This window comes from Hypomesus nipponensis, chromosome 12, assembly GCF_054491055.1.
Source record: "Hypomesus nipponensis isolate SF chromosome 12, ASM5449105v1, whole genome shotgun sequence".
Taxonomy (NCBI): Eukaryota; Metazoa; Chordata; class Actinopteri; order Osmeriformes; family Osmeridae; genus Hypomesus; species Hypomesus nipponensis.
Genome location: NC_140372.1, coordinates 15,413,498 through 15,667,907, shown reverse-complemented (window position 1 = coordinate 15,667,907; position 254,410 = coordinate 15,413,498). Strand labels below are relative to the sequence as shown.

Genomic DNA, 254,410 nt, shown 5'->3' with positions numbered 1-254,410 from the left:
ATATTTGTGGAGTGTTCATAATCCATTGTCAACAATTAATTACGAAGAAAAATGTGTTTATTCACACCATTACAAATGGTCTGTATGTCTCGAATTCCCCATTAATTCCTGTTAACTCCACCTCTGATAATTCTAATGTTACAACTGTAATCCTATGTGAACATTTTTCACAATAAAATCATGTTTTTCTCTAAAAGCATCTTTCATTGTAATATACTTACAATTTTGATATTAAACAAACCAGATTTTACAAAACTTAAACCCAAAGTATTCATGTTCATATCGACCTAATCAATTTTAATTATTCAATATGTTTTTTTTTTAAGTTTATTCATAACTTAATATTTCTTTTGAAATATATTTTAGTAGTATCATTTGAATATTGTGCATAGTTAATAACTGAAACTTCCTTAAATGTCAAATATAATAAAAAATTTAGGATTTACCAGAATATAGACGTTTTATTTTGCAACACTGCAATAGACATTTCAACCTATTTTTTGAATTGTTGTATCTACCCCATATATATATATATATATATATATATATATATATATATATATATATATATACATATACACACATATATATATGTATATGTACATATACACACATATATATATGTATATATATATATGTGTATATATATATGTGTATATATATATATGTGTATATATATATATATGTGTATATATACATATATATATATACATATATATATATATACTTATATACATACACATATGTATATGCTGATATATGGTGTAAATACAACAATTCCAAAAAATTGGTTGAAATGTCTATTGCAGTGTTGCAAAATAAAACAAAAGTCCAGGGCCAATTTTTACCCGGACGGGGGACGGACTGGGAGTAAAAATTGGCCGTGGACTTTGATCCAGACCGGCCCACCAGATCTAGCCCCCCTATACGCCACCACAGCTGCCTGGCCAATGCATGCACATAATGTATTTGATGTGATGCTAGTTTGGGAGTTCCACACAAAATGTGAGCGTGCACAGCGCTCGAGCAACAAATTGGCTTTTATTTGAGCGCAAAATAGTTTGAGCTTTATATAAAATAAACATAGCCATTTTGGTAAAATCTTGTTTAGTTATGGTAATGTATTTTTGTCACTTTATTTTATAGCCCCACCCTTAAGTTTCTTAGCCTGGTTTTCCATCGTTAGTAGCTAGCTTTCGATCTGTCAGTGTAACTATCGTGTGTAAGCAAGACAAAGGGGGCGGGGCTAAGGGCTGCATAGACATTTGCATTACATTTAGTCATTTAGCAGACGCTCATATCCAGAGCGACTTACAGTAAGTACAGTGACATTCCCCCCGAGGCAAGTAGGGTGAAGTGCCTTGCCCAAGGACACAACGTCATTTGGCACGGTGGGGAATCGATCCAGCAACCTTCTGATTACTAGCCCGACTCCCTCACCGCTCAGCCATCTGACTCCCTTAGACGTTCATTTGGAATAGACCAACCGGCCTTGGGTAAAGGGGGGCCGGCCGGCCGGCCGGCCAACCGTGTCGCTCTATCTTCTGCCGACATTTTTAATAGTGCTTTTAAAAAGTTAAAAGGCAAGCAACCCTCCAGCCCAGAAGTGTTTTTCGGACCACTGGGAATTCTCCTGGGCAAATCGACATTTGGAAGCTCCCGCAGTAGTACATGCCCTTCAAGGACAATTCCAATGAGTCTCGGAGTCGCCCTTGATGGTAAATATTCCCACTGCGGTGTCCTCGATGCCCTCCTGGAAGAGAATCGATGCCCTCCTTGTCTGCCGTCTGGTGGAAACAATAGTATTTTTATTTCATTTGGAATATGGACAGGTCTGGAATTGTGTTGCATTTTAAGTTGAAGTTCTAATATTGACATAAGATGGTTATAACATTTGCATCTACACTTAATGCAACCCAATTTCGGCTATCAACAATACATTAGCTTGACTTACCACATACTCAACAGGAGCGCAGGGTCTTCGTGGACATAGAGTCCTTTGATGATGCCCTCCATTCCAAACTCTGTCATCTGTCTGGAAATATAGGTATTTAATTACCACTAAAAATACCTTTGTCCTCTCTAAAAGCAATATATAAATTACATACACCTACATCACTATGACTTGCAGGCAAAATGCAGTGTAAATAAATAAATATATATATATAGATGCAATCGCTCACTAACGAAGCAGCTATTGATCTCAATCTCGTGAGCCACCAACCGGCACTGCATTTCTTTTTATTAGCATTGTGTTGTATTATGCTCTATAAAAAATTGCAATGGTGTCACTCTAAGATCTAAAAGTGTATCATTTTTTACTTCATCAATGGCGTGCTGGATGGTCTTCAATCTATTTCCTATCAGTCCTCCTTTTTTTCTAAATATCTTCAAAGGTCTGAAGGTGTTAATGTCCAGCTGAGACAGGAACCTTGATTGGAGAGGCATTGTCGTAATCTTCTTAAACTCTGCATTTATCTGAAAGCACAGTCATAATTATATAATACGATATATCATAATACGATTTTAAAAAGTTGAACCTCAAAGTCCTTTGACACCTCTTTCCTATGCAAATCTTAGAATTTAAAACTGCCACTGTAAAATGGTCGGTTTCCAAAAAGCTGGCTCCACCTTTTTTGGCTCAGGTCTGTACCTTTGTCACGCCCCAAAATTTAGATCTCAGACACTAGTTTAGCTGCGCGCTGCACTGTGTACTTCCACAGGAATTACAAAGAAGAAGGTTTGGCAGTTTTTCAAGGATATTGAAAATGGACCACAGTTGTAAATGCAGTGTTTTAGGCTGTACAGGGCATGCTGACACTTTTCATAGTCTTCCCAAGGAACCAAACACTTGATGGGGATGGCTGATGTTTGTCTATGAGAAGATCCCCGTGTAGTTCGACACAATTATTTATTTGCACGGACCATTTCACCAAAGACAGTTTTGAAAACCTTGGACAATTTAAAGCAGGATTTGCTAAGCTGCTGTTGCTGAAACGAGGTGCTGTTCCGACCTATGCTCATTAACAAACGCTAAGGTGACCACACGTCCTCTTTAACCGGACATGTCCTTTTTTCGAAACCTAAAAAATGTGTCCAGCAGGTATCCCAAAATTGTCCGTATTTGTACGTTCCAACTTCTTGCTCGAGCTCTGAATGTATAGAGAACTGTCTTTGGTTGACCGCCTCTCAGTGTTGCCAGATGCACAATAATTATCCTCCAAATATTATCATTTTGATCCGATGGTGCGGCATGCAATACTTGCTGCACAGACTTCTATATTAAGACACAGCTAGATTTTTTTTTCCAAGATGGCGTCCCCATTCTTTTCTATGAAAAGTGCGCAGTGAGGCAAGCGAGAGCGCAATTGTATTTTATTTTTTCAGATCAAATACAAACAATCCAGCATTCCTGCAAACGTTTCACTTTTCAGTAAAAATAGCAATTTTGAATGAAAAAAATTTCGTCCACGTGAATCATGCAGATCCAGAGTGTTTTTATTGGGGTGGAAAACGGGAGTTTCAAAAACCTACTGCGGTCGTCTTCACAATAAAGCATCTTTGGTGACACGTCGGGCGAGTCATTTGGCCAGTCACAATCAAGTGAACTGCAGCGTCTTCTTTGAAAATTCCACAGTAGTCAGCTTGTCAGCTAACGTAAGCTCAGCAAAATGTGTTGCAGTAGCAATGTTAGAGCTAGTTCAATGTGAAAGATTTTGGCATGGCTATCGCCTTGACTATATTATTATCTGTTTTTCCATCTATATATTGTCAGAAGATATGAGCGGAATTAAAACGAACACGAAATGAAACAAGACCAATTGGTGTCTGGTTTAATGAGTGATCGAAACATGTGCTCTGGTGGATCGTTTGTCGTTGATTTAATGCAGTCGGAGTTGGCCTTAACAAATGTTTATGATCATAAAAAATAGCCCTGGTCCAGCACGTAAAATATTGACAATTGTTTTCCAGAACGAGCGAGCTTAAAGAGAATGATTCAATTTATATACCACAGTTTGACTGTGAGCTGAAGTGCAAATGGAGCTGGGCCTGGCTAAAGATTGAGTTCAAGACCCATTTGAAAGGGATTGGCACATTTCTTTGGGCCACTACCCACACGGTTAGCTGTGTTGCTTATTCCACAAATGCACGATCCTTACAAGTTGTACCTCGTTGTAAAGGTGACTAATCAGGCTTTCCAAAGATATAAAATACAATACCGACTGGTATTATTGAAGGGGAGGAATAATCGACCAAAATAACGTTTCCGAACTTTTTTTGAGGAGTTTATGTTCAGTGGTGTAAATAGTAAATAAATGTTCTGACTATGTTACCTGACGTAACATAGGGGGTGGGGGGCTGTATAAAATATGTCACCTTTTTCAGCCCTTCAGAGTTTGCAGGTATGATCCAGGAACTTAAACAGTAATTTCCAAACCAATAAATATATCTCCTGCCTCAGTTTGAACAAGAATAACCCTTAGACAATACTTGACAACAACAAAAAACAATACAAACAATATCTACATAACAAACACAAGGACAAATAATATTACAAATAAAAATATACATAATATCTATACATAAACAAAACGTAGGGTAATCTCAGATTAATTTAAAGCTATCTAACAAGGAATACAGTTTAAGAGCTTTCTTAACCTTGATCAGCTTTAGAGATTTACTTAAAGATTTTAACTCATTCTTCCAACGATTCAAGATGGGTTTACTTTTAAAGTATCTACATATGTGTAAAAAGAACTTCCCCAATAAGATCACAACATTGAGAACAAAATCCAAGTTCTTGTCCTCCACAAAAACACCAAACTTGATCGTCTGTACTGTCAAGGATGGCGTTATAATATCTTTGGATTGTTGCCAGCTCCACATATTCGGACTGCACCGATTCACATTGAAAGAACTTATGTTCTACTTCCTCACCACAAAATAGAAGAAGTAGTAGTTTATTTGAACATATAAAAAATAAAATAAATATATATATATAAAGACATGCATACATACATACAATTAAAATGACAGCTTAATAAGGTCATGTAGTTCTGAGCATAATCTTCTGAAATTATAAGTAATAAAAATTAGAAATTCCCATGTTCAAAAGGAGTAGGAAGAAGTTCATAACAAACTTTTCAAGTCCGACCCCCTTTTTCTATTTTTATCCTTTAGTTGAATACAAAACAATTTGATGCTTCTCTTATACATACATCTTTACATACACCGTAAATCTACCTACCCACTGTTCCCATAAACCCATGCATTCAGACAGATACAGATGCATACATTTACATTTACATTTATTCATTTAGTAGACGCTTTTATCCAAAGCGACTTCCAAGAGAGAGCTTTACAAAAGAGCATAGGTCACTGATCATAACAACGAGATAGTCCCAAACATTGCAAGCAGCCAAAACATGAAGCATACATTGTGAAAAAGCTAAACAAGTGCCAAAAGGGAAGACCCATAAGAGCATGTAGTTATACAAGTTACAAATTAAAACAACATGAACCACAAAAGTGCAGGACTGTACCTGTAAAAGAACAATCAACAGTAAAATATTACACAGCAAGTACAAGACTTAACTTCGTTATATCTAACCTACAATAGCAACAAGTCACTCAATAAGAGTCATAGTGATCCTGGAGGAAACTAACAAGTCCAGCCAAGCATTCTTAAGTGCCGTTGTACTCCCGGAACAAGTGCGTCTTGAGCCTTTTCTTGGAGGTGGGGAGACAGTCAGTGTCCCTGATGGAGGTGGGGAGCTGGTTCCACCATTTGGGCGCCAGGCAGGAGAAGAGCTTGTGTTGGGACCGGGCAGTCTTGAGCGGTGGGACCACCAGGCGGTTGTCTGAAGAAGACCGTAGGTGACGGGTGGGGGTGTAAGGTTGCAGGAGAGACTTGATGTAGATGGGTGCAGTCCCGTTCACTGCTCGGAAGGTCAGTACCAGGGTCTTGAATCTGATACGGGCGTTGATGGGTAGCCAGTGGAGGGAGATGAGGAGCGGGGTAACATGGGAGCGTCTGGGTAGATTGTAGACCAGGCGGGCCGCTGCATTCTGAATCCTCTGAAGAGGGCGGGTTGCACATGCTGGGAGACCAGCGAGCAGCGAGTTGCAGTAGTCCAACTTGGAGAGGACCAGTGCTTGGACTAGCAGCTGGGTGGAGTGCTCAGACAGGTATCTCCTGATCTTTCGGATGTTGTAGAGGGATGTGGGCCTTGAAGGAGAGCTCGTCATCCATTGTAACCCCAAGGTTCCTGGCAGAGGATGAGGGGGTCACCGTCGCAGATCCCAGGGTGATTGACAGGTCGTGGGAGATGGAGGGTTTAGCCGGGATGATGGGAATTCTGTTTTGGCGAGGTTCAGCTGGAGGTGGTGCTCGGTCATCCAGGCGGAGATGTCTGCGAGGCAGGCCTCAATCCTAGCAGAGATCCCCGGATCGGTCGGGGGGAACGACAGGTACAGCTGGGTGTCGTCAGCGTAGCAGTGGTAGGAGAAGCCATGGGAGGTGATGATTGGTCCAAGTGAGGTGGTGTACAGAGAGAAGAGGAGGGGTCCAAGGACGGAGCCCTGTGGGACACCGGTGGAGAGCTGGCGGGGGTCTGACAGTTTGCCTCCCCAGGAGACCTGGTAGGATCTTCCCGAGAGGTAGGATGAGATCCACTGGAGTGCAGTGCCAGTGATGCCCATCTCTCCAAGTCTGTAGAGCAGGATCTGGTGGTTAACCGTGTCAAACGCTGCAGAAAGGTCCAGCAGAATGATGACGGATGACCTCGAAGCCGCTCTGGCAGACTGGAGGGCAGTGGTGACTGAAAGGAGGGCAGTCTCTGTGGAGTGGCCGGTCTTGAAGCCCGATTGGTTGGGGTCAAGCAGGTTGTTCTGAGAGAGAAAGTTAGACAGTTGGTTAGATACAGCACGTTCAATTGTTTTAGAAAAGAAGGGTAGCAGTGATACCGGTCTGTAGTTCTGGAGGACGGCAGGGTTAAGGGAGGGTTTTTTGAGTAGAGGAACAACTCTGGCCTGTTTGAAGGCAGAGGGGAAGGTGCCAGAGGTAAGAGAGGAGTTTAGGACATGGAGCAGAAAAGTTATGATAGAGGGGGAGATAGTTTGAAAGAGAGGGGAGGGGACAGGATCAAGGGGGCAGGAGGTGGGGCGATGAGAGAGAATGAGGTCAGAGAGCTCTGACTCGGACAGGGGAGAGAAAGAGTTTAGACATTTAGTTGGGTCAGTCATGAAAGGTGAGGGGGTAGGAAAGGTGGGTTTAGGGAACCGACTGCTAATGTCGGAGACTTTTTCCTCAAAGAAGGAGGAGAAGTCGTCTGCTGTCAGAGTGGAGGGGGGGGGTGGGGGAGGTGGGTTAAGAAGGGTGGAGAAGGTAGAGAAAAGTTTGTGGGGGTTAGAAGCAGAGTTAATTTTGTTAAGAAAGTAGAGGGTTTTAGCACCAGTTATGTGAGAAGAGAAGGATTTAAGGAGGGAGTGATACTTATCAAGGTCCAGACCGTCTTTGGACTTGCGCCATCTCCTCTCAGCTGCTCGAAGGGTGGACCGCTTTTCACGAATAACATCCGTAGGCCACGGGCAGGAGGGAGAAGATCGTGCAGGCCTGGTTGACAGGGGACAGAGAGAGTCAAGTGATGCAGTTAACGTGGTTAACAGGGTGTCGGTGGCAGTGTTAGTGGGGTGGGACGAGAACTCGTCAATGGGAGGGATGGAGGATGTTACAACAGAGGAGAAATGGGAGGGGGATAGGGAGCGGAGGTTGCGCCGGAAAGTTACGAGGGGAGGGGAGGTAGGAGGAGTTGGAGGGAGAGAGACAGAGAATTTGATAAAGTAGTGATCAGATATGTGCAGTGGGGTTACAGAGGTTAAGTCAGTGATACAGTTACGTGTCAGGACGAGGTCTAGCTGTTTGCCTGCCTTGTGGGTCGCCGGTGTGCTCAGCAGCGTCAAATCAAAGGCAGTCAGGAGGGACAAGAAGTCAACAGCCTGCGTTCCTTGGAGGTGGATGTTGAAGTCCCTCAGGACTATCAGGGGGGTTCCATCATCCGGGAGGACGCTGAGGAGCATGTCCAGCTCGTCCACAAAGTCAGCTAGCGGTCCTGGTGGGCGATAAAGAACAATTAAGCATGCTTTGATAGGATTAGTTATCATCACATAATGGTGTTCAAATGATTTGGCAGTAAAAGAGAGTGGCGTGGATGTGTATTTAATATGTGGGGAAAGAAGCAAACCTGTCCCACCACCCCGCCCAGTTGAGCGGGGTGAGTGAGTGAAGGAGTGGTTGACGGAGAGAGCAGCTGGAGTTGCAGTGTTCTCTGAGCGGATCCATGTCTCTGTCAGCGCAAGGGCATGAAGAGAAGCATGGGATGCAAACGCCGGGAGGAAGTCTGCCTTGTTCACAGCAGACTGGCAGTTCCAGAGCCCTAAGGAAAGAGAGAGGGCAGGTGGAGAAGATCTGGATAGGTAGTGAAGGTTAGAAGTAGACCGTATATATTTTGTGACATATCTACGTCTACGGGTAGTGTAATGAACAGGAATGCTAAAGAAACACATGCTAGCTATGAATAAGTTCTAGGTAGAATATAATCTAATTATGAATATGAATAGGTTGATACTTATCATACATACACGTTCAAAAAAAATTTCCTTCTTTCTTTTCCATCTATCTTCTTTATTTCCGTCTATCTATAGCAAATCAAAATATAGCTGCAAGCAGCGATGTGGGTTCCTCCGCAAAATAGCTAAATATTATAAAAATTTAAAACAATTTAGAAGGTCAAGAGTTGGACAAGAGAGCAAAACTACTTCATGTTGGGCAAACTACAATAGGCTGAATGGGGATTTGAACTCATGAACATAAGGTTACAAGGCAGCCTCTCTATCCTTTCTGCTACACACCAATTGTTGAGAATGTATGAGTAGAAAGGGCGGAGTATTTGCTTTGGTCAGCTTTGGAACAAAGGTTGATATTTCAAAGTGGAATTGCATGAAATTGAGCATGATAATTCATAATGATGTCATCCTGTTTAACTTAACAGATATTCAAATTTAAGACAGGCTGAAACACCGTGGCTGGATTCAAACCTACAACTTTATACTTTGCAGGTCACTGTCCCAGTCCATTGAGCTATTCTCAGTGTTGAATATTGTCATGTTCAGTTACTGTATAAAAAAAGTAAGCTGTTTCTTCTGTGGTAAGAGTTGTTAGATTCTGCCAAAGTTTTAACTACTCTAATTCAATCATATTTTGACATACCAAGGTGAAATTGTTAATGGTCCTTCAGAGTGATGTCATCTTGAACCCAAAAAGGTTTGAAAACCATCAGTCAAAATGATATTTGATTTATTGACACAAAGATATTGAGGCAACATTTACATAAATACACCCCTTTAAGACATTTTGTATTACATTTCTCATTCCATTTCACCCTATATAAGAACACACCTGTCGCACACTATCCCAATCCATGCCGTTTATCACCCTCCCAGCGCAAGTCACGCCAAAGCAGAAATGCTGTAGCAGACGCATGAGGTTTAGATGTCGGCCAAAAATTACTTCCCACAATCAAAACACATTAATCGCAGCATGTTTCCAGAATTTCTCAAAGAAGGCTTGAAGACCGCTTTCCAGAACCACACTCAACTTATGATCAAGAATAGCCTCATTGGCAAAAGGTTTATGGCAAAGCCCATGATCAACCCCTTGCTTTGATGTACAATGGCCGATTCTCACTTCCCATTAAACCACACAACATGCACTCTCAGGGTGAGCAACAAGGTTATTTTAACTAACAAACAACAATATTAAAAAACATCTAACTGAACGAACGCAACAACGGAAAACCCTTGCATAGCTGTTGTAACCAAACTATTTACCACAAGTCTTGGCGTTTTTTGATATGCCACACTGTATGCTGGGTACCCAAGAGCGCTGACGCTGATGATCTAGCTGTGCTCCGACTGCGTGATATGACGAGATGCTACTCTCTGCGTCTCCTGAAATGTGATGCGTTTTTCTGCTTTGAAGCTACGTGCGCATCATCATCAAGACCCCATGTATATGTCAAGATAACATCCAAGCTAACAATTTTGCCAAATCTGACTGCAGCTTTGTATACCATAGGTAGCCTACATATTATGGTTGTTTGAGTTAAACAACTTGCTTAATGAATTCAATGGCTGTTAAATGTCAAATCCAACTATACATTTATAAAAGAGAGAGTTCCAATCAAATCTGAATTATTTTTAAACAGAGATGTTTAAAAGACAACCTTTGCCTAAACTGACATGCACCAACTCAGAGAATTGAGTTTCAACATCCATTTACACATTTAATCTCTTGTTTACTCTACTCTTAAGGCATAACTATGTTTAACTTAATGTCTGCGCCTCTCTGTCACCAACTGTCTCTGGAGTGGGGGCTTCACAGGGTTTCTACAGGTGTAAACAAGTTACATTTAAGACTTTTGAAGACCTTTTAATACCCCTTCCAATTGAAATTAAAGACCAAATTTACAATGGAAATACAGATCAAAAGTGGAAATATACAGTAATCTTCCCAAACACTGATGTCTGTTCGATATGAACAGTATGGTAAAATGACAACAATTGGTTGAGTTTAAGAACATTGACTAAATGTGTGTAATGCGAAAGGATAACACAAAAATGGAATTGCTGTCCTAAATTATATTTTTTATTACACAATGGTGGAGCAGAAACTAGCAATTCCATGAATCACATGGAAACAAAGGCAAATGTGTGAGATGTACTGATGTAGAGCACAAATCATCCAAGAAGCAGTACTTCTCTTGAGTGGTTTTTATTCAGATGACTAATCATTGGATTCAGGTCAAAAGTCTATAACTTGAACTGGTTTCATTACTTAAGACACTAAAAGTCAGCAGGTTGGCATGCTGGGACATGGAAAGGATTACAAATTTAGACTTTCATCAAAGTAAAAAATGCTGGTTTGTCTTTTTTCACTGTCTGTCTCTGGAGGGGCAAGCAGGGCCTGCAGGCAGGGGCAAGCAGGGCCTGCAGGCAGGGGCAAGCAGGGCCTGGAGGCAGGGGCAAGCAGGGCCTGCAGGCAGGGAAAAGCAGGGCCTGCAGGCAGGGGCAAGCAGGGCCTGCAGGCAGGGGCAAGCAGGGCCTGCAGGCAGGGGCAAGCAGGGCCTGCAGGCAGGGGCAAGCAGGGCCTGCAGGCAGGGGCAAGCAGGGCCTGCAGGCAGGGGCAAGCAGGGCCTGCAGGCAGGGGCAAGCAGGGCCTGCAGGCAGGGGCAAGCAGGGCCTGCAGGCAGGGGCAAGCAGGGCCTGCAGGCAGGGGCAAGTCAGGGCAGGCCAGCTGGATGAAGCTGTCCTGGGGTCAGGGTTGAAGAGAAGCTGTCCTGATTCTGTCCAGCTAGAGGGGGGTAGTCCAGCAAGGGATCAGTTTTTCTCTCAGCATCCTCTGTTGAACAGGCCTCTGCATGACCCTCCAGACCTGTAAAAGTGAAGAAAGGATCCATGTCAGATGTGAAAAATTCAGCTTTTTACTAGTGCTGTCAGTTTAACGCGTTATTAACGGCGTTAACGCAAACCCAAATGAACGGCGTCAATTATTTTATCGCGCGATTAACGCTCTTTTTGGCCTAGCAAACTTTGTAGTTTTTTTCACATGCTGTTGCAACAACTACCGACGTTAGAAAAACTACAACACCACACCGGATCTAGCTAGACCGGAAACAAAACAACAGGCACGCCAAACACTCGTCTGGCTTGCGAGCTGGCTAAAGAGTAGTAGCAGAGCCCGTTTACGGATATTAGACATTCTCTGGTAGTAGGCTAACGTTACGTTTTGAGTGGATGACGAGCGCGAGATGCCGAAATGGATGCCAATAAGATTCTAAATGGAAAGTTTGCTTTTAAAAAGTTGCCAAATGGTTCTATTGACAAGACCAGTGATCTGTGTGTTTTGTCGTTGTAAACTGAGCTATCATCGCAGCACGTCCAGTCTGAAATACCACTTGATGGCCAAGCACACAGCTGATGCGAATTCTCTGCCCCCTCGTCAAAGCCAGGCAATTGCAATGTTGTTTTCAATAAAAAAAATATTTGCACAAAGCAATCCGAACCACTTTTCTATGTTGATAAGAGCATTAAAATTTGAAAAAAGATTGGGACAAAAAGAAATCAGGGACATTTAGAATAGATACAAATGTGCGATTAATTGTGATTAATCGCGAGTTAACTATGACATTAATGTGATTAATCGCGATTAAATATTTTAATCGTTTGACAGCACTACTTTTTACATCTACAACTGACATAAACTACAGTTTTAACTGTGAAATGCAGTGGCATTACTTGAGCTTGAATCCAAATGTGTTGAACTGATGGAGACCTGGCCATGCAAAGTCACTCCAAACATGTGGCTCGATTCCAAGCTCTGGCAAGAGTATTTAGTTCTAAACTGGTCAATATACACATCTGACCAGCTCGACCTTTGCCTGTAAACAGTGATTCTGACTGTCAGAGACCTTTAAATAGACTGACTGAGTGAAACTAGCCTGGCTAACGTAAGTCGCTTTCTCAGGAAAATGACAAATGAAATAGGCTTGTTTTGAAGGATCCTATATACTGGCTATCTTCAGTAGACACTTGTCTACAAAAATCGGCCCTCCCTGACGTTTTAGGACTAGAATGTAGTGAATTACGATATCGTTTACACACTGCCAGTAAGTGAGCGAGCCAAGTCTGTCATTGAGGCTAAGTCAAAACAATCAGTACCCTCGGGACGCAGTCTCACTCCACTTGCAAGTTTTCCACAAATCACAAAAATAATCGGAGCATCTGGCTACAAGCACAATTCCTACATCTCCTAAAGGCTTCCCTCCTCGAGGTTTGGTAACAAACACATTTTTGGTGTCGACCGAACTGTGAAATGGTGAACTTATGAACATGACGCGACCAAAACATGGCTGCCGCCTAACGGTGCGTTCACACTGCAGCGACACGATGCGAGCGACAACATGTTTTCCATTCATTTTCTATGGAGCCAGGCGAATCGCTTGCGTGGTGCATTGTGGGTAGCGACGCGACAGTTGAGATTTTCTCAACTTTATGCAAATGAGGAGCGATTTTCGCTAGCAATGGCCAATCAGAGTGTTTTCTTGTTTCTCGTAACGTGGCAACCATGGTAAACATTTCTAGGTTTCAAGGTGGAGGAGAAACTAATCGTTTGTGTGGCTGCTTACCCAGTCCTGTACGATACATTAATTTTAAAAAAACGAAGCATGGCGCAAGGTAGGGAGGACAGTTTTGCTCCGTTTTTCTTTCAATTCCGTATGTAACCTAACGTAACTTAAACTAATCCGAAGTCAGATTTCAGTTACCTCTATTAGTTTTCTCACAAATCCAGTTTTTAGGCGTGATTTTAGGTAATTTTTTTAAACATTCCACCGCTTTAAGCCTTGAGTTTTGTGGCACCGAGAAGCTGTGAAGCTCCCTTTAAGAACGCCATTGTTCTATGTCACAGAGCTCTGCATCCAGCCAGGGCGGGAAATATGACTTACATTGGTCATTTAGCAGATGCTCTTATCAGATTTTCTGCTCTTATCCAGACTTACATTCTTTGTACATTGCTAGCTAATGCGGTGTCCAGTACTTCGCTATAAATAATTATGTTAAATCGAGACCACAAATATGCAAATGTTTGTCACGTTTAGCACTACTGCTGTAATGTAAAATTTTGGCCACTTGGGGGTGTATTTAACGTTGAACAGGGTGTGTGTGCTTGTTGTGACATTGCCCATTATTTTCAAATACTTTGATTTGAACACGTCTGTTTGTTTATGATGGACAAAAAGTATACACTAATCGTATTATAAATAATATACTTTATTTATAGGTATATGAAACCTATGGTCCAAAATGTAGTCATTGCCTGTGAAAAAAACCTACAGGTTGATAGCTCTCAGAGGACAATTGTGCACCTCTGCATCCATGGTGAAGGTTCAGGGGAGCAACTTTTATCTATTACTTCTATACTAACTATGACAGTTTGTCTTAACAGGGAGTCACCCCATTACAGGGCCCCCTGTCTCATATCACCAAACTGTACTTCTTCTAATCCTACCTGTATCTACTTTTATAGACATTTTCTGTTTTAATATTGCAAAGCCAAGTCTGTCCGTGCCGCACAGGCCCACTTGATCAGACAACCCAATGCTAAAACCAAACAAATACTACTACTACTTACCCAATGCAGCTATCAGATATTATGGCAGACCATTTGGCTTAACAGGGAGTCACCCCCTTCTGTCTCATATCTCAAAATGGTCCATTATGAATATCCTCAAGCTACCACAAAGCCTGAATATTACATACCGATAGCTAAATGACACACTGCAAAGCTAAGTCTGTCAGTGCCGCACAGGCCCACTTGATCAGACAACCCAATGCTAAAACCAAACAAATGACTACTTACCCAATACAGTCTGAATATTACATACCCATTGCAAGACTACAAACCTAAATAGGTTCCTTTCACAGATGTCCGAGCTGAGGCGAGAACTTCAGCTCTTCTATCTGGATCTAACCCTGACAACCATTCCCAGGACCTATTCTGCTTAAACATGACCATACCCTCTAATGCTATTTTACTTGCCCTGAACTTTGATCTAATCAAATATCCCAAAATCCCTCTCGCATGAAACATTTGTTTTGGGCACTGATCTGAGGACATGATACTGATCTTCAGACACATCATCATACCGTCCATGTTCCAAGTGGTCCGCTACCAACCTACAGCAAACTTTCACTAAACCAGCAAATACAAGTTTTAGAACTTGTTGAGTCATAGCATCAAACTCTTCTGACGTCGACTCCAACAACTTATCTAAGATGGGTCCTCTGTGGATGTCTACATCCTCAAACAGAGTGACCTCACCCTTCATAAACTGCCTGCTGTCTGCCTGCCACTCTCTAAGCTTTATAACGTTCTATACCTATCATTCATTGCTAATACATGTTCAGTAGGCAGGGCCTCCCATATATGGGAACACTTTCTGGGGCCCTGCCGTGGTGAGGCCCAGCCGCGATGCCAGCAATAATCATGTTCGTCCTAAATATTTTAAGAAATTATAACCAATTTTATTTTGAACTGAAATACTCACGATTAGGGCCTACTTAAAAAAAGCAAACATAAACATTGTATTGTTGGCGTAACCGGTGAAGACCTCACCCTTTGTAACGAGTGGTGCGAACGCAGGGTTGGACCAAGTGTTGATTATTAAACAGAGTCAGGGTACAGGACAGACTACACAACATAACGCTAGACCAAGTTAGCCGGTGACAATGCTAGACAATGGTTGTTGTTGCTTGCTTTCCAGTCAACTTCGAAAGATGCTCCCAGCCAGGCTGCAGAGACCATCGATATATCTATGGCAGAGACGAGCAGCAGTAGCCACGATGCTAGCCAAGAGGAAGCTAGTTAGAGCAAAGCTGACACTGAGAAAGTGCATGTTCTGCATTGCTCATTGCTCTGAGGATATTCTGCACTTTACCATAACCACTTAACTGTGGCAGGAGGAGAAAGGTCCTTAAGTAAACTCAAAATCATAAAAATTACTTGTGCTCCACAATGAGCCAGGAGAGGCTCAATCACAATACTTGCCATTGCGTGTGAAATGGCTAAACAAGTTGACTTCAAATACATTATAAAAGACTGCATCCAGAAAGACAAGGAAGATAGCTGTATAATAGGCAAAGATGAAGACAGGTAAATTGCATTTTATACTAGAAAATGTGGTGTGAGTGTAGCAGATCTCGGTGTGTCAAATTGTTATTTTTATGTGTGTGTGTGTGTCTGGCCCGGCGCCACACAAGTTGTTAAGGCCTCTCAGTTATATTTATTAAACTTTATGTTTAAGTTTTATGTATAAAGATGTATTTGTTTTTCTATAATGTAGCTCCCATCACTGAGTAAGTCTCTCTCAGTTAACATATGTTTTATGTAGAGAGAGAGAGAGCACACACGTACATGCGTTAATAAGTAGCCTAAAGACCTATTAGGGGGGCCCATTCACTGAACCTTTTCAGGGGCCCAGCCATTTCCATGGGCGGCCCTGCCAGTAGGCCTACAGTGTTTGGTCATTTAAATTCTCTCTCTGTTTTGAGCTCTGCATTTACCTGCTTGAACACTTGCAAATTCCCTTTACATCCAACTTAAAGGTGATCTATGTGCAGTAGCTCAAACACCACACCGAGACACGATTCTTTATCACTAACTCTGACTAAATGATTGAATCGTTTCATCAGTTAACTTACAGCAGTATGTACTCTGTTCCATATTTTATCATCAAAGTAATGTTCGTGGAGTTTAAAGTTATTTGTAATTATATTAAACGTTACAAGGTGCACTGGCATTTGAAATACTAGGTTACGCTACGCGTGATAATGTCAATCACGATCCCATTTGTTAAGGTTTCTAATGGTAATTTACCACAAAATGATACCTAAACTTTTGCAAGTGGCTATGTGTTGCTCCCCCTCACCTATGAATGCAATTTCAGTAGTTCTTGTTTTTTTTATCTGCCATAAAATTTATTTTCCATTGATTGCCAGAAAGAAAGAATATTCGCGCTTTTTTAAAAATAGTTTTGCATTTCCTGACAGACAAAAAAGGTAATGATTGGTTCCGATTTGTGCTACGTGACAACAGCATTTGCATATCACAACCATGAATCATTTCGGTAGAAACATGTATTTAAAAAGTCACCAAGAGAGTGGGTTTTATATTACCAACGTTTGTTTTTTGATCTGCACACTGTAAATATACATGTAAAGTGTCTGAAATATATATGTTTTAAACCAGTAACCATGACCGATACTTGCATCCACATACGGGTATATATAATACGGCTAGTAGCACAATGTATGATGTGAATCAGTTGATTGAGCATTGGAAGCAGGCTAGCATGAATCAAGCGCGGGAGTTACAGAGGCTCAAAACGTCTGACGTCACAGATTTCTGAAAGACTCATTCAGGGAGCCAAAACATAAAATGTATGTCTTTCGATTTTCTTTAAAATTAGACTGATGACGTCTTTATACGTAACCTAGCATTTCAGGAAGTGTCAATGTTGTGCCGACATGCTGAAAAAAGGTGCATGGGAAAAACCAACCTTTTTCTCAATAGAACGTTCAGATTTCAATGCATTCCTATGGGATTTTCATCAACATGACTTCAACTTGATTTTTCTCAAAATGTATATGTTTTAAAATTGACTAAACATACCTTATTTTGAAGAAAACAACCTAAACTTTCGTTTAAGATATGTCTCCCGGTTGTGCCGACCTTCTATGAAAGGTAGCCAAAGCAACAAAAACTATAAACATTATTTTCATATACTTTCTCAATGTGCATTGCAACCAACATTTGATAGCATTAAGGGGTAAGTGTCTACATGTTAACTGGCATGTTTGTTTTTAATATCTCGCTAGTAGTCGCTAGTTATAGAGCTAAGAAAAGGACGTGGACCTTAAAATTCCGGTGCCAGATTTCTCAGTGGCATTCTTAGCTACATTCAGGCTAACTTAGCATTCGATTCAATGCGTTTGCTACCGGCGTTCCACAGTATTTGACAGTTGGTTAGCCTTGGCCAAAAATGACGCGTTCTATTGTCCTCCCTACGCAAGGTTGCCGAAGTTGTTGGTGCTTGTACTTTCTAATTCAGTTTAGTGACATTACGTAACTTTGTTCTGTAGTAACTAGCTTGCCCGGCTGGAACTCCCTATCGTATCGACAGATTAGCAGAGACTGAGTAATATAATAAAATGTTTTTTACACATGTCAACGTGTATGTCTATTAAACAGTTTTGTATTTTGTATACAAGTTGTATTTTGATCGATGTTGCGAGTACGTAAACCCAAGTATGCACACTTGGCCATTACAACTACAACAGTGACTTTAGAGAACTACATTCTACATGAATCTGTTTGAAACGCCCCCGAGCGTGGTGAACTGTAGCCAGGCGAGCGATGGCAAGCGATTCGCGTCGCTGCAGTGTGAACTATGTTAGCCTATGCGGTCTCCCTGGCGCATAGACTTATTACAAATACTTTTTGGACCCAAATCAAAATTCTGAGCCAACAGGTCTGTGGGGAATTGCTTGTTCTCCTAAAAGCTGCCCTCCTCCCCTTTTGATGAATTCGCCGAGATGCTACATGATTCAGTAATTACACAGAGGAAAAAAGCTAACGCTAGCTACTTTTGGAGTTCGGTTTTCCGTCACTTCAAATTCACGATCTAAAGGTCTCAAAGTGCTCAAACTTTCACAATAATTCAAGAGTAGTGTACTTTCACGAACCCAATCATTGATTCTAGCTTAAATTGAGTAAAAATAGGACTTACCGAACGTGGCTGCCTCCAAACCGGCTTTTAGGTGTTTCCAGTTGAAAACAACAATGGCCGCTCAAAAATAATTTATATTCGTAACAGCGAGCTGCGATTGGAAGCGAAATGAGGGTGAGGGTGGGGCTTGGTCAGCACACCATTTTCAGAAAGGATGTGTGTGCGTCTCGCCAAGCTCGCGCATGTGTCAAGTAGGTTGACCACCTGTCCCTCTTTGCGCTGTATAGCACAGCATTTTCAATATGCGACGTGCGGAACAAGGGGTGAAATTGCTGTGCGACACAACTCAAAGCGGGACAGGTGGTCACATAGACATAATAAAGAATAGACGCCGCATGAACGCTACTGCCTACTGGCGCTGTCGAGACGTGGGGCCGCTATATTGGAAAGGTCCGATCGCTCCACTCAGTGTAATCTGTTTGGTTGGGGTAATGAGCTGTCAGCATTCAATTAATCATACCGCACTGAATACCAAACGGATTTTCACACAGTTTTTTTTGCTGCAAAGGTTTCCTGCCGGACCATTCATATGGGGCTATTATTGTAGCAAAAGTATTTACAAATGCACAGCACGATCCACGAATGCACAGCAAGTTTCACAAATGCACAGCAGATCCACAAATGCACAGCACGATTCACGAATGCACAGCACGATCCACGAATGCACAGCACGATTCACGAATGCACAGCAAGATCCACAAATGTGTACTATCCACAAATGTGTACTATCCACAAATGCGTACAAGGATCCACAAATGTGCTCTCAGATTTGTGTATGTGTAAAACCTTGTCCAAATATGTAATCACAAAGGCTGGCCTCTCAATTGGCTGTGTTTTTTACACGTGACTTTTGCTACACTTCTGCCGTGATACAAATCCACAACTCGTGTGCGTGTTCATGTGCGACGATATGTGCCTCGGTAGCTGTAAAGCCTCCATACCACCAGCTGGCGGTATAGTGGTCCAGTGATTTTTAAGGCAACATGACATTGCTGGGTGGTTCAAGTGGTTCCTTAGACTCGTCGTGGCTGCACTTGGGATGCAAGGCAGACACCTCGAGAGCTTTCGGTAAGTATATTTTTAAGTTTAGTAGTAGGCCTAGGGGTCATAAGTAGCCTTATATTGCCAGGTAAAATACAATATTATTAGTAACACTAGTTATCTGTGAATAAATAACTTTAGCTCCGCTTATGCGTCACCAAGCAAACATCATTGAAGTGGCACTAGCAAGCTAACGCTAGACCAATTAACCAACCTGAAAATGTCTGTGCCGGATATGGTGTGTAGGTAGCTAGGATCGAGTCACGATCAGGAGTCTATCTAGCTTTAAAACTAGTTTGGTGGAAGTTTGTATTTAAAAAAGGCTAATAATTAAGATTTGTCTTGAGTGTCATCAGCTAGCAAGCTAGGCACATTCAATCATCAGAAAATGTTTTCCTAATGTACATTTAGACTTTTTCTTTGTTCTCTTTTTAATGCTCTGCACATGTCTGGACTGAAGTTAGTAAGTATATATATTTAAGTGGCCGAACAACTAAAAGTGCCTCTTAATCCCGCTAGGCTAGCTGTACTGTTAATTCAAGGCTCTCTACAGTAGCTTGCATCCATTTGTCTTGAAAGTACAGTAACCACGTGCTTCTTACGACAGTATGGTATTGAATGAGTCTGTTTGACATTATACAATAACTTAATAAGATGAACAAATCGATCCTCCACTTAAACCTCTTAATGTCAGTTAATAAAGTGGGCCATCCTGTCATGATTATGCATGACTTTACAGTCGGATGCAAATCCAAATGTTAACATCTTAAATTATGTTTCTATAGGAGTTGCACATACCAGAGATTGACTGGGAGTCCAATGACAATAATGCTGACCAGAGGCCTGGTGTCCATGTACCAGTCCTTGAGAATTGTCTGGATGAACTGGAGATGGATCATCTAAAAATATCAATAGATCCAGTTGCCACCTCTGCTGAAGCTTAGTTTTGGCCGCTGAAGATGTGTGCCAATTATTATAATTTATATAAGCTTTTGTGTTTGCATTGAAGTACATCTTTAAGTTCCGTCTCCTCCCGATTAGTGCTCCACGCACCTGAATAGTGTTATATCCGCTTAATGTTAGGCTCTCCAGCCTTGAGACGAAGGGGACCGTAATAGCGAGGATGGCTTATGTACAATTTGTGTGTGTATCTAATAAACTATTAATAGCAAAACTTAGTGAGCTTGAAACTGTTAAGAGAAATTAGATGTAACCTTTTATTCTGTATAAAGTGATAATGTGTTCAGCATTCCTTGCCTACAGAATGGGGGAACCTTACCAAATGAACTCAGCCAACACCAAGCTTATCTTTACAACATGCCATTTGGTAAGCCTAACAGAGTAGAACTCCAAAGCACACACATACACATGTGAGATCTTTCAACTAGCTGTTATGCAGTGGAGTTAGCCATGACAGAAGAAACATGGGACCAAAGAACCAGAACCGCAGCAGATTCCTCAGAAGCTCTGAAGAGGCTGTTGAAAAGACAGACCTGTGAGACACTTGTTCTATACTCTTCTTTATATTTACACACTTTATAAACAAAAAGCCATTGAAGGAGGGTTAGAGGCAGGAAGGATGGAAGTAAGGGTTAGGGTTCAATAAAAGTCCGGAATTAAGCCATGACCCGAGTGACAACCTCGACAGAGACATCTTCGTCATCAACGTCTGGGTGATGTGTGCAAGAATCATCTGGAAAGACAGAGAATGATAATGAAGACGTAGCCAACTCATACATGGGAATACAAACTGGAGAGTAGGTAATCAAGAAGGGGTCTTTAAAAAAAGATTGGATAATTATCTCAATTATTTAAGTACTAAACCAAATCATGTACCTTGGGTGTGATTTCAGCATCTTTCTCGTAAGGGAAAAGCAGGTTGGTTGACCACATCTTATCTGTTAGAAGTGGCCAAATGCCAGTCACCTTTAATCCCTTTCTCAACTGTTGCATTTGTTTCCTGGTCGGCCACTTAAATACATATACTTACTAACTTATGTCCAGACGAAGAATTTGTTTGTGGGAGTGACGTGAGTTATTTGAGCAAAGAATTACGTGTCCGGCTTGGCCGTTTTTGATAGGCAGCTATGACAGTAATAGCACTGTTTAGCCTTGATTTAGTAGCTTTCTGTGAAATTTGGAAAAATAACATGAACTTGCTAGATTATATAAACTATAAGCTAAAGTTACGTGCCTTGTTTGGCCAATTCGGTGGATTGTGGAAGAAGTACAAGTAGCCTACTAATAGTAGTACTACAGCGACTGCCCTGATGCCTACAGTAGGTGCCACTTGTGTAAAATTCGCTGGCCAATGTTTTCCAGTAATATCTGTTTTATTTCTACAATAGCATTCTTGTGTCAGTTGTGTCATCTAAGTCAGTGTTATGGAATATGACATATCAAGTCTCAGTTCATAGCCGGGTATACACCGGCCGGTGCAGTACAGTAAACATAGGCTAGCTTGCTAGCTACAATTTCAGTACAGTAATATCAAAGATTCTTGCTCAAAATTTCTCAACGTTGGTAAGATTCTATTTACAAAATGCCACAAATAGTACTGTAATGGTAAATATTACTTGTGAAAAGTAATCCCCTGAGCCCTATTTAAGATGGTTCGCCGATTAGAGCATGAATATGCTGCACAGTGTTGCGGCATCTTGTTTAGTCTGCTGCTACGCAACTGGGAATTTGACCTTTCCAAGATGGCGGCCGCATTTCTCGTGCCCAGCAGGCAGCCAATGCGGCGTCTACTCTTTATTATGTCTATGGGTGGTCAGCCTAGTGTCAAGGGGCAGGATGAGTCTGTGAAAATTTGGAGCGCGCGCACTGTGGAGCAATTCAATTGAATTCAATCATATATAGACATACCAAGGTGAAATTGTTTATGGTACTACAGAGAGGTATAACGTTGTCCCGGTTCTTGGGACACCACCGGATAGAAAATCAGGAAATGACGTACTCGAATGAAGAGAGTTCGTGTAACTTCGGTTCTTTATCAGGAAATGACGTTCCCATATGAAGAGAGTTTGTGTAACTTCAGCTCTTTAAATCGATTTTTATTGGTTTGAGCGTTTCCATGGCATTCAGAAATATACAACCGAGCAAATCGAAATATTTCTGAAATGCAGGAGCAGGCATTAAACAAAACAGGTACTTTGAGTAGCAACCTTTGTCAAAATGTGTGTATTTTATTACTAGAATTTGGTCGCTTTTGAAGTCAGAAGTTGTTTGCAAAGTAATTTGTTTGCAAGTTTTTAATTAATGACTGATAAGGCCGTCAGAGTTCTCCTTGATGCTAGCTAATGTTGTTAGTTATTGGGTTGATGTGTTAATCACTTTTTTGCATTCAGATACATGTAGGAACATCTATCTGTATTACATGCTTAGACATATCCAATGTTTATCAGTGTCTATTACGACCAGACCATCCTCAAATCTCAAAGCAGAACAGCTATTTATCAGCCTTCCTTTCAGGTCCACAACCCCTGGTACCCTGAATGTGCTTTCTGCCTACCAAGCAGTACCCATCCAGCTCTGCATCCAGCGCTGGGCCCAGCCTCCTGCTCTGTATCCAGGGCCGGTCCCAGCCTCCTACCCCTACCCCCTGCTCGGTATCCAGCACTGGTTCAGCCTCCTAGCCCTACCTCCTGCTCTGCATCCAGCGCTGGGCCCAGCCTCCTGCTCTGTATCCAGCGCTGGTCCTAGCCTCCTACCCCTACCCCCTGCTCTGTATCCAGCGCTGGTCCAGCCTCCCAGCCCTACCCCCGCTCTACATCCAGCACTGGTCCCACCCTCCTGCTCTACATCCAGTGCTGGTCCCAGCTTCCTACCCCCTGCTTTGCATCCAGCGGTGGTCCTGTAGGGGGGTAAATATTGTCCAAACAACCAAAACTAATTCCCCTATGATTTAAAGGAAGATGGGAAACTGAACAGTGTATTAGCATGAACTAAATAATGCCAATACCAATAGAATTCCAGGTATTTGACTCTATGGGTTAAATCAGAGCAAGAATGGTCAAAGTACGGTTAAGTGAAATACGCATTTAATAACTTTGCAAATGAATGAAATCAATTACAAGGCAAACATGTTACAATATGAAAGTTTTCAATCTTACCTACTCTACCATGATCATTGTAAATCAGAGAGAAAGCAAGAGGTGAGGAAGGAGTAGGACAGTAGGACAAGGCAGAACTGAGGAGAAGGTCTCAGGAGATGAAGAATCCAAAGAACAATGCATTACAATTCCCTTTATACACAAGAACAACCAATCAGACCACATCTTGAATGGGGTGTGAGAGCCATCAAGTTGAGACCATCCAGAAGACTTTAGCATATGAGAGGTGGGGGCGGGTTTGACACCCAGCCTTACAATCCTCCCTCTTGGACACAAAAGCACAGCAAAAGCTGCAGTGTTCATCGTGTGATATCCTGCACCCATAGGAAAAGGAACTTGATTGCAGACAGGTCAGCATTGAGATTCTAATGGTCATGGCTATTGCTCAGAGGATCACTTTTTGATCATGGCTAGTGCTCAGAGGACCAATTTTGGATCATGGCTATTGCTCAGAGGATCACTTGGAAGAACCTTTGTATTGGCATGCAGACGTGCCCTTGGTTAGCATATTCCTGCTACTTACGTTCTTGTCCTGTTACAGCAGAACACAATTGGAGCACAGCACTTGGTTAACAATGAAAATGGTAAAGTTTGGAGTGGTCTGAGGTCTGAGTGAGTCGGATTGGATACAAATGGAAATTAGTGAGACAGTGTCCTAAAACTCAAATGGAAAAAATAGGTGAACAACAGTCCTCCCTTTTGATAGATGAGAGGTACACAAACATATCATCTAGCAGATGAAAATGGCAATTAAAACAAAAGCGTTCTTGGGTCCAAAATAAACAAAACACAAATTACACAGCAATCATAAAATAAAATACAAGTTATACCAATCTACATTTACAGGTCAGGAACCATTGTGAGTTTAGCTAAAACCTAGAACATTTACCACCAACTCTATAAAACACACAAAGGTACATACTGATCCATAATACCCAATACTCATCCACACAAACCAACATAGGAACTAATGGATGGACAAACCATATGCACTAATGGATGGACAAACCATATGCACTATGCATATGCAGCTAAAGGAACTGGAGCAGCAACAAATAAACTGTCCCGAACAAATCTTTGAACTACAACAAAGACTAAACACAGGGGTAATACAGTAGGAATGTAGCAATATCACAATTTGGACCTGAATTAAGTAAATGTAAAAGATAGTTGGAATTGCATGTAATCACGTTAAAAAGTTTAAGATTTGGTTGTCTTGATAAAGGCTCAGCTTATGCTGCATGAAAAATGGGGGAGGCCTACCCTTTCCCAGATCCCAACATTTGGACTCAGTGTGACCACTTCTTAGACAAGCACGACAAAATCTAACTTTGTTGTTAGCATAAAACAAGCGTGTGGGTGGAATAGGCATATTTCTGCCAAGATCCCAACATCGCATTTCGGTGTGTCCTTGTCTTTTACAGAAGTTACACTGTATATGATGGGGCTGCTGGGGCTTGGGTTTTGCCTCTGTCGCCATTTTTATGGCAGCAATGCGTGGCGGATCAGGAGCACGACGGTTCTTTGTAGAACGCGGTTTGGGAATTTGCGCACCAATTCCACTCTCTGTGTCTGAACACTCATTAGTAGAATGTGAGCCAGCATGGCTGGTCTCTTCACTGCTTTTATTAGCGGTGTGTTGCCTTGTGGCACTAAAAGGTGTCGCTGCTTTGAGGACAGAGTTGAGAAGACATTTGCCAATTAAATGTACAGTAATCTTCAATGTTTGTTTCTTTTCTGCTTTCTTTTTATGGACTCCTACAGTTCGCCAATGTTCAATTATTTCAGCTAGCGTAAAATCAATTTAAAGACCGTTCTTGTCTTTCTTGCTCAATTGAGATAACGTTCGGTTAACGCTAACTTCTTCCCATAGGTTAAGTAATTTGTTAACTTCAGTTTCCCATTCAATTTTTGTTCATTTCATGCAGGAGCTAATATCAGAAACCAGTAATAGGCTTCTACCAACAGAACCAGGTGGAACACAATTAATGTACATTTGTAAATGCTTACTCACCGCACCATGGTTTGAAACGCCGGTTTGCCTAACTGTAACTGAATTGCTCGAAACATATCACGTCGTCGGGGTCACCAAAACTGTAGGGGGGTAAATATTGTCCAAACAACCAAAACTAATTCCCCTATGATTTAAAGGAAGATGGGAAACTGAACAGTGTATTAGCATGAACTAAATAATGCCAATACCAATAGAATTCCAGGTATTTGACTCTATGGGTTAAATCAGAGCAAGAATGGTCAAAGTACGGTTAAGTGAAATACGCATTTAATAACTTTGCAAATGAATGAAATCAATTACAAGGCAAACATGTTACAATATGAAAGTTTTCAATCTTACCTACTCTACCATGATCATTGTAAATCAGAGAGAAAGCAAGAGGTGAGGAAGGAGTAGGACAGTAGGACAAGGCAGAACTGAGGAGAAGGTCTCAGGAGATGAAGAATCCAAAGAACAATGCATTACAATTCCCTTTATACACAAGAACAACCAATCAGACCACATCTTGAATGGGGTGTGAGAGCCATCAAGTTGAGACCGTCCAGAAGACTTTAGCATATGAGAGGTGGGGGCGGGTTTGACACCCAGCCTTACAATCCTCCCTCTTGGACACAAAAGCACAGCAAAAGCTGCAGTGTTCATCGTGTGATATCCTGCACCCATAGGAAAAGGAACTTGATTGCAGACAGGTCAGCATTGAGATTCTAATGGTCATGGCTATTGCTCAGAGGATCACTTTTTGATCATGGCTAGTGCTCAGAGGACCAATTTTGGATCATGGCTATTGCTCAGAGGATCACTTGGAAGAACCTTTGTATTGGCATGCAGACGTGCCCTTGGTTAGCATATTCCTGCTACTTACGTTCTTGTCCTGTTACAGCAGAACACAATTGGAGCACAGCACTTGGTTAACAATGAAAATGGTAAAGTTTGGAGTGGTCTGAGGTCTGAGTGAGTCGGATTGGATACAAATGGAAATTAGTGAGACAGTGTCCTAAAACTCAAATGGAAAAAATAGGTGAACAACAGTCCTCCCTTTTGATAGATGAGAGGTACACAAACATATCATCTAGCAGATGAAAATGGCAATTAAAACAAAAGCGTTCTTGGGTCCAAAATAAACAAAACACAAATTACACAGCAATCATAAAATAAAATACAAGTTATACCAATCTACATTTACAGGTCAGGAACCATTGTGAGTTTAGCTAAAACCTAGAACATTTACCACCAACTCTATAAAACACACAAAGGTACATACTGATCCATAATACCCAATACTCATCCACACAAACCAACATAGGAACTAATGGATGGACAAACCATATGCACTAATGGATGGACAAACCATATGCACTATGCATATGCAGCTAAAGGAACTGGAGCAGCAACAAATAAACTGTCCCGAACAAATCTTTGAACTACAACAAAGACTAAACACAGGGGTAATACAGTAGGAATGTAGCAATATCACAATTTGGACCTGAATTAAGTAAATGTAAAAGATAGTTGGAATTGCATGTAATCACGTTAAAAAGTTTAAGATTTGGTTGTCTTGATAAAGGCTCAGCTTATGCTGCATGAAAAATGGGGGAGGCCTACCCTTTCCCAGATCCCAACATTTGGACTCAGTGTGACCACTTCTTAGACAAGCACGACAAAATCTAACTTTGTTGTTAGCATAAAACAAGCGTGTGGGTGGAATAGGCATATTTCTGCCAAGATCCCAACATCGCATTTCGGTGTGTCCTTGTCTTTTACAGAAGTTACACTGTATATGATGGGGCTGCTGGGGCTTGGGTTTTGCCTCTGTCGCCATTTTTATGGCAGCAATGCGTGGCGGATCAGGAGCACGACGGTTCTTTGTAGAACGCGGTTTGGGAATTTGCGCACCAATTCCACTCTCTGTGTCTGAACACTCATTAGTAGAATGTGAGCCAGCATGGCTGGTCTCTTCACTGCTTTTATTAGCGGTGTGTTGCCTTGTGGCACTAAAAGGTGTCGCTGCTTTGAGGACAGAGTTGAGAAGACATTTGCCAATTAAATGTACAGTAATCTTCAATGTTTGTTTCTTTTCTGCTTTCTTTTTATGGACTCCTACAGTTCGCCAATGTTCAATTATTTCAGCTAGCGTAAAATCAATTTAAAGACCGTTCTTGTCTTTCTTGCTCAATTGAGATAACGTTCGGTTAACGCTAACTTCTTCCCATAGGTTAAGTAATTTGTTAACTTCAGTTTCCCATTCAATTTTTGTTCATTTCATGCAGGAGCTAATATCAGAAACCAGTAATAGGCTTCTACCAACAGAACCAGGTGGAACACAATTAATGTACATTTGTAAATGCTTACTCACCGCACCATGGTTTGAAACGCCGGTTTGCCTAACTGTAACTGAATTGCTCGAAACATATCACGTCGTCGGGGTCACCAAAACTGTAGGGGGGTAAATATTGTCCAAACAACCAAAACTAATTCCCCTATGATTTAAAGGAAGATGGGAAACTGAACAGTGTATTAGCATGAACTAAATAATGCCAATACCAATAGAATTCCAGGTATTTGACTCTATGGGTTAAATCAGAGCAAGAATGGTCAAAGTACGGTTAAGTGAAATACGCATTTAATAACTTTGCAAATGAATGAAATCAATTACAAGGCAAACATGTTACAATATGAAAGTTTTCAATCTTACCTACTCTACCATGATCATTGTAAATCAGAGAGAAAGCAAGAGGTGAGGAAGGAGTAGGACAGTAGGACAAGGCAGAACTGAGGAGAAGGTCTCAGGAGATGAAGAATCCAAAGAACAATGCATTACAATTCCCTTTATACACAAGAACAACCAATCAGACCACATCTTGAATGGGGTGTGAGAGCCATCAAGTTGAGACCGTCCAGAAACTCCAGACTTTAGCATATGAGAGGTGGGGGCGGGTTTGACACCCAGCCTTACAGTCCCAACCCCCTTGCCCTGTATCCAGCGCTGGGCCCAGCTTCCTACCCCTACCCCATGCTCTGCATCCAGCGCTGGTCCCAGCCTCCTACCACTAACCCCTGCTCTGCATCCAGCGCTGGTCCCAGCCTCCTGCTCTGCATCCAGCGCTGGTCCCGGTTTCCTGCGACTAACCCCTGCTCTGCATCCAGCGCTGGTCCCAGCCTCCTGCTCTGCATCCAGTGCTGGTCCTGGTTTCCTGCCAGTAACCCCTGCCCAGAATCTAGCGCTGGTCCCAACCTCCTGCTCTGCATCCAGTGCTGGTCCCAGCCTCCTACCACTAACCCCTGCTCTTCATCCAGCGCTGGTCCCAGCCTCCTGCTCTGCATCCAGCGCTGGTCCCAGCCTCCTGCTCTGCATCCAGTGCTGGTCCTGGTTTCCTGCCAGTAACCCCTGCCCAGAATCTAGCGCTGGTCCCAACCTCCTGCTCTGCATCCAGTGCTGGTCCCAGCCTCCTACCACTAACCCCTGCTCTGCATCCAGCGCTGGTCCCAGCCTCCTGCTCTGCATCCAGCGCTGGTCCCATCCTCCTGCTCTGCATCCAGCGCTGGTCCCAGCCTTTCTGCATGCGCGTGTCACATTTGATGACATTTCTTGTCTTCTACTCACACTTAATTAAAAAAATGTTTCATAATTACTGTTGCTGCTTCAATATTTTGCCCTCAGTCCAGGAGATTCAGGAGCAAACTATTCTGAGTGTCCATGAGGAAGCTCATCTGACAACAGATGAGCGTCAGCAGGATAGCCTTGAGCTCGGACAGCAGGTATAGGCTATGGTGGCTGTTCAACCCCATTAAGCGAAATTCACTGTTCTACCCTACTTGATAATAATCTTTTAAATGAATTTCAATAAAGAAAGACAACAAGAATTTCCTGGGACAGGATGAAATGTGACTCTGGGATAGGTTGATGCCTTTGTAGAGGTTAGATTGGGGCTGGTGGTGGATAATGGTATGAAGACACCAATAACAATTTTAAAATCTATTTTGGGTTTAATTTAAACAAAGCTTTGCTAAATATGCTTCCTGTGTCCATTGTCTGTGTATGTAGTGTGTTTGAAAGCAGCTTGATATCTGCAATGAAAATAGTTATTTACATTGTTTTTTTGTCCCTAAGGAAATAAATAAATTTCGTCCCAGGAATGATACGCAGAAAGAGCGCAGGTTTCACTCCTCACAGTGGTGCTCAATTGAAAAGAAGTTAATACAATGCATTTCTCATATGTTTGGCATAAGGCACAATGTGAAATAACACAAATTATGTGTGTTTATGGGAAAAAGGTGTGTTCATGGAAAAAGGGGTTTGGTTGCTCTCACAGCTGTTAATTTTTATAAGCAGATAACTGCATGGTGCAGGAAGAGTGGGGACAGATATGGACATTCCCCTCTAGTGAATGCCACTTGGGTCCATTTCCCAACAAAGGGAATTGAGCCCATATGGAGGCATGCAGGTAGTTTAGTAAAATGAACTCATTTTATATGGAAAGTATCAGGACAGTTCAATTTAGAGCAAAATGTAACAATTATAACTTTGCAGTCCATATACGCATGTAGTTGAGAGTATCACCATATCCACTTTGGTTGTTGGTAATACAACAGTTTTAACATAAAAAAAACATTGTTTGGATGTTTTAATATTTCTCTGTGACATCAAGCACTTCCACATATTGTAACATATACTGGTTTCTGATATAAGATCAATTCATACTGTTTAAATAAGTTGAGTACTAAAAACAGGGTACTATCTCATCAGGTGCTGAGTGCCTGAAGGGTTTTTGGACATGCCAGCGAAAAAGTGAACTGGTGATGGTGTTTAGAAAAGCCAAAAAAATACGCTTGGTATGTATGACTACATGATACATAAAAGGTTCTTACATTATACCTGCTGTAAAGCAACAACTTTATAATGCTTACTGTAATTCCTTAAAACTGGTGGCTATATTACATTTGCACATAGACTTTAGAGACATTTTGAAAAAAGATTATCTCAAACACACAAATTTGCCCAATTTTCTTTTTGAAAGTTCTTAGTGCATGTAAAGCAATTATATTGTGTCTAGTAATTTTCTATGCATTGTATTGTTGCTTTGTCTTATTGTACTATTGTCTTATGTTTTCTCTCCAGGAGAACCAACTATAAGCCATTCCAGGGTCTACATAAATCCTGATGTGGAAATTAGCTTCCTACGCTGCTTTGTAGGGCAGCTAGTCAGGCAACACGGTGATTTTCTTTATTTTTCTTTTTTAAATATACCTTTAAAGGCATCTGTTACAGTCTGTCCCTATGTGTGGCCTGTGTGTGGAGCATATAAATGTCCTTGTAGTTAGCCCAGGGGAGAGGCAGAGTAGGTAGGTAAAAAGTCTATGGGCTTACATTTTAATATGATTATGTTATGTTCAACTACATAGACAATTATTTTAGTGTTGTAACCGCTGACCATTCAAATGAATTACAGTCCATGATGTTTGTGTGATTGCATAATTTTGGAACAATTGCCTTTTTGTTAGCTCTAGAAAATAATGTCCCGAAAGGCTATTACAGGACTGGTTGCCAGCCACAGTGGTGGCCAGAGAACTTGCAATTTTCATCCCCCAACAGTAGTAAATCTGTCAATTAAGTTAAAATATGCCATTAATAGTTAATATACAGCTAGCTGTCTTTTGTGTTTATGATGGAGACATTGCATTGCAACATCTCTAAAATTCCTTGGGTGAAAACAGGGGAACGTTTACGGCATCAACACTGCGAGGGATCATCAACTCCTTTAATAGTTATTATGGCTTGACTCGGGAGGTTAGTTTTTAACGAATTTAGTAGGGTTGGGAATCCTTTGGTACCTTACGATTCGATTCATGGGGTCACGATTCGATTAAAAATTGATTCCGAATTTTTTTAATTCACAATTTTTTCAATTTGTAATCAAATTTGATTCAATATATGCTTATATTTGATTCCAGTTCGCCATTTAGTGTTACTTGTTTCTATTTGACTGTGATAGGCTGTTAAGTGTTGAAGAAAAAAATCCTAATGTATCAAAACCTTGAAATGTATTGTCTTTCTTGCAGTTTAGTAAACACAGTGTCCAAAAAAAATAAATGTGTGAATCGATATGAATTGCTAGAAGACTGAATCGCGATTCGTTTTATCTTTGACCCACTGTGTTGTTTTTCAGAATGATATAAAAATGGAGGTGGTCAGCTTCCCAAACAGCCATGAAGAAGCAGAGGAGACCTTCACCAGCAGCTCTGCAGAAGCCACATCTTAATAAAGCATAATTTTTTACATTTATGTCCTTTTATTTAATCCAACTTAACATGTGTGTAACCTGACCAAGCTATTCCTAACAGCCTAGTTGGGGTTCCAAATATTCTAGGTTCTTTCTAAGATCTTTTTTAACTGCGTGCAAGACCACAGTGACAAAACACATCAATACAACACAGGTATAAGCATTATACATTGCAATTGACTTTTTCCAGTATAAATGAATAGACACCACACTCCTCGCCTGGTATAATGTGTCATTACAGTAGCCTACGCTACTATGACTATTCTGACAAAACTAATTGTGAAACAAGCCTAGCTAGTGAGTACTGTTGAAGCCCCCCTTCTCATGATTGTAACTTCTACAGTACGAACTGGTGCAGTGAGCAGAGCTCTTTTGAAGTAACATGGCATCCAAGATGCAAAGGGTAACTACAATCCTTCTTTCCCATGCTCCTCCTATATGTGACACATGGGGGAATTGAAGATCCATGAACAGCTTTGGTCTTGAAGGTCTGTAACTGCGTATTCTGTATTTATCCTCAGCTCTTTAAAGGCTTTTAAATGAGTACCTTGATCTGAGTGGTGTTTCACTGGTCCAATGTGTGACACACTAGTGGATCTGTCTGGAAATCAACTGCTTACTACACACTATCCACAGTCCAACAGACCGGATGGAACCTTCTGTGAAGTCGCAACCCTGGTGTGCAACTTCTTTGTGGTAATTGGAGGAACCTGCAGGCGCTCCGCTGCACAGCAACACAATCACAATATTTAACCACAATCGAACCCTAACCCTAGTATCAACAGGGGCTCAACAGCGCCACCTAGAATCCCTCATTTTGGGCTAAAAGTCCTAGTTCAGATGTCCATATTTCATGTCAGGAACCAAGTAAAGCCTTCAGACTGGCATTGTGTTACTCTCCTGATTAAGACCTTTCCAATGATGTATTTGGTGTAGTTGTGTGACAACATTTTAATTTTCACCCTGTTGGACAATACCTTGTGTCGGGCGTACATTTCACAGAGACATGAAAAGGTAAAATGCATACAATTAGATTTTGGGTACATAGTGGCTAAATTCCTTAATTATACTTTTTTTTTACTTTTACTGTTAAGGATTTAACATGGGTCCAAATACAACGTTTACACAAATGTACAATACAAATTGGGGTTGCAGTCACACATGCAGTTTTGGTAAAAAATTAGGGCTATGGTTTTGAGTTCCCTTTATGGTACATAGTCATGGCTTATTACAGTGAATAATTGGGGTTAGTTAAACACAATCTTTCAATATCATAACCCTAGTATCAACAGGGGCTCAACAGCGCCACCTAGAATCCCTAATTTTGGGCTAAAAGTCCAAGTTCAGATGTCCATATTTCACGTCAGGAACCAAGTAGAGCCTTCAGACTGGCATTGTGTTACTCTCCTGATTAAGACCTTTCCAATGATGTATTTGGTGTAGTCGTGTGACAACATTTTAATTTTCACCCTGTTGGACAAGACCTTGTGTCGGGCGTACATTTCAAAGAGACATGAAAAGGTAAAATGTATACAATTTGATTTTGGGTACATAGTGGCTAAATTCCTTAATTATACTTTTTTTTACTTACTTTTACTGTTAAGGGGCTAAACGTGTAATTAAGGAAGTCAAGTAGCTAGCTAGAGATCTGTTCAGGGTACTTGCCGCCGCGTGAGACCCTGACCTTTATTTACATAATTAGGGTCATTGTCAGCTGCGCCTTGCATATTTAAGGCGGTTAGCACTACAGAGGCAGCCTCGTCTGGCAGCCTCGGTGCACGAAGACTCAGTCGAACAAAGACAAACGAGTCTACCTGCGGAGTCCACCGAGGAAGGCCGACGAAGAGGATCACCTCTTCTGATAAGTATCAACCTATTTATATTCATAATTAGATCATATTTTACCTAGAACTTATTCTTAGCTAGCATGTGTTTCTTTAGCATTCCTGTTCATTACACTACCCGTAGACGTAGATATGTCACAAAGTATATACAGTCAACTTCTAACCTTCACTACCTATCCAGATCTTCTCCACCTGCCCTCTCTCTTTCTTTAGGGCTCTGGAACTGCCAGTCTGCTGTGAACAAGGCAGACTTCATCCTGGCGTTTGCATCCCATGCTTCTTTTCATGCCCTTGCGCTGACAGAGACGTGAATCCGCCCAGAGAACACTGCAACTCCAGCTGCTCTCTCCGTCAACCACTCCTTCACTCACTCACCCCGCTCAACCGGACGGGGTGGTGGGACAAGTTTGCTTCTTTCCCCTCATATTAAATACACATCCACACCACTCTCCTTTACTGCCAAATCATTTAAACACCATTATGTGATGATAACTAATCCTATCAAAGCATGCTTAATTGTTCTTTATCGCCCACCAGGACCGCTTGCTGACTTTGTGGAGGAGCTGGACATGCTCCTCAGCGTCCTCCCAGATGATGGAACCCCCCTGATAGTCCTTGGGGACTTCAACATCCACCTCCAGGGAACGCAGGCTGTCGACTTCTTGTCCCTCCTGACCTCCTTTGACTTGACGCTGCTGAGCACACCGGCGACCCACAAGGCAGGCAAACAGCTAGACCTCATCCTGACACGTAACTGTATCACTGACTTAACCTCTGTAACCCCACTGCACATTTCTGATCACTTCTTTATCAAATTCTCTGTCTCTCTCCCTCCAACCTCTCCTACCTCCCCTCGTAACTTTCCGGTGCAACCTCCGCTCCCTATCCCCCTCCCATTTCTCCTCGGTTGTAACATCCTCCCTCCCTCCCATTGACGAGTTCTCGTCCCACCCCACTAACACTGCCACTGACACCCTGTTAACCACTTTAACTGCATCACTTGACTCTCTCTGTCCCCTGTCAACCAGGCCTGCGCGATCTTCTCCCTCCTGCCCGTGGCTTACGGATGTTATTCGTGAAGAGCGGTCCACCCTTCGAGCAGCTGAGAGGAGATGGCACAAGTCCAAAGACGGTCTGGACCTCGATAAGTAACACTCTCTCCTTAAATCCTTCTCTTCTCACATAACTGGTGCTAAATCCCTCTACTTTCTTAACAAAATTAACTCTGCTTCAAACCCCCACAAACTTTTCTCTACCTTCTCCACCCTTCTTAACCCCCCTCCCCCACCCCCCCCCCCCTCCACCCTGACAGCGGACGACTTCTCCTCCTTCTTTGAGGAAAAAGTCTCTGACATTAGCAGTCGGTTCCCTAAACCCACCTTTCTTACCCCCTCACCACTCATGACTGACCCAACTAAATGTCTAAACTCTTTCTCTCCCCTGTCCGAGTCAGAGCTCTCTGACCTCATTCTCTCTTATCGCCCCACCTCCTGCCCCCTTGATCCTGTCCCCTCCTCTCTCTTTCAAACCATCTCCCCCTCTATCATAACTTTTCTGCTCCATGTCTTAAACTCCTCTCTTACCTCTGGCACCTTCCCCTCTGCCTTCAAACAGGCTAGAGTTACCCCTCTACTCAAAAAACCCTCCCTTAACCCTGCTGTCCTCCAGAACTACAGACCGGTATCACTGCTACCCTTCTTTTCTAAAACAATTGAACGTGCTGTATCTTACGAACTGTCTAACTTTCTCTCTCAGAACAACCTGCTTGACCCCAACCAATCGGGCTTCAAGACCGGCCACTCCACAGAGACTGCCCTCCTTTCAGTCACCGCTGCCCTCCAGTCTGCCAGAGCGGCTTCGAGGTCATCCGTCATCATTCTGCTGGACCTTTCTGCAGCGTTTGACACGGTTAACCACCAGATCCTGCTCTCCAGACTTTCTGATATGGGCATCACTGGCACTGCACTCCAGTGGATCTCATCCTACCTGTCGGGAAGATCCTACCAGGTCTCCTGGGGAGGCAAACTGTCTGACCCTCACCAGCTCTCCACCAGTGTCCCACAGGGCTCCGTCCTTGGACCCCTCCTCTTCTCTCTGTACACCACCTCACTTGGACCAATCATCACCTCCCATGGCTTCTCCTACCACTGCTACGCCGACGACACCCAGCTGTACCTGTCGTTCCCCCCGATCGATCCGGGGATCTCAGCTAGGATTGGAGCCTGCCTCGCAGACATCTCCGCCTGGATGACTGAGCACCACCTCCAGCTGAACCTCGCCAAAACTGAACTTCTCATCATCCCGGCTAAACCCTCCATCTCCCACAATCTGTCAATCACCCTGGGATCTGCGACGGTGACCCCCTCATCCTCTGCCAGGAACCTTGGGGTTACCATGGATGACGAGCTCTCCCTCACGGCCCACATCGCCGCAGTCTCCCGGTCTTGTAGATTTACCCTCTACACCATCCGGAAGATCAGGAGATACCTGTCTGAGCACTCCACCCAGCTGCTAGTCCAAGCACTGGTCCTCTCCAAGTTGGACTACTGCAACTCGCTGCTCGCTGGTCTCCCAGCATGTGCAATCCGCCCTCTTCAGAGGATTCAGAACGCAGCGGCCCGCCTGGTCTACAATCTACCCAGACGCTCCCACGTTACCCCGCTCCTCATCTCTCTCCACTGGCTACCCATCAACGCCCGTATCAGATTCAAGACCCTGGTACTGACCTTCCGAGCAGTGAATGGGACTGCACCCGTCTACATCAAGTCTCTCCTGCAACCTTACACCCCCACCCGTCACCTACGGTCTTCTTCAGACAACCGCCTGGTGGTCCCACCGCTCAAGACTGCCCGGTCCCAACACAAGCTCTTCACCTGCCTGGCCCCCCAATGGTGGAACCAGCTCCCCACCTCCATCAGGGACACTGACTGTCTCCCCACCTTCAAGAAAAGGCTCAAGACGCACTTGTTCCGGGAGTACAACGGCACTTAAGAATGCTTGGCTGGACTTGTTAGTTAGTTTCCTCCAGGATCACAATGACTCTTATTAAGTGACTCGTTGCTCTTTTAGGTTAGATATAACAAAGCTAAGTCTTGTACTCGCTGTGAAATATTTTACTGTTGATTGTTTTTCAACAGGTACAGTCCTGGGGCCCGTTCGTCGTAAGAGTTGAAGCTAAGCTAATCCATTGTCCCTTTAGCCCGTTAACATTAGCGAGCTAACTGAGAACCGCAAAAATCGGTTCGTCGACGGCTGATCCGCATCCAAATCATGTGGTTAATTTCAATCAGGCTAAACTTATCAGGGCAAGTGCACGAGCACGTCCTACTTCAAAAGGCAGGAAAGGTCGATCACCAAAACCGTGATTTTCTAACGGTATGATGGCGGAAAAGACGAAAGAGAGAGCGGTGATATTCTCGCCATCTGAGCAAACTATTATAATGAGTCTCTACGAAGACGCATAAGCATATTATCATGGCTAAGTCAAACACCGCCACCGCTGCCAGAGCAAGACAGGCATCTTGGCAAAAAAATTGGCGATAAACTAAATGCGTATTTTGGTAAAATGGCTCATCTTTAGTGCCTTATTACCCCGATCAATCAGATCACATTTCTTTAAATGTGCCTGCTGGCAGTAGGCTTAATGGAAATTAATCATCGAATGAGATCTTGCTAGCGAAAATTATGATATCAACTTTTTCAGAATAAGTATAAAAACAAGGCCAAAGAGTATAATTGATACGAATTCATAGACACTTATGAGGATATATGTAGGCCTACTGAAAGCGCATGTACTAGGGTGATATCAGGTAAAATGGGCCACTTTTTGGTAAATCGTTTGGGACAATAATACAATACCATATATGCCTTTTGCATGTATTTTTATGATTACTAATGACTGTTTTTGATCTTTTTTTGTAAATGATGTAATAAAATGTAATAAATTATGTAGGCCCTACAGTTCTTGAAACATCAGCTGTGCCAACTTTTTTGGCACAAGCATTTTCAGGTAAAATGGACCAGCTGTTCAGGTAAAATGGGCCAGTGAAACTGCAAAGGGAAATAGTAATTTATTATCAAATTTACTTTTAAAACACAGTTGCTTATACAGCCACAAAACATTTAAACTGCATTAAACAAACATATTCATATTTGCCATAATTTAAAAAATGATCCTGAAGCCCAGACTCGTCACAGTTTCATATACATGTGACGGTGTGCCCTCAATACCCAGCTCAACCAAAAGGCTCTCATACTGGTTAAACCACTGGCTAACCACCTCTTTGTTGAGTCCAGCAGCCCGTGCTGCAGACAGGACCTCTGGCTTGCGCATCCCAAGCTCTGGGTTGTGCTTTAGAAAGTTCTTAAACCAGTAATATCCGGCTCTCCCTGCTGTCTTGAAGAAACCAGATATGTTGTTCTTGGCTGCAAAATCAAAGGCCACTTGCTGGACATCACGTTTTGTGAAGGGAAACCCCCTCTGCGCCAATGTGTTGAGGGTGGCAGCAAGCTCCCTTTCTGCCTCCTGTGGAAGGTAGGGCTTCTGCCCTGACACATGTTCACTGCCAGTCACCTTTCCACTGATGCGTCTTTGCAGTGTTGATTGCGGCACACCCCATGCTCTTGATAAGAGGTGCACACTCACTGTAATTCCTTTCTTCTCTCCCTCCATGTATTAATCTAAGGCCCCCTTCATCCTCTCCTCTTTCCACAGATTGTAATTGTTTGGCCTTCCTTTCCATCCCTGTTTTATCATTGTATCCTTTCCTCTCTGGTCCTTGCTCCTACTCTCTTTTCTCTCTCTTTCCTTCTCCCTTTCTCCTCTCCTCTCGCTTCCTTCTCTTTCGCCATACTCACTGTACATAAAATATCTACTACCATTATTACTGTTGGGGGGGTCATGGTGTGACACACACACACACCCTCACACACACTCCAACACGTGTATGTGTGTTTGTGAGTGACACAGATGATGGCCCATTTTATCTGAAACCATGTTGCCCATTTTACCTCAGTGGGTTAAGGTAAATTGGACCACCAAGAAAAACATAACTTTTTCAAAAAATATGTTCATATACCAAACTAACAACATTATTTGTGATTGATGCCATCAAGACAGATATGCAGTTTTTTATGTGCATGTAAAAAAATAAAATAGATTTATCATCCTTATAATAGTTTAATTAGATTTGGTATGCCAGGCTACTTACCATGCAGCTTTCTGGTGCAGTATTGTTTGAATAATTGGCCCGCCCACCATAGCAACCATAAAGCAATCAAATCCCCTGTTACTTGTCAGGGCTGGGATCCCCAAACCTTAAATGGCCCATTTTACCTGATATCACCCTATATATGTGTATATGCATGTAGGCCTATGTGTAAATCCTCTTCAATTTCATTAACTGTGGCATGGCCAGGAATATGATCAAATGATTGATCAGCTGGTTAAGCGCCAAGTACACTTTTCTTACACCAACGCATGCTGTGGCTTTGCCAATGTTTTCTGCATCGCCTATACTGTATGAAAATGTAGCCTACCTGACGCGAAAAACCTGAAGGCTATGCAGAGAGTCTGAAGCACAGTAAAAGTTTCAAATAGCTTTATTGTCCATTTCTTCACGTCAAGACATAAAAAGGAATCTATATGACGTTTCCCACTCTACCACAGTGAAACATAAAAAGCACAGGCACAACAGATGACATTTCTTAGAACATAGCGTTACATATTCACATACAGCAGCATAAGCTCATAAAGCATAGCTTGCTGCGGCGTGTGATATTTGCAATGTACGGCCCGAGAAGGTCTTGCAAATAAATGAGTCCTTGTCAGCTGAATCGATATCGCTCAAACAAGAACTCATCCGTGTGAAATAAAGGATCTTGGCGATCGTGAAGAACTCTATTGGTATGGAAAGTTAATCGAACTATATCTCCTTGGTCAGCTGGGTCTCTCAAAAAGGGAGCTGCCAATTATTTTCCGGGGGTGTGGCAAGCTTATCCAGCTACACTTGTGGGAACCACTGTCAAAAATGATGATATTAAATAATGCAAAGTGAAGGTTGCATATAAAGACAGTAAAATGTTGACTTGATGAGTATTGATAAATTATGGCTTGCATGTATATTTACATTTTAATTGTTGACAAAGATGTTTAAAATAATGAGTTTTCAAAAAGAAAACTAACGTACCATCCTTAATGGATTTCCCAGATCGCCGCCAACAAGTTTGAACAATAGGCACCATATTTGTGGTCCGGTTTGTTCACTTTGGTTGTAGCGCAGATTATATAAAGTTAATAAATATGAAATTACTTTAAAAACGTAGAAATCACACCCGGTGTTTATTATCCCCAAAATGTGAATTTATCATTTATGAGTTATACAGCCTACCTACCAGCTATAACCTTAAGACGTCATCGTTCCTTACTCGCTCGTAGCCCGCTATTAGATACAGTGAACCATCAATGATTAATGGATCATGGTAAAAACTTTTTTGGGGGGTATTGCTAATTGGCCCTTAACCATATAAATAGTAAATTTCTTGCCTAAACAAAAGAGGAAGACTGAATGGAATGAATGACTACTTAGAATTGATAATAATACATATTTACTTTAACACAAACACATAACACAAATAAATTAGGGTGATGGTTAGGTGGTGGAGGTGGTGGTGTCCACCCCCACAATCCTATATTATCAGACCACTGCCTGGTTACCTTTAAAATGGATCTCTGCCAGAGCCTTGGAGGCACCCAGAATATTTCTACTAGCCGCTGCATAACCCCAAACACAGCTATGGAACTGGCTAATATTCTACCTGCTGCACTAGAAGCACTGGACGTCCCAAATAAATCATTAAATGCTAAAACAAGGGATCTGAATTTGGTTCTTCAGTTGTCTCTAGATTCTGTTGCCCCACTCAAACCAAGGAAAAGAAAAGACAAGAAAATGGCTCCATGGTATTCAGAGGAAAGCCGCACTCTCAAGAGGTCCACTCGAAAATTAGAGCATAAGTGGCGTACCACTAAATTGGAGGTTTTCCGCCTGGCCTGGAAGGACAGCCAAATTGAGTACAAGCAAGTCCTCATCAGGTCCAGATCAGAATATTTCTCGAAATTGATTAGTAAGAACAAACACAACACAAAGTTCCTATTTGATACTGTTGCAAAACTCACTAAGAAAAGTACACTCTGCGTTAGTTCAGATCTCTCTCCCAATGATTTCTTAGATTTCTTTGACCAAAAAATCTATGCAATAAGGGACAAACTACAGACTAGGCCTGGAGGAGTGGCCATCAACACAGAATTTGACTCTATACCCAGCATGCTGCATGTTGAGGCTCTTACCCACTTTAACCCTATTTCTATGGAAGCGTTCATCGAGCTGGTAGATTCCTCGAAACCCATCAGCTGCCTTCTTGATCCCCTCCCTGCCAAACTTTGTAGGGAACTTCTCCCTATTATTGGACCTTCCATGCTTAGTATTATTAATGAATCTATTGTAACTAGACAAATCCCTGACAATTTCAAACAAGCTATTATTAAGCCCCTTCTTAAAAAACCAAACCTGGATCCAGGTTGTATTAGCAACTATAGGCCAATTTCAAATTTGCCATTTCTCTCAAAAATTTTAGAAAAAGCTGTGGCACAACAGCTAACTGAGCACCTCTCCTCAAATCAGCTTTATGAACCTCTCCAGTCTGGATTTCGTCTTCACCACAGCACTGAAACTGCATTAGCTAAGGTAGTCAATGATCTATTATTAGCCTCTGACGCGGGCTCTATCTCTGTTCTGGTTCTTCTAGACCTTAGTGCAGCATTTGACACTGTGGATCATGAGATTCTCCTGGAGCGTATGGAGAACTATGTTGGGATCTCTGGTACTTCACTTCAGTGGTTTAGATCGTATCTATCTGATAGATCACAATATGTCCACTATGATGGTTGCTCATCCAGGAGCACTACTGTAAAATACGGAGTACCACAGGGTTCAGTTCTAGGCCCTCTGTTATTTTCACTCTATATGTTGCCTTTAGGAAACATAATTAGAAGCTCTGGGGTACATTTTCACTGTTATGCAGATGATACTCAGCTATACATGTCCATAAAGCCTGGGGAATTTCCACATGCTATGGAAAAATGTGTTTCCGGGTTGAGAACTTGGATGACAGCAAATTTCCTTCTTCTTAATTCGGATAAAACCGAGGTTCAAATTTTCGGCTCTAAAAAATACAGAAATAATGTATCCAATCTGACCTTAAACTTAGATGGTGTCAAAGTATCTCAAAGCCAGTTGGTAAAAAATTTAGGAGTCACATTGGACCCAGACCTTTCGTTTGAGTACCATATTAAACAAATCACCAGAACTGCATTTTTCCATCTACGTAATATTGCCAAAATACGAAAATTCCTCTCAAAGGATGATGCTGAAAAACTAATACATGCTTTTGTTACGTCCCGATTGGACTACTGCAATGTGTTGTTCTCTGGCCTCCCAATTACCTACTTGAAAAATTTACAGCGGGTACAAAATGCTGCTGCTAGACTATTGACAAAAACAAGAAAGTTTAATCATATAACATCTACTCTTATCTCTTTACACTGGCTCCCTATCCAAGCCAGAGCTGATTTCAAAGTTTTACTACTAACTTACAAATCTCTACATGGATTGGCACCACTGTACCTCTCCGGTCTCCTTGCACCCTATTGCCCCGCAAGGACTCTAAGATCTCAAGATGCCGGCTATCTGGTAATACCCAAAATTAAGAAAAAAACTGCTGGAGGTAGGGCGTTCTCATATAGAGCACCTCTTCTCTGGAACAAATTACCTGTCTCAATTAGGGAGGCTGATACTGTTTCGACATTTAAAACTAGATTAAAAACGTTCCTGTTTAGTCAATCCTATGATTGTTAAATGTGTGTACTTTCTATGTAAACCTGGGGTGTGCGTTTGCCTATGTGTGTATCACATGTAACTTTTAAATTGTAATTTTAGCTTATGTTCACACTGCCCATTTAAATGTTACAAATAAAGTAAACCTGTTATTGTATATTGTTACTGTAATAGTTCCGTTGCTGTATATTTTAATTGTTATAGTTTACTAGTTGGAGACAACGGGGGGCTGGTTGTTTTCATCCTTATTCGTATAAATATAACCTATTTTAGAGTTGTTTCCCCTGGAACAGATTTCATGTTCCAACCAAGGGGGGCTGTCGCTGTCTTGGTGTGTGGGGCTGCATCACATACCCTCTTAGCTTTGTTAAATTGCTGCACTAGTCCACACTTGACCGGTGGGGATCTCATTATATTACGACTGAAACTGTTAGCTGCTCCTGGCATTCTCTAATCCCTGTTCTCCTCTCTGTCCCTCCCACACATCCCTTGTGGTGTGGGGGGTCTGAGCTGTCAGGACCTGCCTGGTCGTCGGTCTACCAACGCTGGACCAGGTCGTCAACCGGAAACCAGCCTCCATGATGGCCAACAGCGAGTTTCCAGGTCCCATCCAACGTCTATAAAGCCGAACAATGGATTTTTGGTGTTTCAAAACCCATTGACACTGTATGACTATGTTTAGCTTGTGTTCTGCTCCTCTCTCTTGCCAACCGTCTCTGGAGGAGGGGATCCCTCTCTGAATTGCTCCTCCCAAGGTTTCTTCCATTTTTTCTCCCGTTGGGAGTTTTTCTGGGAGTTTTTCCTTGTCTTCCTTGAGGGTTTAGGTTGGTTGAGGGGCAGTTCTATGGGCGTATGTGAAGCCCTCTGTGACATGCTTGCGTGTAAAAAGGGCTATACAAATAAATTTGATTTGATTTGATTTGGAGGTGAGGGTGGAGCTGTGGAGAAAAATAAGCTGAGGGGACCTAAATCAACAGCTCTGTAGCATCAACATCTTAATAACAATTTATTCCAACATGTATTTAATTAATTTTAAATATGTAATTATTTTTCAAATTATTATATGGTATTTTTATTATTGGGTCTGTCCCGATGAAGGGTCTGTCCACTCGCTGTCTGAGGACTCGCTGTAGGTATTTAGGTGGTTTTGTCCTGGTCATTTGTGCTTCTCTCTGTCTGGCTGCTGGCATCCAGGGGGGTATTCGTCGTAGCTCGCTAAGCAGTTTAGCGAGCTAATTTTCAGGCTAAGATAAAACACGCCTCTCTTTTTGGTTTGTGGAAGCAAGTTTAGATAAATCACCATAGTAACATATCAATTAGCACTAACCTGCTCGAGAGCAGGCTAACGTAAGTGTAGCTGGATAAGCTTGCCACACCCCCGGAAAATAATTGGCAGCTCCCTTTTTGAGAGACCCAGCTGACCAAGGAGATATATAGTTCGATTAGCTTTCCATACCAATAGAGTTCTTCGCGATCGCCAAGATCCTTTATTTCACACGGATGAGTTCTTGTTTGAGCGATATCAATTCAGCCGACAAGGACTCATTTATTTGCAAGACCTTCTCGGGCCGTACTTTGCAAATATCACACGCCGCAGCAAGCTATGCATGAGCTTATGCTGCTGTATGTGAATATGTAACGCTATGTTTCAAGAAATGTCTTATCTGTTGTGCCTGTGCTTTTTATGTTTCACTGTGGGAGAGTGGGAAACGTCATATCGATTCTTTTTTATGTCTTGACTTGAAGAAATTGACAATAAAGCTACTTGAAACTTTTACTGTGCTTCAGATTCTATGCATAGCCTTGAGGCTACATTTTTTTACAGTATAGGCGATGCAGAAAACATTGGCAAAGCCGCAGCATGCGTTGCTGTAAGAAAAGTGTAGGCTATTGGTGCTTAAACAGCTGAGGAATCAATTTATATTCCCTGGCCATGTCCCAGTCAATGAAATCAAAGAGGGATTTACACATAGGCCTACATGCATATACACATATGATATCAGGTAAAATGGGCCATCAGGTAAAATGGGCCATTTAAGGTTTGGGGGTCCCAGCCCTGACAAGTAATAGGGGATTTAATTGCTTTATGGTTGCTATGGTGGGCGGGCCAATAATTCAAACAAGACTGCACCAGAAAGCTGCATGGTAAGTAGCCTGGCATACCAAATCTAACTTAACTATTATAAGGATGAAAAATCTATAAATAAAAAAAACATGCACATAGAAAAACTATGCATAATATCTGTCTTGATGGCATCAATCAGAAATAATGTTGTTAGTTTGGTATGTTAACATATTTTTTGCAAAAGTTATGTTTTTCTTGGTGGCCCAATTTACCTTAACCCACTGAGGTAAAATGAGCCATCATCTGTGTCCCTCACGAACACACATACACATGTGTTGGAGTGTGAGTGTGTGTGTGTGAGGGTGTGTTTTTGTGTCACACCATGACCCCCCCCAACAGTAATAATGGTAGTAGATATTTTATGTATAGTGAGTATGGCGAACGAGAAGGAATCGAGAGGAGAGAGGGAGAAGGAAAGGGAGAGAAAAGAGAGGAGGAGCAAGGACCAGAGAGGAAAGGATACAAAGATAAAACATGGATGGAAAGGAAGGCCAAACAATTACAATCTGTGGAAAGAGGAGAGGATGAAGGGGCCTTAGATGAATACGTGGAGGGAGAGAAAAAAGGAATTACAGTGAGTGTGCACATCTTATCAAGAGCAGGGGGTGTGCCGCAATCCACACTGCAAAGACGCATCAGTTGAAAGGTGACTGGCAGTGAACATGTGTCAGGGCGGAAGCCCAACCTTCCACAGGAGGCGGAAAGGGAGCTTGCTGCCACCCTCAACACATTGGCGCATAGGGGGTTTCCCTTCACAAAATGTGATGTCCAGCAAGTGGCCTTTGATTTTGCAGCCAAGAACAACATATCTGGTTTCTCCAAGACAGCAGGGAGGGCCGGATTTTACTGGTTTAAGAATTTTCTAAAGCGCAACCCAGAGCTTGGGATGCGCAAGCCAGAGGTCCTGTCTGCAGCATGGGCTGCTGGACTCAACAAAGAGGTGGTTAGCCAGTGGTTTAACCAGTATGAGAGCTTTTTGGTCTAGCTGGGTATTGAGGGCACACCGTCACATATATATGGAACAGTGACGAGTCTGGGCTTCAGGATCTTTTTTTTTTTATTATGGCACAGTTCTGTTTTAGGACTAGGTCTTACAATCCCTGGTTGATTTGCACTCCTGAGATGTGAAGTGGGTTGAAGCAGACATTCGAGGTGTTTCTGGTTAAGAGTCATGGTGCTGTCTGTGGGACAAAAGGGTTGAAAAGCCTCATTGGAGTCATCAGGTGGGCACCCTCCTTCCCCGGTGTTTCGATGATAGGCCCACAACACCTGCAGAGGGCTCATCGGCAACACCTGGCATTCCCAGATGTGCCCCCCTCTGCTTTAACCCTTCTGCTCCACAGATGCTATTTTGGGGTCCAGGTGGCATCTTTCCTCTTCACCCACAGCCACCGGCTTGCCCATTCAGCAGCGCTTGAGAGGGCTTTGATGGCTTGGCGTTGGGCTTGGCCTCGAATTCCCAAATCCCTAAGCAGCCTGGTAGTTGTCTTAGCCACAAAGCCTCTGCAGCCGACTTCCACTGGGCAAACTTTGGCTTTCCAGCCACGTTGCTCAGCATCAGCTGCCAACTCAGCATACTTAAGGCTCTTTCGTTCGTAGGCCTCCTCTACAGCGTCCTCCCAGGGCACAGTCAGCTCTATGATGTACACCTTCTTAGTTGAGGAGGACCAGAGCACAAGGTCTGGTCTGAGGTTCGTAGTGGCGATCTCTGGTGGAAAGTAGAGCCTTTGACTCAGATCCACCACGAGCCTCCAGTCTCGCGCTACTCCCAGCTGACCGAGGTCTGATGTTGTACTGGCCTTGGTCTTAGTTGGCTTTGCCCCTTCACAGACAAAACCTCTTGCAGATGTAGGATGGGATGATGGGGGTAGGGCATTGATGGTCGTTCTTCTGGTCTCCAGCATAGCTGCAAGGCACTTCAGCACTTGGTTGTGCCGCCAGGTGTAACGGCCTTGAGTCAGGCCTGTCTTGCAGCCAACCAGGATGTGTTTAAGGTTTGCTGAAGACGAGCAGAGTGGGCACGTTGGGTCTTCTCCGTACCATTGTTGAAGGTTACTGGGAGATGGCAAGACATCATACGTTGCTCGTAAGATGAAGCTGGTGTGACATGCTTCCATATTCCACAGTTCCTTCCAAGAGAACTTCCTTCTCTCAACTCCCTCCCACCTCATCCACTGTCCCTGTTTCGATTGGGAGACAGCCTTTGCGCACCTTGTTGCCTGCTCTTGCCGGCGCACCTCCTCAACGACCAGACCTCTGCGCTGAGATGGAGCTGCCTTGTGCCAAGATGGTCCGCTCTCTCCGAGGCCAAAGCCTCCTCTCCCCTGTTGTACAAGGCCAATGATGTCACGATGCCTTAGGTCTGCCTTTGCCTGCTGTGTAGCTGCGCTTGGAGTCCATTTCCTTCCGGTCGCCAGAGTAGGAGCTGTTTGGGCTACACACGGGTCACGGGATTCCGTTAGTGTCATTTCCAGCCTTACTTTGGAGCACTTGAATTCCTCTGTAAGACTGGACACAGGCAGCTTCAGAATACCTCTTCCACACAACCCTATGTTGCTGAAGCACCTGGGAAGACCCAGCCACTTTTTGGCAAACGAGCTGATCAACCTCTCCAGTTTTTCAACCTTTGAGATAGGGACCTCATAGATGGTAAGAGGCCACATCAGCCGGGGTAGAAGACCGAATTGGAGGCACCAGAGCTTTAAGCTGCCAGGAAGCAAGGACTTGTCGATTCTCTCAAGGCCGCAGATTGTGTCGTGCCTAAGCTGGTCCACTTGAACTTTGTCCTTGAGGTTGGCATCGTACCAGCGCCCTAAGCTCTTCACTGGGTTCTCTGACACTGTTGGTATGGGTTCCTCGCCGATGTAAAAGCGCTGCTCTGACAGCTTACCCTTGACAACTGATATGCTCCTGGATTTGCTTGGCTTTATCTTCATCCGGGCCCACTCGATGTTCTCCTGGAGCTTTTTCAGCAGTCGTCTAGTGCATGGCATGGTTGTTGTGAGTGTGGTCATATCATCCATGTACGCTCTGATGGGAGGGAGACGAAGACCAGCTTTGAGCTGCTGACCTCCTACCACCCATCGGGAGGCTCGGATGATGACCTCCATTGCCATGGTGAAGGCCAGAGGGGAGATGGTGCATCCTGCCATGATCCCTATATCCAAACGCTGCCATGCTGTGGTGTACTCCTCAGTTGTGAGGCATAGCTGGACGTCCTGGAAATAGGATTTGACAAGAGTGGTGATAGCCTGTGGGATGCTGAACAGGTCAAATGCAGTCCACAAGAGATTATGAGGAACTGAACCAAAGGCGTTGGCGAGGTCCAAGAACACGACATGGAGATCTTTTCCCTCCTTTTTGGCAGCTTGGATTTGATGCCATATCATGTTCGTATGCTCCAAGCAACCAGAAAAGCCTGGTATCCCTGCTTTCTGCACTGTTGTGTCAATGTATTTGTTTCTGTCTAGGTACACAGCTAGCCTGTGAGCTACAATGCTGAAGAAGATCTTGCCTTCAACGTTTAGGAGGCTGATGTGTCGAAACTGGTTGATGTCAGCAGCGTCCTTCTCCTTAGGGATTAGGACGCCTCCGGCCCTTCGCCAAGCTGTTGGTATTGTTTGTTTCTGCCACACCACCTTCATTAGCCTCCAGAGAAAGCGTAACACATCTGGTGCATTTTTATAAAACCGGTAAGGGACTCCGTTAGGCCCAGGAGAGGATGCAGCTCTTGCTCGACGAACAGTTCTTTCCACTTCACTCCACTTGGGAGGACATACGTCTAGCTGGTGCTCTGGAGGATGTATTGGTGGCATGTCCGGTGGAAGGGTGATCTGTTCACACCGGTGGCTGTCAGTGTGGATTCTTTTCAGATGAGCTTCAAGATCTTTCCTTGTTGTTATGAGTTTGCCGCTTTTCTCTTTCGTGAAAAGACTCTTTACAAACTTGAAGGGGTCTTTGAAGAAGCTCGATCTTGCATGCTCCTTCCTTTTACGCCTCCTTCTAAGATTCTCAGCTCTCCTCAAAGTTGACAGCCTGTTCTTGATTTCTGCCTGCAGCAGGTTTATTCCCTCCTTCTCCTCCTCTGGGGCTTTCCTCCACTGCTTCTTCAGCTGTCTTCTCTCCTTGACCAGTCGCTCAATCTCGTGCTGTCTCCTGGACTTTGTTGGGATGGTTAATGTTTTTTTTAATTTTCTCTGTGATTCCAAAGCGCTCAGCACCATAGCTGTAAATCAGCTCTCCCATCTTCTCCAGCTTTTTAATTGCAGTTCCCTTCATTTGTTCGAAAAGCTTGCTGATGTCTGTGTTGATTGCTTCCCACTCATTTTTCTCACAGGACTTGGGCCACTTGATAAGTGGTTTACGCCCTGGAATCTTTGTTTCTGTTGCGAGCTGAGGTAGGCGGGGCTCAAGGGACTCTGCTGTGCTTGGCTCCTGTTCCTCTGGACCTGGGGGATTGATGTCCTGCAGTCTTTGGTTTTGGTCCTGCTGCTGAACTTCACTTGACTGACTCGACTTGCTACGTAAGAAGTAGGGGTCGATGCAAGGTCCCTGTCCGACTTCCTTCAAGCACTTTTTTCGACCTTGATGTATTCTAAGGCCTGCATAGGATGTTACCTTGGCCCAGCCACAGCTGCACCTCTGAAGCTTGATTCCTGGAGTAGATGTTGCAGTCTCAGGTATTGTGCCGATCATCTTTATCGTTGTCTGTTTCGTTCCTGGGTCGATTACCGTGTTGTCTACCGATGAGTCATCTTCCGCCCCCGCTCTCGCAGACTCTAGGGGTGTTTTCTTCTTTGAATTTTTAGTAGCCAGTAAGTGGGTGGGACCTGTACACAAGCAGTGCCAGGTTCCTCCTACCATAGGGAGCTAGCCTATGGCAGACCCGTTGGGGTCTTTCCCTCCGGTCAGCTGTCTTTCCATGCTGTCGCTAGGTCTTTCCCGAGTTGCCAGCTGCTCTTTCACAGCAGTCACTGGGTGAATCCAGATGATCAGTTCTGTTTTAGGACTAGGTCTTACACATATGAACATGTTTGTTTAATGCAGTTTAAATGTTACGTGGCTGTATAAGCAACTGTGTTTAAAATTAAAATGGATGATAAATTATTATTTCCCTTTGCAGTTTCACTGGCCCATTTTACCTGAACAGCTGGCCCATTTTACCTGAAACTGCTTGTGCAAAAAAAGTTGGCACAGCTGATGTTTCAAGAACTGTAGGGCCTAAACATTTTTTTTTTATTACATCATTTCAACAAAAGATTATCAAAAACAGTCATTAGTAATCATAAAAACACATGGAAAAGGCATGGTATTGTAGCCTATTATTGTCCCAAACGATTTAAGTGGACCATTTTACCTGATATCACCCTAGTACATGCGCTTTCAGTAGGCCTACATATATCCTCATAAGTGTCTATGAATTCGTCTCAATTAGATACTCTTTGGCCTTGTTTTTATACTTATTCTGAAAGAGTTTATATCATAATTTTCGCTAGCAAGATCTCATTCGATGATTAATTTCCATTAAGCCTACTGCCAGCAGGCACATTTAAAGAAATGTGATCTGATTGATCGGGGTAATAAGCCACTAAAGATGAGCATATACATTTTACCAAAATACGCAATTAGTTTATCGGCAATTTTTTTGCCAAGCTTGCTCTGGCAGCGGTGGCGGTGTTTGATTTAGCCATAATAATATGCTTATTGTCTTCGTAGACTCATTATAATAGTTTGCTCAGATGGCGAGAATATCACCGCTCTCTCTTTCGTCTTTTCCGCCATCATACTGTTACAAAATCACGGTTTTGGTGATCGACCTTTCCTGCCTTTTGAAGTAGGACGTGCTCGTGCCCTGATAAGTTTAGCCTGATTGAAATTAACCACATGATTTGGATGCGGATCAGCCGTTGACAAACCGATATTTGCGGTTCTCAGTTAGCTCGCTAATGTTAACGGGCTAAAGGGACAATTGATTAACTTAGCTTCAACCCCTACGACGAACGGGCCCCAGGGCTCGTCTTCCATAGGGCGCTCTAAATTGGCATCTGCTGCCCTCTCTCTCTCCCTGTCCTCAACACAAACACACATGCACAGATAATCAAAACAAATGCATTATTTCACATATGTCTACATATGTATACTGTCTTTCTTATACACATACAAATACTTCTTATCACAACTCGACCTTACTTGCTCTCTCTTTCACTCTCTCTCTCTCTCTCTCTCTCTCTCACACACACACACACACACACACCTGTCCACTCTGCTTTCTGTTGCTCTTGTTGCAGTGAGCATGTGCGGAGGTGAGAGTCTTGCACTGGGATGCATGCGTCTCCTGGATGACTTTGCCCAACCTGCCAGGGTTGCTGGGTTTTGACATCTGTAATGGTGGATGGTTTACTTTAGGTTACACCAACACAATAGCATTATCTGGAACAACAGTATCATTTGCAAGTGTAGTTTGTGCATTATTAGTATTATAATGGTGAATTATTTAACATTGGGCTAAATTACATTAAAAAGACAATTATGGAAATGCAGTCCCAGCGAAGTGTTAGTGTCATTATATATTAATCAGAATCAGAAGGGGTTAATTCTTTATTAGTTTACCTCCAAGTTTCTTCTTTACTTTGCAGGATCTGTGCCACAAGAAAAGGATAAGATGCCGAAAAAAGTTGTCTCTGTTCATGTAGGACAACTGGCCTTTCAACTTCTTTAGGAGTGAGTTGTTCTGCTCTGCCACCTGAGAATTTATCTCCTGAAGTTGTGAATAGCTGTCCAGTTTGTAGACAATGTTGCACCCTAACAATGTAGGATACAGTTGTATATAAATGTTTATCAAGGAATGTTTACTTACTCTGTAATTAAGGAAAATAAATCACCTGAGTGGTTCCGCCAGTGCAGACGGTCGCCAAGAAACCAGGTCTCTTTGAAGAACCCTGGGTCCCTGCGCAAGCAGAATGTGTGCAGCTGACAGGCGTTGTCATAAATGACAATCTTTGGGCCTGAATGGGGTGTATACACTGGATTATACTACACATTTTTATGATAATTCTTAACAGATCAATCAAAGTAAACATACTTTGTTTAAACCGTGTGCGGAGGATTGTGAATGGAACATTCACAGACTCCACTTCCTCCATGATTGAGAATCCAAGACAGACACCTGAAGAATATTTCAAATGCCATTGCTTTTTGTTAATTTCATCTCAACAAACAAGAATTTATGTAAAAAGAATAACATTATGAAGTAGCACAAAGTACATCTTACCATGTGTGCAGAACATTGTAAAAATCCCTGGGATCAGATTTGGATGTCTCCCTGCTGTCTTTCGACAGTCACTTGCCTCCTTTTTGCACCTGTCAATGCTGTATGATCCCCTGTCCCTCACAGCAGGCAGATTGGGGAAATAATGCCCAGGATCAGCAGATGAGGTTAAGGGTGTAGACACAGGTGTGTCCTGTGCCTTTGTGTAAATAGCCTGGAAAACAGGAACCACCTCTGGAGGAAAGGTTCCTTCTATTCCCACCAAACTAAAAAACAATGGGCACTGCTCTGCAAGCTTCCCCAAGAGCACAGGATGTCGCTCTATGTTGCGGTACTGCATCATCTCCATCTCTCTCATCATTTTCTCCAGCTCGTGAGTGGGATGCAGCAGAGCACAAGCTGGAGAGTTTTTGCTGACTGCATTTAAGAGAGGCTGGTATGGCACACTTGCTTTTGTAGGCGCAGTCAAAGCCAGCTTCTGCAGGAGAGGCAGGAGGAATGGGGTAGTTTTGGCCGCTTGGGTCATCATTTCCGTTTGCTCGATTAAGGAAAGCCCTTCAGTGCTGTAACGCTGCAACAGCTTCCTTAGTCCTGGATCAGGAACTAAGGTCCTGGTTCTGTGGCTGGTACATGAATAAAAACAAATTAAATAAGTTTTAAATATCAACAGTAAATGCCAGTTTTGACAGATTCAAGTGTTGAAATGTAGTTTTGATCTTTTGTTCAAAAGTTGGAGAAACCACTGGATGTAAAATGCAAAAACGTATCTTCCTTTGTCCATTACATGTTGGCTATTCATCACTCTGCCTTTTTTTAAAGCATATCGCTGGTGATAGCCTAAAGAGGTACCATCCATTACAACCTCACTGTGGAGACAATACCAATTAAAAACATTCCAAACATTTCAACATAGTTTAAAACAATGTACTTTAAATGTGGTTTAAAATAATATGGTGACGCATGCAAACTTTGTTCATGAGCTTACTTGCAGTCATCTTTACAAATTGGACATTTAAATCCCCCTGCAAAATCAGACGAAAAAAGATGCAAGAAGGATATTACGGCATCCCTAAATTTTCGGTAAGACAAAAGCAGATGATCTGGTGTTCCAGTGTCTTGGAGTTGCCTATTTAGGACCTCCAAGAAGTTGTACATGGTAGTGCTGGAATTTATCAACGAAACACATAGTTAAAACTAAGTTTAGTAATACCTAACATTTGAAGTTGAAAAGGTTTTTACATAATTACGATTATGTTGTTGTCTTTATTATTATTTTAGGTAAACTTGCCTTGAGTTGAGAAAGTGATAAATGTAATCTCTGAGGACTTGATGGTGAACCATGTAGATGCCCATATTGAGCATGAAATCACAGCCACCATCATAAACCTCAACTTGAGGACACATGGTGCATGTGAGTTGGTGGGCTTTACAGAAAATAACATTATATTGCATTTTATTTTAAACAAAACACATATTACCTTAATGGTCACACATGAACTAGAAAACTTTGAGAACAGGTTTTTTAGTTACATGTATATTGTCAAAAATACCTCTCACTCTGTACACATGGTTTCTAGTGTATAGAGAAACCTCCTTTTGAGGGATGATGTCCAGTTGCCTGCCGCAGTCACACTGCTCTTTAGGGGTTGGGTACAGAAGGAAAACTCCATCTTCATTTTTAAAAAGATTGGGAACATCTGTCCCATAACGCAGCTGTAGAGTAACGGAACCACAATGTTATCAAATGTAGTGTGAAACGAGTAGTTTGCTTTTGCAGCAGTGTAAATTAAGTTATTTATATAATGCTAAACAAAATTCACCCTTTCTGTTGCTGGAATGTCAAAAAGGATAGCTTCAGTGGAAGTAGCTTCCTTGACAACGTCAGGGTAAGGAGCCCCCTCTCTCAGACAGTCCTGGATGTCAAGACACACAACACTCCCATCCTCTTTTTTTAGCTTGTCCTCCAAGATTCGGACATGGCAACAGTTACTTTTGTGCACAGAGCACATCTGACACCTCATCGTGCCTGCACCGACTTTAACTATGGCATACCCATTTTCTTTGACAACAAAGAAAGTTGTTGCATAGGGTATGCGCTTGATGTTAGCAATCTACATTAGGAAAGGATGATAATTAGACACATGATGTTTTATAATACTACACATTGAATAACTACTTCAAATTAGTGTTACCATTACCTCGGTTGCACAATCAGAGGCATAACTGTGTTCTGTATAAAAGAGAAAACATAACAGATGAAATGCACTTTATATCACTGGTAGTTAAAACTAACCTTTCTTATTTAAAACATGGTCTTACCCATGTCACTGGGGCTCTCTGGGACATCTTCCATGTTGGGCAAAATCCCAATAAATGCCCTTATATGGAGACAATCCACATGAGCAAAATCTATGTAAACAAAAAGGAATACATGTACTTGTGGTCTTTATGTAAAAAATTAACATTTTAGTCCAAAAGAAACTAACGCCATGAAATACCATTAAAGGATGTGTCAACGTGTGTTGACAATGCCAGCATGTGTTTTGCATGGTGTTCATTACATGTGCACATGTAAATCCACCTACAGCCCTCTGGGAATTGGATTTGTCGTCTATGAATGATAGCGAAGTCATCGTTCTGTCAAAATATAAGACCAGTGAGTCATCATGTATACAACGTATAGTTTGTCAAATTTAAAGTCAATGTATACTAAGTTATTATTATAACTCACATTAAGACGTTTGGTTGAGTGATTAAAAGTGTTAAAAACAAACACTTTACCACCTTCATCCACCGACATAACATTTTCAGTCTCCAAAATTAGACATATATAATTGTCTAGGTCACTAGATAAATGTACCTGCCAAAACATAAATACTGAAATCATCCATGGGTACACTGTATACCTTTGGAGACTAGAGACAGTTTAGTAGGAATTTATACATCATACATCATTTGTAATCTCTGTTTCACATTTATATTTATTCATTTAGCAGACACTTTTATCCAAGGCAACTTCCAAGAGAGAGTTAAAAAAAAAGTGCATAGGTCAATGATCAAAAACAACGAGATAGCCCCCAAAACATTGCGGGTAGCCAAAACATGAAGCATACATTGTGAAAAGCAAATAAGTGCCAAGTTTTAATAACCCAATCATCTTACCCTGCCCTCATGACTGGTGATGTTGTCAGTATCAGCATCAACATCTGCACCAACATTATCATCAGCATTATCACCACCAGGAATGAGATCAGAACCAACCACATCATGAATTCCAACACTGTCCTCGGGTGTTACAACATGTGTTTGACAGGTAGTTGGTTGTGATTTTTGCTTATGATCCTTAAAAAACCAGACACAAACACAACTGAATATAGAGTTCCTTTAGAGATGTCTGGTCTATAAAGCATTAAAAGAGAAAGACTGATATTTACTGATTTCCGCCTCTGTAGTCCAGGGATTCTTTTGGGGTCATACTTGACCTTTGAGATGTCTCCAAAGGCATCTGTATTTAGTGCCTCAAACGCATGTCGTTTGTCCTTAAATATAAAAATATATATAGTTGACAAACTACTATCATCTGAATAATTCTGTCTTAAAAAGTATGTGCCCGAACAAGTTTTAAGTGCAGAAAGCAGGAGAATAGTCTTAATACAGTTTGCCCATTCAGACCCCTCTTAATTATTTAATCATTTTAATTTCAATTCCAGTACATTTAGTAAATTTAGTATCATAATGCAGTCAGTAAACAGTCAGATAAACCATTTCAAAATAAAATGCAAGGAAATATTAGAACGACATTGAGACATTTGACATTGTGACAACATGATGAAAACAAGCTAGAGATGCAACAAGCAGACATTGGATAGCATGACTTCAGGCTCTGAAGGCTCTCTCTCTCTCTCTCTCTCTATTTATATATATATATATATATGGTGTCGCTGGATGCAGAGCAGGAGGCTGGGACCAGCGCTGGATGCAGAGCAGGGGTTAGTGGCAGGAAACCGGGACCAGCGCTGGATGCAGAACAGGAGGCTGGGACCAGCGCTGGATGCAGAGCAGGAGACTTGGACCAGCGCTGGATGCAGAGCAGGGGTTAGTGGCAGGAAACTGTGACCAGCGCTGGATGCAGAGCAGGAGGCTGGGACCAGCGCTGGATGCAGAACAGGTGAAAGAGTAAGGAGGTAAAAGGCAGCAGGAAGCAGTCAGCAGGTGGGATCAAAATCTCAAGCCATCACTGGCTACAGCAGGAAGCACGCTCAGGGTAGCAGGGGTTATGGACCTGAAAGACAGGCTAATAAATACCTGTTCTGAGATTTGAGGATGGTCTAGTCATAATAAACACTGATATACGTTGGATATGTCTAAGCATGTAATACAGATATATGTTTTTACATGTAACTGAATGCAAAAAGGTGACTAACAACGTAAGCATCAACCCACTAACTAACAACGTTACAGTACTGTAGCTACTAGTAGCATCAGAGAACTCTGATGGCCTTATCACTTATTAATGAACAAATCGCAAACAAATTGCATTGCAAACAACGTCTGACTTCAAAAACGACAAAATTCTAGTAATAAAATAAACATATTTTGACAAAACTTGCTACTTTAAGTACCTGCTTTGTTTTTTGCCGGTTCATAAATTTCAGAATTGAGATTTGAGCGGTTGTATTTTTCTGAATGCTATGGCAACGCTCAAACCAATGAAAATCGATTTACAGAGCCGATGTCACACAAGTCTCTTCTTTTGGGTACGTCATTTCCTGATTTTCTATCCGGTGGTGTCCAAAGAACCGGGACCACGTTATTCCTTGAAAAGTGCTCAGTGGCGCAGTGAGGCAAGCGAGAGCTTCTAATGGACCGCGCCATATTTCCAGACCGACTCATCCGGTCTTGCCAGAAGCTTGTTCCTAGCTTCGAAACTCGTGCATGCTTGCAACTAACTGTATACGTCCTACTTTGCGACAACCAGTCGTGAGCTTGTGAGCTGGAGCTAAGGCATTGCAGAAAACTGTCAGAATGTGGTACCAGTCCGATCAAGAAGCAGATAGCCTACATGTGAACTTTACGAAAATCAATACTATTAGTACTGTAGTATAATACGTCCAGGGCCTATACTTTGTTTTTGCTTCGTGTTTATAGTTTAACTGCTTATGTATTGTGTCGGATAAATAAACAGTAAACTTGAATGACTTCCGAACGGCTTCAAAAAGGTTCTGGACCACCATCCGGCGGCTTAGGAGGGGGAAGCAGTGCTCTGTCAACACTGTATACGGTGCGGATGGTGCGCTGCTGACCTCGACAGGGGATGTCCTGGATCGGTGGAAGGAATACTTCGAAGACCTCCTTAATTCCACCAACACGCTTTCCGACGTGGAGGCAGAGTCTGGGGACATCGGGGGGGGGGCCTTCTATCTCTGGGGCTGAGGTCGCCAAGGTGGTTAAAAAGCTCCGCGGTGGCAGGGCCCCTGGGGTGGATGAGGTCCGCCCGGAGTTCCTTAAGGCTCTGGATGTTGTAGGGCTGTCTTGGCTGACACGACTCTGCAACATCGCGTGGACATCGGGGACAGTGCCTCTGGACTGGCAGACCGGGGTGGTGGTTCCCCTCTTTAAAAGGGGGACCGGAGGGTGTGCTCCAACTTTAGGGGGATCACACTCCTCAGCGTCCCTGGGAAAGTCTATTCAGGGGTCCTGGAGAGGAGGGTCCATCGGATTGTCAAACCTCGGATTCAGGAGGAGCAATGTGGTTTTCGTCCTGGCCGTGGAACAGTGGAACCAGCTCTATACCCTCCGCGGAGTCCTGGAGGGTACATGGGAGTTCGCCCAACCAGTCTACACATGTTTCGTGGATTTGGAAAAGGCGTTCGACCGTGTCCCTTGGGGGCTCATGTGGGGGGTGCTCCGAGAGTATGGGGTACCGGATTCCCTGATCGGGGATGTCCGGTCCCTGTACGACCGGTGCCAGAGTTTGGTCCGCATTGCCGGTAGTAAGTCGTCCTTGTTTCCGGTGAGGGTTGGACTCCGCCAGGGCTGCCCTATGTCACCGATTTTGTTCATTACCTATATGGACAGAATTTCTAGGCGTAGCCAGGGTGTTGAGGGGGTCCGGTTTGGTGACCTCAGGATCGGGTCGCTGCTTTTTGCAGATGATGTGGTCCTGTTGGCTTCATCGGGCCGTGACCTTCAGCTCTCACTGGAGCGGTTCGCAACCAAATGTGAAGCGGCTGGGATGCGAATCAGCACCTCCAAATCTGAGGCCATGGTAATCGACCGGAAAAGGGTGGAGTGCCATCTCCGGGTCGGGGAGGAGATCCTGAACCAAGCGGAGGAGTTTAAGTATCTCGGGGTTTTGTTCACGAGTGAGGGAAGAATGGAGCGCGAGGTCGACAGGCGGATCGGTGCGGTGTCCGCAGTGATGCGGGCTCTGCATCGGTCCTTCGTGGTGAAGAAGGAGCTGAGTCGAAAGGCGAAGCTCTCTATTTACCAGTCGATCTACGTTCCTACCCTCACCTATGGTCACAAACTATGGGTAGTGACCGAAAGAACGAGATCGCGAATACAAGTGGCCGAAATGAGCTTTCTCCGCAGGGTGTCCGGGCTCTCCCTTAGAGATAGGGTGAGAAGCTCGGTCATCCGGGAGGGGCTCAGAGTAGAACCGCTGCTCCTCCGCGTGGAGAGGAGCCAGCTAAAGTGGCTCGGGCATCTGATTAGGATGCCTCCTGGACGCCTCCCTGGTGAGGTGTTCCGGGCACGTCCCACTGGGAAGAGGCCCCGGGGAAGACCCAGGACACGCTGGAGGGACTATGTCTCTCGGCTGGCCTGGGAACGCCTCGGGGTCCCCCAGGAAGAGCTGGTGGAAGTGGCCGGGGAGAGGGAAGTCTGGGCCTCCCTGCTTAGGTCGCTGCCCCCGTGATCCGATCCCCGGACAAGCGGTAGATGATGTATGGATGGATGGAAACTTGAATATCTGGCTCCGTCGTTGTTCTAGCTTTGCAAAGCAAGCTAAATTAAGCCTATGCCTTTGTTACTATTATAATGATGATGAGTGTTGTTTACTTTTAGAAGCTTATTGTTCATGCCATCGTTGTGGTGTTAACTGACTTAAAGTTCTAACAACGACCATAACAATATTGACGTTATCAGACATGATCATCTTTGTCTTTGCCTCAGAATAACATGTCAACAATATATAATGACGCTGTAACATGCCACAATATTATAACTAATTATATTAGGCTATAATTACGTTTGTCATGCCACGAGCATAATAGCGTTCATTACAAAATGGTTAAATCTGCTTTAAAATAACTGAAATTAACTCTACAAACAACCGTCATGAATGTGCAATTATTTGTAAAACGTGCTACAATAAAGCTAGGCAGCTGTAGATTATCAAATCCTTTCTCCTTGTTCTCATACAGCTCAGGTAAATCAGCGATTTCCTGATGCTCCCTTTTGTGCTCGTTCATTGTTCATATCAGCGAGCACGTTTGCTGATTGTTGTATCCAAGCCCCCACCCCTCGCCCCTCGGCTTGAAGCAACGGCCCCAGTGGATGTAGGTGGTATTGCATTTCCGATTTGCTACCCGACTCGTCCGGTCGTTTTTATTCTATTAACTCCAGTCAACATATTTAAAACTATCTCACCCAAAAATTCTTTTTTCGATTCTCGAACCTGGCTCATCCCAGCTAACAAAATGACGTCCCCAGGAAGTCCCCGAATGTTATCAGGACGTCGCGAGGGAACGTCCCCATGACGTTTTTTTGTAGGGTCCCCTGAAAGTCCCAGGGACGTCGCAGACAAACGTCCCCGGGACGTCCATGTAACGTCCTCATATTATTTAGGGGACGTTCAGGGGACGTTTGTCTGCGACGTCATGGGGACGTTCCCTTGCGACATCCTAATAACTTTCGCATACCAAATGCTGAATCAATTTCTCAACCTTAAAGTGGAACTGAACTGATTTATGAAGTACGGCTCATATAATTATTAAAATAAAATCACAAAATGTTATCTGACAACTAAAAGAGCAAAATGTTCCATTTGTTAATAAAAACGGTTTAAACTTTACTATTTAACTAATGGGCGCAGCCATCTTTGAATCGTCATGTCTGTGACGTCACGAGAATGGTTAGGTACTGTGACTGACGTCTGCTAGCAGTCATCAAAATAGACATTGATAGATTTTCAGGGAGAACAGAGGTATAAATTGCTTTAAACGAACCAGCTAAAACAAGGTGTTAAGTAGGATCTTACTGGCTGGTTGTACAAACACATTTTACAAGACATAAGGCATTCACTACCATGTCCTACCCAAGCGGCAACCAGTTTTACGAAAATGGCTTGTATCTATACAGCGCCAAAGCCCGCCAGCTGCCCCTGGATTCAGAGTTTGCAGGGATCACTTTACAGAAGTGGTTTATATTTATAAACCTGTTAAATACGCTAACGTTAATACACACACTGGCGTTTTTGACATAGCTACGCTATCTTGCTCTCTAGCTCCTAAATTTACATCTGATTGTACAGTAGCCAAAACTAGCTCCGTTACGTAACGTTTCCTACAATGTAGTTTGTTTAACTTAGCAGCGAACAAGTTATCAACTCAACCAGTGAGCATGTGGGGCTAGACCTACTAGTAACTGAAACATAGGCTACCAGCTATGTGTAGGGCGCTCCAAACTTATTGTCAGATGCACAGAACAACACAGGGTCAGACCGAGCATAGGTTACACATATAGCTAACATAAAAGGTCTTTCTCCTCACACAGCATGGGAAAGAGCCTGTGCTCAATGATGAACGATCATTTTGGTGGACCACCAAACACCCAGGTTATGCAGGTCTTTGATCAGATCAATTCTGTCTTTTGGCATTGTCTGCAGTTACGACAAGTACCTAGCTAGCTACGAGTACATCACCACTCGGTGTTGTTCAACTTGTGAGTGTCAACTATATTTACATCTTTACATCGGACAAAAACACATATTCTGAATCATATGGGACAATTGTGGTCCTGCGGTACATAATAACGTATTGGTTCGAAAGCATACGCCATAGGATGAACAGGGATGGGTATGATGGGTCGACTTTCTTCAATTTTTAATGCAGTTTGACGGGTTGAAATTGAGAGCAACCATTCTCTTGACGTCAGATGTGTACGTTATTTACACATGGCGGCGCCCAGTTCTTTTTGAGTACATAATTTACACACAAGAAATGTCGATTATTTATAGAATATGGCATAGAGTTATATGTTATATATTTTTGGAATTCATTAAATGTATCTACTATTATAATATCCCTGTGTCTAATTGCAGTTCAGTTCCACTTTAATTTATAGTCACATTTATGCATTTAATGGATATTTTTGTATACAAAGTATAAAATGCATATTAGCTTATAGTGCAAAACTAAACTGAATGTGTTCACTTAAACTCAACAAGGTAATTTAACTTCTTTATTTTTTTTTATCAACTTTAAGTTTAACAGGCTGCTGCTAAGTAATTGTGTATTGTAACTTATTATGTGTATGCTTGTAGAAGAAAAAACACGATTTACAGTATAAACAAACACTTTATTCAAATGCATTTTAAAAGCCTGAAATTAATTTTCTTATATTTTAATTGTGTCAACCCCTTCTCATCCTCTCCCTACTCCTCCTCCTCATCCTCCACCAGTTCGTCCGGAATCAACACCTGCAACATGAATTAGCTACAGTTAGACAAATTCAAATGCAAAGAACATTAAGTGGAAGTGTATTTTATCCATATGCTCCTGGAGTAATTTTTAGGACCGTAACAAGTGAAATGGAAAGCTTCCCTGACCTTCAGTATCCAGATATTTACAACCATTTAGCTAGTGCTAATCAACTTTCCTTCATACTCATCGTGAACATTTGTCCAACGTAGCAACGTTGCATATCATTATGCTACTTTTCTTGCAAAACGTCTTGGTTTATTGTAGCTGTAGTCTACAGATAACTGTCCAAAAGTAGTTTGCTTCTCTTCAATAGAGCTAACGCTACTTGACTTGCTAGAGCTGTAGCCTTCACCTGTCCAAAAGTAGCTTCAGCTGTTTTGTATATTTTGCACTTTTCATAGAAATGAATGGGGACGCCATCTTGGAAGACAGAAGTAGCTGTCTCTAGTTATATTAACTCTATGGGTGTTAGAGCCTGTTAGAGCCTCTAGAGCCTGTTTAAGGAGAGCCTTGCCACTCCCTATTAAGCCCCATTGTACCGAATTTGGCTGCAGTTCCACCAGAGTTCCACTGGGAGTGATCGCGAGCGAGTGCATGTTGAATGGGAGTCTATGGAGCTAAACGGCTAAAATTGTCTCTTTCGCCTGATTGTCGTTGAGAAATCTCCGATTTGATTGTAGTTTGTGCATGTTCAACATGGATTATAGGTCGAAAGTTGAATGAACGACTACTTATGTCATTTTGATTTCTTACATGGTGAGTCGTTGTTGCCCATAACACCCTAGCATTCTGCTAATGAATGCTGATTGGTTAGTGAATGACTGATACGACCAGAGCTCCCGCTTTGATGGCATCCGAAGCGGAATCAGAATGTCGGAGCATTAGCAACATTAGCAACAACATTAGCAAGCCAAAACTCTTTCTAGCATGTGTATTGACGGGGAGAGCCTAACCTGTCAGCTGTGTTGTCGGTGCCCTGAGAGAAAAAAGTAAGTGAACAGAGCTTGCCGTCAAGCAGTAGCTCTGGTCGTACGATGTGTATGACGTCAATTACATTTTCAAAACCTTTTTAGAACAGAAAGGCGACTTTAAAACAATCCAACAGCCAGCAGTGTGTATTTTTTTTGCCTCCCCTTTCGAATTCAGAATTCAAATTACTAGACAAAAAATTATATCCTGAGAAAAGTGGATTTTGAGGGGTACTGCTCCATAGACCTCCATTCATTCTGCACTCGCTCGTTAGCGCCCTCACATGGAACTTCAACCAGTTCAGAACCCGGAAGTTTCCCGAGAGTGGCAGTTCTCTCTATATTAGACATTCTCTGGTGTCTAATATAGACACCATATGTAACACACTCCGGTACAGTAGGAGGCGATACTTGCGTATACACTTTGGTTGCCACCCGCCATGAACCAGAGAAGAAAATTACTCAGCCAAATGTGCCGAAAACTGGATAACCTTTTATGAACTGACTTGTTAAATATAAATTATGTTCGGATGTGTGGTCGCTGGGAGACTGGTAAGCGTCTTCCAATTAAGTTAATAGCCTAACCGTGTTCAGATTACTAGCCACAAGTATTCTTGCTTTAGAACGCCGGTAACCCATGCAGGCACAGATGGAGCTACCCATTGAATATTCTTGTTTACTGTTGTAATTTTGAATGTCTGGGTTGTTGTAGATTGATTTCTATTGAGAAACAAAAATGCTATACCAAAGAGCCGGTGTAATTCTCGCCTGCTGATAGTTTCAATGCGTACATGAGTTGACGGCATGTTTTCAGAGCTCTACTGTGGCACAGGGGGGTGTTCCATCAATGTCGATTAAGGAAAAGCGAGACTTATTTCGCCATGTCTCACTTAATTTAGCGAGAGTTCAGTTCCATTAAAGTGGATTATTCTAGTTCTGGCTACGTAACCAAGGATCGGGACTAGATTGAGCTGTGTCAGGCTAAAAGTCAAGCAAAACTAAAATGTGTTGCAAATAATTAAAACAGGCGGAAACAGAATCTCAAAAGACATTTCCGTCAAGTAAATTCCTGCGCGCAAAGCACTTTAGTCCGTGTTCGGGAACGTAAATTCCGACTTTTTGAAGTGCAGACATGAATGATTCGCGTGTTTAGGCCTACTTCATCTGCAAAAAATATATTAATTTAAATTAACGAGTTAATAAATAAATGTCACTTTATCTGTTTTCAAAAGCCATTGGTTAAATGACATAAAATAAGGCCTTAGAAACTAAGCAGAGCCTCAAGACTTGTACAATCAATTATGGCGTATCCGTTCTTTGACAAGCCTGTGGTGGATGAAGGTGCTCAGATTAGACAAAGAGCGTTTATCCAACCAGCCCCAAGGGTCTTCAGAGACAGAAGTAATGCTTCCCTGACCAGTATCTGTGGAAGAAATATAGGTTCAGCAGGCCCAGCATAGTTTATCTAGATAGATTTAATTGTCATTCTTAAATAAAATAAAACATACATATATGTATTTATTATTTATGTATGTATGTGTGTATATATATATATATATATATATATATATATATATATATATATATATATATATATATATATATATATATATATATATATATATATATACACACACACACACTAGCAACTCTTAAGGATGGCAATGAACACATAAGAGCAGCCTACCATCCTTTGTAGAAAGTAATAGAAAGGAGAGTAGACTATAATAGTAGGAAGGAGGGTAGTAGACTGCAGTTTATGTAGGTAGGCCTAGACTATGTAGTCTGCTGGAATCACACACAAGGAAGCAAACCCACTGTAGCCAAGCCTTGACACTGTTCAGTCTGTCTGTCTATGTCTTTGGATGTGGGACGTTCTTGAACTATGCCAGGAAATATGAAGGGTATACTTTGCTCCAAGCAGTACCTGAATATTATCATCAGTTTTTCAGGTAATCGTGAAACACAAAGAATCAAGTAGACTTTTTATTCAATTGTATAAAGTATTTTCATTGTTTAAAGTAGCCTATATGTTGACAAGACTCTATATTACCTCTCCTCTGGCTTCCCCAATATTATAGGTGCAATATACTGTCCCCATGGGTGTTTCCAAGCCCATTGGAAGACTCAAGGGGTGACTGCCTGGTGCCCCCATGGTTGACAGTGTTTCTAAAATGCCCTCTGGAGTGGAAAAAATTAGATTAAGTGCCCTACTGTCTGCCATTCACATTGTGAAATATGCTTGAGTGCCCAGGATGCCCCACGCAATAAATGACAGTGTGCCCTCTATAAATGTAAAAACATGTCTTAATGAGTTCCTTTATAGTATAGAAAATGTGATGCAGTGCCCTTTATAATGGCCTAAATTGGACTGTTCCCATGCCCTTACTTCCAATGGAAAAGGGTGCTGTTATGAAGTGCCCTCTATGCTGCCCCTACATGACAGTGTCCCACATGTTGCCCTTTCCAAAGAAGTTGATGTGCCCAACAATCTCCCCTAATGTTCCCAGTAGGGCATGCTTTTCCCAAAGTGAGTCTATCACTATCCAAGCTACCTCTGGATCTGTGGAGGCAGATGATGTTAATTGGAAATACTCGTGATATAATAATGATAGTCATGCTGAGCAATTTGAAATGACTGTTCTGCCAAACAAAGTGTGCAGTTTGGGTCACCTTCTGATCTAAAAAGTCAGTGCTGGATCTGTGCAATACTAGTCATTTCAGTGAATCCCTATTTTAGTCATGGTTATCTTTCCCTTTTATCTTAAAGCTCAGCATTTAGCCTATCAGTTAATAAATGTGTGTGGCAAAGTTATTTTGAAGTAATTTATTGATTTTGTTCAAGATGTGAAGACAAAAACATTATTAGCCCACATCAAGTGCAATTAACCATGGCTTTCTTCAGTGTTTTGAATTTTGTCCTACAATTTTCAATTGCTCCCACGTTCTTTTTTTGGGCTATTATTCTCAATCTCCTGTTGAGAATATCGGCCATATAGGCTATTCTGTCAGAACGGTTTCAGACTGCTCATCAAATTACGCTAATTATCAGTAGGCCTAAATGCATATATATATATGTTAAGTAGATTTGGTAGGTCTACAATATACGCATTTTAACGGTCGTAATGGTTTGACAAGTTGTCTCCCTTGCCATGTTAATTGCGGCAACATTGCCCTTTTTGGGGACAACTCCCAAAAAACTCAAATCAATTTACGCTGCTGAAACAACACCTCTCTGCTGCTTTACGCTTTGCTTTTTGCGACATAACTCCTCTTTTCAACGATCGCCTGATATGGGCTGCAGAGTCTAAGCTTATTGAGGTCTAACTTGAATTAGCGTTGCCTGTTAGTGGAACGGAACGTTAGTGGAACGGCTTGAAGCTTAAGTCTAAGGTGACGTTTACCCAAGTGAGACTTATTTGTGTTAGCGCGACTTGCGTTAGCGACGTTGATGGAACACCCCCCAGGTCTTCTTCCAAGCTTGCTGCGTACCGTACAAGAAGTGTGAAACACAGTGCACTATGGGTATTTCAACAGGACAATATTCAACAGAACGCCCTGTATTGTGTTAAATTAACCGGGGTAGCACCGCTACGACCGGTGTTACAAGCCAACTGGTTTTTAAACCTACTGGTTTCCCAGCTATGCCTTCAACTATCAGTCTGCCTCTATCACCAGATTCGTCACAAATTCATAAACATATTAAAGCCAAATCAAGATGTTACTTAAAGGCCAGGGTGATTTATAACTACATAACTGATTTAATGACATTCTATGAGCTACAATAGCTCGCAGTGTAAAGCAATGGCCTTTGGTATATTACGTGTTTTGCTCAAGGGCGATCCAATCCCACTTCATGCGAGCCTGCAAATGTTTTATTTTGTCTCCATTTATTTGGTCGTGAATGGGAATGTAGTGCGCACGTAGCCTATAGGGCCTACTTTTATATTCGCCGCAGCAAATATGAGATCCGACTGGAAAATCGCCAGTAATGTGTTTGTGAATTTGTGACAAATCTGGTGATAGAGGCAGACTGATAGGTGAACGCACAGCTGGGAAACCAGTAGGTTTGAAAACCAGTTGGCTTGTAACACCGGCCGCTTAGCCAATGCTTTGGTTGCCTAAACAACGCATGTGTTTCGGGAGCATCGACAAATACCAAATTTCAACAGTCAATAGCTTTTCAACATCAGCATCAAAATTATGTTAAACTATTACATGTATGCATTCATGCTGCACAGCCTTTAGTTTGTTCATTTTCATCTCAGGTTATTAACAATTGATTTTTTATTCAAAATACATCTTCAAACGTCAATAGCTTTTTAGTCATGTGGCTTATGCCTCAAATTAAGTTCAGTTCTCACTGACTATACATACATGTTGCACAGCCTTTAGCTTTTCAATTTTTATCTCACATTTTATCTCACATTTTTATCTCACATTTTCAGTGAATTTTGGAATATGTCAAACGTCACTAGCTTTGTGATCATGTGACCTATATACTTCAAATTCATTTGTGTTCACTGACTATGCATACATTTTACACAGCCTTTAGTTTGTTCATTTTGATTTCACAATTTTAGATACATTTTTGAAAGTTTGTAACGTCAATAGCTTTTTGGTCATGTTACCTGTAGATTTCAAAGCCCTGTTTAATCGCTGACAAAGTACATTTACACATGTCCCTTTAGAGCAGAATCGGACTGGCCGTCGGGAGAGTCAAGAGATTTCCCGAACAGCTGGTCAAATGGCCGCAGCATAAGCAAAAAAACAAATATATGTATGAATAATACCCGGTCTGCGTTTCAAAGTCCCGGGCTGTTTTTTCAGTCCCAGACCCGATTTAAAGGCTGAAACTTTATCTTATCTAATCACAATTTTTAGTTTGACAGAGACATATCCAAACTCGTCAACTCATAGGAAGTGGTCAGGTGTAAAACCCAAAGGCCAACTTTAAAGTCAAATAGGCCTGGACTTTTAATCTGTTCAATCTGGCTAAATATTCCATCGACCGGCCATGAGCCAGTACATTTTAAATATACTAAGAAAAGGTGTACTATCTGTGAATATATAAAAAGTATACTACCATCATGCTTTAACCAATTTTAACGTTAATACTTTGAACACACTTCAAAAAAATTGTACTACAGTGCACTTTTAGTAAATATATTAAAATAATACATATAAAAAAATATACTTTAAGTAAAACTTATGTCATTTCTATGTCAAGTGTACAACTGGAACTTTGTTTTTAATTATTTGTATATTTTAAAATGCATGCTAAAAATAACCTTCGTAACAATGTACTTAAAGCTTACTTTCTGCTAAATGACTAAATGTAAATGTACTTAAAAATAAACATTTGCTGAGATTTTAGGATATTTTAAGTTACTTTCGAAGTCCCTTCATTAATTCAGCCTTCAGTGTACTGGTATACAGTTGCTGTACTGTAGTGTGTAGTAGAGTAAAGTACCTTTTTTTAACGTATTTTTTTACTGTGCTTGTGCTTGGGCTTCTATTTCGAAGCGCCCGGTTTTAGAACAAAAAAGTGACTTCTTTCAAGATCTCTATTGCTCAACACTTGAACGGGGGCTTATTACTTGAATGAGGAATTATTTTCTGTGTCGTCTCAGTTACACTATCAGGGTTTGGAAATACAGACTTGCTAAAGTAGGCAAATGGCTAGTAGAACATAACATTTCATAATAATTTCAGTTAATCAAACAGCTGCAAGATCCAGGGAAATGTTATAGGCTAGCTAGCAAGCTAATGCTAGCATTGCTAACATAACTAACATTACAACTGTGGTAGTGTAACCAAGCTCTTTGTAAGTTTGTTTTACATATAATTGTATATGATTGTGTGGACAATGAGTCTATTTAAAACTTGTATTTTACCGCTGCTCTTCTAGACATAGCTATTCGAACAGCCCTCACTGATTTCACGTAGCTAATGGTTTCAGTATCAAGCCTATGGCAACTCCCGAGGGACCGTTGTCCATTTTCACATAGGCTAGAAAGGTCTGCTACAATAGGCTATCCTCATGATCTGCAAGCTAGCTAACCTTATATTAAAATAAGGGATGGGCATTGGATTAAATTGTCTTAATTGATCGTCAGAAGAATTAACTATCGATTTTTGATTAATCATGAACATTTTTACATTAATATTCACTATTTATAGGCTATATCAAAATGCAATGAAAATAGAAAAAACACAACGTGTTTCCGTATTGAGATCTGTATTACAAGAAGAACAACTATTTCTGTAACTCTTAGAAGCGGAGCCTACAGCTAGAAGCCGGTGCTCAAACACAACTGACCCTCGTTTTTTTTCCGGCTAATTAACAAAGCTTCATAAAAACCTTCGCCCTCAATAATACTTAAGGGTAGCATATCCATCTCGATGGACTTGCAGACCTGTTGGGTAATTTTCTCTGCTCGTTGTGCATCGCAGCTCCTCCGTCCTAACACCGAGAGCAGCTGCAACGCCACTGACCAGGGTCGGATGTACGTTCTTCAAGTGGTAGGCCGAGCTTAATGATTTGAGTCGTGGAGGAGTTGTATTTATACTCAGCTTTGCAGTGTTGGCAGTGAACAAAGTAATTTTCAAAATGTCAAAAAGTCAAAATGGTCTCACGCTACACTTCGCCGTGACCTCTTAATGTTTACTTTAGAAATACATGGAAACTCGCCGGTAACTGAGTAGGCTTGTGGCGTTTTTTTCTCCAAACATTGGCTTTGTTTGGTAAAATGTTTAAATCCTGCCACATAGTGAAATCCATTGCATTCCTTCAAGACTCACACTACGCAACGGAACACGCATTTGTTTTATCGATGAACAAATAAAGTAATCAACTAAATTCTTAATGATCGATAATCGTTTGTCGATTAATTATGCCCATCCCTAATTAAAATAATTTTGTAGTCATAACATCGGATTCTGCCACTAAATGAGTGACTTGGCTTTATTTCTGGAGATGCTATCCACAACCGAAGTGTGTTACCATGGGCGTCGCCGCAATGTAACTTGGGGGTCACGTCCCACCCACTTAAAAAAAAAAGTTGTTTGCCCCCCCCCACTTTTGCGATCAAAATATTAATTAATGACTGGTCTACTAGTCCAGCGATCTGTCTATTGCTTCACAATCAAATCCGTTCCACTTTATCAGTAGGGAAAATACCCATAGCAATAGAATTCCACTCCACGTTTTCTAGACAAACGGCATCACGCACGCAGATTCAACTCCCATACTCTTGGATCGATGCATGGCGCTAGCAGCTAGCACTTCAGACATGACTGTTCCACAGACGAGATGGACATAAGGAGGGGTTTTTTTCGAGGAAGAGGAAAGTAAGTCAGAGTTGCCCAAGTTTTCTCTTCGGTGGCCAAAGCACACTTATGAGACCAGGGCTCCAGACTGCGACCAAATGGTCGCATTTTGCGCCCAGTTTTTGAGACAATGCGAGCATTTTTTACAAGCACTCGCGCATGTGCGACCTACAAATTTGGAATTATTGGGTGCACAATGTCAACATACGTTAGCAACGACGCATAGATACAACTTTTTAGTAAGACAGCGATATCAGCGTGCCCTCAGCATTAGTACCGTAGCTAAAAGTCTAGAAAAGTTTAGGCTATTTTTCGCTAGGTTCCTACGAACTTGTCTTAATCTGCCAGACAAGTGGGTTCCCCTTTGTTCTTTTGGTGAGCAGTTTCACGAGCCCTACTTACCCGGCTTCATGGAGCCGAGCAGCTAAATACTTTTTTAGCACTAGCGTTGCTACTATATCCCTGCCTGTGTTTGATCTGTTGCGCTGTTATACTCCGGAGGTATCGTGTTGTTGTGTCAGAGGACTGATTGAAAAGTGCATCATACATTTAAGTCATTTAGCTAAGACTTGCATGTACAGTACGTAATGTCACATTAAATAATGTACTTAAACTCAAGCTTATATGGTGAGTCGCTGTCAGTTGTAAAAATGACAGTAAAAAACAGACCCATCTGCATTCGACGTAGGCACACCACACAATTTCACCAGAAATTGTACCAGGGGCGATTCTAGGATCAGACCGTTAGGAGTGCTCAGCCCCCAATGAGAATGTGACATGAATACAGTGCATTGCAAAAGTGCTAAACTTAAACCCCTTCCAATTAATACATTTATGTATTATTATGCAAAATATTGAATGAATTAAAAAAACTAAGGATATCCCTTTCTTCATGAAGTACCAGCATCAAATGATAATAAACAATATATTAAAAACATATTATTTTTAGGGGTGCTGAGATTAAATTTAGGGGTGCTTGAGCACTCATAAAAAGGGTCTAAAATTGCCACTGAATTGTACCCTCTCTAGTTACATTAATAAATGCATTGCAGGTCAATATAAGGTGTGCCCCTAAATTTTCCTCTTGCGCTCCTAAAATTTTCAGTCAGGGGCTACTTTGCTCCTAGTAAAAAAAGTTAGACTGGAGCCCTGGAGACATTCTCTGACTATAATAGCATTAGTTAGCGTTAAGTCACAAAGATCCTTCTGCAAACATTAGGATTATAGCTAGCTAGATAAGAAAGCTTTTTACCTACATCTAGCACTAGGCAATGGCATACTTTATTTACCCATTACAAGTGGAACAGCATTTGTTGATTTCTTAATCTGGGTCTGAAATATGTTGTGCTTTTGGCACAAACACACCGAGGCGTCTGTTTCAGGCAGAAAGAGATGACAAGGATGTTTTTTCCAAGTAGCTACAAAATAAATTGCTGGTGTTAAAAAAAAAAAGCCATAACAACTGTGAGCTAATCTGGAGTTAACCTTAGCTAACAAGCTTGTTTTTTTAACGACTGGAAAGGAAAGAAAAACCTTTTTTCAGAAGTGTCTTCCAAATTTAACAAGGTTGCTCAACCTGTAATTTTGGCAATTCTTAGCATTTAATTACTACATGTTAGTCTGTAACATTATACCCTTATACCCTACGCTTATACCCTCAGGATGTTATCTAATGAGACAAGAGACACGTCCTTATCTCCATATTAGTATGCTGCGCATGCATAATAAATTCGGTGTTGGTAACTGGAGTATATGGCTGATAATTTTTTGGGCTGTGCCATTTAGGGAAACGGATTCAACCACCGAACCCATGTATTTTCTGAAAGCTTGCATCCTAAGGATGTGATCGGTGGAAAAGACTTCAGGTTTGAACACACATTTGACAATTTCTGAACTGTCCAGGTATGCTTTAGGGAGATGCATTTTTTTTATGTAGCCTTCATAATTATTAGCCTTCTAAACCTATACCAATTGTGAATTTGATATGCTGATAACATGATTTACATCTCAGAAATCTTCATATGAACAATCTACATTAAGCTTATGTCAATTATCAATATGAAAGAATGCTCAATGCATCTGCATGTCTCCTGATATAGCCTAGGTAGTTGGGAGTGAGTCAGAGGCAGGGGCAGCCTGCAGGGTCAGGTCTGAGGTGACAGCACTCACGTCAGCTCTGTTGCTGAGTAGGGCTGCAACGATTAGTCGACGTTATCGACAACGTCGACAATAAAAAATTGTCGTCAAATATTTCTGTTGTCGACAAATCGTTTGATCTCATAGGACTTAAGACATGCAGCTTGGCAAAAAATTGCCAATAAGCTAAATGCGTATTTTGGTAAAATGTATAGGCTCATCTTAAGTGCCTTATTACTCCAATCAATCAGATCACTTTTCTTTAACCTTTAGAGGAGTGAGTTCTAATTAATACCAATGCTGCCACCAGAGTGACTTATTTTTTCAAAACAAAGCTAGCTAGCTTTGAGAAAATAATGATATAAACTCTTTCAGAATAAGTATAAAAACAAGGCCAAAGAGTAGCCTATTTAATTGATACAAATTCATAGATACTTATGAGGATATATATAGGCCTACTGAAAGCGCTTACACAGGGCTCTAGAGTGCGACAAATTTGGTTGCGTATGCGACCAAAATTTGTACGGGTGCGACTAAACTTTTTCCTAGGTCGCACCGGTGCACCTAACCTCCGCTGCCTCTCAACCAAGTGTTTGTTTCTTTTTTGACGGAACTCACACTCATGGGTGTGAGTTCCGTCCTGCGTGATTGAAATTACGACCTGAGCACCAGAGAATGGGTTATGGCATACCTGGGAATACGGCCCGTGGGCCACAACCGGCCCACAGACTGTATGGGGCTATTATTGTAGAAAAACTATTCACAAATGCACAGCACGATCCACGAATGCACAGCACAATCCACAAATGCACAGCACAATCCACTAATGCACAGCACAATCCACCAATGCACAGCACGATCCACCAATGCACAGCACGATCCACCAATGCACAGCACGATCCACCAATGCACAGCACGATCCACCAATGCACAGCACGATCCACGATTGCGAACCACGATCCACAAATGCGTACCGCGATCCACGAATGCACAACACGATCCACGAATGCACAGCACGATCCACGAATGCACAGCACGATCCACGAATGCACAGCACGATCCACGAATGCACAGCACAATCCACGAATGCACAGCACGATCCACAAATGGGTACCACTATCCACAAATGTGTACTATCCACGAATGCGTGCAAGGATCCACAAATGCGCACTCAGATTTGTGTATGTGTAAAATATTGTCCAAATATGTAGTCACAAAGGCTGGGCTCTCAATTGGCTGTGTTTTTACACGTGACTTTTGCTACACTTCTGCCGTGGTACAAATCCACAAACCGTGTGCATGTGCGACGATATGTGCCTCGGTAGCTGTAAAGCCTCCATACCACCAGTTGGCGGTATAGTGGTCCAGTGATTTTTAAGGCAACGTGACATTGCTGGGTGGTTCAAGCATATTATGTCTATGGGTTCAAGTGGTTCCTTAGACTCGTCGTGGCTGCACTTGGGATGCAAGGCAGACACCTCGAGAGCTTTCGGTAAGTATATTTGTATGTTAAGTAGTAGGCCTAGGTGTCATAAGTAGCCGTATATTGCCCATCAAAATACAATATTATCAGTAACACTAGTTATCTGTGAAGAAATAACTTTAGCTCTGCTTATGTGTCATTGAGCAAACATCATTGAAGTGGCAATAGCAAGCTAACCAACGCTAGACCAATTAACCTACCTGAAGATGTCTGTGGCGTATTTGGTGTGTAGGTAGCTCGGATTGAGTCACGATCAGTCTATATAGCTTTAAAACTAGTTTGATTGAAGTTTGTATTTAAAAAAGGCTAATAATTAAGAGTTGTCTTGAGTTTCATCAGCTCGCAAGCTAGGCACATTCAAGCATTAGAAAATGTTTTCCTAATTTACATTTAGACTTTTTCTTTGTTCTCTTTTTAATGCTCTGCACATGTCTGGACTTAAGTTAGTAAGTATATGTATTTAAGTGCCCACTCAGGAAACAAATGAAACAGTTGAGAAAGGGATTAAAGGTGACTGGCATTTGGCCACTTCTAACAGATAAGATGTGGTCAAGCTGCTTTTCCCTTACGAGAAAGATGCTGAAATCACACCCAAGGTACATGATTTGGTTTAGTACTTAAATAATTTAGATAATTATCCAATCTTATTTTAAAGACCCCTTCTTGAATACATACTCTCCAATTTGTATTCCCATGTATGAGTTGGCTACGTCTTCATTACCAGTCTCTGTCTTTCCAGATGACTCTTGCACACATCACCCAGACGTTGATGACGAAGATGTCTCTGTCGAGATTGTCACTCGGGTCATGGCTTAATTCCGGACTTTTATTGAACATGTTTTTATTTATTTTAATTTTATTAAATGCATTTGTTTTTCCATTCCAAGCTCATTACTTCCATCCTTCCTGCCTCTAACTTTCCTTCAATGGCTTTTTGTTTATAGAGTGTGTAAATATAAAGAAGAGTATAGGACACGTGTCTTTTTTCAACAGCCTCTTCAGAGCATCTGAGGAATCTTCTGCGGTCCATCCTTATCCATCATCTTTGGTCCATCCTCAATCATGATACAGACATGCAACTGTCCCATGTTTCTTTTATTATTGGCTAACTCCCCTGCATAACAGCTGTCTAGCTGAAAGATCTTGCATGTGTATGTGTGTGCTTTGGAGTTTTTACTCTGTTAGGCTTACCAAATGGCATGTTGTAAAGATAATCTTGGTGTTGGCTTTAGTTCATTTGGTAAGGTTCCCCTTTCTGTAGGCAAGGAATGCTGAACACATAACATTTTATTCTGTATAAAATGATACTATCTAAATTCTCTTAAGTTTCAAGCTCACTAAGTTTTGCTATTAATAGTTTATTAGATACACACACAAATTGTACATAAGCCATCCTCGCTGTCACGGTCCCCTTCGTCTCAAGGCCGGAAAGCCTAACATTAATCGGAAATGACACTATGACACTATTCAGGTGCGTGGAGCACTAAACAGGAGGAGACGGAGCTTAAAGATGTACTTCAATGCAGACACAAGCTTATATAAATTATAACAATTGGCACACATCATCAGCGGCCAAAACAAAGCTTCAGCAGAGGTGGCAACTGGGTCTATTGATCTTTTTAGATGATCCATCTCCAGTTCATCTAGACAATTCTCATGGACTGGTACATGGACACCAGGGGCCTCATGTATAAACGTTGCGTACGCACAAAAAGCTTGCGTACGCTGGTTTTCACGCACACTTTGTGATGTATATTTACTTGACGTGAGAATGTGCGGGCCTTCACGGAAACTTTTGAGCAGACGTGAGAACGTGCGGACCGTACGCAAAGTCTTGTCTGGCTCTGTAACATGGTTCTAACTGAAAAGTGCCGAGACTCACCAAACATTACAAAATAAAGTTTCCACTTGTACGTTTATGACGTTGACTATTCAAAAAACATTAAAATAAAAGTTTGATCATTAATGTGGATAATCACATCAAAATGCCAAAACCCAAAACGGGAAATGCTATATTGCCTTCTGTTTATACCGCCACCACTTAATAACTTCTGTTAAACTTGAGGCTGTCAAACGAAGGACAAAATCACTCAGGAAATGCATGTCACTCTAACCCTATAGCTGCCATACTGTTACGATGCACCACCACTCGTTTCTTCATTTAAAGTTTTATATTGGACCATTTCTTCTTAATTTCTGCCATGGTCCGGTTCTCTATGCCCACAATATTGATGGCCCTATAATAATAATGATAATTGTATTTGTAATGCACTTTACATTTAGCTACATCTCAAAGCGCTGCAGGTTAAAAACAAGAAAGGGCGCAAATAGTGACAGTTTTCCACTCTGCCGACTTTCTTTTGTCACTAATAACTGATGACAGGCCGCCAAACAGGACACATTTTCTCGCCTCCACCTCTGTTGTCAGAACCTCAATCTCACAGTATTTCTTTGTCTGAATTACCGTATTTCTTTGAATAAACGCTGCAGCGTTTAAGGTTCATTTTTGGTCCGGCGTTTCTTCGAGGAAGGCGTTTATTCGAAGAAATACGGTAATTCAGACAAAGAAATGACCTCAGGAGCGCATTTATAGTCCATATGCATATTAATTTATGGGAGGAGGCAAGGCGGGGTCAGTGGCTCGTTCACGTGCGGTCAATCTCACGTTGATTGTGATTTATAAAGGAAAGGTGCGGAGGATCTGGCGTACGACCGGTTTTATACATGTGAATATTTATGTGCGTAGGTACTTTTCGAGTTTTTGCCGTACGCCATCTTCTGGTATGAAAGCTGCGCAATCGTTTATACATGAGGCCCCTGGCCTCTGGTCAGCATTATTGTCATTGTCATTGGACTCCCAGTCGATCTCTGGTATGTGCAACTCCAATAAAACCATAACTTAAGAAGTTAACATTTGGATTTGCATTCGACTTTAAAGTCATCCATAATCATGATATGATAGCCCACTTTATTAACTAACATTAAGAGCCTTAAGTGGAGGATCGATTTGTTCATCTTATTAAGTTATTGTATAATGTCAAACAGACTCATTCAATACCATACTGTCGTAAGGAAGCACGTGAACAGTGGTTACTGTACTTTCAAGACAAATGGATGCAAGCTACTGTAGAGACCCTTGAATTAACAGTACAGCTAGCCTAGCGGGATTCTAAGAGGCACTTTTAGTTTTTCGGCCACTTAGATACTAACCGAGAGTGAGGTCATGCCGGGAAATATCAAACTAAGGCTGGAACGGCAAAGCCGAGGTTTGATATTTCCCGGCATGACCGAACGGTCGAGGTTAGTAAGTAATTTATGATATGGCATTTTTAGCTTCTTTTCATTTTGTAAACAAAAATAAATGGTACCTCGAGGCTAATTGTAGCTAGCTCTCAAGTCTCACGCTGTGTTTCATGTGTTGCCTAGCAACTCATTACTTTTGATAGAAAGCGGACAACATGGTTCTGCTAAAATGGCTTTAATTTCAACACAAAATAACAACACAAGTGTTTTAAAAGAGTCTAGTCTTCATCCTCACTTTCAATGAGTCTTTTCAGCATCATCTGGATAGTAAAACTCAGTAGCTGACTCGTCGTTCATTTTGAATATGACGTCAGAGGGCAATACGGAGCTGTATTGACCGCTGAGGAGGGCAATACGCGTCTGGCATGACTCCCCATTAGCCAATCAGAAAGCTCGTACCGTCGTTGCCATATAATAAATATACTTACTAACTTTAGTCCAGACGTGTGCAGAGCATTAAAAAGAGAACAAAGAAAAAGTCTAAATGTACATTAAGAAAACATTTTCTGATGATTGAATGTGCCTAGCTTGCTAGCTGGTGACACTCAAGACAACTCTTAATAAATACAAACTTGCACCAAACTAGTTTTAAATCTAGATAGACTCCTGATCATGACTCGATCCTAGCTACCTACACATCATATACGGCACAGACATTTTCAGGTAGGTTAATTGGTCTAGCGTTAGTTAGCTTGCTAGTGCCACTTCAATAATGTTTGCTCGGTGACGCATAAATCCCTTTCCTGCCGGACCATTCAAATATGGGAAATAAAATTCCCATGGTTCCCGCCTTAATATCTTTGCCGTCCAATCACCGATTTTATTTCTGAAAACTGCCAGATACTCATGACAAGTTAAGCTCAAAGCACATACCATTGGTTAAGGGGTTACTGGGAGGGGGAAATAAATACATCGTCAGCAACGGCAGCCATTGTTTTCCGAGGCGGAGCCAGAGCGGAGACAACGGGAGATTGCCTACAGTGTTAGATTTACAGCTTCGAATTGAAATCGGAGACGATATTATGAGTAAAGACAAGTTTCTTAATATGTGTTGTCAATATTGTCTATTAAAAGTCTAAACTTTTTCCTTACGAAGAATTTGTTTGTGGCAGTGACGCGAGTTTTTTCAGGAAAGAATGACTGTCCGGCTTGGCTGTTTGTGACAGGCAGCTATGACGGTAGTAGCATTGTTTAGCTTCGATTTGAGCAGATTTCTAAAAAAGCTTGGAAAAACAACATTAACTAGCTAGATTATGTACATTGTAAGCTAAATGTACATGCCTTGCTTGGCCAATTCGGTCTACTGTGGAAGAATCTCCAACGTTTTTTAGTTATCGAGAGGAGTATCCAGCCATAGCGCTAGCTACTTTTGGGGGAGGATAATTCCGGTTTCCCCTATGTCTCCACTAGTCGCTAGAATGGTCATAACTTTTAATCAAAATATGATATTTCTAATCTGTTTTCTGTTCTACATTGCCCACAGATTTGTGGATATTCCACCTGCTCAAAGTTTTTCTCTATCTCGTAATTAAAGTGGTTAAAAATTAAGTTGTCTGATGAGGTATGGTGGATGGAAACGTTTTTTGTAAAAAATGGCTGCCTAAAACCACCTTGATAAAATATGATTTTCCATAAGTAATCATATAATTATTTACATCATAAAAATCCCCTAGTTCTCCTCTTCAATATGGTATGAACAGTTAAGGTGTATGATTTAATATGAAAATTCATAAAATATGAAAATTAATATGAACATCATATTTCAACAGCATATGGAATGTTCAGAATTTTGTCCCAGGCAGTAAAGGGTTATGCGGAGCTTAAGTTATTTCTTCACAGATAACTAGGGTTACATGTAATATTGTATTTTACTCGGCAATATAAGGCTAGTTATGACACCTAGGCCTACTATTAAACATAAAAATATACTTATCGAAAGCTCTCGAGGTGTCTGCCTTGCATCCCAAGTGCAGCCACAACGAGTCTAAGGAACCACTTGAACCGCCCAGCAATGTCATGTTGCCTTAAAAATCACTGGACCGCTATACCGCCAACTGGTGGTATGGAGGCTTTACAGCTACCGAGGCACATATCGTCGCACATGCACACAGTTTGTGGATTTGTACCACAGCAGAAGTGTAGCAAAAGTCAAGTGTAAAAAACACAGCCAATTGAGAGGCCAGCCTTTGTGACTACATATTTGGACAAGGTATTACACATACACAAATCTGAGAGCGCATTTGTGGATCCTTGTACGCATTTGTGGATAGTACACAATTGTGGATCTTGCTGTGCATTCGTGGATCGTGCTTTGCATTCGTGAATCGTGCTTGTGCATTCCTGGATCGTGTTGTGCATTTGTGAATCGTGCTGTGCATTCGTGGATCATGCAGTGCATTTGTGAATATCTTTGCTACAATAATAGCCCCATATATATATATGAATGAATGAATGATTCATTGATTCATTCATTCAATCAATCAATCAACTTCAACTTTATTTATCCTTCAAAAGGAATTTAGTGTGCAGCAGGGGGTCAGAAACACATACACAAACACAGAACAGCAACCAAAATCCCAACAACATTACACAACACAGAACACACAATAGAGACACACCTTCCCCCAAACCCCAGGACAGGGTTCAATTGGGACAGTAATGGCCATTGGCAGGAAATAAATAATTAATTCATTTAAAAAAACATCATGATGTTGGCCAAGTGAATTTAGGTTCCTAATAGCCACAGGAATGAAAGAATCTCTGGCACGACCAGTTTTTTTTAACCTTGGTAGCTTAAAACGACGACCAGAAGGAAGCAGATCAAACTCTCCGAAAAGTGGGTGATCAGGGCAGTTTAAAATGTGTTTAGCCTTACCCATAACCCGTATACTGGGCTAATACCCAGTACCCCAACCACCTTAGATGCTACATTAACCAGCTTTGTCAGTTTACCCTTGCTGATCATTAGAAGACCACTGTACCACACCACAATGCCAAATGTCAAGACAGATTCAATAAAACGACATCAAAGTCGTGCACACCCTGAATGATTTCATCTTCCTCAAAAAGAAAAGTCTCTGTTGGGACTTTTTACAGACAGCCTCAGTATTGCTCTCAAAATATAATTTGTCTGCAAACTTCACACATTGCCTATTCTCATACCTACTCCTACAGTCATTAGTATATAAAATAAAAAGCAAAGGTGAAAGGACACAGCCCTGAGGAGAGCCTGTGGAACAAAGGACTTTAGAGGAGAGGGCACCATTAACCCTCACACACTGACCTATCTGACAAAGTCCAGTAACCAGCCAATTAGGGTAGAATTCAGCACACCACTAATGTTATCAGGGCCAGACTTTTCCTAATCTTAATTTGTTTAAATAATGTTTCAACCTTAGACATTCTTTCATTTTATTACATCATTTGAAATGATACTTTGACTTTCAGTAAAGCTTTTTCTTTGACAATTACTTGTACTTCTACTTGAGTATGGAGATTGTGTGGGCCTACTCCACTGCCACTTCTCATCACCAGTGAGTCAGTCAAGAGTGAGTGAATACAATGGTCCACTTGCACAAGTACAATTGTACACAGCAATGACTCGGTACAGATCCTGCTGTTAAAGCTGATCACTAGTTCCAGCTCTGTGGAGTCTGCTGGACCAAACTACGCAGAATAACAGAGTTTCATATCTGACCTTTCACACCTTATGCAGACAGGCTTTGGGATTCTTACATCTCAGAACCACTGTGACCCACCAGTGGGTCAACTGTATACCAAGGACATGAACACTGCATAAGGTGCAATGGACTCCTGGTCTCACCCTGCCTGATTAGTCAGTGTTGCCCAGTTGGAACAAGCCCTCACTAATGGTGTAACTATTTGTACTAAACTGTCAGTGACATTTGCATTGCAATGTTCTTGTTTTTCTCAAATCTCTGATTATTTGTACTATGATCTAGCCTTTTCTATTGAAAATGATTACTTTTTGTATGTTTATTTGATGTGTATTCTTGTAGTTTAGTAAAAGAACTCCATAGTATTAGTTGTTGTGCAGCCTTATCAGAAAAATACATTGTCTCTTTCGGTTTACATTATAGTGCTATTTATGTGGCCAGCTATTTACAACCAGTGGCAAAACTTGAAGCTGGCCCTACAAAGTAGTACAGTGTCATAAAAACAATATTATTATTAAATTATTATAGGCTATTATCAATGCTGGTGAATCCCTTCTTTCCCTACAATTGCTAACTGAGTGCACTGAACTAACACTTGTTAGAGTAATGTACAGTGTGGGTTAGGGAGCAACAGCACCTCAAGACACCCCATCACAGACAGCACAAATAGGTAATGTGTTCAGTGCCCCATGAAGGTGCATTTATTTTAGGTGCAGAAAACTGGAGAGAACTGTCATTGGTTCCCCAGGGAGTGGTGAGGTTAAGGGTGCCAGGATAATTTATGGTCAGCATTGTGGTCAAGTTCTGGGTGTCTGGGGCCCAGTGGTGGTCTTTTATAGTCCTGTCCTGTGTCCAATCTGTTTGTTATGGCTTTTCAGAGACATCTCTTTCACCCCCTGTTTCGACTGTCCCTTATGACCTGCTGATAAGGGTTGAGTGACATTAACTAGGGGTGGGCGGTATACCGGTATGAACGCGAATACCGGTATTGCGTTGTGCCATAATATGGATTTTGCCATATCATAGATATCACAATATATTAATAAATGTATTAGTTAAGTATTTCTGTTTGGTATAAAATCAAGTGATACTGCCTAGTGGGCTAGTTCAAATTTGTATCTTTTACCAAAAAAAAACATGCAGCATGGACGCTGCACACATTGATTGACGTCGCTATGCAAATGAGTACGCTGGGGTTGAAAAGTGACCGGACTACTTGCGGAGTGCTACAAAAGACGTGAATCCGAGGCAAAAAGGCCACTTATAAATAGTAAGCTGCCTTTCAGCACAAAATAGTTATAGACAACAAACGTTGTGTATCGCATTTCAGTAGTCGAGAGAAAATAGTCCCGTTCGTGTGGTTGTTGCTATGCAACGGACAAACAACATTGTGAAGTTCACGTTTGTTAGCCTAGCTAGATCTTGCACCATTTCATTTATTCTCAATGCTCATTTTATAAAAGTTGCTTTTCAACTAACAACGACAATGGGACACTTTCGATAAAATAATATTTAATTTAAATATCAGGCCTAAACATTCTAAATCAATCACAAATGTTTCGTAGGCACTGGGTATATGCTAGCTAGCCTACAAATGCTGTAAACTAGTTACAAGTGACTTGGGACTCGATAGACTAACATTAGGCTGTTGTTAAGGTTAGCTTATGTTGATTTGGATATCTCCATGTGCATCCGTGGAAAACTTTTTAAGAAGCCAAGACCAGGTCATGTTATTGCGTGGCTACGAAGCTAAAATTAATTAAGTGGATATCTAGTTAGCAACTTTAGGCTAGACCTGAGCTTCCGTCCAACGTTTCAGTAGCTAGACCAGCTAGTTAGCACTGATAGCACGGGACAGTGCAATATTATTGCTGAAAAATTAACCGACTGTTTCTAGTCCAGCTTGCTAATAAACTGCTGAACTCTAGTACTTGTAGACAGTCTTTTTCTTCGGCAACCACTTGTTATTTTAAGTGTGCAATATGGAACGCTCCCTTTTTAAGGTTAAGGCGTACAGTACTTTATTGTTCAATAATGCACACACATCAACCATCAGAATGCTTGATTTCATCCACCCGTATTACAAGACATAATAAAGTTTAGCCATAGCTGTGGCATTGAAGTACTGTAGCCTACTACTACACTGCCAGTGGGCGAGCCGAGTCTGTGACTCTGGCTAACGTCAAAACAAGACGCGGTCTCACTCAAATTCCAAGTTTTACACAAATAACAAACTACTGACCCGCTGTCTTCGCAATCGTCATATCTTTAAAACACTGCTGTCCACTTAGATGTAGAATTGACCCTGGTACGAAATTAAGAAAATACTCACCAGACGCAGATCGACAGTTGACTGAGTGTCAACACTGTTGACTTGTTGCTTCCGCAAACAAGTCAACGTTTTTACAGCAACCTATATTAAAATCTCACCACCTGGCTGTTTTCACAATAGTCATATCGTCATAACATTTCCCTCTTTGTTTTTTTGTGTAAAATTGAACTATAAAATTAGCTAAAAAAAATACTACTATGACGCTTTCTAGCATGGCTGCCGCCTAAAAGACGAGGCGGTCTCATGGGCGACCTGCACTCGCTCAAATTTCAAAGACTCACGACCTAAATCAAAAATGCGAGATTGCAGTTCCACTCAAAATCGCATTCTCTACAAAGCCAAATGGTTGTGATTTTTGGGGGTGGTATTTTTCACTCGTAATCCAAGCTCCAATTTGCGAGCTAGAAAGTCTCTATCACGTTGTATCCATGCGTCGTTGCTAACGTGTGTTGACGTGGTGACGTAGCTTGCACAGATTACCCTTCGTCGACAAAAGGCACTTGGTCGCCACAAAAACGTTGTAACCTCCTAAACTGTGCAACAAAACGTAAATCCAAATACAAGCAACTCAATCGCTAAAACGTTTGACACCTAGGTTATCTATGTAGTCCAAATATTGACAAAGTTTTAGGGGGTCAAAAAGAATAATAATAATAATAATAATATATATGTGAGATAACAATGGTTTGTGCTCGCCAAAGGCAAGCACACCCCAATTACAGCTGTTTGAACTTGGACCAAATCTGACAATGCTCGCCATTGGAGAAACAGCTTTTTTAAATTTCCAGTTATTTAACTTTGTGTATTCCATGCCTGGGAATGGTTCAATTGGCTGAGATGTTGAGCTGGTAGGCAAAGGGTTACAGGTTCAAAATCAGTCAGAGGCATAGTTTTTTATTTTTTATTCTGACAAAACGGTTTCTAGTCTTCCGATAAATCCTCCTGTTGTAAAACATAGCAATGCGTGTTTATTTGAGCCCATCACAACACTCCAATCATTTATTTAGCGAGACCACTGTGTAAAGTGTAACCCACTGCAAAACAAGCCAGGTTCACCACAGTAGCTAGCCACTTGTAGTCTACACATGGTCAAGATAACGCAAATGGTTATCTCTAATGAATTAAATTGATTGTTCAGGTGGATCCCTTGTTTGTTGCACAAATTCATTTCAGTAACCTAAGCCAGGACACATCCCCACTGATGCTTGGCATGATTTGAAATTCCCTTCCATGACAAGCTATGGCACTCCAAACAACCTTTAAAAAAGACTATAAGTAAGTTATTCTTTACAGCAGCAACCCAGTCATCCCGTTGTCCCATTTTCATAGGAAATGTACAAGCAGTTTCAACTTTGGCTGAATGTAACAACGCATACCACAGGAGAAACAGCTTACTTATTAATACACTTACTGAACATGACACTATTCAACACTGAGAATAGCTCAAAGGGCTGTGATGGTGACCTGTAAAGTATAAGGTAGTAGGTTGGAATCCAGCCATTATCTTTTGGCCTGTCATCATTTTGATTATCTGTCAAAATTCATTCCATTTTCATTCAAAATTCTTCTTCTCTTGAACCAAAGGTCTAATTGACTTGACATTTTGTCCAGATATGTATCATTGACGTATTTAAAAATGTTACTTAAGGCAATTGAATCAAGTTCAAAATGGCTGAATGGGGTGTATTTATGTAAGTTTCCACATCGCCTCAATATGTTTGTGTCACTAAATCATTTGTTTTTTGTTGAAGGATGGTTCAAACCTAACAGGCTTTAAGGTGACATGCCTCTGAAATACCATGCAAAGTTTCACCTTGATATGCCAAAATATGACTGAATTACAGCTGTTTGAACTTGGACCAAATCTGACAATGCTCGCCATTGGAGAAACAGCTTTTTTTATTACCCAGTTATTGAACTTTGTGTATTCCATGCCTGGGAATGGCTCAATTGGCTGAGATGTTGTGCTATAACTATTTTGTGCTGAAAGGCAGCCTTACTATTTATCTACTATTTATATTTTCGCTGGTAACCGTACTATAAAAGCAATAAGGTATGAGAGGCAGTATTTTATCGTCAATAATGTATGGGTTCCAGGGTGTTGTTAGGCCCATAGTGCAGCGGAGGGCCGGCAAACCCTGGAACCCATACATTATTGACAATAAAGTACTGCCTCTCGTACCTTATTGCTTACATATAAAAATGACAGTTCAATGTGATGTCACTAAGATGTGTGTATCGACACTATAAATACTATTCCCAGACACTAGCAGGTGAGAGCATTTATAGACAACTGCTTAGATGGCTCGATGGAAGAGGAAGGCCAATTACTAGGCAATCTGCTGATTTGTTGTTAGTTTTTTGGTGTGTAACTGGCTAATATGTTGTACCTGACTTATGGAGGATGCAAGAATGTTTTTAATGATTATTTCATAATGATTTCACGGGGTATCCGCGGGGTCTTAAAAAGTATGTTAAGTTGATAAATCCATTTGAACATTTTGTTTAATTGGTTGGATTAAAACAGTATTTATTACACAAGTAAATCACAAGCGTACTTTTATTCCCTCACAGCACTGGCAGACACAGGTTTGCTACAGGTTTATTTGAAGCTTCTTCTCCAAATCCACCGTGAAAACTAAACCCACAGTATAACAAGAAAATAAAACCACATTAGGTTTTTATGAACATACAATGACGTCTCGTCATCTACCGCTTATCCGGGGGTCGTATCGCGGGGGCAGCAACCTGAGCAGGGAGGCCCAGACTTCTCTCTCCCCGGCCACTTGCACCAGCTCTTCCTGGGGGACCCCGAGGCGTTCCCAGGCCAGCCAAGTGACATAGTCCCTCCAGCGTGTCCTGGGTCTTCCCCGGGGCCTCTTTCCAGTGTGACGTGCCCAGAACACCTCACCAGGGAGGCGTCCAGTAGGCATCCTGATCAGATACCCGAGCCACCTCAGCTGGCTCCTCTCGACGTTGAGGAGCAGCGGTTCTACTCTGAGCCCCTCCCGGATGACCGAGCTTCTCACCCTATCTCTAAAGGAGAGCCCGGACACCCGCGGAGAAAGCTAATTTCGGCCGCGAGATACTTGAACTCCTCCGCTTGGGTCAAGATCTCCTCCCCGACCCGGAGATGGCACTCCACCCTGTTCCAGTCGATAACCATGGCCTCAGATTTGGAGGTGCTGATTCGCATCCCAGCCGCTTCACATTCGGTTGCGATCCGCTCCAGTGAGAGTGAAGGTTGCGTCCAGATTAAGCCAACAAGACCACATCATCTGCAAAAAGCAGTGACCCGATCCTGAGGTCACCAAACCGGACCCCCTCAACGCCTTGGCTGCGCCTAGAAATTCTGTCCATATAAGTAATGAACAGAATCGGTGACAAAGGGCAGCCCTGGCGGAGTCCAACCCTCACCGGAAAGTTCGACTTACTACCGGCAATGCGGACCAAACTCTGGCACTGGTCGTACAGGGACCGGACAGCCCCGATCAGGGAATCCGGTACCCCGTACTCTCGGAGCACCCCCCGCATGAGCCCCCGAGGGACACGGTCGAACGCCTTTTCCAAATCCACAAAACATGTGTAGACTGGTTGGGCGAACTCCCATGTACCCTCCAGGACTCTGCGGAGGGTATAGAGCTGGTCCACTGTTCCATGGCCAGGACGAAAACCACATTGCTCCTCCTGAATCCGAGGGTCGACAATCCGACGGACCCTCCTCTCCAGGACCCCTGAATAGACTTTCCCAGGGAGGCTGAGGAGTGTGATCCCCCTAAAGTTTGAGCACACCCTCTGGTCCCCCTTTTTAAAGAAGGGAACTACCACCCCGGTCTGCCAGTCCAGAGGCACATTCCCCGATGTCCATGCGATGTTGCAGAGTCGTGTCAACTAAGACAGCCCTACAACATCCAGAGCCTTAAGGAACTCTGGGCGGACCTTGTCCACCCCAGGGGCCCTTCCACCGCGGAGCTTTTCAACCACCTCGGCGACAGAGATAGAAAGGCCCCCCCCCCCGATGTCCCCAGACTCTGCCTCCACGTCGGAAAGCGTGTTGGTGGAATTAAGGAGGTCTTCGAAGTATTCCTTCCACCGATCCAGGTCATCCCCCATCGAGGTCATCAGCGCACCATTCCCACCGTTTACAGTTTTGACAGAGCAGTGCTTCCCTCTCCTGAGTCGCCGGATGGTGGTCCAGAACCTTTTTGAAGCCGTTCGGAAGTCATTCTCCATGGCCTCGCCGAACTCCTCCCATGCCCGGGTTTTTGCCTCCGCGACCGCCAAAGCCGGGGAGGAGATCCTGAACCAAGTGGAGGAGTTCAAGTATCTCGAGGTCTTGTTCACGAGTGAGGGAAGAATTGAGCGCGAGGTCGACAGGCGGATCGGTGCGGCGTCCGCAGTGATGCGGGCTCTGCATCGGTCCGTCGTGGTGAAGAAGGAGCTGAGTCGAAAGGCGAAGCTCTCTATTTACCAGTCGATCTACGTTCCTATCCTCACCTATGGTCACGAACTATGGGTAGTGACCGAAAGAACGAGATCGCGAATACAAGCGGCCGAAATGAGCTTTCTCCGCAGGGTGTCCGGGCTCTCCCTTAGAGATAGGGTGAGAAGCTCGGTCATCCGGGAGGGGCTCAGAGTAGAACCGCTGCTCCTCCGCGTCGAGAGGAGCCAGCTGAGGTGGCTCGGGCATCTGATTAGGATGCCTCCTGGACGCCTCCCTGGTGAGGTGTTCCGGGCACGTCCCACTGGGGAGAGGCCCCGGGGAAGACCCAGGACCCGCTGGAGGGACTATGTCACTCGGCTGGCCTGGGAACGCCTCGGGGTCCCCCAGGAAGAGGTGGTGGAAGTGGCCGGGGAGAGGGAAGCCTGGGCCTCCCTGCTTAGGTCGTTGCCCCCGCAACCCGATCCCCGGACAAGCGGCAGATGACGACGACGACGGCGACCGCCAAAGCCGCGTTCCGCTTGGCCACACCTCAGCTGCCTCTGGAGTCCCCACAGTCTTCAGCTTGATGGCATCCCTCACCTCCGGAGTCCACCACCGGGTACGAGGGTTACCGCCGCGACATGCACCGACCGCCTTACAGCCGCAGCTCCGGTCAGCCGCTTCAACAATGGAGGAATATGGCCATTCGGACTCCGAGACATGATCAAAGCTCTCCCGGAGGTGGGAGTTGAAGCTCCTTCTGACATAGGGTTCTGCCAGCCGTTCCCAGCAGACCCTCACATTACGTTTGGGCTTGCCAGGCCTGACCGGCGTCCTCCCCCACCATCAAAGCCAACTCACCACCAGGTGGCGATCAGTTGACAGCTCCGCCCCTCTCCTCACCCGAGGGTCCAAGACATGCAGCCCCAAGTCCGACGACACAACTTCAAAGTCAATCATCAAACTGAGACCTCGGGTGACCTGGTGCCAGGTGCACATATGGACACCCTTATGCTTGAACATGGTGTTTATGGACAAGCCGTGTCTAGTACAGAAGTCCAACAACAAAACACCGCTTGGGTTCAGATCGAGGGCCCGTTGTCTCTTCGGGATGTGCCCGACCGGGCCCCATGGGAAAAGGCCCGGTCACCAGGCGCTCGCCATCGAGTCCCACCCCCGGGCCTGGCTCTAGGGGGGGGGGCCCCGGTGACCCGCTTCCGGGCAGGGGCAACTGAGAACCCTTGTTGTTTTTCTTCATGGTAGGTTTTTGAGCCACGTTTTGTCTGGTCCTTCGCCTGGAACCTGTTTGCCTTGGGTGACCTTACCAGGGGCATAAAGCCCCCGACAACATAGCTTCCAGGATCACTTGGACACGCAAACCCCTCCACCGCGGTAAGGTGGGGACTCAAGGAGGGGCAGCCAAGCACAGCATGTAAATAACGTTCAACAAAATAAAATAGACACAACTACATACGTCGTTGACTCAGTGCCGGTCCTATCACATTGGGCACCCCGGGCGAGTTTATTACTTGCAGCCCCCCTCCCTCGGGAGGAGGATATCTTGTGCTGTCCCCTACGCAGCCGGCTGCCCCCTGAGAGTACACGGAACGAGGACCGCTACTATCGGTGGCACAGACGACGGAAAATGCTGCACGGCACCGTCTCAGCAAGCAGGGGTGCCTGCAGTTGCCTGAAAAGGGCGCCAATATGCCAATTCCCCACAACGTTAAATGATAGATGAGAGAGTACCGTGCAGAGATTTTTTTAATGCTTGTGCGCCCCCCATGTGACAATGCCATGTGGGGGGCACAATGCTTGTGCGCCCCCCCTTTTATCGGAGCATTAAATTGTCCGTGCTTTGCTTGTGGTTACCTTGTCGACTCTCACTCATGAGCGTTCCTAGCCTGACGTTGTCATACTCATAATTCCAGTCAGAATATGAGTCTGAAAGCTCTCAGTTGGGCTGTGACTATGGGGCGTGTTTCAACCGAACTCGTAAAACAAATGCCTCTTTGCTCAATTGGATAGACCTACAATCAGAGCAACGTAATATGTTGTTTGTTGAAAAGAAATTCAACCCAAGGGCTCTTTCGTGACGTTGTTGATTACGTTACTGTTGATCATCTGTCCATCATCGCATAAAGCCCGCCCTGGCAATTTCATTGGTCCTCCCAGATCCTGGTTTTACATAGTTGTTCCCAATTCCTAATTTCAAACTGCTGCTAGCTCTTCTTGTGTTGTTGTTACTTTTTAATGTTTTATGTTATAGTGTTATATGTTATAGTGTTAAATGATATTTTTGGTATATGTTATTATGTTACTGTGTTATCTGTATCTACTGTCTGCTGTCTACTGCGTAGATGTTGCTGGCTAAGTCCTAAAAATGTTGCTGCACTGAAGCAATTTGGTGTATGCGACAAAGTTTTTGATTGATTAATACCGGCGAGCAGCGAGTTACAGTAGTCCAATTTAGAGAGGACAAGTGCTTGGACTAGCAGCTGGGTGGAATGCTCAGACAGGTATCTTCACAACCGGGAGACCGCAGCAATGTGGGCTGTGAGGTGGGGGGGTAGTTTGAAATAATTCCTTCGTTAATAACTTGTTACACAGAACTTTATTATATTAAATATTAATCCAAAATGATTCACACCTTCACAAAATCACCTTCACAAAACCCATACAAACTAATAATTTCTGCATATGCAGCAACTCTAGTGCTAAATAACTATTTAACTGGTCGGCTCCATGACGCCGGGTAAGTAGCTAGCTCCTGATACTTCTCACCAAAAGAACTAGGAGAACCTTTTATTAAGACATGTTCATAGGTACCTAGCGAAAAGTAACCTGAACTTTCCTAGATCTTTAGCTACGGCACTAAAGCTGAAGGCCTGCTGATATAACTGTGTCTTAATAGAACGGCGTATGTATGCATCGTTGCTAACGTGTGCTGACGTTGTGACTGTATGTATGTGAGAAAACGCATAACTGACAGAGAAACGGAGGGAGAGCAGGGAAAGGAAATGCACATCTGAATGAAAACGCTGCTTGTTTTAACCTAAGTAGTGTTAAAAACATTTTTTTTACAAAACGCAATATGTGGCGGCCGATGTTGATTCTGTGGCGCAACGCCACAAATAAATCTGTGTGGGAATCACTGGGGAGATGGAAGATATTACCAGTGTATATTACATTACTAAACAGTATTTAAATTATTTGGGCTTGCTGCATGTCACTGTGCTCCCTACCATGCACTGTTTTAGGTGAAGCTGCAGCTCTCCTTGATACTTGCACATGACAAATTGAATAAGCTTAGTGTCTCAACTGTGATTTCACAGACCTAAACAAATGACGCAATTGATCATAAATTCTTGAACAGAAGATAAAGAAGATAAATATATTTATCAATTGAAGAATAATACATTTAAAAATCAATGAAATATAAACAAATGTATTGACTTTCAATAGACTGGACATGTCTGTATTTTTGCTGCCATTTTTGACAACTGTAATATTATTGTAACCTTTACATTAGCATCTGGCATGTAGGGTTAAATACTAAGCTACTAACACCACACAATCTTTGTTATGCATTCTGTTTTTACCACAGCAATTGGCATAAAAAAAGTTGAGGATGTGCCTCTTGACTACATGTTTTTGTGTTATGTTTAGGTCCAAACAGATGCATTACAAGTTGCCAATGACAAGTTTGTCTTCAACCTGCCGGATTATGAGAATGTAAACCATGTGGTGGTTTTCATGCTTGGAACAGTGCCTTTTCCTGTAGGCATGGGTGGTGCTGTCTACTTTTCCTTCCCTGACCAAGTTGGTGGTCAAGTTTGGCAACTTCTAGGTTTTATTACTAATGATAAACCTAGTGCTATCTTTAAAATAGCTAGCTTAAAAGCAGGCAAGTATTAGCATGCTATGAATATTGAAAATCAATCTGATTTTTCTGATGAATTGGCATGTAACTGAAATGTGGTTCTATTTTTGTTTTTCAGGTGAGGGTGGTAAACATCCTTTTGGAATGATGGCAGCACCTCAAGCAGCCTCAGTGGCACAAGTAGGTGTGTCTATTGAGCCTCTGGATCAGCTTAGTCAGCAGACGCCAGTTTCAAGTGCTACTGTTTCATCTGTTGACTCATTTACACAGGTTAGGAAATATTCCCATGGATGCAGCAACTGCTCTACAGTGTGGAAAATAAATTAATAAAAGCTTTGCATCAATCCTATTAATGCATGCCTTAGGCCAACAAAGGCTATCGTATTTTGTGCACACATTTCCATCAGAGCTTGACTGATTAAGGGTTTTTTTTATACTCAAAGTGGAATATTTTTGTCATAAATCTGTCAATATGTTAGTCTGTAGCAGATATATATTAGATCTATATTTTACAGAACAAGTGCTGCCAAAAACATCTCACACACAAATTACATCAAAGCCTGAGTGGCGGCATGAAGGAGTCATGAATAGAGGCAACCCATGAAGGGGCTTGTTATTGTTTTTTAGTCATGGTAAAGAACCATTGCAATAGGAATTGGAATGGAGATTTATGGAATCTTCTTGGTAGTATAAATAGTTGTAGCTACGTACATACAGTGAGGAAAATAAGTATTTGAACACCCTGCTATTTTGCAAGTTCTCCCACTTAGAAATCATGGAGGGGTCTGAAATTGTCATCCTAGGTGCACTTCCACTGTGAGAGACAATTTTAAAAAAATCCAGAAATCACAATGTATGATATTTTTAACTATTTATTTGTATGATACAGCTGCAAATAAGTATTTGAACACCTGAGAAAGTCAATGTTAATATTTGGTACAGTAGCCTTTGTTTGCAATTACAGAGGTCAAACGTTTCTTGTAGTTTTTCACCAGGTTTGCACACACTGCAGGAGGGACTTTGGCCCACTCCTCCACACAGATCTTCTCTAGATCAGTCAGGTTTCCGGCCTGTCGCTGAGAAACACAGAGTTTGAGCTCCCTCCAAAGATTCTCTATTGGGTTTAGGTCTGGAGACTGGCTAGGCCACGCCAGAACCTTGATATGCTTCTTATGGAGCCACTCCTTGGTTATCCTGGCGGTGTGCTACGGGTCATTGTCATGTTGGAAGACCCAGCCTCGACCCATCTTTAATGCTCTAACTGAGGGAAGGAGGTTGTTCCCCAAAATCTCGCAATACATGGCCCTGGTCATCCTCTCCTTAATACAGTGCAGTCGCCCTGTCCCATGTGCAGAAAAACACCCCCAAAGCATGATGCTACCACCCCCATGCTTCACAGTAGGGATGGTGTTCTTGGGATGGTACTCACCATTCTTCTTCCTCCAAACACGTTTAGTGGAATTATGACCCCAAAGTTCTATTTTGGTCTCATCTGACCACATGACTTTCTCCCATGATTCCTCTGGATCATCCAAATGGTTATTGGCAAACTTAAGACGTGCCTGGACATGTTAAGCAGGGGAACCTTCCGTGCCATGCATGATTTCAAGCCATGACATCTCAGTGTATTACCAACAGTAACCTTGGAAACTGTGGTCCCAGCTCTTTTCAGGTCATTGACCAGCTCCTCCCGTGTAGTTCTGGGCTGATTTCTCATCTTCCTTAGGATCATTGAGACCCCATGAGGTGAGATCTTGCATGGAGCCCCAGTCCGAGGGAGATTGACAGTCATGTTTAGCTTCTTCCATTTTCTAATGATTGCTCCAACAGTGGACCTTTTTTCACCAAGCTGCTTGGCAATTTCCCCGTAGCCCTTTCCAGCCTTGTGGAGGTGTACAATTTTGTTTCTAGTGTCTTTGGACAGCTCTTTGGTCTTGGCCATGGTAGTAGTTGGATTCTTACTGATTGTATAGGATGGACAGGTGGCTTTATGAAGCTAAAGACCTCAAACTGGTGCATCTAATTTAGGATAATAAATGTAGTGGAGGTGGACATTTTAAAGGCAGACTAACAGGTCTTTTGAGGGTCAGAATTCTAGCTGATAGACAGGTGTTCAAATACTTATTTGCAGCTGTATCATACAAATAAATAGTTTTAAAAAAATCATACATTGTGATTTCTGGATTTTTTGGGGGATTATGTCTCTCACAGTGGACATGCACCTACGATGACAATTTCAGACCCCTCCATGATTTCTAAGTGGGAGAACTTGCAAAATAGCAGGGTGTTCAAATACTTACTTTCCTCACTGTATATTTACATTTGAACAGTTTAAAACTTCAATTTGGTGCAATCTGAGAGAAACTTTGATTTGCTAAAACCAGCGAGGTGAACGGAGCAAGCTAGCGAACCTGACACGAGTGCTGCTGCAGCTGTGTGCATTAGCGAGATGTGATACGGAAACAAATTGCTCCTCATGTGCCACAGCCTACAATCCAACAACAATGGCCTCTTTCAAAAAGAAAACAACAAATTTAGCAATACAAATTAATTTTACAACTAAAAATGTCAAATGCGATAACAATTTTCTTCTTGTTTCACTCAAAGATTCAAAACACAATTAAGATAGCTAACCACCAGATCTGAGAAGGCTGTCAACTTTCCAGAAATATACAAAATCTGATTTTTTCCCCTTCATTATAGTAGGGGGGGGGGGGCACAGGGAAATCATATCCAAATCACACAGAGGAAAGCTAATTTAAGGCTATTTTGCTCATGTTTTGGTTTAATTGCATGTAATTGAATGTAAATGTAATTGCGCATTCAGCAATGATTTTTCCCTGCCTTTCAAGGATGCAATTTGCCTAGCAAAATATGTATAGTTTATAAATTAAGTAAGTAGTTTAAATTAAGTTTATTTGTATAGCACAAAGTGCTTCACAACAAAATAAAATATAACACTACACATTGAGAATACAGGAACATTTTAAATAGAATATGATAAAATATAAAATAGAACATGATAAACAACCATAAAAAACCCTTGAGTTGCTTTTAGCTTTTAGTCAAGATGCTTTTTAAAATCTTTGACAGAAGTTGCACACTGTATAAAGGGAGGCAAGGCATTCCACAACCTAGGGGCCACTGCTTGGAATGATCGATCCCCTCTAGTTTTAAAATGGGTACAGGAAAGCACTGAAAGCTTATGACCTTATGACCTCAGATTAATAGATATAGTCTATAATATGTGCAAAATTATGACAAATATCTTTGCCAATTCTATGAAGTGCATTACTTTCAAATGAGCGTTTGTGTGTTGACTGGTAAGCGCAATTATTATGTCATGAGGAACAATAATCGTAAATGCAAATGCATTTGGTAAAGTGGATAAACATAACTAATAAATACATTTGACTAGGGCTGAACGATTAGGCGAACTTTAATCACGATCACGATTTTAATCACGATCAAATTCACGTGATCGAGTGATATTTATAATGCGTCATTCCGTTAATAGAACACTCCGTATCAAATATTTTTCAAAGCCAATCTAGCGCTACGTAAACCAAAAGTTGTGTTCGACATCGGCTGCATGAAACAACCAGCGAAACTTGCCGCTTGCATTCGGGTAGGAGTTATAAACGACTCTGTAAAGTCGTAAAATTAGTCATTTTATGTATTGGGCTATGATAAACTCTTCTCCAATCTGCAAGCTGCAGCCAGCTACGGCGCTGCATGGAGTCGAATACACCTAATGTCTGATCACAAGATGTTCCCTGCACCACGCAGCTTAGTTTCTAGATGTAGACGGTTACAGAGGACAGAGGTCCACCCTAGCCTGAGTAATTTTAGAAACACATACATATATCTGCGTTTGCACCTCCCGTCCACACTATTATGGCCTATTTGGATACTGAAAACTGAGATTTTCGAATACGCTCCCCTGGCCGGAGACATTTGAAAACGCCAAGTTTGCGTAGTAGTAAAACGATATGAAAACGCTAGTGTGGACGGACGGTGTTCTCATTTGGTTAGATTCAGTTATGGAATATACGTTTTTTATTGAATTGTATATTTTGAGTTTTATTCACATCCATTCTGCAGGTACAATGCATTGTGACAAAATTTGATTAGGTTAAAATCAACAAATAATCGTGATAATTATTCATGATCTCAATATTAATAAAAATAATCGTGATTATCATTTTGGCCATAATCGTGCAGCCCTACATTTTACATATTCACACGAGCAAAACTAATTAAATGATATTACTTTGATAGTTTGCAACTATTTTGCAAATGGTAGGCTAAACCATTTATGAATAGCCTTAAATAAGGTAGGCCTAATAAAAGGAGATGATGGGGCTGTTATGATCATTGGACTCAATAGTGTAACCGATCGTTCATGAATACAGGGCTCCGTGACTCCTTGTTTCGACCGGCCATACTTTATTGTCTCCACTGTTTTCGCACTCGACTTCCACCTTCACAATGAAAGTTCCCCATTTATAATTCCTGCCTAACATAACAGCCCACTCAATCAAATAGCTAATAGCTTACAATAGCATTTCTGAAATATTGAGAGGTATAAATGAGTAAATTAGCATTTTACAACATCTGGCTGCAATTAATGTCCTTTTTTTCTACTAAGAGTGTGTGAACATAACAATAAGCTAAATTAAATTATTATTGAGCTCTAAGTAGGCCTATCAGAATGGAATGCTTGGTAACTGGATTTGAGTAAGACAGACAACGTTGAAAGGAACTGCTTAGACGAAATCCATTGATTCACTACGCAATCGATCATTAGAAGGGGGGATGGGATTTTGCACCTTTTTAAATAGCCTGAAAGATGCAGTCACGGTTTAGCAGCTCAAAAAGAAAATCCAGTGCACAATGCAATACCCGTTATTTGATATAGTCCATAGATGTAAAGGGAACAAAATGTAGGCTACTCTAAATTATGGAACACCACTCCCAGTGAAGCTTTACGGCACGCCTTTGCCCTATCTTGGTTTTCAAATCCCGCCAGATCTCTCTGACGATAGCTCTATCTGCACGCAAACCCGCCAGTTGTACACAAAAGCTAACACTTTAACTTGAAAATTTGAAAAATGCTCTACTGATGCGAAGCGAATCCTATTTATGGCACACTGCTCTCCCCTGTATTGCGCCCAGCTATGGTGCAAACATAGCGCTGGTGCGCTGCAGAGACTTAGAGTTGCCTACCACAACGCTTTTAAGATTATCATGTTGCAACCAAGGTCCAGCAGCAACAGCTGGCTCTTTGCACAGCTGCAAGTTGACACCTTTGATGCCAGGAGGCGAAAGTTGACTCATTCTTTTGCAGCTCGCCTCCTGGCGTCTGGAAATGACATAGTTAGGCTACTGTTATCCTCAGACGCTTTTTGAAGGAGCCAGTTTTGGAGAAACTACTGCTACACTGTACATAGGCGATGTGTTGTTTTTAGTTAAGCATATTAGATAAGTAGATTCATGTCTCTTGTATGTAATGTTTTCGTGTATGGGCCATTGCGCCTGACATAAACATTAAATAAAATAAAAATAAAAATGATATCAGTTTCAACCGAACTCGTAAAACAAATGCCTCTTTGCTCAATTGGATAGACCTACAATCAGAGCAACGTAATATGTTGTTTGTTGAAAAGAAATTCAACCCAAGGGCTCTTTCGTGACGTTGTTGATTACGTTACTGTTGATCATCTGTCCATCATCGCATAAAGCCCGCCCTGGCAATTTCATTGGTCCTCCCAGATCCTGGTTTTACATAGTTGTTCCCAATTCCTAATTTCAAACTGCTGCTAGCTCTTCTTGTGTTGTTGTTACTTTTTAATGTTTTATGTTATAGTGTTATATGTTATAGTGTTAAATGATATTTTTGGTATATGTTATTATGTTACTGTGTTATCTGTATCTACTGTCTGCTGTCTACTGCGTAGATGTTGCTGGCTAAGTCCTAAAAATGTTGCTGCACTGAAGCAATTTGGTGTATGCGACAAAGTTTTTGATTGATTAATACCGGCGAGCAGCGAGTTACAGTAGTCCAATTTAGAGAGGACAAGTGCTTGGACTAGCAGCTGGGTGGAATGCTCAGACAGGTATCTTCACAACCGGGAGACCGCAGCAATGTGGGCTGTGAGGTGGGGGGGTAGTTTGAAATAATTCCTTCGTTAATAACTTGTTACACAGAACTTTATTATATTAAATATTAATCCAAAATGATTCACACCTTCACAAAATCACCTTCACAAAACCCATACAAACTAATAATTTCTGCATATGCAGCAACTCTAGTGCTAAATAACTATTTAACTGGTCGGCTCCATGACGCCGGGTAAGTAGCTAGCTCCTGATACTTCTCACCAAAAGAACTAGGAGAACCTTTTATTAAGACATGTTCATAGGTACCTAGCGAAAAGTAACCTGAACTTTCCTAGATCTTTAGCTACGGCACTAAAGCTGAAGGCCTGCTGATATAACTGTGTCTTAATAGAACGGCGTATGTATGCATCGTTGCTAACGTGTGCTGACGTTGTGACTGTATGTATGTGAGAAAACGCATAACTGACAGAGAAACGGAGGGAGAGCAGGGAAAGGAAATGCACATCTGAATGAAAACGCTGCTTGTTTTAACCTAAGTAGTGTTAAAAACATTTTTTTTACAAAACGCAATATGTGGCGGCCGATGTTGATTCTGTGGCGCAACGCCACAAATAAATCTGTGTGGGAATCACTGGGGAGATGGAAGATATTACCAGTGTATATTACATTACTAAACAGTATTTAAATTATTTGGGCTTGCTGCATGTCACTGTGCTCCCTACCATGCACTGTTTTAGGTGAAGCTGCAGCTCTCCTTGATACTTGCACATGACAAATTGAATAAGCTTAGTGTCTCAACTGTGATTTCACAGACCTAAACAAATGACGCAATTGATCATAAATTCTTGAACAGAAGATAAAGAAGATAAATATATTTATCAATTGAAGAATAATACATTTAAAAATCAATGAAATATAAACAAATGTATTGACTTTCAATAGACTGGACATGTCTGTATTTTTGCTGCCATTTTTGACAACTGTAATATTATTGTAACCTTTACATTAGCATCTGGCATGTAGGGTTAAATACTAAGCTACTAACACCACACAATCTTTGTTATGCATTCTGTTTTTACCACAGCAATTGGCATAAAAAAAGTTGAGGATGTGCCTCTTGACTACATGTTTTTGTGTTATGTTTAGGTCCAAACAGATGCATTACAAGTTGCCAATGACAAGTTTGTCTTCAACCTGCCGGATTATGAGAATGTAAACCATGTGGTGGTTTTCATGCTTGGAACAGTGCCTTTTCCTGTAGGCATGGGTGGTGCTGTCTACTTTTCCTTCCCTGACCAAGTTGGTGGTCAAGTTTGGCAACTTCTAGGTTTTATTACTAATGATAAACCTAGTGCTATCTTTAAAATAGCTAGCTTAAAAGCAGGCAAGTATTAGCATGCTATGAATATTGAAAATCAATCTGATTTTTCTGATGAATTGGCATGTAACTGAAATGTGGTTCTATTTTTGTTTTTCAGGTGAGGGTGGTAAACATCCTTTTGGAATGATGGCAGCACCTCAAGCAGCCTCAGTGGCACAAGTAGGTGTGTCTATTGAGCCTCTGGATCAGCTTAGTCAGCAGACGCCAGTTTCAAGTGCTACTGTTTCATCTGTTGACTCATTTACACAGGTTAGGAAATATTCCCATGGATGCAGCAACTGCTCTACAGTGTGGAAAATAAATTAATAAAAGCTTTGCATCAATCCTATTAATGCATGCCTTAGGCCAACAAAGGCTATCGTATTTTGTGCACACATTTCCATCAGAGCTTGACTGATTAAGGGTTTTTTTTATACTCAAAGTGGAATATTTTTGTCATAAATCTGTCAATATGTTAGTCTGTAGCAGATATATATTAGATCTATATTTTACAGAACAAGTGCTGCCAAAAACATCTCACACACAAATTACATCAAAGCCTGAGTGGCGGCATGAAGGAGTCATGAATAGAGGCAACCCATGAAGGGGCTTGTTATTGTTTTTTAGTCATGGTAAAGAACCATTGCAATAGGAATTGGAATGGAGATTTATGGAATCTTCTTGGTAGTATAAATAGTTGTAGCTACGTACATACAGTGAGGAAAATAAGTATTTGAACACCCTGCTATTTTGCAAGTTCTCCCACTTAGAAATCATGGAGGGGTCTGAAATTGTCATCCTAGGTGCACTTCCACTGTGAGAGACAATTTTAAAAAAATCCAGAAATCACAATGTATGATATTTTTAACTATTTATTTGTATGATACAGCTGCAAATAAGTATTTGAACACCTGAGAAAGTCAATGTTAATATTTGGTACAGTAGCCTTTGTTTGCAATTACAGAGGTCAAACGTTTCTTGTAGTTTTTCACCAGGTTTGCACACACTGCAGGAGGGACTTTGGCCCACTCCTCCACACAGATCTTCTCTAGATCAGTCAGGTTTCCGGCCTGTCGCTGAGAAACACAGAGTTTGAGCTCCCTCCAAAGATTCTCTATTGGGTTTAGGTCTGGAGACTGGCTAGGCCACGCCAGAACCTTGATATGCTTCTTATGGAGCCACTCCTTGGTTATCCTGGCGGTGTGCTACGGGTCATTGTCATGTTGGAAGACCCAGCCTCGACCCATCTTTAATGCTCTAACTGAGGGAAGGAGGTTGTTCCCCAAAATCTCGCAATACATGGCCCTGGTCATCCTCTCCTTAATACAGTGCAGTCGCCCTGTCCCATGTGCAGAAAAACACCCCCAAAGCATGATGCTACCACCCCCATGCTTCACAGTAGGGATGGTGTTCTTGGGATGGTACTCACCATTCTTCTTCCTCCAAACACGTTTAGTGGAATTATGACCCCAAAGTTCTATTTTGGTCTCATCTGACCACATGACTTTCTCCCATGATTCCTCTGGATCATCCAAATGGTTATTGGCAAACTTAAGACGTGCCTGGACATGTTAAGCAGGGGAACCTTCCGTGCCATGCATGATTTCAAGCCATGACATCTCAGTGTATTACCAACAGTAACCTTGGAAACTGTGGTCCCAGCTCTTTTCAGGTCATTGACCAGCTCCTCCCGTGTAGTTCTGGGCTGATTTCTCATCTTCCTTAGGATCATTGAGACCCCATGAGGTGAGATCTTGCATGGAGCCCCAGTCCGAGGGAGATTGACAGTCATGTTTAGCTTCTTCCATTTTCTAATGATTGCTCCAACAGTGGACCTTTTTTCACCAAGCTGCTTGGCAATTTCCCCGTAGCCCTTTCCAGCCTTGTGGAGGTGTACAATTTTGTTTCTAGTGTCTTTGGACAGCTCTTTGGTCTTGGCCATGGTAGTAGTTGGATTCTTACTGATTGTATAGGATGGACAGGTGGCTTTATGAAGCTAAAGACCTCAAACTGGTGCATCTAATTTAGGATAATAAATGTAGTGGAGGTGGACATTTTAAAGGCAGACTAACAGGTCTTTTGAGGGTCAGAATTCTAGCTGATAGACAGGTGTTCAAATACTTATTTGCAGCTGTATCATACAAATAAATAGTTTTAAAAAAATCATACATTGTGATTTCTGGATTTTTTGGGGGATTATGTCTCTCACAGTGGACATGCACCTACGATGACAATTTCAGACCCCTCCATGATTTCTAAGTGGGAGAACTTGCAAAATAGCAGGGTGTTCAAATACTTACTTTCCTCACTGTATATTTACATTTGAACAGTTTAAAACTTCAATTTGGTGCAATCTGAGAGAAACTTTGATTTGCTAAAACCAGCGAGGTGAACGGAGCAAGCTAGCGAACCTGACACGAGTGCTGCTGCAGCTGTGTGCATTAGCGAGATGTGATACGGAAACAAATTGCTCCTCATGTGCCACAGCCTACAATCCAACAACAATGGCCTCTTTCAAAAAGAAAACAACAAATTTAGCAATACAAATTAATTTTACAACTAAAAATGTCAAATGCGATAACAATTTTCTTCTTGTTTCACTCAAAGATTCAAAACACAATTAAGATAGCTAACCACCAGATCTGAGAAGGCTGTCAACTTTCCAGAAATATACAAAATCTGATTTTTTCCCCTTCATTATAGTAGGGGGGGGGGGGCACAGGGAAATCATATCCAAATCACACAGAGGAAAGCTAATTTAAGGCTATTTTGCTCATGTTTTGGTTTAATTGCATGTAATTGAATGTAAATGTAATTGCGCATTCAGCAATGATTTTTCCCTGCCTTTCAAGGATGCAATTTGCCTAGCAAAATATGTATAGTTTATAAATTAAGTAAGTAGTTTAAATTAAGTTTATTTGTATAGCACAAAGTGCTTCACAACAAAATAAAATATAACACTACACATTGAGAATACAGGAACATTTTAAATAGAATATGATAAAATATAAAATAGAACATGATAAACAACCATAAAAAACCCTTGAGTTGCTTTTAGCTTTTAGTCAAGATGCTTTTTAAAATCTTTGACAGAAGTTGCACACTGTATAAAGGGAGGCAAGGCATTCCACAACCTAGGGGCCACTGCTTGGAATGATCGATCCCCTCTAGTTTTAAAATGGGTACAGGAAAGCACTGAAAGCTTATGACCTTATGACCTCAGATTAATAGATATAGTCTATAATATGTGCAAAATTATGACAAATATCTTTGCCAATTCTATGAAGTGCATTACTTTCAAATGAGCGTTTGTGTGTTGACTGGTAAGCGCAATTATTATGTCATGAGGAACAATAATCGTAAATGCAAATGCATTTGGTAAAGTGGATAAACATAACTAATAAATACATTTGACTAGGGCTGAACGATTAGGCGAACTTTAATCACGATCACGATTTTAATCACGATCAAATTCACGTGATCGAGTGATATTTATAATGCGTCATTCCGTTAATAGAACACTCCGTATCAAATATTTTTCAAAGCCAATCTAGCGCTACGTAAACCAAAAGTTGTGTTCGACATCGGCTGCATGAAACAACCAGCGAAACTTGCCGCTTGCATTCGGGTAGGAGTTATAAACGACTCTGTAAAGTCGTAAAATTAGTCATTTTATGTATTGGGCTATGATAAACTCTTCTCCAATCTGCAAGCTGCAGCCAGCTACGGCGCTGCATGGAGTCGAATACACCTAATGTCTGATCACAAGATGTTCCCTGCACCACGCAGCTTAGTTTCTAGATGTAGACGGTTACAGAGGACAGAGGTCCACCCTAGCCTGAGTAATTTTAGAAACACATACATATATCTGCGTTTGCACCTCCCGTCCACACTATTATGGCCTATTTGGATACTGAAAACTGAGATTTTCGAATACGCTCCCCTGGCCGGAGACATTTGAAAACGCCAAGTTTGCGTAGTAGTAAAACGATATGAAAACGCTAGTGTGGACGGACGGTGTTCTCATTTGGTTAGATTCAGTTATGGAATATACGTTTTTTATTGAATTGTATATTTTGAGTTTTATTCACATCCATTCTGCAGGTACAATGCATTGTGACAAAATTTGATTAGGTTAAAATCAACAAATAATCGTGATAATTATTCATGATCTCAATATTAATAAAAATAATCGTGATTATCATTTTGGCCATAATCGTGCAGCCCTACATTTTACATATTCACACGAGCAAAACTAATTAAATGATATTACTTTGATAGTTTGCAACTATTTTGCAAATGGTAGGCTAAACCATTTATGAATAGCCTTAAATAAGGTAGGCCTAATAAAAGGAGATGATGGGGCTGTTATGATCATTGGACTCAATAGTGTAACCGATCGTTCATGAATACAGGGCTCCGTGACTCCTTGTTTCGACCGGCCATACTTTATTGTCTCCACTGTTTTCGCACTCGACTTCCACCTTCACAATGAAAGTTCCCCATTTATAATTCCTGCCTAACATAACAGCCCACTCAATCAAATAGCTAATAGCTTACAATAGCATTTCTGAAATATTGAGAGGTATAAATGAGTAAATTAGCATTTTACAACATCTGGCTGCAATTAATGTCCTTTTTTTCTACTAAGAGTGTGTGAACATAACAATAAGCTAAATTAAATTATTATTGAGCTCTAAGTAGGCCTATCAGAATGGAATGCTTGGTAACTGGATTTGAGTAAGACAGACAACGTTGAAAGGAACTGCTTAGACGAAATCCATTGATTCACTACGCAATCGATCATTAGAAGGGGGGATGGGATTTTGCACCTTTTTAAATAGCCTGAAAGATGCAGTCACGGTTTAGCAGCTCAAAAAGAAAATCCAGTGCACAATGCAATACCCGTTATTTGATATAGTCCATAGATGTAAAGGGAACAAAATGTAGGCTACTCTAAATTATGGAACACCACTCCCAGTGAAGCTTTACGGCACGCCTTTGCCCTATCTTGGTTTTCAAATCCCGCCAGATCTCTCTGACGATAGCTCTATCTGCACGCAAACCCGCCAGTTGTACACAAAAGCTAACACTTTAACTTGAAAATTTGAAAAATGCTCTACTGATGCGAAGCGAATCCTATTTATGGCACACTGCTCTCCCCTGTATTGCGCCCAGCTATGGTGCAAACATAGCGCTGGTGCGCTGCAGAGACTTAGAGTTGCCTACCACAACGCTTTTAAGATTATCATGTTGCAACCAAGGTCCAGCAGCAACAGCTGGCTCTTTGCACAGCTGCAAGTTGACACCTTTGATGCCAGGAGGCGAAAGTTGACTCATTCTTTTGCAGCTCGCCTCCTGGCGTCTGGAAATGACATAGTTAGGCTACTGTTATCCTCAGACGCTTTTTGAAGGAGCCAGTTTTGGAGAAACTACTGCTACACTGTACATAGGCGATGTGTTGTTTTTAGTTAAGCATATTAGATAAGTAGATTCATGTCTCTTGTATGTAATGTTTTCGTGTATGGGCCATTGCGCCTGACATAAACATTAAATAAAATAAAAATAAAAATGTCAGGCAAGTTGTAGTAGATAGGCCGCCTACTTGATTTGTCAAATGCAACTTTTGTTTTATATGCGCTACTGCCCTAGCATAACCCACCATGCACACTTGAAACCGGAGTCCCAATGTTACAGTAAAAGCCTACATAAAACCAAAATACATATTCTCAACCAGTATATTATCCACTGCCTATTATAGGCTACACTGCCTGTCTTGTCATTCCGAAAGTTGATTTGACTAAGCATCAACATGTAGGCTAACATCAAGTAAACCTACAGCATATAATTCCCCAATTTAATGTGGCTCTTATTTTTGCAATACTTGGACCATGTGCTGACAATAAATGACATAACGTTTACATTTATTCATTTAGCAGACGCTTTTATCCAAAGCGACTTCCAAGAGAGAGCTTTACAAAGTGCATAGGTCACTGATAATAACAACAAGATAACCCCAAAGCATTGCAGGTAGCCAAAACAAGAAGTACACATTGTGAACAACCAAAAAATAAGTGCTAAAAAGAGGAAACCATAAGAGCATGTAGTTAAACAAGTTACAATTAAACAACATGAAACTCTAAGTGCAAGTGTACCTGTAGGAAAGCAATAAAAAAATAGGATTAACCAAAATAGAGAACAGTTTAAATCAGCTACCACTAACAAACAAGAGCAACAGTCTAAGCAAGAGTTATTGTGATCCTTGAGGAAACCAGCGTTGGGTTCAGCAAACCATTCCTAAGTACCGTTGTACTCCCGGAACAGGTGCGTCTTGAGCCTTCTCTTGAAGGTGGAGAGACAGTCTGTGTCTCTGATGGAGGTGGGGAGTTGATTCCACCACTGGGGGGCCAGGCAGGAGAAGAGCTTGTGTTGGGATCGGGCGGTCTTGAGCGGTGGGACCACCAGGCGGTTGTCTGAAGAAGACCGTAGGTGGCGGGTGGGGGTGTAAGGCTGCAGGAGAGAGTCGGGTGCAGTCCCGTTCACTGCTCGGAAGGTCAGCACTAGGGTCTTGAATCTGATGCGGGCCGTTATGGGTAGCCAGTGGAGGGAGATGAGGAGCGGGGTAACGTGGGAGTGTCTGGGTAGATTGTAGACCAGGCGGGCTGCCGCGTTCTGAATCCTCTGAAGAGGGCGGGTTGCGCATGCTGGGAGACCGGCGAGCAGCGAGTTGCAGTAGTCCAACTTGGAGAGGACAAGTGCTTGGACAAGCAGCTGGGTGGAATGCTCAGACAGGTATCTCCTGATCTTCCGGATGTTGTAGAGGGTGAATCTACAAGACCGGGAGACTGCAGCAATGTGGGCCGTGAGGGAAAGCTCGTCATCCATGGTAACCCCAAGGTTCCTGGCAGAGGATGAGGGGGTCACCGTCGCAGATCCCAGGGTGATTGAGAAGGTTGTAGGAGATGGAGGGTTTGGCCGGGATGATGAGAAGTTCTGTTTTGGCGAGGTTCAGCTTGAGGTGGTGCTCGGTCATCCAGGCGGAGATGTCTGCGAGGCAGGCCTCAATCCTAGCTGAGATCCCCGGATCGGTCGGGGGAACGACAGGTACAGCTGGAGGCAGACTGGAGGACAGTTGTGACTGAAAGGAGGTCAGTCTCTGTGGAGTGGCCGGTCTTGAAGCCCGATTGGTTGGGGTCAAGCAGGTTGTTCTGAGAAAGTTAGACAGTTGGTTAGATACAGCACGTTCAATTGTTTTAGAGAAGCAGGGTAACAGTGATACCGGTCTGTAGTTCTGGAGGACGGCAGGGTTAAGGGAGGGTTTTTTGAGTAGAGGGGTAACTCTGGCCTGTTTGAAGGCAGAGATGAAGGTGCCTGAGGTAAGAGAGAAGTTTAGAACATGGAGCATAAAAGTTATGATAGAGGGGGAGATGGTTTGAAAGAGAGGGGAGGGGACAGGATCAAGGGGACAGGAAGTGGGGCGATGAGAGAGAATGAGGTCAGAGAGCTCTGCTTCTGACAGGGGAGAGAAAGAGTTTAGACATTTAGTTGGGTCAGTCATGGAGGGTGAGGGGGTAGGAAAGGTGGGTTTAGGGAACCGACTGCTAATGTCTGCAACTTTTTTCTCAAAGAAGGAGGAGAAGTTGTCTGCTGTCAGGGTGGAGGGAGGGGGTGGGGGAGATGGGTTAAGAAGGGTGGAGAAGGTAGAGAAAAGTTTGTGGGGGTTAGAAGCAGAATTAATTTTGTTAAGAAAGTAGAGGGTTTTAGCACTAGTTATGTGAGAAGAGAAGGATTTAAGGAGGGAGTGATACTTATCAAGGTCCAGACCCACTTTGGACTTGCGCCATCTCCTCTCAGCTGCTCGAAGGGTGGACCGTTCTTCACGAATAACATCAGTAAGCCACGGGCAGGAGGGAGAAGATCGTGCAGGCCTGGTTGACAGGGGACAAAGAGAGTCAAGTGATGCAGTTAGCAAACCTGTCCCACCACCCCGCCCGGTTGTGCGGGGAGAGTGAGAGAAGGAGTGGTTGACGGAGAGAGCAGCTGGAGTTGCAGTGTTCTCTGGGCGGATCCACGTCTCTGTCAGCGCAACGGCATGAAGAGACGCCTGGGATGCAAACGCCGGGATGAAGTCTGCCTTGTTCACAGCAGACTGGCAGTTCCAGAGCCCTAAAGAAAGAAAAAGGCCAGGTGGAGAAGAACTGGATAGGTAAGGTTAGAAGTTGACTGAATATACTTTGTGACATATCTACGTTTACGGGTAGTGTAATGAACAGGAATGCTAAGAAAACACATGCTAGCTATGAATAAGTTCTAGGTATAATATATTCTAATTATGAATAGGTTGATACTTATCAGAAGAGGTCATCCGCCTCTTCGGCCTTCCTCGGTGGACTCCGCAGGTAGACTCCGCAGGTAGACTCCGCAGGTAGACTCCGCAGGTAGACTCCTTTGTCTTTGTTTGACTGAGTCTTCGTGCGCCGAGGCTGGCAGACGAGGCTGCCTCTGTAGTGCTAACCGCCTTAAATATGCTAATGCACAGATACAACGCCCCCATTTACTGTCAAACAAAAGAATACCCTGAGTACCCTGAAACCGAAACTGACTCACTGGCTAGCTACTCCTTGACCAGTTTGAACTGGTTATCTAACTGCTGACCCTTTAGCTCTACCCAAAAGACTAAACTCAATAATATACTACAGCCTTGATCACTCGCAGTCAAGGCAGCGCTTTCGGTGTTCACTCCAGTAGGACGCTATACGCTCTCGAAGAACATTACATGTTTCGCATACGGGATAACTGTATCTAATTAGACCATTGAATGTTTATGATGTCCCTGCGTGTTTATACTTTTTACTGGGGAGAATGTGATGTTATCAGATGACTATTAAATGTTGATAATGTCGGGCTACTATAGACCAACTGCAGTGTAACCCACAATATGTTTGACATCCTTTTGCCAATAAATTACATTTTGCTGAATGATTGGAGGGCTAGACAACAAATTCTTTAATGTAATAATCACCGACTAACAACACGGAAATAAATGACAGTTTGCCGAAGACACGTTCATTTTAAGTCTGTGCCTTTGCTCTGTGCAACTAGCAATCATTACACGTCAGTAACAACGTCCCTGAAATGGTTCAGCGCTTCTAGTGGGACAGAGAACGCTGGATACGTGCGTATGTGTACACGTACTTGGCTTAAAGTACATTTTGGCCTTTATTCATGGATTACTGCTTGTAAGTTCCTAAACACTATGATCAACTTCAAAAAGTCAAATATAAATGGAAAAACAGCCCCTGAGAATTGATGAGATCCGACCAGAAATGCTGAAAGCTTTGGATGTGGAGGGAATGACACGCCTTTTTTGTTGTTGTCATTCAGCAGACGCTCTTATCCAAAGCGACTTACAGTAAGTACAGGGACTTTTCCCCCGAGGCAAGTAGGGTGAAGTGCCTCTTCAACATTGCATGGAAGTCTGGAACAGTGCCTAATGAGTGGCAGAACGGGGTGGTGGTTCCCCTCTTTAAAAGGGGGACCAGAGAGTGTGTGCCAACTACAGGGGTATCACATTTCTCTGCCTTACTGGTAAGGAGTACGGGGTTTGGGAGATTCAATCCCTGTACATCCAAAGCGAAAGCCTTGTCTGGGTTCTCGGCACAAAGTCCAGTTTGTTCCATGTGGGGATTGGCCTCCACCAGGTCTGTGCTTTGTCACCAATCCTGTTTGATATATTCATGGACAGGATATCAAGGCGTCGTCAGGGTAGGGGAGGGGTGCGGTTTGGTGGGCTGGGGATTTCGTCTTTGCTTTTTGCAGATGATGTGGTCTTTTTCTTCATCAGTCTGTGACCTTCAGCACTCACTGGATCATGTCGCAGTCAAGTATGAAGTGGCTGAGGATTAGCACCTCTAAATCTGATGCCTTGGTTATAAGCAGGAATCCGAAGGAGTGCTTACTCCGGGTAGGGAATTAATTCTTACCCCAAGTACCTTGGGATCTTGTTCACGAGTGAGGGGACAATGGAGCGGGAGGTTGGCTGGAGAATCAGGGCAGCGGCGATGATATTGCATTCGCTCTATCCCACAAAAAGAGAGGTTTGCCTTCTGGCTCAATCTACCGGCCGATTTTTGTGAACGCTGGGTCATGACCAAAAGAACAGGTTGCGAGTGTAAGGGGCCAGAATAGGTTTCCTCAGGAGGATGGCTAGCTTCGGGGTAGAACTGCTGCTCCTTTGTGTTGAAAGGAACCAGTTGAGGTGGTTTGGACATCTGGTAAGGTTCCCCTCCGGGCTTCAGGCACGTCCAGCTGGAAGGATGCATCGGGAAAGACCCAGGACTTGGTGGAGAGGTTATACCTCCTTACTGGCCCGGGAATGCCTCGGGGTCCTGGTTACTGTGCCTCCCAGAACTGGTTACTGTGGCTCGGGTTGGGGGACCCCTGCTGGAGCTGCTGCCCCTGCGTCCAGACTAATAAGATAGCGGTTGACGATGGATGGATCACCTACTGCATTACGGTCACTGTGCACTAGTTATATAGGATAGATGCAATTGTTCTATAAATGCATTATTATATAATGACATTATCAACATTTTATTGTCGGCTGAACATGATCACGTTGTTTCCCCAGTACAAAGTATAAACACTAGGGCTGAAACGATTTGTCAACGTTATTGATATTTTGATGATTTGCATGTTAAACAAACAATATTTTTAATTTGTAGTACATTGTAAGAGATTATACATAATAACAAATCGGGGCATTTGTATTATATCGGCATTCGGTAATAACAGGACAGGTGACACAAGACTTTATAGCTATTATTAGTAATTAGCTTCTTTTATGGCGGCTGAAACTGGAATGTCCAGCTACATTGAGTCAGATTGGGAACATGTTTGTACATTTCTCTTTGTCTAGTTGTCAATCTCCCTTATGTATGTATTTATTTCATATTATCTCTTAAAACAGTGAGGTAAAACACCACACAAAAGGGTTTGATAAAAAATATTGGGACCTTTGACCAAAGAAAATCTTATGCTGGGGACACACTATACGATTTTTTTAATCTTATAAGATTTTCAAACCGTGAGAGACCACAAACATGAGGACAAAAAATCCTAGATTTTGCCGTTTTGCTCCTACAGTGTGTGGTCACTCTTACCACACCTCACACCAAAGGAACATCTGATAAAATCTGCGGAACCATCAAGATAATCGGGACATATGTTACCTAGGATTGTCGGAAGGGCCGAAATCGGCCTGATTATCCTGTGGTGTGTCCCCAGCATTAGTCGAGGACAGCCCTAGAATGGAATAAATGAACCAAGCTTTATGAAATACTTAAGATACAGTCAGGGCTCAACGTTAACATTTTTTGCCACTGGGCCCCAGTGGGTTTGACACTTACTGGCCCCAAGACCATTTGTACTGCCCCCCCCCCCCCCCTCCAAAAGTTGTAATTTATCATTGTTACAATAAAACCAAAGACTTATAAATTATGTTATTCTGTTAACATTGTTTAACCAATTATTACATAAATCCTGGACATAAAAAGAACTGAATGAAATCACATTTTTTATTGATATAAAATAAAAAGGTAATAGTCAGCGAAACAATTGACTTTTATCCTCAAACATGATGTGCCCTCTCCCCTGCTGACAGCCATCTCTGCACAACTCTGTCTGGCTGAAACTGAAACCTCTGGTCCCTCAATACCAGTACATCTTGCATAGCATTTCATCAGTATGATACTGAGTACCCAAGTCAACACCATTCTTCTGCTGCAGTTCAATAGCCCGGGGGAACGAGGTGGTCCGTCTTAATTACGTGATATGCCGTGTCGTGCAATAATACGATGGGCATCTGCATTTAAATTCTTCAGCATCGGTCAACGACCCGGACGATGGATTGTCAACCACCCGCTTACCTGTCACCAGTGGTGGTTCTAGACAAATTGTACTGGGGGGGGGGGGGGCAGTGTTTAATCAGAGGGGCACATTAAAAACGAACAAATGATATTTAAAAATTAAATACTTGAATTTAAAATAATACAAACTGCTCTGGTTCCCCCTCTTCCAGCTCTTCAGCTCTCTCAGTACCTTGATATGTTTCTTTAACTTTATTTACTACTACAAAAAGGCTGCAATGTCCCTTCCTTGTTTCATGATGTCTACTAGAAGACGAAAAACGTTCTTAAAAAATCTGTCAGCTCAGGGGGGCCAGGGGGGGGGCAGTGACATTTTTACAGGGGCCCTGGCCTCCTCTCACAGAGGAACAGTGGTTCTACTCTGAGCCCCTCCCGGATGACCGAGCTTCTCACCCTATCTCTAAGGGAGAGCCCAGACAGAAGAAAGCTAATTTCGGCCGCTTGTATTCGCGATCTCGTTTTTTCGGTCACTACCCTCAATTTGTGACCATAGGTGAGGGTAGGAACGTAGATTGACTGTTAAACAAACAGCTTCGCCTTTCGACTCGGTTCCTTCTTCACCACGACGGACCGATGCAGAGCCCGCATCACTGCGGACACCGCACAGATCCGCCTGTTGATCTCGCGCTCCATTCTTCCCTCACTCGTGAACAAGACCCCGAAATACTTGAACTCCTACGATTGGGTCAAGATCTCCTCCCCGACTCGGAGATGGCACTCCACCCTTTTCCAGTCGATAACCACGGCCTCTTATTTGGAGGTGCTGATTCACATCCCAGCCACTTCGCATTCGGTTGCGAACTGCTCCAGTGAGAGCTGAAGGTCGCGGCCCGATGAAGCCAACAGGACCACATCATCTGCCAAAAGCAGCGACCCAATCCTGAGGTCGCCAAACGGCTAGAAATTGTCCATATAAGTTATGAACAGAATCGGTGACAAAGGGCAGCCCTGGCGGAGTCCAACCCTCACTGGGAACAAGTTCGACTTACTACCGGCAATGCGGACCAAACTCTGGCACCGGTCGTACAGGGACCGGACAGCCCCGATCAGGGAATCCGGTACCCCGTACTCTCGGGGCACCCCCCACATGAGCCCCCGAGGGACACGGTCGAACACCCTTTCCAAATCCACAAAACATGTGTAGACTGGCTGGGCGAACTCCCATGTACCCTCCAGGACTCTGCCGAGGGTATAAAGCTGGTCCACTGTTCCACGGCTAGGACAAAAAACACATTGTTCCTACTGAATCCGAGGTTCAACAATCCGACGGACCCTCCTCTCCAGGATCCCTGAATAGACTTTCCTAGGGAGGCTGAGGAGTGTGATCCCCCTAAAGTTCGAGCACACCCTCTGGTCCCCCTTTTTAAAGAAGGGAACTACCACCCCGGTCTGCCAGTCCAGAGGCACAGTCCCCGATGTCCACTCGATGTTGCAGAGTCGTGTCAACTAAGACAGCCCTACAACATCCAGAGCCTTAAGGAACTCTGGGCGACCTCATCCATCCCAGGGGCCCTGCCTCCACGGAGCTTTTCAACCACCTTGGCGACCGGGTTTTTGCCTCCTCGACTGCCAAACCCGCGTTCTGCTTGCCCTGCCGATACACATCAGCTGCCTCTGGAGTCCTACCGGCCAATAAAGTCCGATAGGCCTCCTTCAGCTCAGCAGCATCCCTCACCTCCGGAGTCCACCACCGGGTTTGAGGGTTACCGCTGCAACATGCACCGACCGCCTTGTGGCCGCAGCTCCGGTCGGCCACTTCAACAATGGAGGCCCGGAATATGGCCCATTCGGACTCAATGTCCAATGTCAGATCGGGGGGGCCGTTCCTCCCAATCAAGCCCCTCCAGGTCTCACTGTCATTGCCCACATGAGCATTGAAGTCCCCCAGGAGGTCGAGAGAATATCCGGGAGGAGCGCTTTCCAGCAACCCTCCCCCCAGAGACTCCAAAAAGGGTGGGTACTCTGAGTTCCCATTTGGTGCGTAAGCACAAACAACAGTGAGGACCCGTCCCCCCGCCCTAAGGCGAAGGGAGGCTACCCTCTCGTCCACCGGGGTGAACCCCAATGTACAGGCGCCGAACCAGAGTGGAAGTGAGTCCAGCCCCTCTCAAGGAGACTGGTTACGGGGCCTATGCTGTGCGTCGAGGCGAGGCCGGCTATATTCAGCCGGAATCTCTCTACCTCGCGCACCAGCTCAGGCTCTTTTCCCACCAGCGAGGTGATGTTCCACGTCCCTAGAGTTAGCTTCTGCAGCTGAGTATTGGACCGCCCGTCTCACATTGCACCTGACCCCAATGACCCATCCTGTAGGTGGTGAGCCCGCTGGAAGGGGGTCCCACGTTGCTTCTTCGGGCTGACGCCGGCTGGGCTCCAGGGTGGGGCCCCGGTGACCCTCGTCTGGGCAAGGGCAGCTGGGAACCATTGTTCTTTTTCTTCATGGTTTTTTGAGCCACGCTTTGTCTGGTCTTTCACCTGGAACCTGTTTGCCTTGGGTGACCCTATCAGGGGCATAAAGCCCCCGACAACATAGCTTCCAGGTTCATTAGGACACGCAAACCACTCCACTGCGATAAGGTGGTGACTCAGCTTGTTTGTTGAAATGTTAATAAATGGGAGCTTCCTCAAGCAGCCATCTCTTTCCTGACAATCCCCTCTGTGCATGTACCCTTACTTATATGGTAATAAAACATTAAGACACCTGCGGCATATATAGTCCAGTGTGGCTTATATATGTACACATCATTCAATTTAGCTGCTGCGGCTTATATTCAGGAGCGTCTTATAGAACATTTTGTTTGAGATCGGTAGAAATGCAGAGTTTGGCATGGAAAACCTGTAAGATACCATGGAAACTTACCAAAAGGTTTCGTTACCTCTCTTTCTGGAACGGAAACCTCAGAGTATGCCTCTTTTCAGGGTTAAACAACTCAAAGTTTTCACTAAAGGGGGTTTAGTAAAACCCTAAAGTTGGGTAACCCTACAATTAGGCAAAAATCTTTGACAGTGATGAGTCAGCCTACAGGGAGGAAGTTGATACCCTGACATCCTGGTGTCAGGACAATAACCTCTCTCTCAACATCAACAAGACCAAGGAGATGATTGTGGACTATAGGAGGCGGCAGGAGGAGGAGCATGCACCTCTACACATCAATGGATTCGGGGTGGAGAAGGTCAGATGCTTCAAGTTCCTCGGGGTGAACATCAGCAATGATCTCACCTGGTCTGTTCACACGGACAAGGTGGTCAAAGCGGCCCGTAAATGCCTCTTCTTCCTGAGGAGAATGAAGAAGTATGGCATGGACTCAGTCATCCTCACTAACTTTTACAGATGCCCTCGAGAGCATTCTGACTGGTTGCATCACAGTGTGGTATGGGACCTGCACAGACAGGGACCGCAAGGCCCTACGTAGTGTGGTCCGTTCTGCTGAGTTCATCATCGGCAGGAAGCTCCCAGCCCTACAGGACACCTACCACACATGTTGCCTCAGGAAAGCTGGCTGGATTCTAAGAGACTGTTACCACCCATCCTTCAGTTTTTTTACCCCGTTGTCTTCTGGAAGGCGTTACCGCCGCATTCGGTTGCACACACGCAGACTGGACAACAGTTTCTATCCAAGGGCCATCAGGCTTCTGAATGGACATTGATTCACTTCATACTAGTTACTTACACACTGTCACTTTCAGCTACTGGTTGCACTATCAGTAGTATTGCACTATTGTACTTCACTGTACTTCAGTTAGGTTAGAATAGGTTTATAGGGTTAGCAATAGCTTATTATGTGTATTTAGTGTAACGCTTGTTCCACTTTACTGCTTATGAACAGCGCACAAGTTTGTTTACTTACACTCTACTAAGTAGACTAAGGTAATAAACCCCAGTATGAGTGTGTAATTAATGTAAACAAGGTACGAAGTCTACAATAAGTGTAGAGTGTGTGACAGGCTACTTCCCATACATATGAAAGAATGGTGCAAACTTTATTCTAAATAGGAACGTAGAAACAAAGATTGACTTGAAAAGGATGACCCCTTTAATGATTTGGTTGGTCATAAAACTATTACCCAAGGTAAATAGTTACAAGAGGATTAAATATCTTAATACTGTTCTAGTATCCAATACAAAATGAACAATAACCACCCACAAGTGTTAGCAATACAAACAGTAGGTTATCACATGAACATCTTTTATAAAGTAATAAACACAGTTAGGGGCCCCCAATAAACAAACACATATATACAAAACACTAAAGCCGGCAATACTATTTATCCATAAATGTCCCTACTCGGTACCGAGTGCTAATAAAAGGTCTCTGACGGTGCAGGCCTGATGTGGAGAGTCGGTGTAGCCCAAGCTGCTGTACGATAGCGGCTAATGTTACACGCCCCAATAGCGTGTTCTCACCCACCCGAAGGTTGTAATGGCGCCCCGAAACAATAGCTCCGGTGCAGAAAGAAAGTGGAGCGAAACCACAATCCGAGGAACAAAAGCTCTGTAAACTTCCAGCGTTGACCCCGCCGAGTGGATTCAACAGGCTGGAACAACAATGAGCGCGGTCCTCTCAGGTGCAATGGTACACGGGTCCAGCGTTGTCCTCCGTCTGAAGAGGCGATCATCTGCTCTCGGCTAAACCGAATGAATCACTAGCCACAGTAACAACTTCCGCGGAACTTTGGCAGGAACACAGTACCCGATGAACAGTTCACTCAACTTCAACGGAGGTCAGTCCGTTAACCGCTCCCAATCGAGGCTAGCCGTACACCAATATAGAAACTAGGTTTAGCTAGCTTACACCCTAGCCCTCGAAGCTACGTTTATATAGCTTATGCTGGTTCTTCCAGTTGACGCACGACAAGAACTAACCGTCCAGCTTCTCTCCTGAGCGGTCGCGTCCCAAGAGACAGAAAAGAACAAAACCATAACATGTACAGTGCCAGTCAACCAGGGCGTAACTTCCGCCCTAACAAAAATTAACAAGCAACCAATTACAAAAGTGCAATTTTGCTATTGCCCTTAGATTGACACATTCATTGACCAAACACATATTCAATTTTTCTGGTAGTAGTAAATAACAGACATTTTAGAATACACGATAAATTAAATATAAATAACTAGAGAGCATACAATTTCTGGGGAAATGTTGAGGGTGTGCTTGCGGCTGCCCCAGCTGCCCATACTCCTGGTGTTTACATATTTCAAAAAGCATTTAAGTGTATGACTACAGTCCTGACCATTGTGTTCCCTTGATAATAAGTTTGTAAAAATGACATGCATCACTCAGATGGAGGAGAGGTGATACTGGTTGATTGGAAGAGAAGGAGGCCAAATGTAGCTCATGAAGATGCAGCGCTAGATAACTTATTAAATTGTAATCAGATATACACAACTTGTTGGTTGCCCTATTATGTCCTATTATCCTCCTATTATTGTCCTATTATGTAATTTGAACGCCCTGAACGGCATCATTTGAGTAATGAGGGCAAGCGCAGGCTTATTGATTACTTAAAAAACGTTAAGTTTCATTATGCATGATAGAGGAGCCTAGCTAGAGAAGGATTTAGCAGTTTATTATTACAAGCCTATTTTATTAATAATTTTCAGAGTAACCTCAAACCTTTCTTTTGTTTCTTTGACCTTACATTTTCTTTGAGGGCTTAGTGGTCTCGGTTTAACATCATTATTTATAGCGACATCATTACCGGACACTGTTAGCTCGCAATGTAGACAAAGAATGCCCCTGCAACAAAGTTGTAACTTGGTAACAAGTAGCCAGCTAGAAACTGATCAGAAGTTTGTAGCCATATAAAGGCCTATATATATATAGGCTACTTGATTTGGCTGCAAGATTCGCTGATTTTGAGTGTCCAAGATATGATGGATTCTGATCTGTATCAACAGTCTAAGGCTTGTCCAGGAAGAGTGGATTTTTTTTGTACGGCAAGTCTGGAAGATCAATTTAGGCTAGTGCTACTTGCATGCACTGGACAAGTTATTAAAACTCAAACAAAATAAAATGCAATGTTAGGCCTACTTCACGTTATGTACCACTCATTACGTCTATCGATTTTATTTGACCGAATTCTGCATCAGTAAAACCACCAACCCAAGATCTCTACAGACCAGCTAATTTCCTGCTCAACACTTCAACGGGGGCTTATTACTTGAAAGATGAATTAGGCTATTTACGGTCGTCTCAGTTACACTATGAGGGGTGGGAAATACTGTGATTTGCTTAAGAAGGCAAATGGCTAGTAAAACATAACATTTCATGAAAATTTCAGTAAATCAAGCAGCGCTGCAAGACCCAGTGAAATGTATATCCTACAGCTAAGCAAGACTGAAGCAGGCTGACATGAATTATTTTCATGAACAGACAAAGTTTTGACATTGACAAAGTTTAGGCTGTGGCAATGAAGTTCAGGGGAGTAGTCAGATACTTTCACCTATTGAAAAACTTTTGAGTAAGGGGAAAGCAGAACATGTTCCGTCGCCGTTTGACTTCCTAAACAGCTGTGGAGATGTTTTTGTTAGCTACTCATTAGTGTCTCGGGTAGGCTACAGCGTTGCAGTGAGCCGCCACACTGATTTGAAACCACAGGTAATGGTAATTTCACCAACAAATCGTTTATTAATGTCAAAATAAATCCTACAACAAAAACGTATTTGTGAGGAATGTTTATTTTAACGATTGAAAACGGATGCATCTTGACCACTGTAGTATGTGTTGCCCAAGCAACAGAGGCTAATGTCATGATGCTAATGCTTCAGTGAAATAGTAGACTACCATTTCCGAAAGTAGATGTGGGCCTACTTACTTAATAATATCAGCTAATATTGTACATTACATTTCACAATTATGTTTCACATCACAAAGTAAAATGATTAAATATCACCCTGGCCTCTTTGCTTGTGGCGTTTCTGCAGCTGCCTTGCAGACTAGTATCCCCCAAGTTAACAGATGTGAAAGTAATGTTCTGCTAGAGATAGTCACGCAGGTTTTCGTGACGTTGGTGACGTTAGTGGCGTCAGTGACTGTGGCTAGCAAGTTAGCCACCGTTAGCTTCACTTTTCGCCACAAAAACGTAACGTAACCAACGCAATCGCTACTGAGACCAACCTTTTGACATCGCCGTTGTCTATGTAGTCCAAATATTGAGGCATCCTTAGGGGGGCGAAAAGAAACAATAAATAATAAATATGTGAGATAACAGTGGTTTGTGCTCGCCGAAGGCAAGCACACCCCAATTATTTGTGCACACATAAACCAACCCAGGGAGTTACATTAGGGTTTAGTATATTGCAATTTTATATTTCTGTATATTTAGGATGTTTACTTATTTAAGCTTAGCATAGATGTTTGCAATGTCTTGGTTTAAGAATTTCAGTGCCCAGTCCGACCTTGTGTTGTTCTGTGCATCTGACAATTAAAGACTTGAACTTGAACAGCCACATTCTAAGGGTAGCAAGCTAGGTAACTATATACAGTAAAGCAACAAAACAATATAGCGTTAGTTGATTTATTTGTCCGAGGTTTGTAGCTAGACCAAGGAGAGGTACTGATCCAGAATTTAATTTCAGACGGTCAGCAAGGCCAGCTTTGTATTGGCCCAAGTTGAGGAAACAGTTGTGGCTGGCGCAGACATACAAAACTTTGGGAAGTTGTGTCTGCGCATTTCCAGAGAAAATAAAATTAAGACACTGGGTCTTCAGAGGCTCAGATGAAGGAACTATAAAACAATTTAGATTTTCATTTGTACATCCAAACACTGAGCAACTTTTCGTGTACTTCGTTTGTTTGCAAGCCATGATGTCTCGAGTAAAAACCGATATTGCACTCGCACTGCGTCATTTCATGGGCGTGCCAGATTCTCTGGGCATGCAAAGCGGGAAAAGGGGAGGTAACCTTCGGCTTTATGACGTCATAAAACCAGCATTTTCAAAACGGAGCGTTTCAGCTTTAATTTTCTCAAAGGCGGAGAAGAATACCCAGGGCTTGGTTTACACCTATAATATTTCTAGCCACTGGGGGACCAAAAGCAGGCTAGGGGAACTCATATTAATGTTAAATAACCTCCTAAAGTGAAATTGTCATGTCATGGAACCTTTAATAATATTGCAAATGAATGAAATCAATTACAAGGCAAACATGTTACAAAATGAAGGTTAACTCTTACCTACTCTACCATGATTATTGTAAAGCAGAGATAGAAATCAAGAGGTGAGGAGAAGGTCTCATGAGATCAAGAATCCACAGAACAATGCTTCACAATTCCTTTTATACCCCAAAACAACCAATCACACCACAATCTTGACCCTTACTTATCAACATATGACTAGCAATGCTACAGTAAGTTACACAATGAGGTGTGAGACCCATCAAGTTGAGACTCCGTCCAGTAACTCCATATTTTAGCATATGAGAGTTGGGGGAAAACAAAGGCTTACAAGATCAGCCTTTATTCTTCTGCTTTAAATACACCATCTCTCGGTCAGTTTTTAGCACATGCTTCATGAGATGCAGTTTGTACAACTGATTTACTTGAGATAACATTACATTCTACAGTTCCTCATGCAGAATTCACCTGCCATTACATGAACGTCTCACTGAGTACAGCATCTATGCTTGTGCAAATCCTTTTCTATTCATTATTCTCATCATTTCAGAGTAACTGAAAGTTCCACACAAGCCTGTAAATAAAAGTACTACTAAGAGAACTACCAGTAGCTACCATACTTTGGCATCTGCATCCATCTCTGCAGCAGTAGTCAACGTCTTGTTGCAGAGTCTCGACAGACAAAGCATTGAACCATCCACACCTTTCCCCTACCCCCGACAAGGAAAGGGTCTTTCCCCCTTTGTCCTTATCTCTTAGAACAGAGACCACATGGTCGCACAGTATCAGACAAAGGATTATAAGGAAGAACTTTCTTTTGTGGATTTACAAACATATTCTCAAGGACTACATGGCTCATGGACACTAATTCAATGACAGTACTGCCCTACAAAGCCATAAGACCTTAACTCGCCGAAGTGTAGAACTGAGAAAAACGACTTCAAAGTTTTTGCACTTTCAAAGTAGTTGTCCTGCCAAATGCATTTTAGGTAGGACACTGGAAATCTAGCAGTTTGATGTTTTAGTGATTACACATTATCTAAACTAGACATTTTTGAAATTGTTGATCTTAAACTGCACTTTTGACCCATATTTTGAAGTTACAGTAGTATACCATAGTCTATTGTAAGTGGTCATGCCAAGGCAAAATACAGTAACTTCCGTTTCTTCGCTCACTTAGTTGCTTATCACGATATAAACTCTGTACTTTATAAGCCAATGTAACATACACGTGGATACCTGTCACAAGACTCACAAGACAAGAGTGTTTTTGATTTAACTGCCAGGGTAAGATACTTACAAACGACTCATGTTTGGGATGTTTGGTGTTGAATGCCAGCGAGTAGGCTAAGCTAATGCTAGATGTGTTTATTGTTGCTAGGTTATTTATTAGTTCAATTGAAACCATAACTCCATTTGAACGTTTTTGAGTGCCGCAAAACAAAGGCAAAGAACCGTAACTGATGTTACGGCATTCTGCATTGGATTTCTAAAGCCAAAGCAGGCTTTTGGAAGGTACGGTGAAGACAACAACCTTATTTTCTCTGAAAAACAGACAAGTTCATTTAAGATATTTGGCCACATGATAAAGCAGACCTTAACTGTTCCGAAAATGAAAAAAAAATCATTTTCGACAAAATTGAAGTTACGGTCTTTTGCCTTTGCACGGCAGAGTAGTCGATGTGTTATAATGTGTGTTTTTCTCATTTACCTAGAACGTTGCTTAATTGATGTTTGATTATAACTCCCCTTCAGATATAGTTAAATCAGTCAATCTTGGTATCAAAATAATTGTATCATACTAACAAAACCAGTTATGAACGTTGTATTGTTGTATTCTTAAGTTTAAGCATCCCATGGACATTTGAGATAACGGAACTCAGAAACTAAAAGCCACTTCACACCTCTGGGTAGATCCCAGGACGACGCCCAGGTGGAAGTAACTGACCAATGAGAGAGGTCACCTTCACAGGGATGACCCCTGTTCTTTGGGGTATATAACCCCTAAACATACAATCACCCCCGTTTGTTCGTAGGATTAAACTGAGGTGAACGTGTCACTCTCTAACCTATTCCTCTTAACCTGCACATTCACTCAGCGCCCGGAACTTTGACGAGAGATTCCGTTTTCTATTCGTTAGACATAACGAACCATTGACTCCGTTCTTCAAACCGACAAAAGTAACTGCGATTTGCAATATTCATTACTTGTGACATATTGGCATGTTGTGATTGAATTGTTGATTTTGATTGTATTTTACAAATGATTTAACTTAATCATCGTTAGGTCAGTTTCCATTGATCGTCCATTGTTACTATAAAAGCCTCTTCCTCTCTACCTCTTCCTCAACTTCTCCCCCTTCACACGCGCTCTACGCAACCATTGTGTAGGGCGCTCCCATTAGAATTTAGGCCTACTGTACTGCTTTAGCCCAACTAACAGATAACTTATCTGGTATGTGTTCACTATAATTACATTCTCTTAAATAAATCATTGTGTATAATACTCGCTTATCTCTCACGTTATATGATCTGCTCTACTTTCATAGAATTCCCTACTTAAGATTAGACTGATTATTACGAGTGCTATTATTCAATATTATTAAATAAGGTTCCTCTGCTCCTTTCACAAATCTGAGGTGGTGCCCCCAAGAACTACTATACTTTAGTATAAACTAAGTATTGCTAATCTTAACCGTGCAAACCACGCTACAGTCTCTTCATGTTCTTCTTCTTCGTCATCATCATCCTGTGTCTCTCTCACGACAATTATCCTATGTTACTACAGCCGTGTTGAGTTTTTGCGGAATATGTGATCAGATTCACCATTAACATGTATTAACATGTATTAATCTGAAGTGTGGTGAAGTAGGACGTTTTTTTGTCCGCCGGGTGCCATGGTTGATCCTAGTATCGGAGTTCCATTGATGTTGGCTTTTAATAGTTCTCATGCTTAACTCGAGTGGACGTACTCCGAGTTGATTTAATTAATTCATATCAGCTTTTCTGGAACTGAAAAGTCAGGGTTTCCCAGGGTTCAGAGTAAGGTTCACAGTTTGTTGAACCTGCTTTCTGGAATACCCCTCTGGACTATAGAACAGACATGCATCTGTTTTCAGTCTCCTATCATTAGCTCACTCTTAAAACAATACTATCATAGTTGAAACAACACAGCCTCAGAACCTGCTGTTCCAAAGCTCCTTCCCCCCAGGTGATAAGAACTCTCATGCTGCAATTCTCTCCAAGTCAGGAAGTCATAAAACTCCAGAGGTTGACCATCAGAAGTGGTCAACTGACCTTTGAGGGGTCATAATCAGGCCCAATTTTTGTCTGAATAACTGCAGAAAATGTGAAAAAAATCTTTTAGTTTGGGCCTGGTCATCACCCTCAGAAATAGTTATTACAGTTCCTGTCCTACCACAAACAATCCCCCAACAGTTCCTAACACTTTACAACCTCTTCAAAACTAAACTTCGTTATCTCCCCTTCCTGCAAACAACATAGATTGTTCCAGCATGTTTCTTGATCCACAAGGATCCACATTTAAAACACATTCATTTGACATACATTCAAAAATATTATTACACCGTCAACATTCAAAAATCCAACATTTAAATGTATGACATGTCATTTGAAAGTTTACAATCTGTATTTTAATAATCTGTAAAAAAAAACTGAGAAAATACTTCTTTGTTATTTCTATCAACAACATGTACATTTACAATGCATATTATAGCAGTGGTACTGTACATGACATTTGTATTCTGACAGTGGCCCGCTGTTTATGTGCAACCAACATTGGCTATATCAACAATAGCTGCAAAAACTGATTTTTAACCATCTAGGTATCATAGTATTTTTTGGTATTTGATACTCTTTTTGGGGTGAAAAGGTTTATTACTGCGGTTTCTTTTCTCATCTATTACCCACATGGATGCAAACACGAGGACCGCAGTCTCACAGCTATGGAAGTAGTTTCTATACTTAATTTTGTTTTGTTAACAATTGGATTTACAATAATGTGACGTTTTCTTCTTTCTATCTCTTTTCACAGTTCACTCAAAAGATGTTGGACAATTTGTATAATTTCACCTCGTCGTTCGCGGTGACACAGTCACAGATGACATCAAATCCATCAGAGGTGTTTATCCCTGCCAGTTCTATCCTGAAATGGTAAACATATATCTGTACTACTGTTACTGTACCCAGTGAAAGTCAGTCTAAATGTTAGCAACACATTCACACTTAAGATCCTCCTGTCTAGGGTAAAGGAAGGGCCTAACACTATATACTGTACTATTACTCACCTTGGTGCAAGGCAACACAAATGCCAAGGAATGTGGTAATTGGGTAAAAGGTAACTAAATGGTAACAAAAAAAGATCTAATTACCTAACCAAACACTTTAATACGTAGGGTGACACCCATTCCTAACCTTATGTTTTTAACAATGGTATGGCTACGTGTACGTATACAATGGGACGCTTTCATATCCTTTTGTCCTTGCAAAACAAAAGCACCAAACCATGTATAAGAAATGTAACTAGATCAAGAACCAAAGTACATACACTCCAAATCATTTCCTGTCAATTACATTGTCAAGAACAACAATGGAGCAGCAGCAGCGTACTGTGATACTATCTGTAATAGTTATAATTTGGTGTTACTACCACATTTTTGGGGTTGCTTGTTGGTCTTATACCCAGGTTTATATCCAGGTCATCAAACCATGGGAATAAAATGTTGTCGTCCACCGAGCTACCACTTTCAAAAAACATTGGTCCACTTCAGTTTATCTCTGAAGAATTGGAATACGTCGCTATTCTTATGTGTTTTCCCAAGCATCTCTTCAATAGGATCACCAGCCCATATTTGCAGAAGTGCCTTCACGTAATCATTTCCCCATGTTTTCCGTCAACTCATTTTGCTGCTAATGAGCGGCGGGGCTATCTGACTCCTATTCTACTACATTGCCTAAAAAGGATAACATATTTCTTGATCATAAGCACGTACTCTCCCACGTGTTGACTCTGCCTCAACAGATCCAAATATTTGGTCATGTTTATAACAGTCCTGCGATGCCCACATATATCTGATTTATTTTATTTCTGTAAAACCTTGAGACTTATTGGTTGCTATCTTGATGTGAAGTTATCTCCGTAACTTAAGGAGTCAGGTGGCTGAGCGGTTAGGGAATCGGGCTAGTAATCAGAAGGTTGCCGGTTCGGTTTTTACATTAAGATAGTTTGTTTTGTGGATTTATTGTTTACTGAAGAAAGTAAGAAAATAACTGTTTGTGCTCCGTTAAGGATCGAACCAGCCTTCTCTGTGAAAACAAACCCCGATGGTCTCAGCCACAATCTTCGACCCTGCGTCCCGTGCCTCCTTCTCTCCGCACTGCACCCCTAACAACTAACACAACGCAGAGTTTACCAGCAGCGCCGAGGGGCTCGACACCAGCGGCAGACGCACAGAGGGAGTTGGTTACATATACATGAGAATAGGTTTAACATTGGCAGAATGGATGTACATGGGGAAGCGCTCCCTGCCTCGCTGCAGCATACATGACATGAGGCAGGGAACAATGAGTAAAATCCCCAAAACACCAGCGCTCCGGCAGTCTATGTGTACTATGTGTACAGCGGAGCGTCGCTCCTCCTGAGCCATAGGAGGATCACATGACATCCCACTATTTACTAGTGACGACAAACAAGGTGTTTTCTGGATGCCCTGGTCATGCTTGCATTAACGATGACTACGGCTATGTGTGCATATCCGTCATGTTGCATACCATCTGATGTGCGGCCTACGGAGCCGTCCCACGCGCACGGCCCGTGCAGACCCAGTGCTCGACGGGACGTGCATCCGCAATCAGCCCCACCCGACTATCTCTCCTGTACCCTTCTCATCCAACGCAGGCAGATGCTACCTCCTGAAGCTTTAGGATGTACACAAAGGCAGCGCAGTGCTGTAACACAGGGATATGTTATCTAGTGGGACATGCTGCAACATGCTGTTCCCTGGCCGGTATCCGGGGTATCTCCTGAGGTACCTCCAGACAGATTGCCATAGTGCATGCAAGATATTCTAGCATTATGATGATCCAGCAGCCTTCTCATCCATACAGGGCAGATTTATGCTACCTCTAGAGACCTGCTCTCTTGCGCCTGTTGGCAACCCAAAGGATGTACGCGAAGGGTGCCTGTGTGCGCAGACAATGGGATGTTACATGAGGATATGAGAACAAATGTGTCAGCGGACCCATGGGCGTCAGCAGCATTTTGAAAGGGGGGACACACATTTTGCAGGGGGTCTGGGGGTTTGTCCCCCAATTTTTTTTTTAAGATGTAGATGCAATTTCCCACATTCTGGTCCATTTACCACAACTATTACTACCATAGTTGTTAAACATATATTGATTCATGACAGCGTTTCGGGGGGTGGGGGGGGGTGTACGTGCTGGTTGAGGGGCTACTTCATGCGTCCGGATTGCGTCCCGGGGGGCAAGAGGGGTGGGGGGGGCAAGTTGCAGAAATTAATTTCTGCAACTTGGGATGTCTGTCTATGGTTAGGTTAGAGCGTAGCCTACTGCGCAGATTTTGATGACAAAGCATCGGCAATACAGCAATGGTTGATAGCCACTCAACTTAGAAACATGGGGAAATGAAAGTTCAATTACAAATGGCTTGAAAAGAACGAGTATTCTTGGTTAAGGTTGGTGCCTGGAAATGCTTATGAAGTGAACTGCGTGTCGGAATAATTTCAAAATGCGGACAATGGGGATCAGAGCGATGAAATTGCATGTGCGGAGCAAAAAACTGAGACTACGAAGGGCACGCCTGAAGCCTGCAAGTGTTATTTTCTGCTCCACCATTTCCATTGCCAGCAACAATGTCAACGCTACAACTGTGGATGTTACGATAGTAAATCCAGAGCCAACAATGCCATCTGACCTCTCAGCAATTACACACATTTAGTCAATGTTCTTAAACTCAACCGATTATTGTCATTTTATTATACTGTTCATTTTGAACTGACATAAGTGTGTTTATTTGGAAAGATTACTGTATATTTCCACTTTATATTTGTATTTCCATTGTAAGTTAGGTCTTGAATTTCATTTAGAAGTGGTATTAAAAGGTCTTAAAAGTCTTAAATTTAAGTTGTTTATACCTGTAGACATCCTGGTAAGGTCAGAACGCACCTCTTTTCAGCAACAGCTTCATAGCAAATCCTGCTTTACATTGTCCCAGGTTTTCAAAACCGTCCTTGGTGAAATGGTTCGCGCAAATGTGTCGAGGGTCGAACTGTACAGGGATCTTCTACGCTACGGTATAAACAAACATCAGCCATGCCCGTCTAGTCAATGTCAGCTAGACTCTAGCTCATATGCTTTTTTTTATGCTGATTTGATGTAAACTAGTTTAGCTTGCTAACGCAAGAGCATAGGTAGAATGTGTGATGATTTAGCCTAGTTAATTGGCAATGGGGCTAACATTGTTTCATGTTCCTGACTGTGTTTCATTCAAATAAATAACCTGTGTTGTTATGTAAATTTACAATTCACAATGCATGTTTGTCCAGATCTTTGTCAGGTTATTTTTCAGCAAGATATCTAGAGCTAGCTAACTGAAGCTGAGTTGAATCACAATATTGTTTGGTTGCTAAGCTGTAACGTTCTACCCACCTAAGTCAATCCAGTTCGCTTCGACAACAGAAGTGAAAACAACTAACATTATCATTTGAAATGATATCTAGTCAATCTGTTGAAAACAGTGTTGTGTAGACACAATAGATTTATTCGTGCGTTTTTATTTTAAGTCTTTGGTGTTTCAGTGAGTGCTGTTGGCCGTGTTGCGTTTTTGCTCCCCAGCCTCACTCGTTGAAACCAACCAATCAGCGCACAGCTCATCTAAATATTAATGAGCATACAATAAAAGGAGCAAAGCTAGTGTTTTTTTCGGGAAAATTTCAGAGGATCTATCAGGGGGCATAGAACAGGACCCGGGCCATTTTCAACCCAACCAATGTTACATGTCGTCTTTGGAGACCTTAAGGAACAGAGTGAAATACCCCAAAAACCCAGTCAATCACCCCTGTAACCCCCTGGCTTAAACCAGAGGTGACAAACTCTCACATTAATAAAGTGACCAGGTAACACTTTAGATAAGCTCACCAAATTCATAATTTATTAACCAAAACAGCATTCTTTCACCTGAGGAATATAGCAAAGGTACGACCATTCATAAACGAAAATGATGCAAAGAAGTTAATTCATGCTTTTATATCCAGCCGGCTGGACTACTGTAACGCACTTTTCACTGGTCTTCCCAAGAAAACCACTGAAAGGCTACAGCTCAAAAAAAATTCTGCAGCTAGATTATTAACCTAAACTAAAGAGAGAGAACACATTAGTCCTGTCCTAGTAGCTTTACACTGGCTCCCTGTTACCTTCAGAATTGACTTTAAGGTCCTTTTCCTCACATACAAAGCTCTACACGGACAAGGGCCTAGCTACATTACTGACTCTCTTATAAACTACACACCAGCTAGAACACTGCAATCATCAAATGCTGGCCTATTAGAGGTCACCAGAAGCAGTCATAAGAAGACACCTAGGGGTATGGCATTTGGTGATGCCAAAGTTTTAAGTCATACTTTTGCTTTAAAACGTAGCCTTTTGGGTTGCCATGGCTCATACATTTCACATTCATTCATGTAGCACACGCTTTTATCCAAAGCGACTCCCAAGAGAGAGCTTTACAAAATGCATAGGTCACTGATAATAACAACAAGATAGCCCCCAAAACATCGCGTGTAGCCAAAACATGAAGCACACATTGTGAACAACCAAAATAAGTGCCAAAGGGAAGAACCATAAGAGCGTGTAGTTAAGCAAGTTACAATTAAACAACATGAACCGCTATAAGTGCAAGTGTACCTGTAGAAAAGCAAGCAACAATAAAAACTCAAATATAGCTGCAAGCAACGATGCAGGTTCCTCCGCAAAATGGCAAAAAATTATGAACATGTACACTGTAGAAGATTGAGACTTGGACAACAAGAGAGCAAAACTACTTCATGTTTGGCCAACAACAATAGGCTATACGGGGATTTGAAGGATACAAGTCAGTGTATCTTGCCACTCTGCTACACACCAATCGCTGAGAATTTATGATTAGTAAGGGCTGATTATTGACTTTCCATTGGATATTGAAACTCTTCTTGAGTTGATCTCTTTCCAGACTCTCAATCAAATACACAATTAACAACAGTCATTTGAGCAACTGGGCTAGAGCAGCGCTCATATACAGCTCCTTGCGAGAATAGTTTGTGACGGTACAGTAGCTGATTCTCTGGACCTATTAAACTACACAACATACACAATCAGGGTGACCAACAAGATTGTACTAACTAACCAACAATAACATTACAAACATCTAACTGAACGAACACAACAACTGAAATCCCTCGTACAGCTTTTGTAACCAAACTAATTTCCGCAAGTCTTAGCGTTTTTTGACATACCGCACTGCATGCTGGGTACCCAAGAGTGCTGACGCTGATTATCTAGCTGTGTTCTGACTGTGTGATATAAGTATTCGTTTTTGGTCAGCTTTGGGACAAAGGTTAAGAAACGGTTGAGATTTCAAGGTGAAATTGCATGAAATTGCGCATGGTATTTCAGAAGGTTGTCTGCCTGTTTAACTAAACAAGTAATCAAAATTATGACAGGCCAAAAGACTGTGCCTGGATTTGAACCTGTGACCTCACACTTTGCAGGACACTGTTTCAACCCTTTGAGCTACACGCAAGGATGAGAATATGTGGTCAGTTTTCGTATACAAAAAGAAAGATGTTTCTCCTGCAGCATGGATTCTTTGTTTCGGCCCAAGTTTAAACAGCTGTAATTCAATAATCTTTTGACATCAAGGTGAAATTGAGCATTGTACTTCAGAACAATGTCATCCTGTTTAACTAAACAAATATTCAAATTTAAAACAGACTCAAACAGTGTGGCTGGATTTGAACTTCAACCTTTTACTTTGCAGGTTGCCGTTCCAGCTTATTGAGCTATTCTCAGTGTTGAATATTGTCATGTTCAGTTACTCTACAAAAAAGTAAGCTGTTTCTCCTGTGGTAAGCGTTGTTAGATTCAGCCAATGTTGAAACACCTCTAATACAATCATATTTTGACATACCAAGGTGAAATTGTTTATGGTACTGTTTATGGAATGGAGAGATTTCTGACGATCAATTTACTTCATTTGAGCTAATTCGGTTGACACGACCATCCAAGTAGCTAGCTACTGTTGTAAACCTGGCTTGTTTTGCAGTGGTTTACACAGTCCGCTTAACGGATGATCGGAGTGTTGTTATGGGTTCAAATAAACACTCATTGCTATGTTTTACAACCGGAGGATTGACCGGAACACTAGAAACCATTCTGTCCCAGAATTTTTTTTTGCCTCCGATTGGTTTTGAACCTACAACCCTCTGTTTATCAGCACAACATCTCAGCTAAGTGAGCCATTGCCAGATCTGGACTCTTGCCATGTTCAGTCATCAACTGGATAATAAAATAAGATTCCGCGGGTTGCACATGCTGGGAGACCAGCGAGTTGCAGTAGTCCAACTTGGAGAGGACAAGTGCTTGGACTAGCAGCTGGGTGGAGTGCTCAGACGGGTATCTCCTGATCTTCCGGATGTTGTAGAGGGTGAATCTACACGACTGGGAGACTGCAGCAATGTGGGCTGTGAGGGATAGCTCGTCATCCATGGCAACCCAAAAGTTCCTGGCAAAGGATGAAGGGGTCACCGTCGCAGATCCCAGGGTGATTGAGAGATCGTGGGAGATGGAGGGTTTAGCTGGGATGATCAGGAGTTCTGTTTTGGCAAGGTTCAGCTGGAGGTGGTGGTCAGTCATCCAGGCGGAGATGTCTGTGAGGCAGGCCTTAATCCTAGCTGAGATCCCCGGATCAGTTGGGGGGGAACAACATATACAGCTTTGTGTCATCAGCGTAGCAGTGGTAGGAAAAAGCCATGGGAGGTGATGATTGGTCCAAGTGAGGTGGTGAGGTCGTTCAGGTCGTTGGCCAGGCAAGAATCGTTAATGGTTTGGGGGGCTCTGGGGTTAGGGTTATCTGCCTGAGCCCTCTCCAGACAGAAGCGGAGTCATTAGCAAAGAACTGGTGTTTTAGTCTCTCTGAGTGCAGTTGTTTAGCCTCTCTCACCGCCTAGCTAAACCTGTTCTTCGACATCCTTGGTCCAGAGTGTTCCCTTCTCTGGTAGGGCATTTGATGAATTGTCTGTATTTGGGGAGTTTGTGGCTGAGATTACCTTTTGTACAATGACCAGGGAATCCGGATTTGCTCGCTCCACACTCAGAATCTAGTCAGCGAGTGTGTGTTGGAACCAACCTTGATATGTGATTCACAGAAATTTACGTTTAATATATATGTAGAATGGTAGATAGATGTATGTAGAACAGTAGTTTCACACTGAAACCCTTTTTGTTAGGAACATTGGTCCTCATTCACCAATATCTTCCTAAGTTATTTTTTAAATTTGTTCTTAAGAAAGTTCCTAAGAAAAATCTGTGTGTGATTCATGAAGTGTTCTTAAACAGCAGAATTGTTCACAGGTGTGTTCTTAGAATAATGAATCCCAATATTTCATAAGTCGAAAGCTCGTGCCCCGTTGCTCCTATTTAGCATAGGTAAACGCCCAGTTAATTTCCATGAAAGGGCATGATATGGCAGGGCCGTGTGCACACTCGAGAAATGTCAAAACGACGTGGTAAAGATGGTGGAGGCCTCGACAAAAGACATAAAAACGTAATAATAATTCTGAAGTGGAGGTTCAGCTGCAAGAAGTTTGCGTCAAATGACACATCATATTTAATAGCGTTGGCTGTGGATACAAATCAGTAAATAAAATCGATGCATGGTATGCAGTTACTCATGCAGTGAATGCTGTATCTGGAGAAGTGCGCAGAACTGATGAAGTAAAAAAAAACGGGACTGTTTTTTTTGGGACTGTTACAATGAGGACTGCTCTTGGCAGCCTAAAGCGTGCCAACAGGTAGCCTACTCGTCGCTCTCTGCAAATAAATCGGTATGGTCAAGGAAGATGTGTATACAATAAATATGCCATTGTGTGGTGTAGTCCTCGTGTGCGGAATAAGCCTACTTTGGGTCTATAAATACAGTGATAAGTAACTTATAATTTGATGGCAAAGTTCCCTGTTAACATAATTGAATGAATTTTAATTGAAGGCAAAGCAAGGCTAGTTTACAGTTTTTTGAATGACCCATCTCAGAGTAGCTTTATAGAATGTACGGTTACTGTATTGAAAAAAGAAGACATAACATAATTGCTGCTGTAAAGGCTTCATGTGCAACAGGACAGGAAATATTCAATAAAGCTTCCATTTACAGTGTTACCCTAGCTCTGGCCCTCTTCTGAGTGCCACTACACATTCTAACTCTCCCTTGTCCCTATTCCTTGGCCTGGTACTTGTCTCCCTCTCCCTTGTCCCACTCCTCTCCCTTATGCAGGCATTACTGTATTCTTACTTTCTTATGTTGCTCTATATTGTTCTTTTTCCACACCAGATAAGCCCAAAGAGGTTTTCTTTACTGTCTATACCATATGGTCATGCAATTGAAAGAACCTCAACACCTGAGTGTTTCCTAGTTGGGAATCAGTTTTGATGTACAGTATTTGTATAACTTCAGGTGTTTCTCAGTAGCAATGGAATACAATACAGGGGATATATTTTTGTTTCAATTCACAATATAAACAGCTGTTCACTTTGACTTTAGCCAATAATTTAGGTTTTGAACATGATGTTATCTGTTTTGCTGACAGTGTAAAAGCATTGGTAAATTGGGCAGTAAAAATCGATTGTTTTGCTCTTGGTTGAGTTTGTGTGTAAAAGAAGTTCAAGCATTTAAAATGTGTTTTGTCAATTTTTTGTCAAAGCAACAAGAAATGTGTTAATTGTACAGCCTACACAGACGTATGTTGTGCTCACTGTGTTAGGAGTTTAGGAAACTTGTTAAAGGTATTGAAAAAACTGTCATAGCGATTGTAAAATACTGTATTTATATAGGCCTAGCGCAATTCATACACAATGGAAATTCCAAGTGCTTTACAAATGAGCAGAAGTGTAAGTGTAGTGTGTATTTATTAAAACAAAGATGTGTAAAATTATGAAAATTATTAGTTGGAAAATTATAAAGGAGAGACATATATTAGAACGGACAAAAAAGGTATAACTATTTATTTTGTGCAAACATGTCAGCTCTCAATTGTGCGTAAGAGTGCTCTTGGGTGTGCGTAAATTCTGTTCTTACCTAAGAACAAATCTCAAATAAGAAAACATGGGTGAATGCCAGAATCTTTGTGAAAACTGCGTAAGTGGGGTTTGAGAACAAATTTGTTCGAAAGAACATTTGGTGAATGAGGCCCATTCTTATAAAAGGAGACACCTAACCTACTTACCGGTGAGCTCTTCTAGATGAAAACAAAGGGCGCTGTAACCATAGCAACCATCAAAAGCCCCTACTAAAAGCCACTGACGCCTTTTCAGCTAAATAACCTTTATAACATGAGATATAGACCAATTATTTGTTTGTAAACATTCGGGATACATGCACAATGTGGTTGCATGAAACTGGGAAAGGATAGCATTTTAAATGGCGAAAGGACCACACGGATTATACGAATAGTTAGATTTAAAAAGACCAAAAAGGTAGAGGAGGACAGCCTTTAAGAGAGAAAACAATTACCCATTGATCTGTCGCATCCGAATTTTTATTTGGGTCACTAAAGTCTTGAAATTTGAGTGAGAATGTCGCCCGGTACAGACCGCATAGTCGAGCGGCAACCATGTCTTGACGTCATGTCACAAAGTTCATAATTTTACAGTTTTACAGTCAATTCTACATCTAGAAAGTCGAACAGGGCAGCTTTCAAGAGATATGGGAATTCTGCTTTTAGCCAGCTGGTCCGATTATTTTTCAGATTTGTTTAAACTGGCAATTTGAGTGAGACTACGTCCCCTGTTTTGATGGTAGCCTCAGTCAGACTCACTCACTGGCAGTGTGAGTCTACAGAGATCATCAATCTGAATTAATGCACTGACTAATAAAGTAAATTGTTAAAACTCAAACTTTAGATTAGATGTTACTGGGGCACAGTAGATTAAGCTATGCAAATAAGCTATGTTTTGTAAAGCAGTTAAACGTGACTAATAAAAGCATTTTTGCATGTATTCAAACATTGGTCTAACGAATTATTAGCTGATAAAATCACAAATGAAAATTGACTATGTATATAAGCAAATTAGTGGATACTCAAACTATAGTTTGTGATCAGTAGGTCTATAGAATGAGCTATTGAAAGTGTTTCACAAACATTCAAAGGTCTGATAAATCCAGTTATCCTGGCAAAACAGTTATTGTTCTTTATTTGTTGACAGGGCACAGTCCAAGCATTGCAAAAATAAGAGAAGTGTATGTTCTCTGCACTTCTTGTGTTAAGCTAGGTATATATAAAGCTAGGAATATTAAAATATTCTTGATTGTATTCTCAGATAAGTTTGTAACATTTTTGTTCTCCCAGAAGAAAAAGATGCCTGAATGGAAGATAGCACTACAGTACTATTCATAACCTTAAATTACAAACAAACCTTAAATTAACACAGAAGTGACAATGGTGCAGTGGGTAATGATGGCCATCTACTAATCAGAAGGTTATAGGTTTGTTCTCAGGTTCCTCCACTCAAAAGAACAAAAAAAAAGCAGGCTCCCTTTTTGAGGGAGAAGGGAAGGGGGCTATGGAATAAAAAGATAAAAGGTAACAGTAGTTGCAGAATCTTTAGTAAGTTTGTCAAATTATTTGAATGTAAGCTTCCAATCAGAAACTACGTCAGCGCTACGTCAGTGTATATATATATATATATATACCTGCGTCGTATACCTTTAAGACTTCTTGTACTGTGGCTTAACGGAGTGCCACTACAGGTAGTTTACTTAGTCACCCTAAGGGCAGAGATTAAAGTATTCCGGCACCGTGCCGGATTTCCGGTGTGCGGCGTTAAAAAAGTCTTAAATTATTATTATTATTATTATTATTAATATGTTTTTAAACCCATCTCAATATCGTCACCATGACTTTGGAGTTTATGAGTTCGTCTGACAATGATATGAAAGGAGCACAACTCTCCCACTCTCAAAATAACACTATCAGCCAATCAGAAGTAAATTTGGGGCGGGTCTTGGAAAAATGTGCTTCAACCACCAACTTTTCTCTATCGCTCTGCCTATGCTGTGCAGATGCCCGAGTAGAGAGACGTCACACCAAAGGAGAGTAGGATGGAGAGCATGTTCATTAATCCTGGGGAAGCCCTCCTAGTTGATAAAGGGTTGAAATTTAAATGGCGCTGGGCATGGGTAGAAGAGATGGGAAAGGACAGTAAGCCTTTTGGGAGCTGGTGTAAAAAGTTAAGTGAAGCAGGTGCTAGCTTCTACACTTGCTTGAGAAAGCAAGCGGTAAAAAAGTACTTGCGGTAAAAAAGTACTTGGACGTCATCAGCTAGACCCCGCTCATAGAGCAGCTGTTCTACAACACACAACGCTGACCGGGAGCAACAACCACAGCTGATGTACCGGCATCAATAACTGACCGTGTGTGTGACCTGAAGATAAGCATGTGCACGTTCATTGCAGAGCACAATCTGTCTTTCAGGCTCGCCCAACCCCTGGTGAATTTATGCCAAAATAGCTGAAGACAAAATTGCTTTGACTAAACAGTCAATATCAAATCAGCATGCCAGCTATTTTAACACACACGGCATAACACCAGAGTTCAAAAGACGTATTTCGGAAAAGCTAAAAAACGGCATGTATTTCTTAAATGTGGACAAAGCCACCAACAAGAACAAGGACAAAGTCCTCAATGTCCTCGTTCGTTTTTTTGATGAAGATGAGAACGCAGTAAAAGCTTAACACCTGACAAGAAGGAACATGAATATAGCCAATGCCTCAGAACTTATGCTAGAATTAAAAGATGTCCTGCAGTCATATGGTTTGCGGCTGCAGCAGGTCACTATTATTATACTAGACAATTGTGCAGTCATGAGAGGAAAGAAGACTGGACTTGAGACACAAGTGAGGAAGGAGAACCCGTACCTCCTGCACATATCTGGAGACACTGTCCATATAGTGTCCAATGCTGCCAATGCCATCTTGAGGCCTTTCAGCTCAAAGATTGAAGATTTATGCTCTGATGTTTATTATGACATTTAGAGGTCACCAAAACAATATTTTCAGAATTTTAGAGATTGCTCAATCTTCCACCCAAGAGCTTGATCAGGCCTATCAGTAGTAGGCCTGTCGCAATAGTCAATATATTGATTTATCAACCGATATATGGAAATAAGCACAATAATTTTTTGCCGCGGTATATTGCAACTGATCATTTTTACAATAAAAAATAATGATTGTATACATTTTTACATAAAAACGAATGTCACTAACATTTGTCGATCCCGCTGCCTGTCGTCTTGTCTGCTTTCTGTGTCGAAAGCCTATGCAGGACTAGCATCTCCCCCCCCCACACACACACACACACAGAGTGGACACCGACAGGTGAAGAGAAGGCGTGAACCCACTGTGTTATAAAGTGTTCTGTTTCATGACATCTACAGCTAGTTAGGAAGAACAAAAAATGGACTTGGTTTCAAAGCCGCAATCTTCAGCTCCGGTGTGGATATTTAGGCTGAATCCTAATACTCCCCCTTACTCCTTCCCCATACCCCTTCCCCTTTGTGCGTTCCCGTGAGAGCTAGTGGTGTGCCAATACTCTTTTTGAGCTAGGGGTAGGGCTAAGACGAAGGGGTATACACCCCTTAAAACCAAGTAAGATCGGGGCTTACTTGAAACCTAAGGTTATGTGAATACTGTGCGACAGGCAACAATGGCGGCCAGGTCATCCAGAGTCCAATAAATGTAATATTTTCGGCTTAATTCATTGATAAACATTTTTTGTGGTATACACAGTCCTGTACATATATATTTGCAACCATTTTCCTAATTAAAACGTTTCTAAAAATCGCTAGCTTGGTACGTTAATGTTACAGTTCTGATTTGCACAACAGTCCCTAATTTCTCTGACTAGCATGTCTACATTTAGTTTGATATCAGTGCATAACACTACTTGCTTTGGAGATATCGATACGTGCTAGATGACGTACCCGTAACCAAGTGGCGTCCCTTGTCTTAGGGATATGTAGCCCTTACCCCTCAGTTTTGAGGGCCAAGGGCTAGGGGTAAACTAAGGGCTAGGGGTAAGGGGGGGAAGTATTGGGATTGGCCCTGAGTCTTTAAGCCGAATGAGATGAGAGCAAATTATCGTGAACGAGCTGGTATGTCGACTTTGTTTGAAAACAGTGGAAACAAAAAGGGGCAATTAACCTAACCTAACATCTCACCTGAAACATAACTATCCCACCCAGTTGTTCAACCTGTGAACAACAACTGCAGCTAGAGCTGGAAATGGGTCTTCCATACAGGTATCTGTTACAGATGCCTTTTCCCGACAGTGCAAATATAAACGTGACAGCGCAAAATGGCTCACACTCACGGATAGCGTAACTCGCTTTATCGCCAAAGAGATGCAGCCATTAAACACGGTCGAAAAACCAGCATTTACAAATATGCTGCAAACTTTTGACAAACACATGGCTGGCAACTCTCCTGCATTTCAACAATTTCACACGCTCTCACGCCACACCTGGTATATCGCACATTGAAAAGGCAACAACAAGTAGCCCTGTTAACGTTGTGGGGGACGGGGGGGTCATCATGTAATTAGTGGCATAAAATGGTCTGAAAATTACAATAATATCGTTTATCGCAATTAATTTTTGTGCAATATATTGCACAACAAAAAGTAGGTATCATGACAGCCCCAATCAGTAGCAGAATTTCTGCAGATGCTGGAGGTATGCAACAGGGTGAATGAACTCCTGGATGTACTAGTGGTACACTACTACCATGTGCTGGATCCAGGCGAACAACATAAATACAGGTAATCCAAATCATGCAATTTATACAATAATTTATACATACAAATGTATGTGAAGTATTTTTAATTGAAGGCCTACTGCCTCTGTTAATATGTAGTAAGTGCATTGTTTGTGGCCTATAATTCTGTATGCCATGCAACCTTTTAATCCACATATTTGAGTGGTTAGGTTTTATTTAGGAGGGAGCAAAACAGCATTGAAACAATGTCCTTATATGTGTTGTGTGTTTGTGTTCTACAGAAAGTTACTTAACGTCCTTGAAAGACATTAGGTCACAGTTGCGGAAAAGGCCAGAGTAGAAGTTCTATGACAAGAACAGGCTACAGCTCCCAGGACACAGGTTAACCAGAACAGGAAGGCACTGATCTCTGTGCTCTTCAGAGTTTGAAAGGCTGACGGTTATCAGAATCAGAAAGGGATTTATTTGGCATGAAAATTTGCACAGACAAGGAATTTACTTTGGCAGGAAGGTGCATACAATAAACATATAGGAACCTAAAATTAAAATATGTGGACTATCTATACTAAAGGTACATAAACTAGCATGGTTGACTTGTTCAGAGGAATCTTAGGAAAACTCATGGCTTGTTGATATAAACATAATTTCTTTTTTCAATTATTAACAGTGGTTAAGGTCCATCTCTGCCTGATGACATGGCTTGCTATTTAAGACAAGGGACAAATGGAACAGTCAGGTTTATTTTTCAACAACAATAACCAACTTTAAGATATGATTTTCCCATAGCATTGTATAGTTACTGTTATCTTGTTTTGAGTTTTAATCATCTGGAAAAAATTGCTAAATATTTTTTTATGTTTGCAGGTGTCATTCCAACATCTCAAGTGTTTCTAAATAAAACTGCAACATGAGAAACCCATGGTGCACTTGTTGCATGTCGAAATGGCGGCTCTTGTGAGAGAGCTGCTGAGCAAATTCATGAAGCCAGGAGCTATCCCCCTGAGCATTAAGGAGATCCTCAGGATCAATGTACGGAGTACAGATTTACAGCTTTCAAACAAAAGACTGTGTTGGAAGGTTTGGCTACTCCGCCATGAATAAGGCCCATGTGGAGAGGAAAAAATGGGTTGGGAACTCTCTTAGAGAAGGCTACATGAAGTCAGCAGAGTTCCTCCTCAAAAATATACCCCTTGTCAACAACATAATCACCTCACTCTCTGCTCTGACTCCATCTCTTATTCAATGTGACTATATGTGGAGCTTTCATGACCTTTGGAAAGGCCTTGCCTAATGTTGTTCAGCCTGAAGCGCTTGGCCAACTGGAGGAGGAGGTTCGGGCTTACCAAATAGATGATGACCTGCTACCTCTGGCCAAGATCTATGTTGAAGAGGCCAGCAGAGTGGATGTGGACTGGTGGAGTCAGGTGGCAATTTGAAAAATACAGAAAGGGGTGTGAGGTACCCAACCCTGATTAAGCTTGTAAAAGCCCTTCTTTCAATTTTCACAGGCCTCCTGGTGGAGGGATCATTTAATGTAATGGATGATATCCTAGAAGCCGACAGGTGCAGGATGAATGTTGAAACATATGAGAACCTGGACCATTTACCTTACCTATACCAACCAAACGACCTTCACCAAACACAACCTCCACTGGAACAGCTAGACATCCTCCATTCACTGGACCATCTACCTCCTCTGGACCAACCAGACAACATCCCCCCTCTCCACCAAACACCACCTCCACTGGAACAGCAAGACATCCACTGGACCATCTACCTCATCTGGAACAACCAGACCACCTCCATCTCTGGATCAGCCACCTCCTCTTCTGGACAAGCCAGGTTATATCCTCTCTTTTGTGGCCCAGCCAAAGCCCCTCCCTACCTCCTCTGCACCAGCCTCAACTCCCTCTGCAAAAAGGAAGAGTTCTGATGCCTCAAAACCCACTAAAAAGAGAAAGAAATAGATCACTGTGTTTGTGTATTTTCTGTTTTGTATTTATTTCCCAACAGTTAAGTTACCAGTTACATTTGAATGTTTTGTTTGTTATTTCTTTTATTTTCTATTAATTTCGAAGTATTTAACTTACGATTTTCTTTTGAACAAAGTAGTTATGGAAATGTTGCAATATACTAAAGTAAACTATTATCTACAGTTCACTGTTGCACTTTAACAGTTCATTTTTCATATATCCTGGATTAAATGCTTGCAAATCAAATCTTCTTTTTCCACTGACTGAATTTCACATATCCTTATAACATGTCACCATGTGATTGTAGGTCATCTTGTAACCTTTGAAGGACAAAGCTTAGCAGTAAAACTTGATATCAACCCAAATCATAAATGCTACATGTGTTAGTACCATATTGTAGTGAGGTGGAATACTATTGCTGACCTTTCTTGGTTGTGCAGTTTCCCACCAAGTCCCACCATAATCTGCAATCATTAATTTCTAAATGTTTCATTCAATTTTTACCCTGCGTATGTGCAATTTTGTTTTGAGTTTGAAAGGATCCCCTCCCTTCAAAGCCACTCGCTGCCTGACTGATGCCGGTAGGACAGTCCAGTAGCCCGTCATTAAAGGGGTGATTGACTGGGTTTTTGGGGTATTTCACACTGTTCCTTAAGGTCTCCAAATAGGATATTTAACATTGGTTGGGTTGAAAATGGCCCGGGTGCTGTTCTATGCCCCCTGATAGATCCTCTGAAATTTTTCGGGGAAAAAACACTAGCTTTTCTCCTTTTATGATTTCTCATTCATATTTAGATGAGCTGCGCGCTGATTGGTTGGTTTTCAACGAGTGAAAAGGGGGAGCAAAAACGCAACGCAAACGCTCCACCAAAGGTGGAGACTAAAAATAAAAACGTGCAAATAAATCTACTTTGTCTACACAACACTGTTTTCAACAGATTGACTACATATCATTTGAAATGATAACGTCAATTGTTTCCACTTCTGTTGTCAAAGCAAACTAGATTTGCTTCGACAACAGACTTATGTGGGTAGAACGTTACAGCTTAGCAACCAAACTATATTGTGATTCAACTCAGCTTCAGTTAGCTAGGTCTTGAAGGACTCAAAATATTTGTGTCTAATCCAGTATGTAATGATGGTATGCAATGACACAAGTCTGTGTTCTAGAAAGAGTGGTCTGGAGTTGCAGAGGTCCGATAATATCAGCTTTAATGCAGCAGTTGGAAATGAACAAATACATTGGTCTGGGGCTGCCTACGTTTCCCTACCCGCAACAGAGTTTGGGTTGGTTCACGAAGTCCAACTGGCTATCTGTCCCTGCCCCAGCAGATATTATACAGTGCAATTGAAACAGAAATATGAATAGAGGGTTGAGCTTGTTCTCTCGTGCATCAGGGAGTTTTTTCTTCCCCACGCATCCCACCTGCTTGGGTGCTGTCTCAGCCCGGTTTCAAGGTTGCTTCTGAAATGGAGAGATAGCAACACAAAATACAGCCTGTTTCCCACACCCTGTGAACCCGGCAAACCCCGAAATTATTAATAGTAAATAAATAGTAAGCTGCCTTTCAGCACAAAATAGTTATAGACAACAAACACTGTGTATCGCATTTTAGTAGCCGAGAGAAAATATTCCTGTACGTGTGGTTGTTGCTATGCAACGGACAAACAGCATTTTGAACTTCACGTTTGTTAGCCTAGCTAGATCTTGCACCATCTCATTTATTCACATTGCTCATAAAAAAAAAAGTTGACTTTATAATAACAACAATGACAATGGGACAATTTCAATAAAATAATATTTAATTTAAACATTAGGCCAAAACATTCTAAATCAATCATAAATGTTTCGTCAACACTGGATGCTAGCTAGTTATCCTACATATGCTGTAAACTAGTTACGAGTGACTTGGGACTCGATAGGATAACATTAGGCTGTTGTTAAGGTTAGCTTATGTTGATTTGGACATATCCAATTGTGCATCCGTGGAAAACGTTGTTTTAAGAAGCCAAGACCAGGTCATGTAATTGCGTGGCTACAAAGCTAAAATTAAAAAAGTGGATATCTACTAGTAGTTACAGTAGCAACTAATGGCTAGACTTGAGCTTCCATACAACGTTTCAGTTGCTAGACCAGCTAGTTAGCACTGATAGCACGGGACAGTGCAATATTATTGCTCAAAAATTAACCGAATGTAGCTAGTCTAGCTTGCAAACCAATAAACTGCTGAACACCAGTACTTGTAGACAGTCTTTCTTCGGCAACCTTTTAGTTATTTTGAGTGCGCTCTAATATGGAACGCTTCCCTTTTAAGGTAAATGTAAAAAGGCGTACAGTACTTTATGCTCAATAAAGCACACCCCGTGACTTCCTCTCAACCAATCATAATGCTTGATTTCAACCACCCATATTATAATGTATTATAAAATCTTTAGTCTAGATATGTTGCTCACAAATAACCTGACAACGATATGGACAAACATGCATCGTGAATTGTGGATTTACATAACAACACAGGTTATTTATTTGAATGAAACACAGTCAGGAACACGAAACAATGTTAGCCCCATTGCCAATAAACTAGGCTAAATCATCACACATTCTACCGAAGCTTTTGCGTTAGCAAGCTAAACTAGTTTACATGCCTACATTCTAGGTGTAGGTGTTTTCGCTATATCGCTGTTCTTTCATTCCTTGCAAATCAGCATTAACAAAAAGCAGATATGCTAGAGTCTAGCTAACATTGACTAGACGGGCATGGCTGATGTTTGTCTATAGGCCTACCGTAGCATAGAAGATGCCTGTACAGTTCGACCCTCGACACATTTCCGCAAACCATTTCACCAAGGACAGTTTTGAAAACCTGGGACAATGTAAAGCAGGATTTGCTATGAAGCTGTTGCTGAAAAGAGGTGCGTTCCGACCTTACGTTCATCACAACCGCAAGCTGTAGTATCATTTTGTCGCTAACAGTTATTAGCAATGCTAACGTATCCTGTATCTAGCACCTGTCTTTCTCCAGTTCTTTCAAATAGATAATCTAGACAGGCGTAAGCAATAGGACAGCCTACTATTCGTTTTCTGGCAATTTTTTCAGAAGCTTCCCTTCTAATGCCGACTACAGCTAGTCTAGCTAGAGTCATTTGCTAAGTAAAGTATGTTGATGTTTATAAACGTATTTAGCATTCTACCCATCCTAGATACAGGAGACGTTAGCATTGCTAATAACTGTTAGCGACAAAATCATACTGTACTTAGCCTAACCCTAACCTTTAGATGTATTTGTTGCTATAAGGATGAGAAGCCTTTCAGCAAATATGATCAAAAGTGTGTCTCAACAATACCAACCCTACTTTAAGTAATTTTTCTACCTACGTAGGTAACGCTAGCTACATCTGACCAAATATGTAGATTTATGTTCAAGTAGGCCTATGTACTAGTGGTGGGCATAGATTATTTTTTTTAAATCTAGATTAATCTCTCTGTAATCATGGCGTTGATCTAGATTAAAGTGGCTCATTTGAATTCGTTGAAGGCATTCAGAATATGTGTTACCCAAATAATGACTAAAAGTACATCTTTGAGAATGGGTTTCTCAAGCCAGGTGCCGCATAGACCAGGGGCTCATCTTCTGTCTCCAAAATGCATCACAAACTGCTTGAGAAAGCTGTTCTACTATGATAATTATGTGTTTATTAACTGTTTATTAGATCAATTAGCTTGGCTGATAGAGCTGTGCTGACGGGCTTGCCTCGGTTGCACTCAAACATAGTAATTTGACGACAACTCTTCCTCTGTGCTACATCAGTGCTTGGCCCGGCATCTTCCGCATTAGCTAAGGGATGCTTTGCTTTTAGGTGTTATTTGAAACTGGAAGAACTCCTACAGTAAACTAATTCCGCATAGCACAAGGTGCAAACAACCTTAGTCTTGGCGAGGTTTCCATTGGGAAGCTTCTTAAAAATACATTTTCCCTGAAGCAAACCAGGCGGCGTCATAGCTGCATCCATGTTAGCACGTCACGTTTGATGTGATAATTTCATACACACAGGTTCGAAGACTCGTTCTCTATGGAAGCAAATCGTGACCAAAATTCAAATGAAAATGCATTTCCAGAAATGCTTTTTCATTTTAAGAATGTGGCTGCATTATTTGACTCATAAATACAATTTGTAATCAATCATCCTATTTGCATTTTAATGTTCTTCTTTAAGACTGCTCATTCTTTCACTTAATTAAAATGAAAACGAAAAAGACATTTGAAATTTAATTTTCAAAATACGCCCCAGCAAATAGATACTAAAATTCAATTTGAAATTTAAAATTCTAAAATGAAAATGCATTTAAAGAAATGCGTTTCCTGCACAATTTGAAGGAGCGCCATAATCTGTGATGCGTCCTCTAAAGACCCGGTAATTCAATTAATTTCCCGGCAAATTTTGCCATGTAATGCAATGCGTATGTGCACACCGCCCCCTACCGAACAAGATGGGTAGCTCGGTCAGCAGGGAGCTGAAGAAGAGTGGCTACTGACGTCACTCTGCAGCGCCGCTCAGAATGCATTTTCGTTTTCGAATTATGGGCAGTTCTTTGCGGGCAGAAAACGAAAATGCATTTCTGGAAATGCATTTGAATTTGAATTGTGGTCACGATTTTGCAGCCACGTTCTTAAAATGAAAACGCATTTCTGGAAATGTATTTTCATTTTCGAATTTTACATTTCAAATTTTGGTATCTATTTGCTGTGGCATATTTTGAAAATAAAATTTCAAATGTCTTTTTCGTTTTCATTTTAATTAAGTGATAGGATGAGCAGTCTTAAAGAAGAAAATTAAAATGCAAATAGGATGAATGATTACTAATTTTATTTATGAGTCAAATAATTCAGCCACATTCTTAAAATGAAAAAGCATTTCTGGAAATGCATTTTCATTAGAATTTTGGTCACGATTTGCTTCCATAGTTCTCGCCCCCTACAGTGCAATTTTGCTAGGTGTACATCTGCGCTAAAATATCAAGGTGAAAGTCATCATAGCTTGCATTGGGACCCAGCTCCCAACCCAACTTCGAGAATAGATTAACGGCAATATTTTTTATCGCCCAATAAGAGTCTCACGTTAACGCAGCACGTTAACGCTGATAACGGCCCACCACTAGTAGGCCTATGTACTTTTTAATGTGTGCAATGTTCATCAGTAATATATATGTTAAATATCTGAGTTATGTCAGTTGTGTTTATCCTTTAGCAACTTGAAAATGTAAGTACACCCAATTTAATATTTTGTCTTTCTCCTAACTTTTAATATTAATTTAAACAGTAAGTTTGGAGGTGGTAATTTTTAAGAATTGCTGCAGCAGCTGCAAGGACACTTACAATTTCCCCAGACATTTTGGCCTGACAAGTTGATATAATGTACTTGAAAACCACAAAGGGGACAGGATCAGCCATAAGCTATCCTTTTGAATGTAAGACTTGTGTGTACAGCAGCTGGTGGTTGGATCAGGGTCACTCTTGGTGGCATAGAGTGGAACACAAGCAATGAGTGTTAAATAGTTACTATACATATATGATACCAGAAAACCTAGTTTGGAGAATCTTTTGATATTTCACTTTTTCTATAATGTCTCTTGCCTTCCATCCAGAGGTATGAGAACTTTCAAAGACGCATGGTCCATAACCCACATTTTTGGAAGACGTGAATCATCAATATTGAAAGAATATAATTATGTACCAAGGCTGAATTTCGGGAAAGAGACTTCAGATACAGTATTAGGGGACCACTAAGGCCTATATAAAAGCATCCAAAAACAGCATTTTATGTGACCTTTAAGAGAAAAAGTGTGACCTGTGCCTTTCAATCTGTTAGTATCGCATTTGGACAATTTAGTATCTCAGACTCCCCAAGTTCACTTTGGTTTGCTCAGATGCAACCAAACCTCTCCTGTGTAGAATGGCCCCCTTGCTGTCCCAGGCTGGCCTACAATTTTTTTTACGTTGATTTATATTTTCCATATGGTAAAAGTTTCAAAAAATGCATTTGATCAATCCAATTCGTTCTGTATTTAATAGGGGTGCAATGGTACACAGAAGTCATGATTCCAGGGAAGAGAAACTCTAAAATAATCTAAAAATGTATTTATTGGAGGAGCAAAAAGGAAAATGACAAACGAAAAAAGATGGTATACAGGGAATATGTAAAATATCACATTATGCAAAGCATTTTTGTGTTATATATAGTAGCCTATTGATATTATATAATTGAGACAGTGCAATTTATGTAGTCATGGGTTAAATAATCTAGTTTAGCTTCACAATTCAGTGTTTCCCCTAGGATTTTTTTTTGCAGTGGGGGCAGGTCTGTCCGACCCCCCCCCCCCCCCCCCCCGGCCGAATTAAAGTTCTAACCCTATATATTTTGGATTAGATTAATGTAATAGTCTAATAACAAATCTAATATTGCATATATTTGTGTCCTATTTTCCTCAAAGCAATACAGTTCGGCTACTTAAAGCTTACAAACATGAAGGGCCCAGATCGCCGACACACCATGATGGTAGCTACTACACACATGCAAATCCAACACATGGTCTGCTGTGACCGGGAGTCTCCCATTTTACTCCAAGCCCCTCTAGTACCACTCGGGGCGCTGTTCGACCCCCTATCAAGCCTAATCAGACAACAATACCACAGGATTATCTAGATCCAAGTTATGCTAAGACTACCCACAGCCCATCAGCACTTAGAAGAGCTAACGTTGCTAGCACTAAAGAATCTACTGCTAGCACTGACACAGTGGTTAACCTTGGTTTAGCACAAAGTCCTATCTTTGCTAACCCAAATAAGCTAAGAACTGGCTCCGCAGCTACTGATAAGGCAAACACTAGAAATGCAAACACAAAACCACATATGACCACTATCTTGATTGGAGATGCCATGACAGTTTAACATGACAGCATGTTAAACTGGCAAAGACAGAAAATATTTGTCTTAGCAACACATCTGTCGAGGAACTGTCGTCAGAGGTACAAACAATCCTCAACAATAAACCAAACAACCCTAAGATTATCATCCACACTGGCTCGTTTGATATCCTACACAAGAAAACTAGCACTGAGATACTTAAAAAACATTTCACCCAGCTACTGAACACACTCAACAGATATCAAGATGTATTCATCAGTGGACCGATTGCATGCTTTCGCAGAGAAAAAGAAGCCTTCAGTCGACTACTATCTTTCAACACATGGTTGGCATCTGTCTGTCTGGCACACAAACTGACATTTATCGATAATTTCAATGTGTTCTGGAACTGTGCAGACCGTTTTCAAGCTGACGGACTCCACCCAAACCGTAGAAGATCTCGACTACTAACAGCAAACATCAGTCACGTGCTCCTGACCACAAATCAAGTTTATCTACCTATCCCTGTTGTGTCTAAGCTGACTGACGCATCCCAATCAACCTCCCATCGAACAGAACATTCAAACAGCCTCCTGCAAGGTCATGGGTCCTGCACAGATCTATGCCCCCCAGATGAACTCCCTTGTGATGGAACAGCTCAGTGTCATAGACTTTCTCCAAGAAACGGTACTCTAGGACAGCCACCATGCTATTTTATTAGACATACCGGTCATCATCACAAACAGAAAATGGCATTGTAAAATGCATGGTTACAAACCTGAAACTAGTGTTAGAAGTCACAGAACTATCCATATTCTTCCAACAAATTTATCAACACCTGTTTTATATGTTTATACCCCACAGATGAAACTGGCCCTTCTAAATGTTAGATCACTAAATAACAAAACATTTCTAGTTAATGATCTGATCAAAGAAAACAACTTAGACTGCATCTGTCTAACAGAAACCTGGCTAAACAATGACACGGCAACAGCAACTCTGATAGTGATGGAAAATGGAGGAAAACAAAGATCACTATCCACTACAATATCTACAAAGATACACTAACCACCTATAACAAAACCATCCGTCTAGCAAGGAGAGAATATTTCTCCAACATTATTACAGAAAATGCCAGAAATTCCAGAGTTCTTTTCTCCACCATTGACCACCTGCTAAACACTGTCCCTGTCCCACCCCCATCCTCAGCAGTTAAATGTGAAGAGCTTGCTTTGTTCTTCAAGAACAAAATAACTTTCATCAGAGCTAGTATTATTAAAAGTGGGGTCAAAACTGACATCAGTAGATTCTGCAACATAACCACGAGCACATTTACCTGTATCACACTTAGTGAACTTTCCAAAATTGTCAGCGAATCTAACTCCACAACCTCAGATATTGATCCTATACCCACAACATTCTTTAAGCGAGTGTTTGATAGTGTCTCAGGTCCGGTGCTAGAGATTATAAACACATCCCTTAGAACTGGCGTCTTCCCAGATGCCTTCCAAACAGCTGTTGTAAAGCCCCTATTAAAGAAACCCAAATTGGATAACCATCCATCCATCCATCCATCATCTGCCGCTTGTCCGGGGATCGGGTCATGGGGGCAGCGACCTAAGCAGGGAGGCCCAGACTTCCCTCTCCCGGGCCACTTCCACCAGCTCTTCCTGGGGGACCCCGAGGTGTTCCCAGGCCAGCCGAGAGACATAGTCCCTCCAGCGTGTCCTGGGTCTTCCCCGGGGCCTCTTCCCAGTGGGACGACCAGGGAGGCGTCCAGGAGCCACTTCAGCTGGCTCCTTTCGACGCGGAGGAGCAGCGGTTCTACTCTGAGCCCCTCCCGGATGAACGAGCTTCTCACCCTATCTTTAAGGGAGAGCCCGGACACCCTGCGGAGAAAGCTCATTTCGGCCGCTTGTATTCGCGATCTCGTTCTTTCGGTCACTACCCATAGTTCGTGACCATAGGTGAGGGTAGGAACGTAGATCGACTGGTAAATAGAGTGCTTCGCCTTTCGACTCAGCTCCTTCTTCACCACGACGGACTGATGCAGAGCCCGCATCACTGCGGACACCGCACCGATCCGCCTGTCGACCTCGCGCTCCATTCTTCCCTTACTCGTGAACAAGACCCCGAGATACTTGAACTCCTCCGCTTGGTTCAGGATCTCCTCCCCGACCCGGAGATGGCACTCCACCCTTTTCCGGTCGATTACCATGGCCTCAGATTCGGAGGTGCTGATTTGCATCCCAGCCGCTTCACATTCGGTTGCGAACCGCTCCAGTGAGAGCTGAAGGTCGCGGCCCGATGAAGCCAACAGGACCACATCATCTGCAAAAAGCAGATGCTGAGGTCACCAAACCGGACCCCCTCAACACCCTGGCTACGCCTAGAAATTCTGTCCATATAGGTAATGAACAGAATCGGTGACATAGGGCAGCCCTGGCCGAGTCCAACCCTCACCGGAAACAAGGACGACTTACTACCGGCAATGCGGACCAAACTCTGGCACCGGTCGTACAGGGACCGGACAGCCCCGATCAGGGAATCCAGTACCCCATACTCTCGGAGCACCCCCCACATGAGCCCCTGAGGGACACGGTCGAATGCCTTTTCCAAATCCACAAAACATGTGTAAACTGGTTGGGCGAACTCCCATGTACCCTCCAGGGTCCGCGGAGGGTGTAGAGCTCGTCCACTGTTCCATGGCCAGGACGAAAACCACATTGCTCCTCCTGAATCCGAGGTTCGACAATCCGACGGACCCTCCTCTCCAGGACCTCTGAATAGACTTTCCCAGGGAGGCTGAGGAGTGTGATCCCCCTAAAGTTGGAGCACACCCTCCGGTCCCCCTTTTTAAAAAGGGGAACCACCACTCCGGTCTGCCAGTCCAGAGGCACTGTCCCCGATGTCCACGCGATGTTGCAGAGTCGTGTCAACCAAGACAGCCCTACAACATCCAGAGCCTTAAGGAACTCCGGGCGGACCTCGTCCACCCCAGGGGCCCTGCCACCGCGGAGCTTTTTAACCACCTCGGTGACCTCAGCCCCAGAGATAGAAGGGCCCCCCCCGATGTCCCCAGACTCTGCCTCCACGTCGGAAAGCGTGTTGGTGGAATTAAGGAGTTCTTCGAAGTATTCCTTCCACCGATCCAGGACGTCCCCTGTCGAGGTCAGCAGCACACCATCCCCACCGTATACAGTGTTGACAGAGCACTGCTTCTCCCTCCTGAGCCGCCGGATGGTGGTCCAGAACCTTTTTGAAGCAGTTTGGAAGTCATTCTCCATGGCCTCGCCGAACTCCTCCCATGCCCGGGTTTTTGCCTCCGTGACCGCCAAAGCCGCATACCGCTTGGCCTGCCGGTACACATCAGCTGCCTCAGGAGTCCTACCAGCCAATAAAGTCCGATAGGCCTCCTTCTTCAGCTTGACGGCATCCCTCACCTCCGGAGTCCACCACCGGGTCCGAGGGTTACCGCCGCGACATGCACCGACCGCCTTGCGGCCGCAGCTCCAGTCAGCCGCTTCAACAATGGAGGCCCGGAACATGGCCCATTCGGACTCAATGTCTCCGGCTCCCCCCGAGACATGATCGAAGCTCTCCCGGAGGTGGGAGTTGAAGCTCCTTCTGACAGAGGGTTCCGCCAGCCGTTCCCAGCAGACCCTCACATTACGTTTGGGCCTGCCAGGCCTGACCTGCGTCTTCCCCCACCATCGAAGCCAACTCACCACCAGGTGGTGATCAGTTGACAGCTCCGCCCCTCTCTTCACCCGAGTGTCCAAGACATGCGGCCCCAAGTCCGACGACACGACTACAAAGTCGATCATCGAACTGAGACCTCGGGTGTCCTGGTGCCAGGTGCACATATGAACACCCTTATGCTTGAACATGGTGTTTGTTATGGACAAGCCGTGTCTAGCACAGAAGTCCAACAACAAAACACCACTTGGGTTCAGATCGGGGGGGCCGTTCCTCCCAATCACACCCCTCCAGGTCTCACTGTCATTGCCCAAATGAGCATTGAAGTCCCCCAGGAGGACGAGGGAATCCCCGGGAGGAGCGCTTTCCAGCACCCCCCAGAGACTCCAAAAAGGGTGGGTACTCTGAGCTGCCGCTTGGTGCATAAGCACAAACGACAGTGAGGACCCGTCCCCCCACCCGAAGGCGGAGGGAGGCTACCCTCTCGTCCACCGGGGTGAACCCCAATGTACAGGCGCCGAACCGAGGGGAAACAAGTATTCCCACCCCAGCTCGACGCCTCTCACCAAGGGCAACTCCAGAGTGGAAGAGAGTCCCCTCTCAAGGAGACTGGTTCCGGAGCCTATGCTGTGTGTCGAGGCGAGGCCGACTATATCTAGCCGGAAACTCTCTACATGGCGCACCAGCTCAGGCTCCTTTCCCGCCAGCGAGGTGACATTAGTCCTGTCCTAGCTACTTTACACTGGCTCCCTGTCACTTTCAGAATTGACTTTAAGGTCCTTTTCCTCACATACAAAGCTCTACACGGACAAGGACCTAGCTACATTGCTAACTCCCTTATAAACTACACACTAGCTAGAACACTGCGATCATCAAATGCAGGCCCATTAGAGGTCACCAGAAGCAGTCATAAGAAGATTGGTCATCCGGCCTTTGCTAATTACGCCCCAAAACTATGGAACAAATTACCCATAAATGTTAGGGAAGCAAACACGCTAGACATGTTTAAAAGACAGCTTAAAACCTACCTTTTTACCGAAGCATTTAAGTAATTTTATCTCAGAAGTGTTTTACTACTTTTATTAGTTATATTATTGTTGCTATTTTAATTACTTCTATCACTTGTATTATTGTTTTTATTGTTTTTATTGATTTTATGTAAAGCACCTTGAGCTACAATTCTTGTATGAAATGTGCTATATAAATAAAGTCTTACTTACTTACTTACTTATAGTATGTTCTAAATGGCAGAAATATGCTGCCAATTAATAATTGACTTGTAAATGGTCAGTCGCCCAGCCTATCGATCAAGGTACTCGAAAGCATGTACACTGTCGGCTTCATTTGATCTTGATAGGCTAAGCATTCTTTTGCAAATAATAACAATATACCCTCTATTAATTAAAACTACTTCAGCATAATAATGCACCTAAAATACAATGAGCAAGGGCAGTAATTGCTATCGAATCAACAGGCATGCAATTATGCTAGCAGGGGAAGAATACAAACAACGAAAATCACCAGTTAACTTAAATTTGCAATAACTGTAGACTAATACAATAACAGGCTTTAATTAACTGAAAACATAACTTATGAGACTTACAGTTCTCAAAGACGCACACACGCAATCTCAACTGCGCTGTGAAGCGCGTGTCCTTGCTATTCTCCGACATGCACTCTAACAATCACTGCTGATCGACGGCCTAAAATCTTGTACAGCCCTTTTTCTGACACCGTGGCGGGCCGCCACGACAAAATCAACATAGGGGAAACACTGCAATTAGAGGTATATATAGAACAAAAATATATCTTATACATCTTACTTGAGCCACGTTATATATGTACGTGGTAAATAGATGGCATTTATATGGCTATTTTATATCATAGTGGCATAAAAGCTTCATTGACACACACACTGTGTGTGTGCATGGAGCTCAACAGGAGCAACTTTTCAGCATCTTGCTCAAGGACACTTGAAGAGGAGGAGTTGGGAATAAACCGCCAACCTTGTGGTTGGTCATTGATCCTCTCTACCCTTTGAGACACAGCCGCCCTACATGAGCATTTTTACCACTGAGGCATGGGAAAGCATTATCACTTTTTAGACACATAACATAGCCTAGTATAAGACAATGCAAAATACAAGGCATTTTACAAGTGCAGTGGTATATATACACAAAATTATTCCTCATATGAGTCATTTGCCATTCACTGAAATTTTTGAGAAATAATCCTTTACATGATTGCTTCTTTTTGGAAATGGGATTAACAGTAAAAACATAGAACCAACTGCCAACTCTTTGATTCTAGTGTATTTTGTTGTTTTCTACTCATTCTCTGAGGTGAAAGTAGTCTATGAAGAGTTGTAGCTTGCCAAATTTATTGTAGAGGCTAAATGTTCAGAATGTGGTTTACTTGGCACATTGCTTTGGCTGTTCAATGCTGACAGAGAGGACATTACCACATTATTATGTCCAGAAGCGTCATTGTACGGTTAAGAAAAGTGTACAGTCATCCAAACCTGTGAATTAGAAGAGCGATGTAAACTTAGCAAAATTGCGGTAACCCTTCCTTTTACAGTCCCTTAAGTACTAGGTATTTACATAGAAAGTAAATGGTATGTTTTGTGTTTTATTGGGTATTACCGACTGGTACCAAGGTGGTAAATACCTAGATAATTCGAAGTATTTACCCATTAACTAAATACTAACGTGCTGGTCATTACTGGGTATGTTTTCTGTATTATTGGGTATTACCGATTGGTACCAAGGTGGTAAATACAGCGATAATTTGAAGTATTTACCCATTAACTATTTACTAATGTGCTGGTTATTACTGGGTAATGTTCACTGGTCCTAATTAGGTAAAGAAAGAAGACAAAACTTAGTATTTACCTGGAAACTTATAAATATTACTATTTAAATACCGCTGGTAGTGAGTTGGTATCTACAGGAGATATATATGGTAAATTAGGCTACAATGTGTTATTGGGTAAATCCCACTGCTACTAAGTAGGTAAAGACGGCCAAGCTCCAGCAGAATTACTAAAAAAATACTCTACTATTACCCTGCAGTCACCTAAGGTTAATGTCGGTAACAGTCCACGTCTAATGAGAATATAAGATAGTACTTTCCAATAAAGTACCTTTTCAGATACATTTATCGATGATGGCCTCATTTACTTGGCTGGTATACCTACCTCCGCGGGAAGAGTTTCCTCTACTATCATGGTAAATCTTCTTGGTTACTGGGTATGTTCCTGCGCATGTTTGGACTATTTACTCAGTAAGTAATCTGAAACTGGACTGTAAAAGGAAGCCGTGTTTGTTTCCATGGTGTTACCAGGTTCTTACCATATTCTTTGTGAGCGAATACCACTTTGTCAATGTTACCCTTAGTATAAACTTGTACTATACGTTCCAAGGCAATACCAGGTAAAACATGGCTATGTACTCAGTAAGTAATCTGAAACTGGACTGTAAAAGGAAGCCGTGTTTGTTTACATGGTGTTACCAGGCTCTTACCATATCCTTTTCAACTGTTCATTCCCTTTTCATGCAATAAACACAAACTTGGATTATGTTTTAAAGGAAAACATGACACTTCACTCTGTAAATTTTAACATTAACCAAACATGAACAAATACAAAGGTTAAATCTATACAAACCTCCATAGGACCGGGTTTTATTCTGAAAAGTTTCTGTCATCAATAAGTGGTTTCGACAGTTGGTTGGTTTCGTGAGCTAACTCCAGCAGCAGTCTTGCATTACTAGGTAAGTCACAAAATAACACAGCCTAATTACATCATTTATTTGTCAAGATAAAGTATAGAAATGCATATTACTGTAAATTGTATTTTGATCTTGTGCTAATAACATTTTATTTTGAAAATAAAGTTAGGCTAATGTTAGCACATTGCTAAACAGCCAGCTACCTCAGTCGACATTGCCTGGTTGCTTATTTTCTTTTTATGATCTGTCTTGTAGTTCACAGTCCAGAGGATGATATCCACCGCTATCGTGTTCGGCGCACCAGGAGCATTACCCTCTGCCGAAAACTAAATGACTGCCATCATTGGGGCAATTGTGATTTAACCTTTGTATTTGTTCATGTCATGCCATGGAAACAGTGCTCTAATTTAAAATAATGTTACAATTTACAGAGTGAAGTGTCATGTTTTTCTTAGTAACATCATCCAAGCTTGTGTTTATTGCATGGAAAAGGTAATGAACAGTTGAAAAGAATATGGTAAGAGACTGGTAACGCCATGGAAACAAACACGGCTTCCTTTTACAGTCCAGTTTCAGATTACGTACTGAGCAGGCCTACATATATGGAGGACCAAACCTGCCATATTTACAAATGAATGAATGAATAAATAAATGTCCACATCCATGCATTTACACAGAAATAAACAAATATATATATATTAATTAATGCACAATTGTCAATCAATAGTTACATATATTTTACATTTATGTATTTATTTATTTTGCATTTATTTATTCATTCATTCATTTATATATTCATTTATTTATTCATTTATTTATTCATTTATTTATTCATTCATCATTCATTCATTCATTGTTCCCAATATGATAATGAGAGGAGGCCAGTAGGCGTGGAAACTGATGTTCAGACATTGCAATCAATCCAGAGCCATAGATTCAATCTAGCTAACGCCTGGGACACACTGGCTGCGAAGCGCCCTGGAGCGCCACAATATACTACGAATGGCGCGATGCTGTTCACACTAGACGCGCATTTCTCCACGCCGGTCACCAAGCCTTTCACCTTCTCTGAGATTTTCTTTTCTACATGTAAAGCTGACATGTACATAAACATGGCATAGGCTACAGGCTATTTAGGCAACTTGTTGCTCCAACAATAACCATCGCAACGGCATCCCATTCCCAACATAACGTGGCAACGTTTGGCTTTTGTTGCCGTAGTCTTTGTAAAATATGTGCTATGGGGCATACAACTCCATTTAGGACTAAGCTACTTTTCATCTTCGATGATTAACTTTGTGTCGTCAATCTTCACAAATTTCTCTTCTGCTTGATTGGGGGCTATATGCCAGATTGTCTATCTCGCTCTTACACACAGGACAAATATGTTGGTTTGACAATCAACAATCAGGATTTTTTATTTCAAAATGTTTACGTTTTTATCGGGGTAAACACATGGTTGGCCGGTCAGCGTAGTGAAGTTGGGTGTTAAGTGATATCCCACAACTAACGTAGTAAAATCTTTATAACATGTTTGTTTATCCAAATATCATATATGGTGAATTAAATCTTTGTTTTCAACAAGGTCGGCCAGCCTGTCCATGTAGGCTATGTTGTCCATGACAGTAAGGATGGATGTAAGGCTACATAATCGAATACAAAGCGTGGAAAACGATTAGCCAATGGTGTGTCAAATACTGCCTACCTATTTTGATTGACACATCTCATTAACATATTGAGAAGAAGAAATACAGGAATGAATGAATGAATAAATGAATGAATAAATGAATGAATAAATGAATGCACACATGAATTAATAAATGAATGAATACATGAATGAATAAATAAATGAATGAATAAATGAATACACAAATAAATACATAAATACATGTAAATTATAAGGTAATATTGATTGACAATTGTGCATTAATTAGTACATGTATTCATTTATTTATGTCTAAATGCATGGATGTGGACATTTATTTATTCATTCATTCATTTTTAAATATGGCAGGTTTGGTCCTCCATATACATAGCCATGTTTTACCTTGTATTGCCTTGGAACTTAAAGTACAAGTTCATACTAAGGGTAACATTGACAAAGTGGTATTCGCTCACAAAGAATATGGTAAGAACCTGGTAACACCATGGAAACAAATACGGCTTCCTTTTACAGTCCAGTTTCAGATTACTTACTGAGTAAATAGTCCAAACATGCGCAGGAACATACCCAGTAACCAAGAAGATTTACCATGATAGTAGAGGAAACTCTTCCCGCGGAGGTAGGTATACCAGCCAAGTAAATTAGGCCATCATCGATAAATGTATCTGAAAAGGTATTTTATTGGAAAGTACTATCTTATTTTCTCATTAGACGTGGACTGTTACCGACATTAACCTTAGGTGACTGCAGGGTAATAGAGTATTTTTTTTGTAATTCTGCTGGAGCTTGGCCGTCTTTACCTACTAGTAGCAGAGGTATTTACCCAATAACACATTATAATTTACCATATATATCTCCTGTAGATACCAACTCACTACCAGCGGTATTTAAATAGTAATATTTATAAGTTTCCAGGTAAATACTAAGTTTTGTCTTCTGTCTTTACCTAATTAGGACCAGTGAAAATTACCCAGTAATAACCAGCACGTTAGTAAATAGTGGGTAAATACTTCAAATTATCACTGTATTTACCACCTTGGTACCAATCGGTAATACCCAATAATACAGAAAACATACCCAGTAATGACCAGCACGTTAGTATTTAGTTAATGGGTAAATACTTAGAATTATCTAGGTATTTACCATCTAGGTACCAATCGTTAATACCCAATAAAACACAAAACATACCCTTTACTTTCTATGTAAATACCTAGTACTTAAGGGACTGTAAAAGGAAGGGTTACCAAAATTGCTTCCCTATATGTGTGAGAATTTGGGTGAAAGACATCAACATACCCATTTAACTAAGAATGTATAGTACTGTATATACTCTTAACGGATTTGCACATGATTTAGCATGCCCATGTTGTCAAAAAATAACTAAAATTGTCTGTTAAACCAAATATACTCACTTTGTGTCTTTCTGGAGATGTCATGACTGGTGTTGCTCTCTCTGCTATCGTGGTTCAGAAGGTCAAAGGTGTCCTGAATTTTATTTTCCTATCGAAAATCTCTTGTAGCCCAAACGCAAGAATTAAATAATTTACCATCCATAGTTGATATTATGAACTTGAAAGCCACAAAGGGGACAGAATCAGCCATAAGCTATCCTTTTGAATGTAAGACGTGTATACTGCAGCTGGTGGTTGGATCAGGGTCACTCTTGGTGGCAGAGTGGAGCACAAGCAGTGAGTGTTAAATAGTTACTATGCATATATGATACCAGAAAACCTAGTTTGGAGAATCTTAATGGTTTCTTTTGATATTTCCCTTTTCTATAATATCTCTTTTGCCTTCCATCCCCAGGTATGAGAACTTTCAAAGACGCATGGCCCATAACCCACATTTTTGGAAGACGTGAATCATCAGTATTGAAAGAAGTGATTGACAAGATACATTCGAGACCAAATACTTTAAATCTTATAATTTTCTGCAAATGTCCTGTGTTTCAGATGCAGCATATACAGTAGGCAGTATTGATTTTTGTGATGTGTGACATCTTGTCAGTTCAAATTCTGAAATAAAAAAAGAAGATTGAATTACTTAAATGGTGGGTAGGGGTTCATTCACAATTTGACATCTTAAACAAATGTACTTCATATTCGTTTAAGTAATTATAATGATGCTTCTCAACTTTGAATTACAATGTAGAATACTTTATTGTTTGTTTTTTATTTATTTTGGAATATGAAATCCTCATTGTCACCTGTTACTGGGGAGGGCGAACGATGCCTTGTGAAGCTTTGGTGGTTTCTTCTGGATTGTGCCGGCCCAAAGAGCCAAACTATCGGCGCATTTAAACTGTCTTGAATGAGGCGTAGTGATTGTCTCTGATGGTAGCCTACCTTATGCTATTTAATATTTTAATTAAGGCTACATGTGTTCAGTTTGATCTGATATTGTGCTCATGTTACCGGCTCCAGACCAAGGGGATGTCTGGACCGGCAGCAAGTGACACAGGCTGGACAGTACTGTGTATCTTTGATTAAACTGTGAAAACACGGAGAAACACAAGAGTTATCGTCATGCTCAGACCCACGCCAGTGGGTCATAGAAGCTATGGTCTCTAAGGTCTATGATCTACCGGAGCGTTTCAGCGCCATCTAACGACCGGGCGTGTACAAACACGCCATAATGGAAAATTAGAATAGTTATATGAATAAAAAAAATAGAAGGGGGTGTCTGTTTAATGTAAACTAAAACTTAACCCGTTACACTCTCCCCTACTTTAAGAGATATCTCTGGACATCTAGAACTAAACTAACAAGTCAAAGTCAGGTAAGGTATCAAAGTCTGGAAATGTCAATCATCAGCATGAGTATCGGTAAGTATGTGTCAGTGTCCAGTAAGTATGTGTCAGTGTCCGTCGGTCGTTTTAGTCTTCTGTCAGGTGTCCAGTATATCCATACTGCTATAGTAGGGTAATAGCATGTTTGTGGAAGGACTGGACATGTAGGCATGGGGTGTAACGTATTGAGTTTGATTTACTCCCGTGGCTACAGTCTGTTCTGTACTAATGTTTTACTAATGCTTTACCCATAGTGCTGTATGTGTGACGCATGCGCAGACACAATAAAGTTGGCATGATCGAAGCTAGATGCGCGTAAGTTGACTGGATTACATTACATGGGGTACGGTACACCAGCATACATTGCATGTGTTCCCATCCTCCAAGCCTGGTATGTAGGCTGTCCTGACTGGTTGTATGTGAACATGCCTCTGGGTTTTACAACTCGAGTGGATCTCCGCAAGGGTTGCTCTCTCTCATCCACTGGTTCCAAGGCAGGTGCGGCCTCCATGTCAGGTTCCTCGTCCACAACATCTTCGAGTTGGCCCTGAACTTGAACAGATGGTAGCAGCTCAGTTTGTGTCAGCGTTTTGACTCGCTCTGGCATCATCAAAGGACTAGATTCCTCTTCTTGTTGTGCTTCATCTGACTTGGGTCCTTGAGTTGTAGGCTGGAACTCTAGCGCCACAGCCCTTAGATCGCTGTGTGGCTCAGAATGAGATGGTCAGAGTCTGACTGATCTCCTTTCATACACGGGTAACGGTCTGGGGTTGAACGCATATCCTTCTTCATCCTCAGAATCGTTGGAGTCTGGTTCAATCCTCTCTCTGGAGTTAGCAGGTCATCTTGTTCTTTGTGGTTTCTTTTTCACACCACATCCCAGGTCATCAGGTTCGAGTGGCAAATAATTTACCAGTAGGAGGAGATTACGGTGGAGCACTCGTAGGGTTCGGTCACCTGTTTCTGCCTGAACTCGGTACACAGGTCCATTTCCCAGCCTTTCAATAACGCAATGCACCTTGTTCTCCCAGTATGCACAGAGTTTGCCCGGACCACCTCTCTCTGACAGGTTCCTGACAAGCATGTGGTCACCTGGTTCAAGCACGATTCCTTCGACACCCCAATCATAATGCTTTTTTCCTTTCGCCGAGCAGCTTTTGCTATTTTCTGATGCAATGGTATAACCTCCTGCATCCAAGAAGCCTGCATAAGAAGAAGATGCGTATTCTTGTCGCGTCTGTGTCTGCTGTTCAGGTTCAAGATTAAATAACAAATCAATGGGCAACCGTGGAGCTCTTCCAAAGAGGAGAAAGAAAGGCGAATAGCCCGTTGCGTCATGCCTTGTACAGTTATAAGCATGGACTATACTGGGTAGATGGTCTTTCCACTCAGCCTTCTTTCCTTCTTGCAGCGTCCGGAGCATTTGGAGAAACTTTCTATTCAATTGCTCAATGGGGTTTCCCTGCGGATGGTAAGGGGTCGTTCAAGAATGGGAAATTCCCGCCAGCTGCTGGAGCTGTTGGAACAGGTTGTTCTCGAATTCCCGACCCTGATCGTGATGGAACTATTGAGGGTACCCGAAGCGTGGAATGAAGTCATAGAAGATCTTCTCGGCGGCAGTTTTGCCAAACTTATTCCGAGTTGGATAGGCCTGGGCGAAGCGAGTAAAGTGATCTACAACCAGGACTAAGATGTACTCATAGACTCCTTTACTCGGTTCAAGATGTAGGTAGTCAACTGAGAGAAGCTCGAAGGGGACACTGGTCGTTATTGATCCCATTGGCGCTTTTTCATGGACCGTGGGTCGCTTTTGCTTAACACAGGGGCACTGGCGAATGACGTAGTCTTCGATTTGCATAGTGCATGAAAGGCCAGTAAAATCTTTGTCCCTTGTTGCCTTAAGCGCATTGGGGAGTACCAGTTGTCTGTGTTTTCCTGTCTGTCTATACAAAACCCCATCTTTAAGTCTGAGTCAGTTCCATTCATGCATCAGTCGTCGCGTTTCCTGGCCCATTTGTTTTCTGTCTTTTTCGTTTGGGTTCCATCCCCTTTTTTTCAGTTCGATAAGTTCACCAACAGATTCATTTGCTTTCTGAGCAGCTGAACCATCGCCACTGGAACCTATTTGAAGGGCTGCTGCCCATGGCACATCTCCGTCTCTCTGAGCTATGTCCCCTTGCCATATGGCAGATACAACACATGGTGGCATAGACTCTGTGTACTCTGTGAGATGGTCCTGGAGCTTCACTGGATACCTTGATAGGGTGTCAGCGTCGATATTCGTTCTGCCTGGCCTGTATTTTATGTTGAAGTGGAAATCAGTCAACTCACCCACCCACCGGTGTCCAAATGCATTTAATTTGGCAGTGCTTAAAACGTAGGTAAGGGGATTGTTATCCGTGTAAATGGTAAACGTCGGTTCGTAATAAAGGAAGTCACAGAATTTATCGCAGAGGGCCCACTTTAACGCAAGGAACTCAAGATTGCTGGAATGAAGGTGATAGTTCTTTTCAGCAGGCGTGAGTGTCCTGGATCCGCGATTACACAGAGTTTACTCCTCTGCTCCTGGTATAGCACAGCCCCCAGACCTTCGTTTGAAGCGTCAGTGTGCAGGATGAATGGCAAGTTAAAGTCGGGGTATGCCAAAATGGGAGGTTTTATCAACATGGCAACCAGGTGCGATACCACAGCACTGTGTTCTGGAGTCCATTGGACTGGTGTCTTGGATGGCAGTTGACCACTTTTCATGCTCTTCTTTGAGGACCGAGTTGTCAAAAGTACTTTGCTGGAATCGCCAGCACTTTCTTTGAGTTTGAAAAGCGGCCTGGCTATTCTGGAGAAATCCTGAATGAAATAGCGATAGTAGCCCAAGAAACCAAGGAGGGCTCTGACTTCTGCTACATTCTTTGGTTACCTCTCCTTTTGTCGTAACACCGCCTCCAGGTCCTTAGGGTCTACCTGAATCCCGTCACTTGTCACCAGGCGTCCCACATACCTCACTTGACGCTTGAACAGCTCACATTTCTTCGTGCATAACTTGACACCATGCTCCCGTAGGCGACAGAGCACCCTTTTCAAGTCCTGGACGTGGTCATGGAAGTTTTTAGAAAAGCAGAGCACGTCCTCCAAATAAGGAGAGCAGCATTCGTCTCTCAGACCATCCAGCACACCCTCTATACATCTTTGGAATGCTGCAGGGGTGTTCTTAAGGCCGAATGTGAGGCGGATCCACTGCTGAAAGCGGTCATGTGTCGGCAGCTCTCCTCGACGAAGCCTTTCGTGGTATTCATTGCCTTGGTCAAGTTTTGAGAACCACGAGTTGCCCCCAAGGTTATCCAGCAGTTCCTGGATGCGGGGAAGTGGATGACTGTCAGGGATCATTTTACTGTTTAGCTCTCTAAAGTCGACGCACAGACCTAAGCTCATGTCTTTTTTTGGGACGCAGACCACTGGAGAGGAATATGGTGACGTGGATTTCCTTATCCATCCATGGTCAAGCAAGTTTTGGACATATTCCTTTACCACTCGGTATAGAGGCTTTGGGATCGCATTGTAGGACTTTTGAACTGGTGTTTTGTCTTTGAGGGCAATTTTCATTTGCAGAGTTGGGATGCAACCTATGTCAGCATTGTCCTGGGAAAAAACATCACTGTTCCACTAACATCTCTCTGACAACCTCCTGTTCTTCCTCCCTTAGATGTGACAGGTCAACCGGAGGATGCCACTTGTTTTTCGTACACTAGATTTATAGGGACCTAGCGAAAAATAGCTTCAACTTTCCAAGACTTTTAGATACGGTAATAATGCTGAGGGCTCACTGATATCGCTGTACTAGGACGTCTTATCTATGCGTCGTTGCTAACGTGTGGTGACGTTGTGCACACCCAATAAATTCAAAATTTGTAGGTCGAACCTGCGTAAAGTGCTTGTAAACAATGCTTGCGCTGTCTCAAAACCGGTTGCAAAATGCAACCATTTGGTCGCAGTCTGAAGCCCTGCCCTATTGAGCTACACAGTTCGCGCAGTAATCGTGGATGTTTGCATGAGACACTACCCGAGAACCGTCAGGTAGTTGCGCGGGCCAACATTTATTTTTGTTTTGAAACGAAAAGTTTCGTTTTCTGTTACTAATATTATAGGGAAAGCAAAACTTTTTAAAATTACATTTCAATTATATCATGGGTAAGGTATTTAAATATTCCCAAGATTCCTCCGCGTACCACTAGAAGGGGGCACACGTACCACCAGTGGTACGCGTACCATAGTTTGAGAACCACTGCTCTACTGTAAGGTCATCTTTACTCGTCAGCATTTCCCTGAAGGTACCAGGCTTAGTTATCTTGAGCACTGCTCGCATTACCTCTGACGCACTAAACCCCTCTTGTATACTTGTATCAATCTGTTCACAAAGGTTACTGTATGATGTCAGAACCTGTATCAGAGATTTGACCACCATGTAGTTTACATTCTCTTTGTGGTAGCAGGGCTGTTACATCTGTCAATCTTACCACCGGATCAGTGCTGGATGAACTCATTCTGTCCAGGTGAACGTTCCTGGTAGGTTCATTAGTGTCTCTGTCCATAGTTGATAGGTGTATGTGAATGTTCTCATCCTTGCTAGCAAAAGGGATGTGTTCATGTTGGTGAGTCGTTGCATCTTCCATAAGCTGCGTTGCCACATCACCGACACCAACTCGAGTGTCTGGAACTGGTGACACCTCATGGAGCAGGTCATGCAGAATGAGGAGTTGAGTCATGCCTTCATCTTCCATAGCTTTTAAATTATCACTGCTGATGTACTAAATTATAAAGTCATAGAGCTCAGGCTCACTTAGTTTGTCCGGTGACGCTTTATAATAAGTCAACGCTTTTTGGCATTTACAAAGTGTTAACTAATAGGTAGTTTACCCTTTATAAAACATTTTGAAACATTAACAATACATTATTAAATGCTATCTTAATCATTAATAAACACTGTTAATCATTATGGATTTGATTCATAATACAATTCACAAGGTGTTTGATAACTGCATTACCATACTTTATAGACAGCTTGTTAATATAGTTGCAAACCAGTAGTTTATAATCTGTTTATGGTACATGAGCTGGTATAGAAAGCATCAGCAAATGGTGAACAAACCATTTACATTACCTTTACAAAGCATGAGTAAATAACTAACAACATATTTACTTATGTCTTTAATTAATGTACGCCAAGTCGAATACAGGATGTACACTAATACTTAGCAGATGTCTTAACAACTATTTTATAAACACTTACTAATGAGTCAACTTGTGATTAGTAATGCAAGTTATAAAGCATTTACTAACTGTTAGTTAAGGCTTTTGCGTGACCTAATATAAAGTGTGAACTATCTATGCCTTATTAAACATTTATAAGTTATTTATTAAGGTATTCTTGTCCATTCTTGAACATCACATTCACAAAGGCTGAACATACCTTTCTCAAAAGGAAACAGACACAACACAATGTGATACACAAAATTACTATGTTATTGAAGTAACGACAGGCATTTATGTTTATTACAGCCATTTTTTGAAAATATAATACAGCTTTGGGATGAAACCATCATGTGTAACAAACTTTTATACCAATTCTACTGTATTGCTTAATGTATTGCTTCATCAAAATAAAAAACAGACTTCACTGGCACTCTGCAATCATGCATTGAGTCAAAACATAAAACAAAACAAAACTCACTTAAAATCACAACTAAACTGTTTTTTACTAAACTTACTTTTTATTGGTAGTAGTTTACCGGATTCCTTAAAGGCCTTGATGGTGTTTTGTACTGTCACATCTTCAATTATAACATTGGCACACTGTGTGGCAAATGAGCTAAGTTTTGCTTGACCGTTTTTGCGCAGTTCACAGAATTTTTCACGTGAAGCAATAAACAGCTCAGCAATTGGTGCATTCATCACAACAGTGTTTCGATCTACGCCCACACGTTTAAAAGCAGATGACATTGTCACTCCTTTTCTGAATTGCTTCAGAACTTTTTGGTATCGGGTCACCACCTGTTCTGGGGTATTGGCTGCAATTCAAAGATACAATGAGTATAGAACCCCACAATGTTAGTAAGCATCCACACTCTCAGTCATACATTGACAAGCACAGCAAATACAAATCTCTTTTTTACCTCTCTTTAGTGTCTGTGATTTTGAATTGGCCACCTCGTGGGATTTTTTTTTTCTTTTTCCCCTTCCCCTTCTTCTTCTTCTTGTGATCATCAGATGACTCAGAAGAGGATGAGTCAGAGGAAGAATCACTTGAAGACTGACTTGACTCTTTACTGGTATCAGATGTGTTGATTGCCAGGATGTCATCTTTTTGGGGTTGTTTTTTTTCTTTAAGAGCTGTTTAAACACATTGTATGTTTATTATATCGTCTTTGTAACAACAAACAGTAGTTTCAGAATTAGTTAGGACAGGTAAGGGTGCTGAACCAAAACTTTGGGAAGGCAGGGCGCAGCCAAAGGTTTGTCAGTTGACATTAGTAAACAGCTGGAGACTGCAGACAGTTGGGGTGGCTGCAACCACAGGCTATATTATGAGACAATTTGCAGTTGTAATTATAAATTGTATAAACTTCATGGCTTGTATTTTGTTTTATATTTACCAGATACCAGTTGCTCCTTTAGGTAATCCCTCTCCTTGGTCAACTCATTGATTTTGTCCTGCTGAAATTCAATTTTCAGCTTTGCCTTCTCCATCTCATGTACCATTTTTGGGTTAGCAACCAAAGCAGTTGGGGCCTGGGATGTAGCTATGGACAGTACATTATAGGAAATTGTCAAATTCTAACCTTGTTTTATTATCAAACTTACATATTTCCAGAAACACAATTACAATCACTTCTTGTAATATATTCTTGTATATCAGAAACGTGACAACTTCCCAAATAACTATAGCTCTAGCTAAACTAGCCACATAGGCCTAATATATTGACGAATTGTACGAGGCATCACACAGTTCAGCAAGTTTATGTGGTGCTAGCTAGCGACGTTTGAAACTTACGGCATATGAATTTGAAATTGCAGACAGCTCAATCTTGAAACATTTCTGCAAATATTTACCTGTACCGTCAAGTTTGCGCTTTTCTCCAGAGGTATCCATCTGTCCATGATTTTTACGGGACCGCGTACGAATGGTAAGTGCTTTGTTAGGTTCCATCTTTTCTTGTTTCGGCTTCAATGATTTGCATCAATTAAATTCTGTCCCGTGATGATGATGCGTTGCTTTCAGTGGGAATTTTGAGGGTATTATGGGTAATTAACTAACCATTTATTTCCGTACAGGGTAGACTACTACCAGAGAATGTGCAACTACCAACATGAATACATTCAAGCGGCTTATCAATGGGAAGTCGTCAGGGAGGAAGCAAGCAAATCAAGTGGCTGCAGAAGAGGAAACTATAAAATAATCTTCAATCGTTCTAAGGTGTCTCTCAGTGACTGGATGCGATTCATCTACAGGTATTACCTAGTAATAACAATAATTGCATAAATTGAAAGCTATTGATAGTTAGAATAGGTTAACTATTCTTAAAAAAAAAATATGTCATGCATAACCATTGTGTTGTCAGTCCTTGATAGGATAGTCTATGAAAATGGAATGACAAATAGTTTTGGGGACTTGGGGGTTGTAGATTTTCCCAGGGCCTACGACTGCGTCAGATCGACATGCTAGATGACAGCATTTCAGCAAGCTCAACAACCCTTGGCCAAAAAGCTCAGGGAGGTCTGCATCACAGCTGTTGAGAGGATGAGAAGGAGGAAAGGCCAACACATTGATGGAAGACGGGAGTTTGTAGTTATTGATGAGAGCAATTTTCGACACAAAAGGAAGGTGTGTTGAATAATACTGTTTTCAAATATTTGCTAATATTATTATCTATATATCCATATTCTTGTGTACGTGCTTCTACTTCAGTATGGGAGAGGACGAATGGCTGTCGGATGGCAGAGAAAAAAGTGGGTCTTTGGGATGTTGAGTGTTAGGCATCAAGGGCACAGAAATGGTAAGCCAGTTTTACACCTTGTGGAGAAAAAATCTCGAAGACATCTAGTCCCCTTGATTGCCCATCATGTGAGGCCTGGGTCATCAATCATCAGCGACGAGTGGCGTGCCTACCGCATACTCCCTGCATTAGGGTACAACCACCACACAGTTAATCACAGCAGGTGGTATGTAGATCCCCATACTGGTGCCCATACCCAGCACATTGAAAGGGCCTGGCGAACATACAAGGAGCAGGTCTGGAGGCTTCGGGGAAATCGGACAGAGAGTTTGCTGTCCGATCACCTCTATGTGATTTAGTGGAATGAATGGCTCGCTAAGAAACACAGGCAAGGTGCATTTGGCAGAATAATCTATGACATGTCAAAGAAGTACAAGTTATCGGCATAGAAGAAATGGCTGTGCATGTATGTGTGCTTGTGTATAAAAATATTTTGAGATGTATAGTTACCAATAATTCAAACCTTGTTTGCCCGGCAGAGATTTTGTGTTTTTGTTTTTTAGAAGAAATAGCTGTTCATTTATTTACCTGGTTAATAAAATTGTTTTTTATTTCCATTAAGAAGCAATACAGTAGAATTGGTATGAAAGTTTGTTACACATGATGGTTTCATCCCAAAGCTGTGTTATATTTTTTTTTTAATGGCTGTAATAAACATAAATGCCTGTCGTTACTTCAATAAAATGGTAATTTTGTGTATCACATTGTGTCGTGTCTGTTTCCTTTTGAGAAAGGTATGTTCAGCCTTAGTGAATGTGAGGTTCAAGAATGGACAAGAATACCTTAATAAATAACTTATAAATGTTTAATAAGGCATAGATAGTTCATACTTTAGATTAGGTCAAGCAAAAGCCTTAACTAACGGTTAGTAAATGCTTTATAACTTGCATTACTAATCACAAGTTGCATCATTAGTAAGTGTTTATAAAATAGTTGTTAAGACATGTGCTAAGTATTAGTGTACATCCTGTATTCGACTTGGCGTAGATTAATTAAAGACATAAGTAAATATGTTGTTAGTTATTTACTCATACTTTTTAAAGGTAATGTAAATGGTTTGTTCACCATTTGCTAATGCTTTCTATACCAGCTCATGTACCATAAACAGATTATAAATTACTGGTTTGCAACTATTCTTATTCCTATTAAATGTGCCCAAAAATGCCTAAACAGCATACCCAAACTAAATTGACTGCTGTTCTTGAACCATTTGGAGTACATGCATGTAAATGGACTGAAAGCTGACACTATGAAGTTATGTTCCCTGTTGTCAGGACCCCTGTCAGTCCTACTGGTGTTGAGTAATGGAAGCTTGAACACAAGGAAAGTGAAAGTTTCTATTTCCGCCTAGATTTTGTGTTGAAAACAGAGGCCTGAAGAGGCCTAGAGGTGGTAGGTATTAGCTGGAAGACAGCATTGGACCACAGGTTGAAGCCTTACCCAATTCAGATCAAAAGTCAAACATAATACCACAATATATTCATATTTGACACATGTTTTTATAAGAGTACATCCATGCGTTTTCTAAAAGGGCCTTTTGGAGACTCCAGAAAACCCTTGTAACCAAGGTCAAATTCTTAGGATAAAAAGGTATAATTGTTATCTCTAATGAAAGGTGGTACTTAGAACTATCATATATAACAGCTAAATCCCTCATTAGTATTACTGAAACACAAAAACTGAAGCATGAACACATTGGAGTGCTTTGTCTGATTCCCAGGATTGGCGCACAAAGAACACTGACATATTGTGCAATCGACTTTTATTTTGAAGGCTCCACAAAACCTGGCATGTGGGGTATCGCCATTTACAGCTAGCTCTAAGCTACAAGGATAACTAGCTCATTCAGAGCAATTCAAGGCCAGTTAGAAAAAAATCGTGTAGAGGGGGCGGGGGGGGCTGGGGGGGGGCGGGACGCACAGACCTGGTTGGCTTTAGAGGGCTGTCACCGGGGCATGGAAGCTCCTATTGGTTCAACCAAGGTATCTATCAAGAGGTAAGAGTGTAGCGGCCATTTTAAGACTATCCTCGGCTTTCTAGTCCACTCACATGAGTTGCTATGAGGGATTATTTGAAACACTTCGTCCATTTTTTTTTTGGATTTGTGAGAATGAAGCAACAAGATCGTGGCTATGTGTGGATATAATTCATTGTTTGGACAACTACTCGACATGGTTTGATACTTTGGACCCTTGGGAATGTAAGCAGATGAGGTTTTGATGAGTTGTGTGCATACCTGGAACATTCCTAAGTAATCTTAGGTAAGTACAACTTTTTTCTCTGGCATTGTTGAATGAACGGTAACCGGACAAAGACGTTGATTGTACTTTCTGTTGCGAGTTGAGCTTGAATTGGTTTATTTCAATGGAAGCACAAGAATCGTAGCTTTCCAACGATGTATAACATGTGTACAAGTCGAAAAAAAAAAATTTGAATTGAGTGCGTTCTCACTGAGGGAGGGGGCGCAGCGTTTCTGGCTTGCCGGCGAGCCAAGGAACGAGAACAGGTTAACAAGCTGTCTATAAAGTATGGTAATGCAGTTATCAAACACCTTGTGAATTGTATTATGAATCAAATCCATTATGTTTAACAGTGTTTATTAATGATTAACATAGCATTTAATAATAAGCTTATTGACTATTTAATAATGTATTGTTAATGTTTCAAAATGTTTTATAAAGGGTTAACTACCTATTACTTAACACTTTGTAAATGCCAAAAAGCGTTGACTTATTATAAAGTGTTACCGTTTGTCCATATTGTAAATCTCTTGGCCATCATTGATGGTAGTTGCAACCTCTTGCAGCTGGCTAACATTCAAATCAGGAAGTTTCTTTTGGATCTTGAAGATCAGCATCCGTCGTGGGGTTACTGTAGCCATCTCAACCTTTCTCCTGTGACCGTCGCACTCTGGATGACTCTAGACGCAGTAGCCTTCCCTGAAGCTTCGGATCTCGCCGTTGCTCTGGCTGCTTTCCCCGCTCGATGATGCTGAATCCCAGACGAGCCCCCAATTGTTACCGGCTCCAGACCAAGGGGATATCTGGACCGGCAGCAAGTGACACACAGGCTGGACAGTACTGTGTATCTTAGATTAAACTGTGAAAACACGGAGACACACAAGAGTTATCGTCTTGCTCAGACCCACACCAGTTTAATACTGCGTAGCAGGCTCGGAGGAAGCTATGGTCTCCCGTGATCCACCGGGGCGCTTGATGAAGAAAGTGTTTTGTCCAACTCTTCATAAACGGAGTGACTAAGTTCAGTTGAGTTCTGGATTTTAATAAGTATTTATCAATCTGCAGATTGGGAGAGAAAACCAGACCTCTGACAATAAATGACAACACCAGTCTCAATCAAGTCTCTCTCCGCTCTGAAGGACAGAGGACCATCTTTTATAGGGCACAAGAATGTAAACATAGATAGTGACAGTCAGGCAGTAATGACGTTACAACAGTGTCAGAGAAAGAGATTCACAGCTCCCAACACATGACCACTCAAACTACAGAGTTCATCGTTGGAGCTCTCCTTGTAGTCATGACAAGGACCATTTAGCCAGTACTTTCTCTTGATCTCAAACATCTATTAACCCTGACACATAGACACAATCTACTCTCATTAATAGCAAGCTTACATGAGAACATACTAACTAGTATCCAATGACTAGTTCTCATGATTAGTGAATAATGTAAGCACACAGGAAATCTAAATTTCTTCCACAGTCCCCCCTTTTGACGTTTAACGTCAACACAACAACCATTCATCAACTTTTTACCTGGGGCCTGCTGTAGTGCCTTACATTTCATAAGTTTCATAACATTTCAATTCCTTAACAATCAAACAATGCAGTATCTGTTACTACTCAGTACAGCATACAGGTTTATAGAATTTGAAGAAGTATTAGGTAGTACCTAATTTGTCTGTGGCTTGATTTGGGCTACCATAATTTTACTGGCATGGTTCCGAGAGCCTACTGCACAGCACTGTACACAGCAGAAAGTACACATCTTCCAAGCACAAACCACAATCAGCACAACAACGATTAACATGCCCAATCCAGTGATTCCCATTTGAAATATAGTCGAAAAAGAAACCCCAACCGAGGAGGTCAGTCAGCACAATTCCAAGCTTCAAGTTCCCCCAAAGCTGAAATTATCTCTTTAATGTGAGCATATTTGTGATATTAGCAGATTCATCTGAGATAAAAGTACATCAGTCATGACCTATCACAGAGCTGACAACAGATAATACAGTGCCATAGGGTTCTGTAGCACTACCTGCCTCATGGTCTTCATCTCAGAAGCAACCGCAGTTAAGGCGTCGACTGTCTCATTACCAATAGACTCCAACCCTAGTGCTAAGCTCCTACTATCTTTAAAGGCAGTGATAACACCATACACAGGGAAAATGGCAGCTGAAAACATGACAAGTGACTGAGGTACTATTGAATCCACGTAATGTGATCCCAGATTCTTAGCATCTGCTTTAATAATACTTCTTTTGTGGCGGTGCCACCAATGTTTGGGCAAGGGGTGCAAGGCAACCCATCTATAGGTCTGAGGGCTCCTACAATAAACCCAAGGTAACCCGTTCCTGACCAGTTGGCCGCAGGAAATAATAAGCACTCTTACCACATCCCCACATGGTGCCCTTGTTAGCTATATGAGAAAGCCAACATGGTGATGTCCTTATACAGTACTTACAGGTCCATCTGCAACAGGCAATCATGCAACAGGCTGTTAGCATACATAAACACAGTGTGGTTAAATGTATTTTTTCAACTAACTTCCCATAATTATTTGAACATTCAATCAACCACATACTACATCTTCTGTAGTATGATAAAGGTGTATGAATAGCATAGTCAGCAACATCAGGAATTAATGTCACCCATCCAAATGGTATACAAGACAAGTAACATTGAACTCAGATACAATGGAACTTTCAAATCATCCAGTAGAGGGTGAGCATACATAGAAACTGTATCCTTACATGTATTATTCCCCAACACTCTCACTGTACCACTGTGCCATACACATAACCATGCAGATGGGGCATATTCAAGAGATGACTGATTCCATGAAAGTTTGCACAGACAAGGAATTTGCTTTGGCAGGAAGGTGCATACAGTAAACATATAGGAATCTTAAATTTAAATATGTGGTTTAACTAAGGATACATAAACTAGCAGTACTAAGTGGAATACAATTAAAATAAAATAGAATATACAATAAAGTAGAATATAAGTTACCAATTTACAATATAAAATACAATATAAAATACAAATATTACAGGAGTTGAGTGTAGTGCAAAAAGTTTTTTTAGGACATTCAGTCAGTGTGAGCTTTGGCCTTGTTGAGGAGGCCAACAGCGGAAGGGAAGAAACTGTTTGTATGGCGTGAGGTTTTGGTCCTGATGAACCGCAGCTTTCTGCCAGAGGGGAGGGACTGAAACAGGGAATGTCCAGGGTGGGAGGAGTCAGCCACAATCTCCTTCGCCCGTCTCACAGTCCTCGAGGTGTGCAGGTCCTCGAGGGAAGGCAGATTGCAGCCAATCACCTTCTCAGCAGTGCGGATGATACGCTGCAGCCTGCTCTTGTTGTCCTTGGCAGTGGCAGCAGCGTACCAGGTGGTGATGGAGGAGGTGAGGATGAACTCAATGATGGCTGTGTAGAAGTGCACCATCATTGTCTTTGGCAGGTTGAATTTCTTCAGCTGCTGCAGCAGGAAGTACATCCTCTGTTGTGCTTTCTTGGTGAGGGAGCTAATGTTCAGTTCCCACTTGAGGTCCTGGGAGAGGATAGTGCCCAGGAAGCGGAAGGACTCCACAGTGTTGACTGGGGAGTCACACAGGGTGATGAGGGTGAGTGGGGCTGTGTTCTTCCTGAAGTCCACAACCATCTCCACTGTCTTGAGAGCATTGAGCTCTAGGTTGTTCTGGCTGCACCAGGTCACCAGGTTGTCTGCTTCCCACCTATAATCAGACTCGTCTCCACCAGAGATGAGCCCAATGAGGGTGGTGTCGTCCGCAAACTTCAGGAGTTTCACGGACGGATGACTGGAAGTGCAGCTGTTGGTGTACAGGGAGAAGAGTAGAGGAGAAAGGACACAGCCCTGGGGAGATCCAGTGCTGATGGACAGGGAATCAGAGAATTGTGTTCCCAGCTTAACGCACTGCTTCCTGTCAGACAGGAAGTCTGTGATCCACCTGCAGGTGGAATCAGGCACGTTCAGCTGGGAGAGCTTGTCCTGAAGCAGAGCGGGGATGATGGTATTAAAGGCAGAGCTGAAGTCCACAAACAGGATCCTGGCGTAGGATGCTGGGGAGTCCAGGTGCTGTAGGGTGAAGTGGAGGGCCATATTAACTGCATCGTCCACAGACCTGTTGGCTCTGTAGGCAAACTGCAGGGGGTCCAGTAGAGGGTCTGTGATGGCTTTAAGGTGTGCCAGCACCAGGTGCTCTAAAGACTTAATTACCACAGAGGTCAGGGTGACGGGTCTGTAGTCATTATGTCCAGTTGGCCTGGGCTTTTTGGGCACAGGGATGATGGTGGAGGACTTGAGACAGGCTGGCACATGGCATGTCTCCAGGGAGGTGTTGAAGATGTAGGTAAACACCGGAGACAGCTGGTCAGCACAGTTCTTGAGGGTGGCTGGAGAGACAGAGTCCGGCCCAGCTGCTTTGCAGGGGCTCTGTCTCTTGGTTCTGTTCACTTCTCTCTCCTGAATGGAGAGGGTCGTCACTGTAGAGGGGGGGAGGGGGGAGGCCTCACGGGTGGAAAGGAGTTGTACAGGACTGTCCAATTGTCTTTCAAAACGACAGTAGAACTCGTTCAGGTCGTTGGCCAGACGAGAGTCGTTAGTGGAGTGGGGGGCTCTGGGCTTGAAGTTGGTGATCTGCCTGAGCAACTCCAGACAGAAGCAGAGTCGTTAGCAGAGAACTGGCGCTTCAGCCTCTCTGAGTACAGTCGTTTAGCCTCTCTCACCGCCTTGCTAAACCTGTTCTTCGACTCCTTGAAACTGTCCCTGTCACCACTCCTAAACGCGGCCCCTTTGTCCAGCCTCAGCCTTCTGAGTTTAGCTGTAAACCAGGGTTTGTCGTTGTTGTAGCTCACCCTGGTGCGTGTTGGTATACAGCAGTCCTCACAGAAGCTGATGTATGATGTCACAGCCTCTGTGAGCTCATCCAGACTATTGGAGGCAGTCATGAACATATCCCAGTCCGTAGAGTCCAAGCACGACCGCAATTCCTCCATAGCCTCACTGGTCCACTGTTTCGATGTCCTCACAGCAGGCTTGCAGAGTGGTCTGAGTGACCCAGTGCTGCTCGGGGAACCGCATGGTATGCTTTACTGATTGTAGAGTAGCAGTGATCCAAAGTGTTCCCTTCTCTGGTAGGGCATTTTATGAGTTGTCTGTATTTGGGGAGTTCTTGAGTGAGATTGCCTTTGTTAAAATCGCCTAGCACAATAACCAAGGAATCCGGATTTTCATTCTCCACGCACAATATCTGGTTAGCGAGCACACGTTGAGCCTTGTTGGCGCTAGCCTGAGGGGGCATGTAGACGCCGACCCGTATGAATGAAGCAAACTCACGTGGCGAGTAAAAAGGTTTGCAGTTAATAAAAAATGATTCCAGATCAGGAGAACAGTGCTGCAGAAGCACTGTCACATCTTCACTCCAGCCACTATTAATGTAAAAACAAATACCACCACCTTTCGTTTTGCTAGAGACCACAGGGTCACGATCCGCTCTCAGCAGTTTGAAACCTGCTAGCTGTAGCGCAGAGTCTGGGATCAGTTCACTCAGCCATGTCTCACAAAACTGAAGATGAATGAAAGTCTCTGTTTTTCCACACCAGTAGCTGAAGTTCATCCACTTTGTTGCTCAGTGAACGCACGTTGGAGAGAAATATCCCCGGTAACGCTGTACGTTCCCCACGCCGACGGAGTCGCACCAGTGCACCGGCTCGTTTGCCTCTTCTAAGGCGCTTTGCTGCTAGGACAAAGCCGAGGGCGGCTTTGACTATAATTCCCACTAATTCTGCCGCTGGGAGCAGAAAAGTGGGAAATAAATCCGCAGGAGTTGTAGTCCTGATGTTTAGAAGTTCTTCTCTTGTTAGAGAACCCCGGAAATCTTGGCAGAACACTGAATTATAAGACAAGACAAAACAAAACAGAGCACACCTAGCTACCGTGGCTGCCTTCGTCGGCGCCATCTTGATGACGTTTTTTCTTTTTTTTTTCTTACACAAAACCACTTCTTAACCTTACACATATCAGCCGTTGACAGAGGGACAGATATCCCTGGATAACCTCCAGGGTGCTTGGGACTGTAACCACAAACTCTGTCCCCTCGCGTCATTATGTCTGGATCTCATCTCGCATCGTAGCTCAGGCAGCGGCCTCGGTTTTCTTGAAACAACCGAGGGCCTCTGCCTCAGTATCCTCTCGTCCCCTTTCTGGGTGCTGTCCTCTGCTTCATGTAGAGGCCAAAGGAAGACTGAAAGTGTCTTCCCCTCTCCAGGCTCCTCTCTCTGGTTTCCCATCTGGGTGCTGTCATCTTCTTCATGAACCACACATGGGGGAGAGAGGCATGGTAGCAACAGCAGCCCCTGTCTGGCTTTCTCCACATGTGACTCACCTTTTGACGTCTTCAACACCTCCGGGTGGGTGCTCTTTGGGACCTCCTTCTCAGCATCCCTGGATTGGAGAGCTGAATGGCGGGGTCCTGGTTCTGGCTCAAATCATCGGCTGGACTGGAACCTGCTCCCGGATCAGCTGCTGCAAATGGGTCTCCACCCCCCTTGGTGTACTCCTGGAAGAGTAACCCAGTGGGGATGAGACAAATGAAGTGAAGTTGGAACAGGCACCATTTGGAGGTGCACCTGCTCCTCCACCGGTCCCTGGCTCTCCGTTGGAACCCTCCACCGTGTTGTTCGGTGGAGGGGCTGTTTTGCAGTGTGTCGCATGGCTCCATGTTGGACGACCCTCCACTTTCACAGCTGTGTGAGTCACCGAGAGAAAAAGCTATGGACTGCTCCATCTCGGTGAGAGGCAGTCTTTCGTTTGTGCACTTTCACGTACACATAGTCTCCCGGTTGATAGGGATGACATGGCGCCCCAGACGGCCCAACATCAGCTCTAGCATTTCCTCTTGAAACATTCTTTCTGCTATTGTTAGTATGAGCCTCACACTTAACAATAGTTGGCTTTCTCGGTAATAGTATAAAATGATCAAATCATCTTTCCATTCTTAATTGCTCCACCTGAGGAGTTAATGAAACCTCTTTCTGGCCATATGGCACCAAAATTGTGAGTAACTCCATATCCATACCTCGAGTCAGTGTGAATATTTACAACCTTGCTTTCTGACAAACAACATGCCCTTGTCAAAGCAAAACTCTTCCTGCTGTGCAGACAGTTTACCAGATTCGAATGTCTCACTGTCCGTGCAGACCGCTTATCCGGAGTTTAGAGAGCCATCCCGTGCTCAGGACGAAGATCCATCTACGTACAACACAAGTTCAGCATTATCCCTAAGTTTGTCACAACATATTAGGTCTGGGTGTTAGCACTTTATCGACAACCATCTCACAGTCATGTGGTTCACCATCATCAGGGGTGGGCAACATTGAAGCTGGGTTCAATGTGGGGCATTGCATGATGAACCATCACTGCCAAGGGCGACCCCAGCACTATATCTGAAGTTGCTTCCACACATGTTGCCGCAGCCCAGACTGCTCGTAAGCACGGGGGGGAAACCTGCTGCCACAGTATCTAAAGAAAAAACTCACCTAGGCGATAGGCCTCTTAAGATGACCATCTGGGTCAGTACACCCTGGTGTAGTTTGGCAGACCGAGAGCTGGCGCTTGGGCCAAGGCCTGCTTGAGAGATACAAATGACTTATCAGCTTCAGTTTTCCACAACAAATGAGTATCAGTCTCCTTCCTTTAATCAAGGATAGGTCTAGCCAACACAGCATAATCAAGGATCTACGAACGACAATACCCGACTGAACCTAGAAAAGACTTAAGTTGTTTTGGTGTTCTAGGCTTCAGTATCCATCGGATGGCCTCCACTCTATCAGGCGTCAATAGACGCTCTGTATCTTTGAGTGTATGGCCCAGATACTTGACCTCCTAAGACGATAACTGCAGTTTTGCCTTTGAGGCCTTGTGGCCCTTCTCAACCAGTGCCTGTAGCACAACAATAGTGTCCTGTTGGCAGGAGGCAAGATTCTTAGAACATATCAAAAAGGTCATAAATATACTGCACCAGAGTAGAGCCGGCTACTAAGGTGACATCCTGGAGGTCCTCTCGTAAGGCTTGACTAAACAACGTTGGTGATTCAGTGTACTCCTGCGGTACAACTGAAATGTATAGTAGACCTGGCGAAATGTGAATGCGAACAGTTACTGGCTCTCTTCTGCAATGGGAACAAAGAAGAAAAGCAACCAATAGTCATTCACAGAGCTAGAAAGTAACAGGGTTACTTGCTAAGTATTGTAACAGAGTTAGGCACAACAGGATGTATAACAAAGACACTACCAGTTTATAAACCCATAATAAACTTCCAAGTATTTGATTAGCCTTAAAGGATCAAATTGACTTTAAGTCCACCTATGACTCCTTGTTTCAACAAAGCATCAATAACAGGGACAATACCTTTCCCTACTTCTCTATTGCTAGCATACTGAGGTACGGTTCTCAAGAGTCATACTACAAACAATGATAACAACTGGGGTAGCATTCTTAATGCGCCCAATATGATTAGCTTTTGTAGACCACAGGAACTCAGGCCCAGCTTCTAGCAAGGCCACATCTGCGGTCGCTAAAATCTCTGCATTCCTCTGCTGGGGGATGTGTATGGAATTGCTAGGCCAAGTGTTCTTTATCCTAAGGAATAGACAAGAAAATCAGTAGTGCATATAATTTCGGTTCAGTTTGCACAACAAATTCCTTTCCAACAGATTTATTTGACACCCCATAGTTGAAAGAAATACATCATCATTCAAAGATCCATCTATCCACCCATAAGAGCTAACTGACAGTTGTGTCCACCGGGACCCCAGAAACTACCACTACCATCTCATTGATTTCGGGTACTGTCTACGGTTGAACTGGCTGACCTAGTAGCTCTGTATCTTACTTGAAAAAAAGAAGCTCTTTGCGTCCCCTCTTCTTGATCATTATTATTATGATTGTGGTTGTTTACTATCTGAGTGTCCTTGAGCAGGCCACAGCAAGCTCTTCGTTCTGAAGAAAACGGAAAGGGTTGAGTACAGTAGTATGGAGTACGTGACTGAAGGATACTGACTGTACTATACTGTGCCTGGACAATCACTTTCCCTGTGGCGTATTTGTTTACAGAGTATGCACATATCCCTGTCTATCTCTTACTCCCCTTGCTGCCCCCTGGCTCTCCTTTTTCATTTAAACGTAAGACATTCATTTGCAATGTTATTAATTTCTCAACTTTTTTTCCTGCATTCTCCTGCATCAATGTACAATTATGTTTGGCATAATCCATAATCATATCCACAGGTTTGTTCTCCCAATGTAGAACCTGTTTCTTACCTCCTATCTGGAGTTCAAGAAGCAATCCACATATGAACACATGACAAAGCGGCATGGGGATGCAGCTGCTGTAATATCAGAAAGTTTTTTTTCAAAAAACATTCTAGTAAGTCTTTCCAGATAATCTTTAGGATCCTCATATTTTCTCTGTTTGCGATCATACACTTTGCTCCAGACAAGCAACACTCCTCCAGTATTACTACCATTAAACACCAACAGAAATGTATTCTTTATGTTTTCTCAACATACCAGGCTGGAGTTCACCCTATAACCCTTGATTCAAATCAATAAAAGTAGGTATGTTAGCATTGATAGCTATTTGCAAATCTCTTAGAAAATGTTGCTGAGTCCTCTCATGTCAGGAAATCCCTTTCCTAGCTCCCTCAGCTCAGTCACTGACCATGGGCGATAAAGGTACAGAAGCTGTCATACATCAGGGCCTGGATATGCAACCATAGGGTTCATTGATACCTAGGGGTTCAATTGATAGTTACAGGCCTTCCTGAATAACCTCACCAATCATATTTGTTATGATATGAACCTCGACCTTCTCTTGTAAGTACTGTTCTGGCTGTACCTGACCCGCTGCTTCCCCTAATAATGCATTTTCCCTGTCTCTGGCTCTCCTCTACACAGCCACAGCTATAGCAACAGCATCATCTTCATTGTCGGTAAATAGGCTACAAATCTTAGGCAGACTCTCTTGTTTCACTTGAGAATCAAGCTACCTTCAGCCTGTTTAACAACTACTGACTTCTCACTATTAGTTTTGGCCCTGTTAGTTTTGGCCCTGAAGTTCAAGCAACTTCATGCTAACATGTTCAAGCAATGTCTTGAGTTCCCTCACTCTATGACTTTGTTCAGTCTGATCACCTTTTAATAATGACTTTTCTGTTCATCTCATCTCTGTCTGAATAGACTAGCATTCTATCAGAATCAGTTTTAGCTTGATCTGACCTTACTTTCTCAAGAAAATGCCACATTGTCTCTTAGATTCAGTTACCATATCAACATTTGCCAGCTGTAATATTGTTTACACGTCTGACTTGTTTCCTTGTCTTTCAGAATGGCCTTTTAAACTCCAATATCTTTACATCAAACGTTTCCTCAAGCGGAAAACAATGTCTTGGGTCATGATTAATCCACGCATGCCATCTCTCAATACTTGAAACTGCTTGAATTCCATGTAAATCACACATATATCGGGCTGGACTAACAACGTCTCTATCGCTCCCATACTGGAAGCTAGATTACCCATACTGAATTACAATGTATCTGAATACAAAGTATCTGTAACAAATCTCATAAATGTAGGCTATGTAACCAACTTTTAGGATTTACTGCAACAAGAATCACACAGCACTTTAGAATATCGTCACAAAATCACATAGCACTGTAGAACAGTCGCACAATCTGGTAGCACTGTAAAACGGTCACAATATTAAAGAATAAAAGAACTACAACATCATGTGGTTGTGAACTACAAATATGGCCCTTTTCAAGCCAAACTATCCTCGCCCTCCATGCGCTCCATCATGGGACGCGCCTACAAGACCCAACTCTTTGGGAACGCGCATACAATAATTTCCACACTCCGTTACCTCATAAGTAACAAAAAAACACAATTCGTGCTTAAAAGAGACGAGTTAATTCATAAACTGCCAGTCTGTTTTTCCCATAGTATTTGATTGTGTCCCTCGCTGATCATTAAATGCCAAGCTTGTCAGTTAAAAGCCTAACTGTCCCTTTACATTGTCAAAGTATCCCTAACTTGTATAAAACCACTTTAAAAAAAAGAGCCCAACACAAAACGTTATACAATCCAGTTCAACTTAATACAATTCAAACAAACATAATAACTCTGTTCAACTAGCATTTTCAGCTGTAAACAAGCATAACAAAATAACACACACCTTTCCTTGTTTGGTTCACCCCTGGTCTGTATCTGTAAAACCATACTCTCTGTTAACAGATCCTTTACCTCAGATCAAGAGTATGGTCCGTATTCTCTGTTAACAGATCCTTTACCTCAGATCAAGAATATGATCCGTATTCTCTGTTAACAGATCCTTTACCTCAGATCAAGAGTATGGTCCGTATTCTCTGTTAACAGATCCTTTACCTCAGATCAAGAATACGGTCCGTATTCTCTGTTAACAGATCCTTTACCTCAGATCAAGAATACGGTCCGTATTCTCTGTTAACAGATCCTTTACCTCAGATCAAGAATACAGATTATATTACATACTTTTTCAATACTTCACGTGACCAGGGTTCTTGTACGCTATCAGAGTTTGCCAACTCTGACCTAGACAAAGTAAAAATAGCAAGTCAATAAATGACCCAAATTTACTAAACCAAAACTCTACCTAAACTAAACCTAATATTATCTTCCTCCTGTTGAGGCCTAGCACACTCTGTTCTGCTAAGACCAGGCTCCCAACTGAGCGTCACAATAAAAGGTTCTTAAATTGTTTACGTTACCAGCATCGCAGAGGGACAGCAGGCGCACCAAGCATAAAAGGATCCCCTTACCATTTTGTTTTGTGCACCACGGGTTCTGCTTTATACTGGTGCCGCTGTTGGTCTCTTCTGGATCTGGTTCTGCAATCTTACCGATAACGCCAATTGATGAAGAAAGTGTTTTGTCCGTCTCTTCATAAACGGAGTGACTAAGTTCAGTTGAGTTCTGGATTTTAATAAGTATTTATCAATCTGCAGATTGGGAGAGAAAACCAGACCTCTGACAATAAATGACAACACAACCCCAGGCTTAGGTCTCAATCAAGTCTCTCTCCGCTCTGAAGGACAGAGGCCCGTCTTTTATAGGGCACAAGAATGTAAACATAGATAGTGACAGTCAGGCAGTAATGACGTTACAACAGTCTCAGAGAAAGAGATTCACAGCTCCCAACACATGACCACTCAAACTACAGAGTTCATCGTTGGAGCTCTCCTTGTAGTCATGACAAGGACCATTTAGCCAGTGCTTTCTCCTGATCTCAAACATCTATTAACCCTGACACATAGACACAATCTACTCTTATTAATAGCAAGCTTACATGAGAACATACTAACTAGTATCCAATGACTAGTTCTCTTGATTAGTGAATAATGTATGCACACAGGAAATCTAAATTTCTTCCACACGCTTCAGCGCCATCTAACGACCGGGCGTGTACAAACACGCTATAATGGAAAATTAGAATAGTTATATGAATAAAAAAAAGGAGGTGTCTGTTTAATGTAAACTAAATCTTAACCCCTTACACTCACACATTAAAATGTTGTGATACATCTGTAGGCGGTTATAATTGTGCATTTTCTCACAGTGAAAGTTAAAGAATATCGTCCGAGGTGCCCTGCACTGGGGCGTAAACTCGGGTATCCAGACTCGCGTTGACAACACGTCGTCAAACACCGCTTTAACCAGCTACACCACCATGGACGGTCTTTATACGATACGGTCTTTTTATCAATTTAACTAGTTTACACTGATTAGTTGTTATTTTTAACATTTGTGATATGTAGGCCTACTGTGAACTGGGGGGACTTGATTATTAGGATTCCTCCGTCAGGAGGAAACCTATTGTTATTGTTAGTTTTTAGGATTCCTCCGTCAGGAGGAAACCTATTGTTATTGTTAGTTTTATTATTAGGGGCCAAGCAGCGAAGCTGCGAAGCACCTATTGTAATTGATAGTTAGGGGCCAAGCAGCGAATCTGCTAGGCACCTATTGTAATTGGTAGTATTATTATTATTATTACTAGAGGGTACAATTTCTGGGGAAATTGTAGGGTGTGCTTGCTTGCTTCAGTTGCAGGTAGGTAAGTTTTCCCTTCTAGTGATATTTTCAAGCATTTAGCCTACTCATATTGCATAATTCATTAAGGACACCCTTTGAAACAAGCTACTGTAACAACGTTGTGACTGGCAGTATTTCAGATGGAATTGCGATTCAAATAGTACCGTCTGCTAACTGAAAATAAGCCCCCCAAAACGTAAATAACTTCGATATTAATTTAGGGGGACATGGCTAATTCAAAAGCAGTTTGCTAGAGGCAAGCTAGCTGCAGTTGCTATCCACACTCCACTGATTGTTTGAAAGCGCAGGAAATTAGAATGTTTCTTTTGTAAGGGATAATGTATATTATAAAACAATTGTTTTTTTTCGACTTAAATAGCTGTTTCTGATTGGACATTCCATGAGTTGAATTATCTGACAACAACCCACTCTGACTTTTCACTCCAATAAAAAATTACTCCGAGATGAAACATTTGCGTTGATACAAAGAAGTAACCATAACAACGGGATGAGTCAAAGCCTCCATTTACAATTTTGAAAGACTTTAACAAGCTAACTTGTATTTACAACAATGAGAAACTTAAATATTTATTTTAACCTATTTGAAAAATGTTTCTTTTCAGAATGTACTGTGTCAGTGTCACGTAACCGCTCATCTCATATCCCATTCGCTATTCACCTCGCTAGTCAATCTAGCTACTTCAGACGGGCTGCGGCCAACACAACAGTAGCAGTAGCTAAACATGGCCGATTATTTTCTTCTTAAAAATCTAGATTTTATTTGGATACAATGACATGGATCGATAGCTGGCTAGTCTTGTTGTTAAACATACTGTCAAATTATAATTACTGTTTGGAGCAAATGTCAACTTTAATGCGGTCATCTCATATCCATTTGCTGTTCAACTCGCCACAGGCTGCGGCCGTACTGAAGCCTAGTACTAGTATGGCCGATACTTTGTTCGTGAAATCTTCATATTGACTTTGAGACAGTGACATGGCTGGTTAGCTAGCAAATTTTCTTGTCAAACATACTGTAAAATTATATTTACGGTTGTCAAACGTACACAGTGTCATTGCCTTTGAATCTTGCTAGCATAACGTTAGCTTTCCGGCTAATAGCACAGCTGACATTGACACTGGAACTATTTTTTCGTTGCGGAGGAACAATGGCAAAATAAATTTTATCAATAGCTGTGTACTATAAAATTGTTTTATAAAAGCAATATAGTACTCGTGCTCGTGGGGTTGTTGAGGGATATACCACGGGTGTTGTTGCCTACGCCACTCGGCCTCCGGCCTCGGCTACGGCCGAACAACCCCACTCGCACTCGTACTATATTGCTTTAGTAGACCCGACAGGGCGAACAGCACCCCGACGCGAAGCTGAGGGGTTTTGTGTCGCCCTGAAGGGGCTTATTTCCCTGATAATGACCGGCGTTCTATACATTATTCCTTATTACACGGCTACTTGTCAACAAAAATAACTTAACACAGTGTGTATTTTTACAATGTATTTGTTACCATTCATATTGTTGGTCAGCAGAGAAATAGTTCGCCAAAGACGTTGAACTTCATAGACTTTGAGTATTATTTAGGCTTCAAATCAGCTGGCATCACTAAGCAACAGAGTACGCTGGGGTTGAAAAGTTACCGGACTACTTGCGGAGTGCTACAAAATATGTGAATCCGAGGCAAAAAGGCCACTTCCCTTGACAGCGGTCAAATATGCATAGCAACGGTCAAATATGAGAAAATTGTTCACTGCAGCACGTTGGGAAGCCCCATTCAAGTGAATGGAGCATTTCTACTGCATTAAGAACAGCCGTGTAATAAGACGTAATAAAGTTTAGCCATAGCTGTGGCATTGAAGACAGTACTGTAGCCTACTACACTGCCAGTGGGCGAGCGGAGCCTGTGACTTTGTGGCTAACATCAAAACAACGTCAAATTCCAAGTTTTACACAAATAACAAACTATGCTGACCCGCTGGCTGTCTTCGCAATTGCCATATCTTTAAAACACTGCTGTCCATTTAGATGTAGAATTGACCCTGGTACGAAATAAAAAAAATACTCACCAGACGCAGATCGACAGTTGACTGAGTGTCAACACTGTTGACAACATTGAAGTTGCTGCTGCAATCGTCAATGGAGGCTGACAGGCTCTCACGTAGCAAACAAATCAACGTTTTTACAGCAATCTATATTAAAATCTCACCACCTGGCTGTTTTCACAATAGTCATATCGTCATAACATTTCCCTCTTTCAGTTTTTTCATGTAAAATTGAACTATAAAATTAGCTACAAAAAATACTACTATGACGCTTTATAGCATGGCTGCCGCCTAAAAGATGATGCGGTCTCACGGGCGACCTGCACTCGCTCTAATTTCAAAGACTGTCACGACCTAAATCAAAAATGCGAGATTGCAGTTCCACTCTAAATCGCTTTTGTCTACAAAGCCAAATGGTTGTGATTTTTTGGGGGTGGTATTTTTCACTCGTAATCCAAGCTCCAATTTGCGAGCTAGAAAGTCTCTATCACGTTGTATCCATGTGTTGTTGCTAACGTGTGTTGACATGGTGACGTAACTAGCACAGGTTACCCTTCGTCAACAACAAGCACCTTGTCCCCACAAAAACGTTGTAACCTCCTAAACTGTGCAACGGAACGTGAATCCAAATACATGCAACTCAATCGACCAAGACTAACATTTTGACACAAGCATTGTCTATGTAGTCCAAATATTGACTAAGCCTTAGGGGGGCAAAAATAAATAATAAATATAACTGCAAGCAGTAATGGCGGATTCCTCCAAACATTGCGAACCATTGAAAAATGTATATTCTTGACAAATTGTAACTGTATAGAAAAATCGATGCTGCAGAATTACCAATGGGATACCAAATCTGAAATGCAATACCATCAAGATCCACAAGGGCCTTTATTTCAAGCCAAGAAGTGAAGGGAGGGGGCTTGGTGAGCCTATCCATTCCAGAAAGCCTTGTATCTTTGTGCTTTAGGGCGTGGCCTGTAGCGCCACCTATGGGTAATGGTGGGCCATTTGTGGTGTGGTAGTTACTCTTGGCCTATACTATCAATGTTTCAGGAATTGTATAACTTTATACCAGTGCATACTAAATCGGAAATGCAATACCAACAAGATCCACCTGGGCTTTTGTTAAAGTGTGGTTGTTACTCTTGGCCTTTCCAATGTTTCAGGATATGGAGAAAGAAACAAGACAGCTTACACTCTCCAACTTGAACACATTATACCATCAGATGTTTAAAAACTACCTCTAACTCAAATGTTATGTGTTACTTTTGACAGGGTTTGACAATATTTAATTAAAGCTCAGCAACCAACTTACTGTTATTTCAAAGCCGGAAACTTGTAGGCTAGCTCCTTGACATATTGTCACTTAGGTTGTTTTTCCTATCAGCTGATCTGGTTACAAACAATTTGATTAGCTAACAAGATGATACACAAGTTCTGGTTGTTTGGCGAGTTTAGGTAGTTGAGAAGATTGACAAATGAAGTTGCTAACTTTGAACTAAGCTACAGAAGGTTTTTACAAACAGAAGTTTTGTATGAAATTCAATATTTGTTATGGCAAAATGTACAGTGAGGTCAGTGTATACAAATAACTTACTACAGAATCAGTTTTGCTGTTACAATCTATGTGCACCATACATTTTATTAGAAAATCAGTTGACATACATTGCATGCTTAATAAGGGCACAGACAGGACGGACAGGGCAGTGGACAGTTAGGACAAAGAAGGCCTGTAGCAGGAAAGACAAAGTATTCTTGATTGTACACACATTATCCTGCCCCCCTCTATTCGACCACACAACTCATGTTACGTTCATTGGAAGTGCATTTATGTGAATATTTTTTTATAATAAGTAAATATATAGTTCAATAAATGAGATCTAAAATAACTACTCTTTTTCCTTCCTTTTTGTCTAGTAATACAAAGAGGTACAAGCCGTAAAGCAACCTTTACCTGAGGAATCAGCAACTACAATTCGAGCCCTATGCTCAACCCTTACCAGAGTTGGTATATCACAGTGAGCTAGCCATCCTATTAAACTGCATTATATGTAAAGGGGAAACATACACCAAACAGACATTTAGCAGAAAGAGACTAAGTAAAAATGTATAGCGTGTAATACACACATATATGGCAAGTTGCTAGTTGCTGCTGAGAGGCAAATGGATGAGAACCTCTGACTGTATATCCGTGGTAGGGATCGGGTTGCTTCAGAGGCAAAATACCACTTCAGTAGCTTCAGGGACTAGTCAGCTAAATCTCCCATCCCATATCAGTCTACCATCTCCAGCCAGATCAGTCTACTATCTCCAGCCAGCTCAGTCTCTCATCTCCAGCCAGCTCGATCTACAGTACACTTAACAAGCGGAAGAAACAAGACAGCTTACACTCTCCAACTTGAACACATTATACCATCAGATGTTTAAAAACTACCTCTAACTCAAATGTTATGTGTTACTTTTGACAGGGTTTGACAATATTTAATTAAAGCTCAGCAACCAACTTACTGTTATTTCAAAGCCGGAAACTTTTATGCTAGCTCCTTGACACATTGTCACTTAGGTTGTTTTTCCTATCAGCTGATCCTGTTACGAACAATTTGATTAGCTAACAAGATGATACACAAGTTCTGGTTGGTTGGAGAGTTTAGGTAGTTGAGAAGATTGACAAATAAAGTTGCTAACTTTGAACTAAGCTACATAAAAAATAAGCCACTGAATGGCTACTAGTCCATAATGGCTACTGGGCCAAGGAATGAAGGCAGGTGCTTGGTCAGCCCACCCTTTACAGAAACCCGTAAACCCACAAGTTTGTCCATGTGTCTAGGGCCAGTATGTGTGTGAGAATTTGTCTCTGGTAATTTTGAAGAAGATTTGACAAATTGTAAGAGGAGTAGGCTTTCAAAGGTTTTTGATAAAACCGGAAATTGAGGATAATCTATATAACCGGAAATTGACACCATATAACTCGTCTTGATCCAGGGAATTCAAATGTAGCTCATTTTTTAAAATCAGTCATACGGTTCAAAAGTTGCGTCCAACTTTGACCCGTTGGTGGCGGAAATAGCGGAAACTCTATATAACCGGAAATTGACGCCATGGTGTGCATTGAACTCGGCTTGATCCAGGGAATCCAACGGTATCTCATTTTTGAAAATGGGTCATACGGTTCAAAAGTTGCGTGTGTAAACACAAGTCCAACTTTGACCAGGGGACTGTCCCCAATGAGTGTTCGAAATTTCAAAACTTCCGACCATGCGCTTATGGGGGCTGCCATAGACACCCTGTCCTAAGAATAATAATAAATATAGCTGCAAGCAGCAATGGAGGGGCCAAGCAGTCCAGAGCAGGACATGGCCTCCATAGCACTTGCGCAACAATTATGTCACAACAACCTGTTGCACTCATGCAACACACCACGTTTGGTTGAAATATCTGTTTGCGTTTCAAAGTAGTGAGTGTTCAAAGTGTTTTTTTCTGGTATAACACCACAGGCCTCCTCTGCACCTCGTGGGAACGATGGAACCCAAGTTTGGTGACAATCGCACAAATGGTTGCTGAGTTATTCTCTCACGTGTCTTTTGCGGCTTCGCTGCCGCCTTTGATCGGCTCTACCGAACAAACAGTTTTGAAAATGGAAAATCCATCTGACATCTTTTTGAAGCTTGGTCTGAAGATCATCTGTGCCACATTTTTTAAACATTGGACAAAATTTGGGGCGTGTAAAAGGTTTTTACACTTTTCCATTAAATCCAAAATGGCGGCCGCGTCAATTCGGTTGTTATGAAATATTATCGATGGTCAAGCTTGACAACTCACAAGACATCAACAGACAAAGTAATTACTTTATTAAAGTAAACACTTAAATAGTTATTAGCCAAAACACGTTTATGCTTCCGGCCACGCCCCCTTGTGACATGACACAATATTTGGAGGACATCCTCAGAATAAGGTTCCGAGTAGGCATACCAAATTTGGTGTCACTGTCTCAAAGAACTGCTGAGATATTACTTCATTTCCTGTTTGGTGGCTTTCCTGATGACTTTGATTGGCTGTCACGGACAAACGGTTGTGGGGATCAAAATGCTCTACCATAACTTTTGTGCGGCTTAGTCTGAAGTTCATCTCTGGTAATTTTTAAGAAGATTTGAAAAAATTGTAGGAGGAGTAGGCTTTCAAAGGTTTTTGATAAAACCGGAAATAGCGGACACTCTATATAACCGGAAATTGACGCCATGGTGTGCATTGAACTCGGCTTGATCCACGGAATCCAACGGTATCTCATTTTTGAAAATGGGTCATACGGTTCAAAAGTTGCGTGTGTAAACATAAGTCCAACTTTGACCCGTTGGTGGCGCTAGAGTGCCCAAGTATGGGACATGAAACTTTGTGAATTGGACCAGGGGACTGTCCCCAATGAGTGTGCCAAATTTCAAAACTTTCGACCATGCGCTTATGGGGGCTGCCATAGACACCCAGTCCTAAGAATAATAATAATAATAATAGCTTCGCTGCTTGGCCCCTAATAATAATAATAATAATACTACTAACAATAACAATAGGTGCCTCGCAGCTTCACTGCTTGGCCCCTAATAATAATACTAACAATAGCTTCGCTGCTTGGCCCCTAATAATAATAATACTAACAATAACAATAGGTGCTTCGCTGCTTGGCCCCTAATAATAAGAAAAGGTAGAATCACTTATGTGGCTTTGCCGCTTCGCGGCTTGGCCACTAATAATAAGAAAAGGTAGAAACTCTTAAGTGGCTTCGCCGCTTTGCTGCTTGGCCACCAATAACAATAGGTTTCCTCCTTACGGAGGAATCCTAATAATAATATATATGTGAGATAACAATGGTTGTGCCCTTGCCAAAGGCAAAGCACACCCAATTAGGGTCCAAGCAGCGAAACTGCGAGGCACCTATTCTAATTAGGGGCCAAGCAGCGAAGTTGCGAGGCACCTATTGTAATTGTTAGTTTTATTAGGGTTCCTCCGGTAGGAGGAAACCCATTGTTTTTGTTAGTTTTCTTATTATTATTCTTATTAGGGTTCCTCCGGTAGGAGGAATCCTATTGTTTTTGTTAGTATTCTTATTATTATTTAGGGTTCCTCCGGTAGGAGGAAACCTATTGTTTTTGTTAGTATTCTTATTCTTATATTTCTCTGCTAAATGGCCCAATAGCTCAAAAAGTCCTCAGCACACTCATTACTCCCAGACGGCTAGTGGCCCATGTACGCCCATAGGTGGCGCTATAAAACACGCCCAAAGTCTACGTGATTTCCCCAGCGCCCCATTATTCCAAAATGGCTGAAAATTGGTATACATGCCTTATTTCTCATGGGGAACAAAAAAGCCTCAAGAACCCATAAGGTCCGCCATGATAGATTTTGCTGTACTGTCCAAATTTGGTACAACCTTCAAAACCCTTCTCCTCATGAACCATAGATCCAATCGACTTGAAATTTGTTACAGATGCGTAGAATATATGTCTTTACATAGGGTGCCATGGAATAAGAAATACAATACAAAATGGCTGAAAGAAGTGTATTTATGTAAATGTACAAATTGCCTCAATAATTTTTTGTTAATAAATCAAATATAATTTTGACTGATTGTTTTTCAAACTAATAGGGTTCAAGACGACATCAATCTCTAGTACCATAAACAATTTCACCTTGGTATGTCAATATATAATTGAATTCAATTGAATTGCTCCACAGTGCGCGCGCTCCAAATTCTCACAGACTCATCCTGCCCCTTGACACTAGGGTGACCACCCGTCCCGCTTTGCGTTGTGTCGCACAGCATTTTAACCCCTTTTTCCGCACGTCGCATATTGAAATGCTGTGCTATACAGCGCAAAGAGGGACAGGTGGTCAACTTACTTGACACGCGCGAGCTTGGCGAGACGCACACACATCCTTTCTGGAAATGGAGTGCTGACCAAGCCCCACCCTCACCCTCATTTCGCTTCCAATCGCAGCTCGCCGTTACGAATATAAAAAAATTTTTGGCGGCCATTGTTGTTTTCAACTGGAATCACCTGAAGGCCGTGTCTGAGGCAGCCACGTTCGGTAAGTCCTATTTTTACAAATTTTAAGCTAGAATCAATGATTGGGTTTGTGAAAATACACTACTCTTAAATTATTGTGAAGGTTTGAGCACTTTGAGACCTTTAGATCGTGAGTTTGAAGTGACGGAAAACCAAATTAGAAAAGTAGCTAGCTTTTTCCCTCTGTGTAATTACAGTACTGAATCATGTAGGTTAGCATCTCGGCGAATTCATCAAAAAGCTAGAGGAGGGCAGCTTTTAGGAGAACAAGCGATTCCCCACAGACCTGTCGGCTCAGAATTTTGATTTGGCTCTTGAAAGTCTTTGTAATAAGGCTATGCGCCGGGGAGACCGCATAGGCTTAGGCGGCAGCCATGTTTTGGTCACGTCATGTTCATAACTTCACCATTTTACAGTTCGGTCGACACCAAAAATGTCGAGGAGGGCAGCCTTCAGGAGATGTGGGAATTGTGCTTTTAGTCAGATGCTCCGATTATTTTTGTGATTTGTTGAAAGTGAGACTGCGTCCCGGGGGTACATTGTTTTGACTTAGCCTGAGTGACAGACTCGGCTCGCTCACTCACTGGCAGTGTGTAAACGACATTGTAGTTCACTCAATTTTACTCCTAAAACGTCAGGGAGGGAGGGCTTTTTGTAGGCAAGAGTCTGCTGAAGATAGCCAGTATATAGGATCTTTCAAAACAAGCCTATTTCATTTGTCATTTTCCTGGGAAAGCGACCTACGTTAGCCAGGCTAGTTTCACTCGGTCAGCGTATTTAAAGGTCTCTGACAGTCAGAATCACTGTTAACAGGCAAAGGGCGAGTTGTTGGTCTTTGGTCAGATGTGTATATTGACCAGTTTAGAGGTAAATACTCTTGCCAGAGCCTGGAATCGAGCCAAATGTTTGGAGGGACTTTGCATGGCCAGGTCTCCATCAGTTCAACACATTTGGATTTAAGTTCAAGTAATGCCATTGCATTTCACAGTCAAAACTGTAGTTTATGTCAAGTGTAGATGTAAAAAGCTTTCACAACTGACATGGATCTTTTCTTCACTTGTACAGGTCTGGAGGGTCATGCAAAGGCCTGCTCAACAAAAAATACGGAGTGTAACAGAGGATGCCCCGCAACCTTCACCCCCACCAGTTTGCCAACTGAGCGAACAGATCCACAGGAGACGCAGTGGCGGCAGCACTCCATGCCGCTCTGTCACACCTGGAGCAGCAGGGGAGCTATGCTCTTTGTGGATGCGAATGCTCTTTGTGGATTACAGCTCTGCATTTAACACCATCCTCCCACACAAGCTAGTGATTAAGCTGGGGGACCTCGGGCTCCCTTATACCACATGCAGGTGGATCAGCGGCTTCCTCTCTGGCCGCAGACAGTCAGAGTGGGCCATCACACATCCACAGCCCTTAGCCTCAGCACTGGCTCCCCCCGGGGCTGTGTGCTCAGTCCCCTGCTCTACTTCCTCTACACACACGACTGCACCCCTGTCCATCACAGTAACACCATTGTAAAGTTTGCAGATGACACCACAGTGGCGGGGTTTATCTCTGGGGGGGGATGAGCCCGCCTACAGAGAAGAAGTGGAGCGGCTGTCGAATTGGAGCACGGTCAACAACCTTCTCCTTAAATCTGCAAAGACAAAATATTTCTTAATAGACTACAGGAGAAAGAAGACCGAGATCACACCATTGACCATCAGCCGGATCAGTGTGGAGAGGGTGGCAGACTTTTGCTTCCTGGGGGTCCACATACAGGACAGTCTCTGGAGAATGGACACCTCTGAGCTGCTGAAAAAGGCCCAACAGAGACTGTCCTTCCTGAGAATACTCAGGAATTGAGGAGTAACATCACACAAAGGCTGCTAGTGTTCTTTTACCGAGCCTCCATTGAAAGTATACTCACATACTGCATAGGCATTTGGTATACCAGCTGTACAGTGGCTCAGAGGAAAATGCTCCAGAGGGTCATCAACACCGCTCAAAAGATTGTTGGCTGCCCTCTTCCCGCACTGGGAGACCTACACAGATCCCGTTGTCTCAAAAGAGCCCAGAACATCATAAAAGACACTTCACATCCTGGGCACTCCCTGTTTGAAATGTTGCCGTCAGGCAGACGGTACAGATCAATCAAGGCAAGGACAAACAGACTCAAACACAGTTTTTATCCAACTGCAATAACCACTGTCAATCCTGCCAAAAAAGAATGTGCACAATTTCATGTTATGTTTTATGTGATGACTGTGGATGTATGACAATGGGTGTGTTGTTTATGGTACTGTCTCAGGTATATTTATTCTGATTTATTAGTTATTGTTGTTTATTTTAGTAATTTTAGTACTTTAGTAATTTGATCCTTTTATTGATTTTTAGGCCAATGAATGTTGCACTGACTGGAAGCACTTTAATTTCGTTGTACCTGTGACAATGACAAATAAAGATCTATCTATCAGGATGCAACAGAGGATGCTGTGAGCAAGACAGACCCCTTGCTGGACTACCCCTCTCTAGCTGGACAGCTTCTCTTCAGCCCTGACCCCAGGATGGCTTCATCCAGCTGGCCTGCTCTGCCTGCCTGCAGGCTCTGCTTGCCACTGCCTGCCAGCCCTCCAGAGACAGACAGTACAATACAAAATGGCTGAAAGGGGTGTATTTATGTAAATGTCCACATTGCCTCAAATCTTTGTGATACTGATTATTTATTTAGTTAAACAGGTGTCCAGGTACACCACACTAGCTGTATAGTCAAAATAGTAACGGTAATGTTTCTCATTCTGAGGGGATTCCTACACAATAGCTAAATCTGGCTCTTTTTTTCATTTAACTGGCAAGTTTTCCTTTTACATGGTAGTTGCTATGGCTCAGGGGTATTGACAATTGCGGTGGACATTTGAGAATGAATACACCCAAAGCTGCTAGAATGTAGGAAGTATTTATTGAATATTGCTTTTTGCAGAAAGGACCTGACACACATAGCGTACATTGGGTAGTCTGTCGGCATCTGATGAAACATTCTCCAGAGACAGGCTTTTTATACATGGAGATACAGCTGTAGCCACCTGCACACATCAGTGTCTTGTTCATATTATTAGCACAAAGTATCAAAACACAAGGCTACAGTTTTCTCAGAAACTTTCTAGAAAGTCACTAAATTATATATATTCACTACAACAGCTTGATTGATAGAAAGATTAAGATTTCTTGTTTAGAACAGACAATAAGTCAGTCTTTTCAAAGGTATGCAATTTACTTAAATGTTTAGTTTAATTGTTTATTTTATAATTAATATAAAGGTGAATTGTCTTTCGTAATTAACAACTATAAAAGTCATGATGTGCTTGCTCTATAGAAAGTCAACACAATTGATCGTTGGTTTCACTTGTTGCTTGTCTACCCTTTTGGTTTTCCATTTACTATGTAGTATACTGTTGGTATTATAGGCTTGTGTGCTGTCAGTTTTGTGTTTACTGCCTTTTTTCTTACTGTGCTGCCACATGCCAAAGAAAAATGTGATGTATGCATTTGATGAATAATAAAGTTTTGTTGTTTTACCATGTCTGGCCATTAAATCCATAGACATAATAAAGAATGTCTATGATTAAATCATTAAATGACCTAAAAACAGGTGTGAAGCCTGGTCATTTCCGGTTGTTTTCTGCCACGAGGTATGAAGGCAAACAAGCATCTAAGAGAAGCAACTACTAAATCAAAGTAAGTCATCACAAATTATGCATACAACTTAAATATATTATATATATATAGTCAACAGTGAATGAGTTTGTTAGGCTACTAGCGTAAAGTTAAGTTTGGTAATAATTTCAGTAGACCCTAACCGTTGTTTGGCGAGAACTACAACTGAACGTTATGAGCTAGCCTAGCCTAGCTGGTTCAGTTTTTCATGTTTTTCCGCAAGATGATACAATCTCAACGTTTCATATGTTAAAGATATAATTGAAAGAGGCACATAGTAGTACTATACAAATGTATTCAAAGGGTAGTGAGTTAGGTAGTCTGCGTTAGTCATTAAACTGAGTAGGATACCTGTTTAGTAGGCTTTGCATACACATGTGCCATTGAAACCCAGAAACCACAGAGCCCCCCGATATATCAAACCCCAATTTACCCCCTGATTGTAACATATGTCATAGAGCTATATCCGTGATTCAGACTGTAGCCTGTTGCAACATTTCTTAAAAGGTCTTAACAGCAGAGGTATTGTAGTCGAAAGGGAATGGGTCTTAATTGTTTCGTTACCTGGGCTTGCATGATCAAGTTAATGACTCGTGTCTAGCTTGTAGCCGTGGAGTGCATTTCATTAACACAGTGAATAGTTAGTACTGTGTTAGTACTAGTAATAGTTAGTAGTTAGTACTGTTTAACCAACACGGTTGAATATAGTAGGTTTAGTTTGATTTGTTGCCAACATGGGACAACTGCACAAGACTTCTGAGACATCACTCATGGTTTCCAATAGTTGGTGTGTAGCAGAGAGGATAGAGAGACTGACTTTTAACCTTACGCTCATGAGTTCAAATCCCCATTCAGCCTATTGTTGATGGCCAAACATGAAATCGTTTTGCTTCTACATTGTACATTTGTATAATATTTTGCCATTTTGAGGAGGAACCCGCATCGCTGCTTGCAGCTATATTTAGGGGCTAGGCAGCAGCGAAGCTGCTGTGGCACCTATTGTAATTGTTAGTTTTATTATTATTATTATACTTAGGACTAGGAGTCTACGGCAGCCCACAGAACAGATTGGTGCGAAGTTTTGAAATTTGGCACACTGATTTGGAACGGTCTCCTGATTATCGTCAGCTAAGTTTCATGTTGATCCCTGAAGCTCTACAGCGCCACCAAGACGTCAAAGTTGGAGGTGCGTTTACGCCCACAACTTTTGAACTGTGAGACTTAATTGAGACTTAATTGAATTTTCTTAATTGATGTATCATTGGATCCCATGGATGCAGACGATTTGATTGAACCCTGTGACATCATTGTCGTCATGATGGTTTTTAGGTCATTTGTATTTTAAGAAATGCCAACTTTTCCGAACTAGTCCTAGGCCGGTGCTCCGATTTTCATGAAAATTGCAACAGATCATCTTCAGACCATGCCGACAAAAAGTTAACAAAATGTTGTCGATGAGTCAAACCGTTCACGAGTAACGCGCAAACGATTTTGACAAAGAGGACGCCAAAGCGGACATGAGGCCTTGACTCTGCGACGGTTTACCGTATGGAGACGAAACTTTGATAATGTCATCACGAGCATGTCATCTAATCATCTTCCTACTACAATCACCTTGATATGTCAAAATATGACTGAATTACAGCTGTTTATTCTCGGGTCAAATCTGACAAAGCTCGCCACGGGAAAAACGGCTTCCTTTTTTTTATAATGTAACCGAACACATGATATTCCAGCAGCGAGAATAGCTCAATGGGATAAGACATGCTGCTTTGGAACGCAAGGTCGTAGGATCGAATCCAGCCACAGTCATCAAGCATGTCGTGACACTGGATTATCTGTTTAGCGAAGCCAGGCCAGGTATGCCACAGTAGCTGTCTAGCAGTATAATCATAATAGTAACGATAACGTTTCATTGTCAGGGGATTTATATTTATACTTAGGACTAGGAGTCTATGGCAGCCCATACAACCGATTGGTGCGAAGTTTTGAAATTTGGCACACTGATTTGGAACGGTCTCCTGATTATCGTCACCAAGATTCATGTCGATCCCTGAAGCACTATAGCGCCACCAAGGCGTCAAAGTTGGAGGTGCGTTTACGCCCACAACTTTTGAACTGTGAGACCGTTTTTCTTATTTGAGGTATCATTGGATTCCTTGGATGCAGACAATTCGATTGAACCCTGTGACGTCATTGTCGTCATGATGGTTTTTACGTCATTTGTATTTTAAGAAATGCCAACTTTTTCAAACTAGTCCTAGGCCGTTGCTCCGATTTTCATGAAAATTGCAACAGATCATCTTCAGACCATGCCGACAAAAAGTTATGAAAATGTTGTCGATGAGTCAAACCGTTCACGAGTAACGCGCAAACCATTTTGACAAAGAGGACGACAAAGCAGACGTGAGGCTTTGACTCTGCGACGGGTTACCCTATGGAGACGAAACTTTGAAAATGTCATCACAAGCATGTCATGTAATCATCTTCTTACCACAATCACCTTGATATGTCAAAATATGACTGAATTACAGCTGTTTATTCTTGGGTCAAATCTGACAAAGCTCGCCGCGGGAGTAATGGCTTCCTTTTTTTATAAAGTAACCAAACACATCATTTCCCAGCAGGCAGAATAGCTCACTGGGGTAACACGTGCTGCTTAGGAACGAAAGGTAGTAGGATCGAATCCAGACACAGTCGTCAAGCATGTTGTGACACTGGATTAGCTATTTAGCGAAGCCAGGTATGCCACAGTAGCTGTCTAGCACTATAATCATAATAGTAGCGGTAACGTTTCACTGTTAGGGGATTTATATTTATACTTAGGACTAGGAGTCTATGGCAGCCCATAGAACCAATTGGTGTGAAGTTTTGAAATTTGGCACACTGATCTGGAACGGTGTCCTGATTATCGTCACCAAGTTTAATGTTGATCCCTGAAGCACTATAGCGCCACCAAGGCGTCAAAGTTGGAGGTGCGTTTACGCCCACAACTTTTGAACTGTGAGACCGTTTTTCTTATTTGAGGTATCATTGGATTCCTTGGATGCAGACGATTCGATTGAACCCTGTGACGTCATTGTCGTCATGATGGTTTTTACGTCATTTGTATTTTAAGAAATGCCAACTTTTTCAAACTAGTCCTAGGCCGTTGCTCCGATTTTCATGAAAATTGCAACAGATCATCTTCAGACCATGCCGACAAAAAGTTATCAAAAGTTTATCGATAAGTCAAACCGTTCATGAGTAACGCGCCAACGATTTTGACAAGGAGCACGCCAAAGCGGACGTGAGGCCTTGTCTCTGCGACGGTTTACCGTATGGAGACGAAACTTTGATAATGTCATCACGAGCATGTCATCTAATCATCTTCCTACTACAATCACCTTGATATGTCAAAATATGACTGAATTACAGCTGTTTATTCTCGGGTCAAATCTGACAAAGCTCGCCACGGGAAAAACGGCTTCCTTTTTTTTATAATGTAACCGAACACATGATTTTCCAGCAGCGAGAATAGCTCAATGGGATAAGACATGCTGCTTTGGAACGCAAGGTCGTAGGATCGAATCCAGCCACAGTCATCAAGCATGTCGTGACACTGGATTATCTGTTTAGCGAAGCCAGGCCAGGTATGCCACAGTAGCTGTCTAGCAGTATAATCATAATAGTAACGATAACGTTTCATTGTCAGGGGATTTATATTTATACTTAGGACTAGGAGTCTATGGCAGCCCATAGAACCGATTGGTGCGAAGTTTTGAAATTTGGCACACTGATTTGGAACGGTCTCCTGATTATCGTCACCAAGTTTCATGTTGATCCCTGAAGCACTATAGCGCCACCAAGGCGTCAAAGTTGGAGGTGCGTTTACGCCCACAACTTTTGAATTGTGAGACCGTTTTTCTTATTTGAGGTATCATTGGATTCCTTGGATGCAGACAATTCGATTGAACCCTGTGACATCATTGTCGTCATGATGGTTTTTAGGTCATTTGTATTTTAAGAAATGCCAACTTTTTCGAACTAGTCCTAGGCCGGTGCTCCGATTTTCATGAAAATTGCAACAGATCATCTTCAGACCATGCCGACAAAAAGTTATGAAAATGTTGTCGATGAGTCAAACCGTTCACGAGTAACGCGCAAACCATTTTGACAAAGAGGACGACAAAGCAGACGTGAGGCTTTGACTCTGCGACGGGTTACCCTATGGAGACGAAACTTTGAAAATGTCATCACAAGCATGTCATGTAATCATCTTCTTACCACAATCACCTTGATATGTCAAAATATGACTGAATTACAGCTGTTTATTCTTGGGTCAAATCTGACAAAGCTCGCCGCGGGAGTAATGGCTTCCTTTTTTTTATAAAGTAACCAAACACATCATTTCCCAGCAGGCAGAATAGCTCACTGGGGTAACACGTGCTGCTTAGGAACGAAAGGTAGTAGGATCGAATCCAGACACAGTCGTCAAGCATGTTGTGACACTGGATTAGCTATTTAGCGAAGCCAGGTATGCCACAGTAGCTGTCTAGCACTATAATCATAATAGTAGCGGTAACGTTTCACTGTTAGGGGATTTATATTTATACTTAGGACTAGGAGTCTATGGCAGCCCATAGAACCAATTGGTGTGAAGTTTAGAAATTTGGCACACTGATCTGGAACGGTGTCCTGATTATCGTCACCAAGTTTAATGTTGATCCCTGAAGCACTATAGCGCCACCAAGGCGTCAAAGTTGGAGGTGCGTTTACGCCCACAACTTTTGAACTGTGAGACCGTTTTTCTTATTTGAGGTATCATTGGATTCCTTGGATGCAGACGATTCGATTGAACCCTGTGACGTCATTGTCGTCATGATGGTTTTTACGTCATTTGTATTTTAAGAAATGCCAACTTTTTCAAACTAGTCCTAGGCCGTTGCTCCGATTTTCATGAAAATTGCAACAGATCATCTTCAGACCATGCCGACAAAAAGTTATCAAAAGTTTATCGATAAGTCAAACCGTTCATGAGTAACGCGCCAACGATTTTGACAAGGAGCACGCCAAAGCGGACGTGAGGCCTTGTCTCTGCGACGGTTTACCGTATGGAGACGAAACTTTGATAATGTCATCACGAGCATGTCATCTAATCATCTTCCTACTACAATCACCTTGATATGTCAAAATATGACTGAATTACAGCTGTTTATTCTCGGGTCAAATCTAACAAAGCTCGCCACGGGAAAAACGGCTTCCTTTTTTTTATAATGTAACCGAACACATGATTTTCCAGCAGCGAGAATAGCTCAATGGGATAAGACATGCTGCTTTGGAACGCAAGGTCGTAGGATCGAATCCAGCCACAGTCATCAAGCATGTCGTGACACTGGATTATCTGTTTAGCGAAGCCAGGCCAGGTATGCCACAGTAGCTGTCTAGCAGTATAATCATAATAGTAACGATAACGTTTCATTGTCAGGGGATTTATATTTATACTTAGGACTAGGAGTCTATGGCAGCCCATAGAACCGATTGGTGCGAAGTTTTGAAATTTGGCACACTGATTTGGAACGGTCTCCTGATTATCGTCACCAAGTTTCATGTCGATCCCTGAAGCACTATAGCGCCACCAAGGCGTCAAAGTTGGAGGTGCGTTTACGCCCACAACTTTTGAATTGTGAGACCGTTTTTCTTATTTGAGGTATCATTGGATTCCTTGGATGCAGACAATTCGATTGAACCCTGTGACATCATTGTCGTCATGATGGTTTTTAGGTCATTTGTATTTTAAGAAATGCCAACTTTTTCGAACTAGTCCTAGGCCGGTGCTCCGATTTTCATGAAAATTGCAACAGATCATCTTCAGACCATGCCGACAAAAAGTTATGAAAATGTTGTCGATGAGTCAAACCGTTCACGAGTAACGCGCAAACCATTTTGACAAAGAGGACGACAAAGCAGACGTGAGGCTTTGACTCTGCGACGGGTTACCCTATGGAGACGAAACTTTGAAAATGTCATCACAAGCATGTCATGTAATCATCTTCTTACCAGAATCACCTTGATATGTCAAAATATGACTGAATTACAGCTGTTTATTCTTGGGTCAAATCTGACAAAGCTCGCCGCGGGAGTAATGGCTTCCTTTTTTTATAAAGTAACCAAACACATCATTTCCCAGCAGGCAGAATAGCTCACTGGGGTAACACGTGCTGCTTAGGAACGAAAGGTAGTAGGATCGAATCCAGACACAGTCGTCAAGCATGTTGTGACACTGGATTAGCTATTTAGCGAAGCCAGGTATGCCACAGTAGCTGTCTAGCACTATAATCATAATAGTAGCGGTAACGTTTCACTGTTAGGGGATTTATATTTATACTTAGGACTAGGAGTCTATGGCAGCCCATAGAACCAATTGGTGTGAAGTTTTGAAATTTGGCACACTGATCTGGAACGGTGTCCTGATTATCGTCACCAAGTTTAATGTTGATCCCTGAAGCACTATAGCGCCACCAAGGCGTCAAAGTTGGAGGTGCGTTTACGCCCACAACTTTTGAACTGTGAGACCGTTTTTCTTATTTGAGGTATCATTGGATTCCTTGGATGCAGACGATTCGATTGAACCCTGTGACGTCATTGTCGTCATGATGGTTTTTACGTCATTTGTATTTTAAGAAATGCCAACTTTTTCAAACTAGTCCTAGGCCGTTGCTCCGATTTTCATGAAAATTGCAACAGATCATCTTCAGACCATGCCGACAAAAAGTTATCAAAAGTTTATCGATAAGTCAAACCGTTCATGAGTAACGCGCCAACGATTTTGACAAGGAGCACGCCAAAGCGGACGTGAGGCCTTGTCTCTGCGACGGTTTACCGTATGGAGACGAAACTTTGATAATGTCATCACGAGCATGTCATCTAATCATCTTCCTACTACAATCACCTTGATATGTCAAAATATGACTGAATTACAGCTGTTTATTCTCGGGTCAAATCTGACAAAGCTCGCCACGGGAAAAACGGCTTCCTTTTTTTTATAATGTAACCGAACACATGATTTTCCAGCAGCGAGAATAGCTCAATGGGATAAGACATGCTGCTTTGGAACGCAAGGTCGTAGGATCGAATCCAGCCACAGTCATCAAGCATGTCGTGACACTGGATTATCTGTTTAGCGAAGCCAGGCCAGGTATGCCACAGTAGCTGTCTAGCAGTATAATCATAATAGTAACGATAACGTTTCATTGTCAGGGGATTTATATTTATACTTAGGACTAGGAGTCTATGGCAGCCCATAGAACCGATTGGTGCGAAGTTTTGAAATTTGGCACACTGATTTGGAACGGTCTCCTGATTATCGTCACCAAGTTTCATGTCGATCCCTGAAGCACTATAGCGCCACCAAGGCGTCAAAGTTGGAGGTGCGTTTACGCCCACAACTTTTGAATTGTGAGACCGTTTTTCTTATTTGAGGTATCATTGGATTCCTTGGATGCAGACAATTCGATTGAACCCTGTGACATCATTGTCGTCATGATGGTTTTTAGGTCATTTGTATTTTAAGAAATGCCAACTTTTTCGAACTAGTCCTAGGCCGGTGCTCCGATTTTCATGAAAATTGCAACAGATCATCTTCAGACCATGCCGACAAAAAGTTATGAAAATGTTGTCGATGAGTCAAACCGTTCACGAGTAACGCGCAAACCATTTTGACAAAGAGGACGACAAAGCAGACGTGAGGCTTTGACTCTGCGACGGGTTACCCTATGGAGACGAAACTTTGAAAATGTCATCACAAGCATGTCATGTAATCATCTTCTTACCACAATCACCTTGATATGTCAAAATATGACTGAATTACAGCTGTTTATTCTTGGGTCAAATCTGACAAAGCTCGCCGCGGGAGTAATGGCTTCCTTTTTTTTATAAAGTAACCAAACACATCATTTCCCAGCAGGCAGAATAGCTCACTGGGGTAACACGTGCTGCTTAGGAACGAAAGGTAGTAGGATCGAATCCAGACACAGTCGTCAAGCATGTTGTGACACTGGATTAGCTATTTAGCGAAGCCAGGTATGCCACAGTAGCTGTCTAGCACTATAATCATAATAGTAGCGGTAACGTTTCACTGTTAGGGGATTTATATTTATACTTAGGACTAGGAGTCTATGGCAGCCCATAGAACCAATTGGTGTGAAGTTTAGAAATTTGGCACACTGATCTGGAACGGTGTCCTGATTATCGTCACCAAGTTTAATGTTGATCCCTGAAGCACTATAGCGCCACCAAGGCGTCAAAGTTGGAGGTGCGTTTACGCCCACAACTTTTGAACTGTGAGACCGTTTTTCTTATTTGAGGTATCATTGGATTCCTTGGATGCAGACGATTCGATTGAACCCTGTGACGTCATTGTCGTCATGATGGTTTTTACGTCATTTGTATTTTAAGAAATGCCAACTTTTTCAAACTAGTCCTAGGCCGTTGCTCCGATTTTCATGAAAATTGCAACAGATCATCTTCAGACCATGCCGACAAAAAGTTATCAAAAGTTTATCGATAAGTCAAACCGTTCATGAGTAACGCGCCAACGATTTTGACAAGGAGCACGCCAAAGCGGACGTGAGGCCTTGTCTCTGCGACGGTTTACCGTATGGAGACGAAACTTTGATAATGTCATCACGAGCATGTCATCTAATCATCTTCCTACTACAATCACCTTGATATGTCAAAATATGACTGAATTACAGCTGTTTATTCTCGGGTCAAATCTGACAAAGCTCGCCACGGGAAAAACGGCTTCCTTTTTTTTATAATGTAACCGAACACATGATTTTCCAGCAGCGAGAATAGCTCAATGGGATAAGACATGCTGCTTTGGAACGCAAGGTCGTAGGATCGAATCCAGCCACAGTCATCAAGCATGTCGTGACACTGGATTATCTGTTTAGCGAAGCCAGGCCAGGTATGCCACAGTAGCTGTCTAGCAGTATAATCATAATAGTAACGATAACGTTTCATTGTCAGGGGATTTATATTTATACTTAGGACTAGGAGTCTATGGCAGCCCATAGAACCGATTGGTGCGAAGTTTTGAAATTTGGCACACTGATTTGGAACGGTCTCCTGATTATCGTCACCAAGTTTCATGTTGATCCCTGAAGCACTATAGCGCCACCAAGGCGTCAAAGTTGGAGGTGCGTTTACGCCCACAACTTTTGAATTGTGAGACCGTTTTTCTTATTTGAGGTATCATTGGATTCCTTGGATGCAGACAATTCGATTGAACCCTGTGACATCATTGTCGTCATGATGGTTTTTAGGTCATTTGTATTTTAAGAAATGCCAACTTTTTCGAACTAGTCCTAGGCCGGTGCTCCGATTTTCATGAAAATTGCAACAGATCATCTTCAGACCATGCCGACAAAAAGTTATGAAAATGTTGTCGATGAGTCAAACCGTTCACGAGTAACGCGCAAACCATTTTGACAAAGAGGACGACAAAGCAGACGTGAGGCTTTGACTCTGCGACGGGTTACCCTATGGAGACGAAACTTTGAAAATGTCATCACAAGCATGTCATGTAATCATCTTCTTACCACAATCACCTTGATATGTCAAAATATGACTGAATTACAGCTGTTTATTCTTGGGTCAAATCTGACAAAGCTCGCCGCGGGAGTAATGGCTTCCTTTTTTTTATAAAGTAACCAAACACATCATTTCCCAGCAGGCAGAATAGCTCACTGGGGTAACACGTGCTGCTTAGGAACGAAAGGTAGTAGGATCGAATCCAGACACAGTCGTCAAGCATGTTGTGACACTGGATTAGCTATTTAGCGAAGCCAGGTATGCCACAGTAGCTGTCTAGCACTATAATCATAATAGTAGCGGTAACGTTTCACTGTTAGGGGATTTATATTTATACTTAGGACTAGGAGTCTATGGCAGCCCATAGAACCAATTGGTGTGAAGTTTAGAAATTTGGCACACTGATCTGGAACGGTGTCCTGATTATCGTCACCAAGTTTAATGTTGATCCCTGAAGCACTATAGCGCCACCAAGGCGTCAAAGTTGGAGGTGCGTTTACGCCCACAACTTTTGAACTGTGAGACCGTTTTTCTTATTTGAGGTATCATTGGATTCCTTGGATGCAGACGATTCGATTGAACCCTGTGACGTCATTGTCGTCATGATGGTTTTTACGTCATTTGTATTTTAAGAAATGCCAACTTTTTCAAACTAGTCCTAGGCCGTTGCTCCGATTTTCATGAAAATTGCAACAGATCATCTTCAGACCATGCCGACAAAAAGTTATCAAAAGTTTATCGATAAGTCAAACCGTTCATGAGTAACGCGCCAACGATTTTGACAAGGAGCACGCCAAAGCGGACGTGAGGCCTTGTCTCTGCGACGGTTTACCGTATGGAGACGAAACTTTGATAATGTCATCACGAGCATGTCATCTAATCATCTTCCTACTACAATCACCTTGATATGTCAAAATATGACTGAATTACAGCTGTTTATTCTCGGGTCAAATCTGACAAAGCTCGCCACGGGAAAAACGGCTTCCTTTTTTTTATAATGTAACCGAACACATGATTTTCCAGCAGCGAGAATAGCTCAATGGGATAAGACATGCTGCTTTGGAACGCAAGGTCGTAGGATCGAATCCAGCCACAGTCATCAAGCATGTCGTGACACTGGATTATCTGTTTAGCGAAGCCAGGCCAGGTATGCCACAGTAGCTGTCTAGCAGTATAATCATAATAGTAACGATAACGTTTCATTGTCAGGGGATTTATATTTATACTTAGGACTAGGAGTCTATGGCAGCCCATAGAACCGATTGGTGCGAAGTTTTGAAATTTGGCACACTGATTTGGAACGGTCTCCTGATTATCGTCACCAAGTTTCATGTCGATCCCTGAAGCACTATAGCGCCACCAAGGCGTCAAAGTTGGAGGTGCGTTTACGCCCACAACTTTTGAATTGTGAGACCGTTTTTCTTATTTGAGGTATCATTGGATTCCTTGGATGCAGACAATTCGATTGAACCCTGTGACATCATTGTCGTCATGATGGTTTTTAGGTCATTTGTATTTTAAGAAATGCCAACTTTTTCGAACTAGTCCTAGGCCGGTGCTCCGATTTTCATGAAAATTGCAACAGATCATCTTCAGACCATGCCGACAAAAAGTTATCAAAAGTTTATCGATAAGTCAAACCGTTCATGAGTAACGCGCCAACGATTTTGACAAGGAGCACGCCAAAGCGGACGTGAGGCCTTGTCTCTGCGACGGTTTACCGTATGGAGACGAAACTTTGATAATGTCATCACGAGCATGTCATCTAATCATCTTCCTACTACAATCACCTTGATATGTCAAAATATGACTGAATTACAGCTGTTTATTCTCGGGTCAAATCTGACAAAGCTCGCCACGGGAAAAACGGCTTCCTTTTTTTTATAATGTAACCGAACACATGATTTTCCAGCAGCGAGAATAGCTCAATGGGATAAGACATGCTGCTTTGGAACGCAAGGTCGTAGGATCGAATCCAGCCACAGTCATCAAGCATGTCGTGACACTGGATTATCTGTTTAGCGAAGCCAGGCCAGGTATGCCACAGTAGCTGTCTAGCAGTATAATCATAATAGTAACGATAACGTTTCATTGTCAGGGGATTTATATTTATACTTAGGACTAGGAGTCTATGGCAGCCCATAGAACCGATTGGTGCGAAGTTTTGAAATTTGGCACACTGATTTGGAACGGTCTCCTGATTATCGTCACCAAGTTTCATGTCGATCCCTGAAGCACTATAGCGCCACCAAGGCGTCAAAGTTGGAGGTGCGTTTACGCCCACAACTTTTGAATTGTGAGACCGTTTTTCTTATTTGAGGTATCATTGGATTCCTTGGATGCAGACAATTCGATTGAACCCTGTGACATCATTGTCGTCATGATGGTTTTTAGGTCATTTGTATTTTAAGAAATGCCAACTTTTTCGAACTAGTCCTAGGCCGGTGCTCCGATTTTCATGAAAATTGCAACAGATCATCTTCAGACCATGCCGACAAAAAGTTATGAAAATGTTGTCGATGAGTCAAACCGTTCACGAGTAACGCGCAAACCATTTTGACAAAGAGGACGACAAAGCAGACGTGAGGCTTTGACTCTGCGACGGGTTACCCTATGGAGACGAAACTTTGAAAATGTCATCACAAGCATGTCATGTAATCATCTTCTTACCACAATCACCTTGATATGTCAAAATATGACTGAATTACAGCTGTTTATTCTTGGGTCAAATCTGACAAAGCTCGCCGCGGGAGTAATGGCTTCCTTTTTTTTATAAAGTAACCAAACACATCATTTCCCAGCAGGCAGAATAGCTCACTGGGGTAACACGTGCTGCTTAGGAACGAAAGGTAGTAGGATCGAATCCAGACACAGTCGTCAAGCATGTTGTGACACTGGATTAGCTATTTAGCGAAGCCAGGTATGCCACAGTAGCTGTCTAGCACTATAATCATAATAGTAGCGGTAACGTTTCACTGTTAGGGGATTTATATTTATACTTAGGACTAGGAGTCTATGGCAGCCCATAGAACCAATTGGTGTGAAGTTTTGAAATTTGGCACACTGATCTGGAACGGTGTCCTGATTATCGTCACCAAGTTTAATGTTGATCCCTGAAGCACTATAGCGCCACCAAGGCGTCAAAGTTGGAGGTGCGTTTACGCCCACAACTTTTGAACTGTGAGACCGTTTTTCTTATTTGAGGTATCATTGGATTCCTTGGATGCAGACGATTCGATTGAACCCTGTGACGTCATTGTCGTCATGATGGTTTTTACGTCATTTGTATTTTAAGAAATGCCAACTTTTTCAAACTAGTCCTAGGCCGTTGCTCCGATTTTCATGAAAATTGCAACAGATCATCTTCAGACCATGCCGACAAAAAGTTATCAAAAGTTTATCGATAAGTCAAACCGTTCATGAGTAACGCGCCAACGATTTTGACAAGGAGCACGCCAAAGCGGACGTGAGGCCTTGTCTCTGCGACGGTTTACCGTATGGAGACGAAACTTTGATAATGTCATCACGAGCATGTCATCTAATCATCTTCCTACTACAATCACCTTGATATGTCAAAATATGACTGAATTACAGCTGTTTATTCTCGGGTCAAATCTGACAAAGCTCGCCACGGGAAAAACGGCTTCCTTTTTTTTATAATGTAACCGAACACATGATTTTCCAGCAGCGAGAATAGCTCAATGGGATAAGACATGCTGCTTTGGAACGCAAGGTCGTAGGATCGAATCCAGCCACAGTCATCAAGCATGTCGTGACACTGGATTATCTGTTTAGCGAAGCCAGGCCAGGTATGCCACAGTAGCTGTCTAGCAGTATAATCATAATAGTAACGATAACGTTTCATTGTCAGGGGATTTATATTTATACTTAGGACTAGGAGTCTATGGCAGCCCATAGAACCGATTGGTGCGAAGTTTTGAAATTTGGCACACTGATTTGGAACGGTCTCCTGATTATCGTCACCAAGTTTCATGTTGATCCCTGAAGCACTATAGCGCCACCAAGGCGTCAAAGTTGGAGGTGCGTTTACGCCCACAACTTTTGAATTGTGAGACCGTTTTTCTTATTTGAGGTATCATTGGATTCCTTGGATGCAGACAATTCGATTGAACCCTGTGACATCATTGTCGTCATGATGGTTTTTAGGTCATTTGTATTTTAAGAAATGCCAACTTTTTCGAACTAGTCCTAGGCCGGTGCTCCGATTTTCATGAAAATTGCAACAGATCATCTTCAGACCATGCCGACAAAAAGTTATGAAAATGTTGTCGATGAGTCAAACCGTTCACGAGTAACGCGCAAACCATTTTGACAAAGAGGACGACAAAGCAGACGTGAGGCTTTGACTCTGCGACGGGTTACCCTATGGAGACGAAACTTTGAAAATGTCATCACAAGCATGTCATGTAATCATCTTCTTACCACAATCACCTTGATATGTCAAAATATGACTGAATTACAGCTGTTTATTCTTGGGTCAAATCTGACAAAGCTCGCCGCGGGAGTAATGGCTTCCTTTTTTTTATAAAGTAACCAAACACATCATTTCCCAGCAGGCAGAATAGCTCACTGGGGTAACACGTGCTGCTTAGGAACGAAAGGTAGTAGGATCGAATCCAGACACAGTCGTCAAGCATGTTGTGACACTGGATTAGCTATTTAGCGAAGCCAGGTATGCCACAGTAGCTGTCTAGCACTATAATCATAATAGTAGCGGTAACGTTTCACTGTTAGGGGATTTATATTTATACTTAGGACTAGGAGTCTATGGCAGCCCATAGAACCAATTGGTGTGAAGTTTAGAAATTTGGCACACTGATCTGGAACGGTGTCCTGATTATCGTCACCAAGTTTAATGTTGATCCCTGAAGCACTATAGCGCCACCAAGGCGTCAAAGTTGGAGGTGCGTTTACGCCCACAACTTTTGAACTGTGAGACCGTTTTTCTTATTTGAGGTATCATTGGATTCCTTGGATGCAGACGATTCGATTGAACCCTGTGACGTCATTGTCGTCATGATGGTTTTTACGTCATTTGTATTTTAAGAAATGCCAACTTTTTCAAACTAGTCCTAGGCCGTTGCTCCGATTTTCATGAAAATTGCAACAGATCATCTTCAGACCATGCCGACAAAAAGTTATCAAAAGTTTATCGATAAGTCAAACCGTTCATGAGTAACGCGCCAACGATTTTGACAAGGAGCACGCCAAAGCGGACGTGAGGCCTTGTCTCTGCGACGGTTTACCGTATGGAGACGAAACTTTGATAATGTCATCACGAGCATGTCATCTAATCATCTTCCTACTACAATCACCTTGATATGTCAAAATATGACTGAATTACAGCTGTTTATTCTCGGGTCAAATCTGACAAAGCTCGCCACGGGAAAAACGGCTTCCTTTTTTTTATAATGTAACCGAACACATGATTTTCCAGCAGCGAGAATAGCTCAATGGGATAAGACATGCTGCTTTGGAACGCAAGGTCGTAGGATCGAATCCAGCCACAGTCATCAAGCATGTCGTGACACTGGATTATCTGTTTAGCGAAGCCAGGCCAGGTATGCCACAGTAGCTGTCTAGCAGTATAATCATAATAGTAACGATAACGTTTCATTGTCAGGGGATTTATATTTATACTTAGGACTAGGAGTCTATGGCAGCCCATAGAACCGATTGGTGCGAAGTTTTGAAATTTGGCACACTGATTTGGAACGGTCTCCTGATTATCGTCACCAAGTTTCATGTCGATCCCTGAAGCACTATAGCGCCACCAAGGCGTCAAAGTTGGAGGTGCGTTTACGCCCACAACTTTTGAATTGTGAGACCGTTTTTCTTATTTGAGGTATCATTGGATTCCTTGGATGCAGACAATTCGATTGAACCCTGTGACATCATTGTCGTCATGATGGTTTTTAGGTCATTTGTATTTTAAGAAATGCCAACTTTTTCGAACTAGTCCTAGGCCGGTGCTCCGATTTTCATGAAAATTGCAACAGATCATCTTCAGACCATGCCGACAAAAAGTTATGAAAATGTTGTCGATGAGTCAAACCGTTCACGAGTAACGCGCAAACCATTTTGACAAAGAGGACGACAAAGCAGACGTGAGGCTTTGACTCTGCGACGGGTTACCCTATGGAGACGAAACTTTGAAAATGTCATCACAAGCATGTCATGTAATCATCTTCTTACCAGAATCACCTTGATATGTCAAAATATGACTGAATTACAGCTGTTTATTCTTGGGTCAAATCTGACAAAGCTCGCCGCGGGAGTAATGGCTTCCTTTTTTTTATAAAGTAACCAAACACATCATTTCCCAGCAGGCAGAATAGCTCACTGGGGTAACACGTGCTGCTTAGGAACGAAAGGTAGTAGGATCGAATCCAGACACAGTCGTCAAGCATGTTGTGACACTGGATTAGCTATTTAGCGAAGCCAGGTATGCCACAGTAGCTGTCTAGCACTATAATCATAATAGTAGCGGTAACGTTTCACTGTTAGGGGATTTATATTTATACTTAGGACTAGGAGTCTATGGCAGCCCATAGAACCAATTGGTGTGAAGTTTTGAAATTTGGCACACTGATCTGGAACGGTGTCCTGATTATCGTCACCAAGTTTAATGTTGATCCCTGAAGCACTATAGCGCCACCAAGGCGTCAAAGTTGGAGGTGCGTTTACGCCCACAACTTTTGAACTGTGAGACCGTTTTTCTTATTTGAGGTATCATTGGATTCCTTGGATGCAGACGATTCGATTGAACCCTGTGACGTCATTGTCGTCATGATGGTTTTTACGTCATTTGTATTTTAAGAAATGCCAACTTTTTCAAACTAGTCCTAGGCCGTTGCTCCGATTTTCATGAAAATTGCAACAGATCATCTTCAGACCATGCCGACAAAAAGTTATCAAAAGTTTATCGATAAGTCAAACCGTTCATGAGTAACGCGCCAACGATTTTGACAAGGAGCACGCCAAAGCGGACGTGAGGCCTTGTCTCTGCGACGGTTTACCGTATGGAGACGAAACTTTGATAATGTCATCACGAGCATGTCATCTAATCATCTTCCTACTACAATCACCTTGATATGTCAAAATATGACTGAATTACAGCTGTTTATTCTCGGGTCAAATCTGACAAAGCTCGCCACGGGAAAAACGGCTTCCTTTTTTTTATAATGTAACCGAACACATGATTTTCCAGCAGCGAGAATAGCTCAATGGGATAAGACATGCTGCTTTGGAACGCAAGGTCGTAGGATCGAATCCAGCCACAGTCATCAAGCATGTCGTGACACTGGATTATCTGTTTAGCGAAGCCAGGCCAGGTATGCCACAGTAGCTGTCTAGCAGTATAATCATAATAGTAACGATAACGTTTCATTGTCAGGGGATTTATATTTATACTTAGGACTAGGAGTCTATGGCAGCCCATAGAACCGATTGGTGCGAAGTTTTGAAATTTGGCACACTGATTTGGAACGGTCTCCTGATTATCGTCACCAAGTTTCATGTCGATCCCTGAAGCACTATAGCGCCACCAAGGCGTCAAAGTTGGAGGTGCGTTTACGCCCACAACTTTTGAATTGTGAGACCGTTTTTCTTATTTGAGGTATCATTGGATTCCTTGGATGCAGACAATTCTATTGAACCCTGTGACATCATTGTCGTCATGATGGTTTTTAGGTCATTTGTATTTTAAGAAATGCCAACTTTTTCGAACTAGTCCTAGGCCGGTGCTCCGATTTTCATGAAAATTGCAACAGATCATCTTCAGACCATGCCGACAAAAAGTTATCAAAAGTTTATCGATAAGTCAAACCGTTCATGAGTAACGCGCCAACGATTTTGACAAGGAGCACGCCAAAGCGGACGTGAGGCCTTGTCTCTGCGACGGTTTACCGTATGGAGACGAAACTTTGATAATGTCATCACGAGCATGTCATCTAATCATCTTCCTACTACAATCACCTTGATATGTCAAAATATGACTGAATTACAGCTGTTTATTCTCGGGTCAAATCTGACAAAGCTCGCCACGGGAAAAACGGCTTCCTTTTTTTATAATGTAACCGAACACATGATTTTCCAGCAGCGAGAATAGCTCAATGGGATAAGACATGCTGCTTTGGAACGCAAGGTCGTAGGATCGAATCCAGCCACAGTCATCAAGCATGTCGTGACACTGGATTATCTGTTTAGCGAAGCCAGGCCAGGTATGCCACAGTAGCTGTCTAGCAGTATAATCATAATAGTAACGATAACGTTTCATTGTCAGGGGATTTATATTTATACTTAGGACTAGGAGTCTATGGCAGCCCATAGAACCGATTGGTGCGAAGTTTTGAAATTTGGCACACTGATTTGGAACGGTCTCCTGATTATCGTCACCAAGTTTCATGTCGATCCCTGAAGCACTATAGCGCCACCAAGGCGTCAAAGTTGGAGGTGCGTTTACGCCCACAACTTTTGAATTGTGAGACCGTTTTTCTTATTTGAGGTATCATTGGATTCCTTGGATGCAGACAATTCGATTGAACCCTGTGACATCATTGTCGTCATGATGGTTTTTAGGTCATTTGTATTTTAAGAAATGCCAACTTTTTCGAACTAGTCCTAGGCCGGTGCTCCGATTTTCATGAAAATTGCAACAGATCATCTTCAGACCATGCCGACAAAAAGTTATGAAAATGTTGTCGATGAGTCAAACCGTTCACGAGTAACGCGCAAACCATTTTGACAAAGAGGACGACAAAGCAGACGTGAGGCTTTGACTCTGCGACGGGTTACCCTATGGAGACGAAACTTTGAAAATGTCATCACAAGCATGTCATGTAATCATCTTCTTACCACAATCACCTTGATATGTCAAAATATGACTGAATTACAGCTGTTTATTCTTGGGTCAAATCTGACAAAGCTCGCCGCGGGAGTAATGGCTTCCTTTTTTTTATAAAGTAACCAAACACATCATTTCCCAGCAGGCAGAATAGCTCACTGGGGTAACACGTGCTGCTTAGGAACGAAAGGTAGTAGGATCGAATCCAGACACAGTCGTCAAGCATGTTGTGACACTGGATTAGCTATTTAGCGAAGCCAGGTATGCCACAGTAGCTGTCTAGCACTATAATCATAATAGTAGCGGTAACGTTTCACTGTTAGGGGATTTATATTTATACTTAGGACTAGGAGTCTATGGCAGCCCATAGAACCAATTGGTGTGAAGTTTAGAAATTTGGCACACTGATCTGGAACGGTGTCCTGATTATCGTCACCAAGTTTAATGTTGATCCCTGAAGCACTATAGCGCCACCAAGGCGTCAAAGTTGGAGGTGCGTTTACGCCCACAACTTTTGAACTGTGAGACCGTTTTTCTTATTTGAGGTATCATTGGATTCCTTGGATGCAGACGATTCGATTGAACCCTGTGACGTCATTGTCGTCATGATGGTTTTTACGTCATTTGTATTTTAAGAAATGCCAACTTTTTCAAACTAGTCCTAGGCCGTTGCTCCGATTTTCATGAAAATTGCAACAGATCATCTTCAGACCATGCCGACAAAAAGTTATCAAAAGTTTATCGATAAGTCAAACCGTTCATGAGTAACGCGCCAACGATTTTGACAAGGAGCACGCCAAAGCGGACGTGAGGCCTTGTCTCTGCGACGGTTTACCGTATGGAGACGAAACTTTGATAATGTCATCACGAGCATGTCATCTAATCATCTTCCTACTACAATCACCTTGATATGTCAAAATATGACTGAATTACAGCTGTTTATTCTCGGGTCAAATCTGACAAAGCTCGCCACGGGAAAAACGGCTTCCTTTTTTTTATAATGTAACCGAACACATAATTTTCCAGCAGCGAGAATAGCTCAATGGGATAAGACATGCTGCTTTGGAACGCAAGGTCGTAGGATCGAATCCAGCCACAGTCATCAAGCATTTCGTGACACTGGATTATCTGTTTAGCGAAGCCAGGCCAGGTATGCCACAGTAGCTGTCTAGCAGTATAATCATAATAGTAACGATAACGTTTCATTGTCAGGGGATTTATATTTATACTTAGGACTAGGAGTCTATGGCAGCCCATACAACCGATTGGTGCAAAGTTTTGAAATTTGGCACACTGATTTGGAACGGTCTCCTGATTATCGTCACCAAGTTTCATGTCGATCCCTGAAGCACTATAGCGCCACCAAGGCGTCAAAGTTGGAGGTGCGTTTACGCCCACAACTTTTGAATTGTGAGACCGTTTTTCTTATTTGAGGTATCATTGGATTCCTTGGATGCAGACAATTCGATTGAACCCTGTGACATCATTGTCGTCATGATGGTTTTTAGGTCATTTGTATTTTAAGAAATGCCAACTTTTTCGAACTAGTCCTAGGCCGGTGCTCCGATTTTCATGAAAATTGCAACAGATCATCTTCAGACCATGCCGACAAAAATTTATCAAAATGTTGTTGATGAGTCAAACCGTTCACGAGTAACGCGCAAACGATTTTGACAAAGAGGACGCCAAAGCGGACATGAGGTCTTGACTCTGCGACGGTTTACCGTATGGAGACAAAACTTTGAAAATGTCATCACGAGCATGTCATGTAATCATCTTCCTACCACAATCACCTTGATATGTCAAAATATGACTGAATTACAGCTGTTTATTCTTGGGTCAAATCTGACAAAGCTCGCCGCGGGAGTAACGGCTTCCTTTTTTTATAATGTTACCGAACACAGCATTTTCCAGCAGCGTGAATAGCTCACAGGGATAAGACGTGCTGCTTTGGAACGCAAGGTCGAAGGATCGAATTCAGCCACAGTCGTCAAGCATGTCGTGACACTGGATTAGCTATTTAGCGAAGCCAGGTATGCCACAGTAGCTGTCTAGCACTATAATCATAATAGTAACGGTAATGTTTCACTGTCAGGGGATTTATATTTATACTTAGGACTAGGAGTCTATGGCAGCCCATAGAACCGATTGGTGTGAAGTTTTGAAATTTGGCACACTGATCTGGAACGGTGTCTTGATTATCGTCACCAAGTTTCATGTTGATCCCTGAAGCACTATAGTGCCACCAAGGCGTCAAAGTTGGAGGTGCGTTTACGCCCACAACTTCTGAACTGTGATACCGTTTTTCTTATTTGAGGTATCATTGGATTCCTTGGATGCAGACGATTCGATTGAACCCTGTGACATCATTGTCGTCATGATGGTTTTTAGGTCATTTGTATTTTAAGAAATGCCAACTTTTTCAAACTAGTCCTAGGCCGGTGCTCCGATTTTCATGAAAATTGCAACAGATCATCTTCAGACCATGCCGACAAAAAGTCATCAAAATGTTGTCGATGAGTCAAACCGTTCACGAGTAACGCGCAAACGATTTTGACAAAGAGGACGCCAAAGCGGACATGAGGCCTTGACTCTGCGACGGTTTACCGTATGGAGACAAAACTTTGAAAATGTCATCACGAGCATGTCATTTAATCACCTTCTTACCACAATCACCTTGATATGTCAAAATATGACTGAATTACAGTTGTTTATTCTTGGGTCAAATCTGACAAAGCTCGCCACGGGAAAAACGACTTCATTTTTTAATAATGTAACCGAACACAGCATTTTCCAGCAGCGAGAGTAGCTCACTGGGATAAGACGTGCTGCTTTGGAACGAAAGGTAGTAGGATCGAACCCAGCCATGGTCGTCAAGCATGTCGTGACACTGGATTAGCTATTTAGCGAAGCCAGATATGCCACAGTAGCTGTCTAGCACTATAATCATAATAGTAACGGTAACGTTTCACTGTCAGGGGATTTATATTTATACTTAGGACTAGGAGTCTATGGCAGCCCATAGAACCGATTGGTGTGAAGTTTTGAAATTTGGCACACTGATCTGGAACGGTGTCCTGATTATCGTCACCAAGTTTCATGTTGATCCCTGAGGCACTATAGCGCCACCAAGGCGTCAAAGTTGGAGGTGCGTTTACGCCCACAACTTTTGAACTGTGAGACCGTTTTTCTTATTTGAGGTATCATTGGATTCCTTGGATGCAGACGATTCGATTGAACCCTGTGACATCATTGTCGTCATGATGGTTTTTAGGTCATTTGTATTTTAAGAAATGCCAACTTTTTCGAACTAGTCCTAGGCCGGTGCTCCGATTTTCATGAAAATTGCAACAGATCATCTTCAGACCATGCCGACAAAAAGTTATCAAAATGTTGTCGATGAGTCAAACCGTTCACGAGTAACGCGCAAACCATTTTGACAAAGAGGACGACAAAGCAGACGTGAGGCCTTGACTCTGCGACGGTTTACCGTATGGAGACAAAACTTTGAAAATGTCATCACGAGCATGTCATGTAATCACCTTCTTACCACAATCACCTTGATATGTCAAAATATGACTGAATTACAGTTGTTTATTCTTGGGTCAAATCTGACAAAGCTCGCCACGGGAAAAATGACTTCATTTTTTTATAATGTAACCGAACACAGCATTTTCCAGCAGCGAGAGTAGCTCACTGGGAGAAGACGTGCTGCTTTGGAACGAAAGGTAGTAGGATCGAAATCCAGCCACAGTCGTCAAGCATGTCGTGACACTGGATTAGCTATTTAGCGAAGCCAGGTATGCCACAGTAGCTGTCTAGCACTATAATCATAATAGTAACGATAACGTTTCACTGTCAGGGAATTTATATTTATACTTAGGACTAGGAGTCTATGGCAGCCCATAGAACCGATTGTTGTGAAGTTTTGAAATTTGGCACACTGATCTGGAACGGTGTCTTGATTATCGTCACCAAGTTTCATGTTGATCCCTGAAGCACTATAGCGCCACCAAGGCGTCAAAGTTGGAGGTGCGTTTACGCCCACAACTTTTGAACTGTGATACCGTTTTTCTTATTTGAGGTATCATTGGATTCCTTGGATGCAGACAATTCGATTGAACCCTGTGACATCATTGTCGTCATGATGGTTTTGAGGTCATTTGTATTTTAAGAAATGCCAACTTTTTCGAACTAGTCCTAGGCCGGTGCTCCGATTTTCATGAAAATTGCAACAGATCATCTTCAGACCATGCCGACAAAAAGTTATCAAAATGTTGTCGATGAGTCAAACCGTTCACGAGTAACGCGCAAACCATTTTGACAAAGAGGACGACAAAGCAGACGTGAGGCCTTGACTCTGCGATGGTTTACCGTATGGAGACAAAACTTTGAAAATGTCATCACGAGCATGTCATGTAATCACCTTCTTACCACAATCACCTTGATATGTCAAAATATGACTGAATTACAGTTGTTTATTCTTGGGTCAAATCTGACAAAGCTTGCCACAGGAAAAAAGACTTCATTTTTTTATAATGTAACCGAACACAGCATTTTCCAGCAGCGAGAGTAGCTCACTGGGATAAGACATGCTGCTTTGGAACGAAAGGTAGTAGGATCGAATCCAGCCACGGTCGTCAAGCACGTTGTGACACTGGATAAGCTATTTAGCGAAGCCAGGTATGCCACAGTAGCCGTCTAGCACTATAATCATAATAGTAACGGTAATGTTTCACTGTCAGGGGATTTATATTTATACTTAGGACTAGGAGTCTATGGCAGCCCATAGAACCGATTGGTGTGAAGTTTTGAAATTTGGCACACTGATCTGGAACGGTGTCCTGATTATCGTCACCAAGTTTCATGTTGATCCCTGAAGCACTATAGCGCCACCAAGGCGTCAAAGTTGGAGGTGCGTTTACGCCCACAACTTTTGAACTGTGAGACAGTTCTTCTTATTTGAGGTATCATTGGATTCCTTGGATGCAGACGATTCGATTGAACCCTGTGACATCATTGTCGTCATGATGGTTTTTAGGTCATTTGTATTTTAAGAAATGCCAACTTTTTCGAACTAGTCCTAGGCCGGTGCTCCGATTTTCATGAAAATTGCAACAGATCATCTTCAGACCATGCCGACAAAAAGTTATCAAAATGTTGTCGATGAGTCAAACCGTTCACGAGTAACGCGCAAACGATTTTGACAAAGAGGACGCCAAAGCGGACATGAGGCCTTGACTCTGCGACGGTTTACCGTATGGAGACAAAACTTTGAAAATGTCATCACGAGCATGTCATGTAATCATCTTCCTACCACAATCACCATGATATGTCAAAATATCACTGAATTACAGCTGTTTATTCTTGGGTAAAATCTGACAAAGCTTGCCACAGGAAAAAAGACTTCATTTTTTTATAATGTAACCGAACACAGCATTTTCCAGCAGCGAGAGTAGCTCACTGGGATAAGACATGCTGCTTTGGAACGAAAGGTAGTAGGATCGAACCCAGCCATGGTCGTCAAGCATGTCGTGACACTGGATTATCTGTTTAGCGAAACCAGGTATGCCACAGTAGCTGTCTAGCAGTATAATCATAATGGTAACGATAACGTTTCATTGTCAGGGGATTTATATTTATACTTAGCACTAAGTATACTCCTAATTGTAGGGAAATTTTGCAGTAACAGAGAGTGGTGTGGATGTGTATTTAATATGTGAGGAAAAAAGCAAACCTGTCCCACCACCCCGCCCGGTTGAGCGGGGAGAGTGAGAGAAGGAGTGGTTGACGGAGAGAGCAGCTGGAGTTGCAATGTTCTCTGGGCGGATCCACGTCTTTGTCAGTTCAACGGCATGAAGAGACGCCTGGGATGCAAACGCCGGGACGAAGTCTGCCTTGTTCACAGCAGACTGGCAGTTCCAGAGCCCTAAAGAAAGAGAAAGGTCAGGTGGAGAAGAACTGGATAGGTAGTGAAGGTTAGAAGTTGACCGAATATACTTTGTAACATATCTACGTCTACGGGTAGTGTAATAAACAGGAATGCTAAGGAAACACATGCTAGCTATGAATAAATTCTAGGTAGAATATAATCTACTTATGAATAGGTTGATACTTATCAGAAGAGGTGACTCTTCGGCCTTCTTCGGTGGACTCCGCAGGTAGACTCGTTTGTCTTTGTTCGACTGAGTCTTCGTGCGCCTAGGCTGGCAGACGAGGCTGCCTCTGTAGTGCTAACCGCCTTAAATATGCTAATTCGCAGATACAACGCCCCCAATTACTGTCAAACAAAAGAATACCCTGAGTACCTTGAAACCGAAACTGACTCACTGGCTAGCTACTCCTTGACCAGTTTGAACTGGTTATCTAACTGCTGACCCTTTAGCGCTACCCAAAAGACTACGTTTTAGCTAAACTCAATAATATACTACAGCCTTGATCACTCGCAGTCAATGCAGCGCTCTCGGTGTTCACTCCAGTAGGACGCTATACGTTCTCAGCTGATTCCAGGCGGCTATGGCTTTTAAACTAAATTATACAACGCCCCCAATTACTGTCAAACAAAAGAATACCCTGAGTACCCTGAAACCAAAACTGACTCACTGGATAGCTACTCCTTGACCAGTTTGAACTGGTTATCTAACAGCTGACCCTTTAGCTCTACCCAAAAGACTAAGTTTTAACTAAACTCAATAATATACTACAGCCTTGATCACTTTCATTCAATGCAGCACTCTCGGTGTTCACTCCAGTAGGACGCTATCTGCTCTCTCTCAATAGAAAAAGGAAAGTCTCAAAAACGGAATCTAATGGCTAAAAATCTTCACAAAACACCTTTTCCATGTATAAACTGCCACAGAAGCATGTTATCACACCTAAAACACCAAGAAAACTATTCAGGCAGAAGTTACATGCCAAACTTTGTAAATGCATTGAAAACGCTATTCAGGAGCTGAAAAGCACTTTAGAACAATAAAAATATGAGAGTCTCAAAAAGTGAATTTAATGGCTAAACATCTTCACAAAACACCTTTTCCATGTATAAACTGCCACAGAAGCATGTTATAACACTTAAAACATCAAGTAAACCATTCAGGCAGAAGTTACATGCCAAACTTTGTAAATGCATTGAAAACGCTATTCAGGAGCTGAAAAGCACTTTAGAGCAATACAAATATGAGAGTCTCAAAAACGGAATCTAATGGCTAAACATCTTCACAAGACACCTTTTCCATGTATAAACTGCCACAGAAGCATGTTATCACACCTAAAACACCAAGAAAACCATTCAGGCAGAAGTTACATGCCAAACTTTGTAAATGCATTGAAAACGCTATTCAGGAGCTGAAAAGCACTTTAGAGCAATAAAAATATGAGAGTCTCAAAAAACGAATTTAATGGCTAAACATCTTCACAAAACACCTTTTCCACGTATAAACTGCCACAGAAGCATGTTATAACACTTAAAACATAAAGTAAACCATTCAGGCAGAAGTTATATGCCAAACTTTGTTAATGCAATGAAAACGCTATTCAGGAGCTGAAAAGCACTTTAGAGCAAAACAAATATGAGAGTCTCAAAAAGTTAATCTAATGGCTAAACATCTTCACAAAACACCTTTTCCATGTATAAACTGCCACAGAAGCATGTTATCACACCTAAAACACCAAGAAAACCATTCAGGCAGAAGTTACATGCCAAACTTTGTAAATGCATTGAAAACGCTATTCAGGAGCTGAAAAGCACTTTAGAGCAATACAAATATGAGAGTCTCAAAAACGGAATCTAATGGCTAAACATCTTCACAAGACACCTTTTCCATGTATAAACTGCCACAGAAGCATGTTATCACACCTAAAACACCAAGAAAACCATTCAGGCAGAAGTTACATGCCAAACTTTGTAAATGCATTGAAAACGCTATTCAGGAGCTGAAAAGCACTTTAGAACAATAAAAATATGAGAGTCTCAAAAAGTGAATTTAATGGCTAAACATCTTCACAAAACACCTTTTCCATGTATAAACTGCCACAGAAGCATGTTATAACACTTAAAACATCAAGTAAACCATTCAGGCAGAAGTTACATGCCAAACTTTGTAAATGCATTGAAAACGCTATTCAGGAGCTGAAAAGCACTTTAGAGCAATACAAGTATGAGAGTCTCAAAAACGGAATCTAATGGCTAAACATCTTCAAAAGACACCTTTTCCATGTATAAACTGCCACAGAAGCATGTTATCACACCTAAAACATCAAGAAAACCATTCAGGCAGAGGTTACATGCCAAACTTTGTAAATGCATTGAAAACGCTATTCAGGAGCTGAAAAGCACTTTAGAGCAATGAAAATGTGAGAGTCTCAAAAAGTTAATCTAATGGCTAAACATCTTCACAAGACACCTTTTCCATGTATAAACTGCCACAGAAGCATGTTATCACACCTAAAACACCAAGAAAACCATTCAGGCAGAAGTTACATGCCAAACTTTGTAAATGCATTGAAAACGCCTATTCAGGAGCTGAAAAGCACTTTAGAGCAATAAAAATATGAGAGTCTCAAAAACGGAATTTAATGGCTAAACATCTTCACAAAACACCTTTTCCATGTAGAAACTGCCACAGAAGCATGTTATAAAACGTAAAACATCAAGTAAACCATTCAGGCAGAAGTTACATGCCAAACTTTGTAAATGCATTGAAAACGCTATTCAGGAGCTGAAAAGCACTTTAGAGCAAAACAAATATGAGAGTCTCAAAAACGGAATCTAATGGCTTAACATCTTCACAAAACACCTTTTCCATGTATGAACTGCCACAGAAGCATGTTATAACACTTAAAACATCAAGAAAACCATTCAGGCAGAGGTTACATGCCAAACTTTGTAAATGCATTGAAAACGCTATTCAGGAGCTGAAAAGCACTTTAGAGCAATACAAATATGAGAGTCTCAAAAACGGAATCTAATGGCTAAACATCTTCACAAGACACCTTTTCCATGTATGTATAAACTGCCACAGAAGCATGTTATCACACCTAAAACACCAAGAAAACCATTCAGGCAGAAGTTACATGCCAAACTTTGTAAATGCATTGAAAACGCTATTCAGGAGCTGAAAAGCACTTTAGAACAATAAAAATATGAGAGTCTCAAAAAGTGAATTTAATGGCTAAACATCTTCACAAAACACCTTTTCCATGTATAAACTGCCACAGAAGCATGTTATAACACTTAAAACATCAAGTAAACCATTCAGGCAGAAGTTACATGCCAAACTTTGTAAATGCATTGAAAACGCTATTCAGGAGCTGAAAAGCACTTTAGAGCAATACAAGTATGAGAGTCTCAAAAACGGAATCTAATGGCTAAACATCTTCAAAGACACCTTTTCCATGTATAAACTGCCACAGAAGCATGCTATCACACCTAAAACATCAAGAAAACCATTCAGGCAGAGGTTACATGCCAAACTTTGTAAATGCATTGAAAACGCTATTCAGGAGCTGAAAAGCACTTTAGAGCAATGAAAATGTGAGAGTCTCAAAAAGTTAATCTAATGGCTAAACATCTTCACAAAACACCTTTTCCATGTATAAACTGCCACAGAAGCATGTTATCACACCTAAAACACCAAGAAAACCATTCAGGCAGAAGTTACATGCCAAACTTTGTAAATGCATTGAAAACGCCTATTCAGGAGCTGAAAAGCACTTTAGAGCAATAAAAATATGAGAGTCTCAAAAACGGAATTTAATGGCTAAACATCTTCACAAAACACCTTTTCCATGTAGAAACTGCCACAGAAGCATGTTATAAAACGTAAAACATCAAGTAAACCATTCAGGCAGAAGTTACATGCCAAACTTTGTAAATGCATTGAAAACGCTATTCAGGAGCTGAAAAGCACTTTAGAGCAAAACAAATATGAGAGTCTCAAAAACGGAATCTAATGGCTTAACATCTTCACAAAACACCTTTTCCATGTATGAACTGCCACAGAAGCATGTTATAACACTTAAAACATCAAGAAAACCATTCAGGCAGAGGTTACATGCCAAACTTTGTAAATGCATTGAAAACGCTATTCAGGAGCTGAAAAGCACTTTAGAGCAATACAAATATGAGAGTCTCAAAAACGGAATCTAATGGCTAAACATCTTCACAAAACACTTTTTCCATGTATAAACTGCCACAGAAGCATGTTATAACACTTAAAACATCAAGAAAACCATTCAGGCAGAAGTTACATGCCAAACTTTGTAAATGCATTGAAAACGCTATTCAGGAGCTGAAAAGCACTTTAGAGCAATAAAAATATGAGAGTCTCAAAAAGTGAATTTAATGGCTAAACATCTTCACAAAACACCTTTTCCATGTATAAACTGCCACAGAAGCATGTTATAACACTTAAAACATCAAGTAAACCTTTCAGGCAGAAGTTATATGCCAAACTTTGTTAATGCAATGAAAACGCTATTCAGGAGCTGAAAAGCACTTTAGAGCAATGAAAATATGAGAGTCTCAAAAAGTTAATATAATGGCTAAACATCTTCACAAAACACCTTTTCCATGTAGAAACTCCCACAGAAGCATGTTATAAAACTTAAAACATCAAGTAAACCATTCAGGCAGAAATTACATGCCAAACTTTGTTAATGCAATGAAAACGCCTATTCAGGAGCTGAAAAGCACTTTAGAGCAATACAAATATGAGAGTCTCAAAAACGGAATCTAATGGCTAAACATCTTCACAAAACACTTTTTCCATGTATAAACTGCCACAGAAGCATGTTATAACACTTAAAACATCAAGAAAACCATTCAGGCAGAAGTTACATGCCAAACTTTGTAAATGCATTGAAAACGCTATTCAGGAGCTGAAAAGCACTTTAGAGCAATACAAATATGAGAGTCTCAAAAACGGAATCTAATGGCTAAACATCTTCACAAGACACCTTTTCCATGTATAAACTGCCACAGAAGCATGTTATAACACTTAAAACATCAAGAAAAACCATTCAGGCAGAAGTTACATGCCAAACTTTGTAAATGCATTGAAAACGCTATTCAGGAGCTGAAAAGCACTTTAGAGCAATACAAATATGAGAGTCTCAAAAATGGAATCTAATGGCTAAACATCTTCACAAGACACCTTTTCCATGTATAAACTGCCACAGAAGCATGTTATCACACCTAAAACACCAAGAAAACCATTCAGGCAGAAGTTACATGCCAAACTTTGTAAATGCATTGAAAACGCTATTCAGGAGCTGAAAAGCACTTTAGAGCAATAAAAATATGAGAGTCTCAAAAAGTTAATCTAATGGCTAAACATCTTCACAAAACACCTTTTCCATGTAGAAACTGCCACAGAAGCATGTTATAAAACTTAAAACATCAAGTAAACCATTCAGGCAGAAGTTACATGCCAAACTTTGTAAATGCATTGAAAACGCTATTCAGGAGCTGAAAAGCACTTTAGAGCAATGAAAATATGAGAGTCTCAAAAAGTTAATCTAATGGCTAAACATCTTCACAAAACACCTTTTCCATGTAGAAACTGCCACAGAAGCATGTTATAAAACTTAAAACATCAAGAAACCATTCAAGCAGAAGTTACATGCCAAACTTTGTAAATGCATTGAAAAAGCTATTCAGAAGCTGAAAAGCACTTTAGAGCAATAAAAATATGAGAGTCTCAAAAACGGAATCTAATGGCTAAACATCTTCACAAGACACCTTTTCCATGTATAAACTGCCACAGAAGCATGTTATAACACTTAAAACATCAAGAAAACCATTCAGGCAGAAGTTACATGCCAAACTTTGTAAATGCATTGAAAACGCTATTCAGGAGCTGAAAAGCACTTTAGAGCAGTACAAATATGAGAGTCTCAAAAACGGAATCTAATGGCTAAACATCTTCACAAGACACCTTTTCCATGTATTAACTGCCACAGAAGCATGTTATCACACCTAAAACACCAAGAAAACCATTCAGGCAGAAGTTACATGCCAAACTTTGTAAATGCATTGAAAACGCTATTCAGGAGCTGAAAAGCATTTTAGAGCAATAAAAATATGAGAGTCTCAAAAAGTGAATTTAATGGCTAAACATCTTCACAAAACACCTTTTCCATGTAGAAACTGCCACAGAAGCATGTTATAACACTTAAAACATCAAGTAAACCATTCAGGCAGAAGTTACATGCCAAACTTTGTAAATGCATTGAAAACGCTATTCAGAAGCTGAAAAGCACTTTAGAGCAATAAAAATATGAGAGTCTCAAAAACGGAATCTAATGGCTAAACATCTTCACAAGACACCTTTTCCATGTATAAACTGCCACAGAAGCATGTTATAACACTTAAAACATCAAGAAAACCATTCAGGCAGAAGTTACATGCCAAACTTTGTAAATGCATTGAAAACGCTATTCAGGAGCTGAAAAGCACTTTAGAGCAATACAAATATGAGAGTCTCAAAAACAGAATCTAATGGCTAAACATCTTCACAAGACACCTTTTCCATGTATAAACTGCCACAGAAGCATGTTATCACACCTAAAACACCAAGAAAACCATTCAGGCAGAAGTTACATGCCAAACTTTGTAAATGCATTGAAAACGCTATTCAGGAGCTGAAAAGCACTTTAGAGCAATAAAAATATGAGAGTCTCAAAAATGGAATCTAATGGCTAAACATCTTCACAAGACACCTTTTCCATGTATAAACTGCCACAGAAGCATGTTATCACACCTAAAACACCAAGAAAACCATTCAGGCAGAAGTTACATGCCAAACTTTGTAAATGCATTGAAAACGCTATTCAGGAGCTGAAAAGCACTTTAGAGCAATAAAAATATGAGTCTCAAAAAGTGAATGTAATGGCTAAACATCTTCACAAAACACCTTTTCCATGTGTAAACTGCCACAGAAGCATGTTATAACACTTAAAACATCAAGAAAACCATTCAGGCAGAAGTTACATGCCAAACTTTGTAAATGCATTGAAAACGCTATTCAGAAGCTGAAAAGCACTTTAGAGCAATAAAAATATGAGAGTCTCAAAAACGGAATCTAATGGCTAAACATCTTCACAAGACACCTTTTCCATGTATAAACTGCCACAGAAGCATGTTATAACACTTAAAACATCAAGAAAACCATTCAGGCAGAAGTTACATGCCAAACTTTGTAAATGCATTGAAAACGCTATTCAGGAGCTGAAAAGCACTTTAGAGCAATACAAATATGAGAGTCTCAAAAACAGAATCTAATGGCTAAACATCTTCACAAGACACCTTTTCCATGTATAAACTGCCACAGAAGCATGTTATCACACCTAAAACACCAAGAAAACCATTCAGGCAGAAGTTACATGCCAAACTTTGTAAATGCATTGAAAACGCTATTCAGGAGCTGAAAAGCACTTTAGAGCAATAAAAATATGAGAGTCTCAAAAATGGAATCTAATGGCTAAACATCTTCACAAGACACCTTTTCCATGTATAAACTGCCACAGAAGCATGTTATCACACCTAAAACACCAAGAAAACCATTCAGGCAGAAGTTACATGCCAAACTTTGTAAATGCATTGAAAACGCTATTCAGGAGCTGAAAAGCACTTTAGAGCAATAAAAATATGAGAGTCTCAAAAACGGAATCTAATGGCTAAACATCTTCACAAAACACTTTTTCCATGTATAAACTGCCACAGAAGCATGTTATAACACTTAAAACATCAAGAAAACCATTCAGGCAGAAGTTACATGCCAAACTTTGTAAATGCATTGAAAACGCTATTCAGGAGCTGAAAAGCACTTTAGAGCAATACAAATATGAGAGTCTCAAAAACAGAATCTAATGGCTAAACATCTTCACAAGACACCTTTTCCATGTATAAACTGCCACAGAAGCATGTTATCACACCTAAAACACCAAGAAAACCATTCAGGCAGAAGTTACATGCCAAACTTTGTAAATGCATTGAAAACGCTATTCAGGAGCTGAAAAGCACTTTAGAGCAATAAAAATATGAGAGTCTCAAAAATGGAATCTAATGGCTAAACATCTTCACAAGACACCTTTTCCATGTATAAACTGCCACAGAAGCATGTTATCACACCTAAAACACCAAGAAAACCATTCAGGCAGAAGTTACATGCCAAACTTTGTAAATGCATTGAAAACGCTATTCAGGAGCTGAAAAGCACTTTAGAGCAATAAAAATATGAGAGTCTCAAAAAGTGAATTTAATGGCTAAACATCTTCACAAAACACCTTTTCCATGTATAAACTGCCACAGAAGCATGTTATAACACTTAAAACATCAAGTAAACCATTCAGGCAGAAGTTACATGCCAAACTTTGTAAATGCATTGAAAACGCTATTCAGGAGCTGAAAAGCACTTAAGAGCAATGAAAATGTGAGAGTCTCAAAAAGTTAATCTAATGGCTAAACATCTTCACAAAACACCTTTTCCATGTATAAACTGCCACAGAAGCATGTTATAACACTTAAAACATCAAGAAAAACCATTCGGGCAGAAGTTACATGCCAAACTTTGTAAATGCATTGAAAACGCTATTCAGGAGCTGAAAAGCACTTTAGAGCAATAAAAATATGAGAGTCTCAAAAAGTGAATTTAATGGCTAAACATCTTCACAAAACACCTTTTCCATGTATAAACTGCCACAGAAGCATGTTATAACACTTAAAACATCAAGTAAACCATTCAGGCAGAAGTTACATGCCAAACTTTGAAAATGCATTGAAAACGCTATTCAGGAGCTGAAAAGCACTTAAGAGCAATGAAAATGTGAGAGTCTCAAAAAGTTAATCTAATGGCTAAACATCTTCACAAGACACCTTTTCCATGTATAAACTGCCACAGAAGCATGTTATCACACCTAAAACACCAAGAAAACCATTCAGGCAGAAGTTACATGCCAAACTTTGTAAATGCATTGAAAACGCTATTCAGGAGCTGAAAAGCACTTTAGAGCAATAAAAATATGAGTCTCAAAAAGTGAATTTAATGGCTAAACATCTTCACAAAACACCTTTTCCATGTGTAAACTGCCACAGAAGCATGTTATAACACTTAAAACATCAAGAAAACCATTCAGGCAGAAGTTACATGCCAAACTTTGTAAATGCATTGAAAACGCTATTAAGGAGCTGAAAAGCACTTTAGAGCAATACAAATATGAGAGTCTCAAAAACGGAATCTAATGGCTAAACATCTTCACAAGACACCTTTTCCATGTATAAACTGCCACAGAAGCATGTTATCACACCTAAAACACCAAGAAAACCATTCAGGCAGAAGTTACATGCCAAACTTTGTAAATGCATTGAAAACGCTATTCAGGAGCTGAAAAGCACTTTAGAGCAATGAAAATATGAGAGTCTCAAAAAGTTAATCTAATGGCTAAACATCTTCACAAAACACCTTTTCCATGTAGAAACTGCCACAGAAGCATGTTATAAAACTTAAAACATCAAGTAAACCATTCAGGCAGAAGTTACATGCCAAACTTTGTAAATGCATTGAAAACGCTATTCAGGAGCTGAAAAGCACTTTAGAGCAATGAAATTGTGAGAGTCTCAAAAAGTTAATCTAATGGCTAAACATCTTCACAAAACAGCTTTTCCATGTATAAACTTCCACAGAAGCATGTTACAACACTTAAAACATCAAGAAAACCATTCAGGCAGAAGTTACATGCCAAACTTTGTAAATGCATTGAAAAAGCTATTCAGGAGCTGAAAAGCACTTTAGAGCAATACAAATATGAGAGTCTCAAAAACGGAATCTAATGGCTAAACATCTTCACAAGACACCTTTTCCATGTATAAACTGCCACAGAAGCATGTTATCACACCTAAAACACCAAAAAAAACATTCAGGCAGAAGTTACATGCCAAACTTTGTAAATGCATTGAAAACGCTATTCAGGAGCTGAAAAGCACTTTAGAGCAATACAAATATGAGAGTCTCAAAAACGGAATCTAATGGCTAAACATCTTCACAAGACACCTTTTCCATGTATGTATAAACTGCCACAGAAGCATGTTATCACACCTAAAACACCAAGAAAACCATTCAGGCAGAAGTTACATGCCAAACTTTGTAAATGCATTGAAAACGCTATTCAGGAGCTGAAAAGCACTTTAGAACAATAAAAATATGAGAGTCTCAAAAAGTGAATTTAATGGCTAAACATCTTCACAAAACACCTTTTCCATGTATAAACTGCCACAGAAGCATGTTATAACACTTAAAACATCAAGTAAACCATTCAGGCAGAAGTTACATGCCAAACTTTGTAAATGCATTGAAAACGCTATTCAGGAGCTGAAAAGCACTTTAGAGCAATACAAGTATGAGAGTCTCAAAAACGGAATCTAATGGCTAAACATCTTCAAAAGACACCTTTTCCATGTATAAACTGCCACAGAAGCATGTTATCACACCTAAAACATCAAGAAAACCATTCAGGCAGAGGTTACATGCCAAACTTTGTAAATGCATTGAAAACGCTATTCAGGAGCTGAAAAGCACTTTAGAGCAATGAAAATGTGAGAGTCTCAAAAAGTTAATCTAATGGCTAAACATCTTCACAAAACACCTTTTCCATGTATAAACTGCCACAGAAGCATGTTATCACACCTAAAACACCAAGAAAACCATTCAGGCAGAAGTTACATGCCAAACTTTGTAAATGCATTGAAAACGCTATTCAGGAGCTGAAAAGCACTTTAGAGCAATAAAAATATGAGAGTCTCAAAAACGGAATTTAATGGCTAAACATCTTCACAAAACACCTTTTCCATGTATAAACTGTCACAGAAGCATGTTATAACACTTAAAACATCAAGTAAACCTTTCAGGCAGAAGTTATATGCCAAACTTTGTTAATGCAATGAAAACGCTATTCAGGAGCTGAAAAGCACTTTAGAGCAATGAAAATATGAGAGTCTCAAAAAGTTAATCTAATGGCTAAACATCTTCACAAAACACCTTTTCCATGTAGAAACTGCCACAGAAGCATGTTATAACACTTAAAACATCAAGTAAACCTTTCAGGCAGAAGTTATATGCCAAACTTTGTTAATGCAATGAAAACGCTATTCAGGAGCTGAAAAGCACTTTAGAGCAATACAAGTATGAGAGTCTCAAAAACGGAATCTAATGGCTAAACATCTTCAAAAGACACCTTTTCCATGTATAAACTGCCACAGAAGCATGTTATCACACCTAAAACATCAAGTAAACCATTCAGGCAGAAGTTATATGCCAAACTTTGTTAATGCAATGAAAACGCTATTCAGGAGCTGAAAAGCACTTTAGAGCAATGAAAATATGAGAGTCTCAAAAAGTTAATCTAATGGCTAAACATCTTCACAAAACACCTTTTCCATGTAGAAACTGCCACAGAAGCATGTTATAAAACTTAAAACATCAAGTAAACCATTCAGGCAGAAGTTACATGCCAAACTTTGTAAATGCATTGAAAACGCTATTCAGGAGCTGAAAAGCACTTTAGAGCAATAAAAATATGAGAGTCTCAAAAACAGAATTTAATGGCTAAAAATCTTCACAAAACACCTTTTCCATGTATAAACTGCCAAAGAAGCATGTTATAACAATTAAAACATCAAGTAAACCTTTCAGGCAGAAGTTATATGCCAAACTTTGTAAATGCATTGAAAACGCTATTCAGGAGCTGAAAAGCACTTTAGAGCAATAAAAATATGAGAGTCTCAAAAATGGAATCTAATGGCTAAACATCTTCACAAGACACCTTTTCCATGTATAAACTGCCACAGAAGCATGTTATCACACCTAAAACACCAAGAAAACCATTCAGGCAGAAGTTACATGCCAAACTTTGTAAATGCATTGAAAACGCTATTCAGGAGCTGAAAAGCACTTTAGAGCAATAAAAATATGAGAGTCTCAAAAAGTGAATTTAATGGCTAAACATCTTCACAAAACACCTTTTCCATGTATAAACTGCCACAGAAGCATGTTATAACACTTAAAACATCAAGTAAACCATTCAGGCAGAAGTTACATGCCAAACTTTGTAAATGCATTGAAAACGCTATTCAGGAGCTGAAAAGCACTTAAGAGCAATGAAAATGTGAGAGTCTCAAAAAGTTAATCTAATGGCTAAACATCTTCACAAAACACCTTTTCCATGTATAAACTGCCACAGAAGCATGTTATAACACTTAAAACATCAAGAAAAACCATTCGGGCAGAAGTTACATGCCAAACTTTGTAAATGCATTGAAAACGCTATTCAGGAGCTGAAAAGCACTTTAGAGCAATAAAAATATGAGAGTCTCAAAAAGTGAATTTAATGGCTAAACATCTTCACAAAACACCTTTTCCATGTATAAACTGCCACAGAAGCATGTTATAACACTTAAAACATCAAGTAAACCATTCAGGCAGAAGTTACATGCCAAACTTTGAAAATGCATTGAAAACGCTATTCAGGAGCTGAAAAGCACTTAAGAGCAATGAAAATGTGAGAGTCTCAAAAAGTTAATCTAATGGCTAAACATCTTCACAAGACACCTTTTCCATGTATAAACTGCCACAGAAGCATGTTATCACACCTAAAACACCAAGAAAACCATTCAGGCAGAAGTTACATGCCAAACTTTGTAAATGCATTGAAAACGCTATTCAGGAGCTGAAAAGCACTTTAGAGCAATAAAAATATGAGTCTCAAAAAGTGAATTTAATGGCTAAACATCTTCACAAAACACCTTTTCCATGTGTAAACTGCCACAGAAGCATGTTATAACACTTAAAACATCAAGAAAACCATTCAGGCAGAAGTTACATGCCAAACTTTGTAAATGCATTGAAAACGCTATTCAGGAGCTGAAAAGCACTTTAGAGCAATACAAATATGAGAGTCTCAAAAACGGAATCTAATGGCTAAACATCTTCACAAGACACCTTTTCCATGTATAAACTGCCACAGAAGCATGTTATCACACCTAAAACACCAAGAAAACCATTCAGGCAGAAGTTACATGCCAAACTTTGTAAATGCATTGAAAACGCTATTCAGGAGCTGAAAAGCACTTTAGAGCAATGAAAATATGAGAGTCTCAAAAAGTTAATCTAATGGCTAAACATCTTCACAAAACACCTTTTCCATGTAGAAATTGCCACAGAAGCATGTTATAAAACTTAAAACATCAAGTAAACCATTCAGGCAGAAGTTACATGCCAAACTTTGTAAATGCATTGAAAACGCTATTCAGGAGCTGAAAAGCACTTTAGAGCAATGAAATTGTGAGAGTCTCAAAAAGTTAATCTAATGGCTAAACATCTTCACAAAACAGCTTTTCCATGTATAAACTTCCACAGAAGCATGTTACAACACTTAAAACATCAAGAAAACCATTCAGGCAGAAGTTACATGCCAAACTTTGTAAATGCATTGAAAAAGCTATTCAGGAGCTGAAAAGCACTTTAGAGCAATACAAATATGAGAGTCTCAAAAACGGAATCTAATGGCTAAACATCTTCACAAGACACCTTTTCCATGTATAAACTGCCACAGAAGCATGTTATCACACCTAAAACACCAAAAAAACCATTCAGGCAGAAGTTACATGCCAAACTTTGTAAATGCATTGAAAACGCTATTCAGGAGCTGAAAAGCACTTTAGAGCAATACAAATATGAGAGTCTCAAAAACGGAATCTAATGGCTAAACATCTTCACAAGACACCTTTTCCATGTATGTATAAACTGCCACAGAAGCATGTTATCACACCTAAAACACCAAGAAAACCATTCAGGCAGAAGTTACATGCCAAACTTTGTAAATGCATTGAAAACGCTATTCAGGAGCTGAAAAGCACTTTAGAACAATAAAAATATGAGAGTCTCAAAAAGTGAATTTAATGGCTAAACATCTTCACAAGACACCTTTTCCATGTATAAACTGCCACAGAAGCATGTTATCACACCTAAAACACCAAGAAAACCATTCAGGCAGAAGTTACATGCCAAACTTTGTAAATGCATTGAAAACGCTATTCAGGAGCTGAAAAGCACTTTAGAGCAATAAAAATATGAGAGTCTCAAAAATGGAATCTAATGGCTAAACATCTTCACAAGACACCTTTTCCATGTATAAACTGCCACAGAAGCATGTTATCACACCTAAAACACCAAGAAAACCATTCAGGCAGAAGTTACATGCCAAACTTTGTAAATGCATTGAAAACGCTATTCAGGAGCTGAAAAGCACTTTAGAGCAATAAAAATATGAGAGTCTCAAAAACGGAATCTAATGGCTAAACATCTTCACAAAACACTTTTTCCATGTATAAACTGCCACAGAAGCATGTTATAACACTTAAAACATCAAGAAAACCATTCAGGCAGAAGTTACATGCCAAACTTTGTAAATGCATTGAAAACGCTATTCAGGAGCTGAAAAGCACTTTAGAGCAATACAAATATGAGAGTCTCAAAAACAGAATCTAATGGCTAAACATCTTCACAAGACACCTTTTCCATGTATAAACTGCCACAGAAGCATGTTATCACACCTAAAACACCAAGAAAACCATTCAGGCAGAAGTTACATGCCAAACTTTGTAAATGCATTGAAAACGCTATTCAGGAGCTGAAAAGCACTTTAGAGCAATAAAAATATGAGAGTCTCAAAAATGGAATCTAATGGCTAAACATCTTCACAAGACACCTTTTCCATGTATAAACTGCCACAGAAGCATGTTATCACACCTAAAACACCAAGAAAACCATTCAGGCAGAAGTTACATGCCAAACTTTGTAAATGCATTGAAAACGCTATTCAGGAGCTGAAAAGCACTTTAGAGCAATAAAAATATGAGAGTCTCAAAAAGTGAATTTAATGGCTAAACATCTTCACAAAACACCTTTTCCATGTATAAACTGCCACAGAAGCATGTTATAACACTTAAAACATCAAGTAAACCATTCAGGCAGAAGTTACATGCCAAACTTTGTAAATGCATTGAAAACGCTATTCAGGAGCTGAAAAGCACTTAAGAGCAATGAAAATGTGAGAGTCTCAAAAAGTTAATCTAATGGCTAAACATCTTCACAAAACACCTTTTCCATGTATAAACTGCCACAGAAGCATGTTATAACACTTAAAACATCAAGAAAAACCATTCGGGCAGAAGTTACATGCCAAACTTTGTAAATGCATTGAAAACGCTATTCAGGAGCTGAAAAGCACTTTAGAGCAATAAAAATATGAGAGTCTCAAAAAGTGAATTTAATGGCTAAACATCTTCACAAAACACCTTTTCCATGTATAAACTGCCACAGAAGCATGTTATAACACTTAAAACATCAAGTAAACCATTCAGGCAGAAGTTACATGCCAAACTTTGAAAATGCATTGAAAACGCTATTCAGGAGCTGAAAAGCACTTAAGAGCAATGAAAATGTGAGAGTCTCAAAAAGTTAATCTAATGGCTAAACATCTTCACAAGACACCTTTTCCATGTATAAACTGCCACAGAAGCATGTTATCACACCTAAAACACCAAGAAAACCATTCAGGCAGAAGTTACATGCCAAACTTTGTAAATGCATTGAAAACGCTATTCAGGAGCTGAAAAGCACTTTAGAGCAATAAAAATATGAGTCTCAAAAAGTGAATTTAATGGCTAAACATCTTCACAAAACACCTTTTCCATGTGTAAACTGCCACAGAAGCATGTTATAACACTTAAAACATCAAGAAAACCATTCAGGCAGAAGTTACATGCCAAACTTTGTAAATGCATTGAAAACGCTATTAAGGAGCTGAAAAGCACTTTAGAGCAATACAAATATGAGAGTCTCAAAAACGGAATCTAATGGCTAAACATCTTCACAAGACACCTTTTCCATGTATAAACTGCCACAGAAGCATGTTATCACACCTAAAACACCAAGAAAACCATTCAGGCAGAAGTTACATGCCAAACTTTGTAAATGCATTGAAAACGCTATTCAGGAGCTGAAAAGCACTTTAGAGCAATGAAAATATGAGAGTCTCAAAAAGTTAATCTAATGGCTAAACATCTTCACAAAACACCTTTTCCATGTAGAAACTGCCACAGAAGCATGTTATAAAACTTAAAACATCAAGTAAACCATTCAGGCAGAAGTTACATGCCAAACTTTGTAAATGCATTGAAAACGCTATTCAGGAGCTGAAAAGCACTTTAGAGCAATGAAATTGTGAGAGTCTCAAAAAGTTAATCTAATGGCTAAACATCTTCACAAAACAGCTTTTCCATGTATAAACTTCCACAGAAGCATGTTACAACACTTAAAACATCAAGAAAACCATTCAGGCAGAAGTTACATGCCAAACTTTGTAAATGCATTGAAAAAGCTATTCAGGAGCTGAAAAGCACTTTAGAGCAATACAAATATGAGAGTCTCAAAAACGGAATCTAATGGCTAAACATCTTCACAAGACACCTTTTCCATGTATAAACTGCCACAGAAGCATGTTATCACACCTAAAACACCAAAAAAAACATTCAGGCAGAAGTTACATGCCAAACTTTGTAAATGCATTGAAAACGCTATTCAGGAGCTGAAAAGCACTTTAGAGCAATACAAATATGAGAGTCTCAAAAACGGAATCTAATGGCTAAACATCTTCACAAGACACCTTTTCCATGTATGTATAAACTGCCACAGAAGCATGTTATCACACCTAAAACACCAAGAAAACCATTCAGGCAGAAGTTACATGCCAAACTTTGTAAATGCATTGAAAACGCTATTCAGGAGCTGAAAAGCACTTTAGAACAATAAAAATATGAGAGTCTCAAAAAGTGAATTTAATGGCTAAACATCTTCACAAAACACCTTTTCCATGTATAAACTGCCACAGAAGCATGTTATAACACTTAAAACATCAAGTAAACCATTCAGGCAGAAGTTACATGCCAAACTTTGTAAATGCATTGAAAACGCTATTCAGGAGCTGAAAAGCACTTTAGAGCAATACAAGTATGAGAGTCTCAAAAACGGAATCTAATGGCTAAACATCTTCAAAAGACACCTTTTCCATGTATAAACTGCCACAGAAGCATGTTATCACACCTAAAACATCAAGAAAACCATTCAGGCAGAGGTTACATGCCAAACTTTGTAAATGCATTGAAAACGCTATTCAGGAGCTGAAAAGCACTTTAGAGCAATGAAAATGTGAGAGTCTCAAAAAGTTAATCTAATGGCTAAACATCTTCACAAAACACCTTTTCCATGTATAAACTGCCACAGAAGCATGTTATCACACCTAAAACACCAAGAAAACCATTCAGGCAGAAGTTACATGCCAAACTTTGTAAATGCATTGAAAACGCTATTCAGGAGCTGAAAAGCACTTTAGAGCAATAAAAATATGAGAGTCTCAAAAACGGAATTTAATGGCTAAACATCTTCACAAAACACCTTTTCCATGTATAAACTGTCACAGAAGCATGTTATAACACTTAAAACATCAAGTAAACCTTTCAGGCAGAAGTTATATGCCAAACTTTGTTAATGCAATGAAAACGCTATTCAGGAGCTGAAAAGCACTTTAGAGCAATGAAAATATGAGAGTCTCAAAAAGTTAATCTAATGGCTAAACATCTTCACAAAACACCTTTTCCATGTAGAAACTGCCACAGAAGCATGTTATAACACTTAAAACATCAAGTAAACCTTTCAGGCAGAAGTTATATGCCAAACTTTGTTAATGCAATGAAAACGCTATTCAGGAGCTGAAAAGCACTTTAGAGCAATACAAGTATGAGAGTCTCAAAAACGGAATCTAATGGCTAAACATCTTCAAAAGACACCTTTTCCATGTATAAACTGCCACAGAAGCATGTTATCACACCTAAAACATCAAGTAAACCATTCAGGCAGAAGTTATATGCCAAACTTTGTTAATGCAATGAAAACGCTATTCAGGAGCTGAAAAGCACTTTAGAGCAATGAAAATATGAGAGTCTCAAAAAGTTAATCTAATGGCTAAACATCTTCACAAAACACCTTTTCCATGTAGAAACTGCCACAGAAGCATGTTATAAAACTTAAAACATCAAGTAAACCATTCAGGCAGAAGTTACATGCCAAACTTTGTAAATGCATTGAAAACGCTATTCAGGAGCTGAAAAGCACTTTAGAGCAATAAAAATATGAGAGTCTCAAAAACAGAATTTAATGGCTAAAAATCTTCACAAAACACCTTTTCCATGTATAAACTGCCAAAGAAGCATGTTATAACAATTAAAACATCAAGTAAACCTTTCAGGCAGAAGTTATATGCCAAACTTTGTAAATGCATTGAAAACGCTATTCAGGAGCTGAAAAGCACTTTAGAGCAATAAAAATATGAGAGTCTCAAAAATGGAATCTAATGGCTAAACATCTTCACAAGACACCTTTTCCATGTATAAACTGCCACAGAAGCATGTTATCACACCTAAAACACCAAGAAAACCATTCAGGCAGAAGTTACATGCCAAACTTTGTAAATGCATTGAAAACGCTATTCAGGAGCTGAAAAGCACTTTAGAGCAATAAAAATATGAGAGTCTCAAAAAGTGAATTTAATGGCTAAACATCTTCACAAAACACCTTTTCCATGTATAAACTGCCACAGAAGCATGTTATAACACTTAAAACATCAAGTAAACCATTCAGGCAGAAGTTACATGCCAAACTTTGTAAATGCATTGAAAACGCTATTCAGGAGCTGAAAAGCACTTAAGAGCAATGAAAATGTGAGAGTCTCAAAAAGTTAATCTAATGGCTAAACATCTTCACAAAACACCTTTTCCATGTATAAACTGCCACAGAAGCATGTTATAACACTTAAAACATCAAGAAAAACCATTCGGGCAGAAGTTACATGCCAAACTTTGTAAATGCATTGAAAACGCTATTCAGGAGCTGAAAAGCACTTTAGAGCAATAAAAATATGAGAGTCTCAAAAAGTGAATTTAATGGCTAAACATCTTCACAAAACACCTTTTCCATGTATAAACTGCCACAGAAGCATGTTATAACACTTAAAACATCAAGTAAACCATTCAGGCAGAAGTTACATGCCAAACTTTGAAAATGCATTGAAAACGCTATTCAGGAGCTGAAAAGCACTTAAGAGCAATGAAAATGTGAGAGTCTCAAAAAGTTAATCTAATGGCTAAACATCTTCACAAGACACCTTTTCCATGTATAAACTGCCACAGAAGCATGTTATCACACCTAAAACACCAAGAAAACCATTCAGGCAGAAGTTACATGCCAAACTTTGTAAATGCATTGAAAACGCTATTCAGGAGCTGAAAAGCACTTTAGAGCAATAAAAATATGAGTCTCAAAAAGTGAATTTAATGGCTAAACATCTTCACAAAACACCTTTTCCATGTGTAAACTGCCACAGAAGCATGTTATAACACTTAAAACATCAAGAAAACCATTCAGGCAGAAGTTACATGCCAAACTTTGTAAATGCATTGAAAACGCTATTCAGGAGCTGAAAAGCACTTTAGAGCAATACAAATATGAGAGTCTCAAAAACGGAATCTAATGGCTAAACATCTTCACAAGACACCTTTTCCATGTATAAACTGCCACAGAAGCATGTTATCACACCTAAAACACCAAGAAAACCATTCAGGCAGAAGTTACATGCCAAACTTTGTAAATGCATTGAAAACGCTATTTAGGAGCTGAAAAGCACTTTAGAGCAATGAAAATATGAGAGTCTCAAAAAGTTAATCTAATGGCTAAACATCTTCACAAAACACCTTTTCCATGTAGAAACTGCCACAGAAGCATGTTATAAAACTTAAAACATCAAGTAAACCATTCAGGCAGAAGTTACATGCCAAACTTTGTAAATGCATTGAAAACGCTATTCAGGAGCTGAAAAGCACTTTAGAGCAATGAAATTGTGAGAGTCTCAAAAAGTTAATCTAATGGCTAAACATCTTCACAAAACAGCTTTTCCATGTATAAACTTCCACAGAAGCATGTTACAACACTTAAAACATCAAGAAAACCATTCAGGCAGAAGTTACATGCCAAACTTTGTAAATGCATTGAAAAAGCTATTCAGGAGCTGAAAAGCACTTTAGAGCAATACAAATATGAGAGTCTCAAAAACGGAATCTAATGGCTAAACATCTTCACAAGACACCTTTTCCATGTATAAACTGCCACAGAAGCATGTTATCACACCTAAAACACCAAAAAAACCATTCAGGCAGAAGTTACATGCCAAACTTTGTAAATGCATTGAAAACGCTATTCAGGAGCTGAAAAGCACTTTAGAGCAATACAAATATGAGAGTCTCAAAAACGGAATCTAATGGCTAAACATCTTCACAAGACACCTTTTCCATGTATGTATAAACTGCCACAGAAGCATGTTATCACACCTAAAACACCAAGAAAACCATTCAGGCAGAAGTTACATGCCAAACTTTGTAAATGCATTGAAAACGCTATTCAGGAGCTGAAAAGCACTTTAGAACAATAAAAATATGAGAGTCTCAAAAAGTGAATTTAATGGCTAAACATCTTCACAAAACACCTTTTCCATGTATAAACTGCCACAGAAGCATGTTATAACACTTAAAACATCAAGTAAACCATTCAGGCAGAAGTTACATGCCAAACTTTGTAAATGCATTGAAAACGCTATTCAGGAGCTGAAAAGCACTTTAGAGCAATACAAGTATGAGAGTCTCAAAAACGGAATCTAATGGCTAAACATCTTCAAAAGACACCTTTTCCATGTATAAACTGCCACAGAAGCATGTTATCACACCTAAAACATCAAGAAAACCATTCAGGCAGAGGTTACATGCCAAACTTTGTAAATGCATTGAAAACGCTATTCAGGAGCTGAAAAGCACTTTAGAGCAATGAAAATGTGAGAGTCTCAAAAAGTTAATCTAATGGCTAAACATCTTCACAAAACACCTTTTCCATGTATAAACTGCCACAGAAGCATGTTATCACACCTAAAACACCAAGAAAACCATTCAGGCAGAAGTTACATGCCAAACTTTGTAAATGCATTGAAAACGCTATTCAGGAGCTGAAAAGCACTTTAGAGCAATAAAAATATGAGAGTCTCAAAAACGGAATTTAATGGCTAAACATCTTCACAAAACACCTTTTCCATGTATAAACTGTCACAGAAGCATGTTATAACACTTAAAACATCAAGTAAACCTTTCAGGCAGAAGTTATATGCCAAACTTTGTTAATGCAATGAAAACGCTATTCAGGAGCTGAAAAGCACTTTAGAGCAATGAAAATATGAGAGTCTCAAAAAGTTAATCTAATGGCTAAACATCTTCACAAAACACCTTTTATGAAACTGCCACAGAAGCATGTTATAAAACTTAAAACATCAAGTAAACCATTCAGGCAGAAGTTACATGCCAAACTTTGTAAATGCATTGAAAACGCTATTCAGGAGCTGAAAAGCACTTTAGAGCAATAAAAATATGAGAGTCTCAAAAACAGAATTTAATGGCTAAAAATCTTCACAAAACACCTTTTCCATGTATAAACTGCCACAGAAGCATGTTATAACACTTAAAACATCAAGTAAACCTTTCAGGCAGAAGTTATATGCCAAACTTTGTTAATGCAATGAAAACGCTATTCAGGAGCTGAAAAGCACTTTAGAGCAATACAAGTATGAGAGTCTCAAAAACGGAATCTAATGGCTAAACATCTTCAAAAGACACCTTTTCCATGTATAAACTGCCACAGAAGCATGTTATCACACCTAAAACATCAAGTAAACCATTCAGGCAGAAGTTATATGCCAAACTTTGTTAATGCAATGAAAACGCTATTCAGGAGCTGAAAAGCACTTTAGAGCAATGAAAATATGAGAGTCTCAAAAAGTTAATCTAATGGCTAAACATCTTCACAAAACACCTTTTCCATGTATAAACTGCCACAGAAGCATGTTATCACACCTAAAACACCAAGAAAATCATTCAGGCAGAAGTTACATGCCAAACTTTGTAAATGCATTGAAAACGCTATTCAGGAGCTGAAAAGCACTTTAGAGCAATAAAAATATGAGAGTCTCAAAAACGGAATTTAATGGCTAAACATCTTCACAAAACACCTTTTCCATGTATAAACTGCCACAGAAGCATGTTATAACACTTAAAACATCAAGTAAACCTTTCAGGCAGAAGTTATATGCCAAACTTTGTAAATGCATTGAAAACGCTATTCAGGAGCTGATTAGAGCAATAAAAATATGAGAGTCTCAAAAAGTGAATTTAATGGCTAAAAATCTTCACAAAACACCTTTTCCATGTATAAACTGCCACAGAAGCATGTTATAACACTTAAAACATCAAGTAAACCTTTCAGGCAGAAGTTATATGCCAAACTTTGTTAATGCAATGAAAACGCTATTCAGGAGCTGAAAAGCACTTTAGAGCAATGAAAATATGAGAGTCTCAAAAAGTTAATCTAATGGCTAAACATCTTCACAAAACACCTTTTCCATGTAGAAACTGCCACAGAAGCATGTTATAAAACTTAAAACATCAAGTAAACCATTCAGGCAGAAGTTAAATGCCAAACTTTGTAAATGCATTGAAAACGCTATTCAGGAGCTGAAAAGCACTTTAGAGCAATAAAAATATGAGAGTCTCAAAAACAGAATTTAATGGCTAAAAATCTTCACAAAACACCTTTTCCATGTATAAACTGCCACAGAAGCATGTTATAACACTTAAAACATCAAGTAAACCTTTCAGGCAGAAGTTATATGCCAAACTTTGTTAATGCAATGAAAACGCTATTCAGGAGCTGAAAAGCACTTTAGAGCAATGAAAATATGAGAGTCTCAAAAAGTTAATCTAATGGCTAAACATCTTCACAAAACACCTTTTCCATGTAGAAACTGCCACAGAAGCATGTTATAAAACTTAAAACATCAAGTAAACCATTCAGGCAGAAGTTACATGCCAAACTTTGTAAATGCATTGAAAACGCTATTCAGGAGCTGAAAAGCACTTTAGAGCAATGAAATTGTGAGAGTCTCAAAAAGTTAATCTAATGGCTAAACATCTTCACAAAACAGCTTTTCCATGTATAAACTTCCACAGAAGCATGTTACAACACTTAAAACATCAAGAAAACCATTCAGGCAGAAGTTACATGCCAAACTTTGTAAATGCATTGAAAAAGCTATTCAGGAGCTGAAAAGCACTTTAGAGCAATACAAATATGAGAGTCTCAAAAACGGAATCTAATGGCTAAACATCTTCACAAGACACCTTTTCCATGTATAAACTGCCACAGAAGCATGTTATCACACCTAAAACACCAAGAAAACCATTCAGGCAGAAGTTACATGCCAAACTTTGTAAATGCATTGAAAACGCTATTCAGGAGCTGAAAAGCACTTTAGAACAATAAAAATATGAGAGTCTCAAAAACAGAATTTAATGGCTAAAAATCTTCACAAAACACCTTTTCCATGTATAAACTGCCAAAGAAGCATGTTATAACAATTAAAACATCAAGTAAACCTTTCAGGCAGAAGTTATATGCCAAACTTTGTTAATGCAATGAAAACGCTATTCAGGAGCTGAAAAGCACTTTAGAGCAATACAAGTATGAGAGTCTCAAAAACGGAATTTAATGGCTAAACATCTTCAAAAGACACCTTTTCCATGTATAAACTGCCACAGAAGCATGTTATCACACCTAAAACATCAAGTAAACCATTCAGGCAGAAGTTATATGCCAAACTTTGTTAATGCAATGAAAACGCTATTCAGGAGCTGAAAAGCACTTTAGAGCAATGAAAATATGAGAGTCTCAAAAAGTTAATCTAATGGCTAAACATCTTCACAAAACACCTTTTCCATGTAGAAACTGCCACAGAAGCATGTTATAAAACTTAAAACATCAAGTAAACCATTCAGGCAGAAGTTACATGCCAAACTTTGTAAATGCATTGAAAACGCTATTCAGGAGCTGAAAAGCACTTTAGAGCAATAAAAATATGAGAGTCTCAAAAACAGAATTTAATGGCTAAAAATCTTCACAAAACACCTTTTCCATGTATAAACTGCCAAAGAAGCATGTTATAACAATTAAAACATCAAGTAAACCTTTCAGGCAGAAGTTATATGCCAAACTTTGTTAATGCAATGAAAACGCTATTCAGGAGCTGAAAAGCACTTTAGAGCAATACAAGTATGAGAGTCTCAAAAACGGAATCTAATGGCTAAACATCTTCAAAAGACACCTTTTCCATGTATAAACTGCCACAGAAGCATGTTATCACACCTAAAACATCAAGAAAACCATTCAGGCAGAGGTTACATGCCAAACTTTGTAAATGCATTGAAAACGCTATTCAGGAGCTGAAAAGCACTTTAGAGCAATGAAAATGTGAGAGTCTCAAAAAGTTAATCTAATGGCTAAACATCTTCACAAAACACCTTTTCCATGTATAAACTGCCACAGAAGCATGTTATCACACCTAAAACACCAAGAAAATCATTCAGGCAGAAGTTACATGCCAAACTTTGTAAATGCATTGAAAACGCTATTCAGGAGCTGAAAAGCACTTTAGAGCAATAAAAATATGAGAGTCTCAAAAACGGAATTTAATGGCTAAACATCTTCACAAAACACCTTTTCCATGTATAAACTGCCACAGAAGCATGTTATAACACTTAAAACATCAAGTAAACCTTTCAGGCAGAAGTTATATGCCAAACTTTGTAAATGCATTGAAAACGCTATTCAGGAGCTGATTAGAGCAATAAAAATATGAGAGTCTCAAAAAGTGAATTTAATGGCTAAAAATCTTCACAAAACACCTTTTCCATGTATAAACTGCCACAGAAGCATGTTATAACACTTAAAACATCAAGTAAACCTTTCAGGCAGAAGTTATATGCCAAACTTTGTTAATGCAATGAAAACGCTATTCAGGAGCTGAAAAGCACTTTAGAGCAATGAAAATATGAGAGTCTCAAAAAGTTAATCTAATGGCTAAACATCTTCACAAAACACCTTTTCCATGTAGAAACTGCCACAGAAGCATGTTATAAAACTTAAAACATCAAGTAAACCATTCAGGCAGAAGTTAAATGCCAAACTTTGTAAATGCATTGAAAACGCTATTCAGGAGCTGAAAAGCACTTTAGAGCAATAAAAATATGAGAGTCTCAAAAACAGAATTTAATGGCTAAAAATCTTCACAAAACACCTTTTCCATGTATAAACTGCCACAGAAGCATGTTATAACACTTAAAACATCAAGTAAACCTTTCAGGCAGAAGTTATATGCCAAACTTTGTTAATGCAATGAAAACGCTATTCAGGAGCTGAAAAGCACTTTAGAGCAATGAAAATATGAGAGTCTCAAAAAGTTAATCTAATGGCTAAACATCTTCACAAAACACCTTTTCCATGTAGAAACTGCCACAGAAGCATGTTATAAAACTTAAAACATCAAGTAAACCATTCAGGCAGAAGTTACATGCCAAACTTTGTAAATGCATTGAAAACGCTATTCAGGAGCTGAAAAGCACTTTAGAGCAATGAAATTGTGAGAGTCTCAAAAAGTTAATCTAATGGCTAAACATCTTCACAAAACAGCTTTTCCATGTATAAACTTCCACAGAAGCATGTTACAACACTTAAAACATCAAGAAAACCATTCAGGCAGAAGTTACATGCCAAACTTTGTAAATGCATTGAAAAAGCTATTCAGGAGCTGAAAAGCACTTTAGAGCAATACAAATATGAGAGTCTCAAAAACGGAATCTAATGGCTAAACATCTTCACAAGACACCTTTTCCATGTATAAACTGCCACAGAAGCATGTTATCACACCTAAAACACCAAGAAAACCATTCAGGCAGAAGTTACATGCCAAACTTTGTAAATGCATTGAAAACGCTATTCAGGAGCTGAAAAGCACTTTAGAGCAATGAAAATATGAGAGTCTCAAAAAGTTAATCTAATGGCTAAACATCTTCACAAAACACCTTTTCCATGTAGAAACTGCCACAGAAGCATGTTATAAAACTTAAAACATCAAGTAAACCATTCAGGCAGAAGTTACATGCCAAACTTTGTAAATGCATTGAAAACGCTATTCAGGAGCTGAAAAGCACTTTAGAGCAATAAAAATATGAGAGTCTCAAAAACAGAATTTAATGGCTAAAAATCTTCACAAAACACCTTTTCCATGTATAAACTGCCAAAGAAGCATGTTATAACAATTAAAACATCAAGTAAACCTTTCAGGCAGAAGTTATATGCCAAACTTTGTTAATGCAATGAAAACGCTATTCAGGAGCTGAAAAGCACTTTAGAGCAATACAAGTATGAGAGTCTCAAAAACGGAATCTAATGGCTAAACATCTTCAAAAGACACCTTTTCCATGTATAAACTGCCACAGAAGCATGTTATCACACCTAAAACATCAAGAAAACCATTCAGGCAGAGGTTACATGCCAAACTTTGTAAATGCATTGAAAACGCTATTCAGGAGCTGAAAAGCACTTTAGAGCAATGAAAATGTGAGAGTCTCAAAAAGTTAATCTAATGGCTAAACATCTTCACAAAACACCTTTTCCATGTATAAACTGCCACAGAAGCATGTTATCACACCTAAAACACCAAGAAAATCATTCAGGCAGAAGTTACATGCCAAACTTTGTAAATGCATTGAAAACGCTATTCAGGAGCTGAAAAGCACTTTAGAGCAATAAAAATATGAGAGTCTCAAAAACGGAATTTAATGGCTAAACATCTTCACAAAACACCTTTTCCATGTATAAACTGCCACAGAAGCATGTTATAACACTTAAAACATCAAGTAAACCTTTCAGGCAGAAGTTATATGCCAAACTTTGTAAATGCATTGAAAACGCTATTCAGGAGCTGATTAGAGCAATAAAAATATGAGAGTCTCAAAAAGTGAATTTAATGGCTAAAAATCTTCACAAAACACCTTTTCCATGTATAAACTGCCACAGAAGCATGTTATAACACTTAAAACATCAAGTAAACCTTTCAGGCAGAAGTTATATGCCAAACTTTGTTAATGCAATGAAAACGCTATTCAGGAGCTGAAAAGCACTTTAGAGCAATGAAAATATGAGAGTCTCAAAAAGTTAATCTAATGGCTAAACATCTTCACAAAACACCTTTTCCATGTAGAAACTGCCACAGAAGCATGTTATAAAACTTAAAACATCAAGTAAACCATTCAGGCAGAAGTTAAATGCCAAACTTTGTAAATGCATTGAAAACGCTATTCAGGAGCTGAAAAGCACTTTAGAGCAATAAAAATATGAGAGTCTCAAAAACAGAATTTAATGGCTAAAAATCTTCACAAAACACCTTTTCCATGTATAAACTGCCACAGAAGCATGTTATAACACTTAAAACATCAAGTAAACCTTTCAGGCAGAAGTTATATGCCAAACTTTGTTAATGCAATGAAAACGCTATTCAGGAGCTGAAAAGCACTTTAGAGCAATGAAAATATGAGAGTCTCAAAAAGTTAATCTAATGGCTAAACATCTTCACAAAACACCTTTTCCATGTAGAAACTGCCACAGAAGCATGTTATAAAACTTAAAACATCAAGTAAACCATTCAGGCAGAAGTTACATGCCAAACTTTGTAAATGCATTGAAAACGCTATTCAGGAGCTGAAAAGCACTTTAGAGCAATGAAATTGTGAGAGTCTCAAAAAGTTAATCTAATGGCTAAACATCTTCACAAAACAGCTTTTCCATGTATAAACTTCCACAGAAGCATGTTACAACACTTAAAACATCAAGAAAACCATTCAGGCAGAAGTTACATGCCAAACTTTGTAAATGCATTGAAAAAGCTATTCAGGAGCTGAAAAGCACTTTAGAGCAATACAAATATGAGAGTCTCAAAAACGGAATCTTATGGCTAAACATCTTCACAAGACACCTTTTCCATGTATAAACTGCCACAGAAGCATGTTATCACACCTAAAACACCAAGAAAACCATTCAGGCAGAAGTTACATGCCAAACTTTGTAAATGCATTGAAAACGCTATTCAGGAGCTGAAAAGCACTTTAGAGCAATGAAAATATGAGAGTCTCAAAAAGTTAATCTAATGGCTAAACATCTTCACAAAACACCTTTTCCATGTAGAAACTGCCACAGAAGCATGTTATAAAACTTAAAACATCAAGTAAACCATTCAGGCAGAAGTTACATGCCAAACTTTGTAAATGCATTGAAAACGCTATTCAGGAGCTGAAAAGCACTTTAGAGCAATAAAAATATGAGAGTCTCAAAAACAGAATTTAATGGCTAAAAATCTTCACAAAACACCTTTTCCATGTATAAACTGCCAAAGAAGCATGTTATAACAATTAAAACATCAAGTAAACCTTTCAGGCAGAAGTTATATGCCAAACTTTGTTAATGCAATGAAAACGCTATTCAGGAGCTGAAAAGCACTTTAGAGCAATACAAGTATGAGAGTCTCAAAAACGGAATCTAATGGCTAAACATCTTCAAAAGACACCTTTTCCATGTATAAACTGCCACAGAAGCATGTTATCACACCTAAAACATCAAGAAAACCATTCAGGCAGAGGTTACATGCCAAACTTTGTAAATGCATTGAAAACGCTATTCAGGAGCTGAAAAGCACTTTAGAGCAATGAAAATGTGAGAGTCTCAAAAAGTTAATCTAATGGCTAAACATCTTCACAAAACACCTTTTCCATGTATAAACTGCCACAGAAGCATGTTATCACACCTAAAACACCAAGAAAATCATTCAGGCAGAAGTTACATGCCAAACTTTGTAAATGCATTGAAAACGCTATTCAGGAGCTGAAAAGCACTTTAGAGCAATAAAAATATGAGAGTCTCAAAAACGGAATTTAATGGCTAAACATCTTCACAAAACACCTTTTCCATGTATAAACTGCCACAGAAGCATTTTATAACACTTAAAACATCAAGTAAACCTTTCAGGCAGAAGTTATATGCCAAACTTTGTAAATGCATTGAAAACGCTATTCAGGAGCTGATTAGAGCAATAAAAATATGAGAGTATCAAAAAGTGAATTTAATGGCTAAAAATCTTCACAAAACACCTTTTCCATGTATAAACTGCCACAGAAGCATGTTATAACACTTAAAACATCAAGTAAACCTTTCAGGCAGAAGTTATATGCCAAACTTTGTTAATGCAATGAAAACGCTATTCAGGAGCTGAAAAGCACTTTAGAGCAATGAAAATATGAGAGTCTCAAAAAGTTAATCTAATGGCTAAACATCTTCACAAAACACCTTTTCCATGTAGAAACTGCCACAGAAGCATGTTATAAAACTTAAAACATCAAGTAAACCATTCAGGCAGAAGTTAAATGCCAAACTTTGTAAATGCATTGAAAACGCTATTCAGGAGCTGAAAAGCACTTTAGAGCAATAAAAATATGAGAGTCTCAAAAACAGAATTTAATGGCTAAAAATCTTCACAAAACACCTTTTCCATGTATAAACTGCCACAGAAGCATGTTATAACACTTAAAACATCAAGTAAACCTTTCAGGCAGAAGTTATATGCCAAACTTTGTTAATGCAATGAAAACGCTATTCAGGAGCTGAAAAGCACTTTAGAGCAATGAAAATATGAGAGTCTCAAAAAGTTAATCTAATGGCTAAACATCTTCACAAAACACCTTTTCCATGTAGAAACTGCCACAGAAGCATGTTATAAAACTTAAAACATCAAGTAAACCATTCAGGCAGAAGTTACATGCCAAACTTTGTAAATGCATTGAAAACGCTATTCAGGAGCTGAAAAGCACTTTAGAGCAATGAAATTGTGAGAGTCTCAAAAAGTTAATCTAATGGCTAAACATCTTCACAAAACAGCTTTTCCATGTATAAACTTCCACAGAAGCATGTTACAACACTTAAAACATCAAGAAAACCATTCAGGCAGAAGTTACATGCCAAACTTTGTAAATGCATTGAAAAAGCTATTCAGGAGCTGAAAAGCACTTTAGAGCAATACAAATATGAGAGTCTCAAAAACGGAATCTAATGGCTAAACATCTTCACAAGACACCTTTTCCATGTATAAACTGCCACAGAAGCATGTTATCACACCTAAAACACCAAGAAAACCATTCAGGCAGAAGTTACATGCCAAACTTTGTAAATGCATTGAAAACGCTATTCAGGAGCTGAAAAGCACTTAAGAGCAATGAAAATGTGAGAGTCTCAAAAAGTTAATCTAATGGCTAAACATCTTCACAAGACACCTTTTCCATGTATAAACTGCCACAGAAGCATGTTATCACACCTAAAACACCAAGAAAACCATTCAGGCAGAAGTTACATGCCAAACTTTGTAAATGCATTGAAAACGCTATTCAGGAGCTGAAAAGCACTTTAGAGCAATAAAAATATGAGTCTCAAAAAGTGAATGTAATGGCTAAACATCTTCACAAAACACCTTTTCCATGTGTAAACTGCCACAGAAGCATGTTATAACACTTAAAACATCAAGAAAACCATTCAGGCAGAAGTTACATGCCAAACTTTGTAAATGCATTGAAAACGCTATTCAGAAGCTGAAAAGCACTTTAGAGCAATAAAAATATGAGAGTCTCAAAAACGGAATCTAATGGCTAAACATCTTCACAAGACACCTTTTCCATGTATAAACTGCCACAGAAGCATGTTATAACACTTAAAACATCAAGAAAACCATTCAGGCAGAAGTTACATGCCAAACTTTGTAAATGCATTGAAAACGCTATTCAGGAGCTGAAAAGCACTTTAGAGCAATACAAATATGAGAGTCTCAAAAACAGAATCTAATGGCTAAACATCTTCACAAGACACCTTTTCCATGTATAAACTGCCACAGAAGCATGTTATCACACCTAAAACACCAAGAAAACCATTCAGGCAGAAGTTACATGCCAAACTTTGTAAATGCATTGAAAACGCTATTCAGGAGCTGAAAAGCACTTTAGAGCAATAAAAATATGAGAGTCTCAAAAATGGAATCTAATGGCTAAACATCTTCACAAGACACCTTTTCCATGTATAAACTGCCACAGAAGCATGTTATCACACCTAAAACACCAAGAAAACCATTCAGGCAGAAGTTACATGCCAAACTTTGTAAATGCATTGAAAACGCTATTCAGGAGCTGAAAAGCACTTTAGAGCAATAAAAATATGAGAGTCTCAAAAAGTGAATTTAATGGCTAAACATCTTCACAAAACACCTTTTCCATGTATAAACTGCCACAGAAGCATGTTATAACACTTAAAACATCAAGTAAACCATTCAGGCAGAAGTTACATGCCAAACTTTGTAAATGCATTGAAAACGCTATTCAGGAGCTGAAAAGCACTTTAGAGCAATAAAAATATGAGTCTCAAAAAGTGAATTTAATGGCTAAACATCTTCACAAAACACCTTTTCCATGTATAAACTGCCACAGAAGCATGTTATAACACTTAAAACATCAAGAAAAACCATTCGGGCAGAAGTTACATGCCAAACTTTGTAAATGCATTGAAAACGCTATTCAGGAGCTGAAAAGCACTTTAGAGCAATAAAAATATGAGAGTCTCAAAAAGTGAATTTAATGGCTAAACATCTTCACAAAACACCTTTTCCATGTATAAACTGCCACAGAAGCATGTTATAACACTTAAAACATCAAGTAAACCATTCAGGCAGAAGTTACATGCCAAACTTTGAAAATGCATTGAAAACGCTATTCAGGAGCTGAAAAGCACTTAAGAGCAATGAAAATGTGAGAGTCTCAAAAAGTGAATCTAATGGCTAAACATCTTCACAAGACACCTTTTCCATGTATAAACTGCCACAGAAGCATGTTATCACACCTAAAACACCAAGAAAACCATTCAGGCAGAAGTTACATGCCAAACTTTGTAAATGCATTGAAAACGCTATTCAGGAGCTGAAAAGCACTTTAGAGCAATAAAAATATGAGTCTCAAAAAGTGAATTTAATGGCTAAACATCTTCACAAAACACCTTTTCCATGTGTAAACTGCCACAGAAGCATGTTATAACACTTAAAACATCAAGAAAACCATTCAGGCAGAAGTTACATGCCAAACTTTGTAAATGCATTGAAAACGCTATTCAGGAGCTGAAAAGCACTTTAGAGCAATACAAATATGAGAGTCTCAAAAACGGAATCTAATGGCTAAACATCTTCACAAGACACCTTTTCCATGTATAAACTGCCACAGAAGCATGTTATCACACCTAAAACACCAAGAAAACCATTCAGGCAGAAGTTACATGCCAAACTTTGTAAATGCATTGAAAACGCTATTCAGGAGCTGAAAAGCACTTTAGAGCAATGAAAATATGAGAGTCTCAAAAAGTTAATCTAATGGCTAAACATCTTCACAAAACACCTTTTCCATGTAGAAACTGCCACAGAAGCATGTTATAAAACTTAAAACATCAAGTAAACCATTCAGGCAGAAGTTACATGCCAAACTTTGTAAATGCATTGAAAACGCTATTCAGGAGCTGAAAAGCACTTTAGAGCAATGAAATTGTGAGAGTCTCAAAAAGTTAATCTAATGGCTAAACATCTTCACAAAACAGCTTTTCCATGTATAAACTTCCACAGAAGCATGTTACAACACTTAAAACATCAAGAAAACCATTCAGGCAGAAGTTACATGCCAAACTTTGTAAATGCATTGAAAAAGCTATTCAGGAGCTGAAAAGCACTTTAGAGCAATACAAATATGAGAGTCTCAAAAACGGAATCTAATGGCTAAACATCTTCACAAGACACCTTTTCCATGTATAAACTGCCACAGAAGCATGTTATCACACCTAAAACACCAAAAAAACCATTCAGGCAGAAGTTACATGCCAAACTTTGTAAATGCATTGAAAACGCTATTCAGGAGCTGAAAAGCACTTTAGAGCAATACAAATATGAGAGTCTCAAAAACGGAATCTAATGGCTAAACATCTTCACAAGACACCTTTTCCATGTATGTATAAACTGCCACAGAAGCATGTTATCACACCTAAAACACCAAGAAAACCATTCAGGCAGAAGTTACATGCCAAACTTTGTAAATGCATTGAAAACGCTATTCAGGAGCTGAAAAGCACTTTAGAACAATAAAAATATGAGAGTCTCAAAAAGTGAATTTAATGGCTAAACATCTTCACAAAACACCTTTTCCATGTATAAACTGCCACAGAAGCATGTTATAACACTTAAAACATCAAGTAAACCATTCAGGCAGAAGTTACATGCCAAACTTTGTAAATGCATTGAAAACGCTATTCAGGAGCTGAAAAGAACTTTAGAGCAATACAAGTATGAGAGTCTCAAAAACGGAATCTAATGGCTAAACATCTTCACAAAACACCTTTTCCATGTATAAACTGCCACAGAAGCATGTTATAACACTTAAAACATCAAGAAAAACCATTCGGGCAGAAGTTACATGCCAAACTTTGTAAATGCATTGAAAACGCTATTCAGGAGCTGAAAAGCACTTTAGAGCAATAAAAATATGAGAGTCTCAAAAAGTGAATTTAATGGCTAAACATCTTCACAAAACACCTTTTCCATGTATAAACTGCCACAGAAGCATGTTATAACACTTAAAACATCAAGTAAACCATTCAGGCAGAAGTTACATGCCAAACTTTGAAAATGCATTGAAAACGCTATTCAGGAGCTGAAAAGCACTTAAGAGCAATGAAAATGTGAGAGTCTCAAAAAGTGAATCTAATGGCTAAACATCTTCACAAGACACCTTTTCCATGTATAAACTGCCACAGAAGCATGTTATCACACCTAAAACACCAAGAAAACCATTCAGGCAGAAGTTACATGCCAAACTTTGTAAATGCATTGAAAACGCTATTCAGGAGCTGAAAAGCACTTTAGAGCAATAAAAATATGAGTCTCAAAAAGTGAATTTAATGGCTAAACATCTTCACAAAACACCTTTTCCATGTGTAAACTGCCACAGAAGCATGTTATAACACTTAAAACATCAAGAAAACCATTCAGGCAGAAGTTACATGCCAAACTTTGTAAATGCATTGAAAACGCTATTCAGGAGCTGAAAAGCACTTTAGAGCAATACAAATATGAGAGTCTCAAAAACGGAATCTAATGGCTAAACATCTTCACAAGACACCTTTTCCATGTATAAACTGCCACAGGAGCATGTTATCACACCTAAAACACCAAGAAAACCATTCAGGCAGAAGTTACATGCCAAACTTTGTAAATGCATTGAAAACGCTATTCAGGAGCTGAAAAGCACTTTAGAGCAATGAAAATATGAGAGTCTCAAAAAGTTAATCTAATGGCTAAACATCTTCACAAAACACCTTTTCCATGTAGAAACTGCCACAGAAGCATGTTATAAAACTTAAAACATCAAGTAAACCATTCAGGCAGAAGTTACATGCCAAACTTTGTAAATGCATTGAAAACGCTATTCAGGAGCTGAAAAGCACTTTAGAGCAATGAAATTGTGAGAGTCTCAAAAAGTTAATCTAATGGCTAAACATCTTCACAAAACAGCTTTTCCATGTATAAACTTCCACAGAAGCATGTTACAACACTTAAAACATCAAGAAAACCATTCAGGCAGAAGTTACATGCCAAACTTTGTAAATGCATTGAAAAAGCTATTCAGGAGCTGAAAAGCACTTTAGAGCAATACAAATATGAGAGTCTCAAAAACGGAATCTAATGGCTAAACATCTTCACAAGACACCTTTTCCATGTATAAACTGCCACAGAAGCATGTTATCACACCTAAAACACCAAAAAAACCATTCAGGCAGAAGTTACATGCCAAACTTTGTAAATGCATTGAAAACGCTATTCAGGAGCTGAAAAGCACTTTAGAGCAATACAAATATGAGAGTCTCAAAAACGGAATCTAATGGCTAAACATCTTCACAAGACACCTTTTCCATGTATGTATAAACTGCCACAGAAGCATGTTATCACACCTAAAACACCAAGAAAACCATTCAGGCAGAAGTTACATGCCAAACTTTGTAAATGCATTGAAAACGCTATTCAGGAGCTGAAAAGCACTTTAGAACAATAAAAATATGAGAGTCTCAAAAAGTGAATTTAATGGCTAAACATCTTCACAAAACACCTTTTCCATGTATAAACTGCCACAGAAGCATGTTATAACACTTAAAACATCAAGTAAACCATTCAGGCAGAAGTTACATGCCAAACTTTGTAAATGCATTGAAAACGCTATTCAGGAGCTGAAAAGCACTTTAGAGCAATACAAGTATGAGAGTCTCAAAAACGGAATCTAATGGCTAAACATCTTCAAAAGACACCTTTTCCATGTATAAACTGCCACAGAAGCATGTTATCACACCTAAAACATCAAGAAAACCATTCAGGCAGAGGTTACATGCCAAACTTTGTAAATGCATTGAAAACGCTATTCAGGAGCTGAAAAGCACTTTAGAGCAATGAAAATGTGAGAGTCTCAAAAAGTTAATCTAATGGCTAAACATCTTCACAAAACACCTTTTCCATGTATAAACTGCCACAGAAGCATGTTATCACACCTAAAACACCAAGAAAACCATTCAGGCAGAAGTTACATGCCAAACTTTGTAAATGCATTGAAAACGCTATTCAGGAGCTGAAAAGCACTTTAGAGCAATAAAAATATGAGAGTCTCAAAAACGGAATTTAATGGCTAAACATCTTCACAAAACACCTTTTCCATGTATAAACTGTCACAGAAGCATGTTATAACACTTAAAACATCAAGTAAACCTTTCAGGCAGAAGTTATATGCCAAACTTTGTTAATGCAATGAAAACGCTATTCAGGAGCTGAAAAGCACTTTAGAGCAATGAAAATATGAGAGTCTCAAAAAGTTAATCTAATGGCTAAACATCTTCACAAAACACCTTTTCCATGTAGAAACTGCCACAGAAGCATGTTATAAAACTTAAAACATCAAGTAAACCATTCAGGCAGAAGTTACATGCCAAACTTTGTAAATGCATTGAAAACGCTATTCAGGAGCTGAAAAGCACTTTAGAGCAATAAAAATATGAGAGTCTCAAAAACAGAATTTAATGGCTAAAAATCTTCACAAAACACCTTTTCCATGTATAAACTGCCACAGAAGCATGTTATAACACTTAAAACATCAAGTAAACCTTTCAGGCAGAAGTTATATGCCAAACTTTGTTAATGCAATGAAAACGCTATTCAGGAGCTGAAAAGCACTTTAGAGCAATGAAAATGTGAGAGTCTCAAAAAGTGAATCTAATGGCTAAACATCTTCACAAGACACCTTTTCCATGTAGAAACTGCCACAGAAGCATGTTATAAAACTTAAAACATCAAGTAAACCATTCAGGCAGAAGTTACATGCCAAACTTTGTAAATGCATTGAAAACGCTATTCAGGAGCTGAAAAGCACTTTAGAGCAATGAAATTGTGAGAGTCTCAAAAAGTTAATCTAATGGCTAAACATCTTCACAAAACAGCTTTTCCATGTATAAACTTCCACAGAAGCATGTTACAACACTTAAAACATCAAGAAAACCATTCAGGCAGAAGTTACATGCCAAACTTTGTAAATGCATTGAAAAAGCTATTCAGGAGCTGAAAAGCACTTTAGAGCAATACAAATATGAGAGTCTCAAAAACGGAATCTAATGGCTAAACATCTTCACAAGACACCTTTTCCATGTATAAACTGCCACAGAAGCATGTTATCACACCTAAAACACCAAGAAAACCATTCAGGCAGAAGTTACATGCCAAACTTTGTAAATGCATTGAAAACGCTATTCAGGAGCTGAAAAGCACTTAAGAGCAATGAAAATGTGAGAGTCTCAAAAAGTTAATCTAATGGCTAAACATCTTCACTAGATACCTTTTCCATGTATAAACTGCCACAGAAGCATGTTATCACACCTAAAACACCAAGAAAACCATTCAGGCAGAAGTTACATGCCAAACTTTGTAAATG

The 254,410-nt window shown here is 41.2% G+C and overlaps 4 protein-coding genes, 2 long non-coding RNA genes and 1 pseudogene across 9 annotated transcripts; 3 read left to right on the top strand and 4 right to left on the bottom strand.

Moving 5' to 3' along the window:
- Window positions 1-9,338: 9,338 nt before the first annotated feature.
- Window positions 9,339-18,960, bottom strand: LOC146261688 (uncharacterized). The gene is made up of 2 exons (XR_014724811.1): window positions 18,405-18,960; window positions 9,339-11,491 (listed from the first exon to the last, which is right to left on the bottom strand). It is a non-coding gene; the product is annotated as an uncharacterized LOC146261688 (long non-coding RNA).
- A 1,751-nt stretch (window positions 18,961-20,711) lies between these two features.
- LOC146261687 (uncharacterized) lies at window positions 20,712-31,869 on the top strand. 2 transcript variants are annotated; one of them, XR_014724797.1, is made up of 4 exons: window positions 20,712-20,772; window positions 30,319-30,404; window positions 30,691-30,786; window positions 31,739-31,869. It is a non-coding gene; the product is annotated as an uncharacterized LOC146261687 (long non-coding RNA). The 2 variants fall into 2 exon arrangements; XR_014724796.1 differs by lacking the exon at window positions 20,712-20,772 and having other exon boundaries at window positions 29,057-30,404.
- A 14,189-nt stretch (window positions 31,870-46,058) lies between these two features.
- LOC146261686 (uncharacterized) lies at window positions 46,059-49,407 on the bottom strand. The gene is made up of 2 exons (XM_084668622.1): window positions 49,034-49,407; window positions 46,059-48,867 (listed from the first exon to the last, which is right to left on the bottom strand). The coding sequence occupies exons 1-2, from the start codon at window positions 49,405-49,407 to the stop codon at window positions 46,059-46,061; spliced, it is 3,183 nt and encodes a 1,060-aa protein (XP_084524748.1).
- Window positions 49,408-49,581: 174 nt separating this feature from the next.
- Window positions 49,582-52,508, bottom strand: LOC146261685 (uncharacterized). The gene is made up of 6 exons (XM_084668621.1): window positions 51,983-52,508; window positions 51,794-51,877; window positions 51,594-51,716; window positions 51,322-51,513; window positions 50,966-51,091; window positions 49,582-49,685 (listed from the first exon to the last, which is right to left on the bottom strand). The coding sequence occupies exons 1-6, from the start codon at window positions 52,506-52,508 to the stop codon at window positions 49,582-49,584; spliced, it is 1,155 nt and encodes a 384-aa protein (XP_084524747.1).
- Window positions 52,509-63,038: 10,530 nt separating this feature from the next.
- hikeshi (heat shock protein nuclear import factor hikeshi) lies at window positions 63,039-156,810 on the top strand. 2 transcript variants are annotated; one of them, XM_084668248.1, is made up of 5 exons: window positions 63,041-63,206; window positions 91,010-91,247; window positions 98,825-98,976; window positions 122,800-122,918; window positions 156,575-156,810. In XM_084668248.1, exons 1-5 carry the CDS (start codon window positions 63,177-63,179, stop codon window positions 156,627-156,629), a joined length of 594 nt encoding a protein of 197 aa, XP_084524374.1. In that variant the 5' UTR covers window positions 63,041-63,176; the 3' UTR covers window positions 156,630-156,810. The 2 variants fall into 2 exon arrangements, with proteins under 2 accessions (XP_084524373.1, XP_084524374.1); XM_084668247.1 differs by lacking the exons at window positions 98,825-98,976; window positions 122,800-122,918; window positions 156,575-156,810 and adding an exon at window positions 91,342-91,609 and having other exon boundaries at window positions 63,039-63,206.
- A 3,656-nt stretch (window positions 156,811-160,466) lies between these two features.
- LOC146261683 (uncharacterized) lies at window positions 160,467-164,324 on the bottom strand. Its single transcript, XM_084668620.1, has 5 exons — window positions 164,201-164,324; window positions 163,719-163,937; window positions 163,279-163,615; window positions 163,018-163,021; window positions 160,467-160,901 (listed from the first exon to the last, which is right to left on the bottom strand). The coding sequence occupies exons 1-5, from the start codon at window positions 164,304-164,306 to the stop codon at window positions 160,467-160,469; spliced, it is 1,101 nt and encodes a 366-aa protein (XP_084524746.1). The 5' UTR covers window positions 164,307-164,324.
- Window positions 164,325-164,360: 36 nt separating this feature from the next.
- LOC146261682 (uncharacterized) lies at window positions 164,361-166,232 on the top strand (annotated as a pseudogene). Its single transcript, XR_014724767.1, has 3 exons — window positions 164,361-165,056; window positions 165,230-165,429; window positions 165,514-166,232. The product of XR_014724767.1 is annotated as an uncharacterized LOC146261682 (transcript).
- Window positions 166,233-254,410: the final 88,178 nt, after the last annotated feature.

Excerpts from the sequence above, each read along its gene's own strand:
- LOC146261686 (XM_084668622.1), bottom strand. The coding sequence starts at position 49,407 with ATGATCGGCACAATACCTGAGACTGCAACATCTACTCCAGGAATCAAG. Across the intron at positions 48,868-49,033 it reads AAGTCCTGTGAGAAAAATGA|GAGACAGCACGAGATTGAGC; the intron begins GTGGGAAGCAAT and ends AACAAAGTCCAG.
- LOC146261685 (XM_084668621.1), bottom strand. The coding sequence starts at position 52,508 with ATGATGACCCAAGCGGCCAAAACTACCCCATTCCTCCTGCCTCTCCTG. Across the intron at positions 51,717-51,793 it reads CCGCACACGGTTTAAACAAA|GCCCAAAGATTGTCATTTAT; the intron begins GTATGTTTACTT and ends CACCCCATTCAG. Across the intron at positions 49,686-50,965 it reads ACAGAAAGCAGAGTGGACAG|TGACTGCTGTGAAAGAGCAG; the intron begins GTGTGTGTGTGT and ends GGATTCACCCAG.
- hikeshi (XM_084668248.1), top strand. The coding sequence starts at position 63,177 with ATGTTCGGATGTGTGGTCGCTGGGAGACTG. Across the intron at positions 91,248-98,824 it reads AATAGCTAGCTTAAAAGCAG|GTGAGGGTGGTAAACATCCT; the intron begins GCAAGTATTAGC and ends TTTGTTTTTCAG. Across the intron at positions 122,919-156,574 it reads GCCAGTTCTATCCTGAAATG|GTATGAGAACTTTCAAAGAC; the intron begins GTAAACATATAT and ends TTCCATCCCCAG.
- LOC146261683 (XM_084668620.1), bottom strand. The coding sequence starts at position 164,306 with ATGGTACATGAGATGGAGAAGGCAAAGCTGAAAATTGAATTTCAGCAG. Across the intron at positions 163,938-164,200 it reads AAAGGAGCAACTGGTATCTG|CTCTTAAAGAAAAAAAACAA; the intron begins GTAAATATAAAA and ends GTGTTTAAACAG. Across the intron at positions 163,616-163,718 it reads CACAGACACTAAAGAGAGGT|CCAATACCCCAGAACAGGTG; the intron begins AAAAAAGAGATT and ends TTTGAATTGCAG.